The sequence below is a fragment of the Ascidia mentula genome, chromosome 7 (genome assembly GCF_947561715.1).
Source record: "Ascidia mentula chromosome 7, kaAscMent1.1, whole genome shotgun sequence".
In the NCBI taxonomy this organism is placed as follows: Eukaryota; Metazoa; Chordata; class Ascidiacea; order Phlebobranchia; family Ascidiidae; genus Ascidia; species Ascidia mentula.
The window spans coordinates 14,913,342-15,201,699 of record NC_138572.1 but is presented as its reverse complement, the minus strand read 5'-3'; the positions used below and the strand labels follow the sequence as shown (position 1 = coordinate 15,201,699).

Here is a 288,358-nt window from a genome sequence, read left to right as displayed (position 1 = left end):
GTGATTGGTTAAAACTGAGCGAAGAGTTGTTTGTTTTCACCAATCACAGCCCTGTGCTGTATTGACGCGTTGTACGTAAAAGTTTTTTCGGTCAAGTTCATTTTTTACTGTATATGATGACGACACAACCACGGGAATCCAAGCAGAAATTGATACGAGAGTATAATCCCGTGTAAGTAAAAAGTGTTGAAAAATCGAGATAGTTGAGACATGTTTAGGCTTTCTGCGCATAGACTTAACAATACAACTGCCCCGGTTTAATTCAGGCAGCCGACAAAATTATTTTTTTGATAAAAGGTAATAGTGTTAATGGAAATAAAACGGAAAAAAAATCTTCTCCAAACCAAGACACTATGTTGAATTATGAATTAAAATTTCAGCTGATTTACTTTTTGCTATTTTCACAGACGACCACACCAGAGTGATTCTAAACAACGAGGATGCAGGTGGAAACCATTAAATTAACGTTTCCTTTACGAACGTACGTAAAACAAATAACAAAAAACTTTAGTAGCCTTCCAGGACCCACACCAAGATTTTCAGCAGCTTATATATTTCTGGATTTCAGGGTTTCCATACAAGTGAATGGCAACCCAAGGAGCGCTCCATAAAACTGTGGATGATTTCTGGACGATGACTTGGGAACAGAATGTCCAAGTAATTGTAATGCTAGCCAATCATCAAGAAAAGGGGAAGGTTCGGTTAAAAATCTGTTTAATTTTGCCGCACAAAAAGAACAACAATATTATTTGTTTTTAGTCCAAGTGCGCCCTCTACTGGTCCGAAAATGGTAATCGGTGTTGAAACTTAACACGAGTGAAAGTCACAGGAAGTGAATATATCTGAAAGTAGTTCGTATATCTGTAAGTAGTTCGTGTAACTTGAAGTTTTGATACACGTTCTGAGTTCAATTTACAGGAACAACGCACATAATCATTTCACTGCTTGGCCAGACCACAAAGTTCCACAAACCACCACCGGTTTGCTGAAATTTTATAAAGAAGTTAAAACGCACTTGGCTGAGGTACAACAATCCCTAAATGTTGAAGTTCCTACAATTTTTCATTGAAGGTATAGAAAATCCCCTAAATAATGCATATTTCATTTAACGTCCCAGTTGAACTTTTTTAGTTTTGGTGCCGGAGCCGGAAGAACAGGAACGTTTATTGGCTTGTGAAAATTGGCAAGTGAAACTGGTTTGGTTGATGTTTCAAAGGCAGTTTGTAACATGAAGCAGCAAAGAAGGGAAATGGTGCAAACCCCCGTAAGTATTATACAGCATTAAAAAGTATAATACAAGAGGCTGTGAAGGATTTACTCTAGAAAATGGCATTAGGAACAATACATCGTACTTGACAAACTTCTTGCTAAAACTGTGGCTTTTAATAAAACTGATTCAGATTTCTTTTAACTCAAGCAAAAAATTTCTGAACAAACGTACATAAATATTCACACTCTTCTTCACATTTCCTCATGCAAACGATATCAGCAAAGAATTTAGTGACCCGATAAAATTTTTAGATGATGGAAAATCTTCCCCAATAATTATTGACCGTCTTAGATCCGTCTCCTGTAAGTATAAAGTTTGAGGTAGATTTGTTCAGTTTATTGAGCCCAATGCAGGAAAAAAAACTAAAAAACGTATTTTTTTGAATTGAAGTTTGTATTGTTGATAAAAGCCGGAAAAAATCCAGGCATTTACAAGCAAAATGTTGTATTGTTTAGTCTTGCGATCTAGGAAACAATTTTCAGCTTGGTGGTAAACCAAATTTAAAGGAAGTGGAAGATTTCTTAAGCGTTTTCACATTGCTCGACTATAGGAAACCAAAGTAATGGTAACCTAATCAGCACTTGTCCTAATCTGTAACAAAACTTGGAAGAAGGATTTTCCCAGAATCCAATCAATATTTGTGTTAGAAAAACTCAATTTGGCCAAATCAAGTGAACAGAAAAAACTCCACGGATTATTTTCATTAAAACTCAAGGAAGAAACAAACCACGGGACGGTAATTGAGACAAAAATAACAGGTTTTGAAGGTTTTCAACGCAATAAATAACAGATATTTATTGCCACGTTTATTAAAGAATGATATGGTCCTGGTTGAAAATGCCACCGGTGATTGGGTTAAACGCTTCGTTTCTATCCGACAGATGGGTTAATCTCTAAAATATGTGCAAATCGGCCCTGTGGATTTAATTTCACATCGACGCTTTATAACAATCTGTTCATATTGGCATTTTTTCTCATTTCGATGATATTATAAATACGAAATATAGAGAACTTACTGAACGCATACTAAAAAACATCGTTGGGAGAAGGTGTTTTGATTAAAAGGTCGCAAAGATAGTTTTTTTGGCAAATATTTTTAGTAGTCAGATACACGGCGTGTTTTTTCTTTGCAAACTTGGGCCCTGCAGAAGTTGGTGACTTGTCCTCCGTGATATTTGAAACGCAAAATTAAACCTTCTAAAATAATAACTGCGCAATTGAAACAGCTGAACTGTAGTCATTTCCTGAAGTTAAGTAACTTGTGAAACAAGAAATAACCATGTCATGCAAGTTTTTCAGGTTTGTTCCGCGTAAGATATTTTGGCAGACAGGTACAAGGACAGAAACAAGCAATTGGGTATTTCGAAAAGGTTTGGTGCATTTTTTATTGTGCTAAAACGTTGTATAAATAAGCTCAATGTCAAACTGCTTTAAAGGCATGTTTTGTAAAATGTAAGTAAATGTTAATTATTGTCACGTAATACCTAACCAGCATTTTAATGGTTACGTCATGTTATGTCAGCCTTATATAATGTTGTGCGGATATTATTGAATACATTTTTAAATTTCATCAAATAATACATGTCTCCGAATCGTCAATTAATTATTTTTGGTTGCGGGACTAATGGCTTCTTAATACCCGAAATCGAATTAACATCGGACGTGGATAACTCTATTTGTTGTCTCTGATTTAGGATACGGTATAAAAAATTTTTTCACGATTTTAGATTTGTGGTCATGTTTAATTCCAAAACGTAAACTTTTCTATTAATATTAAATACTCACGCGTCCACTCTACAAATCTGTGTCAGTAATGCTGGCGGCAAACGACGACATTTAGCCGCTTGTATGTAATCGTTTATCACATGGGATACATGCGTTGTTTGCTCCTCTTCGTGGTTTGCTCCTCTTCGTGGTTGCTGCGTTTTTTTGCCTGGGGATAGTCGTTCGCAAACTGTTTTGACCGCAGAATTTTGATACGCGTTTTTGTCGCCAATCTTCCTCATTTGAAAATAAAACTTTTGTTTAATTTTTGAAATTCGTCGTTGTTGCAATATCGGTATCCATTCTGCAGAATTGTGAAGTTTTCTTTAATCCCAAAAGTTGAGTAGAAACGTCCCACGCGTCAATATTTCTTAATCAAAAGAGCAACAGTGCTACGGATAAAACGGTTTATGGTACAACGCATTACCCTCGGGCTTGTGACCAGATTACGTGAACCACGCAAGAAAACAATTACAGACAGTTGCGGAAGAATAAGTAGTGAAGTTTCGAAATGGATTTGTTCGGATTCAAAGTCAGAAATATAGCAATAAATGTCATATTTGTTGATTTTTGTTTAGGAAAGCATGGTAAAAATTTGTTTTTGCCAGTTCGTTTTTATTCCATGAAAAGGATTGGCCAGACCCATGCCAACTTCAAATATTTCTTCAGTGAGAGAAAAGGTTTTGCAGGTCTTTAAACTTTTAATAAAATATTTCGTTTGAAACTCTAGTAGTTCCTCCGCCCATAGTCATGTTGCAATCCCCTTTTTGTTTCGTCAGTGAAAATGCCATCTCGGTTTGTCTTTTTGATACATTTTCTGAGCAGGTGTAGGTTACACATAAGTGTGAAGGGGTGAAACAGTCTGTATCCTCATCATCAGCAAATCATCCACCGAAATGTCCTGTTCTTGAGGATTTTGAGATTTGGCATAACCTGACAATGAACTCTCTTAGGGGCACAAAGTTCCTGTTCCATGTTGTTGAAACAAAGTATACCATGTATTTGGAACCTCCAAACGTTTTCCAAAATACCACTTTCTGACATGTTTACGCAATTAAAAATTGCTGTTCAACTTTGCGAAACAATTATCAATATTGCAAACTAGTCTGAACCTTATATCGTCGGTATGGCTTGCATACACGTGTCGTTTAAGGACTGGCTAGCTTATGCAGAAAGCATGACAAAAATTGTATTCATACGGCATGACTACAAATCGCTCACGCCGTTGGTACTTTTTGTTTACACGTTTACCCGGTAATCAACCACCCGCTGCTGCGAAATGTTTTGTCACCGGTTGATGATGATTCAATGCGTGGGTAATGCTACGATAGAATTAAAAATAGTTTATTACCCTAATTGTTATGAGCTCAAAATAAATCTCAATCTTGTGAAAATAAACGACTGTATTTATCTGAATTTTATTGAAATCTGCTCGATGTAACAGATTTATCATTAAAACTGTAGTTTTAACATTAAAAAAAATCAAATATACAATCCTACAACCGTGTTAAGTAGAAAACTTTTTTCAAACATTTCTTTGCTTTCAAAATTATTTGTTTTTAGTTAAAAAAAAAATTGTGCGCCTGAAAACTCATTAAAATGGGCGCCGAACCAACTTGCCTCACCTGTCTCAGTTCCTTAAACTTCTATGCCTAACGTACACTCGGATTTTTCAGGTAACTATTACTCCTTAGTTTCCCCGTATGAATTGTATTGGTTTGGTTGCGGACTGGGGAATCTGAGGAAAAATAGCGGGAGACAACTTCGTACGTATATTGTGAAACTTGGGGTACGTCAATTTAAGAAATTTATTGTATTCAACGTACACTCTGGTTTCCGTGTACAGTTGCAAGGGCTTTAAGTTAGGAAATTCCTTGCGTTTAACGTACACTCTGGTTTTTGACCATATAAAAACGTTCATAAAAAAGCGTAGATCTCACACTGACGACTTGGATTGGTTTTGGGATTAAAGCGTTAAAATTCTTTCAAAAATCACCCTATATCAGTCTTTCAGGCAATCGCGAAGGTGAAGCAGTTAGACTACGAAGACTGAATGAAAGGAATAAAGACTACCTATCCACTCTTAATAACCTCCGCAAAAAGTGTGTATCATCAGGTTTTCCTGCAAAAGCCTACAAAAACATACTTCGAGGGGCGCAAGAATGACAAAGGGATTTCATCTGAAACAGCCAAAAAAACAGCGCGAAAACCGCTTTGATTTGGGCAACATCTTTCCCAAAACTTGTACGCCTTACACAAAAAGAAAAAAAACTTAAACCAAGGGCGATGATTACATACAAAAGACCAGCAACGTTGGAAAGCACACTCCACAAGTACCGGGAGATTGCTCACGACAGTGGCAATACACCCATTGCTGGACGATTACAACCGTGCGGGCGCTGCCGCCTGTAAGGAAACCACCAACTGCCACAAGTGCTAAACTGCCGAAACTATGGCATATGTGTTGCCACAGCTACGTCGGCCAAACAAAAAATTCATTTTCCACGAGGTGGCGTGGCCATAGACCGTTGTGGGGTAAAGCCCACACATAGATATGCAAAAGCAAAGATGATAAAGCTGCTCTTTTGGGGCATTACGTCAGCAAGCGCAACACGGTGCTAAGCACAAAGCCTAGCCTGGATAAATGCTACTACGTAACGTTTGCCGAACAACCTTGCTGCAGAACACTTGACATATGCGAGGCGAAATGACAAGCCATAACCAATGCAACAATTAACATTCAACGCATGGTGTTGCCCAGGATACGATAAACACAACGTTTTCTTGTTGTTTTATTTTTATTTACATTTGAATCTTTTAAACCGTTCTAATTCATCTGGTGTGGTGCCTGTAAATATTATCTTTACACCCGCGAGCAAACCGCTGGCGCAACAACGTTTTTCGTTGCTACCGTTCAACTGCTGCTGTGCTTGTGTGTTTTTTATTTGGTTTGGTACAGGATGGCGGTCTGGAGGTTAAGTGTGTAAATGTTAGTCTTGATGTGTGCTACTGATGCTAATCACTACGATTACTCTTGTTGTTTTTAGAATACCGAGGGTGCCGCATGGGAGAAATATATTTCTTAAAAAAAAAACATCTTGGTTGGATGATTAAGTAGAAATCTAGGCCAGTCCTAGTTATCACTCTGGTTTTTGTATACAGTTGCAAGAGCTTTAAGCTAGAAAATCATTGCGTTCAACGTACACTCTGGTTTTCTTGTGCAGTTGCAAGAGCTTTAAGAAATCCATTGCGTTTGACGACAATTGCATTATTCGTGAACAATGCTGTGTGCTTTTAGCCAAGAAACGCATTGGGATTAACTTCTGCTGTAATATATCTGTACAGTCGCAAGTAAAAAATCATTGCGTTCAACATACACTCTGGTTTTTGTGTACAGTTGCGTGATGTTTGTGAGTTCCTGTTGTCGGTGATACTGGAAGTGACTCGAAAGAAAGAATTGCCAAATTTGTTTGTTGCCTCGCGGGTAATCAGGTAGAAAACTCCTTGTATTTGCAGTTGGTTAAAGATGTTTGTGCGCACATTCGTTGGACGTTGAGTTTTTAATGCTTTTTGACTTTACATCAATTTTAAATTCGTTTAATTACAAAACATTCGCCATTTGCATTTCTTAAATCAACAACCTGTATTGAGTTTGTCTCTGTTTGATGATTTCCCCGACAAAAGCAATCTCAGTGCTTATTGCGATGCTCAATTTCGCAGCGTTAGACCGTTGTAGAAAAAGCTGTATTAACTGAGCTTACTGAAACGGCGGTCATACTTTGCATTGGATTTTATAGAAATTTAGACGTGAGTAAAAAACACAAAACGAGTTGTTCCTGATCAAACGTTGTCTGTTTCGCAAAGAGTTTCATTTAGGCTCGTGTCTGTTGTTGTACACGTTGGAACTGGGGTTAAATTACCGCCTTGCGCTTGCTTTCTTGTATCGAATTGTGTTTGCATTTGACCCCCTGGTTAGCCAATATTTTGACAAAAAAAGTAACAAAAATTTGAACTGGATGTTGCAGAAAAATGAATTGTCAAAAACTTTTTGTAAGTGCCAACTCTTCTCTATGCAATGGCATCAAATTTAGTTGCTGAAAAAGTGTCAAAACCCTCCCCTCAGGGCTGTTTATACCCCCCTGTTGGTCATCAGATCTTCCAGGAGGCTCAACAAGTCCTTCCTCTGTACAGTGTCATCCAGGAGCAAAATTTTTTGTTGTAACTTAGAATCCCTATGTAAGTCACAAGACCCATCAACGGTCATTGGGAAACGAGCGGAACAGTCACTAGATGCATTACAGCAGCCGTTCGTTGTAATGTTGTTTTTCCGGCAGCTGTTCTCTGAATAAATGTAGGGAGTTTTTGTTAAAACCGACGCGCGTAATGTTGTCAGGATACACTGGTGAGCTAGCGCACAACTTGCCAGGCGACCTTCACATATACATAGGGGATCTCTATAACCGTAATCAGACAACGCTTTATGCTCTTGCATGACAAGGCGTGATCGTCCCATTCCGAAGTGCAGTTTGCGATATGATCTTGCCGCTTAACTTACCAGGAAATTTTCTACTTTGTGGTTCTTTGCATTTGATGTCGATTCGTTAGGGACCAAACTAGGTAGGAACTAATGGTGACGAACCACAGTAGAGTAAACATTATGGCCAAGCAAAGCAACTGGGAACCAATAGTGACGTGATGTTAGTTCACCACAAATTTGTTGATTAAAGAGTTCTGTTTTTGTTGCTATAAGCAGGTTTAGTCATTCATACCTTCAACACCCACTGGTAGGCTGATTTCCGCAGCATGGCGTCTAAGTTAGAATCGCCCACTATGTTCATCAGCTACATGTGCTAATGAATATATTGTAACGTTTATGCCTTGACGTAATGTTCATTTGGGTAACTTTCCATGAGGTAAGGCAGAGTGACTTGTCATTTTGTACCGCCCAGATAAATACCACAGTCCTCGGAACTGCCCAGGAAAATTGGTTGTAACACGTAATTAAGTATCGTGGTTCTCACGGAAGCCACATGACCGATTGCCTATATAATTTGTGGCTTTTACGGTTGATTCATTCTACATTGTTGGTACGCCTTGGCGTAGAATCACGTTTGTTTATACTACTCTGGGGTTGCCCAGTGTAGTGCAGTTCAACCATTCAACATTCTTGGATCGCCTTTTGCGTTTCGACATTGGTGAAGAAAATTCTTCCCAGATGAACGTCTGCATACTCTGGGGCTCTGCAACATTCGAAGAACGAAGATTGAAACTATTTCTACCAAGACGAACGACCAATCTTGACCGTGAGTACCACACCAGTTGTACTTTTGGTCGTAATTCTTCCATCATCTAATTGCCACGAGGATTCTTTTATAATCTTTCAACAAAATTGCCTTCTGATTGAATATTAATCAAGCAATATTCAAGTCAAAATCCCAGCGTTCGTTTCGCTGTCTTGGGATTGTGCACAGTTGCAAATAAACGTGCAAAATTCTTTCAACACTTGCTGAGATTTTCAAGGTTCCTCGTTTTCCATTGCTGGACGTTGCTGCTACCATTTTCCTTGGATTCATCGTCGGTTCTTTCCATTTTCCATTCACTAGTGCTTTCCTGAGGATTCGTCAACTCCAGCCCTGCGCTTTAATCGAGCTTAGAGGAGATTCAATTCGCGTACGCACGGATTTCATAGTTCCCCAAATACAACGTTGGATATTATCCGTGATTGTTCGTTTCCCCCTGCCCAATTTCCGTCTCGTTATTTTGGCCCGGGCTGCCGGCAGGTGTTGGCGTGTCGCTGCGGGAAATCGCACCGTCAATTCCGGTGGACCATCACGCTGTGTTGGAACCGATGCCAACAGGCAAGAATGACACACGACAAAGTCTGTTGTGCGAGGGAAGGTGGATTTCATTTCAAGACCTTTACAGTCTAAACTATGGAATGCTGTTGGACTATACAATTTCGCTATTCAACGGTCATGGATTATTATACGCAATGAACTGAATTTTTACCTGCCATGGTAAGCATCAAGGATATTTCAAGAAATCTTGGCTACAAACGTCGGAACGTTATCGAAAATTACCCGGTAATGTGCCTACTACTTTTGTTTCTACTCTTTTAAGCCATGCCTAGCCCTTAGTGGTTACGTAATACTAATTCCCTTATGTTCACTTTCTGTAAAAGGGTTTTTAAACTTTGTTAAGTCTCCTTGTCACCGAAACGTTAGTTGATATATTTTCCTTGCGTAATTGACGTCTGTTAAATGTGAAATGTGGATTCAACCCTTAACGAGTCTGCATGACAAGTCACTCTGCCTTACCTCATGGAAAGTTACCCAAATGAACATTACGTCAAGGCATAAACGTTACAATATCTTCTAACTGTTGGACTGTAGATGTTCCGCAATGACGCAATATAAGTAAACTGCCTTACACATAAAAAACAAACGTAATTTCCGTGTTTTGCACGGGCGCACACAGGTTGACGGATATTTACCACCACAGGCAATTGGAAATACCGCACAGGTTAACGGAGCCGTACGCGTTGATGGAGTTAAATAGCAAAAAGTAAATGCATCTCTTCTAATATCAACATTATTCTATTCAGACGGTAAAGTATATTTCGCGGGTTTTGTATTTATCTGAATTATCACCGTTGATTACTACTTCAGTAAAGTCATGTGAAATCCGTTACTATCAAGTCTGTTACGGTGTATTTGCTGTTATAGGTCGACAAAATAAGCAACGTTAAATTTGTTTCTAAATAAGGCATGTAACTTGAGACTGTTGATCACACAGATTTTACATGTATTATTTCTATACTGTACTTTACATTAGTTTACTTTTTTGTTCATGAGTATGTGTGTTTTTAAATTGCATAATATACAAATCTTTACACACCGTAGGCTATATATGTGTAGTATATTTCTACACTGTACTTGCAATACAAAGCTACACCTGCTAATCCAAGAATGGCCGAACAACAAACAGAAGGAGAAAACTCACAAAACATTGTTGCCGAGGTAAGCTTGAATGTAAAGACTTTATTCGTGACTGTAAAGGTTTTTGTTGATTAGTCACTTTATAGTGATCTGCTATATTACATCAAACATATCACACTTTGATATTATTATTAATATGCATAGTGGTCTCTTTGAGACGTTGACAAATGCTCTCAGTAATTTATTACTTTACTTTCAACAACCAAAAACCGGCGATGCTTAGTTTAGTGAAGCTACTCCAAAAAAGAAAACCACCTTGTTGTTGTGTAAATATTCTGGTTTTATTCCAGAACCTACACCTACATACTGGTGACGTACATCACCATGAACATCTGCAACAGACTGTAGAACATCATCACCATCATGCCCATTATCATGAATCAACCAATACAGAATCAGAAGATAAACGAGGTAGGGGAGTTTTACTAGGGAAGGTTGGAATACAAATACTTGTATTCAAATCGAACCACGACTGATTTCGCCTTTATTTACGACCATTTGAAGATGACCAAATTATTAGCTTAAATGCGACTAATTTACAAATATCTGTGTCTTGTCCCAGCGACAACATAGAATCCAATTAAACATATTATGTGACTTAGACCGTTGGACTCTGATTAAATGACGTGGACATCATCACATTAAATTGTCACTGCAGATAATGTTTCACTGAAATCTACATTTTTGTTTATGGTTGTCAGCAATTTTGCTACCAATGATCCGTTAGGTTGCCATGCATGATGCATTGCTATGGAAATCTGGTGCAATCTCATGGAACGCCAGTTCTTGTAAATGTACATCGTTGGCTTTTATGTAATGAGTTTATGTAATTTCCGAAATTATCAAGCACCTAAAACTCAATTACGGAGTATGGGTCAGACCCAGCGGTGTGAACTTGGCTGTTTTAGCTAAGTTCTGGTTTTCTGGGGCGTGTTCTGAACTATAACTAATTTGACTCCGTGAACAGAATGCGTTTACAAATAATAGTATACGCGTCACATCAATGGAATTTAAAACTGGGTAACCGAGTCCTTAAGAGAGAGCGACTGAGGAAGGGCAATTAACATATATACCACTCAGATAGTGAATGTCTAAGTTCCAGTTACGATAGTTGTTGGGGGCTGTCGTGCCTGACTTCAGCATTTAAAACGAAAGCATGCCGTCCGTGACCTTTTTGCGTAAAAGGTGTTAAGTTTTCAGACACTTTTATGTGTTTGTATCCAGATGCTCGAAAGCTCTCACTTCCCTTGTAGAATCATGATGAGCATGCGATCATTTTTGTCTACTTGAACGAATAGTGCACTTTACAGCTTGTCAGAATAATGCGTTTAACCGGTTTCGCAAACTGTGTGTGCCGCGAAAAATTGATGAAAGAGTTTCGACGGAAATATGAAACCATTCTACACATGCGCTTATATGTTGTCATTGCAAACATTTTGGTAATGTGGCATCAAGCCATTGTTTCAATAGTTTGCTCACAACTCATAACCTCGTGACATCACAAATAACCTACGTAACCATTTTACAAACCATTAGGTAGCTGTGACAAGCGAAGCTGAGCAAACATACGTGAAGTAAAAGTGTTTGTGAAAACGTTTAAATCAGTTGGTAGATACGACAGTACAGGGACAGCTATTTTCAATACGGATTACGGTGGACAGAAGATTCCAGTTTACCGTATCTTGCGTTGAGCCAAATTGTCAAATGAAGCTACGGAGCCAGTAAGTTACCAAGGCATCTTCACGTAAATCACATGGGCTTAGAAAGTACGGAATTTTCTTTACGCTTGTTTGGCCAACATGTAAAACAAACACTGTAGCTGAAACACCGTACGTCTATCTACGATGAAGCATTTTTGCTGACTGTGGAACGGAAACACTCTCATACAATCGCTAAAAGTTCTTTCTCTGCAAAACAGAAAATATACAACTTTGTAATAAAACCTGCCTTGTTTTCCATGTTTTGCTGAGTGATTATGATTTCGATTGATTTACTTCCCGCTCATATGTTCGCGTCCACTTTTTCTTCACACTACTAGGTTTCGCCAGGCTGGTTAGTTTAGAACTGGCAACATAACTAGTAGAAAACCAGAATATTTTTGCCGTTCAACGCAGACATAAGTCTGTAATTATTCTGCAGATATAACCTCAAACTTAAACCGTCTTTTTAGCACAATTTTATACAGCACACGTTACCACGTAGCTACCTGATTAAAACGCCCAAAACTCTACTTAAAACTGCCCAAAACTGGCTCAAATTCACCCAAGCAACATCACTTGCATATGAGCTCACTTAACCGTAAAATTGACCCCATTGCTTCACTGATTGCTTTATGACTTCCTCCTTCTGAGGTAACAGAGGATTAAATACAAGGTATAAATTTTCCGCCGCCAAGCTTATTGTAATAGAAATACCAACATGCGTCCTTCAGCAGATTTTGTTTTATCCTCCATAAAGTGTACTGCATTGTGGGTAAAAATACAACCAATGAGAGAGTTACAACTCGAAATTTGCCGATTACAACCTTATTCGATGTCATCTGAAATTATGTTTGTTCTTACTCATACGAATCAAAGTAGTTCCATAAATTCACGTAAAATAAGATTTAGATCAACTAAAACTTTGGAAACAAGCATTTGAAATGAAAATATAATGATACATACAGCAGACAAATTTTTTCCCGCTTTTGTACTTGGGATTTTATCATTTTTCTGTGGCATTAGACGTTACCATCACAATATAGTTTTACTGATAAATGCTAATCCTCAATTTGCGTTGTGGTTATGCAGCATGCTGCACTAAAAATAAACCAGCCAAACATAGATGCTAGAGCTCACTGTTTCTCACAGCAAAATAGATTTATTATCTGAAAAACCTGTTTAAAATTTGCAGAAGAAAAGTTGCAACAGGCAGTTGATGAAATCAAAACATATCAGCTTGAAAATCTTGATCCAGATGTTGTCCCTTACAGTGAAGTGTTGCAAAAGGTTGAAATACCAGAGGTTCAACCAACACTGATAGATACTGATATTTACAAAGGAATTGATCCTCAAAAGGAAAATGAGTTTCAGCCATCAACAAGCAAGAGGGACAATGATCGATTTGTTGGTGAACACATCCAATTTGAGAAACTAGTTTCAAGCTTCAAAGAAGACAACCAGCAAGGTATATTTCTAGCTTTTCTTGGACCGCCTGGATGTGGCAAATCTACTCTTTCAAAGAGATTGTGCAGGCAACTAGCAACAGAAGATCATTTAGTGCTTCATCTTCGGTTCATGTATCTAAACTATGGCGATAAAAAGCTTACTTTGCAGGAGCTTCTGCTGGATAACCAGTTCAACCATGCTTCACAGGAAACTCTTAGTTTTGTTTTCCAGTGGATGATAAACAACCCAGAAAAGTGTGCTTTTATTTTTGATGGATTAGATCAGGCAACCTGGACACTAGAAAACATGGCACCTGTAAATGTGAAGTATGGCACCCCCTTGCCAGTACAACAGCTTGTTGCTAACCTTTGCAGCAGGCAATTTTTTCCAAAATCTATATTAATTTTTACTTCCCGACCCCACTCATTGCTATCAATACCATTAGGACTCCGACCTAAGCCAACAATTTATGTCAGTGATCTTTCTCCTGAGGATGCAAAGACACTGTTTGATAGTTACTCGGGTGATAAAGCAAATGAACTGTGGAACAAACTTAAAAGTAAATCTCCACAATTGCTTGATTTATGCAGCAATCCAATGCTTTTACAATTTATTGTCTATGCTGGGTTATTTGGTGAGGTACGCAGTATTTCCACCATAACTCATGTATTTGATACCGTTTTGCAACAACTTGGTCTCTCTGAGCATGCAAAAGGAGAGAAATTAAATAACCTCAATTTGCCACTTAGCCAAATGGCATATGAAGGCATGGTTCGTAAAACCGTTGTGTTCACACATGACGACCTTCAAAAAGTAGGTTTAGAGGATGTAAAAGTACAGGATGTAGTGTTCAAAATGGCAAAGTTCTCCTGGCTTCCCAGACGTAGAGTCTTTGATGGGAGAGATGTTCTCTTCTACTATCTTCATCAAGTTCTGCAGGAAATGTTTGGTGCACACTACATTTCTATGTTCATGGCAGATGAAGAATTTGATCAAATCGTGGACGATTTAATCAATGAACCCCATTGGGCAATGGTTCGTCGTTTTGTGTGTGGCCTTTTGCTCGGATACAAACCAGGTATGTGCAGCGCATTGGAAAGTTTGTGCTTTATTGACCATTATTTTTATTTTATAATTTTTAATTAAAGCCTCTGGAAGTGGATGTAGTGAAATCAGTTCGGAATCGGATTCTGTCAATAGTGCTGTCAGCGGTATGACAATTTTCAACATGCATAAAATCCGTCAGTACTATATTTATTTGATATTTGTGTATTAAAAATGTGTTTCTGTCATCTTTTTTGCTGACAAAACTTTGCTGAATTGAAGCTTGTAAAGGAGATTTTGCTTCAACTAATGTAAAATCTACTATATTCAAAACATTAGATGGCGCAACAAATTCCAATGCCCAAGATTCAAAACAGTCGCCAGAAAATGATGGTAAATGTTTTCGAAGCAGAAAACTGTTTGAGTGAAACATAACACAACAACAATGCTTCTTTAAACTGCGCTGCACAAGATTTGAGAGTGTATTATGTGTTAAAGCATGGTTGTGTTGTACTTTGAACTAAATATCAAAATGCCAAATAACAATCAGAAACAGGATTTAATGCCCATTTAAAGTTCATGACACATATCGCAGCATGCAGTTTTACAACGATTGGCATTTTTGGTTGGAATTTGTCTATGTTGTAATTTCTTATGCACACTGTAGCGAACACTTCAAACGCAACAACACCACTTAAAAAGCCCTTACAGGTTGAGAACCACTGGAACAATTATTTAAAGTTTTACTAGAATTTCAGCAAATGTTTGTACTCTGTTTCATTAAGGCACTTGTAAACAGATAGTAGCCCAGTATATTTTGATTCTGATTTGTAATACATATGTTTCTACAGCTGGTGAAACCACCACTGCTGCAGCTGAACTTCAGGCAACCAGAATACCTCAAATTGATGGTGATGAGCTAGGACATGTAAAAAGTAAGTTCTGCCCTACATACACACGTTGCTTAATTGATTTTTAGTGCAAGTAATGAAGTATCACATTTTTACAACACAAACTGGAGTGTAATGTTGCCACCATGTTGCATTCATATATATTTGTTGATATTTATTATAATCGTTGTTTTAAATAAACCTGTGGTAAAGGCACATAAATTAATTGTTAAATGGTATGTATGTTGCAACACTTCACTAAAGTCTACAAAAATGGAAAAAAAATGATATATATATGCTATACTATATATTTCAACACATTGTTTTAAAGCTTGCAGGGGTGGTTTGCCTTCAACAAGTATCGAATCGTCTCCATCCAAAACATCAGGTGGCACAACAACTTCCAAGGCCCAACATTCAAAACTGTCGCCGGGAAATGGTGATAAATATTTACAAAGCAGAAAACATAACATAACAACAATCCTTTGTTTTCATACTGCGCTGCATAAGATTTGACAGTGTATTATGTGTTACAGCATGGGTATGCTTGAGTTGATCAACTCAGTATTTTTGCTTTTCTTTAGTTTATTCCAATTCTGCCACACAAAAACGTACAGGTTTTGCAAGACTTTTTTCAAGACGTTCAAAGAAATATCCAAAACATGCAGAAAAAGGTTAAATTTTTAAATTATTGAGTTTTATTGGCAGTGACATCGCAGCCAAACTGGGTGTTTCCATTTTTTCTTAGTTGGTAGAACTATGGTTCCTAATGACAAGGGTTATGAGTTCAAACTGCAGTGCTTTTTTTATATCTTGAGCTTTCAGGAAAGGAAGCTTACCCGGCTTGGCTGTGATGCCGCTGTTACTTGGTGTGCAACGTTTTAGTGCTGTAAGCATGCCACAGTAGATCAATCCATTTGGTGTGTTAATCTAAACAATCATGTATTGTTAATGAAAAAAATTGTATGTTAATTTATATTCATACTACAATACACATTTCATACTTTTTTTTGACAGAAATGTCTTACCAAATTTTCAAAACCTTACATTTTATTTGTTTGCTGTATTTTTTTGTTAATTTAGCTTTTGGTAACATTTGTAAGATGTAACAGTAGCCCAGTACATATTGCTTCTGCTTTTTAACACATGTTTCTACAGCTGGTGAAACCTCCACTGCTGCAGCAGAACTTCAGGCAGCCAGAATACCTCAAATTGATGATGGTGAGCTAGGACATGTAAAAAGTAAGTTCTGTCCTGTAGTGCAAGTACTGAAGTATACCATTTCTGTAACATATATATTGGTATTTATCATATCCATTGTTTTGCATAAACCTGTGGTTTTGGACACTTAAAGTGCATATGACACGTAAAAATAAAACATGTTAATAATCAAACTAAGAGATGTTCATAACTTTTTTAGCGAAAAAAGTAGTTTGATACGACGACTGGTTTCTGAGATACAGCTGATCAAAGTCGCACTTTTGTCGCGTCGTGCGAAAGCGAGATATTGTTGCGTGACGTCGTAGAAGGCGCTTCGGTCGTGCGCGAGTGCTGGCAGCAATCCTTATGCGCAGGAATAGAAAACATTGTAAAACTGGTTTAATCATAATATTGCATTAAACAGGGGACAAAAAGTGAACAAGTGCAATAAACGGATTTTGATGTTAATTTAAGCTGAAGACAGATGGCCGCAGTTCAAACTATTATGTCTTGTTTAGTTGTGTAATAATAAAACAGTTACCGTATTTACTCGATTGTAAGCCGCACAAACGGTAGGTTAAAAAACTTTATAAGCCGCGGCTTACAATCGAGTAAATACGGTACTGGGACAGGATGTTCTTGTTGTTACAGCATTTATGATCGCTAACGTGATACATGAACTTTTGAAAACACGACAGAGACAAACCGTTAGTTTAGCATTGTCGTTTTGCCCACTCACAGTTATGTCGTTTCTGCTATACCCCATGGTCTTCCGCTGATAAGGGCCTTTGATTCGTGACGTCACAATGACAATTTTTTTGTCATGCAAAACCCTGTTCTGACCTTTAAGGTAGCGTAATCTGTACATTCTCCTATGTTTGAAACTATTCGATATCTGCAAAAAAAGGTGCCTTCTCCTATCTAAACAATGCATTTTTTCGACGCAAGCGCCTTATGTGATGTCCTTTTCTCCTCAGGGCAAAAGATTTACGATTTTTGGTCGCCGTTACTTTTCGTGCAGTTTTCTACATTTTTTAGTTGACGTAGAACCGTAAAACTTTGGATATATGTTTGTTGTAGATGTACCTTTAGTTTTACGCAAAGTTGTCATGGCCGTGTCATATGCACTTTAAATAAAAAAGGTTGGCAGAATTGAACTTTTACGTGTGAAAAAATCATGCTGCTACCTCGTAAGTGGCCAAGTAACTCGCGTTCAAAATTTTGTTAACTGGCGATTTTTTTTTGTCAACTAATATCCCTCTGGTCTTTCCCAGTAAAGCGTGCAAAAAAGTTGTTGAAGAAACTTTCGAAATACCTGCGAGAAAAAAGGTCTGATGGATACGAGTTACGAGGTTAGTATTTATTTCCAGTCGGTGTGATGCGTGTTTGTAAACTTCACTGTGACGTCACAGTAAGTATTGTGACGTCACAATTCCATTGTTCTCATAGAAGAGAATGGAATAAAAATGTTTAGTTCAAAATCCGATTAAAGGTGAAGAAATCTTGTTTGAAGTTTGCAATAAAATGTTTTAGTGATTTAATAAATCTTAAAAACCGCCATGTTTGTTTTTGATAAACTTGTGCCTGTTTCAGATTTCCTCGTAGATTTACAGGAAGTTGACGAAATATCCAGGGATGAAATTGCCCTCTCTTGTCCTCAGGAGTTGAATTTAATCAGAATCCCACTAAAGATTTCGGATGTTTTTGCTCTCGCGGATTTCCTTCCACGGATTCGAGAACCCGTTTTGATTCTGGGTTTGGGGAAATGCGAACTTAATTCCGAAACTTTAAACATGATCTGTGAAGCGATTATGAAGATGGGACACAACGTTGGTTTTCATTATTTTGAGAATAAATATTTGTTCAAATCCATAATAGTTTTATAAAACTTACTTTTTCTAATTGAAAGTAAAAACATGGAGTTGATTTTAATCTGTTTTTAAGAAAATTTGAAAGAAAGACTCCCGATCAATCTTTATATTTTAAATAGTTGGGAAATCTCGATCTGAGGGGCAACAAGTTTGAACGAAAAGATGTTGAAAATATTTGTCGTATTCTCCCTAAAGTGAATGAGGGGTTGGCGCTGCGTGGATGCGGATTCGATTCCGAATCTATTCGAGTCTTGACAAAAGAGATTGAAAAACTGAAAAACCCGGTGAGAATTTTGTTAAATTTTACATAAAAACATGGTTTCGTTAACGTAGATAATTTTTTCGAAGATGATAGATAATGATTTTTTTTCAGCCCAGAATTTATTTTTGAATGATCAGCCCTTCCTCTGATCCGATGGAGACTCCAGTGGTCCGGATTGAAACAAAACACGAGACTTTCAGAATTATTTGTGTTTTTTGTGATTTGTTCAAAATAAATGTTTTTTGCTGTAAATAAAATTGCTGCCAAATGTAAAAAGTGAAATGTCTGAGACGAAAGTTATCCGACATTTTTATTCTAGTTTTCAGAAGAAAGAATACCAGGTACCAGGGGTTGTTTGTAGAATAGAATGTTGTCATATGTCATGTAGGAACTTGACAGACGGATCTCTACTTGGTCTTGGAATTAAATTGAAACTTCAACTGTCCCAAAATATCTTGTTTTTAAATGTATTGGTTTTAAATGTGAGAAATCTCATTGCAAATGAAGAGTGAAACTCCCACAAACTGACAACGTCCATGAATCAAGTTACAAGAGAATATGTTGGTTAATGAAGTAAGTGTATGTCTCGTATTGGTCTGTTGTGCACAAATACTTACTTGCAGTTTAGTTGTGCGCTGTGGAAAAGTTAGTTGCTGGGTTTATTTTAAAATGAATCCTCGAGTCAATCCAGAAAAGAAACAAATCCTATGAATTTTATTCAACATCTCAATAAAAAATGAATGAGAACAAACTTATCGGCTCTGAAAAACATCACTAATCCACACAATGAATAACCCCAAACTAAATTAATTTGTAATTTTTATCAACAGAAATCATATTAAGTAAGTTGCAGACTGGACTGGACGACTGGGACAATGTTTTGATCTGTTAGGTCTCATTAGTGCAGCTTGATGTTGACTCCTAACAATCTTGCTCGCCAAACAACCAGGCGAAGATTTCCAAAAAAAACTGGGTTCAAACCTCTGAAGACAATCAAGGTGAAAACCCCATGTCCATGTAAAAGCTAAAACCAGTGCTGCCGTCAGGCTCCATGTCACAGTAAATTAAATATATATATGCAAGGCTTCTGAATTTTTCTGCAAAAGATAGCTACATTTTTGGGGGAATTTTAAACTTAGACCAGTGGTTCTTAACCAGTGTCAGTGCAGCAGGGGTCAGCAACGTTTTAAACATTAAATGTGTGTTTTTAAATTATGTACGTGCAAACCAGAGTATGTTGCCCTTATCTTGTTACCACTCTGTTGCCACCACCTCATTACTTATATGATTATATAAATTTTATTGTGTAAATTTGTGAAATTCTACGATATTTATCTTTTTGACCTATCTTTGCGACGCAAGCCAATCTCGAACCGAATGCACGGAAAAGTACTGAAGTATGAACTGATAAATCACTTGGCATGCCATGAATATTAACCTCACTGGCCCATCCATGGAGCGTTGTCAGGGAGTCCGCCTCAACCTAAAAATGCTCACTTTAAGTGATTTAAAAACCCCTATTTTCCAAAAAATGTTTATGCAGTTTACAATATGAGCATGGATATATGCAAAACAGTAGAAGCAAGTAACAACCCGGTTATATGGAAAACACATTGTGACTTTCACCCCATACTTTAATCTTGAGAGGAACAGATTTATCAAAACATCAAAGAGGTCAATGACTTTTCTGACTGCTTTGTATGCCAGGACAAAGAGGTCTAGAGTCACTGAATCAGATGATTGACCAACACAACGAATCCCAGGAAATTTTGATCTGAAAAAGAGGTCGCAAGCAAAAAAGTTGGGTTCCCACAATCTGTATTTAACTTTGTTGTATACAAATTTCAATGAACAATATACAGAAAACTTATGTGATGTTTTTACCTAGATGTGTTGATATTGCTATATATTAGTGAGTGTGTAACTATGCCTAGATGCCATTATTTTGCTGCATAAACTTTTCTTGTATTAACACAAGTATTAGCCTAATTTCTCGTAAAATTATGAAGAAAATAATTTTTTTTCTTTCGATCCTTTTGGCTGTCATAATAAATTATCGTTTGTTTGAGATTTGCTGAGTTTCGGCAATTGTCTTTTTTGACCCAAACCTTCATCAATAAGTCAGAATTTTCAATTATCCACCAGGTTGCATTGAAGGGTAAAACATCACCAAGACAACATCAAGAATATGTGGAATTGAATAAAATTATGTGCTGGGTGGCTGTTATAGCAGACTAGAACATATTTGATGAAACCAAGTAATTCAAATGAAAAAGGTGTGACTGTAGTAGAATTTAATGAGCTATACAGAAAAGAATGTAATGTTTATAAGTGTTCAAAAGCTAAAAGTCTAAAACTAAACAAACATGGACACTCTTAATTGCAAAGTCATTAAATACCTGCTGTGATATTTTTGTCATAGCGATGCCAACCTGAGGATTGGAAAATAACGACTGGAAATACTCTGCAAGGACATCCTTGGTAAAAAACACCCAAATTGTAATATTAGAAGTTAAACACACTCCGATAGAATGCAATCTTACTCATAACAGAAAATGATAATGAAAGATGACAAACATGCGGTAAGCAGTATTGCTTTTAATCAACACAAAAAGTTTTGCATAAATGATGTTTTATGAATTGTGTAAGAATCAAAATCAAATCATGTTTATTTTTGCGAGAAAAGCAACTACGCGACGAACAAAAAACAAGGAAATGAAATGGCATGGGCACCGATAAAACCATAAAGGTTATCGAGTCAGGCGCCCATGTGAAGGTGATTTCCTCACGGAGAATCACCGTCTGCCGTAGGATCGCAGCCAGTCGCACTTGAAGGTGATGGGTTGCGACAAGCTACATGTGACGAAAGGTGGCCACCCGGCCGTGCTGGCCAAAGCAAAACCCATCGAAACGCAAACGCCAACTCGGTTCTCAGAACGTTTCCTTTGATCCACATCGACAGACCTTAACGTCCCGAGGACAGTCCAAACGTGGTGGTTTTGGTTGGAGATGGTCGGGATCGTATGGAGGTTGCGCTTGTTGAATCATCGTAGGTCTTGCTGATGATCAATCGCACGTTGCGATGTTGGTGTGCAGCGCTCCTAGGTCTGAAACAACAACGGATCCTACGGCAGTAAATTGTTCATTTAGGCGTAGAGTATGGAATATAGATAAAAAGTTTTATTAAAAACACCATAAAAAAAAAGACAGATGAAACGCAATAAACGACAGGAGGGCTACAAGAAAAAGGGAAAAAAGGACTGCTAACAGGGTGGTTGAAAACGGAAGTTAATACTGAGATTTGAAACATTGGCGGATTTTTTTTTAAATGATGGACGGAAGAGCGATCTAATGGAAGGGTTTATTTCCTCCCATATCTGTGGACCCCTAAATTTTAGCATGCGTAAGCCGAAGGTGGTGTTAACTCTTGGGTGAAATAAGTTCTTTTTCGATGCATTTCTTGTGAAATGATCGTGCACTGTGCCTACTAACGAAAATAAGGAGTTGTAGGAGGCCGGTAGATTGCCGGTATGGAAATCGTGCATTGCTTTGGCCAGTTCGAGTTGGTAAATGTCTCTAATTTTTATGAGATCTAATTTCCTGTATAATGGCGTGACGTGGCTTTGAAAGGAACTAAAGGTTATGGAGCGGAGTATGTTATTATGAATAGTGTTGAGTTTTTTCAATGGGAGTGCCGATCCTCCACCCCAAGCACCAATAGCGTACTGAATATGGGAATATACAAATGAATAGTAAACATTTCTCAACGTTTTAACGTCAAGATAATTTCGCAACTGAAAAAAAGTGCCGCATGCTTGTGACAATTTCTTTTCCAAATAATGAATGTGAGTTGTCCAGGTTAGTTTGTCATCAATGTATACACCGAGGTACTTAATATTATCTGATCGCAAAAGTTTTTCATGACCGATGGTGACGGTGAAATTGCCAGTGCTTGAGGTGGAAGGGAAAAACAATACGAACTTTGTTTTCCGAATGTTGAGAGAAAGTCGATTGTGCCTTAACCAGTTGTCAACATTTGTGAGTTGTTCGTTAACACGGGATTGTAAGTCAATAAGTGAAGGGGAGGTCATTGAAAGAACCGTGTCGTCAGCAAACAATTTGGTTGTAAAAGAGGATACTTGCGGAAGGTCATTGATGTAGAATAAAAAAAGTAAAGGAGCTAATGGCGAACCCTGTGGGCAACCGCATGTTATGGGTTTAATATCCGACACAGAATTTCCTATTCTAGAGCATTGACTTCTACCTACAAGGTAACTGCGGATTAAGTGTAGGGTATTTCCCCTAATTCCATACCGGCGCTCTAACTTTTCCAACAACTTCTCGTGATTTACGGTGTCGAATGCCTTAGACAGGTCTAGAAAAATGGCGCATGTGAACTGTTTATTATCAAAAGATTCTAACAGCTTCTCGTAAATGGCGAGTGACGTGGAATGTTTACTTCTAAATCCGTATTGATGCTGTGAAATTAACTTACTTTTTTCAAGGTAGTTATATAGGCGGCTGTGAATAATTTTTGCAAAAGGCGACAATAATGATATTGGCCTGTAATTAGTGCACTCACTCACAGAACCATTTTTGTGTATGGGAATTACTTCTGCCGACTTAAGAACTACGGGATATTGTCCATTACGAATACACCAGTTATACACCTCCGACAGGAAGGGTGCAATTATGTATTTAACTAGCTTAATGAACTTAATGGGGATGTCATGAGATGGTACCGATTTTGTTGCATCTAAAAGGGATATATACATTTCTATCTCATCTGGTGTTGTTTCATAGAAGAAGAAGAATGAAGACACATTGCCACTTAAAGTAAGACAAGGTTATGTTTTTATTGTTGACCTTCCCCACCATTATTATTTAATTGTTACAAAATAATGAAGTTTTGATGAATAATATGATTGATTATATTTCAACCCAGTTTAAAAACCAACAAAAAGTTGTTAAAATCTGCAACTTGTTTGTCAAAAATGACAACGGGTGAAAATGATTTAAGTGTTACAACGTCAAACCGAAGAAACACTTTAAAGTTAGTTAATGGTGACATTCTGTGCAAGTGTGCTATATATGTGATATTCACATAACATCAAGAAAACTAATTTACTTTTATGATTTCAACAGGTTTCCATACATTGGAGACATCCACTAACATGCTGTAAACCCCAGACATTACCTTCTTACAACTGAACATTGTGTTAAATTCAGCTCAAATGTAAGAGTTTCTTGTGTGCAATCTGTTTCATAAAGAGCATTGATTTGCTGATATTTTTTTGATTATCCTTTGAAACAACAAATAGCATTATTGAGCTTTTCCATGTTTCCATGGTGACAGGTTAACCAATGAGACCAGCGATCAGGGCCTGGGGTGGTCGGTTATAGGTTACTACAAATCAAAGGATTCACATGACCTAATTATTGAAGAGGAAAACCTCACTATGTGATCATTCCCAACTATACTGTTGCAAATCATTTAAGTGGAAAGTCTACGGGGACAATGTCGTTCTACACAAGATCTCACTTTTTCCGAATTCGAATATTCTCCCATATAAGCAGTATGTCAGCTTGGATTTTAGTCAACAATCACAATTTTGTGTAAGCTGCAGACAGATGGCCACTGTTTCGACCTAAAAGGTCTCAGTGCAGCTGGAATCACAATTTCATTCAAAAGTAATCCATGTACTTTTCTGTCCCATTACTAACCTATTTCTATGTTTGCAGTCGATTTGTGCAGTCAACGTGTTTGCCTGTTGGACAAAACCAGTTTTCGCATATTCGTCAATGAGAATTGCAGTCGCCTACTTGGCTGTTTAGGCCTGACAATGTGCACTGTTTACTACTGTATGGTTAAATCGAGTCCACAAACAATTTCCAATCTTGTTTTTTTGAGAACGACGGCACTTACACACGTGGTGGTGACAGTGTGGTTCTTGTCATGCGTTGACACCAACATAAACCGTCACACTATCTGGGGTCACAAGTTGAGGCATCGGTTGTGGAAACGTAAACTTTCAACTTGCGCTACTTTTTCCAAGTTTCCTTTGTCGCGTAATCGCAGCAATTATCTCTTTGTTTCTGCCTCGTCTTTGATATCGCCCGATATATTTGCGACTATTTCCACAAATAAGCAATTCATCACTTTTGGTCTCAGAGATCCTAACGTTCGGTCTAACTCAGAGCGCAATGTGGTTTCAGTGGTTACAACATTTGTCTCCTAGATCCCAACATGTGGTTTCGGTTTTCTGTTCCAGATCTTGGTTTTGGTCACAGACCGAACTTAGTCCAAGAACCGAGAACCTCGGTGACGGGAACTGCAGCCAGCATGGTGTCAGACCGAAACTTTCTTGATAGACTTGATGTTGGGTTCGCGGATATGCAACTTCACCAAACCATCTCAACCCATCAATATCTTTAGGTGTTGACCAGTGTTGCGGTGCCCTTGGTAGTTCGGCGGCGTGACCCTTTGGTCCCGGACAGAGCACCAGGCGGGAATTTCTACAATAGTCCGTAACTCACAAAGCGCTCCGGTCAACAGAAACCGATAAACTTTATTCCGAAGGCGCTGCGGTTTCTTCACATGCGTATAAATAGCCACCAAAAACACAAAGAAATGAAATACACAATGGTCTTTGCTACTGTGTGATCAGAGTCACAGATATGTGGAAGTAATCGTTTTTTTATCACCGTAAACAAGGTTAACGTGATTTACCAAGAAGTTATACAGCGCAATAAATATTGCCCGCATACCGTGAAATCGTGGGCAGCAAAATACAAGTGGCCATTAAATTTGCCTAAAATTTTCCATATTTATATAGAAAATCCGGTTAGGCTACCTACAGCAATGTATGACAACTAACTAAGACCAACACAGCACTGGAAGGTATCAGGCTTCTACAGAGACAACGGCTTGTATGACGTAACAACGCTACAATGTGTTGACGAAAAAAACTATCAAATTAATCACGCGACATACATATTTACAGAGCATAGAAAAGCTGCGATGTAACGATCATTAATAGCTTGATAAGCAAACCATCACCCAAACATATCTTTTAGTGGAAAGAAAATCAAACCACCTCTGTAACGGTACAATCCGTCGGGGTTACCCCAGGTCACTTTGTGTCATAACACAAGGCATGCAAGATTAAGACAGATAACTAACAATGTACTTCTCTAAATCAATATTTTTGACATAAACATAAAGTTCATTTAGTGCTATCGGGTAATTCATCCGCTAGACGGCGCTGCCAAGCAATTTTAAATTAAATTTGCCATTGGTCGGTGGAAAAGTTTCTACTGAACCTTGGGTTATAAACTTCCGCTACCTGCCTCGTTCTGTGTCTGGACAGTTTTAGGTGTCGGTGAGTGTAGTTTGTGCGTTAACCGGTGTGATATGGGGTTGGTGAGATGATTTGGTGAAACTAATCACCTTACTGACGATTTTAATACACCAGAGCAATGACTCGGTTAAAAAGTGTGCAATACGAAAACACATTTTGTCATACGCCCGATTTGTGGATGCGTATTGCGGCTAGCGCTACAAAATTAAATTTATTGAAAATTATTTCAAACGCACTCCGCTGTCGCCAACACACGAAATTACCGAGTCCATGGGCGTTGGTAAAGTTTGCGGTCGTCAGCTTCCTATGAGCTTCAGTTTAGGTTAGTTTACGATTCGTTAGACAGTAAATTCAACTTACCGACTGACGTAAAACTGGCTGTGATCGTAAAACAGAGTGAAAGCGAGATCGTGCTTTGTTGAATTTCTTTGTACACTGGATGACGCGACCCTCGTCGCGCTCCTGTTGATTAAAATCGCAAATGCAAATTGTAGCCTTTAAACAAAGTCATTTAGCGATCTGGTAGGCTAATGTAACAATTTTTAATTTTGTTTACTATACATACGCCGATATTGAAACACGTGTTATGCAGGTTAAGGATCCAAACAAACTTAAACAGGAGAAGATTGGGAAACGCTAATTTAGGCGATCTTAACATTTTTTATTCTTCCCATTATCAAAAAATCCATATTCATATCAAATCAAATGTATATGGGGCGAAAAACAATCACGCAGAAGAACATGTGCGAAAGAAATAAAATGGCATGGGCACCGATAAAACTAGAAGGTTATCGAGTCGGACACCCATGTTCAAGGTGATCACCTCACGGAATATCGCCGTCTGTCGTAGGATCGCAGTCAGTATTGGGAGGCGCAAACGCCAACTCGGTTCTCACAACGATATTACAAAGAAAACCATTTTTGGGGTCAGACAAAAATGAAGTTAGTGTAATTCTTACGAAGTCCATGTTACCGTGGGTGCAGATGATAGAAAACATGTAAGTAACTTTTCTGTTACAGCTTTACGATATAGTTCAAACCATCTCGAAGTTTAAGAGATTTGTGAACGAGGTTTGAACAGGGAACGGTGTTTGGTAACCTCGTAAATCCCGTACGTTTGAAAACATGGTGGTTTAACCCTATGAGCTTCAGGTTAGGTTGGTTTACGATTCGTTAGGCAGTAAATTCAACTTACCGACTGACATAAAACTCGCTGTGATCGTAAAACAGAGTGAGAGCGAGATCGCGCTTTGTTGAATTTCTTTGTATACTGGTTGAAGCGACCCTCGTCGCGCTCCTGTTGAGTAAGATCGCCTAAATTAGTGGTTCCCAACCTTCTCTTGTTTTGCCTTGTTTAGATTCCTAACCTGCATGAAACGTGTTTACACCTCGGCTTATACATAGTTAATAAACAATCAAAATTGCTACATTAGCCTACAAGGTCGCTAAATGACTTTGTTTTAAACGCTACAGTTTGCATTTACGGGTTAACATTTTTTAATTCTTACCGTTTTTCTTTTTCGTTTTTCAAAAAAGATCTTGCAATTTTAATTCCAGGCTGTTATATTATTCATTTTTGCGTTCTTTGCCTTCCACGCTGAGAAGGCGGAAAAATTCATGGAACAGAAAATTGCGATCCGAGAAAAACAATTTCAAAATAAATGGTCTGCTGTTCAAAAATTTTACGAAATTCTGACTTAGTCGAATTAAGCAGCTAAAATTCGTTTTTAGTTTACGGTGAAAAGTTTGTACTGGGATGTCAAATGAACCCACGCCGATTCCAAAATGAAAACCGTGGATTGGAAATAATTCACACCCTTGTTTCATCTTCATACAAAATTTTCACACAAATTGTAGGCTATATATGTGTGATATATTTCTATACTGTACTTGCAATGCAAAGCTACACCTGCTAATCCAAGAATGTCCGAACAACAAACAGAAGAAGAAAACCCACAAAACATTGTTGCCGAGGTAAGCTTGTTGTTCTTGAATATTAAGATTTGCTGTACTGGTGGTAGGGGTTGGAGAAAATCATTTGTGAGTGACAGTTTTATTTGCACGTAACAAAACGCATGTTGGCAGTTTAAAAAAACAGGTTTTTGGTTTCAGAATATTTCAACGACCATGCTGTCTTTTTCCACGATTAATATTTGTGTGTTTGGTAACTTTTGCTGTTTCCATTCCAGAACCTACACCTACATACTGGTGACGTACATCACCATGAACATCTGCATCAGACTGTAGAAGAACATCTGCATCAGACTGTAGAACAACATCTGTATCAGACTGTGGAAGAACATCACCATCACGCCCATTATCACGAATCAACCATTGCAGAAGCAGAAGATAAACGAGGTATGGGAGTTTTACTAGGGAAGTTTGGAATACAAATGCTTTTGTTCAAGTCGAACCCCAACTGATTTAGCATTTATATTCGACCATTTGGAGATGACAAAATTATTAGCTTAAATGCGACTCATTTACTAATATCTGTGTCTTACCCCAGCGACAACATAGAATCGGATTGATCATATTATGTGACTTAGACCGTTAGACTCTAATTAAATGACGTGCACATCATCACATTAAAATTGTCACTACAGTTTTACTGAATTCTACATTTTTGTTTATGGTTGTCAGCAATTTTGCTACCAATGAACAGTTAGGTTGCCGTGCATGATGCATTGCTATGGAAATCTGGTTCTATGTCACGAAACGCAAGTTCATGTAAATGTAAATTGTTGGCTTTTATGTATTAAGTTACTGAGCAGGAGCAATTAACATATACCACGGAGATAGTGACTGTGTAAAGCAGTGGTTCCCAAAGTGGGCGCCAGCGCCCCCCTGGGGGCGTTTGCAATCTTGTGGGGGGCGCTGAAGACCAAATGGGCGATTGGGGGAGCTAGGAAATAAATGACCGATTGGTGGGCGCTTGATGACAGGGCAAATTTTCTCTTATAGCGTAGGTCAGTGTTTCCCAACCGGTGGTACGTTTTACCACTAGTTGTACGCGACCGCATTTCAGGAGCACCTCTCCGTAGTTTGCGGGTATAGTTCGAATTTTAAAAATCGTAACTAATTTCCAAATTTTCGATAATACAGGCTCAATGCTACTTTGCAACACTTAGCTAGGTGGTACACGACGAAATTGTTGTACCTCCAAGTGGTACGCAACCACAAAAAGGTTGGGAATCACTGGGCCAAATGATTTAGTCCAATCTTTGTATAAGTTACTGCAAAAAAGCCTTTAATGCTACTGCAAATAAGCCTTTTCTCGCATGCTGAACTAAAAGATATTGATTCTGACGTCACAACGAATTTTTTGTATGTCACAATGTGTCACCAATCAACGCTAAATAACCGCTATTCGAAAATGAGGATTTTTGGTGTTATGGTTTACTTGTTTTTAACTACAGTTTGGTATTGAAATATTAGAAATTAAACGAAATTGGTGTCATTGCACCAACCCCACCCAACGCATTAATTGACAAGTAACAAATAAATTCGTTGTATTTTTTGTCTGTTTTGTTGGGCGTTGTTAAATGACTAAGCTGTTTGGGGGGCGGTACAGAAAAAAAGTTTGGGAAGCACTGGTCTAAAGCATGATTCACACCAAACACGGCCATGGCCGTGACGGCGTGATTTTCTCGCTCGAAGCCTCTGACGGCGGAGTTAAATCTGATTTAACTCTTTTTCGTTCGGTATTTGGCTAGTTATGATTTATTTTAGGTGGTTTTAAACAATTCCATTTGTACCTATATTGAGTGTTTGGTGATAAGATTTATTGTTGAAAATGGCGCAAATTATTTTGCGGTATTTAATTTTTGGACATTGGATAACGTTTTTTTTTTATTGTAGATCACGAAATATTGTAGATCAGTGCCACTAACATAGTCATTTGCTCTTCCACCAGTAAAAGCGAACCAAATAATACATATTTCGTAAGGAAACGCTCCGTACATGAATATAAAATAGGCTGTGGGCGTGCATGTCATGGTTGTCACAACACCGACCTCTGCTTTCAAGGAAAGTCATATTCCTATTGAAATGAGAATGTGCCTGACTTCAGCATTTAAGACGAAAGCATGCTGTCCGTGATCTTTTTGCGTAAAAGATGTAAAAAAGTTTTCAGACACTTTTATGTGTTTAGTAATTTGTGTTTGGATCCAGATGCTCGGGAGCTCTCACTTCCCTTGTAGAATCATGATGAGCATCCGATCATATTTGTCTACTTGAACGAACAGTGCACTTTACAGCTTGTCAGAATAATGCATTTAACAGGTTTCGCAAACTGAGTATGCCGCGAAAAATTGATGAAAGAGTTTCGACGGAGATATGAAACCATTCTACACATGCGCTTATATGTTGCCACTGCAAACATTTTGATAATGTGGCATCAAGCCATGAATTGTTTCAATAGTTTGCTATCAACTCGTAACCTCGTGACATCACAAATAACCTACGTAACCATTTTACAAACCACTTGAGGACAAGTGTGGAACATTTTTTTGTAGCTGTGACAAGCGAAACTGAGCAAACATACGGGAAGTAAAAGTGTTTGTGAAAACGTTTAAATCAGTTGGTAGATACGACAGTACAGGGACAGCTATTTCCAATATGGATTACGGTGGACAGAAGATTCCAGTTTACCGTATTTTGTATTGAGCCAAACTGTCAAATGAATCTACGGTGCCAGTAAGTTACCAAGGCATCTTCACGCCGATCACATGGGCTTAGAAAGTGAGGAATTTTCTTCACGATTGTTTGGCCAACATGCAAAACAAACACTGTAGCTGAAACACCTACGTCTGTCTACGATGGAGCTTTTTTTGCTGACTGTGAAACGGAAACACTCTCATACAATCGCTAAAAATTCTTTTTCTGAAAAAACAGAAAATATACAACTTTGTTAAAAAACCTGACTTGTTTTCCATGTTTTGCTGAGTGATTATGATTTCGATTGATTTACTTTCCGCTGATATGTTCGCGTCCACTTTTTCTGCACACTTTCTTCACACTAGGTTTCGCCAGGCCGGATAGTTTAGAACTGGGAACATAACTAGTAGAAAACCAGAATTTTGTTGCCGTTCGACGCAGACATAAGTCTTCAATTATTCTGCAAATATAGCCTGAAGTTTTACCCGCCTTTTTGGCTCAATTTTTTTCAGCACACGTTACCACGTAGCTACCTGACTTAACACGCCCAAAACTCCACTGCCCAAAACAGACTCAAATTCCCCTAAGCAACAACACATTCGTGCATTCGTGCTCACTCAACCGTAAAATTGACCCCAATGCTTCACTGATTGCTTTGTGACGTCCTCCTTCTATGGTAACAGGGGATCAAATACAAGGTGGAAATTTTCCGCCGCCAAATTTATTTTAATAGAAATTCCAATATGCGTCCTTTTTGTTTTTTCCTCCATAAAGTGTACTGCATTGTGGGTAAAAATACAACCAATAAGAGAGTTACAACTCGAAATTTGCCTGTTACAACTAAATATACTCTGTGATGTTTATTGATGTCATCTGAAATTATGTTTGTTCCTACTCCGAAGCAAAGTAGTTCCATAAATTGACGAAAAATAAGAGTTAGATCAACTAAAACTTTGTAAACAAGCATTTGAAATGAAAATATAATGATACATTAGACGGTTGGCTAAAAAACTAAACAGCAGACAATTTTTTTCCCGTTTTTGTGCTTGGGGATTTTATTATTTTTCTGTGGCATTAGACGTTACCATTACAATATAATTTAACAGATAAACACTAATCCTCAATTTGCGTTGTGGTTATGCAGCATGCTGCACTAAAATTAAACCAGCCAAACATAGATGCTAGAGCTCATTGTTTTGTCTAAAAACCACAGTAACATGGATTTATTATCTGAAAAACCTGTTTAAAATTTGCAGAAGAAAAGTTGCAACAGGCAGTTGATGAAATCAAAAAGTATCAGCTTGAAAATCTTGATCCCGATGTTGTCCCTTACAGTGAAGAGTTGCAAAAGGTTAAAATACCAGAGGTTCAACCAACACTGATAGATACTGATGTTTACAAAGGAATTGATCCTCAAAAGGAAAATGAGTTTCAGCCATCAACAAGCAACGGGGACAGTGATCGATTTGTTGGTGAACACATCAAATTTCCCCAACTAGTTTCAAGCTTTAAAGAACACAAAAAGCAAGGCATATTTCTAGCTTTTCTTGGACCGGCTGGATGTGGCAAAACTACTCTTTCAAAGAGATTATGTAGGCAACTAGAAACAGAAGATCACTTAGTGCTTCATCTTCGGTTCATGTATTTAAACTACGGCGATAGAAAGCTTACTTTGCAGGAGCTTCTGCTGGATAACCAGTTCAACCATGCTTCAAAGGAAACACTCAGTTTGGTTTTCCAGTGGATGATAAAGAACCCAGAAAAGTGTGCTTTTATTTTTGATGGATTAGATCAAGCAACCTGGACACTAGAAAACATGGCACCTGTAAATGAGAAGTATCACACTCCCTTGCCAGTACAACAACTTGTTGCTAACCTTTGCAGCAGGCAATTTTTTCCAAAATCTAAATTGATTTTTACTTCTCGGCCCCACTCATTGCTATCAATACCATTAGGACTCCGACCTAAACCAACAATTTATGTCAGTGATCTTTCTCCTGAGGATGCAAAGACACTGTTTGATAGTTACTCAGGTGATAAAGCAAATGAACTGTGGAACAAACTTGCAACTAAATCTCCACAATTGCTTGATTTATGCCGCAATCCAATGCTTTTACAATTTATTGTTTATGCTGGGTTATTTGGTGAGGTGCACAGTATTTCCACCATAACTAATGTATTTGATGAAGTTTTGCAACAACTTGGCCACTCTGAGCATGCAAAAGGAGAGAAATTAGAAAACCTCAAGTTGCCACTTAGCCAAATGGCATATGAAGGAATGGTTCGTAAAACCGTTGTGTTCACACATGATGACCTTCAAAAAGTAGGTTTAGAAGATGTAAAAGTACAGGATGTAGTGTTCAAAATGGCAAAGTTCTCCCGGTTTCCCAGTCGTAGAGTCTTTGATGGGAGAGATGTTCTCTTCTACTACCTTCATCAAGTTCTGCAGGAAATGTTTGGTGCATACTACATTTCTATGTTTATGTCAGATGAAGAATTTGATCAAATCGTAGACGATTTGATTTACAAACCCCATTGGGCAATGGTTCGTCGTTTTGTGTGTGGCCTTTTGCTCGGACACAAACCAGGTATGTGCAGCGCATTGGAAAGTTTGTGCTTTAATGACCATTTTTTTTATTTTATAATTTTCAATCTAAGCCTCTGGAAGTGGACGTAGTGAAACCAGTTCAGAATCTGATCCTGTCAATAGTGCTGTCAGCGGTACGACAATTTCCAAGATGCATAAAATCCGTCAGTACTATATTTATTTGGTATTTGTGTATTAAAAATGTGTTTCTGTTATCTTTTTTGCTGACAAAAATTTGCCGATTACATAGCATTGAACTTAAATATAACTGATAGAAAAAGAAAGATATATTATATGCTATACTATATATTGTGACTGATTGTTTTACAGCTTGCAGAGGAGGTTTGGCTTCAACAAATGTAAAATCTACTTCATCCAAAACATTGGATGGCGCAACAAATTCCAAGGCCCAACTGTCAAAACAGTCGCCGGAAAATGGTGGTAAATGTTTTCGAAGCAGAAAACTGTTTGAGTGAAACATAACCAACAACAATGCTTTCATTTTAACTGTGCTGCACAAGATTTGACAGTGCATTATGTGTTAAATTATGGTTGGGTTGTACTTTGAACTGAATATCAAAATGCCAATTAACAACCAGAAACAGGATTTAATGCCCATTGAAAGTTCATGACACTTGTCGCAGCATGCAATTTCACAACGATTCGCATTTTTGGATGGAATTTGTCTATGTTGCAATTTTTTATGCACACCACTTAAAAAACCACTTAAACTTAAAAACCACTGGAACAATTATTTAAAATTTTACTAGAATTTCAACAAATGTTTGTACGCTGTTTCATCAAGGCACTTGTAAACAGATGGTATCCCAGTATATCTTGTTTATGATTTGTAATACATATGTTTCTACAGCTGGTGAAACCTCCACTGCTGCAGCTGAACTTGAGGCAACCAGAATACCTCAAATAGATGGTGGTGAACTAGGACATGTAAAAAGTAAGTTCTGCCCTATATACACACGCTGCTTAAATGATTTTTAGTGCAAGTAACGCACTATAACATTTTTGCAACACAAACTGGAGTGTAATGTTGCCACCATGTTTTGCATTCATATATTTTTTTGGTATTTTTTATAATCATTGTTTTACATAAACCTGTGGTTACATTAATAATTTTAAATTAACATAAATTAATTGTTAAATGGTATGAATATTACAACACTTCACTAAAGTCTACAAAAAAATAGAAAAAGAATGATATATATATATATGCTATACTATATATTTCAACACATTGTTTTGAAGCTTTCAGGGATGGTTTGGCTTCAACAAATATCGAATCGTCTTCATCCAAAACATTAGATGGCGCAACAACTTCCAAGGCCCAACATTCAAAACAGTCGCTGGATAATGGTGATAAATATATACAAAGCAGATAACATAACATAACAACAATCCTTTCTTTTTTAAATTGTGCTGCACAAGATTTGACAGTGTATTATGTGTTATATCATGGTTATGCTTGACTTGATAAACTCAGTATTTTTCTATAGTTTATTCCAATTCTGCCACAAAGAAACATACAGGTTTTTTTGCGAGACTTTTTTCAAGACGTTCAAAGAAACATCCAAAACATGCAGGAAAAGGTTAAATTTTGAAAATATTGAGTTTTATTTCCCTGCTTCTTGGCAGTGACATCACAGCCAAACTGGGTGTTTCCATTTTTTATTACTTTCATAGCTTAATTGGTAGAACTATGGTTCCTAATGACCAGGGTTATGAGTTTAAACTCCAGTGCTTTTTTATATCTTGAGCTGTCAGGAAAAGAAGCTTTACCAGGCTTGGCTATGATGCCGCTGTTACTTGGTGTGCAACGTTTTAGTGCTGTAAGCATGCCCCAGTAGCTCAATCCATTTGTTGTGTTAATCTAAACAATCATGTATTGTTAATGTAAATTTAACACATGTTTCTACAGCTGGTGAAACCTCAACTGCTGCAGCTGAGCTTGAGGCAACCAGAATACCTCAAATAGATGGTGGTGAACTAGGACATGTAAAAAGTAAGTTCTGGCCTATATACACACGCTGCTTAATTGATTTTTAGTGCAAGTACTGAAGTATACCATTTTTGTAACACAAAAATTCTTTGGTATTTATTATATCCATTGTTTTGCATAAACCTGTGGTTTTGGGAAATTAAATTAATTGTCAAATGGTATGAATATTACAACATTTCACACATTTTGAGAGCTGCAGACAGGGTGTACATGCACTGTTTCGACCTATGATGTCTGTCTTATCAGTGCAGCTGTTGACTGTGGCACTGTGCAGGCTTTTACACTAGCGGGCACACTGATTTCCACTTTGTGGTACCTTTCGGTCAATGTCGATCCATTGGGTACCCTATACTGGGTACCAAACAACAGAGACAAACCACCGGTGGTTTGGAAAATCAATGTGCCTGCTGAGAGACCTCATAGGCCAAAACAGTGCGTGTACACCCTGTCTGCAGCTCTCAATTATTATGGCTTTTTTTAAACATTTTGCTGTTGCTGTTCTTAAAACAGTCAGTAAGAATATTCATAGATCTCAATGGCTCCAAAATTGCCTCTTTTTTGATTTGCTTTTGAAATGGACTCCCGGTGTGGTTTAAAGCAGTGGTTAGCCTATGAATTAGTGATGTTCCCAGTTCCAAATTATCCGGCCCGGCCGGATCCGGATAGTTATCAATCAAATCCGGCCGGATAATTTGGATCCGGCAGTTTGTTAACACCGATTAGTGTATTTTATCGGTATGGCAAAAATGTTTGATTGCCAAACAGAATGCTATGTTAAGGTTAGCCTATCATGAGTGAAACAAATAAACATGGGCATTTATTAATATGGTACAACACGTCACGAAATACCTTAATAACAAATAACAGAAAAATCTTACGTCGGCGAGTATAACAGACTGGGTCCCAAAAACGAGTAATTTGTGAAATGTTTGCGCTTTTAGGACAAAAATGCTTCCCCAACTATCCGGTAAAATTAAGTCTATTATCCGGCCGGGTCCGGGTATTGAAAATTGGTCAATATCCGGCCGGGTCCGGGTACACGGATCCGGCGCAACACATCACTACTATGAATACAGCATAGCTGAATTAAATCCCCTTTTCCCAGTTAAGCAGGTTGCACAACTCAAAGAGTAGTTTTGTAAAGTTAAAACCTGTTTGCAAAGCCAATTCAAAAACCACTGGCAAACCAAATATGACATTCGTGTAGTGAATCCCTGCTGTAAAGTCCAACTGGCGAACTCCCACAGACAGAGCAGTGGCCTGGAATGCCCTGGTCCACCTTGATTGTTTTTTACAGGTGATGGAAGTGGTTCCAGTCCAAAAACCTTGCCATCAACCTCAGTCAAGACTGCTTCCAGTGATCCAGCATCCTCCACACTTAACAATGAGGAACAAATGCATGGTAGTCAGTTACATTAAAAACAATCTTTTCTTTTTTCTCATCTAAACATAGAAAAATCATTCTGCTGTAATAATTGTAACCAGCAAAGTAATACAAGGCATTTAGGTGTAAAAAGCTGGGACAAAGAAACTATTGCCAAAGTTAAGATGCTGCTTATGTAACATATTTGTTTTGTTGCACTTGTCTGCATTGACAGGCCCTGAACGATTTGCAAAACCATGTTTACAATTTGTTACACAACGTTGCTTTACGCGAAAAGCTTGCTGTTAAACTTTCACATACTTTCCACTTCAAGCTACCATTATATTGTGTAAACGGGCATCGTGGTTTAGAAAGTCTCACATATCATTACGCATCTAATATACGCAGGTTATATTTGTGGAAAACGCACATTGGAAGTGTAAATAATTCTCCCATCCAAATACATGGCTTCTATTTTTGCCGTAAATGTTGATCTTGTTATTTTCAGACAAACGCGCGAAGTTGTTGAAAAAACTTTCGAAATACTTGGGAGAAGAAAGGCCTGATGGATCGTATTTAAATAGATACGAGTTACGAGGTTAGTATTTATTTCCAGTCTGTGTGATGCGTGTTTGTAAACGTAACTGTTACGTCACAGTAAGTATTGTGACGTCGCAATTCCATTGTTCTTATGGAAGAGAATGGAATAAAAATGTTCAGGTTGAAAGTTTTAAAGGAAGGTCGCATATTTTTTGTCGGATAAAGTTTGTATTTTCCTTCCAGTAAGTTAATGTTTTTGTATTTGATTAATTTGTTGGATCTTGTCTTGTTTAAATCCGATTAAAAGTGAAGAAATCTTGTTTGAAGTTTGCATGAAAAAGTTTTAGTGATTTAATAAAACTTCCGCCATGTTTGTTTTAATAAACTTGTCCCTGTTTCAGATTTCCTCGTAGATTTGCAGGAAGTTGACCGAATATTTAGAGATGAAATCGCCCTCTCTTGTCCTCCGTGGTTGGATTTAACCGGAATCCCACTGAAGATTTCGGATGTTTTCGCTCTCTCGGATTTCCTCCCACGGATTCGAGAACCCAGTTTGGAGCTGGGGTTGGTAAATGCGGACTTAATTCCGAAACTTTAAACATGATCTGTGAAGCGATTATGAAGATGGGACCCAAGGTTGGTTTTCATTAGTTTGAGAATAAATATTTGTTTAAATCCATGATATTTTTATAAAACTTACTTTTTTTAATCAAAAGTGAAAACATGGAGTTAATTTTAATCCGGTTTTAAAAAAAAAAAATCTGTTTCAAAAAAAGTTTAAAACAAAGATTTCCAACCAATCTTTATATTTTAAATAGTTGAGATTTCTCAACCTGAGTGACAACAAGTTTGAACAAAAAGATGTTGAAAATATTTGTCGGATTCTCCCTAAAGTGGATGAGGAGTTGTGGCTGTATGAATGCGGATTCGATTCCGAATCTATTCGAGTCTTGAGAGAAGAGATTAAAAAACTGGAAAACCCGGTAAGAATTTGTTTAATTTATATTTGCATTAAAACATGGTTTTGTTAATTTTGATGAAATTAAAAGTTTTGTGATTTTTCAGCCGGGAGTTTCGGGTTTGAATGATCAGTAAATATTCCTTCCTCTCATCCGATGCAGATTCCAGTGGTCCGGATTGAAATAAAACACGCGACTTCCAGAATTATTTGTGTTTTTTTGTGATTTGTTCAAAATAAATGTTTTTTGCTGTAAATAAAATTGCTGCGAATTATATAAAGTGAAATATGTCTGAAGGCCGCATATCAGTATTAAATCCCAAAAATCTAGTTTTGAAGGCTATCACCATTAATACCCATACTGAGTGATTTGCTTTTTTGCCAACAACAATTCCTGTGGTCAGTGACCCATGAAGATCTACTGGTACTATTCATAGAGAAAAAAAATTGATTGCAGCTGCATCCGCCAAAACACAGCAAGGATCTGAGGAGCCTCCAGGAGGATCTTTTGTCCTATAGGATAGCAAAAACAGTCCCAGGGGGCAACCAAAGCAACTTTCCTGTGACAATTTTTTTTGCCATTGCGTAGAAAAGGGTTAGGGCCAACATTAAATTGCAAATTGGATGAGGTTTTTGTGATTCATTTTTTCGCAAAACCATCTTACATTTTTTTGCAGCCAATTTAGCTAAAATAATGACTAATCGGGGGCCTAAAAGACCCCTAGGTGGTGCTTTAAGCAACTATCTTGCAACTAATTTTCACCTTACTGCGTAGCCAAGAGGCGGGCCTAACATAAAATCACAAATTAAGGTATACTTCTGTGATTCAATTTTGAGCTACATCCCCTTGAACATTTTGGTGGTTTTTCAATTAAACTTTTCACAGCACCCTGCACCAAACGTCTGACTGACTGAGAAGAGCAAAAAATGCACTAAAACTGCACTAAACACGCTGAAAATCGCCCTGGCTACACCACGTGACTTCTTGCTCATTCAACCAGAAAATTGACCCCAACGCATCACCGGTTGCCTTGTGACGGAACTGAGACTATCTATGACGCAGGAGTACAAGACGGGCATTCCCCGCGGGCAAAACTATTTTAATATAATTACTGATATGCGGTCTGAAGCAGAAAGTGAGACGAAAGTTTTCCGACATTTTTATTCCAGTTTTCAGAAGAAAGAATACCAGGGGTTGTTTGTGGAATAGAATGTTGTCATGTAGGAACGTAACAGACGGATCTACTTGGTCTTGGAATGAAATTAAAACTTCAACTGTCCCAAAATATCTTATTTTCCAATGTATTGGTTTTAAATGGAAGAAATCTCATTGCAAATGAAGAGTGAAACTCCCACAAACTGACAACGCCCATGAATCAAGTTCAAGAGAATATGTTGGTTAATGAAGTAAGTGTATGTCTTGTATTGGTCTGTTGTACACAAACACTTACTTGCAGTTAAGTTGTGCTCTGTTTAATAGTTAGTTGCTGTGTTTATTTTTAAATGAATCCTCGAGTCAATCCAAATAAAAAAAATCCTAGAATAAATTTTATCCAAAACCTGAATAAAACACACTTAATGAGAACAATCTTATTGGATCCAAAAAACATCACTAATCCACACAATGAATTCTTTCTGGAAGAAGTTCTGGTCTTCATGCTGACCTCAAACTAATTAATTCGTGACTTCCATCAACAGAAATCATATTAAGTGAGTTGCAGACTGGAGGACTGGGCCAATGTTTTGATCTGTTAGGTCTTATCGGTGCAGCTTGATGTTGGCTCTTGACAATTTTTCTCGCCAAACAACCAGTCGAAGAATTCAACAAACACTGGATGCAAACTTCTGAAGACAATCAAGGTGAAAACCCCATGTCCATGTAAAAGCTAAAACCAGTGGTGCTGTCGGGCTCCATCTCACAGTAAATTATATATATATGCAAAGCTTGTGAATTTTTCTGCAAAAGATAGCTAAATTTTTTTGCAAATTTCGAACTTATACCAGTGGTTCTTAACCAGTGTCAGTGCAGCAGGAGTCAGCAACGTTTAAACATTACATGTTTGTTTTTCAATTATGTATGTGCAAACCAGAGTATATTGTCCTTATCTTGTTACCACTGTGTTGCCACCACCTCATTACCTATATCATTATATAAATTTTATTGTGTAAATTTGTGTAATTCTTCGACATTTATCTTTTTGACGTATCTTTGCAACCCAAGCCAATCCCGAACGCATGTAAAAGTACTGAAGTATGAACTTCTAAATCACTTGGCATGCCATGAATATTAAATTAATGTGCCAGGGGTTGCCGACCCCTTCATAGAGCGTTGCCAGGGAGTCTTCCACAACCTCTAAATACTCACTTTAAGTGATTTATAAACCCCTATTTTCCCAAAAAAATTTTTGTGTAGTTTACAATATGAGCATGGATATATGCAAAACAGTAGAAGCAAGTAACAACCTGGTTATATGGAAAACACATTGTGACTTTCACCCCGTACTTTAATCTTGGCAGGAACAGATTTACCAAAACATCAAAGAGGTCAATGACTTTTCTGACTGCTTTATTTTCCAGGACAAAGAGGACAAGAGTCACTGAATTAGATGATTGACCAACACAACGAATCCCAGGAAATTTTGATCTGAAAAAGAGGTCGCAAGCAAAAAAGTTGGGTTGCCCCACAAGCGGTATTTAACTTTGTTGTATGTAAATTTCAATGAAAGAAATACTGAAAACTTATGTGATACTTTTTCCTTGGTATTGATATTGCTATATTATCACAAGTGTGTGTAACTATGCCTATATAACATTATTTTGCTGCATAAACTTTACAATAGTAATTTCTTGTAGCATTATTAGACACTATTTTTTTTGTTTCATTACATTAAAACCATGTTATGTTTGGCTGTCATAATTATGCATTTGTTTGAGATTTGCCAAGTTTCAGTGGTACTCTAGTTGCGGGTCGACAGTGGTCCCAAAACCTTTCATTTTACATTTATCCACCAGGTTGCACTGAAGAATAAAACATCACCAAGGCAACATCAAGAATATTCAAATCCCTGTGTGGTCAAAACAAACACACAAAAAAAGAATGTCATGACCTCTAATTTTCACAAGGTCATCAACAACATGTCTGCCCTACATTGAATCCTTGTAGTTGGTGCAAAAAAGGTTAGATTGACTTTGCTAATAAAGAAAGAGCAAACACATTTTTGATTTTATGTTGACCCCTACATATGTTAAGTGGAATTTAATAAAAGTATGTGCTGGATGGCTCTTTATGCAGACTAAAACATATTAGATATAACGAAGCAGTTTAGATTAAAAAGGTCTGACTGTAGTTGTTGTTTGTCGAAGTTATTGACAAAAGCAAAAGAACCATAAAGAAAAACGTCTTTAATTTAATCTAAAACTCATTTACAAACATTGGTGCTTTTAATTGCAAAGTCATTAAATACCAGTGTTGTTTTTGCAGAGTCATAGCGATGCCAACCTGAGGATTGGAAAATAACGACTGGAAATAATTGAGTTGTTGTAAACACCAATACTTCTCTGCAATCCTGGGTAAAAAACACCCAAATTGTAGCATAAGAAGTTAAACACACTCCGATAGAATGCAATCTTACTCATAACAGAAAGTGACAAACATACGGTAAGCAGTATTGCTTTTAATTAACACAAAAAGTTTTGCATAAATGATATTTTATAAATTGTCTGAGACAAGGTTATGTTTTTATTGTTGACCTTCCCCACCATTGATATAAGTCATTATTATTTAATTGTTACAAAATAATGAAGTATTGATCAATAATATGATTGATTATATTTTAACCCAATTTAAAAACCAACAAAAAGTTGTTAAAATCTGCAACTTGTTTGTCAAAAATGACAACAGGTTAAAATGATTTAAGTTTTACAACGTCAAACCGAAGAAACACTTTTAAGTTAGTTAATGGTGACATTCTGTGCAAGTGTGCAAGATATGTGATATTCACATAACATCAAGAAAACTAATTTACTTTTATGATTTCAACAGGTTTCCACACATTGGAGACATCCACTAACATGCTGTAAACCCCACACTTGACATTACCTTCTTACAGCTTCACATGGTGTTAAATTCTGCTCAAATGTGAGTGTTTCTTGTCTGCAATCTGTTTTATAAAGAGCATTGATTGGCTGATATTTTCTTGATTATCTTTTGAAACAACAAATAGTATTATTGAACTGTTTCCATGGTGACAGGTTAACCAATGAGACCAGCGATCGGGGTCCAGGGTGGGTGGTTACAGGTTACTACAAATCAAAGGATTCACATGACCTAATTATTGAAGAGGAAAACCTCATTATGTGATCATTCCCAACTATATACTGTTGCAAATCATTCAAGTGAAAAGTCTACGGGGACAATGTCGTTCTACACAAGATCTCACTTTTTCTAAATTTGAATATTCTCCCATATAATCAGTATGTCAGCTTGGATTTTAGTACAGAATCACAATTTTATTCAAATGGAATCCATGCACTTTTCTGTCCCATTACTAACCTATTTCTATGTTTGCAGTTGATTTGTGCAGTCAGCATGTTTCCTCTTGGACAAAACCAGTTTTCGTCACAATATGAGTATGGAATATCTGGTTGGCGCATGCGGGATGCAGGAAGTTTTCTATGTTTCTGGATATAATGGTTCATTGGGGTAATGCTAAAGGTGAAATAATACAAAGCACATGTTACTTGAAAACTTTTCAGTGTGGTACAAACTTACCCTATTTCTTTTATCTTTATGTATTAACACTGCACAAGATACAAGTGACATCCATGACAACAGTAATGAAAGTGAAAATCGTATTTAATTTTTACAAAAATAAACTAATCACTATTTTCCAATAAATGGCCACCAGTGGCGCCAGTGAGCATATTCGTCCATGAGAATTGCAGTCGCCTACTTGGCTGTTTCAGCCTGACAATGTTTACTGCAGTAAGAGTGGAAATTTATTTTTCCACTGTTAGCTACTGTATGGTTAAATCGAGTCATTCTTGTTCATCTAAACATATTACCACTAACAATTTCCAATCTTGTTTTTCAGAACGACGGCACTAACAGTTGGAGTTCTTGTCATGCGTTGACCTTAACATAAACCATCACACAATCTGGGATATCACAAGTTGGGGCATCGGTTGTGGAAACGTAAACAAACCTGGGATTTACACGAGGGTGTCAAGCTCTGTTCGATCTTATCGGATTCTTGGTAAATATTACCAACATTATTGATTGAGACTGCGCCGGTTTGTGTGTTTTTTTTTGAATTTTTTGTTGTGATTTTGACAGTTTTATAGTTTCAAAAACCAACAAGGCATTTAATTAACCAGGATGAAATAATTTTAAACAAATCATCGTTTAACAAAGCTTGTAATTGCGCCTGAAAACTACTTAAACATTACTAAATAATATAACAAATTACAGTGCATAGACAGGATTGTCTAAAGTACTGCAACCTGAACGCAGCACGTTTGTTATGTACTGTACTTTTTTAAGATGGGCAAAGTTTACCAAATCAGTACAAAAAATTTGTTTACGCCTGTAACAATTGCTAACCTTGAATGGAAAAGCTTTCATGCTTTCCATTTACTAAAGATAGTGAAGCCATTTGTAATACTCAGGAAGAAAGATATCCTGTAATACCAGTTAGTTTAATGCATTCTTTTTCAAAACTACTTTTACCTAAAATGCTGTGTACTTCAGATGTATTTGTGATAAACTCTACCGCCGCACCAACTGAACTATCGAAGGATGTGGGAAACCATCTAACAAGTTTATGTAAGTGCAATTTATCGTATCTGACAATATTAAACCAAACTAAAGTAGTTTTTACAAGACCATTTTTTTTTTAAACGAATCTCACATAAATATTTCATTTAACAACAGGTTTTGGACGACGAGGTGGCCGAGTGGTTGAGGCGATGGATCGCTAATCCATTATGCTCTGCACGCATTTCCGAAAGTTTTCTTTGCTTGCACGAGTCCGGAGGGGTTTATACATTTTCCTTGCCTCAACCCTAGCTGTGAGTTGCAGTTCAATGGCGATATACCCTATTGTTCATAAAATAACACGACATAGAAAACATATTTACACGGCATAGAAAAGCAGCGATGTAACGACCGTTAAAAGCTTGATAAGCAAACTATCACCCAAACATATCTCTTGAGTTGGGAGAATCTCAAACCACCTCTGTAACGGTACAGTCCGCTGGGGTTACTCCAGGTCACTTGTGTCACAACACGAGGCATGCAAGATTAAGTCAGATAACTAACAATGTACTTCACAAAAACATTATTTTGGCATGAATAAACCATTTTCAAAAAGAATCAGCAAGAATTAAAAGTTCGAATGTTTTAGTGCCTTCTTTTGGTTCATCAGCTAGACGGCGCTGTCAAGCCATTCTAATTTAAATATGCCATTGGTCGGTGGGAAAGGTTACAATAAATTGAACAAACTTTCAACTTACTGTAGCAAGTTCTGTAATAAGTCCGGCGTCGGTATTTCACAAGCTTTTTAATTGATATATTTCATGTATATTTGTATCGCCTATGCTTCAGTATAGTTTATTCTAACAGAATGTGTTTCTGTTGGGTATATTGCTATCAGGAGATTATGATAATACAAACTATCTTACTGTAAAACATTGAATTGAATAAACTTGCTGTTTGTAATGGTTTCGCTTTGTATGTAACACACAGCTAATCATCAAGAACGGACCAACTGGAAACGAATGGAGTGCAAGGCCCTTTTGTCGTCTGGGCAGGGCAAGATTAAGCAGAGGGACTAAGTTTCAAATCATTATTCATATTCACACCATATCCATCATGATATATTACAGCGGAGCTCTTACCTACGTCTTACCGTAAGCTTACGTTAGTTTGTTATTGTATACAATATAGTGCAAAATACATATGTATTGCCTATGCTTAAATGTTGGGTCGAAAAGGTAATGCATTTGTAACTAGAAAAGAATGGATAATGCTTCACCAAAAGATAACTGGCTTTGTGATGTGTAAAGACAATTTATATTCAATACTTCTAATACTAATCGATGAATATTCAACAATGTTAACTCTTTTCGGAAAAAGTTTGAGATTTTGAAAGATTTTCATGTAGTTGCTCTCTTGCGTTTAGCATTACGAGAAGATTGCCTTCCATTGGAGAAACCAACCACATTGCTGTTTACAACTCGCAAAGGACGGAACATTTTCGGCTTTTAACTGACCAAGATTTAGGTTAGCTGTACGAAGTTTTCCACAATTTATTACGGGGATGCACAACTCGGTCAAACGTGTCATTTGTGTTGTAAACTTTATCCAACATCTTATCAACAGCCAGTATATTTTGTTCGTATATTCCCAGGTAGCAAACTGCAAGAAGAATCTTGCGATGAAGCCACCACCGATATTCCTGTTCCGGCTTTCTGTCCTGAGGTCAAAGACGGATTGAGAATAGTGGAAGGGGTCAACGCTAACCCCGGGAGTCAGCCGTTGCAGGTGAATGATTTTATGGGAGATTTGCAAAGTTATGTTGAAACGTACAATTATAGGAGAGCTCATTTCAAAACCCATGCCTCATATTCGCTGTCAGTCAGATGCCGGCTTTCATAAAAGCTTGCTTCCATGTGCACGTGTGTCTGTAACAGTGCTGGTTCTTAACCATTTTTCATCTCATTTCCCAGCTTAAATTTAATCGGGGTCCCTATTTCCCACCAGTATTCAAATTTTTAAATGTAGAATTTAAAGATTGCTTTTTCGCTATATCTGTTATCCTTTTTTCACTGTTTCGGCCACATGGCATGACCAATTGTCAATAACTACACGACACACAGTGAATACAGATGATAATATTTCTCTTGTAACTACTTTTGTATATTTCGGTACCGACTAATCACCCACAAACCCATAATTTCCCCCTACTAGTAAATTTTTCACCGGTGAAGAACCACTATAAGCTTAATATCTTCATGTTTACATCAAGCGTACGTGGTATTTTTGTCATTCTTACAGGTTTCCATACGTAAGAAGTATCCATTAAGAGGCCGCACCCCTCACTCTTGCAGAGGAACTCTCATCAACAGATGTTACGTCCTCACAGCCGCACATTGTGTCGAATCCAGTTCGAAATCGTGAGTAATTTCCGAAGTTCTTTCATGCTGGAATAAATTAGCACAAAGTTCCAGACAGATTCAGGCTCGTAAAAAGTTTGCATTTCGGTGCACGTTGTGAGAATTTGGTGTCGATTTTAAGTTTGATTTCCGACAACATAGTTTTCCATTTGGGGTCCACAGACCTCCTATAAACAATAATGCTTTCAGCTGTAAAGTTCATTTTGTACATAAGGATATCATGAAATAAGGTCTTAAAAAATTTCATTGTTGGTATGGAGTGCCATAGAGTTAAAACAAATTACCATGGGAACCTTTTCCATGGTTACAGGTTCACCAATGAGACGATCGTTCGGGTGGGCGATTACTACAACCGTGACGGACTCCAATTCAGCCAATCAGAGGGCGTAGAGGATTCACGTGACCTAGATATTGAAGAGGTTTACAGACATCCTTACTCGTATCATTCGAGTCCAACCAACGACTTGGCGTTGATTAAATTGAGACAATGCGTTTCATCCAAGTAAGATAAATTCGCAAGGGACCTGCTACATTCCAAATTAGAATGCATTGCCTTGGTTTTCACACAACGTAAACGTAATACGCCCGAAGCTAGGAGTTATTAAATATCATGTGGAGATATCAGTGTTTAATTTTAAACTTATTTCTATGGTTGCAGTCGATTTGTGCGACCAGCATGTTTGCCTTTCGGGCAAAACCAGTTTTCGTCACAATCTCGATGTGGAATATCTGGGTGGGGGGCGCATGGTCCCAGACACTGTAAGTTTTTTTATGTTTTTCTGTGCATGAGTCGCTTTATCAGATGTTTATCGACAGTTACGTCATTAGATAAGGGTTTTTGAATAAAACGGTAAAAACTGGAATGCTGTACTTTTTTTCAAACACGTTTCAAAATTGGCTTTCCATCCGCCTGCCTGTGAATGTAGGCGATGCATTCGATGCATTATCATGTAATACAGTACTGATGATAAACACATGTCGTGTCTGTTTAACAATTTAGGTTTTGGCCTCTAATTCAAGGTCATTCACTTCAGTATTTTGCACCTAGACAAGGGTTTTTGAAAAACTCCAAGTTCCTGTTCCCAAATCCTTTCACAAACCGATATGGAAGCATCTCTAACACCTGCGCGTTATGAATTAACCTCTGTATTCTGTGGGTACAATTTCATAGTACAGCGCATTCAATCTACGGTCGGCATATATAACATTTCTAAGTTACAACAACGAACACTGTGATGCGGTGTTGACGAAACTTACAAAAGTCTTGCCAACCACAACCTTTAAGAATCACATCACAACATGCTTGTTGTTCGGCAGTTAACCCCATGGATTATCCACCCTGCCTCCAGCAGGCGCCAGTGAGCATATTTCCAAATGAGAATTGCAGCCGACTGCTCGGTGTTGACTACCTTAAGCACTCCATGATGTGCGCTGCGGCGAGAACAACAATTTTCAATACCCATGCTGCCTTTTAAAGTTAATTTATCAAACACCGCTTGCTTTTCTGTTTACTTTAGAATGCAACGTTTTGTAATTTGTTTGTTGTTGCGATTGTTCGATGTCTGTTTTAACTGTTGCATTTGCAGGTAGTTTTTTTGCCTGAAGCACTTGTGTATTTTTCGTGTTGTTTGTTCAGCAATTGAACCAAATCTACAATTTCGGGTATCATGGCTTGCACGTGTAATATAAACACTTTGGGCAACTGTACAGAAAAAAATTTTTAACTTAGAAATCGCATTTTTTTTAACTGTTGCCACTTTTGTATTCCAGAAAGATGGTACTGACACGTGTCGGGGTGACAGTGAGGGTCCTTTGGCATGTTTAGACCCCAACACGACACGTCACACTATCTGGGGTATCACAAGTTGGGGAATCGGTTGTGGAAACGTAAACAAACCTGGGATTTACACGAGGGTGTCAACCTATGTTCGTTGGCTTTACCTCAAAATGAGACCAACTGATAAACAGTTTATGAGCGACGTTCGATCTTTCCGAATGCTTGACAAATATTGCCAACATTACTGATTGTGTCTGTGTGCGTTTGTACTCGTGTATTTGATTAAAGTTCAGAACTTATGAACAAAATGGTTCAGCTTTGTGGTTGAAGATTGGATCAACAGGATCTTCTTGTCTGCATTGACACAACTAAACCGGTGTGCTCTAACTAACGCCGTTTCGTTGTAATGTTCCTTTTCCGGCAACTGTTCTCTGAATATATGTGGAGAGTTTTTGTTAAAACCGACGCGCATAATGTTGTCAAACTGGTGAGCTAGCGCACGACTTGCAAGACGACCTTCACATATACGTAGGGGATCTATATAACCGTAATCAGACAACGCTTTATGCTCTTGTATGACAAGGCGTGATCGTCCCATTCCGAAGTGCAGCTTGCGATATGGTCTTGTCGGTTAACTAACCAGGAAATCTTCTACTTTGTGGTTCTTTGCATTTGACGTCGATTCGTTAGGGACCAAAATAGGAAGGAGCTAATGGTGACGAACCACAGTAGAGTAAACATATGGCCAAGCAAATAAACTCTACCGCCGCACCAACTGAACTATCGAAGGATGTGGGAAACCATCTAACAAGTTTATGTAAGTGCAATTTATCGTATCCGACAATATTAAACCACACTAAAGTAATTTTCACAAGACAATATTTTTTCCAAACAAATCTCACATAAATATTTTATTTAACAACAGGTTTTGGACGACAAGGTGGCCGAGTGGTTAAGACGATGGATCGCTAATCCATTATGCTCTGCACGCATTTCCTGTGCCGAAAGTTCACAAGCATTGATATCACCAGGAAATTTTTGAAACAATGCGACGTATGAATGGATTCGAAAATGACGCACTTCAAAACGTTTATTGTTGTTATTTTGCTTGCACGAGTCCGGAGGGGTTTAAACATTTCCCTTGCCTCAAACCTAGCTGTGAGTTGCGGTTCAGTGACGGTATATGCTATTGTTCAATAGTTGTTATATCTATGGGATAAATCAAAGCGAAGCAAAAATACAGTCCTTCGAATAAGTGATTATTAATTTCTGACCAAGTTCAGTCGCCACACTCCAGTATATCGGGTTAACGTATATTTTTAAATACCAGGCTGCTGTGCAATTGTATTTGAATTAAACGTCAGTGCTAAAGGTATTATTTATCCTCAAAACAAAATTGTAGTCTATTGTCAAACGCTAATTCCAGCCACTGTATCAACCAGGAAATTCGTAAGGGACGTTTTGTCCCACAATTAAAACAGGTTGCTATTTATGGCGGAAGCTATACAGCAGCTAGATGCGGCCGGGGCCGATTCGTTTCCCTGATAAGTAACAGGGTGCATAGGCAACACCGACCAGTTATATTCTGGGTTACAAATAATAAAATCACAGGCGCTTGGCAGTTCGATGTGTTGGCGATGAAACAGTTTCTTGCGCTGTAATCTCGCAACTACAGAAGCCCTTTTTTATAAGAAACTTGTTTTGGAAGTAGTAGATTTGCTGCTCGTGGTGGTTTTACTGATTCGTTAATAACTAGCAGATTTGCAGTTGGAATTGCGACATAATTGTGTTACCTGGACCAAAGATATCTCGGACAATATGTGTTTGTTTACTTTAACAACGCTGTTTCAGGATATTTTCGAAGTATTCAATGGTTCCGACTTCGCGTCACAATGGGTCTGACGTCACAATGCTACATGTAAAGATTAGCTGAAAATGCATTGGTTTAGATAGGAGCTATTTACTTAAACGCGTGTAGCGCTGCCCTAAATCCTTTTGTGGGAAAACTGTTACGTTTAGGCATAGCAGAAATTGTCGAAGAATATAAGTACCAAGCACCAAAAGCAAAAATTTTCGTTTAGTCGAAGAAAAAATTGCGCATCTAGCAGCTGCATTGCATTGATGTGCGCGTTTGGTGTCTCGTTAGTTGGCAAAATCGCAGAATAAGAAACAAAAGACCTCAAATAAAATGATCAACGTGTTCTCCTAATTCTCGGGATTCCCAAACTTTTTTTGGCCGCGGCCCTCATTTTGTGAACCTGTTTTTCTCGGACCCCCTGTCTTACGTCATATCATTTTGTAACGTAATCAGCGTTGAGAATTCCACAAACAATATCAACAATGGCAATTAGGGTGAATTCTTACGTCATAGACGCGTAGTAAAGAAAAAGAAAAAATGCAAACAAGTTTGAAATTGTAAGATACAAGGATAGTGTAAGAACCATTCAAAAGTAGAGTAAATGTAAATGTACGTATTGTAATGCTTACGAAACCACTCCAGTTATGATTACTGCAGTGATTACTGCTTTCACACTGTATAAAATTGTTTTTTCGGGGGGTTATCATTACGGACCCCGCAGTGCAATCTTTGGGAATCCCTGCCCAGGTTTTGCAAAAGATTATAAAATTTACGAAATTTTCCTAACTTTGTTGTACGCACCAACAAAAAAACATAACAGATAAGCTTTAGTGTCAGTCTACTTTCAGTTTCAATACGATCAAGATTGATTCACCGCAGCAAAAACGCACACAACAGCGAAAGTTGGTGCCACGCGCGCTGGTTGCCGTGAATTGAAGATGTTTTCTTCGCCTATACGAAAATTTTTGTTTTTGTTGCCTGGTACTTACATTCTTCGACAAATTCTGCTTTACCTAAACGTAACAGTTTTCCTACAAAAGGATCTATGCCTGCGCTGCACACGTTTTAGTAAATAGCTCTTATCTAAACCAATGCATTTTCAGCCAATCTTTACCTGCAGCATTGTGATGTTTGAACCATTGATGACGCATAATCGAAACTATGAATAGGAATTGCGTAGCCTGTATGTTTAGAGTTCCCAGTAGTCCGGACATTTACGAAAATTGGCGGTTTAATTCCTGTGTCAGTGGAAATGACCGGAATTTTGAAGATGGTACCTCTCAACCTCTTATAATAACATCTGAACTAAGTATCATTCTTTAGTTGCGAAGGTCAAGTGTCTGAAAGGTCTTAAATGGTTTTTGAAGCCAAAATTTGTTAACGTAACTGAAATTACTGTGTCCGAAATTGCGCTTATGCAAATATGATTACCTTATGCTAACAGTCGTTTTTGATATTCTTGTGCTGACAAGTAAGTTTGTTATTTATGTTGTTTGTGAATTATGGGCGGCCAGAAGGGTCATATTTCGTCTAAATCAACACGTTGCTTATTTAACCAACGTGTTGCTTGTTAAGCAACGTGTTACTTGGCGCCGGAAGAGTCCAAATTCACACGTTGCTTATTTAAGCAACATGTTCGTTAAATAAGCAACATGTTGGTTAAATAAGATGTTGGTCAAATAAGCAACATTTTGGTTAAATAAGCAACGTGTGAATTTTGACCCTTCTGGCGTCAACCAACACGTGGCTTAATAAGCAACATGTTGGTTAAATAAGTAACGTGTGAATTTTGACCCTTCTGGCGTCAACCAAAACGTGGCTTAATAAGCAACATGTTGGTTAAATAAGTAACATGTTGGTTAAATAAGCAACGTGTTGATTCAGACGAATTGTGACCCTTCTGGCCGCCCATAGTGAATTGCACTGTTAAGAACTTCACACTGTCCGTGCAGATGGTATAAAATTCAGTATTCAGCTATAATATGCAAGCTCAACAACATCCTGACAGATTGGTGCACAAACATTTCTAATGCTAAACTACTGTAACATACGTCACAGAAACCAGTGCTTGAATTGCGTAATGTTTTGCGCACAGCTTTGCATATGTAGACCTACTGCATAATCCCATAATGTGACCCAAATGATTTAGCCATCGAATATTCTCGAGTAAAGTGATTCATTCAACATCCTGTTTACCACATAAAATGTTCTCCTATGCTTATGTCACATCACACCTATGTTCTTGTGTTATATTACTTCAAGCGCCTCATGATATCACGTGACGTTATTGACCAATCAGCTCTCAGTATGGAGAGCTTTAAAAAGCCCAGTTTAGACCGGTAAATTCATTCTATTTGATTCCATTCGATTCTACTTGTTCTATCGTATTAATGTTACACTGCTATTATTGCTGAGACTCTACAAGCTATTCGCCGGCTTGGGATTTATCCCCACAGCCTGATAATAAACTGTTTGTTTGGGAAACAACGGTTTGCTGGTGAGGTTCAAACCTTACACTACCATCAGTATTTGGTATAAATTATACTTAAGTCCATGCATAAAAATGTCAAATTTATTCGTTCCTTTACGTCGTCAGATTCAGTTTCGTAATGGAATTCGAATCACGACAAACTGAAAGCGAAACGTAGCGCTTTGTGACGTCACCACTGCTATGTTTTCGTATGGCGTGCTGTAGTTTTTTGTTTGTTGCGTCATTAGGGAATGGGGCGAATTTGTGATATTAACGCATGGTGTCTTAGGGTCGGTAAGCATGTGTTGTGCCGTAGACAGAAGTTTGTTAAAGTTTTAATACATAGAGTTGTCGCCTTGATGATTAGATTCTGTGATAAATATTCAGGTTGCGAATATTCATTCGACATTGTATACGTGGGTCGAGCGGGGGATTACCCAACCAACACAGCTGATAACTCCACATGTATTTACTTGTGGTTTGTGACCAGTGGTGGGATTCAGCCGGTTCGCACCGGTTCATAGAACTGTCTCACGAAATTTTATGAGATCAGCGAACCGGTTAGCATTACTGGTTGCTGTCAATATGACTTTTTGTAACAGAACCCGCTGAAAAATATAACTTTTGTGATAAAACCGGCTGAAAAAATTGAATTCCACCACTGCTTTTGACTGAATGCTGCCAATCGCATGACTCATTTCCCGTCTCAATTACCTGAAAGGACGAGGACCATTCTTAAAGTAGCCACGCATGAAATAGGAAAATCCCTATCGCCCGTCTGTATGGTGGTTATAGAGCATCTACCATTCTTACATGCGGTGCCTACTTTGAGAACTGACACAAGTTGAATTCCCATAGTTACAACTACTCACATTAAATCCTGTTGTTGCTTGTAGAATAATTTGTAAAACTATAGCAAGTTACAAGCAGTCAGTTCCGCTATTTCAACGCAAGATGCCAAACGGCGGAAACAAACGTTTTTTCTTGCCTGCAATCTTCAATACTGGCTTGAATAAATCAAACATATTGTTGCTTACTTTGCCTGGCACTGCTTACTGTAGTGACCAAATATGTGTACTTTAGTTTTTTTTCTGTTATCTGCAATACATTAGTTTACTTTTATGTTCATGACATGAGTATGTGTGTTTTAAATACATGCATAAGTATATGTGTGTTTATTTACCAAAGTGTATGAATATTTCCAACTGTGTGACAAAAACTGGAGCAGAAACAATTTACATCCTTGTTGCATCTTAACTGCATACACATTTTCACATAGCTTGTATATATGTGTAATATATATCTATACTGTACTTGCGATACGAAGCTAACTGCTAATCCAAGAATGGCCGAACAATTTTTGCTTTCTTTTGCCTTCCACCCTGAGAAAGCGGAAAAATTCATGAAACATATGATTGCGGGCCGAGAAAAACAATATGAATACAAAAGGCCTGCAGCCCAAAAATTTTACGAAATTCTGACTTAGGCGAATTTCGTGATTAGTTTGAGATAAAATATTTGTATTTCAGAATGAAAACATTGGATGAGAAACAATTTACATCATTGTTGCATCATAACTGCATACAAAATTTTTACACAGCTTGTATATATGTGTAATATATTTCTATACTGTACTTGCAATACAAACCTACACCTGCTAATCCAAGAATGGCCGAACGACAAACAGAAGGAGGAAACCCACAAAACATTGTTGCCGAGGTAAGCTTGTTGTTCTTGAATATTAAGATTTGCTGTACTGGTGGTCGGGGTTGGAGAAAATCAAGCACGCATGTGGGCAGATTAGAAACAGTAATGGATTTTGAAAGATTTCAATGGCCATGCTGTCTTTTTGGACGATTAATATTTGTGTGTTTGGTAACTTTTTGCTGGTTCCATTCCAGAACCTACACCTACATACTGGTGACGTACATCACCATCAGACTGTGGAAGAACATCTGCATCAGACTGTAGAAGAACATCATCTACATCAGACTGTAGAAGAACATCTGCATCAGACTGTTGAAGAACATCATTACCATTATCAGAAAACAACCATTGCAGAATCAGAAGTTAAACGAGGTAGGGAGTTTTACTAGGGAAGTTTGGAATACAAATGCTTGTATTCAAGTCGAACCCCAACTGATTTTGCATCTATTTACGACCATTTGGAGAAGACAAAAATATTAGCTTAAATGCGACTCATTTACTAATATCTGTGTCTTGCCTCAGCAACAACATAGAATCGAATTGACCATATTATGTGACTAAGACCGTTAGACTCTGATAAAATGACGTGGAAATCATCACATTAAAATTGTCACTGCAGATAATGTTTCACTGAATTCTACAAATTTTGTTTATGGTTGTCAGCAATTTTGCTACCAATGATCAGTTAGGTTGCCATGCATGATGCATTGCTATGGAAATCTGGTTCTATGTCACGAAACGCAAGTTCATGTAAATGTACATCGTTGGCTTTTATGTATTAAGTTACTGAGCAGGAGCAATTAACATATACCACGGAGATAGTGACTGCCTGTAGCATGATTCACACCAAACGTGGCCATGGCCTTGACGGCGTGATTTTCTCGCTCGAAGCCTCTGACGGCGGAGTTAAAACTGATTTAACTTCAGCCGCAATGACCCGAAGCTCTTTTTCGTTCGGTATTTGGCTAGTTATGATTTATTTTAGGTGGTTTTAAACAATTCTATTTGTACCTATATTGAGTGTTTGGTGATAAAATTTATTGTTGAAAATGGCGCAAATTGTTTTGCGGTATTTAATTTTTGGACATTGGAAAACGTTTTTTTTTTATTGTACATCACAAAATATTGTAAATCAGTGACACTAACATAGTCATTTGCTCTTCCACAAGTAAAAGCGAAGCAAATAATACATATTTCGTAAGGAAACTCTCCGTACATGAATATAAAATAGATCAATAAGTCAATTGTCGTAAAAAATAAAATTAACAGAAGTTTCCCATTGACGTTTTTACGACACAAAGACGCTGTAGATATTGAAATGATTTGCCGCGGTGGCGACAATCGCACTGCTAGTGTAAAGCCTCTTGGCGCTTCCAAAAGCGCGGAAAAATCGGCGACCGCTACGCATCGTCAGCCGCAACCATCAAACGCCTCTGGTGTACAGAGCACTTAAGTTCCAGTTACGGTTGTTGTTGGGGCGAAATGCAAGTGCGAGCAAAAAGTTCTGTCGTTCAGCATGATACTAGAAGGCTGTGGGCGTGCATGTCTTGGTTGTCACAACACCGACCTCTGCTTTTAAGGAAAGCAATATTCCGATTAAAATAAGAATGTGTCTGACTTCAGCATTGAAGACGAAAGCATGCTGTCCGTGACCTTTTTGCGTGAAAGGTGTAAAAACGTTTTCAGATACTTTTATGTGTTTAGTAATTTGTGTTTGGATCCAGATGCTCGGGAGCTCTCACTTCCCTTGTAGAATCATGATGAGAATGCGATCATTTTTGTCTACTTGAACGAATAGTGCACTTTACAGCTAGTCAGAATAATGCGTTTAACAGGTTTCGCAAACTGTGTGTGCCGCGAAAAATTGATAAAATAGTTTCGACGGAGATATGAAACCATTCTACACATGCGCTTATATGTTGCCACTGCAAACATTTTGGTTATGTGGCATCAAGCCATTAAATGTTTTGATAGTTAACTCTCAACTCATAACCTCGTGACATCACAAACAACCTACGTAACCATTTTACAAACCACTTGAGGACAAGTGTGGAACATATTTTTGTAGCTGTGACAAGCGAAACTGAGCAAACATACGGGAAGTAAAGTGTTTGTGAAAACGTTTAAATCAGTTGGTAGATACGACAGTACAGGGACAGCTATTTCCAATATGGATTACGGTGGACAGAAGATTCCAGTTTACTGTATCTAGTGTTAAGCCAAACTGTCAAATGAAGCTACGGTGCCTGTAAGTCCAAGGCATTTTCACGCCGATGACATGGGCTTAGAAAGTGAGGAATTTTCTTCACGCTTGTTTGGCCAACATGTAAAACAAACACTTTAGCTAAAACACCTACGTTTGTCTACGATTAAGCTTTTTTTGCTGACTGTGGAACGGAAACACTCTCATACAATCGCTGAAAGTTCTTCCTCTGAAAAAGCACAAAATACACAACTTTGTAAAAAAACCTGACTTGTTTCACCAAGTTTTGCTGAGTGATTATGATTTCGATTGAGGAACATAACTAATAGAAAGTTTCAACAATAATGAAAAATATCACTCACATTATTTAACTTGGCTATAAAGCGGGTTAGAACTGTGGCATTAACAGTAGGCTGCTACACAACATGACTGATTGCTCATGCTTTTAGGATGCGATTTGTCAGTTATAGCAGGATTGAAACATCACTTTCGTTATGAACATTGACTTCCGTCAGACATCATGTTGGCTGCAGGTCCCGTCACCGATGGTGTTCTTGGACCAGAATTTTTTTGTAATTCATAAGTCTTTGATTATTCTGCAGATATAGCCTCAAGATTGAACCGCCTTATCAGCTCAATTTTATACAGCAACCGTTACCACGTAACAACCTGACTTAAAACACCCAAAACTCTACTTAAAACTGCCTAAAACTGGCTCAAATTCGTCCAAGCAGAGACTACTAACTTAGTCCAAGCTACGGCACATGTGCTCAAACGTAAAATTGAACCCCATGCATCACTGATTGCTTTGTGACGTCCTTCTTTTGTGACAGAGGATTAAATACAAGGTGCAAATTTTCCGCTGTCAAACATATTTTCATAGAAAAACCAATATGCGTCCTTCAGCAGTTTTTTTAAGCTCCATTAGGTATACTGCATTGTGGGTAAAAATCCAACCAATCAGGGAGTCACAACTCGAAATTTGCCTGTCACAACTAAAAACACTCTGTGATGTTTGTCGATGTCATCTGAAATTATGTTTGTTCCTACTCCTACGAAGCAAAGTAGTTACATAAATTGACGAAAAATAAGAGTTAGAACAACTAAAACTTCGTAAACAAGCATGTGAAATGAAAATATGATGATACATTATACGGTTTGCTAAAAACTAACAGCAGACAATTTTTTCCCGTTTTTGTACTTGGGGATTTTATCAATTTTCTGTGGCATTAAACGTTACCATTACAATATAATTTGACAGATAAACACTAATCCTCAATTTGCGTTGTGGTTATGCAGCATGCTGCAATAAAATTATACCAGCCAAACATAGATGCTAGAGCCCACTGTTTTGTCTAAAAACCACTGTAACATGCATTTATTATCTGAAAAACCTGTTTAAAATTTGCAGAAGAAAAGTTGCAACAGGCAGTTGATGAAATCAAAAGGTATCAGCTTGAAAATCTTGATCCCGATGTTGTCCCTTACAGTGAAGAGTTGCAAAAGGTTGAAATACCAGAGGTTCAACCAACACTGATAGATACTGATATTTACAAAGGAATTGATCCTCAAAAGGAAAATAAGTTTCAGCCATCTACAAGGAAGGGGGGCAAAGCTCGATTTGTTGGTGAACACATCAAATTTTCCCAACTAGTTTCAAGGTTCAAAGAACACAACCAGCAAGGCATATTTCTAGCTTTCCTTGGACTGGCTGGATGCGGCAAAACCACTCTTTCAAAGAGATTATGCAGGCAACTAGAAACAGAAGATCACTTAGTGCTTCATCTTCGGTTCATGCATTTAAACTACGGCGATAGAAAGCTTACTTTGCAGGAGCTTCTGCTGGATAACCAGTTCAACCGTGCTTCACAGGAAACACTCAGTTTGGTTTTCCAGTGGATGATAAACAACCCAGAAAAGTGTGCTTTTATTTTTGATGGATTAGATCAGGCAACCTGGACACTAGAAAACATGGCACCTGTAAATGAGAAGTATCACACTCCCTTGCCAGTACAACAGCTTGTTGCTAACCTTTGCAGCAGGCAATTTTTTCCAAAATCTAAATTGATTTTTACTTCTCGGCCCCACTCATTGCTATCAATACCATTAGGACTCCGACCTAAGCCAACAATTTATGTCAGTGATCTTTCTCCTGAGGATGCAAAGACACTGTTTGATAGTTACTCAGGTGATAAAGCAAATAAACTGTGGAACAAACTTGCAACTAAATCTCCACAATTGCTTGATTTATGCCGCAATCCAATGCTTTTACAATTTATTGTTTATGCTGGGTTATTTGGTGAGGTGCACAGTGTTTCCACTATAACTAATGTATTTGATGTCGTTTTGCAACAACTTGGTCACTCTGAGCATGCAAAAGGAGAGAAATTAGAAAACCTCAAGTTGCCACTTAGCCAAATGGCATATGAAGGCATGGTTCGCAAAACCGTTGTGTTCACACATGATGACCTTCAAAAAGTAGGTTTAGAAGATGTAAAAGTACAGGATGTAGTGTTCAAAATGGCAAAGTTCTCATGGTTTCCCAGTCGTAGAGTCTTTGATGGGAGAGATGTTCTCTTCTACTACCTTCATCAAGTTCTGCAGGAAATGTTTGGTGCATACTACATTTCTATGTTCATGTCAGATGAAGAATTTGATCAAATCGTTGACGATTTGATTAACAAACCCCATTGGGCAATGGTTCGTCGTTTTGTGTGTGGCCTTTTACTCGGACACAAACCAGGTATGTGCAGCACATTGGAAAGTTTGTGCTTTAATGACCATTATTTTTATTTTATAATTTTCAATCAAAGCATCTGGAAGTGGACATAGTGAAACCAGCTCAGAATCTGATCCTGTCAATAGTGCTGTTAGCGGTACGACAATTTCCAAGATGCATAAAATCCGTCAGTACTATGTATATTTGGTATTTGTGTATTAAAAATGTGTTTCTGTTATCTTTTTTGCTGACAAAACTTTGCTGAGTACTAAGCAATGAACTTGTAATTGATAGAAAAAGAAAGATATATTATATGCTATACTATATATTGTGACTCATTGTTTTACAGCTTGCAGAGAAGGTTTGGCTTCAACAAATGTAAAATCTACTTCATCCAAAACATTAGATGGCGCAACAAATTCCAAGGCCCAACTTTCAAAACAGTCGCCGGAAAATGGTGGTAAATGTTTTTGAAGCAGAAAACTATTTGAGTGAAACATAACCAACAACAATGCCTACATTTTTAAACTGTGCTGCACAAGATTTGACAGTGTATTGTGTGTTAAAGCATGGTTGTGTTGTACTTTGAACTGAATATCAAAATGCCAAATAAAAACCAGAAACAGGATTTAATGCCCATTGAAAGTTCATGACACATGCCACAGCATGCAATTTCACACGATTGGCATTTTTGGATGGAATTTGTCTATGTTGCAATTTTTTATGCACACCACTTAAAAGCCCTTACAGGTTGAGAACCACTGGAACAATTATTTAAAATTTTACTAGAATTTTAGCAAATGTTTGTACTCTGTTTTATCAAGGCACTGGCAAACAGATGGTATCCCAGTATATCTTGTTTATGATTTGTAATACATATGTTTCTACAGCTGGTGAAACTTCCACTGCTGCAGCTGAGCTTGGGGCAACCAGAATATCTCAAATTAATGGTGGTGAGCTGGGACATGTAAAAAGTAAGTTCTGCCCTATATACGCACGTTGCTTAACTGATTTTTAGTGCAAGAAACGAAGTATAACATTTTTACAACACAAACTGGAGTGTAATGTTGCCACCATGTTTTGCATTCATATATTCGTTGGTATTTATTATAATCATTGTTTTACATAAACCTGTGGTTTAAGGCACATAAATTAATTGTTAAATGGTATGAATATTACAACACTTCACTAAAGTCTACAAAAAATGAAAATAAATGATATATATATATGCTATGCTATATATTTCAACACATTGTTTTAAAGCTTTCAGGGATGGTTTGGCTTCAAGAAATATCGAATCGTCTTCATCCAAAACATTAGGTGGCGCAACAACTTCCAAGGCCCAACATTCAAAACAGTCGCTGGATAATGGTGATAAATATTTACAAAGCAGAAAACATAACATAACAACAATCCTTTCATTTTTAAACTGGGCTGCACAAGATTTAACAGTGTATTATGTGTTATAGTATGGTTATGCTTGACTTGATAAACTCAGTATTTTTGTTTAGTTTCTTCCAATTCTGCCACAAAGAAACAAACAGGTTTTTTTGCGGGACTTTTTTCAAGACGTTCAAAGAAACATCGAAAACATGCAGGAAAAGGTTAAATTTTCAAATTATTGAGTTTTATTTCCCTGCTTCTTGGCAGTGACATCACAGCCAAAGTGGGTGTTTCCATTTTTTGGAACTTTCATAGCTTAGTTGGTAGAACTATGGTTCCTAATGACCAGAGTTACGAGTTCAAACTCCAGTGCTTTTTTATATCTTGAGCTATCAGGAAAAGAAGCTTTACCAGTCTTGGCTGTGATGCCGCTGTTACTTGGTGTGTAACGTTTTAGTGCTGTAAGCATGCCACAGTAGCTCAATCCATTTGTTGTGTTAATCTAAACAATCATGTATTGTAAATGTAAATTTAACACATGTTTCTACAGCTGGTGAAACCTCCACTGCTGCAGCTGAGCTTAAGGCAACCACAATATCTCAAATAGATGGTGGTGAGCTAGAACATGTAAAAAGTAAGTTCTGCCCTATATACACACGTTGCTCAACTGATTTTTAGTGCAAGTACTGAAGTATACCATTTTTGTAACACAAAAATTCTTTGGTATTTATTATATCCATTGTTTTGCATAAACCTGTGGTTTTGGGCACTTAAATTAATTGTCAAATGGTATGAATATTACAACATTTCACATATGTAAACATTTTGAGAGCTGCAGACAGGGTGTACATGCACTGTTTCGACCTATGATGTCTCATCATTGCAGCTGTTGTCTGTGGCACTGTGCTAGCTTTTACACTACCGGGCCACTGATTTCCACTTTGTGGAACCTTTCGGTCAACGTCAATCCATTGGGTACCTTATACTGGGTACCAAACAAGAAAAACCACCGGTGGTTTGGAAAATCAGTGTGACTGCTTTTGTAAAAGCTAGCACAGTGCCACAGTCAACAGCTTCACTGATGAGACCTCATAGGCCGAAACAGTGCGTGTACACCCTGTCTGCAGCTCTCAATTATTATGGCTTTTTTTAAACATTTTGCTGTTGCTGTACCTGAAGCAGTCAGTAAGAATATTTATAGATCTCAATGGCTCCAAAAATGCATCTTTTTTTATTTGCTTTTGAAATGGACTCCCGGTGTGGTTTAAAGCAGTAATTAGCCTATGAATACAGCATAGCTGAATTAAATCCCTTTTCCCAGTAAAGCAGGATGCACAACTCAAAGAGTAGTTTCATAAAGTTAAAACCTGTTTGTGAAGTCACTTCAAAATCCACTGGAGAACCAAATATGACATTCGTGTTATGTATCCCTGCTGTAAAGTCTAACTGGCGAACTCCCACAGACAGAGCAGTGGCCTGGAATGCCCAGGTCCAGCTTGGTTGTTAAGCCACTGTAACCTAATTTATTTATTGTCAAAATTATTAAGTAAGGCCTTCGCATTGGGTTAACCCTTACAGTGTACATAAGTGCCATTAAATTGCAGTTATCACCTTGATTGTTTTTTGCAGGTGATGGAAGTGGTTCCAGTCCAGAAACCTTGCCATCAACCTCAGTCAAGACTGCTTCCAGTGATCCAGCATCCTCCACACTTAACAATGAGGAACAAATGCATGGTAGTCAGTTACATTAAAAACAATCTTTTCTTTTTTCTCATCTAAACATAAGAAAATCATTCTGCTGTAATAATTGTAACCAGCAAAGTAATACAAGGCATTTAGGTGTAAAAAGCTTGGACAAAGAAACTATTGCCAAAGTTAAGATGCTGCTGTAATGTAACATATTTGTTTTGTTGCACTTGTCTGCATTGACAGGCCCTGAACGATTTGCAAAACCATGTTTACAATTTGTTACACAACGTTGCTTTACGCGAAAAGCTTGCTGTTAAACTTTCACACAGTTTCCACTACAAGTTACCATTATATTGGGTAAACGGGCATCGTGGTTTCGAAAGTCTCACATCTCATTACGCATCTAATATACGCAGGTTATATTTGTGGAAAACGCACATTGGGAGTTTAAATAATTCTCCCATCCAAATGCGCTTCTATTTTTGCCGTAAATGTTGATCTTGTTATTTTCAGACAAACGTGCGAAAAAGTTGTTGAAGAAACTTTCGAAATACCTGCGAGAAAAAAGGCCCCATGGATCGTATTTACGTAGATACGAGTTACGAGGTTAGTATTTATTTCCAGTCTGTGTGATGCGTGTTTGTAAACGTAACTGTGACGTCACAGTAAGTATTGTGACGTCGCAATTCCATTGTTCTTATAGAAGAGAATGGAATAAAAATGTTTAATTCAGGTTGAAAGTTTTAAAGGAAGGTCGCATATTTTTTGTCGGATAAAGTTTATGTTTTCCTTCCAGTAAGTTAATGTTTTTGTATTTGATTAATTTGTTGGATCTTGTCTTGTTTAAATCCGATTAAAAGTGATGAAATCTTGTTTGAAGTTTGCAATAAAAAGTTTTAATGATTTAATGAAACTTCCGCCATGTTTGTTTTAATAAACTTGTCCCTGTTTCAGATTTCCTCGTAGATTTACAGGAAGTTGACGAAATATTTAGAGATAAAATCGCCCTCTCTTGTCCTGGGAAGTTGAGTTTAACCGGAATCCCACTGAAGATTTCGGATGTTTTCGCTCTCGCGGATTTCCTCCCACAGATTCAAGAACCCGGTTTGTGGCTGTTGTTGAGGGAATGCGGACTTAATTCCGAAACTTTAAACATGATCTGTGAAGCGATTATGAAGATGGGACCCAAGGTTGGTTTTCATTACTTTGAGAATAAATATTTGTTCAAATCCATGATATTTTTATGAAACTTACTTTTTTTAATCAAAAGTGTAAACATGGAGTTAATTTTAATCCGGTTTTAAGAAAAAAATCTGTTTCAAAAAAAGTTTGAAACAAAGATTTCCGACCAATCTTTATATTTTAAATAGTTGAGATTTCTCTACCTGGGTCGCAACAAGTTTGAACAAAAAGATGTTGGAAATATTTGTCGGATTCTCCCTAAAGTGGATGGGTGGTTGTCGTTGCGTGGATGCGGATTCGATTCCGAATCTATTCGAGTCTTGAGAAAAGAGATTAAAAAACTGGAAAATCCGGTAAGAATTTGTTTAATTTATATTTGCATTAAAACATGGTTTCGTTAATTTTGATGAAATTAAAAGTTTTGTGATTTTTTTTCAGCCGAAAGTTTGGGGTTTGGATCGTCAGTAAATATTCCTTCCTCTCATCCGATGAAGACTCCAGTGGTCCGGATTGAAACAAAACACGCGACTTCCAGAATTATTTGTGTTTTTTTTGTGATTTGTTCAAAATAAATGTTTTTTATTCTAAATAAAATTGCTGCGAAATATATAAAGTGAAATATGTCTGGAGCAGAAAGTGAGACGAAAGTTTTCCGACATTTTTATTCCAGTTTTCAGAAGAAAGAATACCAGGGGTTGTTTGTAGAATAGAATGTTGTCATGTAGGAACGTAACAGACGGATCTACTTGGTCTTGGAAGAAAATTAAAACTTCAACTGTCTCAAAATATCTGATTTTCCAATGAATTGGTTTTAAATGCAAGAAATATCATTGCAAATGAAGAGTGAAACTCCCACAAACTGACATCGCCCATGAATCAAGTTACAAGAGAATATGTTGGTTAATGAAGTAAGTGCTGTCTCCCATTGGTCTGTTGTACACAAATACTTACTTGCAGTTTAGTTGTGCGCTGTTTAAAAGTTGGTTGCTGTGTTTATTTTTAAATAATTCCTTGAGTCAATCCTAATTAGAAAAAAATCCTTGAATAAATTTTACCCCGAATCCGAACAAAAAAAAATAATGAGAACAAACTTATCGGCTCCAAAAACTATCACTAATCCACACAATGAATTGTTGCTGGAAGAAGTCCTGGTCATCATGCTGACCCCAAACTAAATTGATACGTAAATTTTGTCAACAGAAATCATATTAAGTGAGTTGCAGACTGGACGACTGGGCCAATGTTTTGATCTGTTAGGTCTCATCAGTGCAGCTTGATGTTGGCTCTTGACAATCTTGCTCGCCAAACAACCAGTGAAAGATTTTTACAAACACTGGATGCTAACCTCCGAAGGTGAAACCCCATGTCCTTGTAAAAGTGGTGCCGTCGGGCTCCATGTCACAGTAAATTATATTTATATGCAAAGCTTGTGAATTTTTCTGCAAAACATAGCTAAATTTTTTAGGGAATTTAAACTTAGACCAGTGGTTCTTAACCAGTATCAGTGCAGCAGGGGTCAGCAACGTTTTAAACATTACATGTGTGTTTTTAAATTATATACGTGCAAACCAAAGTTTGTTGCCCTTACCTTGTTACAACTGTGTGTGCTGCCACCACACATTACCTATATCATTATATAAATTTTGTTGTGTAAATTTGTGCAATTCTTTGACATTTATCTTTTTGACGTATATTTGCGACGCAAGCCAATCCCGAATGCATGTAAAAGTACTGAAGTATGAACTTCTAAATTACTTGGCATGCCATGAATATTAACCTCATGTGCCAGGGGTTCTTGTCCCCTCCATTAAGCATTATTAGGGAGTCTTCCACAACCTCCAAATACTCACTCTAAGTGATTTATAAACCCCTATTTTTCAAAAAAATGTTTGTGTAGTTTACAATATGAGCATGGATATATGCAAAACAGTAGAAGCAAGTAACAACCTGGTTATATGGAAAACACATTGTGACTTTCACCCCGTACTTTAATCTTGGCAGGATCAGATTTACCAACATCAAAGATGTCAATGACGTTTCTGACTGCTTTATATTCCCGGACAAAGAGGTCTAGAGTCACTGAATTTAGATGATTGACCAACACAACGAATCCCAGGAAATTTTGATCTGAAAAAGAGGTCACAAGCAAAAAAGTTGGGTTGCCCCACAAGCGGTATTTAACTTTGTTGTATGTAAATTTCAATGAAAGAAATACTGAAAACTTATGTGATACTTTTTCCTTGGTATTGATATTGCTATATTATCACAAGTGTGTGTAACTATGCCTATATAACATTATTTTGCTGCATAAACTTTACAACAGTAATTTCTTGTAGCATTATTAGACAACTATTTTTTTAGTTTTATTACATTAAAACCATGTTATGTTTGGCTGTCATAATTATGCATTTGTTTGAGATTTGCCGAGTTTTGGTGGTACTCCAGTTGCGGGTCGCCAGTGGTCCCAAAACCTTTCATTTTACATTTATCCACCAGGTTGCACTGAAGAATAAAACATCACCAAGGCAACATCAAGAATATTCAAATCCCTGTGTGGTCAAAACAAACACACAAAAAAAGAATATTATGACCTCTAATTTTCACAAGGTCATCAACAACATGCCTGCCCTACATTGAATCCTTGTAGTTGGTGCAAAAAAGGTTAGATTGACTTTGTTAATAAAGAAAGAGCAAACACATTTTTGATTTTATGTTGACCCCTACATTTGTTAAGTGGAATTTAATAAAAGTATGTGCTGGATGGCTCTTTATGCAGACTAAAACATATTTGATGAAACAAAGCAGTTTAGATTAAAAAGGCCTGACTGTAGTTAATGTTTCTCGAATTTATTGACAAAAGCAAAAGAACCATAAAGAAAACGATCTTTATCTAAAACTCGTTTACAAACATTGATGCTTTTAATTGCAAAGTCATTAAATACCAGTGTTGTTTTTGCAGAGTCATAGCGATGCCAACCTGAGGATTGGAAAATAACGACTGGAAATAATTTAGTTGTTGTTAACACCAATACTTCTCTGCAATCCTGTCAACACACTCCGATAGAATGCAATCTTACTCATAACAGAAAATGACAATGAAAGATGACAAACATACGGTAAGCAGTATTGCTTTTAATCAACACAAAAAGTTTTGCATAAATGATATTTTGTGAATTGTCTGAGACAAGGTTATGTTCTTATAGTTGACCTTCCCCACCATTGATATAAGTCATTGTTATTAAATTGTTACAAAATAATGAAGTATTGATGAATAATATGATTGATTATATTTTGACATTCTGTACAAGTGTGCAAGATATGTGATATTCACATAACATCAAGAAAACTAATTTACTTTTATGATTTCAACAGGTTCCCATACATTGGAGACATCCACTAACATGCTGTAAACCCCACACTTGACATTACCTTCTTACAGCTGCACATTGTGTTAAATTTAGCTCAAATGTAAGTGTTTCTTGTGTGCAATCTGTTTCATAAAGAGCATTGATTTGCTGATGTTTTTTTGATTATCTTTTGAAACAACAAATAGTATTATTCAGCTGTTTCCATGGTGACAGGTTAACCAATGGGACCAGCGATCGGGGCCTGGGGTGGGTGGTTACAGGTTACTACAAATCAAAGGATTCACATGACCTAATTATTGAAGAGGAAAACCTCACTATGTGATCATTCCCAACTATAGTGTTGCAAATCATAAGTGGAAAGTCTACGGGGACAATGTCGTTCTACACAAGATCTCACTTTTCCGAATTCGAATATTCTCCCACATAAGCAGTATGTCAGCTATGATTTTAGTAAACAATCACAATTTTGTGTAAGCTGCAGACAGATGGCCAATGTTTCGACCTAAAAGGTCTCAGTGCAGCTGGAGTCACAATTTTATTCAAATGTAATTCATGCACTTTTCTGTCCCATTACTAACCTATTTCTATGTTTGCAGTCGATTTATGCAGTCAGCATGTTTGCCTCTTGGACAAAACCAGTTTTCGTCACAATATGAGTATGGAATATCTGGTTGGGGAATGGGGGGTGCAGGAAGTTTTCTATGTTTCTGGATATAATGGTTTATTGGGGTAATGTGTGGTACTAACTTACCCTATTTCTTTTATCTTTATGTATTAACACTGCACAAGATACAAGTGACATCCATGACAACAGTAATGAAAGGGAAAATCGTATTTAATTTTTATAAGAATGAACAAATCACTGTTTTCCAATAAAGCGCAGCACGTCCATCAAAAAAAAAAATAGCCACCAGTGGCGCCAATGAGCATATTCGTCGATGAGAATTGCAGTCGCCTACTTGGCTGTTTGAACCTGACAATGTTTACTGCAGTAAGAGTGGAAATTTTCTTTTTCCATTGTTAGCTATGGTTAAATCGAGTCATTCTTGTTCATCTAAAAATATTTCCACAAATAATTTCCAATCTTGTTTTCAGAACGACGACAATTTTATAGTTTAGAAAACCAACAAGGCATTTAATTGAACGGGATAAAATCATTTCAAACAAAACATCGTTTTCAAGATTTCTGATTGCGCCTTAAAAGCGCATTTTTAAATATCAGGCTGCTGCTCGAATGTATTTTAACTAAACAGCAGTGCTAAAGGTATGAATAACAAAATTGTAGTTTTAAACCCACTTATTTCATTGCAGAATGCTCATTCCAGCCCCTGTATCAACCAGGAAATTCGTACGTGACGTTTTGTCCCACAATTAAAACAGTTTGCTAATTATGCCGAAAGCTACAGCTGCAAGATGCGGTCGGGGCCGATTCGTTTCCCTGATAAGTAACAGGGTGCATAGGTAACACCGACCAGCTATATTCTGGGTTACAAATAATGAAAACACATGCGCTTAGCAGTTTTACGTGTTGACGATGAAACATTTTCTTTCGCTGTGCTCGCGCAACTACAAAATCCCCTTATTTACAAAAAAAGCTTGTGGGTTTTCTGCTTCACAGCAGCTGATAACTCCACATGTACTTGTGAGTGGATGTTGGCAATCGAACGACTCGTTCCTCTCTCGTTTAACTGAAAGGATAAGGAAGATTTCTTTCTTATATATTGTTAAACATTGAACATAAACTTACATTACGATGGCAATTTTTGTGACCAAATACATATAGTAGGGATTTTTTATTGTCATATTTTTAACTTGGTCCTTCGAAACAGCTTTTGCATTTACACCCCGTCTTTCAACTTGCGCTACTTCTTCTAAGTCTACTTTGTCGCGTAATCGCAGCAATTATCTCTTTGTTCATGCCTCGACTTTGATATCGCCCGATGTATTTGCGACTTTTCCTGCAAACAAAGAGATTTGGTCTCAGAGATCCTAATGTTCGGTCCAACTTATAGCAATGTGACCTCATTGGTTACAACATTTTGTCTCCTAGATCCCAACATGTGGTTTCCTACATCACTACCATCGGTGACGGGAACTGCAGCCAACATGGTGTCACACCGAGACTTTCTTGACAGACTTGATGTTGGGTTCGCGGAGATGCAATTCCGTCAAACCATCTCAACCCATCAATACATTTAGGTGTTAGCCAGTGTTGCGGTGCCCTTGGCAGTTCGGCAGGCGTGGCCCTTTGGTCCCGGACAGAGCACCAGGCGGGAATTTCTACAATAGTCTGTAACTCACAAAGCAATCCGGTCAACAGAACCGATAAACTTTATTCCGAAGGCGGTTTCTTCACATGCGTAGGAACAGCGACCAAAAATACAAAGAAATGAAATACACAATGGTCTTTAATGAACTACTATGAGATCAGAGTCACAAATATCGGGGATTTCCAACAAATCATCTTTTTTTATCACCGTAAACAAGGTTAACGTTATTTACCAAGAAGTAATACAGCACAATAAATAATGCCAGCTTACCGTATAATCGTAGGCAGCAAAAAACAAATGGCCATTAAAATTGTCCATGTTCATATAGAAAAAAATAAGGTTTAGCAACCTACAGCAATGCATGACAACTAACTAAGACGAAAACAGGGACAAAGGCTTGTTTGACGTAACAACGATACATTGTGTTGACGTCAAAACTAGTGAATACCCAGGCGAAATAGATGTTTTAGTGTTATTTCTAGGTTCATCCGCTAGAGGGCGCTGCCAAACCATTTTAAATTTGCCATTGGTCGGTGGGAAAGGTTCTAATGAACCGTGGGGTTTTAAACTTCCGCTACCTGGCTCGTTTTGTGTCTGGACAGTTTTAGGTGTCGGTGAGTGTAGTTTGTGCGTGAACCGGTGTGTTAATGGAGGTGGTGGGGTGATTTGGTGATGTTGGGCTATTCTCACATGCGGTGCCTGTTTTGAGAACTGATACAAATTTGCAAAACCATAGCAATTAAGTAACAAGCAGTCAATTCCAAATGTACTGATCTTCTTTATGCCAGAAGATCATCACATTTTAAATTGCAATATGCCTGGCAGCAACAGGAATTTCATACAAGACGTCAGTTCCATCATTCCAACGCAAGATGCCAAACGGCGGAAACAAAAGTTTTTTCATGCCTGCAATCTTCAATACTGGCTTGATTAAATTAACCATAGTGTTGCTTACTTTGCCTGGCAGTGCTTACTGTAGTGACCACATATGTGTACTTCAGTATTTTTTTCTGTCATCTACAATACTTTAGTTCACTTTTATGATTTTAAATACATGCATAAGTATATGTGTGTTTCTATACCAAAAGTGTATGAGTATTTCCTACTAGGTGACAGAAAAAACATACCATCATGCTGACTGAGATGTCAAATGAACCCATGCCAATTCCAGAATGTAAACAATGAACTGGAGCAGAAACAATTTACACCCTCATTGCATCTTAAGGCCGCATATCACAATTAAATCCTAAAAATTGAGTTTTAGAGGTCATTTGCCTTCGTGCACCTGGTTACAGAAAAAAAAAACAGCCCTGGGGGGGCCACCAAAACAGTTACAAGACATCTAATTCTTAATGAATCGTGTAGAGGAGGGTTGGAGGCTTCACTTAATGGCAAATGGAGGGTACTTTCTGTGATTCATTTTTTCACAAAACAAACCTACACTTTTTTTTGCTTTTTTGGCCAAAATAGCGGTTAAAGTAGTTATCTCGAATATAATTTTGACCAGAATTCCTAGTCAAGGGTCGCCACTAACAGAAAATCACAAATTGACCATACTTTCTGTGATTATTTTTTCCACAAAATCTACCTTAATATTTGGGTAGTTTTTCAGCTACATGTTCAACAGCATCCTGTGTCAATTTACTGCCTGACTAATAACCCTGAAAACCATAGTAAAACTGCCCCAAATCTCGCTGAAAATCGCCCTGGCAACAGCCTGTTCATCTGAGCTCATTCAACCAAAACACCGGCGCCCATGCATGACCCATTGCATTGTTACACATAATTTTACTCTGTTATGTCGGAGTTCGAGAAGGGCATTTCCCAACCAAGAAAGTCTTTTCCATAGAAATACAGAGATGCGGCCTTCACTGCATACAAATCGTTGCGGTAGCAGCGCAACACAACCGGAAGGCCGACTGCCACAGGAGATAAATAAACAATTACTGATTTTTATCAACGGCAGTCTGCTTAAAACGCACAAATCTCTTCACCAAATTGCTTGTAATATTCGTGAGAAATGTGGTAACTGAAAAATAAAAATAAAACACTGTTACGAAATTATTAGAAAATAAACACTCTGTATTCCCACGGTTACTATGGCATGTCGCTAGTGAGAGGACCGGTTGCTAAAATACTTGAATCCCACCACTGCATACAGCGATAGAGTAGCAGTATCCTTCAAACTTTTACGAAATGAAATGAAAAAAAGAGGAAAAGTTCGCGTTTATATACACAGACGTTACCCTCGAAAATGAAAAACTATAGAAATTATAACAGAAAAGCAATAAAGCGGAACAAATGACAAGTAATGCGCGAAACAGAAAAGGGCCAGAAAAGAAAGTCGCACGGCAGCAACAAGGATCCGCTTCAGTTGTTGGGCGCTTTTTACGCCCAATTGAGCCTGTTGTGTTGGGCGTATGCGCTATTTTGTTGCACCTTGCGCTTTGGGCGTGTTTTGGAAATTTAAAAATTCGATTGTTAGTTCATTAATTATGTAAGAAAACGCTGTCTCAGTCTTATTTCTATTGAATACTACAATCTGACCACGCAACGAAATATGACGTCATAATCATATTGTATTGACGACTGTGGTGAAAATAATGCAGTTTTACAGGTCTGGTGTCCTGTTCACGGACTTAGTTTTCCGTTAAAGTGTTTCTTGGTAGATGAGTGCAGTCAACCATGGGTATGAAATGACGATTGGTGTACGTAACTGAAGTGTAAACTTCATTAACATTGGGCGCATTTGGGCGTTTTGTTTTTGCAGAAATTGGCGCTTTTGGGGCGTGTTGAAACAAAAAATTGGGGCCTTTGGTAAAAAAATCTGGCAACACTGATCGGGTTTCACGCAGTTTGTAGGCTATATATGTGTGATATATTTCTATACTGTACTTGCAATACAAAGCTACACCTGCTAATCCAAGAATGGCCGAACGACAAACAGAAGGAGAAAACTCACAATACATTGTTGCCGAGGTAAGCTTGTTGTTCTTGAGATTTGCTGTACTGGTGGTAGAGGTTGGGGAAATTCAATCGCGCATGTGGGAAGTTTAGAAACAGTTTTTGATTTCAGAACATTTCAACGACCATGCTGTCTTTTTGTACGATTAATATTAGTGTGTTTGGTTACTTTTGCTGGTTCCATTCCAGAACCTACACCTACATACTGGTGACGTACATCATCATGAACATCTGCATCAGACTGTGGAAGAACATCTGCATCAGACTGTAGAAGAACATCTGCATCAGACTGTGGAAGAACATCTGCATCAGACTGTGGAAGAACATCTGCATCAGACTGTGGAAGAACATCTGCATCAGACTGTGGAAGAACATCTGCATCAGACTGTAGAAGAACATCTGCATCAGACTGTGGAAGAACATCTGCATCAGACTGTGGAAGAACATCATCACCATCACGCCCATTATCATGAATCAACCATTACAGAATCAGAAGATAAACGAGGTAGGGAAGTTTGGAATACAAATGCTTGTATTCAAGTCGAAACCCCAACTGATTAAGCATTTATATTCGACCATTTGGAGATGACAAAATGTTAGCTTAATGCGGCGCATTTATTAATATCTGTGTCTTGCCCTAGCAACATAGAATCGAATTGACCATATTATGTGACTAAGACCGTCACATTAAAATTGTCACTGCAGATAATGTTTTACTGATTTCTACATTTTTGTTTATGGTTGTCAGCAATCTCGCTACCAATGATCAGTTAGGTTGCCATGCATGATGCATTGCTATGGAAATCTGGTTCTATGTCACGAAACGCAAGTTCATGTAAATGTACATCGTTGGCTTTTATGTATTAAGTTACTGAGCAGGAGCAATTAACATATACCACGGAGATAGTGACTGCCTGTAGCATGATTCACACCAAACGCGGCTGGCAGTGACGGCATGATTTTCTCGCTCGAAGCGTCTGACGGCGGAGTTAAATCTGATTTAACTTTTCCGTCAGCCGCAATGACCCGAAGCTTGTTTTCGTTCGGTATTTGGCTAGTTATGATTTATTTTAGGTGGTTTTAAACAATTCTATTTGTACCTATATTGAATGTTTGGTGATAAGATTTATTGTTGAAAATGGCGCAAATTATTTTGCGGTATTTAATTTTTGGACATGGGAAAACGTTTTTTTTTTTTAGATCACTTTTTGTAGATCACATTTGCTCTTCCACCAGTAAAAGCAAACCAAATAATACATATAAGTTTCCTATTGACGTTTTTACGACACAAAGACGCTGTAGATATTGAAATGATTTGCCGCGGTGGCGACAACCGCACTGCTAGTGAAAACCCTCTTGCCGCTTCCAAAAGCGCGGAAAAATCGGCGACCGCTGCGCATCGTCAGCCGCAACCATCAAACATCAAACGATAAATATTCACGCGCGCATAAAGCAAAAAAAAGGCGAAAGAAACAACACAAGCTAAGAAGCGGGGAGGGGGGGAACACCATTAATAGAAAATGCGCGCCAACAGGACGATACCGAGGTCTAAAGCATAGCGCCTCGAGGTGCGCAAGACCATCACGTTCCATCAGGGGGCATGTCGTGCAGACCGTTTATCAAATTGCGATAAACGGGTGGAAAGAAGGTTTCCCTCTTATCATTAAGTGAAAACCCATGTGCGTTTATATGAACAGACTCGATGAACATCCTCTTGTACCTGTCCTTTTCCCGGTCCAGAATTACTGTGTTCTCAAAATTAACCGTGTGTCCTGTTGCTGCAACATGTTGCGACAATGCCGTCCCTGCCACCTTATTGGGTTTGCCAACATCCCGTTGATGTTCCTTTAGACGTGTTCGTAGGGCGCGACCCGTCTTACCAATGTACACCTTCTCACACCCTCCACATGGAATGCGGTATATTACCCCTCTAGCATCTAGCGTACCACCAGCGCGATCTTTAGGATGCGATACCAAGGAGCGTAGTGTAACCGCTCAGCTTCCTCTTTAAGGTCTCTGAAAGTCCTGGAAAATATGGGAGAACAACCACACCCGTGGTGGGACTTTTGTTGCACTTAGGCAGGGATGCAGGATTTTGGCGCAGAAAGGAGCTTGGGTAACCATTTCTTAAAAGAGCATCCCGCACACTACCCACCTCTTGTTCTCGGGCCTTTTCCTCTGTAACCCGCTCTAGTGTATAGTGCACGCACTACAGCCCGCTTGTGGGATATAGGGTGCGCTGACCGGAAGGATAGATACCTGTCAGAATGCGTCGGTTTTCGGTAAACACTCGTGCGGAGCGACCCACGGTTTTCCCTTTGAACAGCAACATCTAAAAACGATAAAATCCCACCATGCTCAACGTCCATGGTGAACTTAATGCTCGCTTCGATCGAGTTGAAGTGCTCAAGCAGCGATTCCACGTAGTCGCGATGCACAACCACAAACGTATCGTCCACGTAACGTCGCCACAAGCGTGGGGGACTCAAAAACGTTGACAACGCTCTTTGCTCCACGGATTCCATGACTATGTTGGCGACCACAACTGAAAGCGGAGACCCCATGGCTGTACCAAATATTTGCTTATAAAATTCACCTTTGAACGACAAATAGGTGGCGTCCAGACAAAGTTGAATGCATTCCACGATCTCCGGTAGTGGCCACGAACAACGTGCCTCCAATGTTTCATCTCTCTGCAGTCTTTCTGCCGCCACTTCCACCGCCAACTTCACCGGTACTTTTGTGAAGAGAGAGACGACATCAAATGATACCATTACCTCCTCGTGGTCCACGCGCAATTCTTTCATCTGTGCTGCATAATCAATAGAATTTCGGACGGTCTCATCCGTTGAACCCACAGTGGGGCCAAAATACGGGCCACATGTTTAGCAAGATTATACGTTGGAGATCCTACGAACGACACAATAGGCCTAAGTGGAATCCAGGTTTATGAATCTTTGGAAGACCACAAAGACACGGCGTCCGCCCATCCGTGCTATGCAACTCGAAAAAATCCCTTATTGATAACACTTGCTTGTCCCTGTGTAAGCGACCAACCATTGCATTAACCTTTCGTTCGACAACGTGACAGGGATCCCTCTTCACCTTGCGGTAGGTCTTTTCGTCAGCCAACATTAACTTACGCTTGTTCTCGTAATCCGATCTATTCATAACCACCGTCACATTTACTTTGTCCGCAGGGAGTATTACAATGTCATTATTATGGCGTAGCTGCTTGATAGCTGCGAATTCTTCCCTTGACAAATTAGGCTGCCCCCGTTGATGGCTCTTGATGCAATTAACCACTTTGCTCTGCAACATAGATTTTATGTGGGCCGGCTGGTGCGCAATTCCCTTCTCTACAGACGCTACGATTTGCCTCCAGGGTACACTTGACTGCGCGACGGCGAAGTTCAACCCCAAGGAAAGGACTTCCGATTGTTGGGGCGAAAGCGGGCTACTGGAAAGATTCATTACCCACTTTTTGCTCATGGTTGTGACACCCTGTCGATTCGATCCGTTTTTACATAACTTCGACAAGCGTAGTGCACCCTCTTGCTTGACGCTCTCGTATACATTGCCGCTACCAGCCTCGACGTAGTGTGCCACTCTTTCCCACAATTCGCTTCGTACGGCTTCTCGCAGATTAGTGCGTAACAGTGCCATGTCCACTGCGTTCTTATTAACCACACAAGTCTGTTCATATAAACGCACATCGGTTTCCACTTAATGATAAGAGGGAAACCTTCTTTCCACCCGTTTATCGCAATTTGATAAACGGTCTGCACGACATGCCCCCTGGTTGAACGTGATGGTCTTCCGCACCTCGAGGCGCTATGCTGTAGACCTCGGTATCGTCCTGTTGGCGCGCATTTTCTATTAATGGTGTTCCCCCTCCCCGCTTCTTAGCTTGTGTTGTTTCTTTCGCCTTTTTTTTGCTTTATGCGCGCGTGAATATTTATCGCCGTGTGGGCGTTTTTTTTTTAAATTTCCTGATGAAGGTTTGTTGTAGAACAACCGAAACGTCGAACAAACATGTTTTTCTTTTGCCAGAAGTGCTTTTAATTACTAAAGATTTCCTACGTTCTGTGTTGTTAATTGCTGTTGGTTTATCTTTTTGCATTCTGTGCAACAGCTTGAATCTTTGGAATTGCAATCTAAACAAAAGCATAATAATTTAGAATTACTTGTTAAAAAATATTAGCAGTAGATAAAAATGACTTACAAACAGTACAACAAGCGTGGCATGTAATGTTAGTGGTAACATTTCTGTTTTTGGTGTCCCAGTATAAAGATGGATGTAGGATAGTTTCACTTATGTCTGTACCAGTTGTTCCTTGACAAAGTCTTATCTTTTCAACTAAACCTATAATTTTAACATCACTTAAGTTACACAAATTGAAATCAGTTTAAGTCAAGGTTTATCTCTGTGATAGTCCTCCCAACCACATAGTTGGAGCCTTTATATACAAAATATCTTACTTAACACAGAAAAGAGTGTTTCATTCTTTCGATTACCCAGGTTTAGATCCAAAAACTTGACAGGCCATCCATAAATTAAAACAGATTCAATTTCCAATGTGGCATTTATAGTAATTCTGCAAGAGTAAAACCAAGTTAACTAACATATAGTTCTTACTGCACAGCAATAAAGTTTGCATTACCTTCCAGAATACACATGTTTAAACAACATACTTCAACTTTGACAAAAGCACATTACCTTCATGAAAATCCAATTGATAACAGTTTTGTCTGAAGTAGCAATTCCATTTACCTGCAAGAGGTTAAAACTCCAAAAATTATTTATTTTGCACCTTGTTTTAATTTTGTGCACTTTCCACTTTTGTCCAAGTCTGTGTCACCAATGAGATTTTCACAAATAGCTGCCCTGATAGGGATGCAACAGGTTAGATGAACATAAACGTGCAGTAATTGCGACACATGATAACAAGAAGTTTATCGTTCACAGATCCCAAAGCTGCAGATGCCACATATCTTTAACTACTTACATTTCTCTGTGCAACATGTCATGTATATTATCCTCTTCACAAGCATCCCTCATTGAAAGAATAAAGTTGGTCAAAACCTCCCTGTGTTTTCTTTCCTCACGATTTTTTGCTAAAGCTGGTTTATATATCGTAAGCAAACTTCTTTTTACTCCCTATTTTGCCTTTCTTTTCGACCAGTTACAGTTAGGAACAGAACAGTGGGTGGCAGGCATGTTTATTTTAATAATATTTATTTTATAAATAATAGTAAACGCTACAACAAAAAACTATCACGTGAGGAAACTGCGCAGTACGCATATTCAAAGAAACCAACTAAATTTAAAATCGCATCATAGTCAAAACATATCATCATACACCACTGCACAGAAGTGTACACAAATCGGTAACCCATCGCAACTTCAAGGACATGACCTTTATATATCGATCGGAAATGTCACTCGGTATGGTAGTTTCAAAATTAATGAAACTCGCTGCACTATTTCAAAACAACCAAAAAAGACACAAATTTAAGTCCTATTTTCTAGGCAGACAACAAACCAGCGTACCGAAGTGCTCAAGCGTAACGAACCCAAAACGTCACAATGAAACAATGGGAGTTGGACTACCATAAGAGTATACTATCTCACAGGGTACATTCGTGGGGATTCCCAAACTATATTTTTAGGTAATGGATACCCAATCCAACTTGGGTAACGGTATTGCATAACCTATTTCCATTTTTGGGTATCATGGTTTTTCGCCCACATGTTATTTTGGGTAATTCTAATTTGTACCTCATTTAAAATCTTGGGTACGTTCGTGGGGATCCCCAACATTGTTGGGTAGAAACATACTTTACCCAAATAAAATAGGGTTCTGCAGCGTACCAATAGGATTCCCTATGTCATTGCTTTGCTGAAGCTAAAGTCTGTTTTCGTGTTCTTGCTGATATAGACTACTGAATTAAAAGCTCCGTGAACAGACTTCTTTATCAATGGAAACACACGATTGCAATTACCAGGTGGCTTAAGTTTAATTTGTTTCAAGCGCGTTTAACACGTGACTGAATTCCACTGGTTTTGAACCACACAATAAATACACACAAAAGTCAAAAGAAAGAAATTACAAATCATGTCTTAAAATTGAATGCAACTTTTTTATTGTCACAGCCAATTTGCTGCCAACTTACCGGACATAGATCAAGCAGGTAGCGCTCAGTACAGTGCTGCTTTTTAGTGTTCGATCTAAGAATATTACACAAAACCCATGTACCAAAAATAATCTGTTGATCTGAAAAGAAATTTTCAGATTAATGCCTGTGTTGGTACTATGACGTCAAATATAATAATAACAGTATTTTTACATTTCCTCACCAAATGGCATTTGTTCTTCATTGTTTAATGGCAGTTTCTGTAATATCCGCTTCACCTGCATAGATTTGGTCCGTTGTTTGGCGTAATTAATAATGTTCATAAAGATCCTTGACTGCAAATAATTCTCCTTTTCAAAGAGCTGTACCCTTTTAAATTCTTTAACTAACTGGAAACGAAAAAACGAAAGCAATATAGTGCTGTAGTCCATACGAAAATAATGTATGTACTTTTACGTAATATATATACTTTTACGTACTGAAGTAGAATCACATATGTATATATATAATTTTATATAAAAAGTACACAATACTGATAACTGTCACAAAAATTTAAATGAACAAAAATATGTATTAGGGAGAGATAATTACATCAGTATATATAGACAAAGCCGGCCATTCTTGAAACACTTTTTGGGGTTGGATTGGAATAGAAAAAGTTTCTTCTCTGAAAATATCTGATCCATCATATCCGAAATTTTGCGTTGATTCCTTATATCACATTGTGTAGTAATACAAAACCTTAGAAGCAGCCATTCTTTAACTGGGACGTGCTCCCTGCTGTAAAGAGTGATCTATATGAAGCTGTCACACAATAACTCAAAAGTTCAGTGTTGTAACTTGTAACATCAAAACACAGCAAACTTGTTTTTTTGATTCATCAGATCCACATGCATAATTTTTCGACGTTTTATAATAGATGTTGAAGCTGTCCCGGTTGTGTTGTTTTTAGTTCGTATAGAAGGGGTAGTGTAATGCTGCAGACGCCTTTGTTGTTTAAGTTGTGTGTTTATCTTTTGGGTTACTTTTCGCAACCAAAATTTCCGAAGCAAAAAAAGTTTATATATTTATGTATAAATATATTAAATAGTATATATAAAGTCAAGTGTTACCTTGGCATCTTCTTCGCTAAGTCCAAGGGTTGCCTTTCCAAGTTGCAAAAAGGAAGTTATTGCTGATCTCTTTGTTGGTCTGGTAGGATACCTGAAAACAAGGCACACAATAATTACAACAGGACTTGTTACGACGCACACTCGGGCAGCGCTTGCTAAACTGCCAGTGCCACGTACAGTTTTTTTCAGAGTCGAAATACGCGCATTACGAAAAATAACGCGGTTTTCTGTAACACAAATCCAACATGACTTACTAACAAAACAGCGCCACACAGCTAAACAACAAAACTCACCGAACTGTGGCGTAAAGCAAGCCTTATTAACTTCTTCTTACAAATTCAATCAACATTAACTATGTTTAACCGCCTTAATCAAAAAGAATCTACAAAAGCAGCAGATTAACACAAATGCAGCACAGCCAAACGACAACCAACACAACGAACAAAAAAAAAATCCCGCCATCTGACCAAGACAATGGCATTCATTATTACGTAACTAAGCTCACAGCACCGGTAAACAAATTAATGGCGGCGAGAATCTACAGGACTACAAATGTATTGTAAATCAAATATTTTCTAGTTTGCCATAATGGTTGCCCACAAACTTAGGAAGACAAATCACGGATTTACTCATAATTCTGAGAATAAGATGACTGGCATATACTGTTATTAACATTGTCATGTTTGAAAAATATCTTCTACCTTTCATACTTTTTCATAACTCGTATTAATTCTGATGTGACCTCTCGCTTTCCATTTTCAGTCAGTATGCTAGTTCGGATAAGTTCTTTGGCATGAAAACTAAAATCACAAAGTTCAATGGGAAATACTTTTGGAACAGTCTTGGTTAGATTTGGAAGAACTTCCAAATCATGGTTTGTGTTTGAACTCTCTGCACTGGTGACTGTTTCACATATTGAACTGTCAAAATTGCTGCTTGAATTGGACATGTGGTCCATGTCAGAACTATTAGACCTTGTTACGTTTGATGCGTGTTCTTCTAATGACTCCTTATATCGAACACCAATCAGGTAAACAATATTTTATTGAGATGGCTGAAACGTACGGCAGCAGTCCAAATGAAACCATAAGTAGAATGGAATAATCATGCAAGCCAATGTGGCCCATATAAAGCATGAACACAAGTCACCGGTGCCCGCTAGGCATGACAGGGCGGACCAACAGGTTACGGCACTTTATAGTCCTTTATTGTTTTAGAGCCAGGGCGGTCGTGGTCTGTAATTATTATTGTACCACGTTTGTTTTGACCTTTTTACGTGGGAACCCGGTCACGAATATAAACAGTACAATATTACAAATTTCATATTAATGTACACTATGTTCGCTACAACGCGCACTATTTCCTTCGCAAACAAACAATCTATTTGAGGCATACAATTTATCTGTAATCGTCCCTACCAGGTTTTATATCATCCCACACTTCTTCACACTAACACGCTAAACATTCTTTACTCAATCTGAAATGGGTCAACCACTGGGAATCATTAAAACCGGGAACTATAACATTCCACCATTGCCCTGACCTAAAAAAATGGAAACTAAATTTAACTTAACCAAGATTCTAAACTATGAATTAAAAACAAAGCACAGTATTACAGTAAGCTTAAACCCTGGCCTCTGAACAGAACCAATACCTCACCTCTTTAGTCGCCACGGCCGTCCAAGTCTTCGATTGTGAGAAACAGCAAAGCCTTTCTTCGAAGTAAAAGTAGAGCCCTAACTTCCAATAAACTATCTGTTGCCGCCATATTCATTTTGCGAGCTTATGTAAATTGAGCCCCGAAGCTCGCTCGTTATGGTCTGTTAGTTCTTCACGGCTCGATGCCGCGAGCTCGTTCGCAAACCATTTCATGTAAACAGGGCTAATGTAGTTTGGTATGCAACGTTTTGTAATTTGTTTGTTGTTGAGTTAGATGTCTGTTTTAACTTTTGCATTTGCAGGTAATTATTTTGCCAGAAGCACTTGTGTATTTTTCGTTTTGTTTGTTCAGCAATTGAACCAAACGTACATTTTCGGTTTTTTATGGCTCGCACGTGTAATATAAACACTTCAGGCAACCGTATAGAAAAATTTTTTAACAAAGAAATCTCATTTTTTAAAAACTATTGCCACTTTTCGATTCCAGAAATATGGCACTGACATGTGTCGGGGTGACAGTGGGGGTTCTTGTCATGGGTTGACCCCAAGATAAACCGTCACACTATCTGGGGTATCACAAGTTGAGGCATCGGTTGTGGAAACGTAAACAAACCTGGGATTTACACGAGGGTGTCAAGCTATGTTCGTTGGCTTTACCTCAAAATGAGACCAACGGATGAACAGTTTATTGTGTCTGTGTGCGTTGTTATTCTTGTAGTTGAATTTTTCCCACAGATTATTAAGATTTTTGTTTGTGCTTGAAAAACTAAAGCATGCATTTTACGTGTGATATTTTTATTAAAAACCTGGCATTAAGATGAAAACTTTAATAATGCTAGGTTTGTAATTATTGTTCAAAAGGTGTTTTTTTACTCCACCAAATCAAAGAAAAATGTAAATTACAATTGATCGACAAGTATTGTATGCGAATAAACGTTGACCAAAATCTCCATTGAATCAAAAAACAAGAGCATAAATCAGTCGTGCTGACAAAATAGTTTGGACACGAGTATGACGAAACAAAACCTGATTAAAATGTGAAGTGATTATAATGAAATGTTTACCCAATGGCTAAAAACAAGCTTCTTTCAGCATTTCTTTTACCGCGAATTAGTGCTAAATTCCCTAAGATCCTTGTTCCGTAAATTACTGTTGCCTAGCAACGGGTCAATGGCTTGGAATACGTCTCCATCTGTTCTTTTGTGACGACAAATCTGTAGTTGGAAATGTTTACTTTTTTAACAAGCATATAGTAGTGACCGATTTCTACATATAGTTTGTATTACTTTTAATCTTGTATGTCTGTAATATTTTTTTTACTTGCATTGTAAAGCAAGAATGGCCGAAGATGCAAAAAATATTGGTGCGAAGGTAAGCTTTTTGCACTATAACTTCATGCGAATACGATTGCTTATGCTTAGCTGCCAATGTAAATAGGTTTAATAAGCATAGATGTACGATCTGTTGCTAAGGCGATTTTGAGCAACCTTCGAGCAGTTTTAGTATGTTCCAGGGTTTTTAGTCTGTAAGTTAGATGGTTTTAAGTGTTGTTCCAAATTTGCTTAAAAAGTAACAAAATATTGAGGGAAATTTTGTGAAAAAAATAAACAACAGGACATTTCCTGATTTAAGTTCTTTTTGTTATTCTCGCGGTTCATCTACACCAGTGGTCCGCGAACCACAATACTACACGAAAGGCATCCATGCGCTACGCGAGAACATTTGACAGGAATGTTTTATACTGGAAAATAAACGCAAGCATCTATAAACATCCAGAAAATGATTTTACCGAGAATTAGATAATTTTTATTGCATTTCGATTTTACCTTTTACTAATTATATCCCATTTTCAGTCGCATTCATTGCTTCTGGCACACTCGTTTGTGTTTCAGGTTTTTACGATCACGTGTGAGCGTGTTATTTCCTTATCTCCGCTATCACCTACTGTAGGTTCGTTACTACACTGTAGTTCACAGTGTGAGCTTGAGGTGATAGCGTAAAGAAAAGACTCTCAGTTGCAAGGGTGATTTTTGTGTGCATTTTATTGCTTTTATTATTACTACTACGTAATTTCTGCAGAAACTGACGATGCTTACATAAGCGAAATCGATTTTTTACAAATAAATCTGCTGACTTCAATCTGAGCCTTGTTGCTTCATGATATATGCGAACCAAAGTAATTTGCTGTCGCAGATAATAAAACAATGCCTAACCGAGGGCTAGATTCCTCTACAGCTACTAAGCAAGTTAACAATAGTTTTTGAAAAAAAAAATATTTAATTTCGTTTTGCCCAAAAAGAACTCAAACAATAAACCAAAATAGAATGGCACGGACATCGATAAACCAGAAGGGTTATCGAGCCAGGCGCCCATAAGAAGGAGCTACACATGCGCTTATATGTGTCCACTGCAAACATTTTAGTAATGTGGCATTAAGCCATGAAATGTTTCAATAGTTTGCTCAAAACTCATAACCTCGTGACATCACAAATAACCTACGTAACCATTTTTACAAGCAGTTTGTGGACATGTGTTGGAATATTTTGGTAGCTGTGACAAACGAAACTGAGCAAACATACGGGAAGTAAAAGTGTTTGTGAAAACGTTTAAATCAGTTGGTAGATACGACAGTACAGGGACAGCTATTTCTAATATGCATTACAGTGGACAGGAGATTCCAGTTTACCGTATCTTGTGTTGCGCCAAACTGTCAAATGAAGCTACGGTGCCAGTAAGTTTACCAGGGCATCTTCACGCCGATCACATGGGCTTAGAAAGTATGGAATTTTCTTCACGCTTGTTTGGTCAACATGTAAAACAAACACTGTAGCTGAAACACCATACGTCTATCTACGATGAAGCATTTTTCGCTGACTGTGGAACGGAAACACTCTCGTACAATCCCTGAAAGTTCTTTCTCTGAAAAAACACAAAATACGCAACTTCGTTAAAAAACCTGGCTTGTTTCCCATGTTTTTGCTGAGTGATTATGATTTCGATTGATTCACTTCCCGCTGATATGTTCGTGTCCACTTTTTCTGCACACTTTCTTCACACTAGGTTTCGCAAGGCCGGATAGTTTAGAACTGGGAACATAACTAGTAGAAAGTTCAACAATAACGAAACAAAATATTACTCACATTATTTAACTTGGCTATAAATCGGGTTAGAACTATGGCATCAACAGTAGGCTGCAACACAACATGACTGATTGCTCATGCTTTTGGTTGTAGTTGTTTCAGTTATAGCAGGATTGAAAGCATCATTGTCGTAATGAACATTTACTTCCTCCAGACACCATGTTGGCTGCAGGTCCCGTCACCGATGGTCTGTTCTTCGACCAGAATTTTGTAATTCAACGCAGACACAAGTCTTTAATTAAGTTTGAACCGCCTTTTTAGCTCAATTTTAGACAGCACCCGTTACCACGTAACTACCTGACTTATGACGACCAAAACTCTACTTGAAACTGCCCGAAACTGGCTCAAATTCGTCCTAGCAACGGCACATGCATATGAGCTCACTCAACCGCAAAATTGACCCCCATGCATCACTGATTGCTTTGTAACGTCATCCTATTGTGCGAAGGATTAAATACAAGGTGGACATTTTCCGCCGCCAAACTTATTTTCATAAAAGTTCCAATATGCGTCCCAACCCATCAGAGAGTCACAACTTGATCAAAATATACCGGTTACAACTAAATATTCTCTGAGATGTTTATCGATTTCATCTAAAATTCTGCTTGTTCCTACTCCTGCAAAGCAAAGTAGTTACATAAATTGACGTAAAATAAAATTTAGATCGACTAAAACTTTGTAAACAAGTATTTGAAATTACAATACGGTTATACATAACACGGATGGCTAAACAACTAAACAGAAGACAAAATATAATTTTACTGATAAACGCTATCCTCCATTTGCGTTGTGGTTATGCAGCATGCTGCACTAAAAATAAACCAGCCAAACAGAGATGCTAAAGCTCACTGTTTCTCAAGAAACCATCGTAACATTGATTTATTATCTAAAAAAACTCTTTAAAACTACGGCGATAGAAAGCTTATTTTGCAGGAGCTTCTGCTGGATAACCAGTTCAACCATGCTTCACAGGAAACACTCAGTTTGGTTTTCCAGTGGATGATAAAGAACCCTGAAAAGTGTGCTTTTATTTTTGATGGATTAGATCAGGCAACCTGGACACTAGAAAACATGGCACCTGTAAATGTGAAGTATGACACTCCCTTGCCAGTACAGCAACTTGTTGCTAACCTTTGCAGCAGGCAATTTTTTCCAAAATCTACATTGATTTTTACTTCTCGACCCCACTCATTACTATCAATACCATTAGGACTCCGACCTAAGGCAACAATTTATGTCAGTGATTTTTCTCCTGAGGATGCAAAGACACTGTTTGATAGTTACTCTGGTGATAAAGCAAATGAACTGTGGAACAAACTTGAAAGTAAATCTCCACAACTGCTTGATTTATGCCGCAATCCAATGCTTTTACAATTTATTGTTTATGCTGGGTTATTTGGTGAGGTACACAGTATTTCCACCATTACTGATGTATTTGATGCCGTTTTGCAACAACTTGGTCACTCTGAGCATGCAAAAGGAGAGAAATTAGATCACCTCAAATTGCCACTTAGCCAAATGGCATATGAAGGCACGGTTCAGAAAACCGTTGTGTTCACACATGACGACCTTCAAAAAGCAGGTTTAGAAGATGTAAAAGTACAAGATGTAGTGTTCAAATTGGCAAAGTTCTCCTGGTTTCCCAGTCGTAGAGTCTTCGATGGGGGGGATGTTCTCTTCTACTACCTTCATCAAGTTCTGCAGGAAATGTTTGGTGCATACTACATTTCTATGTTCATGTCAGAAGAAGAATTTGATCTAATCGTGGACGATTTGATTAATGAACCCCATTGGGCAATGGTTCGTCGTTTTGTGTGTGGCCTTTTGCTCGGACACAAACCAGGTATGTGCAGCGCATTGGAAAGTTTGCGCTGTAATGACCATTATTTTGATTTTATAATTTTCAATCAAAGCCTCTGGAAGTGGACGTAGTGAAACCAGTTCAGAATCTGATCCTGTCAATAGTGCTGCCAGCGGTATGACAATTCACAAGATGTATAAAATTCGTCAGTACTATATTTATTTGGTATTTGTGTATTAAAAATGTGTTTCTGTTATGTTTTTCGCTGGCAAAACTTTGCCAATTACTTAGCATTCAACTGAAATATAATTGACAGATAAAGAAAGACATATGCTATACTATACATTGTGACTTATTGTTTTTCAGCTTGCAGAGAAGGTTTGACTTCAACAATTGTAAAATCTACTTCATCCAAAACATTAGATTGCGCAACAAATTTTAAGGTCCAACATTCAAAACAGTCGCCGGAAAATGGTGGTAAAATGGTGTTTTCGAAGCAAAAAACTCTTTGAATGAAACATAACATATCAATAATTCTTCCTTTTTGAAACTGTTTATGGCGCATGCTGTAGCATGCAATTTCACAACGATGCTAACAAACCACAGTCGTAATTGCCATTTTTTTGTGGAATTTGTCTGTGTTGCAATTTTTTTGTGTACATCACTTAAAAAGCCCTTACATGTTGAGAACTACTGCAACAATTATTTATAATTTTGCTAGAATTTCAGCAAATGTTTGTACCCTGTTTCATCAAGGCGTAAACAGATGGTAGCCCAGTATGTTTTGTTTCCGCTTTTTGACACGTGTTTCTACAGATGGTGAAACCTCCACTGCTGCAGCTGAAATTGAGGCAACCAGAATACCTCAAATAGGTGGTGAGCTACGACATGTAAAAAGTAAGTTCTGCCCTATATACGCATGTTGCTTAATTGATTTTTTTTGACTTGTTTTGAGACGTTCAAAGAAACATTGAAAACATGCAGGAAATATTCAAATTATGGCATGGTTATTCTGACTTGATAAACTCAGTATTTTCGTTTACGTACAGGTTTTTCTGCGAGACGTTTTTCAAGGAGTTCAAAGAAACATCCAAAACATGCAGGAAAAGGTGAAATTTTTCGAATTATTGAGTTTTATTTCATTGCTTCTCGGCAGTGACATCGCGGCCAAACTGGGTGTTTCAATTTTTTGGAACTCTTATACCTTAGTTGGTAGAACAATGGTTCCTAATGACTTGGGTTATGAGTTCAAACTCCAGTGATTTTTTATATCTTGAGCTGTCAGGAAAAGAAGTTTTACCAGGCTTGGCTGTGATGCCGCTGTTACTTGGTGTGCAACGTTTTAGTGCTGTAAGCATGCCACAGTAGCTCAATCCATTTAGTGTGTTAATCATGTATTGTCAATGTAAAAATATGTATGTTATTTTATATTCATACACATTTCATACTTTTTTTAACAAAAATGTCTTACCAAGTTTTGAAAGCTTTACATTTTGTTTGTTTGCTGTATTTTTTTTTAACAATATAGCTTTTGGTTAATTTGGTAAGATGTAGCAGTAACCCAGTCAATATTTCTTCTGCTTTTTTACACATGTTTCTACAGATGGTGACACCTCCACTGCTGCAGCTGAACTTAAAGCAACCAGAATACCTCAAATTAATAGTGGTGAGCTAGGACATGTAAAAAGTAGGTTCTGCCATATATACACACATTGCTTAATTGATATTTAGTGCAAGTACTGAAGTATACCATTTTTTGTAACACATCGTTGGTATATATTATATCCATTGTTTTGCGTAAACCCGTGGTTTTGGCACTTAAATTAATTGTCCAATTGTATGAATATTACAACATTTCACATATGTAAACAATTTGACAGCTGCAGACAGGGTGTACATGCACTGTTTCGACCTAAGATGTCTCATGAGTGCAGCTGTTAACTGTGGCACTATGCTAGCTTTTACACTAGCGTGCACACTGATTTCCACTTCGAGGTACCTTCCGGTTAACGTCGATCCGTTGGGTACCTTATACTGGGTACCAAACAACAGAGACAAAGCACCGGTGATTTGGAAAATCAGTGTGGCCGCTAGTGTAAAACCTAGCACAGTACCACATTCAACACGCTGATGAGACTTCATAGATCTAAATGCGCTGATGAGACTTCATAGGTCTAAATGCGCTGATGGGACTTCATAGGTCTAAACACCATCTGTAGAAACATGTGTAAAAAAGCAGAAGCAATATTGACTGGGTCACTGAAACCCGGCGTGAATGCCACTTTAAAACCACTGGCACACCAAACATTCGTGTTGTGCATCCCTGCTTTAAAGTCTAACTGGCGAACTCCCACAGACAAAGCAGTGGCCTGAAATGCCCAGGTCCAGCTTGGTTGTTAAGCCACTGTGACCTTATTTATTTATTGTCAAAATGATCAAGCAAGGCCTTTGCATTGGGTTAACCATTATGGTGTACATGAGTGCCATTAAACTGCAGTTATTACCTTGATTGTTTTTTACAGGTGATGGAAGTGATTCCAGTCCAAAAACCATGTCATCAACCTCAGTCAAGACTACTTCAAGTGATCCAGCATCCTCCACACTTAACAATGAGGAAAAAAAGCATTGTAGTTAGTTACTTCAAAAACAAGGTAATTAGTCAGTCTTGCACTGATGACGAACACAAACATTTTAAACAACATATATTTACTTCTTTTCAGTTGCTTCCAATTCCATCACAGAAACACCCAGAGGATTTATGAAGCTGTTTTTAAATATTTTTCACAAACAACCAAAACATGCAGGACAAGGTTTGCTACTATCCAGAATTTATTATGATGCATTAATGGCGATTCCATGCGCTGATGCCTCTTTTTTTTTAATTTGCTTTTAAAATGGATTTCCGGTGTGGTTTAAAGCAGTGGTTAGCCCAAGAATATAGCATATCTCAATTAAATCCCCTTTTCCCAGAAAAGCTGGATGTACAACTCAAAGACAAATGTATTTTTATAAAGTTCATGTCTTAAATCCTGTTTGCAAAAGAGCTTGCCAAAAAGCCTAATATGTCATTCGTGTTGTGCATCCCTGCTGTAAAGTCTAACTGACAAACTCCCGCAGACAGTTCAATGGACTGGAATGCCCAGGTCCAGCTTGGTTGTTAAGCCACTGTAACCTAATTTATTTATTGTCAAAATTATCAAGTGAGGCCTTCACATTGGGTTAACCCTTATGGTGTACATCAGTGCCATTAAATTGCAGTTATTACCTTGATGGTTTTTTACAGGTGATGGAAGTGGTTCCAGTCCAAAAACCTTGCCATTAACCTCAGTCAAGACTGCTTCCAGTGATCCAGCATCTTCCACACTTAACAATGAGGAACAAAAGCATGGTAGTCAGTTACATTAAAAACAATCTTTTCTTTTTTTCTGATCTAAACATAAGAAAATCATTCTGCTGTAATAATTGTAACCAGCAAAGTAATACAAGGCATTTAGGTGTAAAAAGCTGGGACAAAAAAATTAATGCCAAAGTTAAGATGCAGCTATTTGTTAACATATCATTGTATGGAACGGTCGCCTAATTTGCCCCTGCCTGAAAATGATGCAAAATTTCAACTGCAAGTGTAATAACTGTGACTCTTAAATTTTCCAAGTGCCTTACCATTCTTACGTGGTTTTTAGCTAAATGCTAAACGATTTGCGAAACCATTTTTGCAATTTTTTGAACAGCGATACAAGTTACCATTATATTGGGTAAACAGGCATCGTGGTTTAGAAAGTCTCACATATCATTACGCATCTAATATACGCAGGTTATATTTGTGGAAAAACGCACATTGGGAGTTTAAAAAATTCTCCCATCCAAATACATGGCTTCTATTTTTGCCGTAAATGTTGATTTTGTTACTTTCAGACAAACGTGCGAAGTTGTTGAAAAAACTTTCGAAACACTTGCACGAAAAAAGGCCCAGTGGATTGTATTTAAATGGATACGAGTTACGAAGTTAGTATTCATTTCCAGTCTGTGTGATGCGTGTTTGTAAACGGAACTGTTACGTCACTGTAAGTAGTGTGACGTCGCAATTCCATTGTTGTTCTTATAGAAGAGAATGGAATAAAAATGTTTAGTTCAGGTTAAAAGTGAAGAAATCTTGTTTGAAGTTTGCAACAAAAAGTTTTAGTGATTTAATAAAACTTCCGCCATGTTTGTTTTAATAAACTTGTCCCTGTTTTAGATTTCCTCGTAGATTTACAGGAAGTTGACGGAATATCCAGGGATGAAATCGCCCTCTCTTGTCCTCAGGTGTTGGATTTAAGCTTCATCCCACTGAAGATTTCGGATGTTTTCGCTCTCGCGGATTTCCTCCCACGGATTCGAGAACCCGGTGTGTGGCTGAGGTTGCAGGGATGCGGACTTAATTCCGAAACTTTAAACATGATCTGTGAAGCGATTATGAAGATGGGACCCAAGGTGGGTTTTCTTTATTTTGAGGTTAAATAATTGTTTAAATCCATAATAATTTTATAAAAACAATTTTTTTGGGTAAAAGTGAAAACATGGATTTAATTTTAATCCGGTTTCAAAAAATAGTTAGCAACAAACATTTCCGACCAATCTTTATATTTTAAATAGTTGGTAAGTCTCAACCTGAATGGAAACAATTTTGAACAAAAAGATGTTGGAAATATTTGTCGGATTCTCCCTAAATTGGATGAGTTGGGGCTGATTGGATGCGGATTCGATTCCGAATCTAATCGAGTCTTGAGAAAAGAGATTGAAAAACTGGAAAACCCGGTAAGAATTTAGTTTAATTAATATTTGCATAAGAACATGGTTTTGTTAATTTTGATGAAATTAAAACTTTGTGATTTTTCAGCTGAAAGTTTGGGGTTTGGGTTCATCCGATTAGGACTCCAGTGGTCCGGATTGAACAAAACACGCGACGTCCAGAACTATTTGTGTTTTTTTGTAATTTATTCAAAATAAATGTTTCTTACTGTGAATAAAATTGCTGCGAAATATATAAAGTGAATTATGTCTGGAGCAGAAAGTGAGACGAAAGTTTACCGACATTCTTATTCCAGTTTTCTGATGAAAAAATACCAGGGGTTGCTACCTCGTGAGGTGGCCGAGTAACGCGCGTTCAAACTTTGGCCACCTTCTAATACTACAGGTGCGCTTGGTTCGCTAGGTGCCTTCTAATACTATACGTCCGCTAGGTACCTTCAATTACTACATTTTCGCTAAATTCAACCTAATACTACAGGTCCGGTAGGTGCGCTAGGTTCCTTCTAATACTATAGGTCCAATAGATGCCTTCTAATACTAAAGGTCCGCTATATTGTACCTTCTAATACTAAAGGTCCGCTGTATTCAACCTTCTAATACTACAGGTCCGCTGTATTAAACCTTCTCATACAGGAGTGTCCAAAAATCTGGCCCGCGGGACAAATGTGACCCAGCCCCAGAATTTTATTACAATCGTCGCAAATATTCTCTGTGCTTACATAAAGATGACGTTAGTAGCTCATTCCGCCTTTTTCAGGAAAAGTAGTCCCAGCTATAATACTTTTTTACTGAAAGACGAAACAATTTAATGCGCCTAACTTGTCACCGATGGTACACCTGTCATGACTGGCATACGAAGTGGATCTTTAGCAAAGTCAGTAATAAGGGGGCAGCTGTATTAAATTGTACTGCATTATCCACCAACAGGCTCTTTTTTTAAGTTTTTAAATATGATGACATCATAAAACCAGTGATAAAAGCAATCAATGTCATTCGTTAAGGGCTATGCGACACAGTTGTTGCTTGGCAGATATCATTTATCACAGAGATGTGAAGTGGGTTAGTCGAGGCTCAGCACTTTACTCTCTTAGAAAGGAGGGTGCACATTTGTTTTGTGAAAAAGAGGAACCAATGAAAGAACTATCAGAACCTGCTTGTCTCACCGATTTAGCGTTTTAGTGGAAACTGAAAGTCAAACTTCAAGAACAAGATGAAGCTGTGAGTCACCTTTGTACTCACCTCAATACTTCGAACTAAGCTGCTGATTTTTGAAAGGCGTTTTTTACAACTGGACACTTACACCGCACACCAGCTTTAAAATAAATTTTGGATTCTTTCCCGCACAACAACTTGAAAAAAATTTCGAGAGAATTTTCCAATCGGTTTCCAGATTTTGTAGCACTGAAAAAGGAATTGTTGCCCTTCGGCTTGTCCTAATTCGAAACATTTTCATATTTTGTTTAAACTTGATCTTTTGAAACTCCTTTCTTCTCTTTTACAGTTACTCCCTATCTTCTTGACGCTTTCGCTAGCTAGTGACTAGCATCAACAGCACACATCAAGACTAACATGTACACACTTAACATCCGGACCGCCACTACGTTTACTCTTATTGTTTTTAGAATACTGAGGATGCCGCATAGGCGAAATATATATATATTTAAAAAAAACATCTTGGTTGGATGATTAAGTAGAAATCTAGGCCAGTCCTAGTCATCACTTAATTACTAGTGATGTTCCCAGTTCCAAATTATCCGGCCGAATCCGGATAGTCATTAATCAAATCCGGCCGGATAATTTGGATCCGGCAGTTTGTTAACACCGATTGCATTGTATGGGGGAATTATATGCGGATATTTTTTTGCAGATTCCAAAGTCAACTGTTTCTTGCTTGAATTGAATTTCTCTACCGTGATCATTACATGTATCTTTTTCATCACGTGTATACGCCATTATTAAATGAGTAAATTAGACATTGGTTACTTATTATTCTCTATTGTTGTCACAAATGTTTCGAGACTATTGCTCTTAATAGCGTTTCATCGTGGTTCTCAAAATATCCTTGAAGGAAATCCCACGACTTCATTTGGCTTTCGTCACACCACACCTATTTCTTAGAATCACAAACTATCATTATGATGTTGGATGTTATTTGTTGATCCATATTCGTGACCTACAACAGACGAATCCGGTGAACCGCATATCCAAATTGCCAAGATTAACCGAAATATGCGATAATACGGAAGTATAAATAGTACACGTAGTTAACGCATTTCTGGCTAAAATAACGCCCAAGTACGGTAACGTAAATAGATTTTCTCTCTTTACCGCTTGTCTCTGAGCATACTCTTACGTGTTGTGGCGCGGTATCAACAACGCACACAACAAAAGGAATCTGTAAAATTTCGTTTTCTTGTTGCCAACTTTATTCGCAATGTAATGTTGGCAAACGATTTAAAGACGAATTCTCGGTTATGACGTCACATAAAATCGATCGCCAAACGAGAGCAGTGGTCAAAGTAAGAAGTAATTGTAGTTTTTACTTCTTACTTTGACCACCTATTTTTGGTGTTGTACGTAGCTAACATATACATCATAACAACGTGAACTAATGAACCGTTTATTTTCGCTATAGCCCACACACAAATATGGTATACTGTTACGTATAGAAAACATTGATACAACACTTCGAAATCCAATCCAATTTTTCAGTTGCTTGGTTAGAGTTATAAGATAAAACCAATATCGTCTTTATTTGTTCATTTACAAATAAATTGAACTGTGAAGAGCAATTCATTATAACTTAAGTGTTTGTTGAACGAAGCCACAGAGTTTGTATGTGATGTAGGACTGTAGATAGTCGGCATGCCACACATCTATACCACGCGATAATATTCTTAGATTCAAACCAACACAGCTATCAAATGGTCTGACTACACCTATCAACAAATGCAATTCCCTACAATGGAAGTTTCTGGTAGGAGTTTGTGTTTGATAGTTTGGTTGTGTGTATGCGGAAATGGATACGTAATAGGTAAGAAGTGTTGGTAGTTGAGGTGTCGTCAAAATGTAGCAACATTCTCCTAAATTTCATCCGTAAACATGTTGCTGTTAACACTTTATCTGAAATCTGAAGTTACGATACAGCCCGGTTTACCAACTTACAGTCTGTTTGAATTAGGAACAATTGCAACCAGTTGTGTTGGTCGCTTTTACGTTTTATCGGAATACGATTCATCGGGTCCAACATGGTATAACGCCAATATAAAATGTGGTGAAAATGGTGGAACACTGGCAAGTGTCCCGGATACAGCAACACAAAACTATCTTGTTACCACAGCACAAGAAAAGTGGGGATACGGTGATGGAAATATTTGTACGAGAATTGATGAAACATCCATGAATTTAGTATTAATATCCTTTTACTTAACAGACGCCTATTTGGGAAGTAAAAGGGAAACGAATGCATTAACTTTTCAGTGGCTTGATGGGAAAATTTTTGCTCAAAGATCATCAACATCGCCATCAGGTGAAGTAACATACGTGCTCATGTTCTTAAATATTCATGATTATTATTCACAGCCCAATGGACAAATATCGGATACACCTCATGGTTGAATGGTGTTGGAAGAGGTTTGTGTGTTGGGCTTCAGAGGGAAGGAGGAAATTGGGGATGGAATACTGGAAGTTGCGACCGCGCAAACTATTACATATGTGAAAACAAGGGTGCTTTTCTGAGTTTCCTTCACAAACAGATGTATTTAGCACACAATGACGAACCTTATTACGATAAATACTACATTTAAATATAGCCTATTCAGTTTGTATTAACGTAACATTAAGTTAAACTATCGTACTTGGCAGGGGCAAGACAAATCTCATTTGATCAATCAAGTTATTTATCAAACATTGGTGACTCAGTCACTATAAGTGGAAAAATGTTAGGATTGCACATAGAAGCAATCATAGTTACAGCAATTCACAACAACAACCAACGAGTAACGCTCGAAAGTAGTTACACTGGAACCAGTTTTAGTTACATAATAAACAGTGTAACTTTATCACTTGTTGGAAACATACAGATTGAACTTTTTGGAACTAGCACCAGTTGTAAAACTGTTGGATCCGTGTCTCTGCAGTTGCCAGGTTTGATCAGTACTGCAATCACGCAAATACCATTGTAACATAATAGTATGAAATAGAGTCTTTTTACATTTCACTGGACAAAAGTGAAGTTGTGGCAAACTACGGAACACAACAAACAGTTGTATGTGGAGCAAATGGTTATCTTAACCCATCTGTCCAGTGGGTCAGGTGAGTGAAGATGCGAATACTTCCGCAGCAATAGAATGTTCGTGGAATATAGTATGACATGTGTTTCTGTGGTTTAACACGAGGTGCAATGTGTGATAATGTATTTATAATTGTAAACGATATTTTATCAGTTACTTAACATTCACGCAATAAAAATTCAAAAAGAATAAGTTTACCCAATAAAATTGGTTGTTATAGAAACGGTGTTTCAGTATCAACATCGTTTTCTCGCAATATTTACCAAAACACAACTCAACCAAACTCCTACAATGGACGATCAACGCTCTACGTAACAGTTCATGACGTTGCTGAATCAGGAAGTTACGTTTGTGAAGCTACAAACTGGAATGGAGCTGGAGGAAAGACGCAAATATTACAAATTAAAGGTTTGCGATTCATCATACTTATTTTAATTTGCTTGATTTGCTCTGCGACTTTGTATGAGAGCAAAGTGGATGCCAAGGAAAATTATTCCGCATTTTTGACTTTTTATGGAGTTGTTGCATGTTTGGATTTCCTAACAAATGAAGTTAGTCACATTATTATTTTATTATACAAAAACACACGCTGTACTTGTGGCATTTTAAAGTATCATATTTGTTTTTTTCAAGTATCAGAACACACTTGGTTTAGTTCTTACTACAATAGCATATTTCAGTGCCAGAAAATATAGATGTAACAGAAAACTTGGTCAATTTGGAACACGGACGCAAGGATGTAATTGATTGTACTTCGCATGGATACCCAAGACCTATTGTTAGTTGGTACAGGTGAGATAAATTTTGGAAATACATTTTGTAACATATGCGCAGGCCTGCACTATGCAAATATGAAGCGCACTTCGCTTAATGTTCTAGTTTTTTAAATGTTTCTGTTTGTTTGCAGAACTTACATTTACTACGTCATATGGATCAAAATATAGTCACAAACTTTAATACATCGTGCAGAACCTTTAGGTTACAATCATCCAAATGTTCGAAAACTATTAGTAAACATTTTCAAGAAATTAAAGGTTTGTAAATATTATACTTTGTTGTCGTAGGTCTTTTTCCTTAGTTACGTACGCACCAAGTTCTTTAATATTCCAACAAGTTTGGCAACAAGGAACTAACCATCAAACAAACAGACTTCACATCACAGTAACTGATGTAATGCAAAGTGGAATTTACGAATGTCGTGTGGAAAATAACGTGGCTGGTGGCAGAAAAATCAATGAAATAACCTTAAACGGTAAGATATGTGTCTGTTAGCATCTTTGAAATTAGGCTGTTGACACAATTTTAAACGCAGTTAAACCAAATATTTCCCTCACGACGTCATCCATGGTTGTCGAAAGTTCGAAGCAATATCAAGTTGATTGTGTTTCATACGGATTTCCCAAACCAACGGTTGCATGGAAAAGGTGCTGTGTATTAAGGATGTCATGTATCCTATATTTGTGCTAAAAGTGGTCCTAACGTTTGTTTAGCAATATACTGTGTTCTTTGTCTAATAGCCAGAATTTTAATGAATAAAGTATATTGTTTATGTATAAACAATAGTTTAATTATCACACAATGTTAATGCAGAAATGGGAACCGAATTGGTGTTTTATCGAGCGAACCTATTTACACGAGTTTAAGTGAGGGTCAATTTTCCCAACGAGCTCGACTTCATCTAACAGTTGATGACGTCATACAATTTGGTTCTTATGTTTGTCATACGAGTAACAGCAACGGTGATAAAAACGACATTACACTTCAAGTAAAAGGTACATCATATAGGCATGCATTGTATACGCCAGAATGGTGTTAGGTGCAGTGCGTTTAAAATAACATGGTTGGACGACTTTATAATGGTTATTTCACGTGTTTAGTTGCAGCAAATATCTCCCTTACACAGACGAACAAAGTTGTAAAGATTTCTGATTCCATTACTGTCACCTGTGTTTCTTATGGTTACCCTTTGCCAACGACTAGCTGGATGAGGTAAACGGTTGTATTTTGTGAGGTTCTGACATACCATAAAACACATTTTTTCTACTTCCTTGTAAATCCGTTTTTTTATTGTCAATATTTGAAACTTTAGAAATTTAATTTGTGTTGTGAAAATCCAGATTCGACTCTTCAATCAGTTTCTCGCCCTCGAACTCGATTTACCAAATAACAACAACCAGTGGTAAATTTAAATCAACGTCACAGTTGTATTTCACCTTAAAATCAATCGAGGATGCTGGTGAATACAAGTGTGTGGCTTCAAACATCAAAACGAAAACAGCTCAATTCCAAGTATTGGGTTAGAAATTGACCAAAAAATGGTAAAATTTTATTTTAACTGCTGGTGTTTGTGCGTTTTAGTGAAAGCTAACATTTCTTTGTCAACAAAGAAAGTCATCATAAGTGAAGGTGAAACTTCCAACATTATATGTACTTCATTTGGATATTTCAGCACTGATGTTTACTGGACAAAGTATAATACTTTTCAACAAGAATCTTGTTGAAGCGGCAAACTATTTAACCGACCACCTTTGCAGAAATTCGAAATTAGTTCCATTTAATTTGTCGACTGGATTCTATCAACGAAAAACCCAATCAAATAATTTTCAAACTACAAGTGAACTGTATTTGCATCATTCAAGCATTATTGCTGATAGCGGTGAATACGTTTGTCACGCAAACAATTCTGTAGGAAGCACAATTGCTGTTGCAACAGTTGGAGGTATTCTTCTACTTTTAAATTGTTTTCTATATTATCCTTGCATTGCATGCAGTTGGGCCACATTTTCTTTCTTTAACATCGCCAACAAGTTTCAGCCAATCACAAACTTACACGTGTACATTTGCTGGAATTCCACCACCTACTGTTTATTGGAAGATCAACGACCAAATTATTGACCATCAAACAAAAACACCAACAAAAATAACTAAATTCCAACAAAATAATGCAACAATGTCTAAACTGGTTATTTCGAGTTCTGTTATATTTGGGAAAAGTTCTGTGATAAAATGCTGGTCAAATAATTCTGTTTCACTGCAAAGGAAAGAACGATGACACTTAATTCAGGTAGAGGAGTAATATGTTTTTGTTTTTTATTACTTTTTTTTGTTATTTTTGTGTTACAGCCCTAAGAATGTACATGGGAACGTATTATATCAGTTCAAATTTGAACCGTAGTTATAGCTCTGCTTCTAGTTACTGTTTTACTACTGGAGGATTTTTGCCATCCTTGTTTTTTTTGAACCACTTTAAACTTCCATCCACATCAGAAACGTGGATTCAAGGTTTGTGTTGATAGGAATAAACTTTCCTCGCGTAAAGCACTACGTCCAAAAATACATTTGACAGACCTCAATATCATGACAGCAAATCTCACAAACTGTAGTTTTTACAACGCATCTTCCAAGTCCGTCAAAAATACTTCTTGCTCAGAAGAAAGTCAATACGTTTGCGTTTACTCAGGTGAATGTCGCGTTTTAAATAAAAGCGGTAATGACAACCTTAATAATTCATGAACAAAATCTGTGCACAGCCTTTAAAATCTCATATACGAGCAAATGTTACAACGACCGGGTCACAGTTCAATGGGAAGATCTGACCAAATACAATGGATCGATGACTTACCTTGTAAGAGCAATGAACGAAAGTCATTCAATCAATGTCAGCAAACTTTTCACCCAACCTTCAACAAGCAACCACATCTACACAAGCAAAATCGATCATCTGAAGCCGGATATCTCATATACCATATCGGTAAATATATTTAATTTTGTGGTTGAAATTAACAAACGTAATTCAACGATTTAGATTCAATTGTTTCCGAGCGTTTGGAACATAAGAGAACCTACTACTCTTGCAATGACGTCAGGCTTGTTTCGTGATGTGATAGGTCAAATGTCAATGGCTTCCGGTGTTTGCGACATCAAATCCAAACATTTTCTTTTAGCACAATTTTTATGTTCGTAAATAGTTAATACACATATTTAAGCGTGACTGGTAAATATGTCATTTCTTGGGTCAACAAAATGTTATTTCAGTGATTCCGTCAAAATCAGCGCCTGCATTTGAAATAGTTGGCACAACAATATCTTCACTTTTGCTCATCAGTCTAACTGTGACAGCTGTGGTTTTCAGGTAAGCAACTTTTGTTCCAGCTGTGTGGTTAACCAATATTTTTTCTGTTGCAGAGATCGAATACGTAGAAAATTGTCCTCCAAAAGTTTATCTGGCATAAAACAAACCTGCCCTGTAAAGAAAGGTAAATCGATTCGTAAATTGTCTTCCTTTGTCCTGTGGATAAACGTTTTATCATTTTGTATTGTATTGCTTGAAAAGCGTTATAAAAGCACTAATACATTCTACTAGATGGCGATAGTGAACAAAGAGAAACCTTAAGGATCCAGAAATATGATCTTGGAAAATTTTACTCTGATTGCACGAAAAAGGAGCACCAAGGTTTGAAGTGTCAATTTGAGGTAAAGGTATTTGAGGTCAAATCAAATGTATGAACAAAATTTTTGATCATCAAAATTAAAGCAAAAGGCTGTTTCGAATGTCACCATAAGGAAAACAAGTGGGACAGAAACCGTTACAAGAATATTATCCCATGTAAGTTATTAAATTTCCCGATTTTAAACAAAAACTGTGAGAAACATCTGTGCACTAATAAACATACTATCTTTAGATCAACACAACCGGGTGATCATTGGTGGTGGCGATGGAAAGGAAAACCAATATATCAATGAATCCCACATAAAGGTACTTGATATAAATATATGGCAAATCTAAAGTTACGAAACAACACGAACGTTCTCTGCACTTTTAGGGTTTCAAGAAACCGAACAAGTGGATTGCTACGCAAGGACCGATCCCAAAAACCGTAGATGATTTTTGGACGATGGTTTGGGAACAGAATGTCCGAGTTATCGTAATGCTCACTAATCTTTACGAAATGGGAAAGGTTTTGTTTGCTATAACATTTGCAAATTCAAATAAAGCAATATTACAAATTTAATTATTAGTCTAAGTGTGCGCTGTATTGGCCGGAAAATTTTGAACAATGCACAAACCAAACACAGAAAAAAGTAAAGCTTATTGATGTTATCAATCGAGGCAGCTTTATCATCAGGAAAATGATTATTGAAGAGCTAAACAACGCATATTTAATGGTAAGTGTTGCAACAATTTTCCTTTTAGAAAATATGAATTTTACTATTTATCAGGAGTTACGACACGTAACGCAATATCACTTCACTGCTTGGCCCGACCACAAAGTTCCACAAACTACCGCCGGTTTGCTAAGATTTTATAAAGACGTTGAAATACACTTAGACGAGGTGCAAAGAACCTTAAATGTTCAAGTGCCTACTGTTGTACATTGCAGGTAACATAATGCTAGTTTTGAAACCAATTAAACAAAAAATTCACTTTCTTTGTTCGAAGTGATGGTGCTGGAAGAACAGGGACGTTTATTGCTTTTGACTATTTAATTAAGGAAGTAAGTGAAACTGGTTCGGTTGATGTTTCCAAGGCAGTTTGTAACATGAGGCAGCAAAGAATGGAACTGGTACAAACTCCAGTAAGTAAATGTTGTTCAAATGCACAATCGTTGTCCCATGTAAAGGGTTTATTGTAATTCAGGAGGAATATATCTTTCTACACAAACTTCTTGCTGATTTTGTGGCTCTAAATGAGACTGATCCAGACCACGAATGTCTGCGGAACCAAAAGTTGTTTAATGCATATTTATGTACTTAGGTTGTATTACTTGTTATATTTGTAGATTTAATGTGGACGACAGTAATGACGTAAATCCAGTTTACAATTATGAGGAAATTACATCGATAAAGATCAAAAGTCCACCATCTGTTTCATGTGAATATACATTATTTTACATTTTGATTGGTTTTATTACTTTGTTCTGTTTCAGATGTCAATATACAATAACTAGTGAGAAAAGAAAAATTTATTGACGATGAAAATGTAGCGAACTTATTTTCTAGTTACATTATCCCAATCAATTGTGTGGTTCTTCTTCCAAATGTTTTACTGTTAATTATAGCTTTGAACGAAATGATTACGCACCAAGCAAGAACTCTATGTTGTAAGTTTCGCCGTTGTTTGTAAATGTCCTACTTACTGTCCTTTTGCTTGATTTCTGTAAATGTGTGATACTGTAACAAATTATTAACGAACGGTGTTTTTGCAGTAATTTGTCGATACAAAGTACCTAAAGGTGATAAGACGCACTTGCTCTATTTCTGATTATACTAGACAGCAACGTTTATTTTACCTGCTACATAATATGTGGGCCTACATATTCTCGCCTCCTATTCATGAAGTTTTGGTTCTTTTGCTCAGTGTTAACATTTTTGGGTCGATACAAACAGGAAACCCCCTTATTTATTTTCTTCTTTGACAACGTATATATAGTTTGTTTGTTATTTTGCGACTTTAATTTTCGGTAGTTGCTACATAACCCTGAAGAAATCTCTCCGGATGGTAGACGAAACGTCGATTTTAATAAAAATCTCGTAATATCTGGATAATTTCTACCTTTTAAAAAAAAAAAAGTTTGTCAGCTGCATGAATTTAACTAAGGCAGTTATATTGTTAAGTTTGATGTTCTGAAGGAAATGGTGCAAGAAACAATGAAAATACTAGAGTTGTTTCAAATCCAAGCAATGTTATCTGTCAATCAGACTTCTCAAACTTGGGATCACACTCAAAACCTGATGGTCTGCAAAGAGTCACCGTGACACAAACAACATTTAATTGTACTCTGTCACAAAGTAGGCCTTCATGAGTTTTTCATTTGCTTCATTACGATTAACTGTTGCAACAAACTATCAAAACGTTACTGTGGAACATGAGGGGTCGCGAGAATGGTTATGAAAGGCCTGGCTTAGATCACTTTCTCACAGTGTTATCTACCTTAAATTGTTCTTTTAAACCTTCGTGGTCCCTGCCCATACTGTCAGTGAAGAATTCCTCAAGAACAACTCTTAAAATCGTCGTAGTTTCTTCTTGCACGTGATCTTCATGTAGTGGAGTGTAAATATGGCGTAGGTGTTAAAATCATGCAGGGTTTTACTGAACTTTAGTTGTTAGGAAAGGTTGCTTGCTATTTCGCAACAACTTATGGGTAACTGGCCTTTACGAGAACGTTTTTTTTTTTCGGGACCGCTGGCGTTTTTAATCCATCTCTGTGTGGTTAGTTGAGTTTTGTAATATGTGTGTTGCAAAAGCATGGACATAGCTCATTAGTTAACACTTCCGCCACAATCAAAACAACCAGCAGAAGTAAAGATACTGTTGTGCCAGCAATTGCGGAAGCGGGAGGGGGCGGCGTCACTGAAACAATAACATGAATACAACACAAGACGAATTCGACCAACTATATCCAACCACAATCAAAACATGTCAATGCTTTTATGCCTAATGCAAAGCAACTTCCTGAAGCAAATGCAGGAAGATGTAAAATTTGGATGTGGCAGTGAGAAGGTTTTCGTTCGACATATTACGACGAAGGGCAATAAACATGATATTGAAAGAACACTCATTGTTTATAAAATCAACTTTTAGACTCGCCGCTGTACAATGCAACCTTCTCGGTGCATGACAACGTAAGCAGGTGTTCATGGCAATAAAGTTTGCAGAATCGTGCCATGTACGGCTGGACAACACACAGTCGATTTTTACTTGTGACGACTCAAGACCCCCACTTCCTGCGCTTTGCTTATTACGTAAGCGTTAACACCACACATGGTAGAAACAGTCAGCAGTCTGTGTTACCTCATGAGATGCAGGAGAGAAGCCTACAGGCAACCAACGTGAGATTTCCTGTAGTATATTTGGATCGACCCGTCCTACGGTTTTGATCCAGAACACGGAAGTACGTATGTTGCTATGTTAGTTTGCGCGTAACAACAAAAGACTGCTATATTGTAACTGTTTGTACAAGTTTTATTGTGGTTGCGTTCACCGAGTTATGCAAACATGGTTCAAGAAACGATTTGTCTATAATGATTTAACTCCCACAAGACTCACAGATACATTATCAACATTGCGCCGATAAGAATAACACGCATTCTCTTTCCACCTAATCTAGTGATCTCGGCAGGGAACGCTAAAATGTTGTCATCGCAATCTGCCATCCCAAACTTTGACTCTACGGCAATCATGTGACTCTAATCAAATCATGTGACCACAGGACAGTGGTCTGGTTTCAAACGTATGTACAAGCCATTGAGCGTCTTTATATCACATACTTCGTATAACCTCGATCTTACATTCCCCAAAAGCGTCAAAAAATATATTAAAGCAGTACTCTGTGATTGGTTAAAACTGAGCGAAGAGTTGTTTGTTTTCACCAATCACAGCCCTGTGCTGTATTGATGCGTTGTACGTAAAAGTTTTTTCGGTCAAGTTCATTTTTTACTGTATATGATGACGACACAACCAAGGGAAATCAGAAATTGATACGAGAGTATAATCTCGTGTAAGTAAAAAGTGTTTAAAAATCGAAATAGTTGAGACATGTTTAGGCTTTCTGCGCATAGACTTAACAATACAACTGCCCCGGTTTAAGTCAGGCAGCCGACAAAATTATTTTTTTGATAAAAGGTAATAGTGTTAATGGAAATAAAACGGCAAAAAAATCTTCTCCAAACCAAGACACTATGTTGAATTATGAATTAAAATTTCAGCTGATTTACTTTTTGCTATTTCCATAGACGACCACACCAGAGTGATTCTAAACAACGAGGATGCAGGTGGAAACCATTAAATTAACGTTTCCTTTACGAACGTACGTAAAACAAATAACAAAAAACTTTAGTAGCCTTCCAGGACCCACACCAAGATTTTCAGCAGCTTATATATTTCTGGATTTCAGGGTTTCCATACAAGTGAATGGCAACCCAAGGAGCGCTCCATAAAACTGTGGATGATTTCTGGACGATGACTTGGGAACAGAATGTCCAAGTAATTGTAATGCTAGCCAATCATCAAGAAAAGGGGAAGGTTCGGTTAAAAAACTGTTTAATTTTGCCGCACAAAAAGGAACAACAATATTATTTGTTTTTAGTCCAAGTGCGCCCTCTACTGGTCCGAAAATGGTAATCGGTGTTGAAACTTAACACGAGTGAAAGTCACAGAAAGTGAATATATCTGAAAGTAGTTCGTTTATCTGTAAGTAGTTCGTGTAACTTGAAGTTTTGATACACGTTCTGAGTTCAATTTACAGGAACAACGCACATAATCATTTCACTGCTTGGCCAGACCACAAAGTTCCACAAACCACCACCGGTTTGCTGAAATTTTATAAAGAAGTTAAAACGCACTTGGCTGAGGTACAACAATCCCTAAATGTTGAAGTTCCTACAATTTTTCATTAAAGGTATAGAAAATCCCCTAAATAATGCATATTTCATTTAACGTCCCAGTTGAACTTTTTTACTTTTGGTGCCGGAGCCGGAAGAACAGGAACGTTTATTGGCTTGTGAAAATTGGCAAGTGAAACTGGTTTGGTTGATGTTTCAAAGGCAGTTTGTAACATGAAGCAGCAAAGAAGGGAAATGGTGCAAACCCCCGTAAGTATTATACAGCATTAAAAAATATAATACAAGAGGCTGTGAAGGATTTACTGTAGAAAATGGCATTAGGAACAATACATCGTACTTGACAAACTTCTTGCTAAAACTGTGGCTTTTAATAAAACTGATTCAGATTTCTTTAAAATCAAGCAAAAAATTTCTTGGCATCAAATTTAGTTGCTGAAAAAGTGTCAAAACCCTCCCCTCAGGGCTGTTTATACCCCCCTGTTGGTCATCAGATCTTCCAGGAGGCTCAACAAGTCCTTCCTCTGTACAGTGTCATCCAGGAGCAAAATTTTTTGTTGTAACTTAGAATCCCTATGTAAGTCACAAGACCCATCAACGGTCATTGGGAAACGAGCGGAACAGTCACTAGATGCATTACAGCAGCCGTTCGTTGTAATGTTGTTTTTCCGGCAGCTGTTCTCTGAATAAATGTAGGGAGTTTTTGTTAAAACCGACGCGCGTAATGTTGTCAGGATACACTGGTGAGCTAGCGCACAACTTGCCAGGCGACCTTCACATATACGTAGGGGATCTCTATAACCGTAATCAGACAACGCTTTATGCTCTTGCATGACAAGGCGTGATCGTCCCATTCCGAAGTGCAGTTTGCGATATGATCTTGCCGCTTAACTTACCAGGAAATTTTCTACTTTGTGGTTCTTTGCATTTGATGTCGATTCGTTAGGGACCAAACTAGGTAGGAACTAATGGTGACGAACCACAGTAGAGTAAACATTATGGCCAAGCAAAGCAACTGGGAACCAATAGTGACGTGATGTTAGTTCACCACAAATTTGTTGATTAAAGAGTTCTGTTTTTGTTGCTATAAGCAGGTTTAGTCATTCATACCTTCAACACCCACTGGTAGGCTGATTTCCGCAGCATGGCGTCTAAGTTAGAATCGCCCACTATGTTCATCAGCTACATGTGCTAATGAATATATCTTCTAACTGTTGGACTGTAGATGTTCCGCAATGACGCAATATAAGTAAACTGCCTTACACATAAAAAAACAAACGTAATTTCCGTGTTTTGCACGGGCGCACACAGGTTGACGGATATTTACCACCACAGGCAATTGGAAATACCGCACAGGTTAACGGAGCCGTACGCGTTGATGGAGTTAAATAGCAAAAAGTAAATGCATCTCTTCTAATATCAACATTATTCTATTCAGACGGTAAAGTATATTTCGCGGGTTTTGTATTTATCTGAATTATCACCGTTGATTACTACTTCAGTAAAGTCATGTGAAATCCGTTACTATCAAGTCTGTTACGGTGTATTTGCTGTTATAGGTCGACAAAATAAGCAACGTTAAATTTGTTTCTAAATAAGGCATGTAACTTGAGACTGTTGATCACACAGATTTTACATGTATTATTTCTATACTGTACTTTACATTAGTTTACTTTTTTGTTCATGAGTATGTGTGTTTTTAAATTGCATAATATACAAATCTTTACACACCGTAGGCTATATATGTGTAGTATATTTCTACACTGTACTTGCAATACAAAGCTACACCTGCTAATCCAAGAATGGCCGAACAACAAACAGAAGGAGAAAACTCACAAAACATTGTTGCCGAGGTAAGCTTGAATGTAAAGACTTTATTCGTGACTGTAAAGGTTTTTGTTGATTAGTCACTTTATAGTGATCTGCTATATTACATCAAACATATCACACTTTGATATTATTATTAATATGCATAGTGGTCTCTTTGAGACGTTGACAAATGCTCTCAGTAATTTATTACTTTACTTTCAACAACCAAAAACCGGCGATGCTTAGTTTAGTGAAGCTACTCCAAAAAAGAAAACCACCTTGTTGTTGTGTAAATATTCTGGTTTTATTCCAGAACCTACACCTATATACTGGTGACGTACATCACCATGAACATCTGCAACAGACTGTAGAACATCATCACCATCATGCCCATTATCATGAATCAACCAATACAGAATCAGAAGATAAACGAGGTAGGGGAGTTTTACTAGGGAAGGTTGGAATACAAATACTTGTATTCAAATCGAACCACGACTGATTTCGCCTTTATTTACGACCATTTGAAGATGACCAAATTATTAGCTTAAATGCGACTAATTTACAAATATCTGTGTCTTGTCCCAGCGACAACATAGAATCCAATTAAACATATTATGTGACTTAGACCGTTGGACTCTGATTAAATGACGTGGACATCATCACATTAAATTGTCACTGCAGATAATGTTTCACTGAAATCTACATTTTTGTTTATGGTTGTCAGCAATTTTGCTACCAATGATCCGTTAGGTTGCCATGCATGATGCATTGCTATGGAAATCTGGTGCAATCTCATGGAACGCCAGTTCTTGTAAATGTACATCGTTGGCTTTTATGTAATGAGTTTATGTAATTTCCGAAATTATCAAGCACCTAAAACTCAATTACGGAGTATGGGTCAGACCCAGCGGTGTGAACTTGGCTGTTTTAGCTAAGTTCTGGTTTTCTGGGGCGTGTTCTGAACTATAACTAATTTGACTCCGTGAACAGAATGCGTTTACAAATAATAGTATACGCGTCACATCAATGGAATTTAAAACTGGGTAACCGAGTCCTTAAGAGAGAGCGACTGAGGAAGGGCAATTAACATATATACCACTCAGATAGTGAATGTCTAAGTTCCAGTTACGATAGTTGTTGGGGGCTGTCGTGCCTGACTTCAGCATTTAAAACGAAAGCATGCCGTCCGTGACCTTTTTGCGTAAAAGGTGTTAAGTTTTCAGACACTTTTATGTGTTTGTATCCAGATGCTCGAAAGCTTTCACTTCCCTTGTAGAATCATGACGAGCATGCGATCATTTTTGTCTACTTGAACGAATAGTGCACTTTACAGCTTGTCAGAATAATGCTTTTAACCGGTTTCGCAAACTGTGTGTGCCGCGAAAAATTGATGAAAGAGTTTCGACGGAAATATGAAACCATTCTACACATGCGCTTATATGTTGTCATTGCAAACATTTTGGTAATGTGGCATCAAGCCATTGTTTCAATAGTTTGCTCACAACTCATAACCTCGTGACATCACAAATAACCTACGTAACCATTTTACAAACCATTTGGTAGCTGTGACAAGCGAAGCTGAGCAAACATACGTGAAGTAAAAGTGTTTGTGAAAACGTTTAAATCAGTTGGTAGATACGACAGTACAGGGACAGCTATTTTCAATACGGATTACGGTGGACAGAAGATTCCAGTTTACCGTATCTTGCGTTGAGCCAAATTGTCAAATGAAGCTACGGAGCCAGTAAGTTACCAAGGCATCTTCACGTAAATCACATGGGCTTAGAAAGTACGGAATTTTCTTTACGCTTGTTTGGCCAACATGTAAAACAAACACTGTAGCTGAAACACCGTACGTCTATCTACGATGAAGCATTTTTGCTGACTGTGGAACGGAAACACTCTCATACAATCGCTAAAAGTTCTTTCTCTGAAAAACAGAAAATATACAACTTTGTAATAAAACCTGCCTTGTTTTCCATGTTTTGCTGAGTGATTATGATTTCGATTGATTTACTTCGCGCTCATATGTTCGCGTCCACTTTTTCTTCACACTACTAGGTTTCGCCAGGCTGGTTAGTTTAGAACTGGCAACATAACTAGTAGAAAACCAGAATATTTTTGCCGTTCAACGCAGACATAACTCTGTAATTATTCTGCAGATATAACCTCAAACTTAAACCGTCTTTTTAGCACAATTTTATACAGCACACGTTACCACGTAGCTACCTGATTAAAACGCACAAAACTCTACTTAAAACTGCCCAAAACTGGCTCAAATTCACCCAAGCAACATCACTTGCATATGAGCTCACTTAACCGCAAAATTGACCCCATTGCTTCACTGATTGCTTTATGACTTCCTCCTTTTGAGGTAACAGAGGATTAAATACAAGGTATAAATTTTCCGCCGCCAAGCTTATTGTAATAGAAATACCAACATGCGTCCTTCAGCAGATTTTGTTTTATCCTCCATAAAGTGTACTGCATTGTGGGTAAAAATACAACCAATGAGAGAGTTACAACTCGAAATTTGCCGATTACAACCTTATTCGATGTCATCTGAAATTATGTTTGTTCTTACTCATACGAATCAAAGTAGTTCCATAAATTCACGTAAAATAAGATTTAGATCAACTAAAACTTTGGAAACAAGCATTTGAAATGAAAATATAATGATACATACAGCAGACAAATTTTTTCCCGCTTTTGTACTTGGGATTTTATCATTTTTCTGTGGCATTAGACGTTACCATCACAATATAGTTTTACTGATAAATGCTAATCCTCAATTTGCGTTGTGGTTATGCAGCATGCTGCACTAAAAATAAACCAGCCAAACATAGATGCTAGAGCTCACTGTTTCTCACAGCAAAATAGATTTATTATCTGAAAAACCTGTTTAAAATTTGCAGAAGAAAAGTTGCAACAGGCAGTTGATGAAATCAAAACATATCAGCTTGAAAATCTTGATCCAGATGTTGTCCCTTACAGTGAAGTGTTGCAAAAGGTTGAAATACCAGAGGTTCAACCAACACTGATAGATACTGATATTTACAAAGGAATTGATCCTCAAAAGGAAAATGAGTTTCAGCCATCAACAAGCAAGAGGGACAATGATCGATTTGTTGGTGAACACATCCAATTAGAGAAACTAGTTTCAAGCTTCAAAGAAGACAACCAGCAAGGTATATTTCTAGCTTTTCTTGGACCGCCTGGATGTGGCAAATCTACTCTTTCAAAGAGATTGTGCAGGCAACTAGCAACAGAAGATCATTTAGTGCTTCATCTTCGGTTCATGTATCTAAACTATGGCGATAAAAAGCTTACTTTGCAGGAGCTTCTGCTGGATAACCAGTTCAACCATGCTTCACAGGAAACTCTTAGTTTTGTTTTCCAGTGGATGATAAACAACCCAGAAAAGTGTGCTTTTATTTTTGATGGATTAGATCAGGCAACCTGGACACTAGAAAACATGGCACCTGTAAATGTGAAGTATGGCACCCCCTTGCCAGTACAACAGCTTGTTGCTAACCTTTGCAGCAGGCAATTTTTTCCAAAATCTATATTAATTTTTACTTCCCGACCCCACTCATTGCTATCAATACCATTAGGACTCCGACCTAAGCCAACAATTTATGTCAGTGATCTTTCTCCTGAGGATGCAAAGACACTGTTTGATAGTTACTCGGGTGATAAAGCAAATGAACTGTGGAACAAACTTAAAAGTAAATCTCCACAATTGCTTGATTTATGCAGCAATCCAATGCTTTTACAATTTATTGTCTATGCTGGGTTATTTGGTGAGGTACGCAGTATTTCCACCATAACTCATGTATTTGATACCGTTTTGCAACAACTTGGTCACTCTGAGCATGCAAAAGGAGAGAAATTAAATAACCTCAATTTGCCACTTAGCCAAATGGCATATGAAGGCATGGTTCGTAAAACCGTTGTGTTCACACATGACGACCTTCAAAAAGTAGGTTTAGAGGATGTAAAAGTACAGGATGTAGTGTTCAAAATGGCAAAGTTCTCCTGGCTTCCCAGACGTAGAGTCTTTGATGGGAGAGATGTTCTCTTCTACTATCTTCATCAAGTTCTGCAGGAAATGTTTGGTGCACACTACATTTCTATGTTCATGGCAGATGAAGAATTTGATCAAATCGTGGACGATTTAATCAATGAACCCCATTGGGCAATGGTTCGTCGTTTTGTGTGTGGCCTTTTGCTCGGATACAAACCAGGTATGTGCAGCGCATTGGAAAGTTTGTGCTTTATTGACCATTATTTTTATTTTATAATTTTTAATTAAAGCCTCTGGAAGTGGATGTAGTGAAATCAGTTCGGAATCGGATTCTGTCAATAGTGCTGTCAGCGGTATGACAATTTTCAACATGCATAAAATCCGTCAGTACTATATTTATTTGATATTTGTGTATTAAAAATGTGTTTCTGTCATCTTTTTTGCTGACAAAACTTTGCTGAATTGAAGCTTGTAAAGGAGATTTTGCTTCAACTAATGTAAAATCTACTATATTCAAAACATTAGATGGCGCAACAAATTCCAATGCCCAAGATTCAAAACAGTCGCCAGAAAATGATGGTAAATGTTTTCGAAGCAGAAAACTGTTTGAGTGAAACATAACACAACAACAATGCTTCTTTAAACTGCGCTGCACAAGATTTGAGAGTGTATTATGTGTTAAAGCATGGTTGTGTTGTACTTTGAACTAAATATCAAAATGCCAAATAACAATCAGAAACAGGATTTAATGCCCATTTAAAGTTCATGACACATATCGCAGCATGCAGTTTTACAACGATTGGCATTTTTGGTTGGAATTTGTCTATGTTGTAATTTCTTATGCACACTGTAGCGAACACTTCAAACGCAACAACACCACTTAAAAAGCCCTTACAGGTTGAGAACCACTGGAACAATTATTTAAAGTTTTACTAGAATTTCAGCAAATGTTTGTACTCTGTTTCATTAAGGCACTTGTAAACAGATAGTAGCCCAGTATATTTTGATTCTGATTTGTAATACATATGTTTCTACAGCTGGTGAAACCACCACTGCTGCAGCTGAACTTCAGGCAACCAGAATACCTCAAATTGATGGTGATGAGCTAGGACATGTAAAAAGTAAGTTCTGCCCTACATACACACTTTGCTTAATTGATTTTTAGTGCAAGTAATGAAGTATCACATTTTTACAACACAAACTGGAGTGTAATGTTGCCACCATGTTGCATTCATATATATTTGTTGATATTTATTATAATCGTTGTTTTAAATAAACCTGTGGTAAAGGCACATAAATTAATTGTTAAATGGTATGTATGTTGCAACACTTCACTAAAGTCTACAAAAATGGAAAAAAAAATGATATGCTATACTATATATTTCAACACATTGTTTTAAAGCTTGCAGGGGTGGTTTGCCTTCAACAAGTATCGAATCGTCTCCATCCAAAACATCAGGTGGCACAACAACTTCCAAGGCCCAACATTCAAAACTGTCGCCGGGAAATGGTGATAAATATTTACAAAGCAGAAAACATAACATAACAACAATCCTTTGTTTTCATACTGCGCTGCATAAGATTTGACAGTGTATTATGTGTTACAGCATGGGTATGCTTGAGTTGATCAACTCAGTATTTTTGCTTTTCTTTAGTTTATTCCAATTCTGCCACACAAAAACGTACAGGTTTTGCAAGACTTTTTTCAAGACGTTCAAAGAAATATCCAAAACATGCAGAAAAAGGTTAAATTTTTAAATTATTGAGTTTTATTGGCAGTGACATCGCAGCCAAACTGGGTGTTTCCATTTTTTCTTAGTTGGTAGAACTATGGTTCCTAATGACAAGGGTTATGAGTTCAAACTGCAGTGCTTTTTTTATATCTTGAGCTTTCAGGAAAGGAAGCTTACCCGGCTTGGCTGTGATGCCGCTGTTACTTGGTGTGCAACGTTTTAGTGCTGTAAGCATGCCACAGTAGATCAATCCATTTGGTGTGTTAATCTAAACAATCATGTATTGTTAATGAAAAAAATTGTATGTTAATTTATATTCATACTACAATACACATTTCATACTTTTTTTTGACAGAAATGTCTTACCAAATTTTCAAAACCTTACATTTTATTTGTTTGCTGTATTTTTTTGTTAATTTAGCTTTTGGTAACATTTGTAAGATGTAACAGTAGCCCAGTACATATTGCTTCTGCTTTTTAACACATGTTTCTACAGCTGGTGAAACCTCCACTGCTGCAGCAGAACTTCAGGCAGCCAGAATACCTCAAATTGATGATGGTGAGCTAGGACATGTAAATAGTAAGTTCTGTCCTGTAGTGCAAGTACTGAAGTATACCATTTCTGTAACATATATATTGGTATTTATCATATCCATTGTTTTGCATAAACCTGTGGTTTTGGACACTTAAAGTGCATATGACACGTAAAAATAAAACATGTTAATAATCAAACTAAGAGATGTTCATAACTTTTTTAGCGAAAAAAGTAGCTTGATACGACGACTGGTTTCTGAGATACAGCTGATCAAAGTCGCACTTTTGTCGCGTCGTGCGAAAGCGAGATATTGTTGCGTGACGTCGTAGAAGGCGCTTCGGTCGTGCGCGAGTGCTGGCAGCAAGCCTTATGCGCAGGAATAGAAAACATTGTAAAACTGGTTTAATCATAATATTGCATTAAACAGGGGACAAAAAGTGAACAAGTGCAATAAACGGATTTTGATGTTAATTTAAGCTGAAGACAGATGGCCGCAGTTCAAACTATTATGTCTTGTTTAGTTGTGTAATAATAAAACAGTTACCGTATTTACTCGATTGTAAGCCGCACAAACGGTAGGTTAAAAAACTTTATAAGCCGCGGCTTACAATCGAGTAAATACGGTACTGGGACAGGATGTTCTTGTTGTTACAGCATTTATGATCGCTAACGTGATACATGAACTTTTGAAAACACGACAGAGACAAACCGTTAGTTTAGCATTGTCGTTTTGCCCACTCACAGTTATGTCGTTTTTGCTATACCCCATGGTCTTCCGCTGATAAGGGCCTTTGATTCGTGACGTCACAATGACAATTTTTTTGTCATGCAAAACCCTGTTCTGACCTTTAAGGTAGCGTAATCTGTACATTCTCCTATGTTTGAAACTATTCGATATCTGCAAAAAAAGGTGCCTTCTCCTATCTAAACAATGCATTTTTTCGACGCAAGCGCCTTATGTGATGTCCTTTTCTCCTCAGGGCAAAAGATTTACGATTTTTGGTCGCCGTTACTTTTCGTGCAGTTTTCTACATTTTTTAGTTGACGTAGAACCGTAAAACTTTGGATATATGTTTGTTGTAGATGTACCTTTAGTTTTACGCAAAGTTGTCATGGCCGTGTCATATGCACTTTAAATAAAAAAGGTTGGCAGAATTGAACTTTTACGTGTGAAAAAATCATGCTGCTACCTCGTAAGTGGCCAAGTAACTCGCGTTCAAAATTTTGTTAACTGGCGATTTTTTTTGTCAACTAACATCCCTCTGGTCTTTCCCAGTAAAGCGTGCAAAAAAGTTGTTGAAGAAACTTTCGAAATACCTGCGAGAAAAAAGGTCTGATGGATACGAGTTACGAGGTTAGTATTTATTTCCAGTCGGTGTGATGCGTGTTTGTAAACTTCACTGTGACGTCACAGTAAGTATTGTGACGTCACAATTCCATTGTTCTCATAGAAGAGAATGGAATAAAAATGTTTAGTTCAAAATCCGATTAAAGGTGAAGAAATCTTGTTTGAAGTTTGCAATAAAATGTTTTAGTGATTTAATAAATCTTAAAAACCGCCATGTTTGTTTTTGATAAACTTGTGCCTGTTTCAGATTTCCTCGTAGATTTACAGGAAGTTGACGAAATATCCAGGGATGAAATCGCCCTCTCTTGTCCTCAGGAGTTGAATTTAATCAGAATCCCACTAAAGATTTCGGATGTTTTTGCTCTCGCGGATTTCCTTCCACGGATTCGAGAACCCGTTTTGATTCTGGGTTTGGGGAAATGCGAACTTAATTCCGAAACTTTAAACATGATCTGTGAAGCGATTATGAAGATGGGACACAACGTTGGTTTTCATTATTTTGAGAATAAATATTTGTTCAAATCCATAATAGTTTTATAAAACTTACTTTTTCTAATTGAAAGTAAAAACATGGAGTTGATTTTAATCTGTTTTTAAGAAAATTTGAAAGAAAGATTCCCGATCAATCTTTATATTTTAAATAGTTGGGAAATCTCGATCTGAGGGGCAACAAGTTTGAACGAAAAGATGTTGAAAATATTTGTCGTATTGTCCCTAAAGTGAATGAGGGGTTGGCGCTGCGTGGATGCGGATTCGATTCCGAATCTATTCGAGTCTTGACAAAAGAGATTGAAAAACTGAAAAACCCGGTGAGAATTTTGTTAAATTTTACATAAAAACATGGTTTCGTTAACGTAGATAATTTTTTCGAAGATGATAGATAATGATTTTTTTCAGCCCAGAATTTATTTTTGAATGATCAGCCCTTCCTCTGATCCGATGGAGACTCCAGTGGTCCGGATTGAAACAAAACACGAGACTTTCAGAATTATTTGTGTTTTTTGTGATTTGTTCAAAATAAATGTTTTTTGCTGTAAATAAAATTGCTGCCAAATGTAAAAAGTGAAATGTCTGAGACGAAAGTTATCCGACATTTTTATTCTAGTTTTCAGAAGAAAGAATACCAGGTACCAGGGGTTGTTTGTAGAATAGAATGTTGTCATATGTCATGTAGGAACTTGACAGACGGATCTCTACTTGGTCTTGGAATTAAATTGAAACTTCAACTGTCCCAAAATATCTTGTTTTTAAATGTATTGGTTTTAAATGTGAGAAATCTCATTGCAAATGAAGAGTGAAACTCCCACAAACTGACAACGTCCATGAATCAAGTTACAAGAGAATATGTTGGTTAATGAAGTAAGTGTATGTCTCGTATTGGTCTGTTGTGCACAAATACTTACTTGCAGTTTAGTTGTGCGCTGTGGAAAAGTTAGTTGCTGGGTTTATTTTAAAATGAATCCTCGAGTCAATCCAGAAAAGAAACAAATCCTATGAATTTTATTCAACATCTCAATAAAAAATGAATGAGAACAAACTTATCGGCTCTGAAAAACATCACTAATCCACACAATGAATAACCCCAAACTAAATTAATTTGTAATTTTTATCAACAGAAATCATATTAAGTAAGTTGCAGACTGGACTGGACGACTGGGACAATGTTTTGATCTGTTAGGTCTCATTAGTGCAGCTTGATGTTGGCTCCTAACAATCTTGCTCGCCAAACAACCAGGCGAAGATTTCCAAAAAAAACTGGGTTCAAACCTCTGAAGACAATCAAGGTGAAAACCCCATGTCCATGTAAAAGCTAAAACCAGTGCTGCCGTCAGGCTCCATGTCACAGTAAATTAAATATATATATGCAAGGCTTCTGAATTTTTCTGCAAAAGATAGCTACATTTTTGGGGGAATTTTAAACTTAGACCAGTGGTTCTTAACCAGTGTCAGTGCAGCAGGGGTCAGCAACGTTTTAAACATTAAATGTGTGTTTTTAAATTATGTACGTGCAAACCAGAGTATGTTGCCCTTATCTTGTTACCACTCTGTTGCCACCACCTCATTACTTATATGATTATATAAATTTTATTGTGTAAATTTGTGAAATTCTTCGATATTTATCTTTTTGACCTATCTTTGCGACGCAAGCCAATCTCGAACCGAATGCACGGAAAAGTACTGAAGTATGAACTGATAAATCACTTGGCATGCCATGAATATTAACCTCACTGGCCCATCCATGGAGCGTTGTCAGGGAGTCCGCCTCAACCTAAAAATGCTCACTTTAAGTGATTTAAAAACCCCTATTTTCCAAAAAATGTTTATGCAGTTTACAATATGAGCATGGATATATGCAAAACAGTAGAAGCAAGTAACAACCCGGTTATATGGAAAACACATTGTGACTTTCACCCCATGCTTTAATCTTGACAGGAACAGATTTATCAAAACATCAAAGAGGTCAATGACTTTTCTGACTGCTTTGTATGCCAGGACAAAGAGGTCTAGAGTCACTGAATCAGATGATTGACCAACACAACGAATCCCAGGAAATTTTGATCTGAAAAAGAGGTCGCAAGCAAAAAAGTTGGGTTCCCACAATCTGTATTTAACTTTGTTGTATACAAATTTCAATGAACAATATACAGAAAACTTATGTGATGTTTTTACCTAGATGTGTTGATATTGCTATATATTAGTGAGTGTGTAACTATGCCTAGATGCCATTATTTTGATGCATAAACTTTTCTTGTATTAACACAAGTATTAGCCTAATTTCTCGTAAAATTATGAAGAAAATAATTTTTTTTCTTTCGATCCTTTTGGCTGTCATAATAAATTATCGTTTGTTTGAGATTTGCTGAGTTTCGGCAATTGTCTTTTTTGACCCAAACCTTCATCAAAAAGTCAGAATTTTCAATTATCCACCAGGTTGCATTGAAGGGTAAAACATCACCAAGACAACATCAAGAATATGTGGAATTGAATAAAATTATGTGCTGGGTGGCTGTTATAGCAGACTAGAACATATTTGATGAAACCAAGTAATTCAAATGAAAAAGGTGTGACTGTAGTAGAATTTAATGAGATATACAGAAAAGAATGTAATGTTTATAAGTGTTCAAAAGCTAAAAGTCTAAAACTAAACAAACATGGACACTCTTAATTGCAAAGTCATTAAATACCTGCTGTGATATTTTTGTCATAGCGATGCCAACCTGAGGATTGGAAAATAACGACTGGAAATACTCTGCAAGGACATCCTTGGTAAAAAACACCCAAATTGTAATATTAGAAGTTAAACACACTCCGATAGAATGCAATCTTACTCATAACAGAAAATGATAATGAAAGATGACAAACATGCGGTAAGCAGTATTGCTTTTAATCAACACAAAAAGTTTTGCATAAATGATATTTTATGAATTGTGTAAGAATCAAAATCAAATCATGTTTATTTTTGCGAGAAAAGCAACTACGCGACGAACAAAAAACAAGGAAATGAAATGGCATGGGCACCGATAAAACCATAAAGGTTATCGAGTCAGGCGCCCATGTGAAGGTGATTTCCTCACGGAGAATCACCGTCTGCCGTAGGATCGCAGCCAGTCGCACTTGAAGGTGATGGGTTGCGACAAGCTACATGTGACGAAAGGTGGCCACCCGGCCGTGCTGGCCAAAGCAAAACCCATCGAAACGCAAACGCCAACTCGGTTCTCAGAACGTTTCCTTTGATCCACATCGACAGACCTTAACGTCCCGAGGACAGTCCAAACGTGGTGGTTTTGGTTGGAGATGGTCGGGATCGTATGGAGGTTGCGCTTGTTGAATCATCGTAGGTCTTGCTGATGATCAATCGCACGTTGCGATGTTGGTGTGCAGCGCTCCTAGGTCTGAAACAACAACGGATCCTACGGCAGTAAATTGTTCATTTAGGCGTAGAGTATGGAATATAGATAAAAAGTTTTATTAAAAACACCATAAAAAAAAAGACAGATGAAACGCAATAAACGACAGGAGGGCTACAAGAAAAAGGGAAAAAAGGACTGCTAACAGGGTGGTTGAAAAAGGAAGTTAATACTGAGATTTGAAACATTGGCGGATTTTTTTTTAAATGATGGACGGGAGAGCGATCTAATGGAAGGGTTTATTTCCTCCCATATCTGTGGACCCCTAAATTTTAGCATGCGTAAGCCGAAGGTGGTGTTATTTCTTGGGTGAAATAAGTTCTTTTTCGATGCATTTCTTGTGAAATGATCGTGCACTGTGTCTACTAACGAAAATAAGGAGTTGTAGGAGGCCGGTAGATTGCCGGTATGGAAATCGTGCATTGCTTTGGCCAGTTCGAGTTGGTAAATGTCTCTAATTTTTATGAGATCTAATTTCCTGTATAATGGCGTGACGTGGCTTTGAAAGGAACTAAAGGTTATGGAGCGGAGTATGTTATTATGAATAGTGTTGAGTTTTTTCAATGAGAGTGCCGATCCTCCACCCCAAGCACCAATAGCGTACTGAATATGGGAATATACAAATGAATGGTAAACATTTCTCAACGTTTTAACGTCAAGATAATTTCGCAACTGAAAAAAAGTGCCGCATGCTTGTGACAATTTCTTTTCCAAATAATGAATGTGAGTTGTCCAGGTTAGTTTGTCATCAATGTATACACCGAGGTACTTAATATTATCTGATCGCAAAAGTTTTTCATGACCGATGGTGACGGTGAAATTGCCAGTGCTTGAGGTGGAAGGGAAAAACAATACGAACTTTGTTTTCCGAATGTTGAGAGAAAGTCGATTGTGCCTTAACCAGTTGTCAACATTTGTGAGTTGTTCGTTAACACGGGATTGTAAGTCAATAAGTGAAGGGGAGGTCATTGAAAGAACCGTGTCGTCAGCAAACAATTTGGTTGTAAAAGAGGATACTTGCGGAAGGTCATTGATGTACAATAAAAAAAGTAAAGGAGCTAATGGCGAACCCTGTGGGCAACCGCATGTTATGGGTTTAATATCCGACACAGAATTTCCTATTCTAGAGCATTGACTTCTACCTACAAGGTAACTGCGGATTAAGTGTAGGGTATTTCCCCTAATTCCATACCGGCGCTCTAACTTTTCCAACAACTTCTCGTGATTTTCGGTGTCGAATGCCTTAGACAGGTCTAGAAAAATGGCGCATGTGAACTGTTTATTATCAAAAGATTCTAACAGCTTCTCGTAAATGGCGAGTGATGTGGAATGTTTACTTCTAAATCCGTATTGATGCTGTGAAATTAACTTACTTTTTTCAAGGTAGTTATATAGGCGGCTGTGAATAATTTTTGCAAAAGGCGACAATAATGATATTGGCCTGTAATTAGTGCACTCACTCACAGGACCATTTTTGTGTATGGGAATTACTTCTGCCGACTTAAGAACTACGGGATATTGTCCATTACGAATACACCAGTTATACACCTCCGACAGGAAGGGTGCAATTATGTATTTAACTAGCTTAATGAACTTAATGGGGATGTCATGAGATGGTACCGATTTTGTTGCATCTAAAAGGGATATATACATTTCTATCTCATCTGGTGTTGTTTCATAGAAGAAGAAGAATGAAGACACATTGCCACTTAAAGTAAGACAAGGTTATGTTTTTATTGTTGACCTTCCCCACCATTATTATTTAATTGTTACAAAATAATGAAGTTTTGATGAATAATATGATTGATTTCAACCCAGTTTAAAAACCAACAAAAAGTTGTTAAAATCTGCAACTTGTTTGTCAAAAATGACAACGGGTGAAAATGATTTAAGTGTTACAACGTCAAACCGAAGAAACACTTTAAAGTTAGTTAATGGTGACATTCTGTGCAAGTGTGCTATATATGTGATATTCACATAACATCAAGAAAACTAATTTACTTTTATGATTTCAACAGGTTTCCATACATTGGAGACATCCACTAACATGCTGTAAACCCCAGACATTACCTTCTTACAACTGAACATTGTGTTAAATTCAGCTCAAATGTAAGAGTTTCTTGTGTGCAATCTGTTTCATAAAGAGCATTGATTTGCTGATATTTTTTTGATTATCTTTTGAAACAACAAATAGCATTATTGAGCTTTTCCATGTTTCCATGGTGACAGGTTAACCAATGAGACCAGCGATCAGGGCCTGGGGTGGTCGGTTATAGGTTACTACAAATCAAAGGATTCACATGACCTAATTATTGAAGAGGAAAACCTCACTATGTGATCATTCCCAACTATACTGTTGCAAATCATTTAAGTGGAAAGTCTACGGGGACAATGTCGTTCTACACAAGATCTCACTTTTTCCGAATTCGAATATTCTCCCATATAAGCAGTATGTCAGCTTGGATTTTAGTCAACAATCACAATTTTGTGTAAGCTGCAGACAGATGGCCACTGTTTCGACCTAAAAGGTCTCAGTGCAGCTGGAATCACAATTTCATTCAAAAGTAATCCATGTACTTTTCTGTCCCATTACTAACCTATTTCTATGTTTGCAGTCGATTTGTGCAGTCAACGTGTTTGCCTATTGGACAAAACCAGTTTTCGCATATTCGTCAATGAGAATTGCAGTCGCCTACTTGGCTGTTTAGGCCTGACAATGTGCACTGTTTACTACTGTATGGTTAAATCGAGTCCACAAACAATTTCCAATCTTGTTTTTTTGAGAACGACGGCACTTACACACGTGGTGGTGACAGTGTGGTTCTTGTCATGCGTTGACACCAACATAAACCGTCACACTATCTGGGGTCACAAGTTGAGGCATCGGTTGTGGAAACGTAAACTTTCAACTTGCGCTACTTTTTCCAAGATTCCTTTGTCGCGTAATCGCAGCAATTATCTCTTTGTTTCTGCTTTGATATCGCCCGATATATTTGCGACTATTTCCACAAATAAGCAATTCATCACTTTTGGTCTCAGAGATCCTAACGTTCGGTCTAACTCAGAGCGCAATGTGGTTTCAGTGGTTACAACATTTGTCTCCTAGATCCCAACATGTGGTTTCGGTTTTCTGTTCCAGATCTTGGTTTTGGTCACAGACCGAACTTAGTCCAAGAACCGAGAACCTCGGTGACGGGAACTGCAGCCAGCATGGTGTCAGACCAAGACTTTCTTGACAGACTTGATGTTGGATTCGCGGAGATGCAACTTCACCAAACCATCTCAACCCATCAATACATTTAGGTGTTAACCAGTGTTGCGGTGCCCTTGGCAGTTCGGCGGGCGTGACCCTTTGGTCCCGGACAGAGCACCAGGCGGGAATTTCTACAATAGTCTGTAACTCACAAAGCAATCCGGTCAACAGAAACCGATAAACTTTTTTCCGAAGGCGCTGCGGTTTCTACACATGCGTATAAATAGCCACCAAAAACACAAAGAAATGAAATACACAATGGTCTTTACTACTGTGTGATCAGAGTCACAGATATGTGGAAGTAATCGTTTTTTTATCACCGTAAACAAGGTTAACGTGATTTACCAAGAAGTAATACAGCGCAATAAATATTGCCCGCATACCGTGAAATCGTGGGCAGCAAAATACAACTGGCCATTAAATTTGCCTAAAATTTTCCATATTTATATAGAAAATCCGGTTTAGCTACCTACAGCAATGTATGACAACTAACTAAGACCAACACAGCACTGGAAGGTATCAGGCTTCTACAGAGACAACGGCTTGTATGACGTAACAACGCTACAATGTGTTGACGAAAAAAACTATCAAATTAATCACGCGACATACATATTTACAGAGCATAGAAAAGCTGCGATGTAACGATCATTAATAGCTTGATAAGCAAACCATCACCCAAATATATCTTTTAGTGGAAAGAAAATCAAACCACCTCTGTAACGGTACAATCCGTCGGGGTTACCCCAGGTCACTTTGTGTCATAACACAAGGCATGCAAGATTAAGACAGATAACTAACAATGTACTTCTCTAAATCAATATTTTTGACATAAACATAAAGTTCATTTAGTGCTATCGGGTAATTCATCCGCTAGACGGCGCTGCCAAGCAATTTTAAATTAAATTTGCCATTGGTCGGTGGAAAAGTTTCTACTGAACCTTGGGTTATAAACTTCCGCTACCTGCCTCGTTCTGTGTCTGGACAGTTTTAGGTGTCGGTGAGTGTAGTTTGTGCGTTAACCGGTGTGATATGGGGTTGGTGAGATGATTTGGTGAAACTAATCACCTTACTGACGATTTTAATACACCAGAGCAATGACTCGGTTAAAAAGTGTGCAATACGAAAACACATTTTGTCATACGCCCGATTTGTGGATGCGTATTGCGGCTAGCGCTACAAAATTAAATTTATTGAAAATTATTTCAAACGCACTCCGCTGTCGCCAACACACGAAATTACCGAGTCCATGGGCGTTGGTAAAGTTTGCGGTCGTCAGCTTCCTATGAGCTTCAGGTTAGGTTAGTTTACGATTCGTTAGGCAGTAAATTCAACTTACCGACTGACGTAAAACTGGCTGTGATCGTTAAACAGAGTGAGAGCGAGATCGTGCTTTGTTGAATTTCTTTGTACACTGGTTGAAGCGACCCTCGTCGCGCTCCTGTTGATTAAGATCGCCTAAGTAAGTGGTTCCCAACCTTCTCTTGTTTTACCTTGTTTAGATTCCTAACCTGCATGAAACGTGTTTACACCTCGGCTTATACATAGTTAATAAACAATCAAAATTGCTACATTAGCCTACAAGGTCGCTAAATGACTTTGTTTTAAACGCTACAGTTTGCATTTACGGGTTAACATTTTTTAATTCTTACCGTTTTTCTTTTTCGTTTTTCAAAAAAGATCTTGCAATTTTAATTCCAGACTGTTATATTATTCATTTTTGCGTTCTTTGCCTTCCACGCTGAGAAGGCGGAAAAATTCATGGAACAGAAAATTGCGGTCCGAGAAAAACAATTTCAAAATAAATGGTCTGCTGTTCAAAAATTTTACGAAATTCTGACTTAGTCGAATTAAGCAGCTAAAATTCGTTTTTAGTTTACGGTGAAAAGTTTGTACTGGGATGTCAAATGAACCCACGCCGATTCCAGAATGAAAACCGTGGATTGGAAATAATTCACACCCTTGTTTCATCTTCATACAAAATTTTCACACAAATTGTAGGCTATATATGTGTGTGATATATTTCTATACTGTACTTGCAATGCAAAGCTACACCTGCTAATCCAGGAATGGCCGAACAACAAACAGAAGGAGGAAACCCACAAAACATTGTTGCCGAGGTAAGCTTGTTGTTCTTGAATATTAAGATTTGCTGTACTGGTGGTAGGGGTTGGAGAAAATCATTTGTGAGTGACAGTTTTTATTTGCACGTAACGAAACGCATGTTGGCAGTTTAAAAAAACAGGTTTTTGGTTTCAGAATATTTCAACGACCATGCTGTCTTTTTCCACGATTAATATTTGTGTGTTTGGTAACTTTTGCTGTTTCCATTCCAGAACCTACACCTACATACTGGTGACGTACATCACCATGAACATCTGCATCAGACTGTAGAAGAACATCTGTATCAGACTGTGGAAGAACATCACCATCACGCCCATTATCACGAATCAACCATTGCAGAAGCAGAAGATAAACGAGGTATGGGAGTTTTACTAGGGAAGTTTGGAATACAAATGCTTGTATTCAAGTCGAACCCCAACTGATTTAGCATTTATATTCGACCATTTGGAGATGACAAAATTATTAGCTTAAATGCGACTCATTTACTAATATCTGTGTCTTACCCCAGCGACAACATAGAATCGGATTGATCATATTATGTGACTTAGACCGTTAGACTCTGATTAAATGACGTGCACATCATCACATTAAAATTGTCACTACAGTTTTACTGAATTCTACATTTTTGTTTATGGTTGTCAGCAATTTTGCTACCAATGAACAGTTAGGTTGCCGTGCATGATGCATTGCTATGGAAATCTGGTGCTATCTCATGAAACGCAAGTTCATGTAAATGTAAATTGTTGGCTTTTATGTATTAAGTTACTGAGCAGGAGCAATTAACATATACCACGGAGATAGTGACTGTGTAAAGCAGTGGTTCCCAAAGTGGGCGCCAGCGCCCCCCTGGGGGCGTTTGCAATCTTGTGGGGGGCGCTGAAGACCAAATGGGCGATTGGGGGGCGCTAGGAAATAAATGACCGATTGGTGGGTGCTTGATAACAGGGTTTTCTCTTATAGCGTAGGTCAGTGTTTCCCAACCGGTGGTACGTTTTACCACTAGTTGTACGCGACCGCATTTCAGGAGCACCTCTCCGTAGTTTGCGGGTATAGTTCGAATTTAAAAAATCGTAACTAATTTCCAAATTTTCGATAATACAGGCTCAATGCTACTTTGCAACACTTAGCTAGGTGGTACACGACGAAATTGTTGTACCTCCAAGTGGTACGCAACCACAAAAAGGTTGGGAATCACTGGGCCAAATGATTTAGTCCAATCTTTGTATAAGTTATGCTACTGCAAAAAAGCCTTTTCTCGCATGCTGAACTAAAAGATATTGATTCTGACGTCACAACGAATTTTTGTATGTCACAATGTGTCACCAATCAACGCTAAATAACCGCTATTCGAAAATGAGGATTTTTGGTGGTATGGTTTACTTGTTTTTAACTACAGTTTGGTATTGAAATATTAGAAATTAGACGAAATTGGTGTCATTGCACCAACCCCACCCAACGCATTAATTGACAAGTAACAAATAAATTCGTTGTATTTTTTGTCTGTTTTGTTGGGCGTTGTTAAATGACTAAGCTGTTTGGGGGGCGGTACAGAAAAAAAGTTTGGGAAGCACTGCTGGTCTAAAGCATGATTCACACCAAACGCGGCCATGGCCGTGACGGCGTGATTTTCTCGCTCGAAGCCTCTGACGGCGGAGTTAAATCTGATTTAACTTTTCCGTCAGCCGCAATGACCCGAAGCTCTTTTTCGTTCGGTATTTGGCTAGTTATGATTTATTTTAGGTGGTTTTAAACAATTCCATTTGTACCTATATTGAGTGTTTGGTGATAAGATTTATTGTTGAAAATGGCGCAAATTATTTTGCGGTATTTAATTTTTGGACATTGGATAACGTTTTTTTTTTATTGTAGATCACGAAATATTGTAGATCAGTGCCACTAACATAGTCATTTGCTCTTCCACCAGTAAAAGCGAACCAAATAATACATATTTCGTAAGGAAACGCTCCGTACATGAATATAAAATAGGCTGTGGGCGTGCATGTCATGGTTGTCACAACACCGACCTCTGCTTTCAAGGAAAGTCATATTCCGATTGAAATGAGAATGTGCCTGACTTCAGCATTTAAGACGAAAGCATGCTGTCCGTGATCTTTTTGCGTAAAAGATGTAAAAAAGTTTTCAGACACTTTTATGTGTTTAGTAATTTGTGTTTGGATCCAGATGCTCGGGAGCTCTCACTTCCCTTGTAGAATCATGATGAGCATCCGATCATATTTGTCTACTTGAACGAATAGTGCACTTTACAGCTTGTCAGAATAATGCATTTAACAGGTTTCGCAAACTGTGTGTGCCGCGAAAAATTTATGAAAGAGTTTCGACGGAGATATGAAACCATTCTACACATGCGCTTATATGTTGCCACTGCAAACATTTTGATAATGTGGCATCAAGCCATGAATTGTTTCAATAGTTTGCTATCAACTCGTAACCTTGTGACATCACAAATAACCTACGTAACCATTTTACAAACCACTTGAGGACAAGTGTGGAACATTTTTTTGTAGCTGTGACAAGCGAAACTGAGCAAACATACGGGAAGTAAAAGTGTTTGTGAAAACGTTTAAATCAGTTGGTAGATACGACAGTACAGGGACAGCTATTTCCAATATGGATTACGGTGGACAGAAGATTCCAGTTTACCGTATTTTGTGTTGAGCCAAACTGTCAAATGAATCTACGGTGCCAGTAAGTTACCAAGGCATCTTCACGCCGATCACATGGGCTTAGAAAGTGAGGAATTTTCTTCACGCTTGTTTGGCCAACATGCAAAACAAACACTGTAGCTGAAACACCTACGTCTGTCTACGATGGAGCTTTTTTTGCTGACTGTGAAACGGAAACACTCTCATACAATCGCTAAAAATTCTTTTTCTGAAAAAACAGAAAATATACAACTTTGTTAAAAAACCTGACTTGTTTTCCATGTTTTGCTGAGTGATTATGATTTCGATTGATTTACTTTCCGCTGATATGTTCGCGTCCACTTTTTCTGCACACTTTCTTCACACTAGGTTTCGCCAGGCCGGATAGTTTAGAACTGGGAACATAACTAGTAGAAAACCAGAATTTTGTTGCCGTTCGACGCAGACATAAGTCTTCAATTATTCTGCAAATATAGCCTGAAGTTTTACCCGCCTTTTTGGCTCAATTTTTTTCAGCACACGTTACCACGTAGCTACCTGACTTAACACGCCCAAAACTCCACTGCCCAAAACAGACTCAAATTCCCCTAAGCAACAACACATTCGTGCATTCGTGCTCACTCAACCGTAAATTTGACCCCAATGCTTCACTGATTGCTTTGTGACGTCCTCCTTCTATGGTAACAGGGGATCAAATACAAGGTGGAAATTTTCCGCCGCCAAATTTATTTTAATAGAAATTCCAATATGCGTCCTTTTTGTTTTTTCCTCCATAAAGTGTACTGCATTGTGGGTAAAAATACAACCAATAAGAGAGTTACAACTCGAAATTTGCCTGTTACAACTAAATATACTCTGTGATGTTTATTGATGTCATCTGAAATTATGTTTGTTCCTACTCCGAAGCAAAGTAGTTCCATAAATTGACGAAAAATAAGAGTTAGATCAACTAAAACTTTGTAAACAAGCATTTGAAATGAAAATATAATGATACATTAGACGGTTGGCTAAAAAACTAAACAGCAGACAATTTTTTTCCCGTTTTTGTGCTTGGGGATTTTATTATTTTTCTGTGGCATTAGACGTTACCATTACAATATAATTTAACAGATAAACACTAATCCTCAATTTGCGTTGTGGTTATGCAGCATGCTGCACTAAAATTAAACCAGCCAAACATAGATGCTAGAGCTCATTGTTTTGTCTAAAAACCACAGTAACATGGATTTATTATCTGAAAAACCTGTTTAAAATTTGCAGAAGAAAAGTTGCAACAGGCAGTTGATGAAATCAAAAAGTATCAGCTTGAAAATCTTGATCCCGATGTTGTCCCTTACAGTGAAGAGTTGCAAAAGGTTAAAATACCAGAGGTTCAACCAACACTGATAGATACTGATGTTTACAAAGGAATTGATCCTCAAAAGGAAAATGAGTTTCAGCCATCAACAAGCAAGGGGGACAGTGATCGATTTGTTGGTGAACACATCAAATTTCCCCAACTAGTTTCAAGCTTTACAGAACACAAAAAGCAAGGCATATTTCTAGCTTTTCTTGGACCGGCTGGATGTGGCAAAACTACTCTTTCAAAGAGATTATGTAGGCAACTAGAAACAGAAGATCACTTAGTGCTTCATCTTCGGTTCATGTATTTAAACTACGGCGATAGAAAGCTTACTTTGCAGGAGCTTCTGCTGGATAACCAGTTCAACCATGCTTCAAAGGAAACACTCAGTTTGGTTTTCCAGTGGATGATAAAGAACCCAGAAAAGTGTGCTTTTATTTTTGATGGATTAGATCAAGCAACCTGGACACTAGAAAACATGGCACCTGTAAATGAGAAGTATCACACTCCCTTGCCAGTACAACAGCTTGTTGCTAACCTTTGCAGCAGGCAATTTTTTCCAAAATCTAAATTGATTTTTACTTCTCGGCCCCACTCATTGCTATCAATACCATTAGGACTCCGACCTAAACCAACAATTTATGTCAGTGATCTTTCTCCTGAGGATGCAAAGACACTGTTTGATAGTTACTCAGGTGATAAAGCAAATGAACTGTGGAACAAACTTGCAACTAAATCTCCACAATTGCTTGATTTATGCCGCAATCCAATGCTTTTACAATTTATTGTTTATGCTGGGTTATTTGGTGAGGTGCACAGTATTTCCACCATAACTAATGTATTTGATGAAGTTTTGCAACAACTTGGCCACTCTGAGCATGCAAAAGGAGAGAAATTAGAAAACCTCAAGTTGCCACTTAGCCAAATGGCATATGAAGGCATGGTTCGTAAAACCGTTGTGTTCACACATGATGACCTTCAAAAAGTAGGTTTAGAAGATGTAAAAGTACAGGATGTAGTGTTCAAAATGGCAAAGTTCTCCCGGTTTCCCAGTCGTAGAGTCTTTGATGGGAGAGATGTTCTCTTCTACTACCTTCATCAAGTTCTGCAGGAAATGTTTGGTGCATACTACATTTCTATGTTTATGTCAGATGAAGAATTTGATCAAATCGTAGACGATTTGATTTACAAACCCCATTGGGCAATGGTTCGTCGTTTTGTGTGTGGCCTTTTGCTCGGACACAAACCAGGTATGTGCAGCGCATTGGAAAGTTTGTGCTTTAATGACCATTTTTTTTATTTTATAATTTTCAATCTAAGCCTCTGGAAGTGGACGTAGTGAAACCAGTTCAGAATCTGATCCTGTCAATAGTGCTGTCAGCGGTACGACAATTTCCAAGATGCATAAAATCCGTCAGTACTATATTTATTTGGTATTTGTGTATTAAAAATGTGTTTCTGTTATCTTTTTTGCTGACAAAAATTTGCCGATTACATAGCATTGAACTTAAATATAACTGATAGAAAAAGAAAGATATATGCTATACTATATATTGTGACTGATTGTTTTACAGCTTGCAGAGGAGGTTTGGCTTCAACAAATGTAAAATCTACTTCATCCAAAACATTGGATGGCGCAACAAATTCCAAGGCCCAACTGTCAAAACAGTCGCCGGAAAATGGTGGTAAATGTTTTCGAAGCAGAAAACTGTTTGAGTGAAACATAACCAACAACAATGCTTTCATTTTAACTGTGCTGCACAAGATTTGACAGTGCATTATGTGTTAAATTATGGTTGGGTTGTACTTTGAACTGAATATCAAAATGCCAATTAACAACCAGAAACAGGATTTAATGCCCATTGAAAGTTCATGACACTTGTCGCAGCATGCAATTTCACAACGATTGGCATTTTTGGATGGAATTTGTCTATGTTGCAATTTTTTATGCACACCACTTAAAAAACCACTTAAACTTAAAAACCACTGGAACAATTATTTGAAATTTTACTAGAATTTCAACAAATGTTTGTACGCTGTTTCATCAAGGCACTTGTAAACAGATGGTATCCCAGTATATCTTGTTTATGATTTGTAATACATATGTTTCTACAGCTGGTGAAACCTCCACTGCTGCAGCTGAACTTGAGGCAACCAGAATACCTCAAATAGATGGTGGTGAACTAGGACATGTAAAAAGTAAGTTCTGCCCTATATACACACGCTGCTTAAATGATTTTTAGTGCAAGTAACGCACTATAACATTTTTGCAACACAAACTGGAGTGTAATGTTGCCACCATGTTTTGCATTCATATATTCTTTTGGTATTTTTTATAATCATTGTTTTACATAAACCTGTGGTTACATTAATAATTTTAAATTAACATAAATTAATTGTTAAATGGTATGAATATTACAACACTTCACTAAAGTCTACAAAAAAATAGAAAAAGAATGATATATATATATATGCTATACTATATATTTCAACACATTGTTTTGAAGCTTTCAGGGATGGTTTGGCTTCAACAAATATCGAATCGTCTTCATCCAAAACATTAGATGGCGCAACAACTTCCAAGGCCCAACATTCAAAACAGTCGCTGGATAATGGTGATAAATATATACAAAGCAGATAACATAACATAACAACAATCCTTTCTTTTTTAAATTGTGCTGCACAAGATTTGACAGTGTATTATGTGTTATATCATGGTTATGCTTGACTTGATAAACTCAGTATTTTTCTGTAGTTTATTCCAATTCTGCCACAAAGAAACGTACAGGTTTTTTTGCGAGACTTTTTTCAAGACGTTCAAAGAAACATCCAAAACATGCAGGAAAAGGTTAAATTTTGAAAATATTGAGTTTTATTTCCCTGCTTCTTGGCAGTGACATCACAGCCAAACTGGGTGTTTCCATTTTTTATTACTTTCATAGCTTAATTGTTAGAACTATGGTTCCTAATGACCAGGGTTATGAGTTTAAACTCCAGTGCTTTTTTATATCTTGAGCTGTCAGGAAAAGAAGCTTTACCAGGCTTGGCTGTGATGCCGCTGTTACTTGGTGTGCAACGTTTTAGTGCTGTAAGCATGCCCCAGTAGCTCAATCCATTTGTTGTGTTAATCTAAACAATCATGTATTGTTAATGTAAATTTAACACATGTTTCTACAGCTGGTGAAACCTCAACTGCTGCAGCTGAGCTTGAGGCAACCAGAATACCTCAAATAGATGGTGGTGAACTAGGACATGTAAAAAGTAAGTTCTGGCCTATATACACACGCTGCTTAATTGATTTTTAGTGCAAGTACTGAAGTATACCATTTTTGTAACACAAAAATTCTTTGGTATTTATTATATCCATTGTTTTGCATAAACCTGTGGTTTTGGGAAATTAAATTAATTGTCAAATGGTATGAATATAACAACATTTCACACATTTTGAGAGCTGCAGACAGGGTGTACATGCACTGTTTCGACCTATGATGTCTGTCTCATCAGTGCAGCTGTTGACTGTGGCACTGTGCAAGCTTTTACACTAGCGGGCACACTGATTTCCACTTTGTGGTACCTTTCGGTCAATGTCGATCCATTGGGTACCCTATACTGGGTACCAAACAACAGAGACAAACCACCGGTGGTTTGGAAAATCAATGTGCCTGCTGAGAGACCTCATAGGCCAAAACAGTGCGTGTACACCCTGTCTGCAGCTCTCAATTATTATGGCTTTTTTTAAACATTTTGCTGTTGCTGTTCTTAAAACAGTCAGTAAGAATATTCATAGATCTCAATGGCTCCAAAAATGCCTCTTTTTTGATTTGCTTTTGAAATGGACTCCCGGTGTGGTTTAAAGCAGTGGTTAGCCTATGAATTAGTGATGTTCCCAGTTCCAAATTATCCGGCCCGGCCGGATCCGGATAGTTATCAATCAAATCCGGCCGGATAATTTGGATCCGGCAGTTTGTTAACACCGATTAGTGTATTTTATCGGTATGGCAAAAATGTTTGATTGCCAAACAGAATGCTATGTTAAGGTTAGCCTGTCATGAGTGAAACAAATAAACATGGGCATTTATTAATATGGTACAACACGTCACGAAATACCTTAATAACAAATAACAGAAAAATCTTACGTCGGCGAGTATAACAGACTGGGTCCCAAAAACGAGTAATTTGTGAAATGTTTGCGCTTTTAGGACAAAAATGCTTTCCCAACTATCCGGTAAAACTAAGTCTATTATCCGGCCGGGTCCGGGTATTGAAAATTGGTCAATATCCGGCCGGGTCCGGGTACACGGATCCGGCGCAACACATCACTACTATGAATACAGCATAGCTGAATTAAATCCCCTTTTCCCAGTTAAGCAGGTTGCACAACTCAAAGAGTAGTTTTGTAAAGTTAAAACCTGTTTGCAAAGCCAATTCAAAAACCACTGGCAAACCAAATATGACATTCGTGTAGTGAATCCCTGCTGTAAAGTCCAACTGGCGAACTCCCACAGACAGAGCAGTGGCCTGGAATGCCCAGGTCCACCTTGATTGTTTTTTACAGGTGATGGAAGTGGTTCCAGTCCAAAAACCTTGCCATCAACCTCAGTCAAGACTGCTTCCAGTGATCCAGCATCCTCCACACTTAACAATGAGGAACAAATGCATGGTAGTCAGTTACATTAAAAACAATCTTTTCTTTTTTCTCATCTAAACATAGAAAAATCATTCTGCTGTAATAATTGTAACCAGCAAAGTAATACAAGGCATTTAGGTGTAAAAAGCTGGGACAAAGAAACTATTGCCAAAGTTAAGATGCTGCTTATGTAACATATTTGTTTTGTTGCACTTGTCTGCATTGACAGGCCCTGAACGATTTGCAAAACCATGTTTACAATTTGTTACACAACGTTGCTTTACGCGAAAAGCTTGCTGTTAAACTTTCACATACTTTCCACTTCAAGCTACCATTATATTGTGTAAACGGGCATCGTGGTTTAGAAAGTCTCACATATCATTACGCATCTAATATACGCAGGTTATATTTGTGGAAAACGCACATTGGGAGTTTAAATAATTCTCCCATCCAAATACATGGCTTCTATTTTTGCCGTAAATGTTGATCTTGTTATTTTCAGACAAACGCGCGAAGTTGTTGAAAAAACTTTCGAAATGCCTGCGAGAAAAAAGGCTTGATCAATACGAGTTACGAGGTTAGTATTTATTTCCAGTCTGTGTGATGCGTGTTTGTAAACGTAACTGTTACGTCACAGTAAGTATTGTGACGTCGCAATTCCATTGTTCTTATGGAAGAGAATGGAATAAAAATGTTCAGGTTGAAAGTTTTAAAGGAAGGTCGCATATTTTTTGTCGGATAAAGTTTATATTTTCCTTCCAGTAAGTTAATGTTTTTGTATTTGATTAATTTGTTGGATCTTGTCTTGTTTAAATCCGATTAAAAGTGAAGAAATCTTGTTTGAAGTTTGCATGAAAAAGTTTTAGTGATTTAATAAAACTTCCGCCATGTTTGTTTTAATAAACTTGTCCCTGTTTCAGATTTCCTCGTAGATTTGCAGGAAGTTGACCGAATATTTAGAGATGAAATCGCCCGCTCTTATCCTGGGGTGTTGTATTTAACCGGAATCCCACTGAAGATTTCGGATGTTTTCGCTCTCTCGGATTTCCTCCCACGGATTCGAGAACCCAGTTTGGAGCTGGGGTTGGTGAAATGCGGACTTAATTCCGAAACTTTAAACATGATCTGTGAAGCGATTATGAAGATGGAACCCAAGGTTGGTTTTCATTATTTTGAGAATAAATATTTGTTTAAATCCATGATTTTTTTTATAAAACTTACTTTTTTTAATCAAAAGTGAAAACATGGAGTTAATTTTAATCCGGTTTTAAAAAAAAAAAATCTGTTTCAAAAAAAGTTTAAAACAAAGATTTCCAACCAATCTTTATATTTTAAATAGTTGAGATTTCTCAACCTGAGTGACAACAAGTTTGAACAAAAAGATGTTGAAAATATTTGTCGGATTCTCCCTAAAGTGGATGAGGAGTTGTGGCTGTATGAATGCGGATTCGATTCCGAATCTATTCGAGTCTTGAGAGAAGAGATTAAAAAACTGGAAAACCCGGTAAGAATTTGTTTAATTTATATTTGCATTAAAACATGGTTTTGTTAATTTTGATGAAATTAAAAGTTTTGTGATTTTTCAGCCGGGAGTTTCGGGTTTGAATGATCAGTAAATATTCCTTCCTCTCATCCGATGCAGATTCCAGTGGTCCGGATTGAAATAAAACACGCGACTTCCAGAATTATTTGTGTTTTTTTGTGATTTGTTCAAAATAAATGTTTTTTGCTGTAAATAAAATTGCTGCGAATTATATAAAGTGAAATATGTCTGAAGCAGAAAGTAAGACGAAAGTTTTCCGACATTTTTATTCCAGTTTTCAGAAGAAAGAATACCAGGGGTTGTTTGTGGAATAGAATGTTGTCATGTAGGAACGTAACAGACGGATCTACTTGGTCTTGGAATAAAATTAAAACTTCAACTATCCCAAAATATCTGATTTTTTAATGTATTAGTTTTAAATGCAAGAAATCTCATTGCAAATGAAGAGTGAAATTCCCACAAACTGACAACGTCCATGAATCAAGTTACGAGAGAATATGTTGGTTAATGAACATGAAGTAAGTGTATGTCTTGTATTGTTCTGTTGTACACAAATACTTACTTAAAGTTGAATTGCGCTCTGTTTAAAAGTTAGTTGCTGGGTTTATTTTTAAATGAATCCTCGAGTCAATCCAAATAAAAAATATAATCCCAGAATAAATTTTGTTGTAAATTTGAATACAAAACATTAGTAAGACCAATCTTGTCAGCTCCAAAAACATCACTAATCCACACAACTGAAAGAAGTCCTAGTCATCATGCTGACCCCAAACTAAATTAATTCATAACTTTTGTCAACAGAAATCATATTAAGTGAGTTGCAGACTGGACGACTGGGCGAATGTTTTGATCTGTTAGATCACATCAGTGCAGCTTGATGTTGGCTCTTGACAATCTTTCTCGCCAAACAACCAGTCGAAGATTTCCACAAAAACTGGGTGCAAACCTCCGAAGCCAATCAAGGTGAAACCCCATGTCCATGTAAAAGCTAAAACCAGTGGTGCCGTCGGACTCCATGTCACAGTGAATTATATTTATATGCAAAGCTTGTGAATTTTTTTGCAAAGGATAGCTGATTTTTTGGGAGAATTTTCAAATTTAGACGAGTGGTTCGTAACCAGTGTCAGTGCAGCAGGGGTCAGCAACATGTGTTTTTAAATTATGTACTTGTAAACCAGAGTATGTTGCCCTTATCTTGGACCACTGGGTTGCCACCGCCACATTACTTATATCATTACATAAATTTTATTGTGTAAATTTGTACAAATCCTTAACCTTTGTCTTTTTTACATATCTTTGCAACGCAAGCCAATCCCGAACGCATGGATAAGTACTGAAGTATGAACTTCTAATTCACTTGGCATGCCATGAATATTAACCTCATTGGCCCATCCATGGTGCGTTGTCAGGGAGTCTGCCACAAACTCCAAATACTCACTCTAAGTGATTTATAAACCCTTATTTTTAATCAAATGTTTGTTCTGTTTACAACATGATCATGCATATATGCAAAACAGTAGAAGCAAGTAACAACCTGGTTATATGGAAAACACATTGTGACTTTCACTTCCTACTTTAATCTTGGCAGGACCAGATTTATCAAAACATCAAAGAGGTCAATGACTTTTCTGACTGCTTTATATTCCAGGACACAGAGGTCCAGAGTCACTGAATTAGATGATTGACCAAGACAACGAATCCCAGGAAATTTTGATCTGAAAAAGAGGTCGCAAGCAAAAAAGTTGGGTTGCCCCACAAGCAGTATTTAACTTTGTTGCATGTAATTTTCGATGAAAGAAATACTGAAAACTTATGTGATACCTTTTCCTTGGTATTGATATTGCTATATTATCACAAGTGTGTGTAACTATGCCTATATAACATTATTTTGCTGCATAAACTTTACAACAGTAATTTCTTGTAGCATTATTAGACAACTATTTTTTTTGTTTTATTACATGTTATGTTTGGCAGTCATAATTATGCATTTGTTTGAGATTTGCCAAGTTTCAGTGGTACTCTAGTTGCGGGTCGACAGTGGTCCCAAAACCTTTCATTTTTCATTTATCCACCAGGTTGCACTGAAGAATAAAACATCACCAAGGCAACATCAAGAATATTCAAATCCCTGTGTGGTCAAAACAAACACACAAAAAAAGAATGTCATGACCTCTAATTTTCACAAGGTCACCAACAACATGTCTGCCCTACATTGAATCCTTGTAGTTGGTGCAAAAAAGGTTAGATTGACTTTGTTAATAAAGAAAGGGCAAACTCATTTTGATTTTATGTTGACCCCTACATTTGTTAAGTGGAATTTAATAAAAGTATGATCTTTATCTAAAACTCGTTTACAAGCATTGATGCTTTTAATTGCAAAGTCATTGAATACCAGTGTTGTTTTTGCAGAGTGATAGCGATGCCAACCTGAGGATTGGAAAATAACGACTGGAAATAATTTAGTTGTTGTTAGCACCAATACTTCTCTGCAAGGACATCCTGGATAAAAAACACCCAAATTGTAATATTATAAGTTAAACACACTCCGATAGAATGCAATCTTACTCATAACAGAAAATAACAATGAAAGATAATAAACATATGGTAAGCAGTATTGCTTTTAATTAACTCAATATGTTTTGCATAAATGATATTGTATAAATTGTCTGAGACAAGGTTATGTTTTTATAGTTGACCTTCCCCACCATTTATAAGTCATTATTATTTAATTGTTACAAAATAATGAAGAATTGATGAATAATATGATTGATTATATTTTAACCCAGTTTAAAAACTAACAAAAAGTTGTTAAAATCTGCAACTTGTTTGTCAAAAATGACAACAGGTTAAAATGATTTAAGTGTTACAACGTCAAACCGAAGAAACACTTTTAAGTTAGTTAATGGTGACATTCTGTGCAAGTGTGCAAGATATGTGATATTCACATAACATCAAGAAAACTAATTTACTTTTTTGATTTCAACAGGTTTCCATGCATTGGAGACATCCACTAACATGCTGTAAACCCCACACTTGACATTACCTTCTTACAGCTTCACATTGTGTTAAATTCAGCTCAAATGTAAGTGTTTCTTGTGTGCAATCTGTTTCATAAAGAGCATTGATTTGCAAATAGTATTATTGAGCTGTTTCCATGGTGACAGGTTAACCAATGAGACCAGCGATCGGGGCCTGGGGTGGGTGGTTACACGTTACTACAAATCAGGGGATTGACACGACCTAATTATTGAAGAGAAAACCTCACTATGTGATCATTCCCAACTATAGTGTTGCAAATCATTCAAGTGGAAAGTCTACGGGGACAATGTCGTTCTACACAGGATCTCACTTTTCTAAATTTGAATATTCTCCCAAATAATCAGTATGTCAGCTTGGATTTTAGTACACAATCACAATTTTATTCAAATGTAATCCATGTACTTTCCTGTTCCATTACTAACCTATTTCTATGTTTGCAGTCAATTTATGCAGTCAACGTGTTTGCCTCTTGGACAAAACCAGTTTTTATCACAATATGAGTATGGAATATCTGGTTGGCGCATGCGGGATGCAGGAAGTTTTCTATGTTTCTGGATATAATTGTTTATTGGGGTAATGCTAAAAGGTGAAATTATACAAAGCACATGTTACTTGAAAACTTTTCGGTGTGGTACAAACTTACCCTATTTCTTTTATCTTTATGTATTAACACTGAACAAGCTACAAGTGACATCCATGACAACAGTAATGAAAGTGAAAATCGTATTTCATTTTTACAAAAAAAAAACTAATCACTATTTTCCAAAAAATGGCCACCAGTGGCGCCAGTGAGCATATTCGTCCATGAGAATTGCAGTCGCCTACTTGGCTGTTTGAGCCTGACAATGTTTACTGCAGTAAGAGTGGAAATTTTCTTTTTCCACTTTAGCTACTGTATGGTTAAATCGAGTCATTCTTGTTCATCTAAAAATATTTCCACAAATAATTTCCAATCTTGTTTTTCAGAACGACGGCACTTAACATGAACCATCACACAATCTGGGATATCACAAGTTGGGGCATCGGTTGTGGAAACGTAAACAAACCTGGGATTTACACGAGGGTGTCAAGCTTTGTTCGATCTTATCGGATTCTTGGTAAATATTACCAACATTATTGATTGAGACTGCGCCGGTTTGTGTGTGTTTTTTGAATTTTTTGTTGTGATTTTGACAGTTTTATAGTTTCAAAAACCAACAAGGCATTTAATTAACCAGGATGAAATAATTTTTAACAAATCATCGTTTACAAGGTTTGTAATTGCACCCTAAAAACTACTTCTTACCATTACTAAATAATATAACAAAGTACAGTGCATAGACAGGATGGCCAAGTTGTCTAAAGTACTGCGACCTGAACGCAGCGCGTTTATTATGTACTGTACTTTTTTTGAGATGGGCAAAGTTTACCAAAACAGCACAATAAATTTGTTTACGCCTGTAACAATTGCTAACCTTGAATGGAAAAGCTTTCATGCTTTCCATTTACTAAAGATAGTGAAGGCATTTGTGATACTCAGGAAGAAAAAAATCCTGTAAAACCAGTTAGTTTAATGCATTCTTTTTCAAAGTGCTTTTACCTAAAATGCTTTGTGCTTCAGATGTATTTGTGATAAACTCTACCGCCGCACCAACTGAACTATCGAAGGATGTGGCAAACCATCTATCAAGTTTATGTAAGTGCAATTTATCGTATCCGACAATATTAAACCAAAAGTAGTTTTTACAAGACAATATTTTTTTCAAAAAAATCTCACATAAATATTTCGTTTAACAACAGGTTTTGGACGACGAGGTGGCCGAGTGGTTAAGACGATGGATCGCTAATCCATTATGCTCTGCACGCATTTCCGAAAGTTTTCTTTGATTGCACGAGTCCGGAGGGATTTGAACATTTTCCTTGCCTCCACTCTAGCTGTGAGTTGCAATTCAGTGGCGATATTCACTATTGTTCATAAAATAACACGACATAAAAAACATATTTACACGGCATAGAAAAGCAGCGATGTAACGACCGTTCATAGCTTGATAAGCAAACTATCACCCAAACAGATCTTTTGGTGAGAAGAAACTCAAACCACCTCCATAATAGTACTGTCCATCTGGGTTACTACAGGTCACTAGTGTCACAACACGAGGCATGCAAGATTAAGTCAGATAACTAACAATGTACTTCACAAAAACATTATTTTGGCATGAACAAACCATTTTCAAAAAGAATCAGCAAGAATTAAAAGTTCATATGTTTTTGTGCCTTCTTTTGGTTCATCCGCTAGATGGCGCTGTCAAGCCATTCTAATTCAAATATGCCATTGGTCGGTGGAAAAGGTTACAATAAATTGAACAAACTTTCAACTTCCTGTAGCAAGTTCTGTAATAAATCCGGAGTCGTTATTTCACAAGCTTTTCAATTGATATATTCATATGTATATGTATCGCCTATGCTTCTAAACATCATCAGTATAGCTTATTCAAGTAGAATGTGTTTCTGTTGGGTATATTGCTATCAGGAGATTATGATAATACAAATTATCATACTGTAAAACATTGAATTGAATAAACTTGCTGGTTGTGATGGTTTCGCTTTGTATGTAACACACAGCTAATCATCAAGAACGGACCAACTGGAAATGAATGGAGTGCAAGGCCCTTATGCGGTCTGGGTAGGGCAAGATTAAGCAGAGGGACTAAGTTTCAAATCATTATTCGTATTCACACCATATCGATCATGATATATTATAACGGAGCTCTTACCTACGTCTTACCGTAAGCTAACATTAGTTTGTTATTGTATACAATATAGTGCAAAATATATATGTATTGCCTATGCTTAAATGTTGGGTCGAAAAAGTAATGCATTTGTAACTAGAAAAGAATGGATAATGCTTTCTACCAAAAGATATCTGGCTTTGTGATGCGTAAAGACAATTTATATTCAATACTTCTAATACTAATTGCTGAATATTCAACAATGTTAACTCTATTCGGAAAAAGTTTGAGATTTTAAAAGATTTTCATGCAATTGTGTAGTTGCTCTCTGCTGTTTAGAATTACGAGAAGATTGCCTTCCATTGGAGAAACCAACCACATTGCTTTTACCCGCAAAGGACGGAACATTTTCGGATTTTAACTGACCAAGATTTAGGTTAGTTGTACAAAGTTTTTCACAATTTATTACGGGAATGCACAACTCGGTCAAGCGTGTCATTTGTGTTGTAAACTTTTTAATTAAAACTCATAAAAAGTATTTTTTGGACAATATTACAACCTAAAAACTACGAGAGGGATTTGAACGCTTGTATCACTATGCCATGAAACATTTTTATTCATGTAGAGTGTACGTCGTATATCCCCATATGACTTCAAATACTAAAAAACCGTAAGGCAATATGCGCACAATACACAGTTGTTAGGAATATATGTTTCGCCCTGTTGGCATCATCAGTTCCCTGAAAGTAAACACAGCAATATTATGATGTAAAAAACGTCTCATCAACATCCAGGCTGATCGTGTTGTTTAAAGCCAGTGCTTTGTGTTCGTATATTCCCAGGTAGCAAACTGCAAGAAGAATCTTGCAGCGAAGTCACCACCGATATTCCTGTTCCGGCTTTCTGTCCTGAGGTCAAAGACGGATTGAGAATAGTGGAAGGGGTCAACGCTAACCCCGGGAGTCAGCCGTGGCAGGTAAATGATTTTTTGGGAGATTTGCAAAGTTATGTTGAAACGTACAATTATAGGAGAGCTCAATTTAAACCCATGTCTTATATTCGTTGTCAGTCAGATCCCGGCTTTCATAAACGCTTACTTCCATGTGCACGTGTGTCTGTAACAGTGCTGGTTCTTAACCATTTTTCATCTCATTTCCTATCTTAAATTTAATCGGGATCCCTATTTCCCACCAGTATTCAAATTTTTAAATGTAGAATTTAGTGATTGCTTTTTTGCTATATCTGTTATCCTTTTTTCACTGTTTCGGCCACATGGCATGACCAATTGCCAAAAACCTACGACACACAGTGAATACAGATCATAATATTTCTCTTGTAACTACTTTTGTATAATTCGGTGCCGACTAATCACCCAAAAACCCAAAATTTCCCCCTACTGGTAAATTTTTCACCGGTTAAAAACCAATATAAGCTTAATATCTATATGTTTACATCAAGTGTGCGAGGTATTTTTGTCATTCTTACAGGTTTCCATACGTAAGAAGTATCCATTAAGAGGCCGCACCCCTCACTCTTGCGGAGGAACTCTCATCAACAGATGTTATGTCCTCACAGCCGCACATTGTGTCGAATCCAGTTCGAAATCGTGAGTAATTTCCAAAGTTCTTTTAAATTACCATGGAAACCATTTCCATGGTTACAGGTTCACCAATGAGACGATCGTTCGGGTGGGCGATTACTACAACCGTGACGGACTCCAATTCAGCCAATCAGAGGGCGTAGAGGATTCACGTGACCTAGATATTGAAGAGGTTTACATACATCCTTACTACTCGTATCATTCGAGTCCAACCAACGACTTGGCGTTGATTAAATTGAGACAATGCGTTTCATTCAAGTAAGATAAATTCACAAGAGTCCTGGTCCAAATGAGAACGCATTGCCTTGGTTTTTACACAACGTAAACGTAATACGCCCGAAGCAAGGAGTTATTAAATATCACGTGGAGATATCAGTGTTTCATTTTAAACTTATTTCTATGGTTGCAGTCGATTTGTACGACCAGCATGTTTTCCTCTCGGGCAAAACCAGTTTTCGCCACAATCTCGATGTGGAATATCTGGTTGGGGGGCGCATGGTCCCAGACACTGTAAGTTTTTTGTGTTTTTCTGTGCATGAGTCGCTTTAACAGTTGTTTATCGACAGTTACGTCATTAGATAAGGGTTTTTGAATAAAACGGTAAAAACTGGAATGCTGGACTATTTTCAAACACGTTTCGAAATTGGCTTTCCATCCGCCTGCCAGCCTGTGAATGTAGGCGATGCATTCGATGCAGCTTATAATCATGTAATACAGCACTGATGATAAACACATGTTTTGTTTGAAATGTCTGTTTAACAATTTAGGTTTTGGCTTCTAATTCAAGGTTATTCATTTCAGTATTTTGCACATAGACAAAGGTTTTTGAAAACTTCAAGTTTCTTTCTTTTCCCAAATCTTTCCACAAACCGATATGAAAGTATTTCTAACACCTGCGCGTTATGAATTAACCTCTGTATTCTGTCGGTACAATTTCATAGTATAGCGCATTCAATCTACGGTCGGCATATATAACATTTGTCAGTTACAACAACGAACACTGTGATGCGGTGTTGACGAAACTTGCAAAAGTCTTGCCAACCACAACCTTTAAGAATCACAACACAACATGCTTGTTGTTCGGCAGTTAACCCCACGGATTATCCACCCTGCCTCCAGCAGGCGCCAGTGAGCGTATTTCCCAACGAGAATTGCAGCCGACCTCTCGGTGTTGACTACCTTAAGCACTCCATGATGTGCGCTGCGGTGAGAACAACAATTTTCTGTACCAATGCAGCCTTTTAAAGTTAATCTATCAAACACCTCTTGCTTTCCTGTTTAGTTTAGAATGCAACGTTTTGTAATTTGTTTGTTGTTGCGATTGTTCGATGTCTGTTTTAACTTTTGCATTTGCAGGTAGTTTTTTTGCCTGAAGCACTTGTGTATTTTTCGTTTTGTTTGTTCAGCAATTGAACCAAACGTACAATTTCGGTTATTATGACTCGCACGTTTAATATAAACATTTTAGGCAACTGTAAAAACTTTTCTAACATAGAAATCCCATTTTTTGTAAACTATTGGCATTTTTGTTTTCCAGAAAGATGGCCCTTGACACGTGTCGGGGTGACAGTGGGGGTCCTTTGGCATGTTTAGACCCCAACACGGCACGTCACATTATCTGGGGTATCACAAGTTGGGGCATCGGTTGTGGAAACGTAAACAAACCTGGGATTTACACGAGGGTGTCAAGCTATGTTCGTTGGCTTTACCTCAAAATGCGACTGAGACCAACTGATGAACAGTTTATGAGCGACGTTCGATCTTTCCGAGTGCTTGACAAATATTGCCAACGTTACTGATTGTGTCTGCTGTGTGCGTTTGTACTCGTGTATTTGATTAAAGTTCAGAACTTATTAACAAAATGGTTAAGCTTTGTGGTTGAAGATTGGATCAACAGGATCTTCTTGTCTGCATTGACACAACTAAACCGGTATGCTCTATCTAACGCCGTTTCGTTGTAATGTTCCTTTTTCGACAACTGTTCTCTGAATATATGTGGGGAATTTTTGTTGAAACCGACGCGCGTAATGTTGACAGGATACACTGGTGAGCTAGCGCACGACTTTCCAGACCTTCCACATACGTATAGGGCAGTGTTTTCCAACCGGTGGTACGCGACGGCATTCCAGGTGGTACGCGAGCACCTTTCCGTAATTAGCGGATATTGTTCGAATTGAAAAAGCCGTAAATGATCCCAAAATGTTTAAATGTTTGTTACTTCATCCTCTAGGTTACTTTGTCACACTTAACTAGGTGGTACGCGATGAAATTGTTTTACCTCCAAGTCGTACGCAACCACAAAAAGGTTGGGAATCACTGACGTAGGGGATCTCTACAACCGTAATCAGACAACACTTTATGCTCTTGCATGACAAGGCGTGATCGTCCCATTCCGAAGTGCAGCTTGCGATGTGGTCTTGCCGGTTAACTAACCAGGAAATCTTCCACTTTGTGGTTCTTTGCATTTGATGTCGATTCGTTAGGAACCAAACTAGGTAGGAACTAATGGAGACGAACCACAGTAGAGTAAACATTATGGCCAAGCAAATAAACTCTACCGCCGCACCAACTGAACTATCGAAAGATGTGGCAAACCAGTTAAATATCAAGTTTATGTAAGTGCAATTGACAATATTAAACCGAACTAAAGTAGTTTTTACAAGACAATATTTTTTCCAAACAATTCTCACATAAATATTTCATTGAACAACAGGTTTTGGACGACGAGGTGGCCGAGTGGTTAAGGCGATGGATCGCTAATCCATTATGCTCTGCACGCATTTCCTGTGCCGAAAGTTCACTAGCATTGATATCACCAGGAAATTTTTGAAACAATGCGACGTATGAATGGATTCGAAAATGACGCACTTCAAAACGTTTATTGTTGTTATTTTGCTTGCACTAGTCCGGAGGGGTTTAAACATTTTCCTTGCCTCAAACCTAGCTGTGAGTTGCGGTTCAGTGACGGTATACGTTATATTGTTCAATAGTTATGATATCTATGGGATAAATCAAAGCGAAGCAAAAAAACAGTCCTTCGAACAAGTGATTATTAATTTCAGAACAAGTTCAGTCGCCACACTACAGTATATCGGGTCAACGTATATTTTTAAATACCAGGCTGCTGTGCAATTGTATTTGAATCAAACGCCAGTGCTAAAGGTATTATATATCGTCAAAACAAAATTATAGTCTATTGTCAAACGCTAATTCCAGCCACTGTATCAACCACAATTAAAACAGGTTGTTATGGCGGAAGCTACAGCAGCTAAATGCGGTCGGGCCGATTCGTTTCCCTGATAAGTGACAGGGTGCATAGGCAACACCGACCAGCTATATTCTGGGTTACAAATAATAAAATCACAGGCGCTTGGCAGTTCTAGGTGTTGGCGATGAAACAGTTTTCTTCGCTGTAATCTCGCAACTACAGAAGCCCTTTTTTATACGAAACTTGTTTTGGAAGTAGTAGATTTGCTGCTCGTGGTGGTTTTACTAATTCATTGATAACTAGCAGTTTTGCAGTTGGAATTGCGACATAATTGTGTTACTTGGACCAAAGATATCTCGGACAATATGTGTTTGTTTACTTTTAACAATGCTGGTTTCAGATATTTTCGAAGTATTCATGGTTCCGACTCCGCGTCACAATGGGTCTGACGTCACAATGTTATATGTAAAGATTAGCTGAAAATGCATGGTTTAGATAGGAGTTATTTACTAAAACGCGTGTAGCGCAGCCCTAAATCCTTTGTCGAAGAATATAAGTACCAATAAACAAAAATTTCCGTTTAGTCGAAGAAAAGCTTGCGCATCTAGTAGCTGCATTGCATTGATGTGCGCGTTTAGTGCCTCGTTAGATGGCAAAATCGCAGCATAAGAAACAAAAAACTCAAAAAAAAATTATAAACGTGTTCTCCTAATTCTCTAGGTCAGGGATTCCCAAACTTTTTTGGCCGTGGACCTCATTTGGTGAACCTGTTTTTCTCGGACCCCCTGTCTTACGTCATATCATTTTGCAACGTAATCAGCGTTGGGAATTCCACAAACAATATCAACAATAGCAATTAGGGTGAATTCTTACGTCATAGACGCGTAGTAAAAGAAACGAAAGAAAAACTTGTAAAAAGTTTGAAATCGTAAGATACAAGGATAGTGTAAGAACCATTCAAAAGTAGAGTAAATATATATTGTTCGTATTGTAAAGCTTGCGAAACCAATCCAGTTATGATCACTGCTTACGCACTGTATAAAATGTAGCAATTGTTTTCATTACGGACCCCAGTGCAGTCGTTGCGGTCCCCGGTTTGGGAATCCCTACACTAGGTCACTTAAGAACGTTTTGCAAACCATTATAAAATTTACGAAATTTTCTCAACTTAGTTGTACGCACCAACAAAAAAACATAACAGATAAGCTTTAGTGTCAGTCTACTTTCAGTTTCAATATGATCAAGATTTATTCACCGCAGTAAAAACGCACACAACAGCGAAAGTTGGTGCCACGCATGCTGGTTGCCGTGAATTGAAGATGTTTTCTTCGCCTATACGAAAAAGTTTTTGTTTTTGATATCTGGTACTTACATTTTTCGACAAATTCTGCTTTGGCTAAAGTTTTTCCACAAAAGGATTAAGGGCTGCGCTACACACGTTTTAGTAAATAGCTCTTATCTAAACCAATGCATTTCAGCCAATCTTTACCTGCAGCATTGTGATGTTTGAACCATTGATGACGCGTAATCGAAACCATGCATAGCAATTGTGTAGAGTTCCCAGTCGTCCAAACATTTACGAAAATTGGCGGTTTAATTCCAGTGTACGTGAAAATGACCGGAATTTTGAAGACGGTACCTCTCAACCTCTTATAATAACATCTGAACTAAGTATCATTCTTTAGTTGCGACGCTCAAGAGTCTGAAAGGACATCAATGCTTTTTTGTAGCCAAAATTTGTCAACGTAACTGAAATAACTGTGTCCGAAATTGCGCTTATTCAAATATGATTACCTCATGCTAACAGTCCTTTTCGATATTCTTGTGCCGAAAAGTAAGTTTGTTATTTATGTTGTTTGTGAATTGCACTGTTAAGAACTTCACACTGTCCGTGCAGATGGTAAACCAGTATAAAATTCAGTATTCAGCTATAATATGCAAACTCAACAACATCCTGACAGATTGGTGCACAAACATTTCTAATGCTAAACTACCATCAGTATTTGGTATAAATTATAGTTTAGTCCATGCATAAAGATATCAATTTTATTCGTTCCTTTTCGTCGTCAGATTCAGTTTCATAATGGAATTCGAATCACGACAAACTGAAAGCGAAACGTAGCGCTTTGTGACGTCACCACTGTTGTGTTTTCGTATGGCGTGCTGTACTTTGTTGCGTCATTAGGGAATGGGGCGAATTTGTGATGTTAACGAATGTTGTCTTAGGGTCGGTAAGCATGTGTTGTGCCGTAGACAGAAGTTTGTTAATGTTTTAATACATAGAGTTGTCGCCTTGGTGAATAGATTTTGATAACTCCACATGTATTTACTTGTGGTTTGTGACCAGTGGTGGGATTCAGCCGGTTCGCACCGGTTCATAGAACCGTCTCACGAAATTTTATGAGATCAGCGAACCGGTTAGCATTACTGGTTGCTATCAATATGACTTTTTGTAACATAACCCGCTGAAAAATATAACTTTTGTGATAGAACCGGCTGACAAAAAAATTTAAACCACCACTGCTTTTAACTGAATGTTGCCAATCGCATGACTCGTTTCCCGTCTTGTTTACTTGAAAGGACGAGGATCATTCTTAAAGTAACCACGCTTGAAACGGGAAAATCCCTATCGCCCGTCTGTGTGGTGGTTATTGAGCATCTACCATTCTTACATGCGGTGCCTGCTTTGACAACTGACACAAGTTGAATTCCCATAGTTACAACTGAGTTATATTAAATCCTTGTGTTTCTGTAGAATAATTTGTAAAATTCTAGCAAGTTACAAGCAGTCAGTTCCACCATTTCAATGCAAGATGCCAAACGGCGGAAACAAAAGTTTTTCCTTGCCTGCAATCTTCAATACTGGCTTGAACAAATTAACCATAGTTTTGCTTACTTTGCCTGTCACTGCTTACTGTAGTGACCACATATGTGTACTTTAGTTTTTTTTTCTGTCATCTGCAATGCTTTAGTTTACTTTTATGTTCATGAGTATGTGTGTTTTTGAATTGCATAATATACAAATCTTTACACACCGTAGGCTATATATGTGTAATATATTTCTATACTGTACTTGCAATACAAAGCTACACCTGCCAATCCAAGAATGTCCGAACAACAAACAGAAGGAGAAGATCCACAAAACATTGTTACCGAGGTAAGCTTGTTGTTTTTGATGATTAAGATTTGCTGTACTGGTGGTAGAGGTTGAAGAAATTCAATCGCGCATGTGGGCAGTTTAGAAACAGTTTTTGATTTCAGAATATTTCAATGACCATGCTGTCTTTTATTTGTATGTTTGGTTACTTTTGCTGGTTCCATTGCAGAACCTACACCTACATACTGGTGACGTACATCACCATCAGACTGTGGAAGAACATCTGCATCAGACTGTGGAAGAACATCTGCATCAGACTGTAGAAGAACATCACCATCAGACTGTAGAAGAACATCTGCATCAAACTATGGAAGAACATCATCACCATCAAACTGTGGATGAACATCTGCATCAGACTGTGGAAGATCACCATCACCATCACTCCCATTATCATGAACCAACCATTACAGAATCAGAAGATAAACGAGGTAGGGAAGTTTTACTAGGGAAGTTTGGAATACAAATACTTGTATTCAAGTCGAAACCCAACTGATTTAGCATTTATATTCGACCATTTGGAGATGAAAAAATGTGAGTTTAATGCGACGCATTTATTAATATCTGTGTCTTGCCCTAGCAACAACATAGAATCGAATTGACCATATTATGTGACTAAGACCGTCACATTAAAATTGTCACTGCAGATAATGTTTTACTGATTTCTTCATTTTTGTTTATGGTTGTCAGCAATCTCGCTACCAATGACTGCTAGTGTAAAGCCTCTTGGCGCTTCCAAAAGCGCGGAAAAATCGGCGACCGCTACGCATCGTCAGCCGCAACCATCAAATCCAGTTACGGTAGTTGTTGGGGCGGAGTGCAAGTGCGAGCAAAAAGTTCTGTCGTTCAGCATGATACTAGAAGGTGTGGACGTGCATGTCTTGGTTGTCACAACACCGACCTCTGTTTTTGAGGAAAGCAATATTCCGATTAAAATAAGAATGTGTCTGACTTCAGCATTTAAGCTAAAAGCATTCTGTCCGTGTAGAATCATGATAAACATGCGATCATTTTAGTCTACTAGAACGAAACGAATAGAGCACTTTACAGCTTGTCAGAATAATGCATTAAACAGGTTTCGAAAACTGTTTGTGCCGCGAAAAATTGATGAAAGAGTTTCGACGGAGATATGAAACCATTCTACACATGCGCTTTTATGTTGCCACTGCAAACATTCTGGTTATGTGGCATTAGGCCAAGCCATTAAATGTTTTGATAGTTAACTCACAACTCATAACCTCGTGACATCACAAATAACCTACGTAACCATTTTACAAACCATTTGAGGACAAGTGTTTGAATATTTTTTTGTAGCTGTGGCAAGCGAAACTGAGCAAACATACGGGAAGTAAAAGTGTTTGTGAAAACGTTTAAATCAGTTGGTAGATACGACAGTACAGGGACAGCTATTTCCAATATGGATTACGGTGGACAGAAGATTCCAGTTTACCGTATCTAGTGTTAAGCCAAACTGTCAAATGAAGCTACGGTGCCAGTAAGTAACCAAGGCATCGCCGATCACATGGGCTTAGAAAGTATGGAATTTTCTTCACGCTTGTTTGGCCAACATGTAAAACAAACACTGTAGCTAAAACACCTACGTTTGTCTACGATGAAGCTTTTTTTGCTGTGGAACGGAAACACTCTCATACAATCGCTGAAAGTTCTTCCTCTGAAAAAACAGAAAATACACAACTTTGTAAAAAAACCTGGCTTGTGTCCCATGTTTTGCGGAGTGATTATGATTTCGATTGAGAAACAGAACTAGTAGAAAGTTTCAACAATAATAAAAAATATCACTCACATTATTTAACTTGGCTATAAAGCGGGTTAGAACTGTGGCATTAACAGTAGGCTGCTACACAACATGACTGATTGCTCATGCTTTTAGGATGCGATTTGTCAGTTATAGCAGGATTGAAACATCACTGTCGTTATGAACATTGACTTCCGTCAGACACCATGTTGGCTGCAGGTCCCGTCACCGATGGTGTTCTTGGACCAGACATTTTTTGTAATTCAAGTCTTTGATTATTCTGCAGATATAGCCTCAAGATTGAACCGCCTTTTCAGCTCAATTATATACAGCACCCGTTACCGCGTAACTACCTGACTTTAAACGCCCAAAACTCTACTTAAAACTGCCTAAATCTGGCACATGTGCTCAAACGTAAAATTGAACCCCATGCATCACTGATTGCTTTGTGGCGTCCTTCTTTTGTGACAGAGGATTAAATGCAAGGTGCAAATTGTCCGCCGCCAAACTTATTTTCATAGAAATACTAATATGCGTTCTTCAGCAGTTTTTTTAAAGCTCCATTAAGTATACTGAATTGTGGGTAAAAATCCAACCAATCCGAGAGTTACAACTCGAAATTTGCCTGCTACAACTAAACATACTCTGTGATGTTTGTCGATGTCATCTGAAATTATGTATGTTTCTACCCCTACGAAGCAAAGAAGTTCCATAAATTGACCTAAAATAAGAGTTAGATCAACTAAAACTTTGTAAAGAAGCATTTGAAATGAAAATATGATGATACATTATACGGTTGGCTAACAAACTAAACAGCAGACAATTTTTTCCCGTTTTTGTACTTGGATTTTATCATTTTTCTGTGGCATTAGACGTTACCATTACAATATAATTTGACAGATAAACACTAATCCTCAATTTGCGTTGTGGTTATGCAGCATGCTGCACTAAAATCAAACCAGCCAAACATAGATGCTAGAGCCCACTGTTTTGTCTAAAAAACACAGTAACATGGATTTATCATCTGAAAAACCTGTTTAAAATTTGCAGAAGAAAAGTTGCAACAGGCAGTTGATGATGGGCATGACTAAAATCCTGACTGCCTGACTCGCCTGACTTCAGCACCAGTGTTTCCAAAAAAAAATTCAGGGAAAATAGCCATGTAATCATCGTACGTTGGAATTGCCTGACTTCCCTGAATATGTATTGAACTTGCCTGACTTTCGTGATTATGCGTTGCAATTACCTGACTTTTGTGAATATGTATTGGAATTGCCTGACTTTCGTGATTGTGCGCTGTCATTGCCTGACTTTCGTGATTGTGCGTTGCAATTGCCTGACTTTCGTGATTGTCCATTGGAATTGCCTGACTTTCGTGATTGTGTGTTGGAATTGCCTGACTTTTGTGTTTTGGAATTGCCTGACTTTCGTGATTGTGCGCTGTCATTGCCTGACTTTCGTGATTGTGCGTTGCAATTGCCTGACTTTCGTGATAGTGTGTTGGAATTGCCTGACTTTTGTGTTTTGGAATTGCCTGACTTTCGTGATTGTGCGCTATCATTGCCTGACTTTCGTGATTGTGCGTTGCAATTGCCTGACTTTCGTGATAGTGTGTTGGAATTGCCTGACTTTCGTGATTGTGCGCTGTCATTGCCTGACTTTCGTGATTGTGCGTTGCAATTGCCTGACTTTCGTGATAGTGTGTTGGAATTGCCTGACTTTCGTGATAGTGTGTTGGAATTGCCTAACTTTTGTGTTTTGGAATTGCCTGACTTTCGTGATTGTGCGCTGTCATTGCCTGACTTTCGTGATTGTGCGTTGCAATTGCCTGACTTTCGTGATTGTGTGTTGGAATTGCCGGACTTTCGTGATTGTGTGTTGGAATTGCCTGCCTTTCGTGATTGTGCGCTGTCATTGCCTGACTTTCGTGGTTGTGCGTTGCAATTGCCTGACTTTCGTGATAGTGTGTTGGAATTGCCTGACTTTCGTGATTGTGTGTTGGAATTGCCTGCCTTTCGTGATTGTCAAAAAACCTTGGCCACCTGACTGCTGTGCGTTGTACTGTTTGTACTAACTATAGCACTAAGTTGTTTTGTGGGTTCTAACAAGGGATAAATACTATCCGGTGGAATTAACTCCCAAGGCGAACAGATTGGAATTTGTTTCGTCGGTGTGTAAGTTTTTTTGTCATTACAAACTTCTATTACGACTAGTGATGGGTTGCGCCGGATCCGGGTACCCGGACCCGGCCGGATATTGACCAATTTTCAGTACCCGGACCCGGCCGGATAATACACTTAATTTTACCGGATAGTTGGGAAAGCATTTCTGTCCTAAAAGCGTACAAACAATTCGCAAATTACTCGTTTTTGGGACCCAGTCTGTTATACTCGCCGACGTAAGATTTTTTTGTTATTTGTTATTAAGGTTTTTCGTGACGTGTTATACCATATTAATAAATGCCCAAGTTGATTTGTTCCACTTATGACAGGCTAACCTTAACATAGCATTTTTGCTATAATATACGAATCAGTGTTAACAAACTGCCGGATCCAAATTATCCGGCCGGATTTGATTAATAACTATCCGGATCCGGCCGGGCCGGATAATTTGGAACTGGGAACATCACTAATTACGACCTTTTGGGTTCAATCGAATAGCAATTGTCCATCGATTCTTTCGTCACAATCACGTGTTGTACGTTAAATAGCAACAAGACGGCGTGGATTTGAGCATTGCTGCTGAAAGTGTATTTGGGAAAGTAGCGAGTTTTTATCAGCGTTCTCTCTGAAAAATCATGGGTGCAAATCCAATTCAAAAAGGTGTGACTGAGTGTCTTACACATCAAGAAATATTACTTTTACTAAAGCACGAGACAGTTGTAAACGAACCACCAATAAAACCGAAAGGAGGAGATGTATATTTGTACAAAGGAAAAACAAAAAAGTTAGGAAAAGATTTTCACTATGACCAATATATATGGGTTAATCGGGGAAATAAAAGGTTTGGAAAGTCACTAAGAAAGTGGTATTTCCATATCCAGCATCCAAAACTTGGCGGAAAAAATTCAAGCGACCGTTTTATAAAACACGTCGTGTGCTCAATTGACGACATGGAAAGTGATGCTCCACCAACGTATGTTGTTCATTATATGGGTGACCACACCGTTTATGAGTCACAACCTCATGGAAACAGCAAATCCAGGAATAGACTGTTTGTTCCTGTCAAGAAAGAGGTGCTGCAGGATATAAAATCTCTAGGCAACCTACACAAGCCAAAAATAAATTATGCCCTGCTACAAGATCAGGCAGAGGTTGAGTCAATGCTAGTGAATAGGCCACGTAACACGAAACAGTGCGATAATATTGCATATGAGCAACGCAAGGAGCAACGTCTAACTCACGACGAAATTTTTAGCCTTTGCGAACTCCAAGGTCAGCTGGGTGGATTCATTTGCGAAATTTCGTTCACACCAGATTTAACAATAATCCTTTTTTTGCCAGAGATGATAACTTACGTTAAAAAACTGTTCCTTTTGGGTCCTCAGTACAAATATCTAATTTCATACGACACCACATTCTCTTTGGGCGACTTCTATATTTCACCTCTTGTTGGACGAAATGTTCGCATTAGAAAGGATCCTATTTTTCCAATTGGATTTCTTTTGCATGAAAGAAAATTTCAAACTTTTCATAACGAGTTTTTAAAAGGAATTTTCGGAGCAATCGGTTTCGACAGGGTGTTGCACATACCTGTGGTTGTTGATAGGGAAGCGGGCATTGTTAATGCATTCCGACAAGTTTCTCCCAAAATTTCGCTTGTGTTTTGCACAAACCACATACTGCACGACGTCGAAAACTGGGTGAAAAAAAATGGAGGCAAGATGGATGACATCAAAGTATACAAAGACGACGTCGAACAAATAATAAATTCCAAATCCCAAGAAGAATTTCATGAAATTTTGACCGAGCGTGGGGTCAACTGGTCAGGTCCATTTTGCAAATACTTCGAAAAACACCTTAAGAATGACCTTTTTTCACACTCATGTCGGTTCGTCACACAGAAGTACGCCGCATTTGAGGGCCAAATCGCGTGCACTAACAATATTTCCGAGTCCTTTAACGAAGTTTTAAAAGAATGGAATGAATGGAAAGAAATGCGAGTAGATTGCATGGTCCTGGCATTACATCGTTACCAAGTTTATACTTTGTACGAGTTTGAAAGGAGCAACTGCGGACTTGGGAACTATACACTTAAAGATGAATTTACCCTCAGGGGAGTATCCGACTGCCAGTGGTTGAACCAAAAAGTAGCTTCACCGAAGTCAATTGTGGCAGAAATAAAAAAAACCTTCAAACCTGTCTCACACTCCACAGAAAAACGTCCAACACATCGGGCTTCTCAAAAAGCTATGGCAGTTGACTGCGTTGAACACAATATGGTGGCACTTAGCTCTTCCATACAGACGTTTACCGTATACAACAGATTTGCAAACTCGTCACACGCGGTTCAACTATTCCCAAAACCAAAATGCTCTTGTAGTAGCACAGGAAAATGTTTTCACATTTTTGCTGCTGAAATGTCAATTGGAATACGGACAAGAGACAACAAAACTTATTCTCTGTCCCTTTTGCGGAAAAGGGCTCTGAGAGGCGAGGGAAAGTCTGGTCGAAAAAAGCCAAGAACCAAGGACTATGATTATAGTACAATCCCTGCACCAGATTCCACCTTTGTTACCATGGCTAGGCACTCAACGCCGACAAAGGATGATATGCCAATGCACGTGTCGCCTGAACCTCCTTTATCTCCGATTTTGAAGAGGTACAAAAGCGAAACAAACAGTGCCAGGGAAATCATTCCACACGACACTGATAAGGCATCGTTTCCATGGGAAACAGAACTAGGCTCAATTCCAAAAAAAAGTATTGAAAACCGCCAATTGCTAAGCAGCATTAACCTTGTCGACAATGCCCAGTGGCTTGATGACTATGCGCTGGACATGTGCATTGCGCATCTTATAAATAGTTCGCCAATCAATGCTGTAGTTGTTCCTTCAAACATGTACTGCACATTACAGCATCACCGTTTGGAGTGCCTGGTTGGGTTCATTGAGCGAAACTTGGTTCTCAACAAGGATGTTGTGCTTTTTCCAATTTGCCACAACAACTGTCATTGGATTTTAGCTGTGGCTGTTTTTCAAACCCAATCTGTGCACTTGTTTGACTCAATGTCAAGGTCGATTTGTTCGCGATTGGTTGGTATTGGCCAAACCGTATTGAAGGCAATTTCAACATTTTACATCGCAGCTGGCCACCTTGGGGATGTGAATTCCTGGAAAGTATACCGATTCGACTAGACCCCACAGCAGCAAAATAACATTGATTGCGGAATACACGTAATCGTAAACGTGTACTGCGTTTTGAACAGAATTCCTTTGACTTCTTTTAACTCCAAACAAGCAAGAAATTGGGTTTCGTTTACTTTGAAAAGCTCAGAAACAATCAGTAATTGCACACCCACAGTCCGCTTCACTTCACTAGAAAGAAAACGTGTTCTAGCAGCTTTGAAAAAAGATATGTTCCAGCCCAAGGTTAGTACACAGATTTTGAAATGTAGTCGTCAACATTTGATTGTTGTTGGCAGCAAATGATTTCCTTTTTTTCATGTTTAGGTTCTGTCCAAAATTGGACATGATTTTGTTCCCGAAAGCCTCCATCAGTCTATATGCGGTTGGTCTCGGTGTGCCGCTCAAAGTTGCAAAGGGGATTTCACGGAAGCTGAACTTCAGTTGATGTGCTGCATCTGTCGCAAATGGATACATCGCTCTTGTGGAGAATGCAGCAAACTCACACCATATTATGTTTGTCCTTCATGTCGGTAGAATTGCTGCAATGGAGACGCCGTTAATTTATTTGTTCTTATTCAATTCAATTCTTAGCATCATTGTTGTGCCTTTTTCCTATGTTAGGAAACCCAAACTTTACGTGTAGGCCTTTTTGTGTTACATAATGTACATTTTATCTCTTATGTGCTCAAAAAAAGGACTTGAAACATTTACGCAAACGACATTATTGTCGAATCAGTGAATTAGAAAAGCGATTTCTGTCAAACACGGCCATACAATTCCAAAACAATATTACTTACTGGAATATTTCCCTCCTCGAGCACCAGAACAGATTCTGTTAGGTAGTCGGTATTAAATATATCCGATTCAAATAGCTTTGTAACAAAACAACAAAAGGTAAATAATATTAAAACCTCTGCTGCTGCAAGGAATAAAACGACCCTAAAATGTCCAAGGAAGGTTAGCTAGTGTTCTAAAAAAACACAAACATTGTGTCGTTACAAAGCCCATTGTGGTGAAAATTGAACATCGACAATGGCAAATTGTGCAGAATCCAGAAACAAAACACTTAATGCACCACGAATAACTTTTTATTGGATCGTTTTCGGCAAACACATCCAAGTTAACCGAATATTTAGGTTTCCAAGAACACAACCTGTTGTAGCAGATTTTAATGTAATCGAACGTACCACAGTAACAAACTTAGGCACACCAAAAAAAAACTTCAAAAACAGTGCTACATGATAACGTCAAAGAAGAAAAAAATCACGCTGTACCAAACGCCGTTTACGAGCACGTAAATACAACGTTTCTCTGGAAAGTTGAATTGCAGACCAATTTCACCTTCAGACGTTCTATTTCTTTCATAATAATGAGTATACAGATTACTTTCGCAGGGTTTAAGTAACAGCACAAATATTCCCAATCAAAAAAGCCACGCAATTCCCGTACCTATACTAAAACGAAAGTCAGGCATTTCTAATACCAACATACGCAAGTCAGGCAATTGCAACGCACAATCACGAAAGTCAGGCGATTTCAACACACAATCACGAAAGTCAGGCAATGACAGCGCACAATCACGAAAGTCAGGCAATTCCAACACACAATCACGAAAGTCAGGCAATGACAGCGCACAATCACGAAAGTCAGGCAATTCCAACACACAATCACGAAAGTCAGGCAATTCCAACACACCGTCACCAAAGTCAGGCAATTGAAACACACAAAAGTCAGTCAGGCTACTTTTCCTGAAAATATTTTTGGAAACACTGCTGTTGAAGTCAGGCGAGTCAGGCAGTCAGGATTTTAGTCAAACCGGGACAATGATCGATTTGTTGGTGAACACATCCGATTTGAGAAACTAGTTTCAAGCTTCAAAGAAGACAACCAGCAAGGTATATTTCTAGCTTTTCTTGGACCGCCTGGATGTGGCAAATCTACTCCTTCAAAGAGATTGTGCAGGCAACTAGCAACAGAAGATCATTTAGTGCTTCATCTTCGGTTCATGTATCTAAACTATGGCGATAAAAAGCTGACTTTGCAGGAGCTTCTGCTGGATAACCAGTTCAACCATGCTTCACAGGAAACACTTAGTTTGGTTTTCCAGTGGATGATAAAGAACCCAGAAAAGTGTGCTTTTATTTTTGATGGATTAGATCAGGCAACCTGGACACTAGAAAACATGGCACCTGTAAATGAGAAGTATCACACTCCCTTGCCAGTACAACAGCTTTTTGCCAACCTTTGCAGCAGGCAACTTTTTCCAAAATCTAAATTGATTTTTACTTCTCGACCCCACTCATTACTATTAATACCATTAGGACTCCGACCTAAGCCAACAATTTATGTCAGTGATCTTTCTCCTGAGGATGCAAAGGCATTGTGTATTGGTTACGCATGTAATAAAGCAAATGAACTGTGGAACAAACATGCAACTAAATCTCCACAATTGCTTGATTTATACCGCAATCCAATGCTTTTACAATTTATTGTTTATGCTGGGTTATTTGGTGAGGTGCACAGTATTTCCACCATAACTAATGTATTTGATGAAGTTTTGCAACAACTTGGTCACTCTGAGCATGCAAAAGGAGAGAAATTAGAAAACCTCAAGTTGCCACTTAGCCAAATTGCATATGAAGGCATGGTTCGTAAAACCGTTGTGTTCACACATGATGACCTTCAAAAAGTAGGTTTAGAAGATGTAAAAGTACAGGATGTAGTGTTCAAAATGGCAAAGTTCTCCCGGTTTCCCAGTCGTAGAGTCTTTGATGGGAGAGATGTTCTCTTCTACTACCTTCATCAAGTTCTGCAAGAAATGTTTGGTGCATACTACATTTCTATGTTCATGTCAGATGAAGAATTTGATCAAATCGTAGACGATTTGATTTACAAACCCCATTGGGCAATGGTTCGTCGTTTTGTGTGTGGCCTTTTGCTCGGACACAAACCAGGTATGTGCAGCGCATTGGAAAGTTTGTGCTTTAATGACCATTATTGTTATTTTATAATTTTCAATCTAAGCCTCTGGAAGTGGACGTAGTGAAACCAGTTCAGAATCTGATCCTGTCAATAGTGCTGTCAGCGGTACGACAATTTCCAAGATGCATAAAATCCGTCAGTACTATATTTATTTGGTATTTGTGTATTAAAAATGTGTTTCTGTTATCTTTTTTGCTGACAAAACTTTGCCGATTACATGGCATTGAACTTAAATATAACTGATAGAAAAAGAAAGATATATGCTATACTATATATTGTGACTCATTGTTTTACAGCTTGCAGAGAAGGTTTGGCTTCAACAAATGTAAAATCTACTTCATCAAAAACATTAGATGGCGCAACAAGTTCCAAGGCCCAACTGTCAAAACAGTCGCCGGAAAATGATGGTAACTGTTTTCGAAGCAGAAAACTGTTTGAGTGAAACATAACCAACAACAATGCTTTCATTTTTAAACTGTGATGCACAAGATTTGTCAGTGTATTATGTGTTAAAGCATGGTTGTGTTGTACTTTAAACTGAATATCAAAATGCCAATTAACAACCAGAAACAGGATTTAATGCCCATTGAAAGTTCATAACACATGTCGCAGCATGCAATTTCACAACGATTGGCATTTTTGGATGGAATTTGTCTATGTTGCAATTTTTATGCACACCACTTAAAAAGCCCTTACAGGTTGAGAACCACTGGAATAATTATTTAAAATTTTACTAGAATTTCAACAATGTTTGTACTCTGTTTCATCAAGGCACTTGTAAACAGATGGTATCCCAGTATATCTTGTTTATGATTTGTAATACATATGTTTCTACAGCTGGTGAAACTTCCACTGCTGCAGCTGAACTTGAGGCAACCAGAATACATCAAATAGATGGTGGTGAGCTAGGACATGTAAAAAGTAAGTTCTGCCCTATATACGCACATTGCTTAACTGATTTTTATCGCAAGTACCGAAGTATAACATTTTTGTAACACATATATCCATTGGTATATATTATATCCATTGTTTTGCATAAACCTGTGGTTTTGGGCACTTAAATTAATTGTCCAATGGTATGAATATTGCATTATTTCACATATGCAAACATTTCGACATGAGGTCTCATCAGTGCAGTTGTTGACTGTGGCACTGTGCTAGCTTTTACGCTAGCGGTCACACTGATTTCCAAATAGGATCTTTGTGTAGTGAATCCCTGCTGTAAAGTCTAACTGGCAAACTCCCACAGACAGAGCAGTGGCAACTCACAATTAAATCCTAAAAATTGAGTTTTATAGGTCATTTGCCTTCGTGCACCTGGTGACAGTTTCTCTTGTTTGTCAAAAACAATTGCCGGGTCTGATGACTTATGAAGGGAGACTACAATTGCTAAACAGAAAAAAAAATTGATTGCAGCTGCATTAAGACAGCACATGGGTCGTTTTGCAAAGACTAACTGCTAAACTGCCAGTCCTAGGGGGTGTACAAACAGCCCTGGGGGCCCCCAAAACAGTTACAATACATCTAATTCTTAATGATTTGTGTAGAGGAGGGTTGGAGGCACTGGAGTAGAGTACGGGGGTGCAGGGGTGCCGCGCACCCCCGACCTTTTCTAAATTTACAACGCAATCGCATCGTGTCCTTTCGGTTCCGCAGCAAAAATAAAGGCGCATTTCCTTCTGATAGCACTCAAAGTGCGTAACACGCTGTTTCGTTTGTCTCGTATTCGCGAACAACACTTACGCAACAAACGAAATTACGTTGGTGATGAACGTGCTTACATAGACGACGCTTTAACTTGTATATGGCGTGCAAAACGTCCTTCTGACGTTAGTATTTTTTTTCGCCGCACCCCCGTTGATGTGCAAAACTCTACGCCTATGGTTGGAGGCTTTACTTAATCGCAAATGGAGGTTACTTTCTGTGATTCATTTTTTCACAAAACAAACCTACACTTTTTTTCTGCTGTTTTAGCCAAAAAAATTGCCAACAGGGGGACAAAATGCCCCTGGGGGAGTGGTTAAAGTAGTTATCTTGAATATAATTTTGACCAGAATTCCTAGACAAGGGTCGGGACTAACAGAAAATCACAAACTGAGCATACTTTCTGTGATTTATTTTTCCACGAAATCGACCTCAATATTTTTCAGCTACATGTTCAACAGCACCCTCTACCAATTTACTGCCTGACTAATAACCCTGAAAACCATAGTAAAACTGCCCCAAACATGCTGAAAATCGCCCTGACAACAGCCTGATCATTTGCGCTCATTCATCCAAAACACTGGCACCCATGCATGACCCATTGCATTTCCCAACCAAAAACTCTTTTCCACAGAAATACAGAGTTGCGGCCTGTAACCTAATTTATTTATTGTCAAAATTATCAAATGAGGCCTTCGTATTGGGTTAACCCTTATTGGTGTACATCAGTGCCATTAATTTGCAGTTATCAACTTGATTGTTTTTTACAGGTGATGGAAGTGGTTCCAGTCTAAAAACCTTGCCATCAACCTCAGTCAAGACTGCTTCCAGTGACATAGCATTCTCCACACTTAACAACGAGGAACAAATGCATGGTGGTCAGTTACATTAAAAACAATCTTTTTTCTTGTCTAAAAAGACAAAAAAAACTTTGCTGTAACATCTGTAACCTGTAAAGTAATACAAGGCATTGAGGTGTAAAAATCTGGGACCATCTAATTGATGCCAAAGTTAAGATGCTGCTGTTATTTAACATATTTGTTTTGTTGCACTTGTCTCCATTGACTGACCCTGCCTGCCTTTCTTACAATTAGTCAGTCTTGCACTGGTGACGAACACAAACATTTGAAACAACATATTTTTATTTTTCAGTTGCTTCTAATTCCACCACAGAAAAACCCAGAGGATTAATGAAGCTGTTTTTAGATCTTTTTCACAAACAACCAAAACATGCAGGACAAGGTTTGGTACTATCCAAAATTCATTATAATGCATTAATGGCAATTCCATGCGCTGGACGAGAAGATAAACTTGCTCCAGACAAAAGAACGCTAGTGCGATAGGAAAACATTCTGCCACTGCATCGTTTTATCATTGTTATGAAATGTCCATAGCCAGGGGTCGCCTAAATTTTTCTGAAAAAAATGATGCAAATTTAGGATCAACTGCAAGTGTAATAACTGTGACCCCTTTTTTTCTCGTCTAAACATAAGAAAGTCATTCTGCTGTAATAATTGTAACCAGCAAAGTAATACAAGGCATTGTCTGCATTGGCCAGCCCTGAACGATTTGCAAAACCATGTTTACAATTTGTTACACAACGTTGCTTTACGCGAAAAGCTAGCTGTTAAACTTTTACATACTTTCCATTACAAGTTACCATTATATTGGGTAAACTGGCATCGTGGTTTCGAAAGTCTCGCATCTCATTACGCATCTAATATACGCAGGTTATATTTATGGAAAACGCACATTGGGAGTTTAAATAATTCTCCCATCCAAATACATGGCTTCTATTTTTGCCGTAAATGTTGATCTTGTTATTTTCAGACAAACGTGCGAAAAAGTTGTTGAAGGAACTTTCGAAATACCTGCGAGAAGAAGAGCCCAATGGATACGAGTTACGAGGTTAGTATTTATTTCCAGTCTGTGTGATGCGTGTTTGTGAACGTAACTGTTACGTCACAGTAAGTATTGTGACGTCGCAATTCCATTGTTCTTATAGAAGAGAATGGAATAAAAATGTTCAGGTTGAAAGTTTTAAAGGAAGGTCGCATATTTTTTGTCGGATAAAGTTTATATTTTCCTTCCAGTAAGTTAATGTTTTTGTATTTGATTAATTTGTTGGATCTTGTCTTGTTTAAATCCGATTAAAAGTGAAGAAATCTTGTTTGAAGTTTGCAATAAAAAGTTTTACTGATTTAATAAAACTTCCGCCATGTTTGTTTTAATAAACTTGTCCCTGTTTCAGATTTCCTCGTGGATTTACAGGAAGTTGACGAAATATTTAGAGATGAAATCGCACTCTCTTGTCCTCGGTGGTTGAATTTAAACAAAATCCCACTGAAGATTTCGGATGTTTTCGCTCTCGCGGATTTCCTCCCACGGATTCGAGAACCCAATTTGTGGCTGGGGTTGCAGGAATGCGAACTTAATTCCGAAACTTTAAACATGATCTGTGAAGCGATTATGAAGATGGGACCCAAGGTTGGTTTTCATTATTTTGAGAATAAATATTTGTTTAAATCCATGATATTTTTATAAAACTTACTTTTTTTAATCAAAAGTGAAAACATGGAGTTAATTTTAATCCGGTTTTAAGAAAAAAATATGTTTTAAAAAAGTTTGAAACAAAGATTTCCGACCAATTTTTATATTTTAAATAGTTGGAAGTTCTCGCCCTGAGTTCCAACAAGTTTGAACAAAAAGATGTTGGAAATATTTGTCGGATTCTCCCTAAAGTGGATGAGGTGTGGCTGAATGGATGCGGATTCGATTCCGAATCTATTCCAGTCTTGAGAGAAGAGATTAAAAAAATGGAAAACCCGGTAAGAATTTGTTTAATTTATATTTGCATTAAAACATGGTTTTGTTAATTTTGATGAAATTAAAAGTTTTGTGATATTTTTTCAGTCGAGAGTTTACGATGTGGATCTTCATTAAATATTCCTTCCTCTCATCCGATGAAGACTCCAGTGGTCCGGATTGAAACAAAATAGCGACTTTCAGAATTATTTGTGATTTCTTCAAAATAAATGTTTTTTGCTGCAAATAAAATTGCTGCGAAATATAAAGTGAAATATGTCTGAGCAGAAAGTGAGACGAAAGTTTTCCGACATTTTTATTCCAGTTTTCCGAAGAAAGAATACCAGGGGTTGTTTGTAGAATAGAATGTTGTCATGTAGGAACGTAACAGACGGATCTACTTAGTCCTGGAATAAAATCAAAACTTCAACTGTCTCAAAATGTCTTATTTTAAAATGTATTGGTTTTAATTGGAAGAAATCTCATTGCAAATGAAGAGTGAAACTCCCACAAACTAACAACGCCCAGTGATCAAGTTACAAGAGAATATGTTGGTTAATGAAGTAAGTGTATGTCTTGTATTGGTCTGTTGTACACAAATACTTACTTGCAGTTTAGTTGTGCTCTGTTTGAAAGTTACTTGCTGGGTTTATTTTAAAATGAATCCTCGAGTCAATCCAGATAAAAAAAATCCTAGAATAAATTTTATCCAAAATCTGAATAAAACACACTTAATGAGAACAATCTTATCAGCTCCGAAAACCACCACTAATCCACGCAATGAATTGTTGCTGGAAGAAGTCCTGGTCATCATGCTGACCCCAAACTAAATTAAATTATAACTTTTATCAACAGAAATCATATTAAGTGAGTTGCAGACTGGGCGACTGGGCCATCGTTTTGATCTGTTAGGTCTTGTGGTGATCGAACGCAACACTTACACGGGCGCGTGTAGTTAATTATGCCTCAGGAATTACACGCCTTATATGTCTGCCAGCGCCCTGTGTTTCTTTAGTTGTTCTTGGTGTTCTCTGTGTGCGGTCTTACTTTTGTATTTCTTTTACAGGTGTTATTGTTTGTTACTCGAAGTTTAACTTTATTAAAACCTGGATTCCGTTTACCAATAAAATCCCTCTAAAGGTTTTGACAATTTAATAAAGTTAATTAAAGTAGCGTTCGAACAAAAAAAACAAAAATGGAACAGCACATACCCCGACCGAAGGATTTAACTGCTGATCCGAATGCACCCGATGCAGCCATACAGGAAAGTTTTGAAGCAGATGAACCTACAAGTCCGCAACAGAGATCGAATGATGGCGATGAAGTAGATAGTGGCGAACATTACATACAAGAACTAAACGAGGAACCTTCCCATCACGAAGAGACTGCGTCAACGCCGCCTGGTCCCAGGCGTTCTACCCGTGAACGCAAACCTCCACAGAGGTTCGGAGAGTGGACCACATGAAATTGAACTTATTATTTCCCTTGTGTCTTTTGTGTGCTATAGCCTAGTTGTAAACAAAAATTGGCGGGGGTGATTGTGGTGATCGAACGCAACACTTACACGGGCGCGTGTAGTTAATTATGCCTCAGGAATTACACGCCTTATATGTCTGCCAGCGCCCTGTGTTTCTTTAGTTGTTCTTGGTGTTCTCTGTGTGCGGTCTTACTTTTGTATTTCTTTTACAGGTGTTATTGTTTGTTACTCGAAGTTTAACTTTATTAAAACCTGGATTCCGTTTACTAATAAAATCCCTCTAAAGGTTTTGACAGGTCTCATCAGTGCAACTTGATGTTGGCACTTGACAATCTTTCTCGCCAAAGAACCTGGCAAAGATTTCCAAAAAAGGGTGCAAACCTTTGAAGACAATCCAGGTGAAACACTATGTCCATGTAAAAGCTAAAAACTGTGGTGCCGTCGGGCTCCATGTCACAGTAAATTATATTCATATGCAAGGCTTGTGAAATTTTCTGCAAAATATAGCTAAATTTTTTGGGGAATTTTCAACTAATACCAGTGGTTCGTAACCAGTGTCAGTGCAGCAGGGGTCAGCAACGTTTTAAACATTACATGTGTGTTTTTAACTTGTGTACATGCAAACCAGAGTATGTTGCCCTTATCTTGTTACCACTGTGTTGCCACCGCCTCAATACTTATATCATTATATAAATTTTATGGTGTAACTTTGTGCAATTCTTCGACATTTATCTTTGTGACGCAAGCCAATCACGATAGCATGGAAAAGTACTAAAGTATGAACTTATGATCAGTTGGCATGTCATGAATATTAACCTCAGGTGCCAGTGGTTGCTGACCCCTTCATAGAGCGTTGCCAGGGAGTCTTCCACAACCTCTAAATACTCACTCTAAGTGATTTATAAACCCCTATTTTTCAAAAAAATGTTTGTGCAGTTTACAATATGAGCATGGATATATGCAAAACAGTAGAAGGAAGTAACAAACTGGTTATATGGAAAACACATTGTGACACTCACCCCGTACCTTAATCTTGACAGGAACAGATTTATCAGAACATCAAAGAGGTCAATGACTTTTCTGACTGCTTTATATTCCAGGACAAAGAGGTCTAGAGTCACTGAATTAGATGATTGACCAACACAATGAATTCCAGGAAATTTTCATCTGAAAAAGAGGTCGCAAAGAAAAAAGGTGGGTTCCCACAATCTGTATTTAACTTTGTTGTATACAAATTTCAATGAACAATACACAGAAAACTTATGTGATGTTTTTACCTAGATGTGTTGATATTGCTATATTATCACAAATGTGTGTGTAACTATGCGTAGATGCCATTATTTTGCTGCATAAACTTTTCTTGTATTAACACAAGTACTAGCCTAATTTCTTGTAGCATTGTAAACGCAACAAATTTTTTTTGTTCTTTTTTTGTGTCATTACATTAAAACCATGTTATGTTTGGCTGTCATAATTATGCATTTGTTTGAGATTTGCCGAGTTTCAGTGGTACTCTATTTGCGGGTCGTCAGTGGTCACAAACCTTTGTCAAAATATCATTGTTTTTATTTGTCCACCAGGATGCACTGAAGAGTAAAACATTACCAAGGCAACATCAAGAATACCAATACTTCTCTGCAAGGACATCCTGGGTAAAAACACCTAAAATGTAATATTAGAAGTTAAACACACTCCGATAGAATGCAATCTTACTCATAACAGAAAATGACAATGAAAGATGACAAACATACGGTAAGCAGTATTGCTTTTAATCAACCCAAAACGTTTTGCCTAAATGCTGTTTTATAAATTGTGTGAGACGGGTTATGTTGTTTTTGTAGTTGACCTTCCCCACCATTTATAAGTCATTATTATTTAATTGTTACAAAATAATGAAGTATTGATGAATAATATGATTGATTATATTTTTTCACCCAGTTTAAAAACTAACAAAAAGTTGTTAAAATCTGCAACTTGTTTGTCAAAAATGACAACAGGTTAAAATAATTTAAGTGTTACAACGTCAAACCGAAGAAACACTTTTTAAGTTAGTTAATGGTGACATTCTGTGCAAGATATGTGATATTCACATAACATCAAGAAAAATAATTTACTTTTATGATTTCAACAGGTTTCCATACATTGGAGACACCCACTAAGATGCTGTAAACCCCACACTTGACATTACCTTCTTACAGCTTCACATTGTGTTAAATTCAGCTCAAATGTAAGTGTTTCTTGTGTGCAATCTGTTTCATAAAGAGCATTGATTTGCAAATAGTATTATTGAGCTGTTTCCATGGTGCCAGGTTAACCAATGAGACCAGCGATCGGGGCCTGGGGTGGGTGGTTACAGGTTACTACAAATCAGAGGATTCACATGACCTAATTATTGAAGAGGAAAACCTCTCTATGTGATCATTCCCAACCATAGGCGCCTAGTTTTCATTTTCCCAGGGGGGCGGCTATATTATGACGTCATAATTTGTTACTATGACGTCATCAAGTATCGAAAAACTGTGTTTGAATTTCAATACAAGAGGCGTATTAGCCAAAAGGGCGGCGTTAACGGTGAACGCACGAGGTCGGTCTACGGCACAACCAATACGTACCTGTTGGCATGTCATACTGCGAGGCTGACGTTGCAACAACCGATGTTAGTTACGTAAGAGAAACTAGGTCAACATATTTTGTGTGCGTCATGTAAGAAACACATTGTTTTTAGGTCTTTTTTGCTTTAAACGTTACGAATGTAACGAGTTACATGGTGCGTACAGACGCGCGTAATAGCCACTCGTTTTTTTTTGAAAAACCTGGGGGGGCGCCGCCCCCCCTGCCCCCCCCCGGACTAGGCGCCTATGTTCCCAACTATACTGTTGCAAATCATTTAAGTGGAAAGTCTACGGGGACAATGTCGTTCTACACAAGATCTCAATTTTCTGTATTCGAATATTCTCCCATGTAAGCAGTATGTCAGCTTGGATTTTAGTGCAGAATCACAATTTTATTCAAATGTAATCCATGTACTTTCCTGTTCCATTACTAACCTACACCTACTTCTATGTTTGCAGTGGATTTATGCAGTCAACATGTTTGCCTCTTGGACAAAACCAGTTTTCGTCACAATGTGAGTATGGAATATCTGGTTGGCGCATGCGGGATGCAGGAAGTTTTTTTTGTTTCTGGATATAATTGTATATTGGGGTAATGCTAAAAGGTGAAATAATACAAATCACTATTTTCCAATAAAGAGCAGAATGTCCAGCAAAAAAAAATTGCCACCAGTTGGTGCCAGTGAGCATATTCATCCATGAGAATTGCAGTCGCCTACTTGGCTGTTTGAGCCTGACAATGTTTACTGCAGTAAGAGCACAAATTATCTTTTTCCACTGTTAGCTACTGTATGGTTAAACTATAAAATTGTCGTCGTTCTGAAAAACAAGATTGGAAATTATTTGTGGAAATATTTTTAGATAAACAAGAATGACTCGATTTAACCATACAGTAGCTAACAGCGGAAAAAGAAAATTATGATATAATTTTATACCAACAAGGCATTTAATTGAACGGGATAAAATCATTTCAAACAAAACGTCGTTTTCAAGATTTCTGATTGCGCCTTAAAAGCGCATTTTTAAATATCAGGCTGCTGCTCGAATGTATTTTAACTAAACGGCAGTGCTAAAGGTATGAATAACAAAATTGTAGTTTAAAACCCACTTATTTCATTGCAGAATGCTCATTCCAGCCCCTGTATCAACAAGGAAATTCGTACGTGACGTTTTGTCCCACAAGTAAAACAGTTTGCTACTTATGGCGGAAACTACAGCAGCTAGATGCGGTCGATTCGTTTCCCTGATAAGTCACAGGGTGCATGGGCAACACCGACCAGCTATATTCTGGGTTACAAATAATAAAATCACAGGCGCTTGGCAGTTCCAAGTGTAGACGATGAAACAGTTTCTTTCGCTGTAATCTCGCAACTGCAGAAGCCCCTTATTTATGAAAAAAGCTTATGGGTTTTCTGCTTTGCAGCAGCTGATAACTCCACATGTACTTGTGAGTGGATGTTGGCAATCGAACGACTCGTTCCTCTCTCGTTTAACTGAAAGGATAAGGAAGATTTCTTTCTTATATATTGTTAAACATTGAACATCAACTTACATTACGATGGCAATTTTTGTGACCAAATACATATAGTAGGGATTTTTTATTGTCATATTTTTAACTTGGTCCTTCGAAACAGCTTTTGCATTTACACCCCGTCTTTCAACTTGCGCTACTTCTTCTAAGTCTACTTTGTCGCGTAATCGCAGCAATTATCTCTTTGTTTCTGCCTCGACTTTGATATCGCCCGATGTATTTGCGACTTTTCCTGCAAACAAAGAGATTTGGTCTCAGAGATCCTAATGTTCGGTCTAACTCAGATCGCAATGTGGTCTCATTGGTTACAACATTTTGTCTCCTAGATCCCAACATGTGGTTTCCTACATCACTACCATCGTTGACGGGAACTGCAGCCAGCATGGTGTCACACCGAGACTTTTTTGACAGACTTGATGTTGGGTTCGCGGAGATCAAATTCCACCAAACCATCTCAACCCATCAATACATTTAGGTGTTAAGCAGTGTTGCGGTGCCCTTGGCAGTTCGGCGGGCGTGACCCTTTGGTCCCGGACAGAGCACCAGGCGGGAATTTCTACAATAGTCCGTAACTCACAAAGCGCTCCGGTCAACAGAAACCGATAAACTTTATTCCGAAGGCGCTGCGGTTTCTTCACATGCGTAGGAACAGCGACCAAAAATACAAAGAAATTAAATACACAATGATCTTTTTTTAATCTCCGTAAACAAGGTTAACGTTATTTACCAAGAAGTAATACAGCACAATAAATAATGCCAGCTTACCGTATAATCGTAGGCAGCAAAAAACAACTGGCCATTAAATTTGCCTAAAATTGTCCATATTCATATCGAAAAAAATAAGGTTTAGCAACCGACAGCAGTGCATGACAACTAACTAAGACGAAAACAGGGACAAAGTCTTGTGTGACGTAACAACGATACATTGTGTTGACGTCAAAATTAGTGAATACCAAGGCGAAATAGATGTTTTAGTGTTATTTGTTGGTTCATCCGCTAGACGGCGCAGCCAAGCCATTTTAAATTAAACTTGCCATTGGTCGCTGGGAAAGGTTCTAATGAACCTTGGGGTTTTAAACTTCCGCTACCTGGCTCGTTTCGTGTCTGGACAGTTTTAGGTGTTAGTGAGTGTAGGTTGTGCGTGAACCAGTGTGATATGGGGGTGGTGGGGTGATTTGGTGATGTTGGGCTATTCTCACATGCGGTGCCTGTTTTGAGAACTGATACAAATTTGTAAAACTATAGCAATTAAGTTACAAGCAGTCAATTCAAAATGTACTGATCTTCTTTATGCCAGAAGATCAGTACATATTAAATTGCAATATGCCTGGCAGCAACAGGAATTTCATACAAGCCGTCAGTTCCACCATTCCAACGCAAGATGCCAAGCGGCGGAAACAAAAGTTTTTTCTTGCCTGCAATCTTTAATACTGGCTTGAATAAATTAACCATAGTGTTGCTTACTTTGCCTGGCAGTGCTTACTGTAGTGACCACATATGTGTACTTCAGTATTTTTTTCTGTCATCTACAATACTTTAGTTCACTTTTATGTTTTTAAATACATGCATAAGTATATGTGTGTATATATACCAAAGTGTATGAGTATTTCCAACTAGGTGACAGAAAAAAAATACCATCCTGCTGACTGAGATGTCAAATGAACCCATGCCAATTCCAGAATGTAAACAATGAACTGGAGCAGAAACAATTTACACCCTCATTGCATCTTAAGTCAATTTACTGCCTGACTAATAACCCTGAAAACCATAGTAAAACTGCCCCCAAACACGCTGAAAATCGCCCTGGCAACAGCCTGTTCATTTGAACCCATTCAACCAAAACACCGGCGCCCATGCATGACCCATTGCATTGTTACACATAATTTTACTCTGTTACGTCGGAGTTCGAGAAGGGCATTTCCCAACCAAGAAAGTCTTTTCCATAGAAATACAGGGATGCGGCCTTCACTGCATACAAATTGTTGCGGCAGCAGCGCAACACAACCGGAAGGCCGCCTGCCACAGGAGATAAATAAACAATTACTGATTTTTATCAACGGCAGTCTGCTTTAAACGCACAAATCTCTTCACCAAATTGTTAGTAATATTCGTGAGAAATGTGGTAACTGAAAAACTAAAAATAAAACATCGTTGCGAAATTAATAGAAAATAAACACTCTGTATTCCCACGGTTACTATGGCATGTCGCTAATGAGAGGACCGGTTGCTATAATACTTGAATCCCACCACTGCATACAGCGATACAGTAGCAATATCCTTCAAACTTTTACGAAATGAGAAAAAGAGGAAAAGTTCGCGTTTATATACACAGACGTTGCCCTCGAAAATGAAAAACTATAGAAATTATAACAGAAATGTAATAAAGCGGAACAAATGACAAGTGACGCGTGAAACAGAAAAAGGGCCAGAAAAGAAAGTCGCACGGCAGCAACAAGGATCCGCTTCAGTTGTTGGGCGCTTTTTACGCCCAATTGAGCGTGTTGTGTTGGGCGTATGAGCTATTTTGTTGCACCTTGCGCTTTGGGCGTGTTTTGGAAATTCAAAAGTTTGATTGTTAGTTCATTAATTATGTGACAAAACGCTGTCTCAGCCTTATTGCAAATACTACAACCTCCCTACGCAAAGAAATATGACGTCATAATCTTATTGCAATGACGACTGTGATGAAACTAATGAAATTTACCGGTCTTGTGTCCTGCTCACGGACTTAGTTTTCAGTTGAAGTGTTTCTTGTTAGATGAGTGCAGCCAACAATAGGTATGAAATGACGATTGGAGTACGTAATTGATAAGTGTAAACTTCATTAACATTGGGCGCATTTGGGCGTTTTGTTTTTGCAGAAATTGGCGCTTTTGGGGCGTGTTGAAACAAAAAATTGGAGCTTTTGGTAAAAAAAATCTGGCAACAGTGATCCGGTTTCACGCAGTTTGTAGGCTATATATGTGTGATATATTTCTACACTGTACTTGCAATACAAAGCTACACCTGCTAATCCAAGAATGGCCGAACAACAAACAGGAGGAGAAAACTCACAAAACATTGTTGCCGAGGTAAGCTTGTTGTTCTTGAATATTGAGATTTGCTGCACTGGTGGTAGGGGTTGGAGAAAATCATTTGTGAGTGACAGTTTTTGTTTACACGCAACAAAACGCATGTTGGCACTATTTTATTCGGGGCACATCAAATCCCCACGAATATCACACCACGTGAACGAATAACGCCACGCATAAAATTGAACAAAGTAAGAAGAGAACGCAACGAATAAGGGAAAGGGCTTGACGATACACAGCGACTCCTGGCGGCAGCCAGTCCCTCGCGGGTATCGCACTAGTTGGCGCAAATACCTAGTAGGCACACGAGAAAAACACAAGAAGAAAAACGCAAAACACATAAAAATAATCGCATGGGGAGCTATCGACCCCTAGTGGTTGATTTAACATGGTGTAACTGACCACGTGTTGGCGCAGCTAAATGGCGGGCGAAGACAGTAGACACGAATGACAACAGAAAGGAAAAAGGGGCGTATCGGACTCTGCACCGACCCCTAGTGGTTAGCCTGGCGTGGTGTTACTGACCACGTGTATGCGCAATTTAATGACGAGCGAAAAAAGGTGAACGCAGATAATAACACAAAAAAGAAAAAAAAAGGACTTACGGGAATCCGTATCGACCCCTAGTGTTTAGTTTGTGATGGGGTTTATGACCACTCGCGGCGTAATTAACTGACGAGCGTGGAATAACGAGTGCGAGTACAAAAATATAGGCACAATGGCGCGCGCTTACCAAAGTAGGTAGCGTCATCTAGTGGTAAATTTTTGGATATTTTCTAGTCCACGAGTGGGCGGTAGTGTACGGAGGAAAAAAAGCTAAATCGCGTGGCCAAGTTTAAGAATTTATGTTCCGCGACTGGGCGCTTTTATGGGGTGTCGGTATGCGTGATGTTAAGCGTGTTTACGACATCGGCCAGGATTTCCTCGAGAAAGGGGTTGTCCCTATTTCGCTGGATAGATAGTTTTAAGCGTAAAGAGGATTTGCAGGATGTTACTAAGTGGCGGGGTATGTCGTTGATGGGGCGTGTGTCATGTTTAATTCTGTTGCGTGTTTTCCAGATAGTGTGTGTTAGTGCGGTGTTTAACAGTGCTCCTAATGTTTTCGTGTAAGGTGTTGTGTTGTGAAGTTGTGGAAATGTGATGTGTAAAGGGGTGTCGAAAGGACAGGTGTTTAGGTCAGATAAAGTTCGAAAGACGTCGCGAATTAAGGTGAGCAGAGGTTAAATGGAAGGACAGTTGTGGAATAGGTGAGTAAAAGTTTCAAAGGAGAATTTGCACAGGTAGCAGTGGGGTTGTTGATCCAAAGGGAGGTATGATTTTTGACAATTTAACGGAAGAATTTTATGTGTTAGCCGAAAATTAAAGGTTTTGAGATAATTGGAAAGATGGGATGGTGAATTTGGGGCCAGTCGTTGAAGGGATGTGGTGTGTTGGTTTCATCGATGATCCGGAGATAGAGGGGTTTGAGTTTTTTGGTCATGAGCTCAGTTTCGGTGAGTTTGAAAGATTTGAGAAGATTAAGAATATGAAGATAGTGCGGAGAAGGTGTTGAAGCGTGTGGAAGAAAGTTTCTAGAACGAAGGTTTAAAAGTTTGCTAAGGGGAAGTCCAATGTTGTATTCTATAAAGGAAAGTTGTGGAGAAGTTGGGGATTCCAAAAGGCGGTGATTGTAATATTGTTTTATAGGAGAGAGAAGTGATAGGTCAGCGTAGAGGGGAATGTTTGCCGCGCCGTAACCGCCATGGTCACGACGGGCTGCCAGGATGTTAATTGGCAAGGTGGGCCGACGACGAACTTTACCACTATGCCGTCGATCCGTTCTCGTTGCTGGGGAGATAAAGGGTAAGTTTTACCAAGGTATGAAATTTGGGGCAAAATTAAAGTTTTTGAGAGGATGCATTCAGAATCAAAGGTAAGAAACGGGTTGCTGATAGATTTGGCGCGGGATTGCAAAGAGGTAATTGTTTTGAAAAAATTTACTAAATAAAATTTTAATAATCAATGAGGCCGAGGGCTTTGGTGAGGGAGTGCCGATGCGCCACCACTAGGGTGATGTCATCGGCGTAAGGGATTGCCTTGGGTGTGTTGCGGCATGGCACTAGGGTTGAGTCGATAGAAGAGTGATTTTGAAGGGCAACGAGGAGCGGATCTAGGGCAATCAGGAAGAGGTTCAGACTAAGGGGGTCAAGTGGGAAAGCGTTTAAGAGTTAACTGAAGGAGTAGCCAAGAAAATGAAACAGAATCGAAGACTTTTTGAAAATCGAGGGAAATGAAGTCAGTGTCCCAATTGAATGAGGAAGCGTGATGGTGGAGATCGCCTAGGGGAGAAGTTGCGTCAGTGGTGGAAGAGCCGGGGGTAGCGAATTGATTTGAAGAGAGAATTTCGGGAATGAAGGGTTTGAGTCTGAGATTTAGAAGCTTGTGAAGAATTTTAAGGTCCGTATTTAGAAGAGAGATTGGCCGGTAATTATTTAGAAGAGTGGGGTCATTTTTTTTGAAGATAAGAGTAAGATGTCCAAGGTTGTATTCTGAAGGGGTGTAGGAATTAAAATATGAGAAGTTAAGAGCTTGGGTGAGGTCGGTCCCGATGAGGTCCCGGTACAGCGAGTAAAACTCGCTGCTGTGACCGTCGGGGCCGGGGGGTTTGCCGAAGGGAAAGAGGGAAAGAGTTTTTCTAATTTCATGTTGCGTGATGGGATTTGATAAGGTTTCAGTGTGTTGGCCCGGAATTAATTTAAGGGGAATTTTAGCGAATAAATTAGAGGGGTCGGGTATTGGAAGGTTTTGATTAGAATATAAAGTTTCGAAGAATTGCCGAGTGTGAGAAAGAAGTTCCTTGGGGGTAGAGAGAGGGAGGCCGTGGTCGTCTTGTAGTTCGAAGATGGGATTGTGAATGCGTGAGGGTAGTAATTCGGAGTAGAGTAATTTATCGGTAATGTTTTTAAAATGGGAGTCGGAGGAAAGAGATTTTAGAATAGAGTCACGGGATTTAGAAAGGTAGAGAGAATTTAGGGATTTTTTAATAAATTGAAAGGAGCGAAAGTTTTCAGAAGAGGGATTGTCGTTGAGAGTTTGGCGGGCGGTGTCGAGTTGTTGATGTAGGGTGTAGGTTTCTTCTCGGGATTGTTTAGCCAAACGTTTCGAATGTGTTTTTATCAGGGATTGAAATTTAAATTTAAGTGTCAGCCAGAAATCCATGGGGTTAGAGTGTAAAGGAGCGAGAGTTTGCCAAAAAGGGTAGAAGCGATGAAAGTCGAGACGGAAAAGAGGGTCGTTGAGAGTTTTAGTATTATTTTTCCATGTGCCACGGCCTCTGGGTGGAGAAGAGATAAGGTTAAGAGAGACCGAAACTGAGTCATGGTCCGAATAGGGACAAGGAGTAAAAAGATGATTATTGAGAGTTAATGAAAGGGAGAGGTAAATTCGATCTATTCTAGACTGAGAGTTTGGGGCGCGGCGGGAAAATTGACGGAGATTTGGATGTAGAAGCCGAAAAGAATCCTGTAAATTAAAAGTAGTAATTTTATAAGGTTATAGCTGGGTTGTCGATTGGGTAGTGATGGTTATCTGTCTAAGGTAGGGTCGGTTACACAATTAAAATCTCCAGTAAAAACAATTGGGTGGGTAGAAGAGATGTAGGGGTAGAGAGAGTCGAAGAATTTGTTATTGAATATGTAATTTTTTGTGCCGGAGGGTGCGTATATATTAACTAAGTGAAAGGTGTGGATCAGGGTTGATATATCGGCCGCAATAATGCGACCGTCAGAGTCAGAAGTTGAATTAAGAATTCGGAGGCTGGAGGAGTTTAGAAGAACTGCGACACCCCCGTAGGCAGAGCCTTTTAGAGGTGCCGAGTTTAAGAGGATGGGGCCGTGGGTCCATTCGGACTTCCACGCTCTTATCAGTGGCGCCAGGTGTAACATCTGGTACATGCAGGTGCACAGATGGTGTGACCTCAGCGGTCGCTTGCATATTTTGGTCCGGCGCAATATCAGCTGTCGGACCTGTTGTAGCGTTAGCCTCTGATGTCTTCTTATCTTTGGCTGGCACATTCGGCTCCTTATCGCCGGCACTATTCTTTTCGGCTGCCTGCTTGCGCTCCACCGCTTGCCTCGCAAAGCTTGGGAAGTCGCTTTTCTGGTGGCCCATTTCCAAACAAAATTCGCATTTTTTTGGCTGGCCGTTGTATTTTATCTCGACCACGTTCTTGCCAAGTCGAACCCGCTTTGGGATCGGGTTCTCTTTCAGCACAGACCCTTTCATTATAATAATTCGCTTGCCTCCGTAGAGGCCGCAATCGTCATTGGTTTTCCACCCTCTTAGTGTTGGGGCGTACTTGGCAAAATATGCGAGGAGCGCTTGCATTGGTATACGCGGGGGGACCTTGGTAAGTGTTACACATTCTTCATCTTCACATCTCGCGGTTGCGTAAACCGGCTTTCCGGTCGCGCGAAGTGCCATGGAGAATTCACGCGCCTTATCCTTGGTGGGGCAGTAAAACTTTATTCTGCCGTTAGAGAACTGCAACAGACCTTCTAGGAAGGTGCGCCAACGAATGTTATGTTGCCGCAGCAACGTTAAGATTTCGGGACGCTTCATCCCGGGATTGAAACGGGCGTCCACTTCCAAATTCTCGTCCGTAAGTGACAAAAGACATACCCTGGCCGCTTGCCGCCTAACCTCTACTATACAAAACGCTATAGTGGCCATAAAAAGGGCCGGGCTGGCTAAACAAGCGACCTCAAGAATCTCCTCCAAACACATTCACAGCTGACAATTACGTTTCAAAAGAAGTTCCAAAAATAAACTGGTAAATCCTTCCGATAACTGCTTTGAACACTTGCAAATGATTAAATAGAGAAAATAGCTCGTCGAAACAGTAGGTAACTCACGTATGATGCTTGCCTTAGTCAAATAGAATACGTAACAAAACGCATGTTGGCAGCTTAGAGCCGTATTGGATTTCAGAAAATTTCAACGACCATGCTGTCTTTTTGGACAATTAATATTTGTGTGTTTGGTAATTTTTGCTGGTTTCATTCCAGAATCTGCACCAACATATTGGTGACGTACATCACCATGAACACCTTCATCAGACTGTGGAACAACATCTGCATCAGACTGTGGAGCAACATCACTATCAGACTGTGGAGCAACATCACCATCAGACTGTGGAACAACATCACCATCAGACTGTGGAGCAACATCACCATCAGACTGTGGAGCAACATCACCATCAGACAGTGGAAGAACATCTGCATCAAACTGTGGAAGAACATCATCATCACGCACATTATCATGAATCAACCATCACAGAATCAGAAGATATACGAGGTATGGGAGATTTACTAGGGAAGTTTGGAATACAAATACTTGTATTCAAGTCGAAACCCAACCGATTTATCATTTGTATTCGACCATTTGGAGATGACAAAATTATTAGCTTAATGCGACTCATGTAACAATATCTGTGTCTTGCCCCAACGACAATATAGAATCTAATTGAACACATTATGTGACTAACACAATTAGACTCTGATAAAATGACGTGGAAATCATTACATTAAAATTGTCACTGCAGATGGTGTTTCACTGAATTCTACATTTTTTAAGGTTGTCAGCAATCTCGCTACCAATGATCAGTTAGGTTGCCATGCATGATGCATTGCTATAGAAATCTGGTGCTATGTCTGGAAATGCAAGTTCATGTAAATGTACATCTTTGGCTTTTATGTAATTTCCGAAATGATCAAACACCCAAAACTCCTTAGCGGAGCATGGCCTGACGCAGTGGTGTGAACTTGGCTGTTTTAACTAAGTTCTGATCCTCTGGGGGTGTTTTGAACGATAACTAATTTGACTCCGTGAACAGAATTCGTTTACGATTTATAATACACGCGTCATATCAATGGGATTAAAAACTTGGTAACCGAGTACTTTAGACAGAGCGACAGAGCAAGAGCAATTAACATATATACCACTGAGATAGAGACTGTGTAAGTTCCTGTTACGGCATGTTTTTGTTTTCACAGCACCGACCTTTGGTTTTAAGGAAAGTCATATTCCGATTGAAATAAGAATGTGTCTGACTTCAGCATTTAAGACGAAACCATGCTGTCCGTGACCCTTTCGCCTGAAAACGTTTTCAGACGCTTTTATGTGTTGTTTTTATGTGGTAATTTGTGTTTGGAGGGAGCTTCACTTCCCTTGTAGAATCATGATGAGAATGCCATCATTTTTGTCTACTTGAACGAATAGTGCACTTCACAGCTTGTCAGAATAATGCATTTAACAGGTTTCGAAAACTGTGCATGCCGAGAAAAATTGATGAAAGAGTTTCGACAGAGATATGAAACCATTCTACACAAGCGCTTATATGTTGCCACTGCAAACATATTGATAATGTGGCATCAAGCCATGAGTTGTTTCAACAATTTGCTCACATATTATAACCTCGTGACATAAAAAATAACCTACGTAACCATTTTACAAACCATTTGAGGACAAGTGTTGAAATACTTTTGTAGCTGTGACAAGCGAATCTGAGCAAAAATACGGGAAGTACAAGTGTTTTGTAAAAACGTTTAAATCAGTTGGTAGGTACGACAGTACAGGGACAGTTATTTCCAATATGGATTACGGTGGATCTAGTGCTGAGTCAAACTGTCAAATGAAGCTACGTTGCCAGTAAGTTACCAAGGCATCTTCACGCCGATCACATGGGCTTAGAAAGTAAGGAATTTTCTTCACGCTTGGTTGGCCAACATGTAAAACAAACACTGTAGCTGTAACGCCAAACGTCTATCTACGATGAAGCTTTATTTGCTGACTGTGGAACGGAAACACTCTCATGTTTCCCATGTTTGCTGAGTGATTATGATTTCGATTGATTTACTTCCCGCTCATATGTTCGCGTCCACTTTTTCTGCCCACTTTCTTCACACTAGGTTTCTCCAGGTCGGATAGTTTAGAACTGGGAACATAACTAATAGAAAACCAAAAGTTTTTGCCGTTCAACGCTGACATAAGTCTTTAATTATTCTGCAGATATTACCATAAAATTAAACCGCCTTTTCAGCACAATTTTATACAACACACGTTACCACGTAGCAACCAGACTTAAAACGCCCAAAACTCTACTTAAAACTGTCCAAAACTGGCTCAAATTCGCCAAAGCAACAGCACATACATACGTTCATTCAACCGCGAAATTGACCCCCATGCATCACTGATTGCTTTGTCAATGACAAGTGGACGTTTTCCGCCGCTAAACTTATTTTGATAGAAATACCAATATGCTTCCTTTAACAAATTTTGTTTTATGTTCCATTAAGTACACTGCAATGTGGGTAAAAATCCAACCAATAAGAGAGTTACAACTCGAAATTTGCCGTTAGCAACTAAATATACTCTGTGATGTTTATCGATGTCATCTGAAATTATGTTTGTACCTACTCCTACGAAGCAAAGTAGTTCCATAAATTGACATAAAATAAGGACTTTCTAAATAAGCATTTGAAATGAAAAAATGATGAAATATAATACGGATGGCTAAAAAACTAAACAGCAGACGAAACTTTTCCTGTTTTTGCCATTGGGATTTTATTATTTTTCTGTGGCATTAGACGTTATCATCATAATATAATTTGACAGATAAACGCTAATCCTCAATTTGCGTTATGGTTATGCAGCATATTGCACTAAAAATAAACCAGCCAAACATAGATACTAGAGCTCACTGTTTCTCAAGAAACCACTGTAACATAGATTTATTATCTGAAAAACCTGTTTAAAATTTGCAGAAGAAAAGTTACAACAGGCAGTTGATGAAATCAAAAAATGTCAGCTTGAAAATCTTGATCCAGATGTTGTCCCTTACAGTGAAGAGTTGCAAAAGGTTGAAATACCAGAGGTTCAACCAACACTGATAGATACTGATATTTACAAAGGAATTCATCCTCAAAATGAGTTTGAGCCATCAACAAGCAAGGGGGACAATGATCGATTTGTTGGTGAACACATCAAATTTCAGCAACTAGTTTCAAGTTTCAAAGAACGCAATCAGCATGGCATATTTCTAGCTTTTCTTGGACCGGCTGGATGCGGCAAAACCACTCTTTCAAAGAGATTATGCAGGCAACTAGAAACAGAAGATCACTTAGTGCTTCATCTTCGGTTCATGTATTTAAACTACGGCGATAGAAAGCTTACTTTGCAGGAGCTTCTGCTGGATAACCAGTTCAACCATGCTTCACAGGAAACACTCAGTTTGGTTTTCCAGTGGATGATAAAGAACCCAGAAAAGTGTGCTTTTATTTTTGATGGATTAGATCAGGCAACCTGGACACTAGAAAACATGGCACCTGCAAAAGAGAATTATGGCACTCCCTTGCCAGTACAACAGCTTGTTGCTAACCTTTGCAACAGGCATTTTTTTCCAAAATCTATGTTGATTTTTACTTCTCGACCCCACTCATTACTATCTATACCATTGGGACTCCGACCTAAGCCAACAATTTATGTCAGTGATCTTTCTCCTGAGGATGCAAAGACACTGTTTGATAGTTACTCAGGTGATAAAGCAAATGAACTGTGGAACAAACTTGAAACTAAATCTCCACAATTGCTTGATTTATGCCGCAATCCAATGCTTTTACAATTTATTGTTTATGCTGGGTTATTCGGTGAGGTACACAGTATTTCCACCATAACTAATGTATTTGATGAAGTTTTGCAACATCTCGATCACTCTGAGCATGCAAAAGGAGAGAAATTAGAAAACCTCAAATTGCCACTTGGCCGAATGGCATATGAAGGCATGGTTCGTAAAACCGTTGTGTTCACACATGATGACCTTCAAAAAGTAGGTTTAGAAGATGTAAAAGTACAGGATGTAGTGTTCAAAATGGCAAAGTTCTCCTGGTTTCCCAGTCGTAGAGTATTTGATGGGAGAGATGTTCTCTTCTACTACCTTCATCAAGTTCTGCAGGAAATGTTTGGTGCATACTACATTTCTATGTTCATGTCAGATGAAGAATTTGATCAAATCGTGGACGATTTGATTAATGAACCCCATTGGGCAATGGTTCGTCGTTTTGTGTGTGGCCTTTTGCTCGGACACAAACCAGGTATGTGCAGCGCATTTGAAAGTTTGCACTTTAATGGCCATAATTTTTATTTTATAATTTTCATTCCAAGCCTCTGGAAGTGGGCATAGTGAAACCAGTTCAGAATCTGATCCTGTCAATAGTGCTGTCAGCGGTATGACAATTTCCAAGATGCATAAAATTCGTCAGTACTATATTCATTTGGTATTTTTGTATTAAAAATGTGTTTCTGTTATCTTTTTTGCTGACAAAACTTTGCCAATTACTTAGCATTGAACTTAAATATAATTGAAAGAAAAAGAAAGATATATGCTATACTATATATTGTGACTCATTGCTTTACAGCTTGCAGAGGAGGTTTGGCTCCAACAAATGTAAAATCTACTTCATCCAAAAAATTAGATGGCGCAACAAATTCCAAGGCCCAACTTTCAAAACAATTGCCGGAAAATGGTGATACATGTTTACAAAGCAGAAACCATGACATAACAACAATTCTTTTATTTTTAAACTGCGCTGTATAACATTTGACAGTGTATTATGTGTTACAGCATGGTTATGCTTGACTTAATAAACTCAGTATTTTTGTTTAGTTTCTTCCAATTCTGCCACAAAAAAACAAACTGTTTTTTTTGCAAGATTTTTTTCAAGACGTTCAAAGAAACATCCAAAACATGCAGGAAAAGGTAAATTTTCAAATTGTTGAGTTTTATTTCCCTGCTTCTTGGTAGTGACTTCACAGCCAAAGTGGGTGTTTCTATTTTGTTGAACTCTCATACCTTAGCTGGAAGAACTATGGTTCCTTATGACCAGGGTTATGAATTCAAACTCCAGTGCTTTTTTATATATTGAGCTGTCAGGAAAAGAAGCTTTACCAGTCTTGGCTGTGATGCGCTGTTACTTGGTGTGCAACATTTTAGTGCTGTAAGCATGCCACAGTAGCTCAATCCATTTGTTGTGTTAATCTAAACAATCATATATTGTTAATAAAAAAAACATGTATGTTAATTCATATTCACACACATTTCATACTCTTTATTGACTGAAATGTCTTGCCAAATTTTGAAAACCTTACATTTTGTTTTGTTTTTGTAACACATACATTTGATGGTATTTATTATATCCTTTGCTTTGCATAAACTTGTGGTTTTGGGCACTTAAATTAATTGTCAAATTGTATGAATATTACAACATTTCACATATGTAAACATTTTAAGAGCCGCAGACAGGGTGTGCATGCACTGTTTCGACCTATGATGTCTCATCAGTGCAGCTGTTGACTGTGGCACTGTGCTAGCTTTTACACTAGCGGGCACACTGATTTCCACTTTGTGGTACCTTTCGATCAACGTTGATTCGTTGTTATCCTATACTGAGTACCAAACAACAGAGACAAAACACCGGTGATTTGGAAAATCAGTGTGCCCGCTAGTGTAAAAGCTAGCACAGTACCACAATCAACAGCTGCACTGATGAGACCTCATAGGCCGAAACAGTGCGTGTACACCCTGTCTTCAGCTTTTGATTATTATGTTTTGAACATTTTGCTGTTGCTGTACTTGAAGCAGTTAGTAAGAATATCTATAGATCTCAATGGATCTAAAATTGCCCTCTTTTTTTAATTTGCTTTGAAATGGACTCCCGGTGTGGCTTAAAGCAGTGGTTAGCCTATAAATACAGCATAGCTGAATTAAATCTCCTTTCCCCAGTAAAGCAGGAGGCACAACTCAAAGAGACATGTATTTTCATAAAGTTAAAACCTGTTAGTAAAGAGCTTAGCTAAACATTGATGTATCCAAAACAGCATACATATTCCCACATTCTATGAATGAAAACCGGTGTGAATGCCACTTTAAAACCACAGGCAGACCAAATATGACATTCGTGTTGTGCATCCCTGCTGTAAAATCTAACTGGCAAACTCCCACAGACAGAGCAGTGGCCTGGAATGCCAAGGTCCAGCTTGGTTGTTGAGCCACTGTAACCTAATTTATTTATTCTCAAAATTATCAAGTAAGGCCTTCGCTTTACGTTAACCCTTATGGTGTACATAAGTGCCAATAATTTGCAGTTATTACCTTGATTGTTTTTTACAGGTGATGGAAGTGATTCCAGTCCAAAAACCTTGCCATCAACCTCTGCCAAGAGTGCTTCCAGTGATCCAGCATCCTCCACACTTAACAATGGAGAACAAAAGCATCATAGTCAGTTACAATAAGAACAATCTTTTCTTATCTTAAAACACAAAAAAAAACTTTGCTGTAACATTTGTAACCAGTAAAGTAATGCAAGGCATTTAGGTGCATAAATCTGGGACCATCTAATTGATGCCAAAGTTAAGATAATGCTATTATTTAACATACTTGTTTTGTTGCACTTGTCTCCATTGAATGGCCCTGCCTGCCTTTCTGACAATTAGTCAGTCTTGCACGGGCTTCTCTAAAACACGCAATCTACGCAATCTACGCAATCTACGCAATCTGCGCAATCTAAACACAGTCTGACTTTTTACCTGCAAACGTGAAGATTGCATAGATTGCGTAGTTTGTGCAGTTGCGTAGATTGCGTGTTTTAGAGAAGCCCGTCATGCACTGATGACGAACACAAATATTTTTACTTCTTTTCAGTTGCTCCCAATCCCACCACAGAAAAACCCAGAGGATTTCTAAAGCTGTTTTTAGATATTTTTCATAAACAACCAAAACATGCAGGACAAGGTTTGCTACTATCCAAAATTTATTATGATGCAATAATGTAGATCCCATGCGCTGGACGAGATGATAAACTTGCGCCAGACAAAAGCACGCTTGCACTTTGAACGATATTTTTCTGCCACTGCATCGTTTTATCATTGTTATGATCTGTCCTAGGAAGGGATCGCCTAAATTGCCTCTGCCTGAAAATGATGCAAATTGATATCAACTGCAAGTGTAATAACTGTGACTGCTTCTTTATTCTCATCTAAACATACGAAATTCATTCTGCTGTAATAATTATAACCAGGAAAGCAATACAAGGCATTTAGGTGTTAAAAGAGATCCTGGTGTTATTTAACATATTTGTTTTGTTGCACTTGTCTCCATTATCAGGCTCTGAACGATTTGCAAAACCATGTTTACAATTTGTTACACAAAGTTGCTTTACGCGAAAAGCTTGCTGTCAAACATTCACATACTTTCCACTGCAAGTTACCATTATATTGGGTAAACGGGCATCGTGGTTTAGAAAGTCTCACATCTCATTACGCATCTAATATACGCAGGTTATATTTGTGGAAAACACACATTGGGAGTTTAAATAATTCTCCCATCCAAATACATGGCTTCTATTTTTGCCGTAAATGTTGATCTTGTTATTTTCAGACAAACGTGCGGAAAAGTTGTTGAAGAAACTTTCGAAATACCTGCGAGAAAAAAGGCCTGATGGATTATATTTAAGTAGATACGAGTTACGAGGTTGGTATTTATTTCCAGTCTGTGTGATGCGTGTTTGTAAACGTAACTGTTGCGTCACAGTAAGTATTGTGACGTCGCAATTCCATTGTTCTTATAGAAGAGAATGGAATAAAAATGTTCAGGTTGAAAGTTTTAAAGGAAGGTCGCATATTTTTTGTCGGATATAAAGTTTATGTTTTCCTTCCAGTAGGTTAATGTTTTTGTATTTGATTAATTTGTTGGATCTTGTCTTGTTTAAATCCGATTAAAATGATTTAATAAAACTTCCGCCATGTTTGTTTCAATAAACTTGTCCCTGTTTCAGATTTCCTCGTAGATTTACAGGAAGTTGTCGGAATGTTTAGAGATGACATCGCCCTCTCTTGTCCTCGGATGTTGATTTTAAGCTTCATCCCACTGAAGATTTCGGATGTTTTCGCTCTCGCGGATTTCCTCCCACGGATTCGAGAACCCGGTTTGAGGCTGGGATTGCAGGAATGCGAACTTAATTCCGAAACTTTAAACATGATCTGTGAAGCGATTATGAAGATGGGACCCAAGGTTGGTTTTCATTATTTTGAGAATAAATATTTGTTTAAATCCATGATATTTTTATAAAACTTACTTTTTTTAATCAAAAGTGAAAACATGGAGTTAATTTTAATCCGGTTTTAAGAAAAAAAATCTGTTTTAAAAAAAGTTTGAAACAATGATTTCCGACCAATTTTTATGTTTTAAATAGTTGGGAAATCTCAACCTGAGTTACAACAAGTTTGAACGAAAAGATGTTGGAAATATTTGTCGGATTCTCCCTAAAGTGGATGCGGGGTTGGAGCTGACTGGATGCGGATTCGATTCCGAATCTATTCGAGTCTTGAGAGAAGAGATTGAAAAACTGGAAATCCCGGTAAGAATTTAGTTTAATTTATATTTGCAATAAAAACATGGTTTCGTTAATTTTGATGAAATTTTTTTGATTTTTTTCAGCCGAGAGTTTCGGGTTTGGATTATCAGTAAATATTCCTTCCTCTCATCCGATGCAGACTCCAGTGGTCCGGATTGAAACAAAACACGCGACTTCCAGAATTATTTGTGTTTTCTTTTGTGGTTTGTTCAAAATAAATGTTTTTTGCTGTAAATAAAATTGCTGCGAAATATATAAAGTGAAATATGTTTGGAGCAGAAAGTGAGACGAAAGCTTTCCGACATTTGGGTCTAGTGTACTATTGTACGTACCTATCTTCTAAAAATCGGGGAACCCCCAAATTACGTCACAATGAAGGTGGGGTTAAGTTATGACGTCACACCAAAAATTACGTCATTGTGACGTCACTAACCGAAGATATGCAACGACGAAGTTTCTCGCCCACACACACATACGCGGTTCTCCTGCAGGCACATGAAGGTCGGCAAAAGGCACAACAGCAACGAAGAAATACATTTTTACGCTTCATTGATTACATAATGAAACAAACCTGTGAGAAACTTGAAATTGGGTACGATCAACCACAAGGGTGCGTAAACCAACATATGAAAAAATGAAAGTCGTGGTTAAGGCGCTTTAGCGCCGTTGGCGGTAAACAAGTCCCAAAGTATACATCCATACGTACCAATAAAGGAGACGTCACACAAACTTTAAATTTGGTACAGACAACCACAAGGGTGACTACACCAACATACTAAAAAGTTAACTCGATACCACTTAATTGACCCTTTGTTTATTGACGACAAATATTTGTTTGTGACGTAACAATTACATTTAAAGTCGATTTTAATCCGTTCTCGAATATTATAAACAAGAGTCCCTCCTTGACAATCGAGCCCATTTTCAACGAAATCCAACCAGTATTTCCTTCAGAAATCGTCAAAACGTCAACCAAAGTCGACGCGCTTTGGCGCCGTTGGCGGTAATAAGGTTCCATAGTGTACAATTGTAGGGGGGGTTGCCGACCCCCTCCATAGAGCGTTGTCAGGGAGTCTGCCTCAACCTCAAAATGCTCACTTTGAGTGATTTATAAACCCCTATTTTTCAAAAAATGTTTGTGCAGTTTACAATATGAGCATGGATATATGCAAAACAGTAGAAGCAAGTAACAACCTGGTTATATGGAAAACACATTGTGACTTTCACCCCATGCTTTAATCTTGGCAGGAACAGATTTATCAAAACATCAAAAATGTCGGTGATTTTTCTGACAACTTTGTATGCCAGGACAAAGAGGTCTAGAGTCACTGAATTAGATGATTGACCAACACAACGAATCCCAGGAAATTTTGTTCTGAAAAAGACGTCGCAAGTAAACAAGTTGGGTCCCACAAGCGGTATTTAACTTTGTTGCATGTAAATTTCAACAAACGATATACATTCTGCTTTTGTTTGAGATTTGCCGAGTTTTGGTGGTACTTTAGTTGCTGGTTGCCAGTGCTCCCAAACCTTTGTCAAAATATCATTGTTTTCATTTTTTTTTTGGAAAAATCCTTTTTCATTTATCCACCAGGTTGCACTGAAGAGTAAAACATCACCAAGGCAACATCAAAAATATCATGACCTCTAATTTTCACAAGGTCACCAACAACATGCTTGCCCTCCATTGAATCCTTGTAGTTGGTGCAAAAAAAGGTTAGATAGACTTTGATAATAAAGAAAGGGCAAACCCATTTTTGATTTTATGTTGACCCCTACATTTGTTAAGTGGAATTTAATAAAAGTATGTGCTGGATAGCTCTTTATGCAGACTAAAACATATTAGATGAAACGAAGCAGTTTAGATTAAAAAGGTCTGACTGTAGTTGTTGTTTCTCGAATTTATTGACAAAACCAAAAGAACCATCAAGAAAAACGTCTTTATCTAAAACTCTTTTACAAACATAAACGTTTTTGATTGCAAACCTATAAATACCTGTGATGTTTTCGCAGAGTCATTAAATACCTGTGATGTTTTTGCAGAGTCATTAAATACCTGTGATGTTTTTGCAGAGTCACTAAATACCTGTGATGTTTTTGCAGAGTCACTAAATACCTGTGATGTTTTTGCAGAGTCATTAAATACCTGTGATGTTTTTGCAGAGTCATTAAATACCTGTAATGTTTTTGCAGAGTCATTATATACCTGTGATGTTTTTGCAGAGTCATTAAATACCTGTGATGTTTTTGCAGAGTCATTAAATACCTGTGATGTTTTTGCAGAGTCATTAAATACCTGTGATGTTTTTGCAGAGTCATTAAATACCTGTGATGTTTTTGCAGAGTCATTAAATACCTGTGATGTTTTTGCAGAGTCATTATATACCTGTGATGTTTTTGCAGAGTCATTAAATACCTGTGATGTTTTTGCAGAGTCATTAAATACCTGTGATGTTTTTGCAGAGTCATTAAATATCTGTGATGTTTTTGCGATGCCAACCTGAGAATTGGAAAATAATGACTGGAAATAATTGAGTTGCTGTAAAACCCACACTTGACAACACCTTCTTACAGCTGCACATTGTGTTAAATTCAGCTCAAATGTAAGTGTTTCTTGTGTGCGATCTGTTTCATAAAGAGCATTGATTCGCTGATGTTTTTTTGATAAACTTCAAAAACAACAAATAGTATTATTGAGCTGTTTCCATGGTGACAGGTTAACCAATGAGACCAGCGATTGGGGCCTGGGGTGGGTGGTTACAGGTTACTACAAATCAAAGGATTCACATGACCTAATTATTGAAGAGGAAAACCTCATTATGTGATCATTCCCAACTATATACTATTGCAAATCATTCAAGTGGAAAGTCCACGGGAACAATGTCGTTCTACACAAGATCTCACTTTTTCTAAATTCGAATATTCTCCCATGTAAGCAGTATGTCAGCTTGGATTTTAGTACAGAATCACAATTTTATTCAAATGAAATCCATGCACTTTTCTGTCCCATTACTAACCTGTTTCTATGTTTGCAGTCGATTTATGCAGTCAACATGTTTGCCTCTTGGACAAAACCAGTTTTCGTCACAATGTGAGTATGGAATATCTGGTTGGGGAATGCGGGGTGCAGGAAGTTTTCTATGTTTCTGGATATAGTTGTTTATTGGGGTAATGTGTGGCACAAACTTACCCTATTTCTTTTATCTTTATGTATTAACACTGAACAAGATACAAGTGACATCCATGACAACAGTAATGAAAGTGAAAATCGTATTTCATTTTTATAAGAATGAAGAAATCTCTATTTTACAAAAAAATAGCCACCAGTGGCGCCAGTGAGCATATTCGTCCATGAGAATTGCAGTCGCCTACTTGGCTGTTTGAGCCTGACAATGTTTACTGCAGTAAGAGTGGAAATTTTCTTTTTCCACTTTAGTTACTGTATGGTTAAATCGAGTCATTCTTGCTTATCTACACATATTACCACAAACAATTTCCAATCTTGTTTTTCAGAACGACGACACTAACAGTGGGGGTTCTTGTCATGCGTTGACCTTAACATAAACCATCACACAATCTGGGGTATCACAAGTTGGGGCATCGGTTGTGGAAACGTAAACAAACCTGGGATTTACACGCCGGTTTGTGTGTTTTTTTTTATATTTTTCATGTGATTTTGACAGTTTTATAGTTTCAAAAACCAGCAAGGCATTTAATTGACCAGGATGAAATAATTTTAAACAAATCATCGTTAAACAAATCGTTTACAAGGTTTGTAATTGCGCCTTAAAAACTACTTCTGAGCATTTCTAAATAATATAACAAAGTACAGTGCATAGACAGGATGGCCGAGTTGTACTGTACTTCTTTTAAGATGGGCAAAGTTTACCAAAACAGCACAAAAAATTTGTTTACGCCTGTAACAATTGCTAACCTTAAATGGAAAAACTTTCATGCTTTCCATTTACTAAAGATAGTGAAGGCATTTGTAATACTCAGGAAGAAAGAAATCCTGTAAAACCAGTTAGTTTAATGCATTCTTTATCAAAAGTACTTTTACCTAAAATGCTGTGTACTTCAGATGTATTTGTGATAAACTCTACCACCGCACTAACTGAACTATTGAAGGATGTGACAAACCATCTAACAAGTTCATGTAAGTGCAATTTATCGTATCTGACAATTTTAAACCAAACTAAAGTAGTTTTTGCAAGACAATATTTTTTCCAAACAAATCTCACATAAATGTTTCATTTAACTACAGGTTTTGGACGACAAGGTGGCCGAGTGGTTAAGGCGATGGATCGCTAATCCATTATGCTCTGCACGCATTTCCGAAAGTTTTCTTTGCTTGCACGAGTCCGGAGGGGTTTAAACATTTTCCTTGCCTCAAACCTGGATGTGAGTTGCGGTTCAGTGGCGATATACGCTATTGTTTAATAGTTTTGTAAATTAATCGCGTTAGTTATCTGACTATACAACAAACCATTTTCAAAAAGAAACAGCAAGAATTAAGAGTTCGTATGTTTTAGTGCCTTCTTTTGGTTCATCCGCTAGACAGCGCTGCCAAGCCATTCTAATTTAAATATGCCATTGGTCGAATGATCATGATATATTACAACGGAGGTCTTACCTTCGTCTTACCGTAAGCTAACATTAGTTTGTTATTGTATACAATATAGTGCAAAATATATATGTGTTGCCTATGCTTAAATGTTGGGTCGAAAAAGTAATGCATTTGTAACTAGAAAAGAATGGATAATGCTTTCTACCAAAAGATAACTGGCTTTGTGATGTGTAAAGACAATTTATATTCAATACTTCTAATACTAATTGCTGAATATTCAACAATGTTAACTCTTAGGTCGAAACAGTGGCCATCTGTCTGCAGCTTATACACAAATTCATATTATTGGCTCCACATTGCTTATCAAATGTTAACTCTTTTCAGAAAAAGTTTGAGATTTTAAAAGATTTTCATGTAGTTGCTCTCTTGCATTTAGAATTACGAGAAGATTGCCTTCCATTGGAGAAACCAACCACATTGCTGTTTACAACTTGCAAAGGACGGAGCATTTTCGGCTTTTAACAGACCAAGATTTAGGTTAGTTGTGCGAAGTTTTCCACAATTTATTACGGGGATGCACAACTTGGTAGTATATTCCCAGGTCGCAAACTGCAAGAAGAATCTTGCGGTGAAGCCACCACCGACATTCCTGTTCCGGCTTTCTGTCCTGAGGTCAAAGACGGATTGAGAATAGTGGAAGGGGTCAACGCCAACCCCGGGAGTCAGCCGTGGCAGGTAAATGATTTTATGGGAGATTTGCAAAGTTATGTTAAAACGTACAATTATAGGAGAGCTCAATTTAAACCCATGTCTTATATTCGCTGTCAGTCAGATGCCGGCTTTCATAAAAGCTTAATTCCATGTGCACGTGTGTCTGTAACAGTGCTGGTTCTTAACCATTTTTCATCTTATTTCCCAGCTTAAATTTAATCGGGGTCCCTATTTCCCACCAGTGTTCAAATTTTTAAGTGTAGAATTTAATGATTAATTTTTCGCTATATCTGTTATCCCTTTTTTAACTTTTCGGCCGCATGGCATGACCAATTGTCAAAAACCACACGACACACATTGAATACAGATGATAATATTTCTCTTGTTACTACTTTTGTATATTTCGGTGCCCCCTAATACTATAATTTCCCCCTAATAGTATATTTGTCACCGGTTAAGAACCAATATAAGCTTAATGTCTTCGTGTTTACATCAAGCGTACGAGATATTTTTGTCATTCTAACAGGTTTCCATACGTAAGAAGTATCCATTAAGAGGCCGCACCCCTCACTCTTAAGGAGGAACTCTCATCAACAGATGTTACGTCCTCACAGCCGCACATTGTGTCGAATCCAGTTCGAAATCGTGAGTAATTTCCGAAGTTCTTTCATGCTGGAATGAATTAGCACAAAGTTCCAGACAGATTCAGGCTCGTAAAAAGTTTGCATTTCGGTGCGCGTTGTGAGAATTTGGTGTCGATTTTAAGTTTGACTTCCTACGACAAGGTTTTCCACTTCCTGTGGACCCCTATGAACGATAATGCTTTCAGCTATCAAGTTCATTTTGTACATAAGGATATCACGAAATAAGGTCTTAAAAAATTTCATTGTTGGTATGGAGTGCCATAGAGTTAAAACAATTTACCATGGGAACCATTTCCATGGTTACAGGTTCACCAATGAGACGATCGTTCGGGTGGGCGATTACTACAACCGTGACGGACTCCAATTCAGCCAATCAGAGGGCGTAGAGGATTCACGTGACCTAGATATTGAAGAGGTTTACAGACATCCTTACTACTCGTATCATTCGAGTCCAACCAACGACTTGGCGTTGATTAAATTGAGACAATGCGTTTCATTCAAGTAAGATAAATTCGCAAGAGTCCTGGTCCAAATTAGAATGCATTGCCTTGGTTTTTACACAACGTAAACGTAATACGCCCGAAGCAAGGAGTTATTAAATATCATGTGGAGATATCAGTGTTTCATTTTAAACTTATTTCTATGGCTGCAGTCGATTTGTGCGACCAGCATGTCTGCCTCTCGGGCAAAACCAGTTTTCGTCACAATCTAGATGTGGAATATCTGGGTTGGGGGCGCATGGTCCCAGACACTGTAAGTTTTTTATGTTTTTCTGTGCATGAGTCGCTTTAACAGATGCTTGTCGACAGTTACGTCATTAGATAAACTGGAATGCCGGACTATTTTCAAACACGTTTCAAAATTGCCTTTCCATCCGCCTGCCAGCCTGTGAATGTATAGGCGATGCATTCGATGCAGCTTATAATCATGTAATGCAGCACTGATGAAAAAAACATGTTGTGTTTGAAATGTCTGTTTAACAATTTAGGTTTTGGCTTCTAATTCAAGGATATTCATTTCAGTATTTTGCACATAGACAAAGGTTTGTGAAATCTTTAATTTCCTTTTCCCAAATTTTCCACAAACCGATATGGAAGCATCTCTATCACCTGCGAGTTATGAATTAACCTGTGTATTCTGTCGGTACAATTTCATAGTACAGCGCATTCAATCTACGGTCGGCATATATAACATTTGTAAGTTACAACAACGAACACTGTGATGCGGTGTTGACGAAACTTGCAAAACTTGCAACCACAACCTTTGAGAATCACATCACAACATGCTTGTTTTTCGGCAGTTAACCCCATGGATTATCCACCCTGCCTTCAGCAGGCGCCAGTGAGCATGTTTCCCAATGAGAATTGCAGCCGACTGCTCGGTGTTGACTACCTTAAGCACTCCATGATGTGCGCTGCGGTGAGAACAACAATTTTTAATACCCATGCTGCCTTTTAAAGTTAATTTACCAAACACCTCTTGCTTTCCTGTTTAGTTTAGAATGCAACGTTTTGTAATTTTTGTTGTTGTTGCGATTGTTCGATGTCTGTTTTAACTGTTGCATTTGCAGGTAATTTTTTTGCCTGAAGCACTTCTGTATTTTTCTTTTTGTTTGCTCAGCAATTGAACCATACGTACATTTTCGGTTATTGTGGCTCGCACGTGTAATATAAACACTTTGGGCAACTGTACAGAAAAAAATTTTTAACTTAGAAATCGCATTTTTTTTAACTGTTGCCACTTTTGTATTCCAGAAAGATGGTACTGACACGTGTCGGGGTGACAGTGGGGGTCCTTTGGCATGTTTAGACCCCAACACGACACGTCACACTATCTGGGGTATCACAAGTTGGGGCATCGGTTGTGGAAACGTAAACATGGGATTTACTCGAGGGTGTCAAGCTTTGTTCGTTAGCTTTACCTCAAATTGCGACTGAGACCAACTGATGAACAGTTTTTGAGCGACGTTCGATCTTTCCGAGTGCTTGACAAATATTGCCAACATCACTGACTGTGTCTGTGTGCGTTGCTATTCTTGTATTAAGATTTTTATTTGTGCTTCAAAAACTACTAAAGCATGTACTTCACGTGTGATATTTTATTAAAAACCTGGCATTAAGATGAAAACGTCAATATCTAATGTTCGAAAGTTGTTTTTATACTCGACCAAATCCAAGAAAATATGTAAATTACAATTGATCATACGTGAATAAATCTTGACCAAAATCTCCATCTAAGAACAGGAGCATAAATCAGTAGTGCTGACAAATTAGTTTGGACACGAGCATGACTACACAAAACCTGATTAAAATGTGAAGTGATTATATAATGAAATGTTTACAGGCTATCTAAACAACACAAAAAGGTTCCCAATAGCTAAAAACAAGCGACAAAGCTTCCAGCATTTCCTTTGCCGCAAATCAGTGTCAAATTCCCTAAGGTCCTTGTTCCGTAAATTACTGTTGCCTAGCAATGGTTCACTGGCGTGGAATACCTCTCCATCAGATCTTTTGTGACGACAGATCTGTTGTTGGAAATGCTTACTTTTTTAACAAACATATAACAGTGACCGATTTCTGCATACAGTTTGTATTACTTTAACTCTTGTATGTCTGTAATATATTTTTACTTTGAACTTGGAATGTAAAGCAAGAATGGCTGAAGATTCAAACAATATTAGTGCGGAGGTGAGCAGTTTGCACAATAACCTCATGCGAATGCAATTACTTATGCATGGGTGGCAATGTTAAGGTTGAATAAGCATAGATGTACGATCTGTTGCTAAGGCGAGTTTGAGAGACCGCAGTTTTAGTATGTTTCAGGGTTTTTAGTCTGCAAGTCAGTTGGTGTTGAGTGTTGTTGGAAATTCGCTCAAAAAGAAACAAAATATTGAGAGAAATTTTGTGGAAAAAATGAACAACAGGACATTTTAACATTTAAGGTTTTTTTTGTTATTCTGGCGGTTCATCTACGCCAGTGGTTCCCAACCAGTGGTACGCGAACCACAATAGTACACGAAAGGCATCCAGGCGCAAGCGAGAACATTTGACAGGAGTGTTTTCTACTGGAAAATAAACCTACACATATGTTACGCAGCTACGTGACATGGCACATTTGGAACAGAAACAGTCAGATCACGTGATTGACGTTCGGATCCCCGTTTCCCATTTTGTTTAGGGCGATGTATCTCATTTCAAAGTACACAGATGCTGCCAATTGTTTTCTCACGCGATTCGATTTCGTTTCCAATGTGATATTAATTTCCAAGCACATTGGTCGCCTTGCATGGGTATTTGCTAGACAACTACCTAGCTCCCCTAGGACATAACTACTTTTTCGGAAAACTTTTGCAAATGTCTTGTCTACTTTTGGTAATATTGTTTACTGGCACGTGTATGTAGCGATGTTTGTTGCCTATTGCGGAATAATATTGACAGAAACTTAACCGTTCGCATGAGTAAACAAGGTTTGCTCAAAGCACACATGCATGGAACATTTTGCATAGGAGTGTAGACTCTGAACTCCTGGCCTGCGAGCATAGGCGTCGATTTTTTTAACGTTTTGTAAAATATTAAGGGTGACTTTTCCAGGTTTTAGAAACACGCAAAAAACATTTCGTCAGTCGTATCGCCTTAAACATAGGCAAACGACGCAAATTCCGTTTCGTGTCACTTTATTTTTACACCGAATCATGTCGTTGTAGCAAGTTTTAAACACTAATTACGGACCCCTTACTGAAAGCGGCACATTTTGTTTCACTCGGTCTAATGCAGATGTAGTAATTATAAAATGACTTATAAACCTATGTGCAAAAGAAGCAAAAAATAGTGTGTGCGTGTACACACCCTGTCTGTAGCTTGCAAACTTATAAACCTATTACGTAACAATGCCGATTCTTACCATTATGCTACAACAATTGCCGCGCTATGCAACAATCCACGAGGCACTTGTGTTTGTCATGATTGTGACGGTGATCATACAGGTCGTTTGAAACTAGCTTAACACATAGTATAATGTATGTGGTTTTTCTTAGTGATGCACCGAAACAGCTATTTTTATATTCGGCCGAAACCGAATATTCGGCAAAAGTTGCCGAATTAATTCGGCCGAATAAACCGAAACTAATTTTGGTATCCATCTCTTTCAACGCAATAAATTTAAACAAAACATGATGTACTGGATTGGATCTAATCCTATCATACAGCCTTTTTGGCGCTTAAAGAATAACCTCGACTTGTTCCAACTGCTATAACTTGATTTTTATCATTTCTGGGAAAGTAAACAAATGAAACGAACACAATCCTACAGTTTAAACAAGGATTCTAACCTTTTCTAAACTTTGCGTATCAGCGTTTTATGCAGTAAAAAAGTTTCGGTTTCGGCCGAATTTTGCAGAAATATTCGGCCGAAACCGAATAATTGCGAAAACCTTAGTTTCGGCCGAATAAATTCGGCAAACCGAACTTTCGGTGCATCCCTAGTTTTTCTGACAATCATTTTTAATTTAAACGAAATCCAGGGGTGACAATGCATATGTTGTCACCCCTGTTTGTTGGTGAGGGGTGGCATGTCATCCCAGTCACCCCTAAATCGATGCCTATGCCTGCGAGGGCTAAGTAAAAGGTAGAGCTACTTTTGTAGAAACACTCCTTTTCCCTTTGACGTCACAGATAGTAACGACAGTTTTCTATAAAAATTCTACGATCAACAACACAGCCAACAATGAAGGCTAGCAACCACTTACCAACTGTTTTTTTAGCTGGTCACGTTTCCTTATGACAGCTTAATTTGTAGCCAACGAAAGAACATAAACATTTAAGCTAAAATTATCTCTGAAACTGGTAAATAAACAATATAACTGACGCAAACTAGTATTTTACCCTACCAGCACGCTTCAAATAACAGAACTGATCAGTAACAAGCAACAATGGCATTCGAAAAGAAGTGTAACGCATATAGATCATTGTTACGCCACTATCAAAAATGAACGTGGTGATGTAACACAGAGTGTTGCATTTCTATGATCCTCCTTTGCATACAAAATTTTCTCGCAGTTTGTAGGCTATGTATGTGTGATATATTTCTATACTGTACTTGCAATACAAAGCTACACCTGCTAATCCAAGAATGGCCGAACACCAAACAGAAGGAGAAAACCCACAAAGCATTGTTGCCGAGGTAAGTTTGTTGTTCTTGAATATTAAGATTTGCTGTACTGGTGGTAGGGGTTTGAGAAAGTCATTTGTGAGTGACAGAATTTTTTTGGTCGATTAATATTAGTGTGTTTGGTAACTTTTGCTTATTCCATTCCAGAACCTGCACCAACATATTGGTGACGTACATCATCATGAACATCTGCATCAGACTGTGGAAGATCATCATCATCATCACGCCCATTACCATGAATCAACCAATACAGAATCAGAAGATAAACGAGGTATGGGAGTTAGGGAAGTTTGGAATATGATGCATTCCTATGGAAATCTGGTGCTATGTCACGAAACGCAAGTTCATGTAAATCGTTGTCTTTTATGTATTAAGTATTACAACATATATACCACTGAGATAGAGGCTGTCTAAGTTCCAGTTACGGTAGTTGTTGGGGGCTGTGGGTGTGCATGTCTTGGTTGTCTCAACACCGACCTCTGCTTTTAAGGAAAGCAATATTCCGATTGAAATAAGAATGTGTCTGACTTCAGCATTTAAGACGAAAGCATGCTGTCCGTGACCTTTTCGCGCGAAAGGTGTTAAGTTTTCAGATACTTTTATGTGTTTAGTAATTTGTGTTTGGATCCAGATGCTCGGGAGCTCTCACTTCCCTTGTAGAATCATGATGAGAAAGCAATCATTTTTGTCTACTTGAACGAATAGAGCACTTTACAGCTTGACAGAATAATGCATCTAACATGTTTCGAAAACTGTGTGTGCCGCGAAAAATTGATGAAAGAGTTTCCACGGAGATACTAAACCATTCTACAAATGTGGTTATATGTTGCCACTGCAAACATTTTGGATATGTGGCATCAAGACATGAATTGTTTCAATAGTTTGCTCACAACTTATAACCTTAATTGTGACATCGCAAATAACCTATGTAAACAATTTACAAACCATTTGACTACAAGTATTGAAATACTTTGGTAGCTGTGACAAGCGAAACTGAGCAAACATACGGGAAGTAAAAGTGTTTGTGAAAACGTTTAAATCAGTTGGTAGATACGACAGTACAGGGACAGTTATGTCCAATATGGATTACGGTGGACAGAAGATTCCAGTTTACCGTATTTTGTGTTGAGCCAAACTGTCAAGTGAAGCTACGGCGCCAGTAAGTTACCAAGGCATCTTCACGCCGATCACATGGGCTAAGAAAGTAAGGAATTTTCTTCACGCTTGTTTGGCCAACATGTAAAACAAACACTGTAGCTGAAACACCACACAAAACTTTTTGCCGTTCAACACAGACAAGTCTTTCATTATTCTGCAGATATTACCACAAAATTAAACCGTTTGACAATTTTATACAACACACGTTACCACGGAGCAACCTGACTTAAAACGCCCAAAACTCTACTTAAAACTGTCCAAAACTGGATCGAATTCGCCAAAGCAACAGCACATGCATACGCTCATTCAACTGCGAAATTGACCCCCATGCATCACTGATTGCTTTGTCATCCACTTGTGACAAGTGGACATTTTCCGCCGCTAAACTTATTTTGATAGAAATACCAATATGCATCCTTTAACAAATTTTGTTTTATGTTCCATTAAGCATACTGCATTGTGGGTAAAAATACAACCAATCAGAAACTTACAACTCGAAATTTGCCGGTTACAACAAAATATACTCTGTGATGTTTCCTGATGTCATCTGAAATTATGTTTGTTCCTACTACTACGAAGCAAAGTAGTTCCATGAATTGACGTAAAATAAGATTTAGATCAACTAAAACTTTGGAAACAAGCATTTGAAATGAAAATATGATGAAATATAATACGGATGGCTAAAAAACTAAACAGCAGACAATTTTTTTCCCGTTTTTGTACTTGAGATTTTATAATTTTTCTGTGGCATTAGACGTGACCATCATAATCTAATTTTACTGATAAACGCTAATCTTCAATTTGCGTTATGGTTATGCAGCGTGTTGCACTAAAAGTAAAACCCAGCCAAACATAGATGCTAGAGCTCGCTGTTTCTCAAGAAACCACTGTAACATAGATTTATTATCTGAAAAACCTGTTTAAAATTTGCAGAAGAAAAGTTGCAACAGGCAGTTGATGAAATCCAAAAGTATCAGCTTGAAAATCTTGATTTCGATGTTGTCCCTTACAGTGAAGAGTTGCAAAAGGTTGAAATACCAGAGGTTCAACCAACACTGATAGATACTGATATTTACAAAGGAATTGATCCTCAAAAGGAAAATGAGTTTCAGCCATCAACAAGCAAGGGGGACAATGATCGATTTGTTGGTGAACACATCAAATTTCCCCAACTAGTTTCAAGCTTTAAAGAACACAACCAGCAAGGCATATTTCTAGCTTTCCTTGGACCGGCTGGATGCGGCAAAACCACTCTTTCAAAGAGATTATGCAGGCAACTAGAAACAGAAGATCACTTAGTGCTTCATCTTCGGTTCATGTATTTAAACTACGGCGATAGAAAGCTTACTTTGCAGGAGCTTCTGCTGGATAACCAGTTCAACCATGCTTCACAGGAAACACTCAGTTTGGTTTTCCAGTGGATGATAAAGAACCCAGAAAAGTGTGCTTTTATTTTTGATGGATTAGATCAGGCAACCTGGACACTAGAAAACATGGCACCTGTAAGTGAGAAGTATCACACTCCCTTGCCAGTACAACAGCTTGTTGCTAACCTTTGCAGCAGGCAATTTTTTCCAAAATCTACATTGATTTTTACTTCTCGGCCCCACTCATTACTATTAATACCATTAGGACTCCGACCTAAGCCAACAATTTATGTCAGTGATCTTTCTCCTGAGGATGCAAAGACACTGTTTGATAGCTACTCGGGTGATAAAGCAAATGAACTGTGGAACAAACTTGCAACTAAATCTCCACAATTGCTTGATTTATGCCGCAATCCAATGCTTTTACAATTTATTGTTTATGCTGGGTTATTTGGTGAGGAACATAGTATTTCCACCATAACTAATGTATTTGATGAAGTTTTGCAACATCTTGGTCACTCTGAGCATGCAAAAGGAGAGAAATTAGAAAACCTCAAATTGCCACTTGGCCAAATCGCATATGAAGGGATGGTTCGTAAAACCGTTGTGTTCACACATGAAGACCTTCAAAAAGTAGGTTTAGAAGATGTAAAAGTACAGGATGTAGTGTTCAAAATGGCAAAGTTCTCCCGGTTTCCCAGTCGTAGAGTCTTTGATGGGAGAGCTTTCTCTTCTACTACCTTCATCAAGTTCTGCAGGAAATGTTTGGTGCATACTACATTTCTATGTTCATGTCAGATGAAGAATTTGATCAAATATTGACGATTTGATTAACAAACCCCATTGGGCAATGGTTCGTCGTTTTGTGTGTGGCCTTTTGCTCGGACACAAACCAGGTATGTGCAGCGCATTGGAAAGTTTGTGCTGTAATGACCATTATTTTTATTTTATAATTTTCAATCTAAGCCTCTGGAAGTGGACGTAGTGAAACCAGTTCAGAATCTGATCCTGTCAATAGTGCTGTCAGCGGTACGACAATTTCCAAGATGCATAAAATCCGTCAGTACTATATTTTTTTGGTATTTGTGTATTAAAAATGTGTTTCTGTTATCTTTTTTGCTGACAAAACTTTGCTGATTACTTAGCAATGAAATTAAATGTAATTGAAAGAAAAAGAAAGATATATACTATACTATATATTGTGACTCATTGTTTTACAACGTTAGGCTTCAACAGATGTAAAATCTACTTCATCCAAAACATTAGATGGCGCAACAACTTCCAAGGCCCAACATTCAAAACAGTCGCTGGATAATGGTGATAAATATATACAAAGCAGAAAACATAACATAACAACAATCCTTTCATTTTTAAACTGGGCTGCATAAGATTTGACAGTGTATTATGTGTTATAGCATGATTATGCTTGACTTGATAAACTCAGTATTTTTGTTTAGTTTCTTCCAATTCTGCCACAAAGAAACGTACAGGTTTTTTTGCGAGTTTTTTTTCAAAGAAACATCCAAAACGTGCAGGAAAAGGTAAAATTTTCAAATTATTGAATTTTAATTCCCTGCTTCTTGGCAGTGACATCGCAGCCAGACAGGGTGTTTCCATTTTTTGGAACTTTCATAGCTTACTTGGTAGAACTATGGTTCCTAATGACCAGGGTTATGAGTTCAAACTCCAGTGCTTTTTTATATCTTTTGAGCTGTCAGGAAAAGAAGCTTTACCAGGCTTGGCTGTGATGCCGCTGTTACTTGGTGTGCAACCTTACATTTTATTTGTTTGCTGTATTTTTTTTATCAATTTAGCTTTTTGGTTAATTTGCTGAGATGTAACAGTAACCCAGTCCACAATTGCTTCTGCTTTTTAACATATGTTTCTACAGCTGGTGAAACGTCCACTGCTGCAGTTGAACTTGAGGCAACCAGAATACATCAAATAGATGGTGGTGAACTAGGACATGTAAAAAGTAAGTTCTCCCCTATATACGCACGCTGCTTAATTGATTTTTAGTGCAAGTACTGAAGTATACCATTTTTGTAACACAAAAATTCTTTGGTATTTATTATATCCATTGTTTTGCATACACCTGTGGTTTTGGGCACTTAAATTAATTGACAAATGGTGTGAATATTACAACATTTCACATGTGTATACATTTCAGAGCTGCAGACGGGTGTACATGCACTGTTTCGACCTATGATGTCTCATCAGTGTAGCTGTTGACTGTGGAACAGGTGCACTGATGAGACCTCATAGGCCAAAACAGTGCATGCACACCCTGTCTGCAGCTCTCAATTATTATGTCTTTTTTAAAACATTTTGCTGTTGCTGTACTTGAAACAGTTAGTAAGAATATTTATAGATCTCGATGGCTCCAAAAATGCCTCATTTTTGATTTGCTTTTGAAATGGACTCCCATTGTGGTTTTAAGCAGTGATTAGCCTATGAATACAGCATAGCTGAATTAAATCCCCTATTCCCAGTAAAGCAGGCAAAAACCACTGGCAAGCCAAATATGACATTTGAGTTGTGCATCCCTGCTGTAAAGTCCAACTGGCGAATTCCCACAGACAGAGCATTGGCCTAGAATGCCCAGGTCCAGCTTGGTTGTTAAGCCACTGTAAACTAATTTATTTATTGTTAAAATTATAAAGTAAGGCCTTCGCATTGGGTTAACCCTGATGGTGTACATAAATGCCATTAAATTGCAGTTATTATGTTGATTGTTTTTTACAGGTGATGGAAGTGGTTCCAGTCTAAAAACCTTGCCATCAACCTCAGTCAAGACTGCTTCCAGTGATCCAGAATCCTCCACACTTAACAATGAGGAACAAAACCATGGTAGTCAGTTACATTAAAAACAATCTTTCCTTTTTTCTCATCTAAACATAAGAAAATCATTCTGCTGTAATAATTGTAACCAGCAAGGTTATACAAGGCATTTAGGTGTAAAAAGCTGGGACAAAGAAACTATTGCCAAAGTTAAGATGCTGCTGTTATGTAACATATTTGTTTTGTTGCACTTGTCTCCAAATACATGGCTTCTATTTTTGCTGTAAATGTTGATCTTGTTATTTTCAGACAAACGTGCGAAAAAGTTGTTGAAGAAACTTTCGAAATACCTGCGAGAAAAAAGGCCTGGTGGATACGAGTTACGGGGTTAGTATTTATTTCCAGTCTGTGTGATGCCGGTTTGTAAATGTATCTGTTACGTCACAGTAAGTATTGTGACGTCGCAATTTCATTGTTCTCATAGAAGAGAATGGAATAAAAATGTTCAGGTTGAAAGTTTTAAAGAAAGGTCGCATATTTTTTGTCGGATAAAGTTTATATTTTCCTTCCAGTAAGTTAAGGTTTTTGTATTTGATTAATTTGTTGGATCTTGTTTTGTTTAAATCCGATTAAAAGTGAAGAAATCTTGTTTGAAGTTTGCAATAAAAAGTTTTCGTGATTTAATAAAACTTCCGCCATGTTTGTTTTAATAAACTTGTCCCTGTTTCAGATTTCCTCGTAGATTTACAGGAAGTTGACGAAATATTTAGAGATGAAATCGCCCTCTCTTGTCCTCGGGGGTTGGATTTAAATCATATCCCACTGAAGATTTCGGATGTTTTCGCTCTCGCGGATTTCCTCCCACGGATTCGAAAACCCGGTTTGAGGCTGGTGTTGAGGAAATGCGGACTTAATTCCGAAACTTTAAACATGATCTGTGAAGCGATTATGAAGATGGGACCCAAGGTTGGTTTTCATTATTTTGAGAATAAATATTTGTTTAAATCCATGATATTTTTATAAAACTTACTTTTTTAATCAAAAGTGAAAACATGGAGTTAATTTTAATCCGGTTTTAAGAAAAAAAATTGTTTTAAAAAAAGTTTGAAACAAAGATTTCCGACCAATTTTTGTATTTTTAATAGTTGGGATTTCTCAACCTGAGATTCAACAAGTTTGAACGAAAAGATGTTGGAAATATTTGTCGGATTCTCCCTAAAGTGGATGAGTTGTGGCTGGATAGATGCGGATTCGATTCCGAATCTATTCGAGTCTTGAGAGAAGTGATTAAAAAACTGAAAAACCCGGTAAGAATTTGTTTAATTTATATTTACATTAAAACATGGTTTCGTTAATTTTGATGAAATTAAAAGTTTTGTGATTTTTTTTCAGCCGAGAGTTCATGGTTTGAGTTATCAGTAAATATTCCTTCTTCTCATCCGATGCAGACTCCAGTGGTCCGGATTGAAACAAAACACGAGACTTTCAGAATTATTTGTGTTTTTTTTGTGATTTGTTCAAAATAAATGTTTTTTATTGTCAATAAAATTGCTGCGAAATTTATAAAGTGAAATATGTCTGGAGCAGAAAGTGAGACGAAAATTTTCCGACATTTTTATTCCAGTTTTCAGAAGAAAGAATACCAGGGGTTGTTTGTGGAATAGAATGTTGTCATGTAGGAACGTAACAGACGGATCTACTTGGTCTTGGAATAAAATTAAAACTTCAACTGTCCCAAAATATCTTATTTTCCAATGTATTGGTTTTAAATGCACGAAATCTCATTGCAAATGAAGAGTGAAACTCCCACAAACTGACAACGTCCATGAATCAAGTTACAAGAGAATATGTTGGTTAATGAAGTAAGTGTATGTCTTGTATTGTTCTGTTGTACATAAACACTTATTTTCGGTTTAGTTGCGCTGTGGAAAAGTTAGTTGCTGTGTTTATTTTTAAATAATTCCTTGAGTCAATCCTAATTAGAAAAAAATCCTTGAATAAATTTTACCCAAAATCCGAACAAAAAAAATAATGAGAACAATCTTATCGGCTCCAAAACCTATCACTAATCCACGCAATGAATTGTTGCTGGAAGAATTCCTAGTCATCATGCTGACCCCAAACTAAATTAATTCGTAACTTTTGTCAACAGAAATCATATTAAGTGAGTTGCAGACTGGACGACTGGGCCAATGTGATGATCTGTTAGGTCTCATCAGTGCAGCCTGGTGTTGGCTCCTGACAATTTTTCTCGCCAAACAACCAGTCAAAGATTTCCACAAACACTGGATGCAAACCTCTGAAGCCAATCGAGGTGAAAACCCTATGTCCATGAAAATGCTAAAGCCAGTGCTGCCGTCGGGCTCCATCTCACAGTAAATTATATATATATGCAGGGCTTGTGAAATTTTCTGAAGAAGACAATTTTTTGGGGAATTTAAGCTTATACCAGTGGTTCTTAACCAGTGTCAGTGCAGCAGGGGTCAGCAACGTGTGTTTATAAATTATGTACGTGCAAACCAGAGTATGTTGCCCTTATCTTGTTACCACTGTGTTGCCACCGCCATATGGGCTTCTCTAAAACACGCAATCTACGCAATCTACGCAATCTACGCAATCTACGCAATCTACGCAATCTACGCAATCTACGCAATCTACGCAATCTACGCAATCTACGCAATCTACGCAATCTACGCAATCTACGCAATCTATACCCAGGCTGACTTTTTACCTGAACTATATCTTTTCATAGGCCCATAGGAAATAAACTAAATATCTATAAACCATGGATCTAGCGCCATCTTTCGGCCAACACACGCAATGTACATTGCTCAGAACCAACGCAATCTGTTCGAAAATGGCGGGGGCATTAATTCAATTCAAATGAGCTGTGGCATCGTATGAAACTTTTATTTTGTGTTCAGTCTTTATGACCACTTGGCACATTGCTTGTCAGAGTTTGAATATATAGACGTACCCTTCTGTGCCTAAAATCAATTTTCAAACGTTTATAAGATGATAGTTTGTTTAAGGCACTTCCACATAATAGCACAATTTATCAATAAAACAATTGAAGAGCTTGGCGTGGCCGTGTATCAGTTTAATCTTCACTATCCTCTTAATACGATGCCACAGCTCAATTGAATTGAATTAATGCCCCCCCCCCCCCCCCCCCCCCCATTTTCAAACAGATTGCGTTGGTTCTGAGTAACATAGATTGCGTGTGTTGGCCGAAAGATGGCGCTAGACGTTAATTCTATGATTTATAGATATTTAGTTTACTTCCAATGGGTCTATGAAAAGATATAATTGTTTTTGCAGAGTCATAGCGATGCCAACCTGAGGATTGGAAAATAACGACTGGAAATAATTTAGTTGTTGTAAACACCAATACTTCTCTGCAATCCTGGGTAAAAAACACCCATATTGTAGTATTAGAAGTTAAACACACTCCGTTAGAATGCAATCTTACTCATAACAGAAAATGGCAATGAAAGATGACAAACATACGGTAAGCAGTATTGCTTTTAATTAACACAAAAAGTTTTGCATAAATGATATTTTATGAATTTTCTAAGACAAGGTTATGTTTTTAGACCTTCCCCACCATTGATATAAGTCATTGTTATTTAATTGTTACAAAATAATGAAGTATTGATGAATAATCTGATTGATTATATTTTAACCCAGTTTAAAAGCTAACAAAAAGTTGTTAAAATCTGCAACTTGTTTGTCAAAAATGACAACAGGTAAAAATGATTTAAGTGTTACAACGTCAAACCGAAGAAACACTTTTAAGTTAGTTAATGGTGACATTCTATGCAAGTGTGCAAGATATGTGATATTCACATAACATCAAGAAAACTAATTTACTTTTTCAATTTCAACAGGTTTCCATACATTGGAGACATCCACTAACATGCTGTAAACCCCAAACTTGACATTACCTTCTTACAGCTTCACATTGTGTTAAATTCACCTCAAATGTGAGTGTTTCTTGTGTGCAATCTGTTTCATAAAAAAACATTTCGTACATAAGCCAGTCTCAAGGATTGATTTGCTGATGTTTTTTGATTAACTTCTAAAACAACAAATAGTATTATTGAGCTGTTTCCATGGTGTTCTGTTATCCAATGAAACCAGCGATCGGGGCCCAGGGTGGGTGGTTACAGGTTACTACAAATCAGAGGATTGACACGACCTAATTATTGAAGAGGAAAACCTCACTATGTGATCATTTCCAACTATACTGTTGCAAATCATTCAAGTGAAAAGTCTACGGGGACAATGTCGTTCTACACATGATCTCACTTTTTCTAAATTTGAATATTCTCTCTATATAATCAGTATGTCAGCTTGGATTTTAGTACAGAATCACAATTTTATTCAAATGTAATCCATGGACTTTTCTGTCCCATTACCAACCTATTTCTATGTTTGCAGTGGATTTATGCAGTCAGCATGTTTGCCTCTTGGACAAAACCAGTTTTCGTCACAATATGAGTATGGAATATCTGGTTGGGGAATGCGGGGTGCAGGAAGTTTTCTATGTTTCTGGATATAATTGTTCATTGGGGTAATGTTAAAAGATGAAATTATACAAAGCACATGTTACTTGAAAACTTTTCGGCGCTGTACAAACTTACCCTATTTCTTTTATATTTATGTATTAACATTGAACAAGATACAAGTGACATCTATGACAACAGTAATAAAAACAAAAATCTCATTTCATTTTTAGAAGAATGAACAAATCACCATTTTCCAATTAATCGCAGCACGTCCAGCAAAAAAATGGCCACCAGTGGCGCCAGTGAGTATATTCGTCCATGAGAATTGCAGTCGCCTACTTGGCTGTTTGAGCCTGACAATGTTTACTGCAGTAAGAGTGGAAATTTTCTTTTTCCACTGTTAGCTACTGTATGGTAAAATCGAGTCATTCTTGTTTATCTGAAAATATTTCCACAAACAATTTCCAATCTTGTTTTTCAGAACGACGGCACTGACACACGTGTAGGGGTGACAGTGGGGGTCCTTTGGCATATTTAGACCCCAACACGACATGTCACACTATCTGGGGTATCACAAGTTGGGGCATCGGTTGTGGAAACGTAAACAAACCTGGGATTTACACGAGGGTATCAAGCTTTGTTCGATCTTATCAGATTCCTGACAAATATTCCCAACATTATTGATTGAGACTGCGCCGGTTTGTGTGTTTTTTTTTGATGTGATTTTGACAGTTTTATAGTTTCAAAACCAACAAGGCATTTAATTGTCCAGGATGAAATAATTTTAAACAAATCATTATTTGCAAAGTTTGTAATTGCGCCTTAAAAACTACTTCTAACCATTAAATAATATAAAAGTGCAGTGTATAGACAGGATGGCCAAGTTGCCTAAGGTAATGCGATCTGAACACAGCACGTTTATTATGTACTGTACTTTTTTAAGATAGGCAAAGTTGACCAAAACAGTGCAAAAAGATTGTTCACGCCTGCAACAATTGCTAACCTTGAATGGAAAAGCTTTCGTGCTTTCCATTTACTAAATATAGTGAAGGCATTTGTAATACTTAGGAAGAAACATATCTTGTGAAACTAGTTATTCCAAAGCATTCTTTTTCAAAAGTACTTTTACCTAAAATGCTGTGTACTTCAGATGTATTTGTGATAAACTCTACCGCCGCACCAACTGAACTATCGAAGGATGTGGGAAACCATCTATCAAGTTTATGTAAGTGCAATTTATCGTATACGACAATATTAAACCAAACTAAAGTAGTTTTTACAAGACAAGAAATATTTCATTTAACTACAGGTTTCGGACGACGAGGTGGCCGAGTGGTTAAGACGATGGATCGCTAATCCATTATGCTCTGCACGAATTTCCTGTGCCGAAAGTTTCCTTTGCTTGCACGAGTCCAGAGGGGTTTAAACATTTTCCTTGCTTCAAACCTAGCTGTGAGTTGCAAGATTAAATCAGATAACTAACAATGTACTTCACAAAAAGTTATTTTGGCATGAACAAACCATTTAAAACCAAAGAATTAACAAGAACAATAAGTTCGTATGTTTTAGTGTCATCTGTTGGTTTATCCGCTAGATGGCGCTGTCAAGCCATTCTAATTTGAATATGCCATTGGTAGCTGGAAAAGGTTACAATAAATTGAACGAACTTTCAACTTACTGTAGCAAGTTCTGTAATAAATCCGGAGTAGGTATTTCACAAGCTTTTCAATTGATATATTTCAAAAATATATATACCGCCTATGCTTTAAACATCATAAGTATATCTTATTCAAGTAGAATGTGTTTCTGTTGGGTATATTGCTATCGGGAGATTATCATAATACAAACTATCATACTGTAAAACATTGAATTGAATAAACTTGCTGGTTGTAATGGTTTCGCTTTGTATGTAACACACAGCTAATCATCAAGAACGGACCAACTGGAAATGAATGGAGTGCAAGGCCTTTTTGTCGTCTGGGCAGGGCAAGATTAAGCAGAGGGACTAAGTTTCAAATCATTATTCGTATTCACACCATATCGATCATGATATATTATAACGGAGCTCTTACCTACGTCTTACCGTAAGCTTACGTTAGTTTGTTATTGTATACAATATAGTGCAAAATATATATGTATTGACTATGCTTAAATGTTGGGTCGAAAAAGTAATGCATTTGTAACTGGAAAAGAATGGATAATGCTTTCTACCAAAAGATAACTGGCTTTGTGATATGTAAAGACAATTTATATTCAATACTTATAATACTATAATTGCTGAATATTCAACAATGTTAACTCTTTTCGGAAAAAGTTTGAGATTTTAAAAGATTTTCATGTAGTTGCTCTCTGCTGTTTAGAATTACGTGAAGATTGCTTTCCATTAGAGAAACCAACCACATTGCTGTTTACAACTCGCAAAGGACGGAACATTTTCGGCTTTTAACTGACCAAGATTGAGGTTAGCTGTACGAAGTTTTCCACAATTTATTACGGGGATGCACAACTCGGTCAAACGTGTCATTTGTGTTGTCAACTTTATTCAACGTCTTATCAACAGCCAGTATATTTTGTTCGTATATTCCCAGGTAGCAAACTGCAAGGAGCCACCACCGATATTCCTGTTCCGGCTTTCTGTCCTGAGGTCAAAGACGGATTGAGAATATTGGAAGGGGTCAACGCCAACCCCGGGAGTCAGCCGTGGCAGGTAAATGATTTTATGGGAGATTTGCAAAGTTATGTAGAAACGTACAATTATAGGAGAGCTCATTTCAAAAGCCATGCCTTATATTCGCTGTCAGTCAGATGCCGGCTTTCATAAAAGCTTACTTCCATGTGCACGTGTGTCTGTAACAGTGCTGGTTCTTAACCATTTTTCATCTTATTTCCCACCTTAAATTTAATCGGAATCCCTTTTTCCCACCAGTATTCAAATTTTTAAATGTAGAATTTAAAGATTGCTTTTTTGCTATATCTGTTATCCTTTTTTTACTTTTTCGGCCGCATGGCATGACCAATTGCCAAAAACCACACGACACACAGTAAATACAGATCATAATATTTCTCTTGTAACTACTTTTGTATATTTCGGTGCCGACTAATAACCCACAAACCCATAATTTCCCCCTACTAGTAAATTTTTCACCGGTTAAGAGCCACTATAAGCTTAATATCTTCGTGTTTACATCAAGTGTTCGAGGTATTTTTATCATTCTTACAGGTTTCCATACGTAAGAAGTATCCATTAAGAGGCCGCACCCCTCACTCTTGCGGAGGAACTCTCATCAACAGATATTACGTCCCCACAGCCGCACATTGTGTGGAATCCAGTTCGAAATCGTGAGTAATTTCCGAAGTTCTTTCGTGATGGAATAAATTAGGACAAAGTTCCAGACGGATCCAGGCTCGTAAAAAGTTTGCATTTCGGTGCACGTTGTGAGAATTTGGTGTCGATTTTAAGTTTGATTTCCGACAACAAGGTTTTCCATTTGGGGTCCACAGACCTCCTATGAACAATAATGCTTCCAGCTATCAAGTTCATTTTGTACATAAGGATATCACGAAATAAGGTCTTAAACAATTTCATTGTTGGTGTGGAGTGCCATAGAGTTAAAACAAATTACCATGGGAACCATTTCCATGGTTACAGGTTCACCAATGAGACGATCGTTCGGGTGGGCGATTACTACAACCGTGACGGACTCCAATTCAGCCAATCAGAGGGCGTAGAGGATTCACGTGACCTAGATATTGAAGAGGTTTGCAGACATCCTTACTACTCGTATCATTCGAATCCAACCAACGACTTGGCGTTGATTAAATTGAGACAATGCGTTTCATTCAAGTAAGATAAATTCACAAGGGACCTGGTACATTCCAAATTAGAATGCATTGCCTTGGTTTTTACACAACGTAAACGTAATACGCCCGAAGCTAGGAGTTATTAAATATCATGTGGAGATATCATTGTTTCATTTTAAACTTATTTCTATGGTTGCAGTCGATTTGTGCGTCCAGCATGTTTGCCTCTCGGACAAAACCAGTTTTCGTCACAATCTCGATGTGGAATATCTGGGTGGGGGGCGCATGGTCCCAGACACTGTAAGTTTTTTATGTTTTTCTGTGCATGAGTCGCTTTAACAGATGCTTGTCGACAGTTACGTTATTAGATAAGGGTTTTTGAATAAAACTGGAATGCCGGACTATTTTCAAACACGTTTCAAAATTGCCTTTCCATCCGCCTGCCAGCCTGTGAATGTATAGGCGATGCATTCGATGCAGCTTATAATTATGTAATACAGCACTGATGATAAAAACATGTCGTGTTTCAAATGTCTGTTTAACAATTTAGGTTTTGGCCTCTAATTCAAGGTTATTCACTTCAGTATTTTGCACATGGACAAGGGTTTTTGAAAACTTCAAGTTTCTTTTCCCAAATCTTTCCACAAACACCTGCGCGTTATGAATTAACCTCTGTATTCTGTCGGTACAATTTCATAGTACAGCGCATTCAATCTACGGTCGGCATATATAACATTTGTCAGTTACAACAACGAACACTGTGATGCAGTGTTGACGAAACTTGCTAAAGTCTTGCCAACCACATCCTTTAAGAATCACATCACAACATGCTTGTTGTTCGGCAGTTAACCCCATGGATTATCCACCCTGCCTCCAGCAGGCGCCAGTGAGCATATTTCCCAACGAGAATTGCAGCCGACTGCTCGGTGTTGACTACCTTAAGCACTCCATGATGTGCGCTGCGGTGAGAACAAAAAATTTCAATACCCATGCTGCCTTTTAAAGTTAATCTATCAAACACCTCTAGCTTTCCTGTTTAGTTTAGAATGCAACGTTTTGTAATTTTTGTTGTTGTTGCGATTGTTCGATGTCTGTTTTAACTTTTGCATTTGCAGGTAGTTTTTTTGCCTGAAGCACTTGTGTATTTTTCGTGTTGTTTGCTCAGCAATTGAACCAAACGTACATTTTCGGTTATTGTGGCTCGCACGTGTAATATAGACACTTTGGGCAACTGTACAAAAAAAATTTTTAACTTAGTAATCGCATTTTTTTATAAACTGTTGGCACTTTTGTTTTCCAGAAAGATGGCACTGACACGTGTCGGGGTGACAGTGGGGGTCCTTTGGCATGTTTAGACCCGAACACGACACGTCACACTATCTGGGGTATCACAAGTTGGGGCATCGGTTGTGGAAACGTAAATAAACCTGGGATTTACACGAGGGTGTCAAGCTATGTTCGTTGGCTTTACTTCAAAATGCGACTGAGACCAACTGATGAACAGTTTATGAGCGACGTTCGATTTTTCCGAGTGCTTGACAAATATTGCCAACATTACTGATTGTGTCTGCTGTGTGCGATTGTACTTGTGTATTTGATTAAAGTTCAGAACTTATTAACAAAATGGTTAAGCTTTGCGGTTGAAGATTGGATCAACATGATCTTCTTGTCTGCATTGACACAACTAAACTGGTGTGCACTAACTAGCGTCGTTACGTTGTAATGTTCCTTTTCCGACAACTGTTCTCTGAATATATGTGGGGAATTTTTGTTGAAACCGACGCGCGTAATGTTGACAGGATACACTGGTGAGCTAGCGCACGACTTTCCAGATCTTCCACATACGTATAGGGCAGTGTTTTCCAACCGGTGGTACGCGACGGCATTCCAGGTGGTACGCGAGCACCTTTCCGTAATTAGCGGATATTGTTCGAATTGGAAAAGCCGTAAATGATCCCAAAATGTTTAAATGTTTGTTACTTCATCCTCTAGGTTACTTTGTCACACTTAACTAGGTGGAACGCGATGAAATTGTTTTACCTCCAAGTCGTACGCGAACACAAGAAGGTTGGGAATCACTGATGTGGGGGATCTCTACAACCGTAATCAGACAACGCTTTATGCTCTTGCATGACACGGCGTGATCGTCCCATTCCGAAGTGCAGCTTGCGATATGGTCTTGTCGGTTAACTAACCAGGAAATCTTCTACTTTGTGGTTCTTTGCATTTGACGTCGATTCGTTAGGGACCAAAATAGGTAGGAACGAATGGTGACGAACCACAGTAGAGGTGACATTATGGCCAAGCAAAGTAACTGGGAACCAATAGTGTTGGGTCGGGACGTGATGTTATTTCACCACAAATTGGTTGTTAAAAGAGTTCTGTTTTTGTTGCTATGCCTCCAGCAGGTTTAGTCATTCATAGCTTCAACGCCCACTGGTAAGTTGATTTCCGCAGCCTGGCGCCTACGTTAGAAATCGCCCAATAATCAGCTACATGTGCTATTGCATATGTTTTCTAACTCTTCCACTGTAGATGTTCTGCAATGACGCATCACAACTAAACTGCCTTACACTTAAAAGGAAACGTAATTTCCGTGTTTTGCACGGGCGCACACAGGTTGACGGATATTTCCCACCACAGGTAATTGGAAATACCACACAGATTAACGGAGCAGTACGCGTTGATGGAGTTAAATAGGTATCTCTTCTAATATCAACTTTAAACAAACCATCGTTGAAAAGGTTTGTGATTGCGTCTAAAAAACTAGGCTACTTCAAAACATTATTAAATAATATAACAAAGTACAGTGTAATATGTGTTTGTTCACTTAACAATGCTGGTTTTCAGATATTTTCGAAGTATTTATGGTTCCGACTTCGCGTCACAATGGGTCTGACGTTACAATGCTTCAGGTATATATTGACTAAAAATGCATAGGATTAGATAGGAGTATTTTACTAAAACGTGTGTAGCGCAGCCCTAAATCCTTTTGTGGGAAAACTATTACGTTTAGGCAAAGCAGAAATTGTCGAAAATTGTAAGTACCAAGCAACAAAAACAAAAATTTTTATTTATTCGAAGAAAAATATCTGGAATTAACCGCAACTTGCGCGTCTTGTAGCTGCATTGCATTGATGTGCGCGTTTAGTGTATCGTTACATGGCAAAATTGCAGCATATGAAACAAAAGGCTCCAAATCAAATGATCAACGTGTTCTCCTAATTCTCTAGGTCATGGATTCCCAAACTTTTTCGGCCGTGGACCTCATTTTGTGAACCTGTTTTTCTCGGACCCCCTGTCTTACGTCATATCATTTTGCAACGTAATCAGCGTTGGGAATTCCACAAACAATATCAACAATGGCGATTAGGGTGAATTCTTACGTCATAGACGCATAGTAAAAGAAAAAAAATTGTAAACAAGTTTGAAATCGTAAGATACAAGGATAGTGTAAGAACCATTCAAAAGTAGAGTAAATGTAAAATGTACGTATTGTAAAGCTTACGAAACCACTCCAGTTATGATTACTACTTACGCACTGTATAAAACGTAGCAATTGTTTTTTGCGGGGTTGTCGTTACGGACCCCAGTGCAGTCGTTGCGGACCCCGGTTTGAGAATCCCTGCCCTAGGTCACTTGAGAACGTTTTGCAAAAGATTATAAAATTTACGAAATTTTCCTAACTTAGTTGTACGCACCAACAAAAAAACATAACAGATAAGCTTTAGTATCAGTCTACTTTCAGTTTCAATATGATCAAGATTTATTCACCGCAGTAAAAACGCCCACAACAGCGAAAGTTGGGGCCACACGCGCTGGTAGCCGTTAATTAAAGATGTTTTCTTCGCCTATACGAAAAAGTTTTTGTTTTTGATGTCTGGTACTTACATTCTTCGACAAATTCTGCTTTACCTAAACGTAACAGTTTTCCCACAAAAGGATCTATGCCTGCGCTACACACGTTTTAGTAAATAGCTCTTATCTAAACCAATGCATTTTCAGCCAATCTTTACCTGCAGCATTGTGATGTTTGAACCATTGATGACGCGTAATCGAAACTATGAATAACAATTGTGTAGCCTGTATGTTTAGAGTTTCCAGTCGTCCGGACATTTACGAAAATTGGCAGTTTAATTCCTGTGTCAGTGGAAATGACCGGAATTTTGAAGATGGTACCTCTCAACCTCTTATAATAACATCTGAACTAAGTATCATTCTTTAGTTGCGAAGGTCAAGTGTCTGAAAGGTCTCAAATGGTTTTTAAAGCCAAAATTTGTTAACGTAACTGAAATTACTGTGTCCGAAATTGCGCTTATGCAAATATGATTACCTTATGCTAACAGTCGTTTTTGATATTCTTGTGCTGACAAGTAAGTTTGTTATTTATGTTGTTTGTGAATTATGGGCGGCCAGAAGGGTCATATTTCGTCTAAATCAACACGTTGCTTATTTAACCAACGTGTTGCTTGTTAAGCAACGTGTTACTTGGCGCCGGAAGAGTCCAAATTCACACGTTGCTTATTTAAGCAACATGTTCGTTAAATAAGCAACATGTTGGTTAAATAAGCAACATTTTGGTTAAATAAGCAACGTGTGAATTTTGACCCTTCTGGCGTCAACCAACACGTGGCTTAATAAGCAACATGTTGGTTAAATAAGTAACGTGTGAATTTTGACCCTTCTGGCGTCAACCAAAACGTGGCTTAATAAGCAACATGTTAGTTAAATAAGTAACATGTTGGTTAAATAAGCAACGTGTTGATTCAGACGAATTGTGACCCTTCTGGCCGCCCATAGTGAATTGCACTGTTAAGAACTTCACACTGTCCGTGCAGATGGTATAAAATTCAATATTCAGCTATAATATGCAAGCTCAACAACATCCTGACAGATTGGTGCACAAACATTTCTAATGCTAAACTACTGTAACATACGTCACAGAAACCAGTGCTTGAATTGCGTAATGTTTTGCGCACAGCTTTGCATATGTAGGCCTACTGCATAATCCCATAATGTGACCCAAATGATTTAGCCATCGAATATTCTCGAGTAAAGTGATTCATTCAACATCCTGTTTACCACATAAAATGTTCTCCTATGCTTATGTCACATCACACCTATGTTCTTGTATTATATTACTTCAAGCGCCTCATGATATCACGTGACATTATTGACCAATCAGTTCTCAGTATGGAGAGCTTTAAAAAGCCCAGTTTAGACCGGTAAATGCATTCTATTTGATTCCATTCGATTCTACTTGTTCTATCGTATTACTGTTACACTGCTATTGAGACTCTACAAGCTATTCGCCGGCTTGGTATTTATTCCCACAGCCTGATAATAAACTGTTTATTTGGGAAACAACGGTTTGCTGGTGAGGTTCAAACCTTACACTACCATCAGTACTTGGTATAAATTATACTGAAGTCCATGCATAAAGATATCAAATTTATTCCTTCCTTTTCGTCGTCAGATTCAGTTTCATAATGGAATTCGAATCATGACAAACTGAAAGCGAAACGTAGCGCTTTGTGACGTCACCACTGCTGTGTTTTCGTATGGCGTGCAGTAGTTTTTTGTTTGTTGCGTCATTAGGGAATGGGGCGAATTTGTGATATTAACGCATGGTGTCTTAGGGTCGGTAAGCATGTGTTGTGCCGTAGACAGAAGTTTGTTAATGTTTTTATACATAGAGTTGTCGCCTTGGTGAATAGATTTTGTGATAAATATTCAGGTTGCGAATATTTATTCGACATTGTATACGTGGGTCGAGCGGGGGATTACCCAGCCGACACAGCTGATAACTCCACATGTATTTACTTGTGGTTTGTGACCAGTGTTGGGATTCAGCCGGTTCGCACCGGTTCATAGAACTGTCTCACGAAATTTTATGAGATCAGCGAACCGGTTAGCATTACTGGTTGCTGTCAATATGACTTTTTGTAACAGAACCCGCTGAAAAATATAACTTTTGTGATAGAACCGGCCGAAAAAATTGAATTCCACCACTGCTTTTGACTGAATGCTGCCAATCGCATGACTCATTTCCCGTCTCAATTACCTGAAAGGGCGAGGACCATTCTTAAAGTAGCCACGCATGAAACGGGAAAATCTCTATCGCCCGTCTGTGTGGTGGTTATAGAGCATCTACCATTCTTACATGCGGTGCCTGCTTTGAGAACTGACACAAGTTGAATTCCCATAGTTACAACTACTTACATTAAATCCTGGTGTTGCTTGTAGAATAATTTGTAAAACTATAGCAAGTTACAAGCAGTCAGTTCCATCATTTCAACGCAAGATGCCGAACGGCGGAAACAAACGTTTTCCTTGCCTGCAATCTTCAATACTGGCTTGAATAAATTAACCATAGTTTTGCTTACTTTGCCTGGCAGTGCTTACTGTAGTGACCAAATATGTGTACTTCAGTTTTTTTCTGGCATCTACAATACATTAGTTTACTTTTATGTTCATGAGTATGTGTGTTTTTGAATTGCATAATATACAAATCTTTACACACCGTAGGCTACATATGTGTAATATATTGCTATACTGTACTTGCGATACAAAGCTACACCTGCTAATCCAAGAATGGCCGAACAACAAACAGAAGAAGAAAATTCACAAAACATTGTTGCCGAGGTAAGCTTGTTGTTCTTGAATATTGAGATTTGCTGTACTGGTGGTAGGCGTTGGAGAAAATCATTTGTGAGTGACAGATTTTATTTTTTGCACGTAACAAAACGCATGTGGGTAGCTTAGAGCAGTATTGGATTTCAGAATATTTCAACGACCATGCTGTCTTTTTGGACGATTAATATTAGTGTGTTTGGTTACTTTTGTTAGTTCCATTGCAGAACCTACACCTACATGCTGGTGACGTACATCACCATCAGACTGTGGATGAACATCTGCATCAAAACATTGTTGCCGAGGTAAGCTTGTTGCCGTTTCTATTTATGCCCTGCAGAAGAGACTAATAGTCATGGAGAATTTGACTTAACTCTAAAAGGTTGCGCTCCATAGGTGTTTGCCACGTTCGTCTCTAATGAACGCGCCGAGTGTAGTGCGCAGAAACTGAAAGATAATGTACTTCGTAAATAGAGAACTTTCGGGTTTTGCTCAGGTTTGGAAAAATGTTTGCAAATGTTGAATTGTAAGTTATATCAAGTCAAATCTATTTGCGGCTGCACAAATTGAGAAGTCCTCTGTCCCAAAACTAGCAAACAACTTGTTATTTGCCGCTAGCTCCATGGCAAAGGTGCACCATTTCATTCCAGAACCTTCAAATTGGTGATGTATATGTGCACCAGCCAATTGTACATTAGAATACTGTGATACAGCAACAACAGCCGCCAACAGCATCACCAGCTAACACAGATGCTGCCATAAAACCCCAAGGGGGGCAACAAGGTACAAAACAATCAAGTGATAAACGTTTCACTTCAGCATTTCCCGCTCAATACTCGCTAAGCCTGTTTACATAAACGCTTCGCTCAATAGGTTGGGATACAAATGCTTGTATTCAAGTGGAAACCAAACTGATTTAGCATTTATATTCGACCATTTGGAGATGACAAAATTGTTAGCATAATTGCGACTCATTTAACAATATCTGTGTCTAGCCCCAACGACAACATAGAATCTAATTCAACATATTATGTGACTTAGACCGTTAGACTCTGATTAAATGACGTGGACATTATCACCTTAAAATTGTCACTACAGATAATATTTCACTGAATCCATTCTACATTTTTGTTTATGGTTGTCAGCAATCTAGCTACCAATGATCAGTTAGGTTGCTATACATGATGCATTGCTATGGAAATCTGGTGCTATGTCTGGGAATGCAAGTTCTTGTACATGTTTGGCTTTTATGTAATGAGTTTATGTAATTTCAGAAATTATCAAGCACCTAAAACTCCATTGCGGAGCATGGGTTAGACGCAGCGCTGTGAACTTGGCTGTTGTGACTAAGTTCTCATCTTCTGGGGCGTGTTCTGCACTATAACTAATTTGACTCCGTGAACAGAATGCGTTTACGAATTATAGCACAAGAGTCATATCAATGGAATTTAAAACTGGGTAACCGAGTGCTTAAGAGAGAGCGACTGAGCAAGAGCAATTAACATATATACCACTTAGATAGAGGCTGTCTAAGTTCCAGTTACAGTAGTTGTTGGGGGCTGTGGGCGTGCGTGTCTTGGATGTCACAACACCGACCTCTGCCTTTTAGGAAAGTCATATTCCGATTGAAATAAGAATGTGTCTGACTTCAGCATTAAAGACGAAAGCATTCTGTCCGTGACATTTTTGCGTGAAAGGTGTAAAAAAGTTTTCAGATACTTTTATGTGTTTAGTAATTTGTGTTTGGATCCAGATGCTCGGGAGCTCTCACTTCCCTTGCAGAATCATGATGAGAATGCGATCATTTTTGTCTACTTGAACGAATAGTGCACTTTACAGCTTGTCAGAATAATGCATTCAACAGGTTTCGCAAACTATGTGTGCCGCGAAAAATTGATGAAAGAGTTTCGACGGAGATATGAAACCATTCTACACATGCGCTTATATGTTGCCACTGCAAACATTCTGGTTATGTGGCATCAAACCATGAATTGTTTCAATACTTTGCTCACAACTCATAACCTCGTGACATCACAAATAACCTACGTAACCATTTTACAAACCATTTGAGGACAAGTGTTGGAATATTTCGGTAGCAGTGACAAGCGAAACTGTGCAAACATACGGGAAGTAAAAGTGTTTGTGAAAACGTTTAAATCAGTTGGTAGATACGACAGTACAGGGACAGCTATTTCCAATATGGATTACGGTGGACATCAGAAGATTCCAGTTTACCGTATCTGGTGTTAAGCCAAACTGTCAAATGAAGCTACGGTGCCAGTAAGTTACCAAGGCATCTTCACGCCAATCACCTGGGCTTAGAAAGTGAGGAATTTTCTTCACGCTTGTTTGGCCAACATGTAAAACAAACACTGTAGCTAAAACACCATACGTCTATCTTTGATGAAGCTTTTTTGCTGACTGTGGAACGGAAACACTCTCATACAATCGATAAAAGTTCTTCCTCTGAAAAACAGAAAATATACAACCTTGTTAAAAAACCTGGCTTGTTTCCCATGTTTTGCTGAGTGATTATGATTTCGATTGATTTACTTCCCGCTCATATGTTCGCGTCCACTTTTTCTGCACACTTTCTTCACACTATAGGTTTCGCCAGGCCGGATAATTTAGAACTGGGAACATAACTAGTAGAAAACCAGAATTTTTTTTGCCGTTCAACGCAAACATAAGTCTTTAATTATTCTGCAGATATAACCTGAAGTTTGAAACGCCTTTTGGCTCAATTTTATACAGCACACGTTACCACGTAGCTACCTGAATTAACACGCCCAAAACTCTACTCAAAACTGCACGAAACTGGCTCAAATTCGCCCAAGCAACAGCACATGCATACGTGCTAACTCAACCCTAAAATTGACCCCATTGCTTCACTGATTGCTTTGTGACGTCCTCCTTCTATTGTAACAGAGGATCAAATACAAGGTGGAAATGTTCCGCCGCCAAACTTATTTTAATAGAAGATTCCAATATGCGTCCTTTAGCAGATTTTGTTTTATCCTCCATAAAGTGTACTGCATTGTGGGTAAAAATACAACCAATCAGAGAGTTACAACTCGAAATTTGCCTGTTACAACTAAATATACTCTGTGATGTTTATTGATGTCATCTGAAATTACGTTTGTTCCTACTCCGAAGCAAAGAAGTTCCATTAACTAAAACTTTGTAAACAAGCATTTGAAAAGAAAATATGATGATACTGTCGCCACACAACACATGTATATACTATAAAAGGCCCAAAGCGTATAACTATGTTATGACCGAGAGTTAAAACCAAAGTCACTGTAATCACGCGTTCAACGCATGTCCAAGTTGTGATGTCCAATAAAACGACATGGGAAAAAAGAAGAACTCATTTCCGGTTTAGGTCAATTCCTGACCGGACAATTTAATAGGAAAAACCTGCCGAGCTGGTGGCAGGTGAAAAAATTGTAGCCGGTAGAAGCAGCCACATTATAGATGTGTTATAAACGATGTAATTTGGGCAATAAAGTCATATAGGTAACTTAGGCAACCAAACTAACTATGTAAATCAAGTTAAAATAATTACAGACATTTCTTTGGCAAATAATAAATAAAGGTTGATTTAAACACAAGTACTTCTTTCGCAAATGATAAATAAAGCTAAAATAAACATAACTACTTTTAGTTATTCTGAAAACAAAGTCTACCTATACATAAATAACCTATTAGGGCACTTAGTTAATTAAGCTATATAAATAACTGACGTAATCGACCAAATCGGTCAACTTCAAGTTGCATTCAAGTTGCGCAACAACCGCAGACTATATAAGCAGAGCGACTAGCGCCTTCAAAATCAGTGTGTTTTAACTGTTGCTGTGTAAGGGTCTAGGCTGTTGGTTCTGCTTTAGTACACTGTATAGGAGCCCCAATTGTACTGTACTGTACTTGGATTTATTCGTTGGATTATATCAATAAATGGATTTATGAACAACTTTGGACTGGCTTGAAGCTTGGTGGATGTATGTGTTTAGTCGGGAGTTAGACTATTTAGAAGACGCACAGACTTGTGTAAAGGAGTTCTTTAACTCCAACAGTAAACCTTGAGATAGAGAAGGCAAGTTGCCTACGAGGCCGAGTTGCCAACGAGGCTCAGTCGGATCCGTAAGGTGCGAGGCCGATACGCAGTCGTACCCCACGGTCACCCAGCGGGGACATACCCCGACAACGGGTAAACCGACAACTGGTGCCCAGAAGTTTGGCGAGTTCACTGCACAAGTCAGTGTCATCAAAACTTGTCCGGATATTATTCCGACCATTCTCGGATTTAGCAGCCAAATTTCCCGCCGAACGGGTTAATTCACACCCGTTCCAGTTCCAGCAGCCTACCCAGCACAGCAACAGCAAGCAGTCAACTGCACCAGTCATTAACAAACAAGAAGACAACTTCCGGCAACTGTTCGGATTATACGAATTATACGGATTTATACGGATTTATACGGATTTATACGGATTAACGGATTTATACGGATTAACGGATTTATACGGATTAACGGATTTATACGGATAACGGATTATACCCGCAACTGGTCTGCCCTCATCCTTTTCAAAGAAAAGAATACACTGATTAGGCCGGACAAGCGCCAAACGGATTAACCTTACTATTGGATTTACTACAGCTTGTATCTAATTACATCCCATACGGAGAAAGAACACTGGAACTACAGGAAAGTGCCATCAGGGAGAACAGCTTATTCAACAAACATTTATTGCATCAAAACGCTAATATACAATCATCACGTTGCCGCACGTGGTAAAGTCCGCAACTTTGGCTGAGAAAGGCAATAAAAAACGTAAAACTGTACCACCTGGTAACTCAATTGCATCTAGAACTAGATATCAAACTCAAATAAGAGCAAGTATGGAAGCCCCAGTCGACACCTTGTGGGCTGAAAATCAAGGAAACACACTGCCACCTGATAATCCCACAGTTTCAGGTCGCACTTCCCCCAGACCAAACACAAATGATGTAGAAAGTTTGGGCAGAAACCCATTTAGCATACCCCCCTCCCAAGATAAGCATGCTGACATAAGGCCATCCAACACCGACCAACATGTTTTTACAAACGCACCTTTTCCACGTCAAACGTTTAACTTCACAGCTGGAATTAAAATTCCAAAACTATGGTCGCAACACAACTACCGCTCTTATTTTCTGTACCTCGACCGATACTTTCAAACGTATAATATAATGGACGACAGAGACAAATTTGCTCAACTTTTGTCAGGATTTTCACAAGAACAATGTGCCAGATATGAGCACGTTATTGCACAGGCAGCTATTTCACTTACCCCTTATACAACTCTGAAAAATTCTTTAATTCGCTTGTCCACTGGAACAAGCAGCACAGCTTGGCTCTCAAAGCTGAAATCTTTGAGGTTAGACTCAGGTGAACTTCCTTCAACTTTCATGGGACGATTATGCGCAGTGTGCGCAAAAGACCCAATCTATGACGAGACAACACGCCAAATTGTGGTGGACAATTTTCTTGATAAAATGCCAAGGGACGTCAGCAATGTACTTCGCGCCCAACACCCAGACATATCTCTAGAAGAGCTGGGGTTGCTGGCTGACAGAATCATTACGCCAACTGATTATAGTGTACCGGAAGATCAGACACAAAATAATGAAATGCAGAGAATTACCGGTCAGATACAAGAACTGTTTACTGAGTTAAAGTCTGATATAAGCAATCAAAGACAACAAAGTCGCAGAAATTTTGTTGAACAAAACAAAAGTAACAATATGACCAACCGACGAAAGTTTTCATACCGCCCGACAAGACAAGAATATGCACAACAGTGTAGAAATCAAAACGGTTATTACGAGCCACAACAAGGAAATCACAGACAGCCCTTCCGACAATACCAAAGGCAAGGGCAAATAAATACTCAGTCTACCCAGCACCAACACCAGTCAACAGATGGCTTGTGTTTTTATCATGCACGCTTTGGTGACAAGGCGTTAAAATGCAACAAACCTTGCAGTTACAATCAAGTCAATAATATCAACATCTGTAAGCCTATGAACCGACCGAATCAGATTCCAAAAGCACCAAATCGACGGCAATATTCCGAGTCGGCCTCAAACTCTTTGCCGCATGTCTACGACAAAAATAATAAAATGTCATTTCTGTTGGACACTGGATCATCCAAAAATTTCCTCCCAGTTACACAGCACCACACCCAAGAAGTTGAATCAGATTTTATTGGACCAGGCGGAGAGCCCATACCCTACTTTGGACAAACTGTACTTAACATTGACATTGGCTTCGGCAACATGCCTGTAACTTTCTCTGTTTGCAAAGTTAAAAGACCTGTTCTCGGATACTACTTCCTTCAAAAGCATGACTTGTTTATCAGACCTGATAAAAATCTGTTGCAGTCATCACAAAACAGGAAATCAGTTCAATTTAACATGAAAGAAAGCTCAAAGCAAATAAATACAGTGCTTGTAAAAGTTCCGCATCGAGACAGTCATGCAAATAACACTCTTATCAAAACAACTACAAAGGACAAGCCTAGCATTGTTGTGGCAAACACACTTAGCTCAACAGACGTGCCCCAACATCAACAAAAAACTAAACTTCATTCTTTTTCAACCGCAAATAAGCTGTCTCTGCACGAAACTAAAAAAGCCAGATACTCAAAGGCCAGAAAACGCCAAATTAGCAATGTAACAATTACAGGAGGAAACAATCCTCGCTTACCAAAGCAGTCTGTTCAACTGCAACAAAAACCATATGCCAACTCTTCTTTTTCTGGTGATGGAAGTAGAAAATCTTTTTCCAAATTCAACTGCGAACAGTTCCGTATGAATCAGTCAGAAGCGACCATCATGCGAAATGACCGCCATGAAATTTCAAGGTATGACTACTCCGGTCTTGGTGAAGTCATCCATAAAGTCACAAGACTATTACAATTTACAAATATAGTGAGCCGTCTGTGTTTACTGAAGGCCGCATAAAATTTCCAACACCCGGCATCTGCAAGAATTTTGATAAATCAACGACGCACAATTTTTACATAGATTCGTTACATTTTTTATGTTTGACCCACCAAAACGTTATATGTGTTTATATATGTATAAGAACCGAATCAATGCTTAACACAATTTCACTCCGCCAATGTAATCTCATGCAACGTGCATCGCCTTTCCTTCTGCATCTCTCAAATCAGGATATAAATTCCTGAGGCAGCTATCTTATGCGACGCGCATCCTTCAACACGTAAACATCAGCAGTGATCAACCCCACAAAACCTTATAATAACTGAATGGGGTCACTCGATCAGTGACTGCGGCAGCCGACATATTAATGCAATTGTGCTGTTCAAATAAATATAAGTCATGAGATCCCTACGTTTGGAATCTATTCGCGACAAGACTCCGTTCCACTGAACCTGATTTGGGCCCAGTCGGGTGACGTGGAATGGGTCTTCTTGCAATAAATAACGTAGATCTTCACTTTAGTTCGCGATTTGTATTTACCTCGAGGAATGCGAATCGCGTTTTTATCTTCAACACACAAGGCATTTTACAGCCATTTACAGCCTTGTTCATGAGGACACTTCTGTCCAATATCTCACTTTTACCGATATTTAATGGCACCAAGCGCATAAACGTGGAAGTAGTTGGTATCCTATGTAATCACTCTTCCACAGTTCAAAATTTTGAAGCAATTTTTCAAGCCATTTCACGATACAAACAACGAATGCGCGTGCACCTACTTACACCTTGCTTGCAATTTCAATGGTGTAAAGCCTAATAACGCTATAAACAGTTTCGCAAAGCGACAAAGCGAAATAATAAAAGAGATATATAGTCCACATAGTGGCAACTATTAATAATCATACGCTTACTTAACATCAATTATACGCTTGTTACTGTGTTAATAACAACAGCTATCGCCTATGTATCAATGTAAAATTTGTGTATATGTATTCTCGTTGCTCTCCATAATGTACTAAAATAATCTATAGATCTACAATTATATCTTTGTAAATGTCTCCAAGTCTAAACAATTGTGTCCCGTGATTGCTTTGTTATATGTATATATGTTACAATCGAACAACGGAAATTTGTGTAAATATATATATATATGTTTTGGTGTACTATAAAATATATTTGTGAGTGTACTTTGTACGTCGCTCTCTTCAACAGAACCAACAACTTGCGTTCATATATGGACCGCAAGTACCAGACAAGCGGGGGGGTATTATGTCGCCACACAACACATGTATATACTATAAAAGGCCCAAAGCGTATAACTATGTTATGACCGAGAGTTAAAACCAAAGTCACTGTAATCACGCGTTCAACGCATGTCCAAGTTGTGATGTCCAATAAAACGACATGGGAAAAAAGAAGAACTCATTTCCGGTTTAGGTCAATTCCTGACCGGACAATTTAATAGGAAAAACCTGCCGAGCTGGTGGCAGGTGAAAAAATTGTAGCCGGTAGAAGCAGCCACATTATAGATGTGTTATAAACGATGTAATTTGGGCAATAAAGTCATATAGGTAACTTAGGCAACCAAACTAACTATGTAAATCAAGTTAAAATAATTACAGACATTTCTTTGGCAAATAATAAATAAAGGTTGATTTAAACACAAGTACTTCTTTCGCAAATGATAAATAAAGCTAAAATAAACATAACTACTTTTAGTTATTCTGAAAACAAAGTCTACCTATACATAAATAACCTATTAGGGCACTTAGTTAATTAAGCTATATAAATAACTGACGTAATCGACCAAATCGGTCAACTTCAAGTTGCATTCAAGTTGCGCAACAACCGCAGACTATATAAGCAGAGCGACTAGCGCCTTCAAAATCAGTGTGTTTTAACTGTTGCTGTGTAAGGGTCTAGGCTGTTGGTTCTGCTTTAGTACACTGTATAGGAGCCCCAATTGTACTGTACTGTACTTGGATTTATTCGTTGGATTATATCAATAAATGGATTTATGAACAACTTTGGACTGGCTTGAAGCTTGGTGGATGTATGTGTTTAGTCGGGAGTTAGACTATTTAGAAGACGCACAGACTTGTGTAAAGGAGTTCTTTAACTCCAACAGTAAACCTTGAGATAGAGAAGGCAAGTTGCCTACGAGGCCGAGTTGCCAACGAGGCTCAGTCGGATCCGTAAGGTGCGAGGCCGATACGCAGTCGTACCCCACGGTCACCCAGCGGGGACATACCCCGACAACGGGTAAACCGACAACTGGTGCCCAGAAGTTTGGCGAGTTCACTGCACAAGTCAGTGTCATCAAAACTTGTCCGGATATTATTCCGACCATTCTCGGATTTAGCAGCCAAATTTCCCGCCGAACGGGTTAATTCACACCCGTTCCAGTTCCAGCAGCCTACCCAGCACAGCAACAGCAAGCAGTCAACTGCACCAGTCATTAACAAACAAGAAGACAACTTCCGGCAACTGTTCGGATTATACGAATTATACGGATTTATACGGATTTATACGGATTTATACGGATTAACGGATTTATACGGATTAACGGATTTATACGGATTAACGGATTTATACGGATAACGGATTATACCCGCAACTGGTCTGCCCTCATCCTTTTCAAAGAAAAGAATACACTGATTAGGCCGGACAAGCGCCAAACGGATTAACCTTACTATTGGATTTACTACAGCTTGTATCTAATTACATCCCATACGGAGAAAGAACACTGGAACTACAGGAAAGTGCCATCAGGGAGAACAGCTTATTCAACAAACATTTATTGCATCAAAACGCTAATATACAATCATCACGTTGCCGCACGTGGTAAAGTCCGCAACTTTGGCTGAGAAAGGCAATAAAAAACGTAAAACTGTACCACCTGGTAACTCAATTGCATCTAGAACTAGATATCAAACTCAAATAAGAGCAAGTATGGAAGCCCCAGTCGACACCTTGTGGGCTGAAAATCAAGGAAACACACTGCCACCTGATAATCCCACAGTTTCAGGTCGCACTTCCCCCAGACCAAACACAAATGATGTAGAAAGTTTGGGCAGAAACCCATTTAGCATACCCCCCTCCCAAGATAAGCATGCTGACATAAGGCCATCCAACACCGACCAACATGTTTTTACAAACGCACCTTTTCCACGTCAAACGTTTAACTTCACAGCTGGAATTAAAATTCCAAAACTATGGTCGCAACACAACTACCGCTCTTATTTTCTGTACCTCGACCGATACTTTCAAACGTATAATATAATGGACGACAGAGACAAATTTGCTCAACTTTTGTCAGGATTTTCACAAGAACAATGTGCCAGATATGAGCACGTTATTGCACAGGCAGCTATTTCACTTACCCCTTATACAACTCTGAAAAATTCTTTAATTCGCTTGTCCACTGGAACAAGCAGCACAGCTTGGCTCTCAAAGCTGAAATCTTTGAGGTTAGACTCAGGTGAACTTCCTTCAACTTTCATGGGACGATTATGCGCAGTGTGCGCAAAAGACCCAATCTATGACGAGACAACACGCCAAATTGTGGTGGACAATTTTCTTGATAAAATGCCAAGGGACGTCAGCAATGTACTTCGCGCCCAACACCCAGACATATCTCTAGAAGAGCTGGGGTTGCTGGCTGACAGAATCATTACGCCAACTGATTATAGTGTACCGGAAGATCAGACACAAAATAATGAAATGCAGAGAATTACCGGTCAGATACAAGAACTGTTTACTGAGTTAAAGTCTGATATAAGCAATCAAAGACAACAAAGTCGCAGAAATTTTGTTGAACAAAACAAAAGTAACAATATGACCAACCGACGAAAGTTTTCATACCGCCCGACAAGACAAGAATATGCACAACAGTGTAGAAATCAAAACGGTTATTACGAGCCACAACAAGGAAATCACAGACAGCCCTTCCGACAATACCAAAGGCAAGGGCAAATAAATACTCAGTCTACCCAGCACCAACACCAGTCAACAGATGGCTTGTGTTTTTATCATGCACGCTTTGGTGACAAGGCGTTAAAATGCAACAAACCTTGCAGTTACAATCAAGTCAATAATATCAACATCTGTAAGCCTATGAACCGACCGAATCAGATTCCAAAAGCACCAAATCGACGGCAATATTCCGAGTCGGCCTCAAACTCTTTGCCGCATGTCTACGACAAAAATAATAAAATGTCATTTCTGTTGGACACTGGATCATCCAAAAATTTCCTCCCAGTTACACAGCACCACACCCAAGAAGTTGAATCAGATTTTATTGGACCAGGCGGAGAGCCCATACCCTACTTTGGACAAACTGTACTTAACATTGACATTGGCTTCGGCAACATGCCTGTAACTTTCTCTGTTTGCAAAGTTAAAAGACCTGTTCTCGGATACTACTTCCTTCAAAAGCATGACTTGTTTATCAGACCTGATAAAAATCTGTTGCAGTCATCACAAAACAGGAAATCAGTTCAATTTAACATGAAAGAAAGCTCAAAGCAAATAAATACAGTGCTTGTAAAAGTTCCGCATCGAGACAGTCATGCAAATAACACTCTTATCAAAACAACTACAAAGGACAAGCCTAGCATTGTTGTGGCAAACACACTTAGCTCAACAGACGTGCCCCAACATCAACAAAAAACTAAACTTCATTCTTTTTCAACCGCAAATAAGCTGTCTCTGCACGAAACTAAAAAAGCCAGATACTCAAAGGCCAGAAAACGCCAAATTAGCAATGTAACAATTACAGGAGGAAACAATCCTCGCTTACCAAAGCAGTCTGTTCAACTGCAACAAAAACCATATGCCAACTCTTCTTTTTCTGGTGATGGAAGTAGAAAATCTTTTTCCAAATTCAACTGCGAACAGTTCCGTATGAATCAGTCAGAAGCGACCATCATGCGAAATGACCGCCATGAAATTTCAAGGTATGACTACTCCGGTCTTGGTGAAGTCATCCATAAAGTCACAAGACTATTACAATTTACAAATATAGTGAGCCGTCTGTGTTTACTGAAGGCCGCATAAAATTTCCAACACCCGGCATCTGCAAGAATTTTGATAAATCAACGACGCACAATTTTTACATAGATTCGTTACATTTTTTATGTTTGACCCACCAAAACGTTATATGTGTTTATATATGTATAAGAACCGAATCAATGCTTAACACAATTTCACTCCGCCAATGTAATCTCATGCAACGTGCATCGCCTTTCCTTCTGCATCTCTCAAATCAGGATATAAATTCCTGAGGCAGCTATCTTATGCGACGCGCATCCTTCAACACGTAAACATCAGCAGTGATCAACCCCACAAAACCTTATAATAACTGAATGGGGTCACTCGATCAGTGACTGCGGCAGCCGACATATTAATGCAATTGTGCTGTTCAAATAAATATAAGTCATGAGATCCCTACGTTTGGAATCTATTCGCGACAAGACTCCGTTCCACTGAACCTGATTTGGGCCCAGTCGGGTGACGTGGAATGGGTCTTCTTGCAATAAATAACGTAGATCTTCACTTTAGTTCGCGATTTGTATTTACCTCGAGGAATGCGAATCGCGTTTTTATCTTCAACACACAAGGCATTTTACAGCCATTTACAGCCTTGTTCATGAGGACACTTCTGTCCAATATCTCACTTTTACCGATATTTAATGGCACCAAGCGCATAAACGTGGAAGTAGTTGGTATCCTATGTAATCACTCTTCCACAGTTCAAAATTTTGAAGCAATTTTTCAAGCCATTTCACGATACAAACAACGAATGCGCGTGCACCTACTTACACCTTGCTTGCAATTTCAATGGTGTAAAGCCTAATAACGCTATAAACAGTTTCGCAAAGCGACAAAGCGAAATAATAAAAGAGATATATAGTCCACATAGTGGCAACTATTAATAATCATACGCTTACTTAACATCAATTATACGCTTGTTACTGTGTTAATAACAACAGCTATCGCCTATGTATCAATGTAAAATTTGTGTATATGTATTCTCGTTGCTCTCCATAATGTACTAAAATAATCTATAGATCTACAATTATATCTTTGTAAATGTCTCCAAGTCTAAACAATTGTGTCCCGTGATTGCTTTGTTATATGTATATATGTTACAATCGAACAACGGAAATTTGTGTAAATATATATATATATGTTTTGGTGTACTATAAAATATATTTGTGAGTGTACTTTGTACGTCGCTCTCTTCAACAGAACCAACAACTTGCGTTCATATATGGACCGCAAGTACCAGACAAGCGGGGGGGTATTATGTCGCCACACAACACATGTATATACTATAAAAGGCCCAAAGCGTATAACTATGTTATGACCGAGAGTTAAAACCAAAGTCACTGTAATCACGCGTTCAACGCATGTCCAAGTTGTGATGTCCAATAAAACGACATGGGAAAAAAGAAGAACTCATTTCCGGTTTAGGTCAATTCCTGACCGGACAATTTAATAGGAAAAACCTGCCGAGCTGGTGGCAGGTGAAAAAATTGTAGCCGGTAGAAGCAGCCACATTATAGATGTGTTATAAACGATGTAATTTGGGCAATAAAGTCATATAGGTAACTTAGGCAACCAAACTAACTATGTAAATCAAGTTAAAATAATTACAGACATTTCTTTGGCAAATAATAAATAAAGGTTGATTTAAACACAAGTACTTCTTTCGCAAATGATAAATAAAGCTAAAATAAACATAACTACTTTTAGTTATTCTGAAAACAAAGTCTACCTATACATAAATAACCTATTAGGGCACTTAGTTAATTAAGCTATATAAATAACTGACGTAATCGACCAAATCGGTCAACTTCAAGTTGCATTCAAGTTGCGCAACAACCGCAGACTATATAAGCAGAGCGACTAGCGCCTTCAAAATCAGTGTGTTTTAACTGTTGCTGTGTAAGGGTCTAGGCTGTTGGTTCTGCTTTAGTACACTGTATAGGAGCCCCAATTGTACTGTACTGTACTTGGATTTATTCGTTGGATTATATCAATAAATGGATTTATGAACAACTTTGGACTGGCTTGAAGCTTGGTGGATGTATGTGTTTAGTCGGGAGTTAGACTATTTAGAAGACGCACAGACTTGTGTAAAGGAGTTCTTTAACTCCAACAGTAAACCTTGAGATAGAGAAGGCAAGTTGCCTACGAGGCCGAGTTGCCAACGAGGCTCAGTCGGATCCGTAAGGTGCGAGGCCGATACGCAGTCGTACCCCACGGTCACCCAGCGGGGACATACCCCGACAACGGGTAAACCGACAATACATAATACGGATGGCTAAAAAACTAAACAGCAGACAAAATTTTTCCCGTTTTTGTACTTGGGATTTTATCATTTTTCTGTGGCATTAGACGTTACCATCACAATAGAATTTTACTGATAAATGCTTATCCTCAATTTACGTTGTGGTTATGCAGCATGCTGCACTAAAAATAAACCAGCCAAACATAGATGCTAGAGCTCACTGTTTCTCAAGAAACCACAGTAACATAGATTTATTATTTGAAAAACCTGTTTAAAATTTGCAGAAGAAAATTTGCAACAGGCAGTTGATGAAATCAAAACGTATCAGCGAATCTATTCCATTCTTGAGAGAAGAGAATAAAAAACTGGAAAACCCGGTAAGAATTTAGTTTAATTTATATTTGCATTAAAACATGGTTTTGTTAATTTTGATGAAATTAAAAGTTTTGTGATTTTTTTTCAGTCGGAAGTTGAGGGTTTGGATGATCAGTAAATATTCCTTCCTCTCATCCGATGTAGACTCCAGTGGTCCGGATTGAAACAAAACGCGAGACTTTCAGAATTATTTGTGTTTTTTTTGTGATTTGTTCAAAATAAATGTTTTTTACTGTGAATAAAATTGCTACGAAATACATAAAGTGAAATATGTCTGGAGCAGAAAGTGAGACGAAAGTTTTCCGACATTTTTATTCCAGTTTTCAGAAGAGAATACCAGGTGTTGTTTGTGGAATAGAATGTTGTCATGTAGGAACGTAACAGACGGATCTACTTGGTCCTGGAATAAAACTAAAACCTCAACTGTCCCCAAAATATCTGATTTTTGAATGAATTGGTTTTAAATGTACGAAATCTCATTGCCAATGAAGAGTGAAACTCCCACAAACTGACAACGCCCATGAATCAAGTTACAAGAGAATATGTTGGTTAATGAAGTAAGTGTATGTCTTGTATTGGTCTGTTGTACACAAATACTTACTTGCAATTTAGTTGTGCGCTGTGTTAATGTTGGTTGCTGGGTTTATTTTAAAATGAATCCTCGAGTCAATCCAGATAAAAAAATCCTAGAGTAAATTTTGTTCAAAATCCGAATAAAAAAATAATGAGAACAATCTTAATGGCTCCGAAAAACATCACTAATCCATGCAATGAATTGTCACTAAAAGAAGTCCTAGTCATCATGCTGACCCCAAACTAAATTATTGTATAAATTTTTTCAACAGAAATCATATTAAGTGAGTTGCAGACTGGACGACGGGGCCAATGTTATGATCTGTTAGGTCTCATCAGTGCAGCTTGATGTTGGCTCGTGACAATTTTTCCCGCCAAACAACCAGTAGAAGATTTTCACAAACACTGGATGCAAACCTCTGAAGACAATCAAGGTGAAACACTATGTCCATGTAAAAGTTAAAACCAGTGCTGCCGTCGGGCTTCATGTCACAGTAAATTATATATATATATGCAGGGCTTGTGAAATTTTCTGGAAAAGATAGTTAATTTTTTGGGGGGAATTTTAAACTTATACCAGTGGTTCTTTACCAGTGTCAGGGCAGCAGGGGTCAGCAACGTTTTAAACATTACATGTGTGTTTATAAATTATGTATGTGCAAACCAGAGAATGTACCTTGTTACCACTGTGTTGCCACCGCCTCATTACTTATATCATTATATAAATTTTATTGTGTAAATTTGTGCAATTCTTCGACATTTATCTTTTTTTATGTATCTTTGCAACGCAAGCCAATCCCGAACGCATGTAAAAGTACTGAAGTATGAACTTCTAAATCACTTGGCATGCCATGAATATTAACTTAATGTGCCAGGGGTTGCCGACCCCCTCCATAGAGCGTTGTCAGGGAGTCTGCCACAACCTCTAAATACTCACTCTAAGTGATTTATAAACCCCTATTTTTCAAAAAATGTATGTGCAGTTTACAATATGAGCATGGATATATGAAAAACAGTAGAAGCAAGTAACAACCTGGTTATATGGAAAACACATTGTGACTTTTACCCCATACTTTAATCTTGGCAGGAACAGATTTATCAAAACATCAAAGGGGTCAATGGCTTTTCTGACTACTTTGTATGCCAGGACAAAGAGGTCTAGAGTCACTGAATTAGATAATTGACCAACACAACGAATCCCAGGAAATTTTGATCTGAACAAGAGGTCGCATTCAAAAAAGTTGGGTTGCCCCACAAGCGGTATTTAACTTTGTTGTACGTAAATTTCAATGAAAGAAATACAGAAAACTTATGTGATACTTTTTCCTTGGTATTGATATTGCTATATTATCACAAGTGTGTGTAACTATGCCTATATAACATTATTTTGTTGCATAAACTTTACAACAGTAATTTCTTGTAGCATTATTAGACAACTATTTTTTTAGTTTTATTACATTAAAACCATGTTATGTTTGGCTATCATAATTATGCATTTGTTTGAGATTTGCCAAGTTTCAGTGGTACTCTAGTTGCGGGTCGACAGTGGTCCCAAAACCTTTCATTTTACATTTATCCACCAGGTTGCACTGAAGAATAAAACATCACCAAGGCAACATCAAGAATATTCAAATCCCTGTGTGGTCAAAACAAACACACAAAAAAAGAATGTCATGACCTCTAATTTTCACAAGGTCACCAACAACTTGCCTGCCCTACATTAAATCCTTGTAGTTGGTGCAAAAAAGGTTAGAACGACTTTGTTAATAAAGAAAGAGCAAACACATTTTTGATTTTATGTTGACCTCTACATATGTTAAGTGGAATTTAATAAAAGTATGTGCTGGATGGCTCTTTATGCAGACTAAAACATATTAGATGAAACGAAGCAGTTTAGATTAAAAAGGTCTGACTGTAGTTGTTGTTTGTCGAATTTATTGACAAAAGCAAAAGAACCATAAAGAAAAACGTCTTTATCTAAAACTCATTTACAAACATTGGTGCTTTTAATTGCAAAGTCATTAAATACCAGTGTTGTTTTTGCAGAGTCATAGCGATGCCAACCTGAGGATTGGAAAATAACGACTGGAAATAATTTAGTTGTTGTAAACACCAATACTTCTCTGCAATCCTGGGTAAAAAACACCCAAATTGTAGTATTAGAAGTTAAACACACTCCGATAGAATGCAATCTTACTCTTAACAGAAAATGACAATGAAAGATGACAAACATACGGTAAGCAGTATTGCTTTTAATCAACACAAAAACTTTTGCATAAATGCTATTTCATAAATTGTGTGAGACGGGTTATGTTGTTTTTATAGTTGACCTTCCCCACCATTGATATAAGTCATTGTTATTTAATTGTTACAAAATAATGAAGTATTGATGAATAATATGATTGATTATATTTTAACCCAGTTTAAAAACTAACAAAAAGTTGTTAAAATCTGCAACTTGTTTGTCAAAAATGACAACAGGTTAAAATGATTTAAGTGTTACAACGTCAAACCGAAGAAACACAAGTTATGGTTAAATCGAGTCATTCTTGTTCATCTAAACATATTACCACAAACAATTTCCAATTTTGTTTTTCAGAACGACAGCGCATGACATAAACCATCACACAATCTGGGATATCACAAGTTGGGGCATCGGTTGTGGAAATGTAAACAAACCTGGGATTTACACGAGGGTGTCAAGCTTTGTTCGATCTTATCGGATTCTTGGTAAATATTACCAACATTATTGATTGAGACTGCGCCGGTTTGTGTGTTTTTTTTAAATTTTTTGTTGTGATTTTGACAGTTTTATAGTTTCAAAAACCAACAAGGCATTTAATTGACCAGGATGAAATAATTTTAAACAAATCATCGTTTACAAGGTTTGTAATTGCGCCCTAAAAACTACTTCTGAACATTTGTAAATAATATAACAAAGTACAGTGCACAGACAGGATGGCCAAGTTGTCTAAAGTACTGCGACCTGAACGCAGCGCATTTGTTATGTACTGTACTTTTTTGAAGATGGGCAAAGTTTACCAAAACAGCACAAAAAATTTGTTTACACCTGTAACAATTGCTAACCTTGAATGGAAAAGTTTTCATGCTTTCCATTTACTAAAGATAGTGAAGGCATTTGTAATACTCAGGAAGAAAGAAATCTTGCAAAACCAGTTAGTTTAATGCATTCTTTTTCAAACGTACTTTTACCTAAAATGCCATGTACTTCAGATGTATTTGTGATAAACTCTACCGCCGCACCAACTGAACTATCAAAGGATGTGGCAAACCATCTATCAAGTTTATGTAAGTGCAATTTATCGTATACGACAATATCAAACCAAACTAAAGTAGTTTTTACAAGACAATATTTTTTCCAAACAAATCTCACATAAATATTTCATTTAACAACAGGTTTTGGACGACGAGGTGGCCTAGTGGTTAAGACGATGGATCGCTAATCCATTATGCTCTGCACGCATTTCCTGTGCCGAAAGTTTCCTTTGCTTGCACGAGTCCGGAGGGGTTTAAACATTTTCCTTGCCTCAAACCTAGATGTGAGTTGCGGTTCAGTGGCGGTATACGCTATTGTTCAATAGTTTTGTAAATTAATCACGTTAGTTATCTGACTTAATCTTGCATGCCTCGTGTTATTACACTAGTAAATTAATCACGCGACATAGAAAAGCAGCAATATAACGACCGTTAATAGCTTGATAAGCAAACTATCACCCCAGCATATCTTTTAGTGAGAAGAAACTGAAACCACCTCTGTAACGGTACAGTCCGTCGGGGTTACTGCAGGTCACTTGTGTCACAACACGAGGCATGCAAGATTAAGTCAGATAACTAACAATGTACTTCACAAAATCAATATTTTTGACATAAAGAAACCATTTTGAAAAGAATTTACAAGAACATAAAGTTCATTTAGTGCTATCGGGCAATTCATCCGCTAGACGGCGCTGCCAAGCAATTTTAAATTAAATATACCGTTGGTCGCTGGAAAAGTTTCTAATGAACCTTGGGAATTTAAATTTCCGCTAGATAACTAACAATGTACTTCTCAAAAACATTATTTTGGTATGAACAAACCATTTTCAAAAAGAATCAGCAAGAATTAAAAGTTCGTATGTTTTAGTGCCTTCTTTTGGTTCATCCGCTAGACGGCGCTGTCAAGCCATTCTAAATTTATTATGCCATTGGTCGGTGGAATAGGTTACAATAAATTGAACGAACTTTCAACTTACTGTAGCAAGTTCTGTAATAAATCCGGAGTTGGTATTTCACAAGCTTTTCAATTGATATATTCATATGTATATGTATCGCCTATGCTTCTAAACATGATCAGTATAGCTTATTCAAGTAGAATGTGTTTCTGTTGGGTATATTGCTATCAGGAGATTTTGATAATACAAACTATCATACTGTAAAACATTGAATGGAATAAACTTGCTGGTTGTAATGGTTTCGCTTTGTATGTACCACACAGCTAATCATCAAGAACGGACCAACTGGAAATGAATGGAGTGCAAGGCCCTTTTGTCGTCTGGGCAGGGCAAGATTAAGCAGAGGGACTAAGTTTTAAATCATTATTCGTATTCACACCATATCCATCATGGAGCTCTTACCTACGTCTTACCGTAAGCTAACATTAGTTTGTTATTGTATACAATATAGTGAAAAATATATATATGTATTGCCTATGCTTAAATGTTGGGTCGAAAAAGTAATGCATTTGTAACTAGAAAAGAATGGATAATGCTTTCTACCAAAAGATAACTGGCTTTGTGATGTGTAAAGACAATTTATATTCAATACTTCTAATACTATAATTGCTGAATATTCAACAATGTTAACTCTTTTCGGAAAAAGTTTGAGATTTTAAATGATTTTCATGTAGTTGCTCTCTGCTGTTTAGAATTACGAAAAGATTGCCTTCCATTAGCGAAACCAACCACATTGCTGTTTACAACTCGCAAAGGACGGAACATTTTCGGCTTTTAACTGACCAAGATTTAGGTTAGCTGTACGAAGTTTTCCACAATTTATTACTGGGATGCACAACTCGGTCAAACGTGTCATTTGTGTTGTCAACTTTATTCAACGTCTTATCAACAGCCAGTATATTTTGTTCGTATATTCCCAGGTAGCAAACTGCAAGGAGCCACCACCGACATTCCTGTTCCGGCTTTCTGTCCTGAGGTCAAAGACGGATTGAGAATAGTGGAAGGGGTCAACGCCAACCCCGGGAGTCAGCCGTTGCAGGTAAATGATTTTATGGGAGATTTGCAAAGTTATGTAGAAACGTACAATTATAGGAGAGCTCATTTTAAAACCCATGCCTTATATTCGCTGTCAGTCAGATGCCAGCTTTCATAAAAGCTTACTTCCATGTACACGTGTGTCTGTAACAGTGCTGGTTCTTAACCATTTTTCATCTCATTTCCCAGCTTAAATTTAATCGGGATCCCTTTTTCCCACCAGTATCCAAATTTTTAAATGTAGAATTTAATGATTGTTTTTTTGCTATATCTGTTATCCTTTTTTTACTTTTTCGGCCGCATGGCATGACCAATTGCCAAAAACCACACGACACACAGTAAATACAGATCATAATATTTCTCTTGTAACTACTTTTGTATATTTCGGTGCCGACTAATAACCCACAAACCCATAATTTCCCCCTACTAGTGAATTTTTCACCGGTTAAGAACCACTATAAGCTTAATCTTCATTTTTACATCAAGTGTACGAGGTATTTTTGTCATTCTAACAGGTTTCCATACGTAAGAAGTATCCATTAAGAGGCCGCACCCCTCACTCTTGCGGAGGAACTCTCATCAACAGATGTTACGTCCTCACAGCCGCATTGTGTCGAATCCCGTTCGAAATCGTGAGTAATTTCCGAAGTTCTTTCATGATGGAATAAATTAGCACAAAGTTCCAGACAGATTCAGGCTCGCAAAAAGTTTGCATTTCGGTGCGCGTTGTGAGAATTTGGTGTCGATTTTAAGTTTGATTTCCTACGACAAGGTTTTCCACTTGGGGTCCACAGGACTCCTACGAACGATAATGCTTTCAGCTATCAAGTTCATTTTGTACATAAGGATATCACGAAATAAGGTCTTAAAAAATTTCATTGTTGATATGGAGTGCCATAGAGTTAAAACAATTTACCATGGGAACCATTTCCATGGTTACAGGTTCACCAATGAGACGATCGTTCGGGTGGGCGATTACTACAACCGTGACGGACTCCAATTCAGCCAATCAGAGGGCGTAGAGGATTCACATGACCTAGATATTGAAGAGGTTTACAGACATCCTTACTACTCGTATCATTCGAGTCCAACCAACGACTTGGCGTTGATTAAATTGAGACAATGCGTTTCATTCAAGTAAGATAAATTCACAAGGGTCCTGGTACATTCTAAATTAGAATGCATTGCCTTGGTTTTTACACAACGTAAACGTAATACGCCCGAAGCTAGGAGTTATTAAATATTACGTGGAGATATCAGTGTTTCATTTTAAACTTATTTCTATGGCTGCAGTCGATTTGTGCGACCAGCATGTTTGCCTCTCGGACAAAACCAAGTTTTCGTCACAATCTCGATGTGGAATATCTGGGTGGGGGGCGCATGGTCCCAGACACTGTAAGTTTTTTATGTTTTTCTGAGCATGAGTCGCTTTATCAGATGTTTATCGACAGTTACGTCATTAGATAAGGTTTTTGAATAAAACGGTAAAAACTGGAATGCTGGACTTTTTTTAAAACACGTTTCAAAATTGACTTTCCATCCGCCTGCCAGCCAATGTAGGTGATGCATTCGATACAGCTTATAATCGTGTAGTACAGCACTGATGATAAAAAAACATGTTGTGTTTGAAATGTATGTTTAACAATCTAGGTTTTGGCTTCTAATTCAAGGTTATTCACTTCAGTATTTTGCACCTAGACAAGGGTTTTTGAAAAACTCCAAGTTCCTTTTCCCAAATCTTTCCACAAACCGATATGGAAGCATCTCTAACACCTACGCGCTATGAATTAACCTCTGTATTCTGTGGGTACAATTTCATAGTACAGCGCATTCAATCTACGGTCAGCATATATAACATTTGTCAGTTACAACAACGAACACTGTGATGCGGTGTTGACGAAACTTGCAGAAGTATTGCCAACCACAACCTTTAAGAATCACATCACAACATGCTTGTTGTTCGGCAGTTAACCCCATGGATTATCCACCCTGCCTCCAGCAGGCGCCAGTGAGCATATTTCCAAATGAGAATTGCAGCCGACTGCTCGGTGTTGACTACCTTAAGCACTCCATGATGTGCGCTGCGGTGAGAACAACAATTTTCAATACCCATGCTGCCTTTTAAAGTTAATCTATCAAACACCTCTTGCTTTCCTGTTTAGTTTGGAATGCAACATTTTGTAATTTTTGTTGTTGTTGCGATTGTTCGATGTCTGTTTTAACCTTTGCATTTGCAGGTAGTTTTTTTTGCCAGAAGCACTTGTGTATTTTTCGTGTTGTTTGTTCAGCAATTGAACCAAACGTACATTTTCGGTTATCATGGCTTGCACGTGTAATATAAACACTTAGGGCAACTGTAAAAAAAATTGTAACTTGGAAATCGCATTTTTTTTAACTGTTGGCACTTTTGTATTCCAGAAAGATGGCACTGACACGTGTCGGGGTGACAGTGGCGGTCCTTTGGCATGTTTAGACCCCAACACGGCACGTCACACTATCTGGGGTATCACAAGTTGGGGCATCGGTTGTGGAAACGTAAACAAACCTGGGATTTACACGAGGGTGTCAAGCTATGTTCGTTGGCTTTACCTCAAAATGCGACTGAGACCAACTGATGAACAGTTTATGAGCGACGTTCGATCTTTCCGAGTGCTTGACAAATATTGCCAACATTACTGATTGTGTCTGTGTGCGTTTGTACTCGTGTATTTGACTTTCATCCAAAGATTTTTAATTGTGTTTTAAAAACTACTTTTTTAGTAATCTGTTCTTCTTGGCACAATAAAACATAACTTTTATTGACCCTGAGGAAACCTTGCTGGATAGCAGATGAAACGTCAGTGAATAAAAGTGTACGTTTACTTGTGCCAGAAGAACAGATTAATTAAAACATGTTATTCTTGACAGCTACAACGACATAATATTTACCGAATAAAACCGAACTCTTAAGTCCTGTTTTCTTTGCATTTCGTGTTATGCACGTTTAAGCCACAACCGTGATGAAATGAGATCAGAATTTTTTTATATTTCTGTGAAAAAGACATCAACATCAAAGTTATTTGCAAAGGATCCACTTTCTATTCACGTGTGTTCAAAATTTATTGACAAAAGCTTTGTGGTTAAAGATTGGATCAACAGGATCTTCTTGTCTGCATTGACACAACTAAACCGGTGTGCACTAACTAACGCCGTTTCGTTGTAATGTTCCTTTTCCGGCAACTGTTCTCTGAATATATGTGGGGAGTTTTTGTTGAAACCGACACGCGTGATGTTGTCAGGATGCACTGACGCGCTAGAGCGCAACTGCCAGACGACCTTCACATATACGTAGGGCAGTGTTTCCCAACCGGTGATACGAGTACCACTAGTGGTACGAGACGACATTCTAGGTGGTACGCGAGCACCTTTTCGCAATTTACGGATATTGTTCAAATTGAAAAAACCGTAAATGATCCCAAAATGTTCGTTACTTCATCCCCAAAGTGGTACGCAACCACAAAAAGGTTGGTAATCACTGACGTAGGGGATCTCTACAACCGTAATCAGACAACACTTTATGCTCTTGCATAACAAGGCGTGATCGTCCCATTCCGAAGTGCAGCTTGCGATGTGATCTTGCCGGTTAACTAACCAGGAAATAATTTCTGAGCAAGTCACAACACTACACAGTATATTGGGTCAAAGTATATTCAAATACCAGGCTGCTGACCAATTGTATTTTAACTAAACGGCAGTACTAATGTTATGTTTCGTCATCCAAAACAAAATTGTAGTTTTAAACCCACTTATTTCGTTGTAGAACGGACATTCAAGCCCCTGTAAAAACCAGGAAATTCGTACGTGACGTTTTGTCCCACAAGTAAAATAGGTTGTTACTTATGCCGGAAGCTACAGCAGCTAGATGCGGTCGGGGCCGATTCATTTCCCTGATAAGTGACAGGCTGCATGGGCAACACCGACCAGCTATATTCTTGATTAGAAATAATAAAATCACATGCGCTTGGCAGTTCCAGGTGTCGAACGAGAAAGTCACGGCATGACGCCGACTGGTGTGAATGCCGCTTAAAGGTAGCCACGCATGAAACAGGAAAATCCCTATCTCCCGTCCGTGAGGTGGTTATAGAGCATCTACCATTCTTAAATGCTGTGTCTGCTTTGAGAACTGACACAAGTTGAATTCCGGTTTCACGCAGTTTGTAGGCTATATATGTGTAGTATATATTTCTATACTGTACTTGCAATACAAAGCTACACCTGCTAATCCAAGAATGGCCGAACAACAAACAGAAGGAGAAAACCCACAAAACATTGTTGCCGAGGTAAGCTTGTTGTTCTTGAATATTAGGATATGCTGCACTGGTGGTAGGGGTTGGAGAAAATCATTTGGGAGTGACAGATTTTATTTTTTGCACGTAACGAAACGCATGTGGGCAGTTTAGAGCAGTTTTGATTTCAGAATATTTCAACGACCATGCTGTCTTTTTGGACGATTAATATTAGTGTGTTTGGTTACTTTTGCTGGTTCCATTCCAGAACCTACACCTACATACTGGTGACGTACATCATCATGAACATCAGACTGTTGAAGAACATCTGCATCAGACTGTGGAAGAACATCACCATCACGCCCATTATCATGAATCAACCATTGTAGAATCAGAAGATAAACGAGGTAGGGAGTTTTACTAGGGAAGTTTGGAATACAAATGCTTGTATTCAAGTCGAACCCCAACTGATTTAGCATTTATATTCGACCATTTGGAGATGACAAAATTATTAGCTTAAATGCGACTCATTTACTAATATCTGTGTCTTACCCCAGCAACAACATAGAATCGGATTGACCATATTATGTGACTAAGACAGTTAGACTCTGATTAAATGACGTGGAAATCATTACATTAAATTTTCACTACACAAGTTCATGTAAATCGTTGGCTTTTATGTAATGAGTTTATGTAATTTCCGAAATTATCAAGACGCAGCGCTGTGAACTTTGCTGTCTTATTTAAGTCCTGATCTTCTGGGGCGTGTTTTGCACTATAACTAATTTGACTCCGTGAGCAGAATGCGTTTACGAATTATAGCACAAGAGTCATATCAATGGAATTTAAAACTGGGTAACCGAGTGCTTAAGAGAGAGCGACTGAGCAAGAGCAATTAACATATATACCAATTAGATAGAGACTGTCTAAGTTCCAGTTACAGTAGTTGTTGGGGGCTGTGGGCGTGCGTGTCTTGGATGTCACAACACCGACCTCTGCCTTTTAAGGAAAGTCATATTCCGATTGAAATAAGAATGTGCCTGGCTTCAGCATTTAAGACGAAAGCATGCTGTCCATGACCTTTTTGCGTGAAAGATTTTAAGTTTTCAGATACTTTTATGTGTTTGGGAATTTGTGTTTGGATCCAGATGCTCGGGAGCTCTCACTTCCCTCATAGAATCACGATGAGCAATGAGCATGCGTTCATTTTTGTCTACTTAAACGAATAGAGCACTTTACAGCTTGTCAGAATAATGCATTTAACAGGTTTCGCAAACTGTGTGTGCCGCGAAAAATTGATGAAAGAGTTTCGACGGAGATATGAAACCATTCTACACATGTGCTTTTATGTTGCCACTGCAAACATTTTGGTTATGTAGCCTCAAACCATGAATTGTTTCAATAGTTTGCTCACAACTCGTAACCTCGTGACATCACAAATAACCTACGTAATCATTTTACAAACCATTTGAGGACAAGTGTTGTAGCTGTGACAAGCGAAACTGAGCAAACATACGGGAAGTAAAAGTGTTTGTGAAAACGTTTAAATCAGTTGGTAGATACGACAGTACAGGAACAGCTATTTCCAATATGGATTACGGTGGACAGAAGATTCCAGTTTACCGCATTTTGTGTTGAGCCAAACTGTCAAATAAAGCTACGGTGCCAGTAAGTAACCAAGGCATCTTCACGCCGATCACATGGGCTTAGAAAGTAAGGATTATTTTTAACGCTTTTTTGGCCAACATGTAAAACAAACACTGTAGCTAAAACACCTACGTTTGTCTACGATAAAGCTTTTTTTGCTGACTGTGGAACGGAAACTTCATGAAATGAAAATATGATGATACATTATACGGTTGGCCAACAAACTAAACAGCAGACAATTTTTTCCCCGTTTTTGTACTTGGGGATTTTATCATTTTTCTGTGGCATTAGACGTTACCATTACAATATAATTTGACAGATAAACACTAATCCTCAATTTGCGTTGTGGTTATGCAGCATGCTGCACTAAAATTAACCAGCCAAACATAGATGCTAGAGCTCACTGTTTCTTAGGAAACCACAGTAACATAGATTTATTATCTGAAAAACCTGTTTAAATTTGCAGAAGAAAAGTTGCAACAGGCAATTGATGAAATCAAAAAATATCAGCTTGAAAATCTTGATCCAGATGTTGTCCCTTACAGTGAAGAGTTGCAAAAGGTTGAAATACCAGAGGTTCAACCAACACTGATAGATACTGATATTTACAAAGGAATTGATCCTCAAAAGGAAAATAAGTTTCAGCCATCAACAAGCAAGGGATACAAAGCTCGATTTGTTGGTGAACACATCAAATTTCAGCAACTAGTTTCAAGCTTTAAAGAACACAAAAAGCAAGGCATATTTCTAGCTTTTCTTGGACCGGCTGGGTGCGGCAAAACCACTCTTTCAAAGAGATTATGCAGGCAACTAGAAACAGAAGATCACTTAGTGCTTCATCTTCGGTTCATGTATTTAAACTACGGCGATAGAAAGCTTACTTTGCAGGAGCTTCTGCTGGATAACCAGTTCAACCATGCTTCACAGGAAACACTCAGTTTGGTTTTCCAGTGGATGATAAAGAACCCAGAAAAGTGTGCTTTTATTTTTGATGGATTAGATCAGGCAACCTGGACACTAGAAAACATGGCACCTGTAAATGAGAAGTATCACACTCCCTTGCCAGTACAACAGCTTGTTGCTAACCTTTGCAGCAGGCAATTTTTTCCAAAATCTAAATTGATTTTTACTTCTCGGCCCCACTCATTGCTATCAATACCATTAGGACTCCGACCTAAGCCAACAATTTATGTCAGTGATCTTTCTCCTGAGGATGCAAAGACACTGTTTGATAGTTACTCAGGTGATAAAGCAAATGAACTGTGGAACAAACTTGCAACGAAATCTCCACAATTGCTTGATTTATGCCGCAATCCAATGCTTTTACAATTTATTGTTTATGCTGGGTTATTTGATGACGTACACAGTATTTCCACCATAACTAATGTATTTGATGAAGTTTTGCAACAACTTGGTCACTCTGAGCATGCAAAAGGAGAGAACTTAGAAAACCTCAAGTTGCCACTTAGCCAAATGGCATATGAAGGCATGGTTCGTAAAACCGTTGTGTTCACACATGATGACCTTCAAAACGTAGGTTTAGAAGATGTGAAAGTACAAGATGTAGTGTTCAAAATGGCAAAGTTCTCCCGGTTTCCCAGTCGTAGAGTCTTTGATGGGAGAGATGTTCTCTTCTACTACCTTCATTAAGTTCTGCAGGAAATGTTTGGTGCATACTACATTTCTATGTTCATGTCAGATAAAGAATTTGATCAAATCGTAGACGATTTGATTAATGAACCCCATTGGGCAATGGTTCGTCGTTTTGTGTGTGGCCTTTTGCTCGGACACAAACCAGGTATGTGCAGCGCATTGGAAAGTTTGTGCTTTAATGACCATTATTTTTATTTTATAATTTTCAATCAAAGCATCTGGAAGTGGATGTAGTGAAACCAGTTCAGAATCTGATCCTGTCAATAGTGCTGTCAGCGGTATGACAATTTCCAAGATGCATAAAATCCGTCAGTACTATATTTATTTGGTATTTGTGTATTAAAAATGTGTTTCCGTCATCTTTTTTGCTGACAAAACTTCGCTGATTACTTAGCAATGAACTTAAATGTAATTGAAAGAAGAAAGATATATTATATGCTATACTATATATTGTGACTCATTGTTTTACAGCTCGCAGGGGAGGTTTGGCTTCAACAGATGTAAAATCTACTTCATCCAAAACATTAGATGGCGCAACAAATTCCAAGACCCAACATTCAAAACAGTCGCCGGAAAATGGTGGGAAATGTTTTCGAAGCAGATAACTGTTGGAGTGAAACATAACCAACAACAATGCTTCCGTTTTTAAACTGGGCTCCATAAGATTTGACAGTGTATTATGTGTTACAGCATTATTATGCTTGACTTGATAAACTCTGTATTTTTGTTTAGTTTCTTCCAATTCTGCCACAAAAAAACAAACAGGTTTTTTTGTGAGAGTTTTTTCAAGACGTTCAAAGAAACATCCAAAACATGCAGGAAAAGGTTAAATTTTTGAATTTTAATTCCCTGCTTCTGCAGTGAAATCGCAGTCAATCTAAGTGTTTCTATTTTGTTGAACTCTCATACCTTAGCTGGAAGAACTATGGTTCCTAATGACCAGGGTTATGAGTTCAAACTCCAGTGCTTTTTTATATCTTGAGCTGTTAGGAAAAGAAGCTTTACCAGGCTTGGCTGTGATGCCGCTGTTACTTGGTGTGCAACGTTTTAGTGCTGTAAGCATGCCACAGTAGCTCAATCCATTTAGTGTGTTAATCTAAACAATTATGTATTGTTCATGTAAATTAAACACCTGTTTCTACAGCTGGTGAAACCTCCACTGCTGCAGCTGAACTTGAGGCAACCAGAATACCTCAAATTGATGGTGGTGAACTAGGACATGTAAAAAGTAAGTTCTGCCCTATACACACACGCTGCTAAAGTGCTTTTTATCGCAAGTACCGAAGTATACCATTTTTGTAAACAGATATCCAATGGTATATATTATATCCATTGTTTTGCATAAACCTGTGGTTTTGGGCACTTAAATTAATTGTCCAATGGTATGAATATTGCATTATTTCACATATGCAAACATTTCGACCTATGCGGTCTCATCAGTGAAGTTGTTGACTGTGGCACTGTGCTAGCTTTTACACTAGCGGTCACACTGATTTCCAAATATGACATTCGTGCAGTGAATCCCTGCTGTAAAGTCCAACTGGCAAACTCCCACAGACAGAGCAGTGGCCTGGAATGCCCAGGTCCAGCTTGGTTGTTAAGCCACTGTAGGCCGTAACTCACAATTAAATCCTAAAAATTGAGTTTTAGAGGTCATTTGCCTTCGTGCACCTGGTGACAGTTTCTCTTGTTTGTCAAAAACAATTGCCGGGTCTGATGACTCATGAAGGGAGACTACAATTGCTAAACAGAAAAAAAAATGATTGCAGCTGCATTAAGACAGCACATGGGTGGTTTTGCAAAGGCTAACTGCTAAACTGCCAGTCCTACGGGGTGTACAAACAGCCCTGGGGGCCCCAAAAACAGTTACAATACATCTAATTCTTAATGAATTGTGGGTTGGAGACTTCACTTAGTCGCAAATGCAGGGTACTTTCTGTGATTCATTTTTTCACAAAACAAAACCTACACTTTTTTCTGCTTTTTTTGCCAAAATAATGGCCAACATGGGGACAAAATTCCCCTGGGGTAGTGGTTAAAGTAGATATCTCGAATATAATTTTGACCAGATCACAAACTGAGCATACTTTCTGTGATTCATTTTTCCACAAAATCCACCTCAATATTTGGGTAGTTTTTCAGCAACATGTTCAACAGCACCCTCTACCAATTTACTGCCTGACTAATAACCCTGAAAACCATAGTAAAACTGCCCCAAACACGCTGAAAATCGCCCTGGCAACAGCCTGTCATTTACGCTCATTCATCCAAAACACTGGCACCCATGCATGACCCATTGCATTTCCCAACCAAGAAACTCTTTTCCACAGAAATACAGAGTTGCGGCCTGTAACCTAATTTATTTATTGTCAAAATTATCAAGTAAGGCCTTCGTATTGGGTTAACCCTTATTGTGTACATAAGTGCCATTAAATTGCAGTTATTGCCTTGATTGTTTTTTACAGGTTATGGAAGTGATACCAGTCCAGAAACCTTGCCATCAACCTCAGTCAAGACTGACTCAAGTGATCCAGCATCCTCCACACTTAACAATGAGGAACAAATGCATGGTAGTCAGTTACATTAAAAACAATCTTTTTTCTTATCCAAAAAGACAAAAAAACTTTGCTGTAACATTTGTAACCTGTGAAGTAATACTGTTTTTAGATATTTTTCACAAACAACCAAAACATGCAGGACAAGGTTTGCTACTATCCAAAATTCATTATGATGCATAAATGGCAATTCCATGCGCTGGACGAGAAGATAAACTTGTTCCAGACAAAAGCACGCTAGTGCGATGGAAAATATTCTGCCACTGCATCGTTTTATCATTGTTATGAAATGTCCTAGGGAGGGGTCGCCTAAATTGCTCTGAAAAAATGATGCAAATTTAGGATCAACTGCAAGTGTAATAACTGTGACCCCTTTTTTTTTCTCATCTTATCATAAGAAAATCATTCTGCTGTAATAATATTTACCAGCAAAGTAATACAAGGCATTATCTGCATTGACCGGCACTGAACGATTTGCAAAACCATTTTTATAATTTGTTACACAACGTTGCTTTACGCGAAAAGCTTGCTGTAAAACTTTTACATACTTTCCACTACAAGTTACCATTATATTGGGTAAACTGGCATCGTGGTTTAGAAAGTCTCACATCTCATTACGCATCAAAAATACGCAGGTTATATTTGTGGAAAACGCACATTGGGAGTTTAAATAATTCTCCCATCCAAATACATGGCTTCTATTTTTGCCGTAAATGTTGATCTTGTCATTTTCAGACAAACGTACGAAAAAGTTTTTGAAGAAACTTTCGAAATACCTGAGAGAAGAAAGGCCCGATGGATCGTATTTAAGTGAATACGAATTGCGAGGTTAGTATTTATTTCCAGTCTGTGTGATGCGTGTTTGTGAACGTTACTGTTGCGTCATAGTAAGTATTGTGACGTCGCAATTCCATTGTTCTTATGGAAGAGAATGGAATAAAAATGTTCAGGTTGAAAGTTTTAAAGAAAGGTCGCATATTTTTTGTCGGATAAAGTTTATGTTTTCCTTCCAGTAAGTTAATGTTTTTGTATTTGATTAATTTGTTGGATCTTGTCTTGTTTAAATCCGATTAAAAGTGAAGAAATCTTGTTTGAAGTTTGCAATAAAAAGTTTTAGTGATTTAATAAAACTTTCGCCATGTTTGTTTTAATAAACTTGCCCCTGTTTCAGATTTCCTCGTAGATTTACAGGAAGTTGACGGAATATTTAGAGATGAAATCGCCCTCTCTTGTCCTGGGGAGTTGAATTTAACCTTCATCCCACTGAAGATTTCGGATGTTTTCGCTCTCGCGGATTTCCTCCCACGGATTCGAGAACCCGGTTTGTGGCTGTGGTTGCAGAAATGCGAACTTAATTCCGAAACTTTAAACATGATCTGTGAAGCGATTATGAAGATGGGACCCAAGGTTGGTTTTCATTATTTTGAGAATAAATATTTGTTCAAATCCATGATATTTTTATAAAACTTATTTTTTTTGAATTAAGAGTGAAAACATGGAGTTAATTTTTATCCGGTTTTAATAAAAAAAATCTGTTTCAAAAAAAGTTTGTAACAATTAAAGATTTCCGACCAATTTTTACATTTTAAATAGTTGAGATTTCTCGACCTGAGTAACAACAAGTTTGAACGAAAAGATGTTGGAAATATTTGTCGGATTCTCCCTAAAGTGGATCGGGGGTTGGGGCTGATTGGATGCGGATTCGATTCCGAATCTATTCGAGTCTTGAGAGAAGTGATTAAAAAACTGGAAAACCCGGTAAGAATTTTGTTTAATTGATATTTGCAAAAAACATGGTTTTGTTAATTTTGATGAAATTAAAAGTTTTGTGATTTTTTTTCAGCTGGAAGTAGAGGGTTTGGATCTTCAGTAAATATTCCTTCCTCTCATGCGATGCAGACTCCAGTGGTCCGGATTGAAACAAAACACCAGACTTTCAGAAATTTTTATTTTTTTGGGGGATTTGTTCGAAATAAATGTTTTTTACTGTAAATAAAATTGCTGCGAAATATATAAAGTGAAATATGTCTGGAGCAGAGAGTGAGACGAAAGTTTTCCGACATTTTTATTCCAGTTTTCAGAAGAAAGAATACAAGGGGTTGTTTGTAGAATAGAATGTTGTCATGTAGGAACGTAACAGACGGATCTACTTGGTCTTGGAATAAAATTAAAACTTCAACTGTCTCAAAATCTTATTTTCAAATGAATTGGTTTTAAATGCAAGAAATCTCATTGCAAATGAAGAGTGAAATTCCCACAAACTGACAACGTCCATGAATCAAGAGAATATGTTGGTTAATGAAGTAAGTGTATGTCTCGTATTGGTCTGTTTTACTCAAATACTTATTTTCGGTTTAGTTGTTTGCTGTTTAAAAGTTAGTTGCTGGGTTTATTTTGAATGAATCCTGGAGTCAATCCAAATAAAAAAAATCCTAGAATAAATTTTATCCAAAATCCGAATAAAACACACTTAATGAGAACAAATTGTCGGCTCCAAAAAACATCACTAATCCACGCAATGAATTGTTGCTGGAAGAAGTCCTGGTCTTCATGCTGACCTCAAACTAATTAATTCGTAACTTTCATCAACAGAAATCATATTAAGTGAGTTGCAGACTGGAGGACTGGGCCAATGTTTTGATCTGTTAGGTCTCATCAGTGCAGCTTGATGTTGGCACTTGACAATCTTTCTCGCCAAACAACCAGTGGAAGATTTGCACAAAATCTGGTTGCAAACCTCCGAAGACAATCGAGGTGAAAACCCCATATCCACGTAAAAGCTAAAACCAGTGGTGCTGTCGGGCTCCATGTCACAGTAAATTATATTTATATTCAAATCTTGTGAATTTTTCTTCGATGTAAGCCAATCCGAGCGCATGGAAAAGTACTGAAGTATGAACTTATGATCACTTGGCATGCCATGAATATTAACCTCATGTGCCAGGGGTTGCCGACCCCTTCATCGAGCATTGCCAGAGAGTCTGCCACAAGATCTATACACTCACTCTAAGTGATTTATAAACCCCTATATGCAAAACAGTAGAAGCAAGTAACAACCTGGTTATATGGAAAACACATTGTGACTTTCACTTCTTACTTTAATCTAGGCAGGACCAGATTTATCAAACCATCAAAGATGTCAATGACTTTTATGACTGCTTTATATGCCAGGACAAAGAGGTCTAGAGTCACTGAATTAGATGATTGACCAACACAACGAATTCCAGGAAATTTTCATCTGAAAAAGAGGTCGCAAGCAAAAAAGTTGGGTCCCACAAGCGGTATTTAACTTTGTTGTATGCAAATTTCAATAAATAAAATACAGAAAACTTATGTGATGTTTTTACCTAGATGTGTTGATATTGCTATATTATCACAAATGTGTGTGTAAATATGTCTAGATACCATTATTTTGCTGCATAAACGTTTCTTGTATTAACACAAATATTAGCCTAATTTCTTGTAGCATTATAAAGACAATAACTTTTTTGTTTCTAGGCCTCTTTCATTGCATTAAAACCATGTTATGGTTGGCTGTCATAATTATGCATTTGTTTGAGATTTGCCGAGTTTCGGTGGTACTCTAGTTGCGGGTCGCCAGTGCTCCCAAACCTTTGTCAAAAAGTCATTGTTTTCATTTCTTTTTGGAAAAAAATCTTTCTTTTATCCACCAGGTTGCAGTGAAGAGTAAAACATCACCAAGGCAACATCAAGAATATCATGACCTCTAATTTTCACAAGGTCACCAACAACATGCCTGCCCTACATTGAATCCTTGGTAGCAATAACTTGGTACAAAGAACCCCCTACATTGGTCAAGTGGAATTCAAATAAAGTATGTGCATATTTGATAAAACTAAGTAGTTTAGATTAAAAACGTCAGACTGTAGTTGTTGTTCCTGCAAAAAATAGACGAATGAACTAATGTTTACCATTGTTCAAAAGCAAAAGAACCATAAAGAAAAGGGTCTTTATCTAAAACTATTTTACAAGCTTGGGCGCTTTTTGATGCAAAGTCATTAAATACCTGTGCTGTTTTTGCAGAGTCATAGCGATGCCAACCGAAGGATTGGAAAATAAAGCCTGGAAATAATGGAGTTGTTGTAAACACCAATACTTCTCTGCAAGGACATCCTGGATAAAAAACACCCAAATTGTAGAACTCAAATGTAAGTGTTTCTTGTGTGCAATCTGTTTCAAAAAGAGCATTGATTTGCAAATAGTATTATTGAGCTGTTTCCATGGTGACAGGTTAACCAATGAGACCAGCGATTGGGGCCCGGGGTGGGTGGTTACAGGTTACTACAAATCAAAGGATTCACATGACCTAATTATTGAAGAGGAAAACCTCACTATGTGATCATTCCCAACTATACTGTTGCAAATCATTCAAGTGAAAAGTCTACGGGAACAATGTCATTCTTCACAAGATCTCACTTTTTCCGAATTCGAATATTCTCCCATATAAGCAGTATGTCAGCTTGGATTTTAGTACACAATCACAATTTTATTCAAATGTAAATCATGTACTTTTCTGTTCCATTACTAACCTATTTCTATGTTTGCAGTCGATTTGTGCAGTCAGCCTGTTTGCCTCTTGGACAAACCAGTTTTCATCACAATATGAGTATGGAATATCTGGTTGGGGAATGCGGGGTGCAGGAAGTTTTCTATGTTTCTGGATATATTGATTTATTGGGGTAATGCTAAAAGATGAAATTATACAAAGCACATGTTACTTGAAAACTTTTCAGCGCTGTACAAACTTACCCTATTTCTTTTATCTTTATGTATTAACACTGAACAACCTACAAGTAATAAAAACAAAAATCGCATTTCATTTTTAGAAGAATGAACAAATCACTATTTTCCAATTAATCGCAGCACGTCCAGCAACAAATGGCCACCAGTTGGGGCCAAAGAGCATATTCGTCCATGAGAATTGCAGTCGCCTACTTGGCTGTTTGAACCTGACAATGTTTACTGCAGTAAGAGTGGAAATTTTCTTTTTCCACTGTTAGTTACTGTATGGTAAAATCAAGTCATTCTTGCTTATCTAAACATATTTCCACTAACAATTTCCAATCTTGTTTTTCAGAACGACAGCACTAACAGTGGGGGTTCTTGTCATGCGTTGACCTTAACATAAACCATCACACAATCTGGGATATCACAAGTTGGGGCATCGGTTGTGGAAACGTAAACAAACCTGGGATTTACACGAGGGTGTCAAGCTTTGTTCGATCTTATCGGATTCTTGGTAAATATTACCAACATTATTGATTGAGACTGCGCCGGTTTGTGTGCTTTTTTGAATTTTTTGTTGTGATTTTGACAGTTTTATAGTTTCAAAAACCAACAAGGCATTTAATTGACCAGGATGAAATAATTTTAAACAAATCATCGTTTAACAAAGCTTGTAATTGCGCCTTAAAACTACTTAAACATTACTAAATAATATAACAAATTACAGTGCATAGACAGGATGTCTAAAGTACTGCAACCTGAACACAGCACGTTTATTATGTACTGTACTTTTTTTAAGATGGGCAAAGTTTACCAAAACAGCACAAAAGATTTGTTCACGCCTGTAACAATTCCTAACCTTGAATGGAAAAGCTTTCATGCTTTCCATTTACTAAAGATAGTGAAGGCATTTGTAATACTCAGGAAGAAAGATATCCTGTACAACCAGTTAGTTTAATGCATTCTTTTTCAAAGTGCTTTTACCTAAAATGCTGTGTACTTCAGATGTATTTGTGATAAACTCTACCGCCGCACTAACTGAACTATCGAAGGATGTGGCAAACCATCTATCAAGTTTATGTAAGTGCAATTTATCGTATCTGACAATATTAAACCAAACTAAAGTAGTTTTTACAAGACAATATTTTTTTCAAACAAATCTCACAGAAATATTTCATTTAACAACAGGTTTTGGACGACGAGGTGGCCGAATGGTTAAGACGATGGATCGCTAATCCATTGTGCTCTGCACGCATTTCCGAAAGTTTTCTTTGCTTGCACGAGTCCGGAGGGATTTAAACATTTTCCTTGCCTCAAACCTAGCTGTGAGTGGCGGTATACGCTATTGTTCAATAGTTTTGTAAATTAATCACGTTAGTTATCTGACTATACGACAAACCATTTTCAAAAAGAAACAGCAAGAATTAAAAGTTCGTATGTTTTAGTGCCTTCTTTTGGTTCATCCGCTAGACGGCGCCGCCAAGCCATTCTAATTTAAATATGCCATGGGTCGACTGATCATGATATATTACAACGGAGCTCTTACCGTAAGCTAACATTAGTTTGTTATTGTATACAATATAGTGCAAAATATACATGTATTGCCTATGCTTAAATGTTGGGTCGAAAAAGTAATGCATTTGTAACTGGAAAAGAATGCATAATGCTTTCTACCAAAAGATAACTGGCTTTGTGATGTGTAAAGACAATTTATATTCAATACTTCTAATACTAATTGATGAATATTCAACAATGTTAACTCTTTTCGGAAAAAGTTGGAGATTTTGAAAGATTTTCATGTAGTTGCTCTCTGCTGTTTAGAATTACGAGAAGATTGCCTTCCATTGGAGAAACCAACCACATTGCTGTTTACAACTCGCAAAGGACGGAACATTTTCGGCTTTTAACTGACCAAGATTTAGGTTAGTTGTACGAAGTTTTTCACAATTTATTACGGGGATGCACAACTCGGTAGTATATTCCCAGGTAGCAAACTGCAAGAAGAATCTTGCGGTGAAGCCACCACCGATATTCCTGTTCCGGCTTTCTGTCCTGAGGTCAAAGACGGGTTGAGGATAGTGGAAGGGGTCAACGCTAACCCCGGGAGTCAGCCGTGGCAGGTAAATGATTTTATGGGAGATTTGCAAAGTTATGTTGAAACGTACAATTATAGGAGAGCTCAATTCAAACCCATGTCTTATATTCGCTGTCAGTCAGATGCCGGCTTTCATGTCCTCGGGTGTTGAATTTAAACGGAATCCCACTGAAGATTTCGGATGTTTTCGCTCTCGCGGATTTCCTCCCAAGGATTCGAAAACCCGGTTTGGGGTTGGGGGGATGCGGACTTAATTCCGAAACTTTAAACATGATCTGTGAAGCGATTATAAAGATGGAACTCAAGGTTGGTTTTCATTATTTTGAGAATGAATATTTCTTTAAATCCATGATATTTTTAGAAAAACTTACTTTTTTTAATCAAAAGGGAAAACATGGAGTTAATTTTAATCCGGTTTTAAGAAAAAAAATTCTGTTTCAAAAAAAGTTTGAAACAAATATTTCCGACCAATCTTTATATTTTGAATAGTTGAGAATTCTCTACCTGAGTAACAACAAGTTTGAACGAAAAGATGTTGAAAATATTTGTCGGATTCTCCCTGAAGTGGATCGGGGGTTGGAGCTGAGTGGATGCGGATTCGATTCCGAATCTATTGGAGTCTTGGAAGAAGAGATTGAAAAACTGGAAAACCCAGTAAGAATTTGTTTAATTCATATTTGTGTTAAAACATGGTTTCGTTAATTTTGATGAAATTAAAAGTTTTGTGATTTTTTTTCAGCCGAGAGCTTGGGGTTTGTATGTTCAATAAATATTCCTTCCTCTCATCCGATGAAGACTCCAGTGGTCCGGATTGAAACAAAACACGCGAGTTCCAGAATTATTTGTTTTTTTGTGATTTGTTCAAAATAAATGTTTTTTGCTGTAAATAAAATTGCTGCGAAATATATAAAGTGAAATATGTCTGAAGCAGAAAGTGAAACGAAAGTTTTCCGACATTTTTATTCCAGTTTTCAGAAGAAAGAATACCAGGGGTTGTTTGCAGAATAGAATGTTGTCATGTAGGAACGTAACATACGGATCTACTTTGTCTTGGAATAAAATTAAAACTTCAACTGTCTCAAAATATCTTATTTTCAAATGAATTGGTTTTAAATGCAAGAAATCTCATTGCAAATGAAGAATGAAACTCCCACAAACTGACAACGTCCATGAATCAAGTTACAAGAGAATATGTTGGTTAATGAAGTAAGTGTATGTCTTGTATTGGTCTGTTGTACACAAATACTTACTTGCAGTTTAGTTGTGCGCTGTTTGAAATGAATCCAGATAAGAAAAAAATCCCAGAATAAATTTTGCCCCAAATCTGAATAAATCACACTAATAAGAACAATCTTATCAGCTCCAAAATAACATCACTAATCCACGCAATTAATTGTTGTTGAAAGAAGTCCCAGTCATCATGCTGACCCCAAACTAAATTAATTCGTAACTTTTGTCAACAGAAATCATATTTAGTGAGTTGCAGACTTGGCGAATGTTATGATCTGTTAGATCTCATCAGTGCAGCTTGATGTTGGCTCTTGACAATCTTGCTCGCCAAATAACCAGTTGAAGATTTCCACAAACACTGGATGCAAACCTCCGAAGCCAATCAAGGTGAAACCCCATGTCCATGTAAAAGCTAAAACCAGTGGTGCCGTCGGGCTCCATGTCACAGTAAATTATATATATATATATATATATATATGCAGGGCTTGTGAAATTTTCTGCAAAAGATAGCTAAATTTTTTGGGGAATTTTAAACTTAGACCAGTGGTTCTTAACCAGTGTCAGTGCAGCAGGGGTCAGCAACGTTTTAAACATTACATGTGTGTTTATAAATTATGTACGTGCAGACCAGAGTATGTTGCCCTTATCTTGTTACCACTGGGTTGCCACCGCCTCAATACTTATATCATTATATAAATGTTTATTTGTGCAATTCTTCGACATTTATCTTTTTGACGTATCTTTGCGACGCAAGCCAATCACAAACGCATGGAAAAGTACTGAAGTATGAACTTCTAAATCGCTTGGCATGCCATGAATATTAACCTCATGTGCCAGGGCAGTGGCAGTTGTAAGAGGGGTGTTTTGGTGTCAGAACACCCCATCAGCATTTTGGCATATTGTTTTGAGGGGTGTGAAAGTGCGATTGAGAACCAACCCTACGTTCAAGGGATCGTCTCTGCAGTTGCTTTGTTTATCGGTCGCTCTCGCTGCATTTATGCTGCAATGACCACTTATAAAACAACGGTTTGTCATGCTATCAGTCAATAACCTGTTAACAATACCGTTTTTGAAAACACAACCTTATAAGTTATTCATTTCTGCTACAATTTCTTTACAGAAGTTGCACGCTATAAGAGTTATAATTGTTTGACAAGATTCCACCTGATTTTGATATATTTTGCAACTATTTATCTCCTACCGCTGAAACATCAATGTATATTTAGTGGTGCAAGACCACGTCCTGGACCATTGCAGTTGCAGATTTGTTTTTAATAGTTCAAAGTTTAAAAGCAATTTCTCCACAATACTTTAGTTGAGGATACAGATACAATGGCATTGTTTCATAATATAGGGTTTGTTTTTGAATTTTTTTGTTAAACTTGTAACCGCATTTTTTCGGACATTTGCCATGCAAATTCAGCTTTACAGTAGTTATGTGCGCCTGTCCAGTTTAACGAAAAACGCAAAACAAACCGTATGTTATGAAACAATGAGATTGTATCTGTCTGTATCATCGACGACTATTAAGTATTGCGGTGGGATGGTTTTTAAACTGTGCCTATTAAAAACAAATTTTTAATGGTCTAGGACATGGTCTTGCACCACTAAATATACATCGATATTTCAGCGGTAGGAGATAAATATTTGTGAAATACATTAAAACAGACAGAATACAAAATATTCGTTAGCTACATATATTTTGATGCAATCTTGTCAAACAATTATAACTCTTACAGCTTTATGGAAATTGTAGCAGAAATGAATAAACTCAGGTCACGCTCATGACCTCTAATTTTCACAAGATCACCAACAACATGTCTGCCCTACATTGAGTCCTTGTAGCAATAACTTGGTACAAAGAACCCCCTACATTTGTTAAGTGGAATTCAGTTTAGTTGTGCTCTGTTTAAAAGTTAGTTGCTGGGTTTATTTTGAAATGAATCCAGATAAGAAAAAAATCCCACAATAAATTTTGCCCCAAATCCGAATAAATCAGTCCTAGTCATCATGCTAACCCCAAACTAAATTAATTCGTAACTTTTGTCAACAGAAATCATATTAAGTGAGTTGCAGACTGGACGACTGGGTCTATGTTTTGATCTGTTAGGTCTCATCAGTGCAGCTTGATGTTGGCTCGTGACAATCTTTCTCGCCAAACAACCAGTTGAAGATTTCCACAAACACTAGATGCAAACCTCCGAAGCCAATCAAGGTGAAACCCCATGTCCATGTAAAAGCTAAAACCAGTGGTGCCGTCGGGCTCCATGTCACAGTAAATTATATATATATATGCAGGGCTTGTGAAATTTTCTGCAAAAGATAGCTAAATTTTTTTTTTCAATAAAGTATGTGCTGTTTTAGCAAACTAGAACATATTTGATGAAACCAAGTAGTTTAGATTAAAAAGGTCAGACTGTAGTTGTTGTTCCTGCAAAAAATAGACGAATGAACTAATGTTTACAAGTGTTCAAAAGCAAAAGAACCATAAAGAAAAGGGTTTTTTTATCTAAAACTCGTTTACAAACGTTGATGCTTTTAATTGCAAAGTCATTAAATACCTGTGTTGTTTTTGCAGAGTCATAGCGATGCCAACCTGAGGATTGGAAAATAACGACGGGAAATAATGGAGTTGTTGTAAACACCAATACTTCTTTGCAAAGACATCCTGGGTAAAAAACAACCAAATTGTAATATTAGAAGTTAAACACACCGATAGAATGCAATCTTACTCATAACAGAAAATGACAATAAAAGATGACAAACATGTGGTAAGCAGTATTGCTTTTAATTAACACAAAATGTTTTGCATAAATGATATTTTATGAATTGTGTAAGACAAGGTTATGTTTTAATATTTGACCTTCCCCCACCATTGATATAAGTCATTATTATTTAATTGTTACAAAATAATGAAGTATTGATGAATAATATGATTGATTATATTTTAACCCAGTTTAAAAACTAAAAAAAAAGTTGTTAAAATCTGCAACTTGTTTGTCAAAAATGACAACAGGTTAAAATGATTTAAGTGTTACAACGTCAAACCGAAGAAACACTTTTAAGTTAAGTAATGGTGACATTCTGTGCAAGTGTGCAAGATATGTGATATTCACATAACATCAAGAAAACTAATTTACTTTTATGATTTCAACAGGTTTCCATACATTGGAGACATCCACTAACATGCTGTAAACCCCACACTTGACATTACCTTCTTACAGCTGCACATTGTGTTAAATTCAGCTCAAATGTAAGAGTTTCTTGTGTGCAATCTGTTTCATAAAAGAGTATTGATTTGCAGATAGTATTATTGAGCTGTTTCCATGGTGACAGGTTAACCAATGAAACCAGCGATTGGGGCCTGGGGTAGGTGGTTACAGGTTACCACAAATCAAAGGATTCACACGACCTAATTATTGAAGAGGAAAACCTCACTATGTGATCATTCCCAACTATTTTCTGTTGCAAATCATTCAAGTTAAAAGTCTACGGGGTCGGGGACAATGTCGTTCTTTACAGGATCTCACTTTTTCTGAACTCGAATATTCTCCCATATAAGCAGTATGTCAGCTTGGATTTTAGTACAGAATCACAATTTTCTTCAAATGTAATCCATGTACTTTTCTGTTCCATTACTAACCTATTTCTATGTTTGCAGTGGATTTATGCAGTCAACATGTTTGCCTCTTGGACAAAACCAGTTTTCATCACAATATGAGTATGGAATATCTGGTTGGGGAATGTGGGATGCAGGAAGTTTTCTATGTTTCTGGATATAATGGTTTATTGGGGTAATGCTAAAGGAGAAATTATACAAAGCACATGTTACTTGAAAACTTTTCGATGTGGTACAAACTTACCCTATTTCTTTTATATTTATGTATTAACACTGCACAAGATACAAGTGACATCCATGACAACAGTAATGAAAACAAAAATCGCATTTCATTTTTAGAAGAATGAACAAATCACCATATTCCAATTAATCGCAGCACGTCCAGCAAAAAATGGCCACCAGTGGTGCCAGTGAGCATATTCGTCCATGAGAATTGCAGTCGCCTACTTGGCTGTTTGAGTCTGACAATGTTTACTGCAGTAAGAGTGGAAATTTTCTTTTTCCACTTTAGTTACTGTATGGTTAAATCGAGTCATTCTTGTTTATCTAAAAATATTACCACTAACAATTTCCAATCTTGTTTTTCAGAACGACGGCACTAACAGTTGGAGTTCTTGTCATGCGTTGACCTTAACATAAACCATCACACAATCTGGGATATCACAAGTTGGGGCATCGGTTGTGGAAACGTAAACAAACCTGGGATTTACACGAGGGTGTCAAGCTTTGTTCGATCTTATCGGATTCTTGGTAAATATTACCAACATTATTGATTGAGACTGCCGGTTTGTGTGTTTTTTTTTGAATTTTTTGTTGTGATTTTGACAGTTTTGTAGTTTCAAAAACCAACAACGCATTTAATTGACCAGGATGAAATAATTTTAAACAAATCATCGTTTACAAGGTTTGTAATTGCGCCCTAAAAACTACTTCTGAACATTTCTAAATATAACAAAGTACAGTGCATAGACAGGGTGGCCAAGTTGTCTAAAGTACTGCGACCTGAACGCAGCATGTTTATTATGTACTGTACTTTTTTTAAGATGGGCAAAGTTTACCAAAACAGCACAATAAATTTGTTTACGCCTGTAACAATTGCTAACCTTGAATGGAAAAGCTTTCATGCTTTCCATTTACTAAAGATAGTGAAGGCATTTGCAATACTCAGGAAGAAAGAAATCATGTAAAACCAGTTAGTTTAATGCATTCCTTTTCAAAGTGCTTTCACCTAAAATGCTGTGTACTTCAGATGTATTTGTGATAAACTCTACCGCCGCACCAACTGAACTATCGAAGGATGTGGCAAACCATCTATCAAGTTTATGTAAGTGCAATTTATCGTATCCGACAATATTAAACCAAACTAAAGTAGTTTTTCCAAGACAATATTTTTTCCAAACAAATCTCACATAAATATTTCGTATAACAACAGGTTTTGGATGACAAGGTGGCCGAGTGGTTAAGGCGATGGATCGCTAATCCAATATGCTCTGCACGCATTTCCGAAAGTTTTCTTTGCTTGCACGAGTCTGGAGGGGTTTAAACATTTTCCTTGCCTCAACCCTAGCTGTGAGTTGCAGTTCAACGGCGATATACGCTGTTCGCAAAATAACGTGACATAGAAAACATATTTACACGGCATAGAAAAGCAGCGATGTAACGACCGTTAATAGCTTGATAAGCAAACTATCACCCAAACATATCTTTTAGTGGGAAGAAACTCAAACCACTTCCCTAACAGTACAGTCCGTCTGGGTTACTACAGGTCACTAGTGTAATAACACGAGGCATGCAAGATTAAGTCAGATAACTAACAATGTACTTCTCAAAAACATTATTTTGGTATGAACAAACCATTTTCAAAAAGAATCAGCAAGAATTAAAAGTTCGTATGTTTTAGTGCCTTCTTTTGGTTCATCCGCTAGACGGCGCTGTCAAGCCATTCTAATTTAAATATGCCATTGGTCGCTGGGAAAGGTTACAGTAAATTGAACGAACTTTCAACTTACTGTAGCAAGTTCTGTAATAAATCCTGAATCGTTATTTCACAAGCTTTTCAATTGATATATTTCATATATGTATATGTATCGCCTATGCTTCTAAACATCATCAGTATAGCTTATTAAAGTAGAATGTGTTTCTGTTGGGCATATTGCTATCAGGAGATTATGATAATACAAACTATCATACTGTAAAACATTGAATTGGATAAACTTGCTGGTTGTAATGGTTTCGCTTTGTATGTAACACACAGCTAATCATCAAGAATGGACCAACTGGAAATGAATGGAGTGCAAGGCCCTTTTGTCGTCTGGGCAGGGCAAGATTAAGCAGAGGGACTAAGTTTCAAATCTCTATTCGTATTCACACCATATCCATCATGATATATTACAATGGAGCTCTTACCTACATCTTACCGTAAGCTTACGTTAGTTTGTTATTGTATACAATATAGTGCAAAATATATATGTATTGACTATGCTTAAATGTTGGGTCGAAAAAGTAATGCATTTGTAACTAGAAAAGAATGGATAATGCTTTCTACCAAAAGATAACTGGCTTTGTGATATGTTAAGACAATTTATATTCAATACTTCTAATACTATAATTGCTGAATATTCAACAATGTTAACTCTTTTCGGAAAAAGTTTGGGATTTTAAAAGATTTTCATGTAGTTGCTCTCTGCTGTTTAGAATTACGAGAAGATTGCCTTCCATTAGAGAAACCAACCACATTGCTGTTTACAACTCGCAAAGGACGGAACATTTTCGGCTTTTAACTGACCAAGATTTAGGTTAGCTGTACGATGTTTTCCACAATTTATTACGGGGATGCACAACTCGGTCAAGCGTGTCATTTGTGTTGTCAACTTTATTCAACGTCTTATCAACAGCCAGTATATTTTGTTCGTATATTCCCAGGTAGCAAACTGCAAGGAGCCACCACCGACATTCCTGTTCCGGCTTTCTGTCCTGAGGTCAAAGACGGATTGAGAATAGTGGAAGGGGTCAACGCCAACCCCGGGAGTCAGCCGTTGCAGGTAAATGATTTTATGGGAGATTTGCAAAGTTATGTAGAAACGTACAATTATAGGAGAGCTCATTTTAAAACCCATGCCTTATATTCGCTGTCAGTCAGATGCCGGCTTTCATAAAAGCTTAATTCCATGTGCACGTGTGTCTGTAACAGTGCTGTTTCTTAACCATTTTTCATCTTATTTCCCAGCTTAAATTTAATCGGGGTCCCTATTTCCCACCAGTGTTCAAATTTTTAAATGTAGAATTTTATGATTGCTTTTTCGCTATATCTGTTATCCTTTTTTCACTGTTTCGGCCACATGGCATGACCAATTGTCAATAACTACACTATAACTACACGACACACAGTGAATACAGATGATAATATTTCTCTTGTAACTACTTTTGTATATTTCGGTGCCGACTAATCACCCACAAACCCATAATTTCCCCCTACTGGTAATTTTTTCATGGGTTAAGAACCACTATAAGCTTAATATCTTCATGTTTACATCAAGTGTTCGAGGTATTTTTATCATTCTTACAGGTTTCCATACGTAAGAAGTATCCATTAAGAGGCCGCACCCCTCACTCTTGCGAAGGAACTCTCATCAACAGATGTTACGTCCTCACAGCCGCACATTGTGTCGAATCCAGTTCGAAATCGTGAGTAATTTCCGAAGTTCTTTGGTGATGGAATAAATTAGCACAAAGTTCCAGACAGATTCAGGCTCGTAAAAAGTTTGCATTTCGGTGCACGTTGTGAGAATTTGGTGTCGATTTTAAGTTTGATTTCCTACGACAAGGTTTTCCACTTGGGGTCCACAGACCTCCTATGAACAATAATGCTTTCAGCTATCAAGTTCATTAAAAATTTCATTGTTGGTATGGAGTGCCATAGAGTTAAAACAAATTACGATGGGAACCATTTCCATGGTTACAGGTTCACCAATGAGACGATCGTTCGGGTGGGCGATTACTACAACCGTGACGGACTCCAATTCAGCCAATCAGAGGGCGTAGAGGATTCACCTGACCTAGATATTGAAGAGGTTTACAGACATCCTTACTACTCGTATCATTCGAGTCCAACCAACGACTTGGCGTTGATTAAATTGAGACAATGCGTTTCATTCAAGTAAGATAAATTCACAAGGGACCTGGTACATTCCAGATTAGAATGCATTGCCTTGGTTTTTACACAACGTAAACGTAATACGCCCGAAGCAAGGAGTTATTAAATATCATGTGGAGATATCAGTGTTTCATTTTAAACTTATTTCTATGGTTGCAGTCGATTTGTGCGACCAGCATGTTTGCCTCTCGGGCAAAACCAGTTTTCGCTACAATCTCGATGTGGAATATCTGGGTGGAGGGCGCATGGTCCCAGACACTGTAAGTTTTTTATGTTTTTCTGTGCATGAGTCGCTTTATCAGATGTTTATCGACAGTTACGTCATTAGATAAGGGTTTTTGAATAAAACAGTAAAAACTGGAATGCTGGACTATTTTTCAAACACGTTTCAAAATTGACTTTCCATCCGCCTGCCTGCCTGCCAATGTAGGCGATGCATTCGATACAGTTTATGATCATGTAGTACAGCACTGATGAAAAAAACATGTCGTGTTTGAAATGTCTGTTTAACAATTTAGGTTTTGGCTTCTAATTCAAGGTTATTCATTTCAGTATTTTGCTCATAGACAAACGTTTGTGAAATCTTCAAGTTCCTGTTCCCAAATTTTCCACAAACCGATACGGAAGCATTTCTAACACCTGCGCGTTATGAATTAACCTCTGTATTCTGTCGGTACAATTTCATAGTACAGCGCATTCAATGTACGGTCGGCATATATAACATTTGTCAGTTACAACAACGAACACTGTGATGCGGTGTTGACGAAACTTGCAAAACTTGCAACCACAACCTTTAAGAATCACATCACAACATGCTTGTTTTTCGGCAGTTAACCCCATGGATTATCCACCCTGCCTCCAGCAGGCGCCAGTGAGCATATTTCCCAACGAGAATTGCAGCCGACTGCTCGGTGTTGACTACCTTAAGCACTCCATGATGTGCACTGCGGTGAGAACAACAATTTTCAATACCCATGCTGCCTTTTAAAGTTAATTTACCAAACACCTCTTGCGTTATTGTTTAGTTTAGAATGCAACGTTTTGTAATTTGTTTGTTGTTGCGATTATTCGATGTCTGTTTTAACTTTTGCATTTGCAGGTAATTATTTGGCCAGAAGCACTTGTGTATTTTTCGTTTTGTTTGTTCAGCAATTGAACCAAACGTACATTTTCGGTTATCATTGCTTGCACGTGTATTATAAACACTTAAGGCAACTGTAAACAAATTTCTAACTTAGAAATCGCATTTAACTGTTGGCACTTTTGTATTCCAGAAAGATGGCACTGACACGTGTCGGGGTGACAGTGGGGGTCCTTTGGCATCTTTAGACCCCAACACGACACGTCACACTATCTGGGGTATCACAAAGTGGGGAATCGGTTGTGGAAACGTAAACAAACCTGGGATTTACACGAGGGTATCAAGCTATGTTCGTTGGCTTTACCTCAAAATGCGACTGAGACCAACTGATGAACAGTTTACGAGCGACGTTCGATCTTTCCGAGTGCTTGACAAATATTGCCAACATTACTGATTGTGTCTGTGTGCGTTTGTGCTCGTGTATTTGACTTTCATCCAAAGATTTTTAATTGTGCTTTACAAACTACTTTTTTAGTAATCTGTTCTTCGTGGCGCAATAAAACGTAACTTTTATTGACCCTGAGGAAGCCTTTCTGGATAGCAGGCGAAACGTCGGTGAATAAAAGTGTACGTTTAATTGTGCCAGAAGAACAGATTAATTAAAACATATTATGCTTGGCAGCTACAACGACATCATATTTACCGAATAAAACCGAACTCTAAAGCCTGTTGTTTTCTTTGCATTTCGTGTTATACACGTTTAAGCCACAACCGTGATGAAATGAGATCAGAATTTTTTATATTTCTGTGAAAAAAACATCAACATCAAAGTTATTTGCAAAGGATCCACTTTCTACTCACGTGTGTTCAAAATTTATTGACAAAAGCTTTGTGGTTGAAGATTGGATCAACAGGATCTTCTTGTCTGCATTGACACAACTCAACCGGTGTGCACTAACTAACGTCGTTTCGTTGTAATGTTCCTTTTCCGGCAACTGTTCTCTGAATATATGTGGGAAGTTTTTGTTGAAACCGACGCGCGTGATGTTGTCAGGATGCACTGACGCGCTAGAGCGCAACTGCCAGACCACCTTCACATATACGTAGGGCAGTGTTTCCCAACCGGTGGTACGAGTACCACTAGTGGTACGAGACGGCATTCTAGGTGGTACGCGAGCACCTTTTCGCAATTCACGGATATTGTTCGAATTGAAAAAAACCGTAATTGAACCCAAAATGTTCGTTACTTCATCCCCAAAGTGGTACGCAACCACAAAAAGTTTGGTAATCACTGACGTAGGGGATCTCTACAACCGTAATCAGACAACGCTTTATGCGTGATCGTCCCATTCCGAAGTGCAGCTTGCGATGTGATCTTGCCGGTTAACTAACCAGGAAATTTTCCACTTTGTGGTTCTTTGCATTTGACGTCGATTCGTTGGAGACCAAAATAGGTAGGATATAATGGTGACGAACCACAGTAGAGACGACATTATGGCCAAGCAAAGTAACTGGGAACCAATAGTGTTGGGTCGGGACGTGATGCTATTTCACCACAAATTGGTTGTTAAAAGAGTTCTGTTTTTGTTGCTATGCCTCCAGCAGGTTTAGTCATTCATAGCTGTAACACCCACTGGTATAGGTTGATTTCCACATCCTGGCGCCTACGTTAGAAATCGCCCACTATGTTCATCAGCTACATGTGCTATTGCATATGTTTTCTAACTCTTCCACTGTAGATGTTCTGCAATGACGCATCACAAGTAAACTGCCTTGCACTCAAAAGTAAACGTAATTTCCGTGTTTTGCACGGGCGCATACAAGTTGATTTACCACCACAGGTAATGGGAATTACCACAGGTTAACGGAGCCGTACGTGTTGATGGAGTTAAATAGCAAAACCCGTAAATCCTCCCTACTAGTAAATTTTTCCCCGGTTAAGAACCACTATAAGCTTAATATCTCCATGTTTACATCAAGCGTACGAGGTATTTTTATCTTTCTAACAGGTTTCCATACGTAAGAAGTATCCATTAAGAGGCCGCACCCCTCACTGTTGCGGAGGAACTCTCATCAACAGATGTTACGTCCTCACAGCCGCACATTGTGTCGAATCCAGTTCGAAATCGTGAGTAATTTCCGAAGTTCTTTCATGATGGAATAAATTAGCACAAAGTTCCAGACAGATTCAGGCTCGTAAAAAGTTTGCATTTCGGTGCGCGTTGTGAGAATTTGGTGTCGGTTTTAAGTTTGATTTCCTACGACAAGGTTTTCCACCTGGGGTCCACAGACCTCCTATGAACAATAATGCTTCCAGCTATGAAGTTCATTTTGTACATAAGGATATCACGAAATAAGGTCTCAAAAAATTTCGTTGTTGGTATGGAGTGCCATAGAGTTAAAACAAATTACCATGGAAACCATTTCCATAGTTACAGGTTCACCAATGAGACGATCGTTCGGGTGGGCGATTACTACAACCGTGACGGACTCCAATTCAGCCAATCAGAGGGCGTAGAGGATTCACGTGACCTAGATATTGAAGAGGTTTACAGACATCCTTACTACTCGTATCATTCGAGTCCAACCAACGACTTGGCGTTGATTAAATTGAGACAATGCGTTTCATTCAAGTAAGATAAATTCACAAGGGACCTGGTACATTCCAAATTAGAATGCATTGCCTTGGTTTTTACACAACGTAAACGTAATACGCCCGAAGCTAGGAGTTATTAAATATCATGTGGAGATATCATTGTTTCATTTTAAACTTATTTCTGTGGTTGCAGTCGATTTGTGCGACCAGCATGTGTGCCTCTCGGACAAAACCAGTTTTCGTCACAATCTCGATGTGGAATATCTGGGTGGGGGGCGCATGGTCCCAGACACTGTAAGTTTTTTATGCTTTTCTGTGCATGAGTCGCTTTAACAGATGCTTGTCGACAGTTACGTTATTAGATAAGGGTTTTTGAATAAAACTGGAATGCCGGACTATTTTCAAACACGTTTCAAAATTGCCTTTCCATCCGCCTGCCAGAATGTGAATGTATAGGCGATGCATTCGATGCAGCTTATAATCATGTAATACAGCACTGATGATAAACACATGTCGTTTGAAATGTCTGTTTAACAATTTGGGTTTTGGCTTCTAATTCAAGGTTATTCACTTCAGTATTTTGCACACAGACAAGGGTTTTTGAAAACTTCAAGTTTCTTTTCCCAAATCTTTCCACAAACCGATATGGAATCATCTCTAACACCTGCGCGTTATGAATTAACCTCTGTATTCTGTCGGTACAATTTCATAGTACAGCTCATTCAATCTACGGTCGGCATATGTAACATTTGTCAGTTACAACAACGAACACTGTGATGCAGTGTTGACGAAACTTGCAAAAGTCTTGCCAACCACAACCTTTAAGAATCACATCACAACATGCTTGTTGTTCGGCAGTTAACCCCATGGATTATCCACCCTGCCTCCAGCAGGCGCCAGTGAGCATATTTCCCAAGGAGAATTGCAGCCGACTGCTCGGTGTTGACTACCTTAAGCACTCCATGATGTGCGCTGCGGTGAGAACAACAATTTTTAATACCCATGCTGCCTTTTAAAGTTAATCTATCAAATATCTCTTACTTTCCTGTTTAGTTTAGAATGCAACGTTTTGTAATTTTTGTTGTTGTTGCGATTGTTCGATGTCTGTTTTGACTTTTTCATTTACAGGTAGTTTTTTTGCCTGAAGCACTTGTGTATTTTTCGTGTTGTTTGTTCAGCAATTGAACCAAACGTACATTTTCGGTTGTCATGGCTCGCACGTGTAATATAAACACTTTAGGCAACTGCAAAAAAAATTTCTATCTTAGAAATCGCATTTTTTTAACTGTTGGCACTTTTATATTCCAGAAAGATGGCACTGACACGTGTCGGGGTGACAGTGGGGGTCCTTTGGCATGTTTAGACCCCAACACGACACGTCACACTATCTGGGGTATCACAAGTTGGGGAATCGGTTGTGGAAACGTAAACAAACCTGGGATTTACACGAGGGTGTCAAGCTATGTTCGTTGGCTTTACCTCAAAATGCGACTGAGACCAACTGATGAACAGTTTATGAGCGACGTTCGATCTTTCCGAGTGCTTGACAAATATTGCCAACATTACTGATTGTGTCTGCTGTGTGCGTTTGTACTCGTGTATTTGACTTTCATCCAAAGATTTTTAATTGTGCTTTACAAACTACTTTTTTAGTAATCTGTTCTTCGTGGCACAATAAAACGTGACTTTTATTGACCCTGAGGAAACCTTGCTGGATAGCAGATAAAACATCGGTAAATAAAAGTGTACGTTTAATTGTGCCAGAAGAACAGATTAATTAAAACATATTATTCTTGACAGCTAGAACGACCTGATATTTACCGAATAAAACCGAACTCTAAAGCCTGTTTTCTTTGCATTTCGTGTTATACACGTTTAAGCCATAACCGTGATGAAATGAGATCAAAATTTTTTTATATTTTTGTGAAAAAAACATCAACATCAAAGTTATTTGCAAAGGATCCACTTTCTATTCACGTGTGTTCAAAATTTATTGACAAAAGCTTTGTGGTTGAAGATTGGATCAACAGGATCTTCTTGTCTGCATTGACACAACTAAACCGGTGTGCACTAACTAACGCCGTTCCGTTGTAATGTTCCTTTTCCGGCAACTGTTCTCTGAATATATGTGGGGAGTTTTTGTTGAAACCGACGCGCGTGATGTTGTCAGGATGCACTGACGCGCTAGAGCGCAACTGCCAGACCACCTTCACATATACGTAGGGCAGTGTTTCCCAACCGGTGGTACGAGTACCACTAGTGGTACGAGACGGCATTGTAGGTGGTACGCGAGCACCTTTTCGCAATTCACGGATATTGTTCGAATTGAAAAAAACCGTAAATGAACCCAAAATGTTCGTTACTTCATCCCCAAAGTGGTACGCAACCACAAAAAGGTTGGTAATCACTGACGTAGGGGATCTCTACAACCGTAATCAGACAACGCTTTATGCGTGATCGTCCCATTCCGAAGTGCAGCTTGCGATGTGATCTTGCCGGTTAACTAACCAGGAAATTTTCCACTTTGTGGTTCTTTGCATTTGACGTCGATTCGTTGGAGACCAAAATAGGTAGGAACTAATGGTGACGAACCACAGTAGAGATTACATTATGGCCAAGCAAAGCAACTGGGAACCAATAGTGTTGGGTCGGGACGTGATGTTATTTCACCACAAATTGGTTGTTAAAAGAGTTTTGTTTTTGTTGCTATGCCTCCAGCAGGTTTAGTCATTCATAGCTTTAACACCCACTGTTATAGGTTGATTTCCACATCCTGGCGCCTACGTTAGAAATCGCCCACTATGTTCATCAGCTACATGTGCTATTGCATATGTTTTCTAACTCTTCCACTGTAGATGTTCTGCAATAACGCATCACAAGTAAACTGCCTTACACTCAAAAGTAAACGTAATTTCCGTGTTTTGCACGGGCGCATACAGGTTGATATACCACCACAGGTAATGGGAATTACCACAGGTTAACGGAGCCGTACGTGTTGATGGAGTTAAATAGCAAAACCCGTAAATCCTCCCTACTAGTAAATTTTTCACCGGTTAAGAACCACTATAAGCTTAATATCTCCATGTTTACATCAAGCGTACGAGGTATTTTTATCTTTCTAACAGGTTTCCATACGTAAGAAGTATCCATTAAGAGGCCGCACTCCTCACTCTTGCGGAGGAACTCTCATCAACAGATGTTACATCCTCACAGCCGCACATTGTGTCGAATCCAGTTCGAAACCGTGAGTAATTTCCGAAGTTCTTTCATGATGGAATAAATTAGCACAAAGTTCCAGACAGATTCAGGCTCGTAAAAAGTTTGCATTTCGGTGCGCGTTGTGAGAATTTGGTGTCGATTTTAAGTTTGATTTCCTACGACAAGGTTTTCCACCTGGGGTCCACAGACCTCCTATGAACAATAATGCTTCCAGCTATCAAGTTCATTTTGTACATAAGGATATCACGAAATAAGGTCTCAAAAAATTTCGTTGTTGGTATGGAGTGCCATAGAGTTAAAACAAATTACCATGGAAACCATTTCCATGGTTACAGGTTCACCAATGAGACGATCGTTCGGGTGGGCGATTACTACAACCATGACGGACTCCAATTCAGCCAATCAGAGGGCGTAGAGGATTCACGTGACCTAGATATTGAAGAGGTTTACAGACATCCTTACTACTCGTATCATTCGAGTCCAACCAACGACTTGGCGTTGATTAAATTGAGACAATGCGTTTCATTCAAGTAAGATAAATTCACAAGGGACCTGGTACATTCCAAATTAGAATGCATTGCCTTGGTTTTTACACAACGTAAACGTAATACGCCCGAAGCTAGGAGTTATTAAATATCATTTGGAGATATTATTGTTTCATTTTAAACTTATTTCTGTGGTTGCAGTCGATTTGTGCGACCAGCATGTGTGCCTCTCGGACAAAACCAGTTTTCGTCACAATCTCGATGTGGAATATCTGGGTGGGGGGCGCATGGTCCCAGACACTGTAAGTTTTTTATGCTTTTCTGTGCATGAGTCGCTTTAACAGATGCTTGTCGACAGTTACGTTATTAGATAAGGGTTTTTGAATAAAACTGGAAGGCCGGACTATTTTAAACACGTTTCAAAATTGCCTTTCCATCCGCCTGCCAGAATGTGAATGTATAGGCGATGCATTCGATGCAGCTTATAATCATGTAATATAGCACTGATGATAAACACATGTCGTTTGAAATGTCTGTTTAACAACTTGGGTTTTGGCTTCTAATTCAAGGTTATTCACTTCAGTATTTTGCACATAGACAAGGGTTTTTGAAAACTTCAAGTTTCTTTTCCCAAATCTTTCCACAAACACCTGCGCGTTGTGAATTAACCTCTGTATTCTGTCGGTACAATTTCATAGTACAGCTCATTCAATCTACGGTCGGCATATATAACATTTGTCAGTTACAACAACGAACACTGTGATGCAGTGTTGACGAAACTTGCAAAAGCTCTTACCAACCACAACCTTTAAGAATCACATCACAACATGCTTGTTGTTCGGCAGTTAACCCCATGGATTATCCACCCTGCCTCCAGCAGGCGCCAGTGAGCATATTTCCCAATGAGAATTGCAGCCGACTGCTCGGTGTTGACTACCTTAAGCACTCCATGATGTGCGCTGCGGTGAGAACAACAATTTTCAATACCCATGCTGCCTTTTACAGTTAATCTATCAAATATCTCTTACTTTCCTGTTTAGTTTAGAATGCAACGTTTTGTAATTTTTGTTGTTGTTGCGATTGTTCGATGTCTGTTTTAACTTTTTCATTTACAGGTAGTTTTTTTGCCTGAAGCACTTGTGTATTTTTCGTGTTGTTTGCTCAGAAATTGAACCAAACGTACTTTTATATTCCAGAAAAGATGGTACTGACACGTGTCGGGGTGACAGTGGGGGTCCTTTGGCACGTTTAGACCCCAACACGACACGTCACACTATCTGGGGTATCACAAGTTGGGGAATCGGTTGTTGAAACGTAAACAAACCTGGGATTTACACGAGGGTGTCAAGCTATGTTCGTTGGCTTTACCTCAAAATGCGACTGAGACCAACTGATGAACAGTTTATGAGCGACGTTCGATCTTTCCGAGTGCTTGACAAATATTGCCAACATTACTGATTGTGTCTGCTGTGTGCGTTTGTACTCGTGTATTTGACTTTGATCCAAAGATTTTTAATTGTGCTTTACAAACTACTTTTTTAGTAATCTGTTCTTCTTGGCACAATTAAACTTACTTTTATTGACCCTGAGGAAGCCTTGCTGGATAGCAGGCGAAACGACGGTGAATAAAAGTGTACGTTTAATTGTGCCAGAAGAACAAATTAATTAAAACATGTTATACTTGGCAGCTACAACGACATAATATTTACCGAATAAAACCTAACTCTTAAGTCCTGTTTTCTTTGCATTTCGTGTTATACACGTTTAGCCATAACCGTGATTAAGTGAGATCAGAATTTTTATATTTCTGTGAAAAAGACATCAACATCAAAGTTATTTGCAAAGGATCCACTGTTTATTCATAAGTTCAGAACTTTTTAGTGCTAGAGCGCAACTGCCAGACGACCTTCACATATACGTCGGGCAGTATTTCCCAACCGGTGGTACGAGTACCACTAGTGGTACGAGACGACATTGTAGGTGGTACGCGAGCACCTTTTCGCAATTTACGGATATTGTTCGAATTGAAAAAACCGTAAATGATCCCAAAATGTTCGTTTCATCCCCAAAGTGGTACAAAACCACAAAAAGGTTGGTAATCAGCACTGACGTAGGGGATCTCTACAACCGTAATCAGACAACGCTTTATGCGTGATCGTCCCATTTCGAAGTGCAGCTTGCGATGTGATCTTGCCGGTTAACTAACCAGGAAATCTTCCACTTTGTGGTTCTTTGCATTTGACGTCAATTCGTTAGGGACCAAAATAGGTAGAAACGAATGGTGACGAACCACAGTAGAGATGACATTATGGCCAAGCAAAGCAACTGGGAACCAATAGTGTTGGGTCGGGACGTGATGCTATTTCATCACAAATTGGTTGTTAAAAGAGTTCTGTTTTTGTTGCTATGCCTCCAGCAGGTTTAGTCATTCATAGCTTTAACACCCACTGGTATAGGTTGATTTCCACATCCTGGCGCCTACGTTAGAAATCGCCCACTATGTTCATCAGCTACATGTGCTATTGCATATGTTTTCTAACTCTTCCACTGTAGATGTTCTGCAATGACGCATCACAAGTAAACTGCCTTACACTTAAAAGTAAACGTAATTTCCGTGTTTTGCACGGGCGCACACAAGTTGATTTACCACCACAGTTAATGGGAATTACCACAGGTTAACGGAGCTTCTAATATCAACTTTATTCTACTCAGACGGTAAAGTATTTTTCGTGGGTTTTGTATTTGTCTGAATCAACACTGTTGATTACCAGTTCAATAAAGTCATATAATATGAAATCCGTATCTATCTAGTCGGTTGCGGTTTATTCGCTGTCATATAGGTCGACAAAATAAGCCATGTTTAATTTGTTTCTAAATAAGGCTGGTAACTTGAGACTGTTCATCACACAGATTATTATAGCCTATGTATGTATTATTTCTATACTGTACTTGCAATACAAAGCTACACCTGCTAATCCAAGAATGGCCGAACAACAAACAGAAGGAGAAAACTCACAAAACATTGTTGCCGAGGTAAGCTTGTTGTTCTTGAATATTAAGATTTGCTGTACTGGTGGTAGAGGTTGGAGAAAATCAATCACGCATGTGGGCAGTTTAGAAACAGTAATGGATTTTTAAATACTCCAACGACCTTGCTGTCTTTTTGGACGATTAATATTTGTGTGTTTGGTAATTTTTGCTGGTTCCATTCCAGAACGTACATATTGTTGACGAACACCATGAACATCGGCATCAACACCATCATTATCAGAAAACAACCATTGCAGAATCAGAAGATGAACGAGGTAGGGAGTTTTACTGGGGAAGTTTGGAATACAAATGCTTGTATTCAAGTCGAACCCCAACTGATTTAGCATTTATATTCGACCATTTGGAGATGACAAAATTATTAGTTTAAATGCGACTCATTTACTAATCTGTGTGTCTTGCCCCAGCGACAACATAGAATCCAATTCAACATATTATGTGACTTAGACCGTTAGACTCTGATTAAATGACGTGGACATCATCACATTAAATTGTCACTGCAGATAATGTTTCACTGAATTCTACATTTTTGTTTATGGTTGCCAGCAATTTACATGGAACGCAAGTTCATGTGAATGTACATCGTTTGCTTTCATGTAATGGGTTTATGTAATTTCCGAAATCATCAAGCAACTAAAACTCCATTGCGGAGCATGGGTCAGATGCAGCGGTGTGAATTTGGCTGTTTTAACTAAGTCCTGATCTTCTGGGGCGTGTTCTTAACGATAACTAATTTTACTCCGTGAACAGAATGCGTTTACGAATTATAGCACACGCGTCATATCAATGGAATTTAAAACTGGGTAAACGAGTCCTTAAGATAGAGCGACTGAGCAAGAGCAAAACACTGAGATAGAGGCTGTCTGAGTTCCACTAACGGTAGTTGTTGGGGGCTGTGGGCGTGCATGTCTTGGTCGTCACAACACCGACCTCTGCCTTTTAGGAAAGTAATATTCCGATTGAAATACGAATGTGTCCGACTTCAGCATTTAAGACGAAAGCATGCTGTCCGTGACCTTTTTGCGTGAAAGGTGTAAAAAAGTTTTCAGACACATTTATGCGTTTAGAAATTTGTGTTTGGATCCAGATACTCGGGAGCTCTCACTTCCCTTGTAGAATCATGATGAGAATGTGATCATTTTTGTCTACTTGAACGAATAGTCCACTTTACAGCTTGTCAGAATAATGCATTTTACAGGTTTCGCAAACTGTGTGTGCCGCGAAAAATTGATGAAAGAGTTTCGACGGAGATATGAAACCATTCTACACATGCGCCTATATGTTACTACTGCAAACATTTTGGTTATGTGGCATCAAGCCATGAATTGTTTCAATAGTTTGCTCACAATTCATAACCTCGTGACATAACAAATAACCTACGTAACCATTTTACAAACCACTTGAGGACAAGTGTTGAAATATTTTGGTAGCTGTGACAAGCGAAACTGAGCAAACATACGGGAAGTAAAAGTGTTTGTGAAAACGTTTAAATCAGTTGGTAGATACGACAGTACAGGGACAGCTATTTCCAATATGGATTACGGTGGACAGAAGATTCCAGTTTACCGTATCTAGTGCTGAGCCAAACTGTCAAATGAAGCTACGGTGCCAGTAAGTTACTAGGGCATCTTCACGCCAATCACATGGGCTTAGAAAGTAAGGAATTTTCTCCACGCTTGTTTGGACAACATGCAAAACAAACACTGTAGCTGAAACACCTACGTCTATCTACGATGAAGCTTTTTTTGTTGACTGTGGAACGGAAACACTCTCGTACAATCGCTAAAAGTTCTTTCTCTGAAAAAACAGAAAATATACAACTTTGTTAAAAAACCTGACTTGTTTCCCATGTTTAGTTGAGTGATTATGATTTCGATTGATTTACTTCCCGCTCATATGTTCGCGTCCACTTTTTCTGCACACTTTCTTCACACTAGGTTTCGCCAGGCCGGATAATTTAGAACTGGGAACATAACTAGTAGAAAACCAGAATTTTTTTGCCGTTCAACGCAGACATAAGTCTTTAATTATTCTGCAGATATAGCCTGAAGTTTAAACCGCCTTTTTAGCTCAATTTTATACAGCACACGTTACCACGCAGCTACCTGACTTAACACGCCCAAAACTCTACTTAAAACTGCCCGAAACTGGCTCCAATTCGCCCAAGCAACAGCACATGCATACGTGCTCACTCAACCGTAAAATTGACCCCATTGCTTCACTGATTGCTTTATGACGTCCTCCTTCTATTGTAACAGATGATTAAATACAAGGTGGAAATTTTCTGCCGCCAAACTTATTTTAATAGAAATTCCAATCTTCGTTCTTGAGCAGATTTTGTTTTTTTTCTCCATAAAGTATACTGCATTGTGGGTAAAAAATATAACCAATCAGAAAGTTACAATTCGAAATTTGCCGGTTGCAACTAAATACACTCTGTGATGTTTGTCGATGTCATCTGAAATTATGTTTGTTCCTACTACTACGAAGCAAAGTAGTTCCAAAAATTGACGTAAAATAAGATTTAGATCAACTAAAACTTTGTAAACAAGCATTTGAAATGAAAATATGATGATATATAATACGGATGGCTAAAAAAAAGTGAATCATTTTTCTGTGGCATTAGACGTTACCCAGATTGGAAAGTTTGTTTTTTGGGCGGAGGATTTCGTTTCAGCGATCGTTAATTGCGCGGACGATCGCAACCTTTTTTCGTATATTAATGCATTAGCTAATTACTATTGCGCGGATTATCGGCGAATTTTCGCAAAACATTTTTTTCCAGTCTGGGACGTTACCATCACAAAATAAATTTACTGATCAACGCTAAACCTCAATTTGCATTGTGGTTATGCAGCATGCTGCACTAAAATTAAACCAGCCAAACATAGATGTTCACTGTTTCTCAAGAAACCACTGTAACATAGATTTATTATCTGAAAAACCTGTTAAAAATTTGCAGAAGAAAAGATGCAACAGGCAGTTGATGAAATCAAAAAATATCAGCTTAAAAATCTTGGTCCAGATGTTGTCCCTTGCAATGAAGAGTTGCAAAATGTTAAAATACCAGAGGTTCATCCATCACTGATAAAAACTGATATTTACAAAGGAATTTGTCCTCAAAAGGAAAATAAGTTTCAGCCATCGACAAGCAAGGGGGACAATGATCGATTTGTTGGTGAACACATCAAATTTCAGCAACTAGTTTCAAGCTTCAAAGAACACAACCAGCAAGGCTTGTTTCTAGCTTTTCTTGGACCGGCTGGATGTGGCAAATCTACTCTTTCAAAGAGATTGTGCAGGCAAATAGGAACAGAAGATCACTTAGTGCTTCATCTTCGGTTCATGTATCTAAACTATGGTGATAGAAAGCTTACTTTGCAGGAGCTTCTGCTGGATAACCATTTCAACCATGTTTCAAAGGAAACACTCAATTTGGTTTTCAAGTGGATGAAAAAGAACCCAAAAAAGTGTGCTTTTATTTTTGATGGATTAGATCAGGCAACCTGGACCCCAGAAAACATGGCACCTTTAAGTGAAAATGATCTCTCTCCCTTGCCAGTACAACAGCTTGTTGCTAACCTTTGCAGCAGGCTTTCTTTTCCAGAATCTACATTGATTTTTACTTCTCGACCCCACTCATTGCTATCAATACCATTAGGACTCCGACCTAAGCCAACAATTTATGTCAGTGATCTTTCTCCTGAGGATGCAAAGACAGTGTTTGATAGTTACTCTGGTGATAAAGCAAATGAACTGTGGAACAAACTTGAAAGTAAATCTCCACAATTGCTTGATTTATGTCGCAATCCAATGCTTTTACAATTTATTGTTTATGCTGGGTTATTTGGTGAGGTGCACAGTATTTCCACCATAACTAATGTATTTGATGCCGTTTTGCAACAACTTGGCCACTCTCAGCATGCAAAAGGAGAGAAATTAGAAAACCTCAAATTGCCACTTGGCCGAATGGCATATGAAGGCATGGTTCGTAAAACCGTTGTGTTCACACATGACGACCTTCAAAAAGTAGGTTTAGAAGATTTAAAAGTACAGGATGTGGTTTTCAAAATGCCAAAGTACTTCTGGCTTCCCGGACGTGTTTTTGATGGGGGGAATGTTCTCTTCTACTACCTTCATCAAGTTCTGCAGGAAATGTTTGGTGCATACTACATTTCTATGTTCATGTCAGATGAAGAATTTGATCAAATCGTGGACGATTTGATTAATGAACCCCATTGGGCAATGGTTCGTCGTTTTGTGTGTGGCCTTTTGCTCGGACACAAACCAGGTATGTGCAGTGCATTGGAAAGTTTATGCATTAAAGACCATTATTTTTATTTTATAATTTTCAATCAAAGCCTCTGGAAGTGGACGTAGTGAAACCAGTTCAGAATCTGATCTTGTCAATAGTGCTGTCAGCGGTATGACAATTTCCAAGATGCATAAAATCCGTCAGTACTATATTTATTTGGTATTTGTGTGTTAAAAATGTGTTATATTTTTTGCGGACAAAACTTTGCTGATTACTTAGGATTGAACTTAAATATAATTGAAAGAAAAGTAAAGATATGTGCTATACTATATATTGTGACTTGTTGTTTTACAGCTTGCAGAGAAGGTTTGGCTTCAACAAATGCAAAATCTACTTCATCCGAAACATTAGATCGGACAACAAATTCCAAGGCCCAACATTCAAAACAGTTGCCGGAAAATGGTGGTAAATGTTTTCGAAGCAGAAAACTGTTTGAGTGAAACATAACCTAACAACAATGCTTCCTTTTTGAAACTGCGCTGCACAGGATTTGACAGTGTATTATGTGTTAAAGTATGGTTGTGTTGTACTTTGAACTGAATATCAAAATGACAAATAACAACCAGAAACAGGATTTAATGCCCATTGAAAGTTCATGACGCATGTCGCAGCATGCAATTTCACAACGATGCTAACAAACCACAGGTTTAATTGGCATTTTTGTATGGAATTTGTCTATGTTGCAATTTTTTATGTACTCCACTTAAAAAGCCCTCACGGGTTAAGAACCACTGGAACAATTATTCAAAATTTTTGCTAGAATTTCAACAAATGTTTATACGCTGTTTCATCAAAGCACTTGTAAACAGTGGGTAGCCCAGTATATCTTGTTTATGATTTGTAATACATATGTTTCTACAGCTGGTGAAACCTCCACTGCTACAGCTGAACTTGAGGCAACCAGAATACCTCAAATAGATGGTGGTGAACTGGGACATGTAAAAAGTAAGTTCTGCCCTATATACACACGCTGCTTAATTAATTTTTAGTGCAAGTACTGAAGTATACCATTTTTGTAACACATATATTCGTATTTATTATATCCATTGTTTTGCATAAACCTGTGGGTTTGGGCACTTAAATTAATTGTCAAATGGTATGAATATTACAACATTTCACATTTGTAAACATTTTGAGATCTGCAGACAGGGTGTACATGCACTGTTTCGACCTAGCTTTTAAACTAGCAGGCATACAGATTTCCACTTTGTGGTACCTTTCGGTCAATAGATCTCAATGGCTCCAAAAATACCTCTTTTTTGATTTGCTTTTGAAATGGACTCCCGGTGTGGTTTAAAGCAGTGGTTAGCCTATGAATACAGCATAGCTGAATTAAATTCCCTTTTCCAAGTAAAGCAGGATGCACAACTCAAAGAGAAATGTATTTTTTTAATGTTAAAACCTGTTTTCAAAGAGTTTAAACCTGTTTGCAAAGCCACTTTAAAAACCACCAAAAGCAAGCCAAATATGACATTCGTGTTGTGTATCCCTGCTGTAAGGTCCAACTGGCGAACTCCCACAGACAGAGCTGTGGCCTGGAATGCCCAGGTCCTGCTTGGTTGTTAAGCCACTGCAACCTAATTTATTTATTGTCAAAATTATCAAGTAAGGCCTTCGTATTGGGTTAACCCTTATGGTGTACATAAATGCCATTAAATTGCAGTTATCACCTTGATTGTTTTTTACAGGTGATGGAAGTGGTTCCAGTCCAAAAATCTTGCCATCAACCTCAGTCAAGACTGCTTCCAGTGATCCAGCATCCTCCACACTTGACAATGAGGAACAAATGCATGGTAGTTAGCTACATTAAAAACAATCTTTTCTTTTTCTCATCTAAACATAAGAAAATCATTCTGCTGTAATAATTGTAACCAGCAAAGTAATACAAGGCATTTAGGTGTAAAAAGCTGTGACAAAGAAACTATTGGCAAAGTTAAGATGCTGCTGTTATGTAACATATTTGTTTTGTTGCACTTGTCTGCATTGACAGGCCCTAAACGATTTGCAAAACCATGTTCACAATTTGTTACACAACGTTGCTTTACGCGAAAAGCTTGGTGTTAAACTTTCACATACTTTCCACTACAAGTTACCATTATATTGGGTAAACGGGCATCGTGGTTTCGAAAGTCTCACATCTCATTACGCATCTAATATACACAGGTTATATTTGTGGAAAACGCACATTGGGAGTTTAAATAATTCTCCCATCCAAATACATGGCTTCTATTTTTGTCGTAAATGTTGATCTTGTTATTTTCAGACAAACGTGCGAAAAAGTTGTTGAAGAAACTTTCGAAATACCTGCGGGAAGAAAGGACTGATGGAACATATTTGCAGGGATACGAGTTACGAGGTTAATATTTATTTCCAGTCTGTCTGATGCGTGTTTGTGAACGTAACTGTTACATCACAGTAAGTATTGTGACGTCGCAATTCCATTGTTCTTATAGAAGAGAATGGAATAAAAATGTTCAGGTTGAAAGTTTTAAAGGAAGGTCGCATATTTTTTGTCGGATAAAGTTTATGTTTTCCTTCCAGTAAGTTAATGTTTTTGTATTTGATTAATTTGTTGGATCTTGTCTTGTTTAAATCCGATTAAAAGTGAAGAAATCTTATTTGAAGTTTGCAATAAAAAGTTTTAGTGATTTAATAAAACTTCCGCCATGTTTGTTTTAATAAACTTGTCCCTGTTTCAGATTTCCTCGTAGATTTACAGGAAGTTGACGAAATATTTAGAGATGAAATCGCCCTCTCTTGTCCTCGGGTGTTGAATTTAGACTTCACCCCACTGAAGATTTCGGATGTTTTCGCTCTCGCGGATTTCCTCCCGCGGATTCGAGAACCCGGTTTGGGGCTGGGGTTGAGGAAATGCGAACTTAATTCCGAAACTTTCAACATGATCTGTGAAGCGATTATGAAGATGGGACCCAAGGTTGGTTTTCATTATTTTGAGAATAAATATTTGTTTAAATCCATGATATTTTTATAAAACTTACTTTTTTTAATTAAAAGTGAAAACATGGAGTTAATTTTAATCCGGTTTTAAGAAAAAAAATCTGTTTCAAAAAAAGTTTGAAACAAAGATTTCCGACCAATCTTTATATTTTAAATAGTTGGGAAATCTCTACCTGACTGGAAACAAGTTTGAACGAAAAGATGTTAGAAATATTTGTCGGATTCTCCCTAAAGTGGATGAGAAGTTGTGGCTGTATAGATGCGGATTCGATTCCGAATCTATTCGAGTCTTGAGAAAAGAGATTGAAAAACTGGAAAACCCGGTAAGAATTTGTTTAATTTATATTTGCATTTAAACATGGTTTTGTTAATTTTGATGAAATTAAAAGTTTTGTGATTTTTTTTCAGTCGGAAGTTGAGGGATTGGATGATCAGTAAATATTCCTTCCTCTCATCCGATGCAGACTCCAGTGGTCCGGATTGAAACAAAACACGAGACTTCCAGAATTATTTGTGTTTATTTTGTGATTTGTTCAAAATAAATGTTTTTTACTGTAAATAAAATTGCTGCGAAATATATAAAGTGAAATATGTCTGGAGCAGAAAGTAAGAGGAAAGTTTTCCGACATTTTTATTCCAGTTTTCAGAAGAAAGAATACCAGGGGTTGTTTGTAGAATAGAATGTTGGCATGTAGGAACGTAACAGACGGATCTACTTGGTCTTGGAATAAAATTAAAACTTCAACTGTCCCAAAATATCTTATTTTCAAATGTATTGGTTTTAAATGCAAGAAATCTCATTGCAAATGAAGAATGAAACTCCCACAAACTGACAACGTCCATGAATCAAGTTACAAGAGAATATGTTGGTTAATGAAGTAAGTGTATGTCTTGTATTGGTCTGTTGTACACAAATACTTACTTGCAGTTTATTTGTGTGCTGTGGAAAAGTTATTTGCTGTGTTTATTTTAAATGAATCTTCGAGTCAATCCTTTTTAGAAAAATCCCAGAATAAATTTGATCCAAAATCTGAATAAATAAATAATGGGAACAATCTTGGATCCGAAAACATCACTAATCCATGCATTGAATTGTTGCTGAAAGAAGTCCTAACCATCATGCTGACCCAAAACTAAATTAATTCATAATTTTTTTAACAAAAATCATATTAAGTAAGTTGCAGACTAGACGACTGGGCCAATGTTTTGATCTGTTAGGTCTCATCAGTGCAGCTTGATGTTGGCTCTTGACAATTTTTTTCGCCAAACAACCAGGTGAAGATTTCCAAAAAACTGGGTGCAAACCTCCATCAAGGTGAAAACCCCATGTCCATGAAAAAGCTTAAACCAGTGGTGCCGTCGGGCTCCATGTCACAATAAATTATATTTATATGCAAGGCTTGTGAATTTTTTTGCAAAAGATAGATACATTTTTTGGGGGAATTGCCATGAATATTAACCTCATTTGCCAGTTGTTGCGAACCCCTTCATAGAGCATTGTCAGGAAGTCTGCCACAACCTCTAAATACTCATTTTAAGTGATTTATGAACTCCTATTTTTCAAAAAATGTTTGTGCAGTTTACAATATGATCATGGATATATGTAAAACAGTAAAAGCAAGTAACAACCTGGTTATATGGAAAACACATTGTGACTTTCACTTCATACTTTAATCTTGACAGGAACAGATTTATCAAAACATCAAAGAGGTCAATGACTTTTCTGACTGCTTTGTATGCCAGGACAAAGAGGTCTAGAGTCACTGAATTAGATAATTGACCAACACAACGAATCCCAGGAAATTTTGATCTGAAAAAGAGGTCGCAAGTAAACAAGTTGGGTCCCACAAGCAGTATTTAACTTTGTTGTATACAAATTTCAATGAACAATATACAGAAAACTTATGTGATGTTTTTACCTAGATGTGTTGATATTGCTATATTATCACAAATGTGTGTGTAAATATGTCTAGATACCATTATTTTGCTGCATAAACTTTTCTTGTATTAACACAAGTATTAGCCTAATTTCTTGTAGCATTATAAAGACAATAACTTTTTTGTTTCTAGCCTCTTTCATTACATTAATAACCATGTTATGGTTGGCTGTCATAATTATGTATTTGTTTGAGATTTGCCGAGTTTTGGTGGTACTCTAGTTGCAGGTCGCCAGTGCTCCCAAACCTTTGTCATTGTTTTCATTTCTTTTTGGAAAAAAATCTTTCTTTTATCCACCAGGTTGCAGTGAAGAGCAAAACATCACCAAGGCAACATCAAGAATATCATGACCTCTAATTTTCACAAGGTCACCAACAACATGCCTGCCCTACATTGAATCCTTGGTAGCAATAACTTGGTACAAAGAACCCCCTACATTGGTCAAGTGGAATTCAAATAAAGTATGTGCTGTTTTAGCAAACTAGAACATATTTGATGAAACCAAGTAGTTTAGATTAAAAAGGTCAGACTGTAGTTGTTGTTCCTGCAAAAAATAGACGAATGAACTAATGTTTACAAGTGTTCAAAAGCAAAAGAACCATAAAGAAAAGGGTCTTTATCTAAAACTATTTTACAAGCTTGGACGCTTTTTAATGCAAAGTCATTAAATACCTGTGCTGTTTTTGCAGAGTCATAGCGATGCCAACTGGAGGATTGGAAAATAACGCCTGGAAATAATGGAGTTGTTGTAAACACCAATACTTCTCTGCAAGGACATCCTGGATAAAAAACACCCAAATTGTAGAACTCAAATGTAAGTGTTTCTTGTGTGCAATCTGTTTCAAAAAGAGCATTGATTTGCAAATAGTATTATTGAGCTGTTTCCATGGTGACAGGTTAACCAATGAGACCAGCGATCGGGGCCCAGGGTGGGTGGTTACAGGTTACTACAAATCAAAGGATTCACATGACCTAATTATTGAAGAGGAAAGCCTCACTATGTGATCATTCCCAACTATACTGTTGCAAATCATTCAAGTGGAAAGTCTACGGGGACAATGTCGTTCTACACAAGATCTCACTTTTTCCGAATTCTCCCATGTAAGCAGTATGTCAGCTTGGATTTTTGTAAACAATCACAATTTTATTCAAATGTTATCCATGTACTTTTCTGTCCCATTACTAACCTATTTCTATGTTTGCAGTCGATTTGTGCAGTCAGCATGTTTGCCTCTTGGACAAAACCAGTTTTCATCACAATGTGAGTATGGAATATCTGGTTTGGGAATGCGGGGTGCAGGAAGTTTTCCATGTTTCTGGATATAATTGTTTATTGGGGTAATGCTAAAAGGTGAAATTATAGAAAGCACATGTTACTTGAAAACTTTTCGGTGTGGTACAAACTTATCCTATTTCTTTTATCTTTATGTATTAACACTGCACAAGATACAAGTGACATCCATGACAACAGTAATGAAAGTGAAAATCGTATTTCATTTTTATAAGAATGAACAAATCTCTATTTTACAAAAAAATAGCCACCAGTGGTGCCATTGAGCACATTCGTCAATGAGAATTGCAGTCGCCTACTTGGCTGTTTGAACCTGACAATGTTTACTGCAGTAAGAGTGGAAATTTTCTTTTTCCACTGTTAGTTACTGTATGGTTAAATCGAGTCATTCTTGTTTATCTAAACATATTTCCACAAACAATTTCCAATCTTGTTTTTCAGAACGACAGCACTAATAGCGGGGATTCTTGCCATGCATTGACCTTAACATAAACCATCACACACAGGGGCGTATCCAGGAATTTTTAAAGGGGGGGGTCCAAATTTATTAGGGAATTCCCCGATTTTCAGGTATAAACTAAGGTTAATTGTGGACAAGAATCGCAAAATACGAACGCCGGTGTTCGCGCCAATCGTCACATAAACGGTGGCTTTCTGGCTTGCGCAATTGTGTAACGCTATGGCAAGTTTGACTTTCACGCAAGTAAACCGCTTGTCATTACAACGTGGCTACTGAAAAACGACGTCCGTAAACTGACGAAAAATGACATTTGTTTTGTAACAATGCACCATGTTTGGTAACAATGCCAAGTATTCGGTAACGATGCTCCCTGTTTGGAAACAATGGCGAATGCAAGCACGACGCGGTTTTTAGGTCAACGTCAAAGAAAATTTCTGGTTTTCACGCGGATTTTGATAAAAAAATACAAAAAGACCAAAATATTTCACAAAAGGGGGGGGGTCCGGACCCCTCGGACCCCCCCCCTGGATACGCCCATGATCACACAATCTGGGATATCACAAGTTGGGGCATCGGTTGTGGAAACGTAAACAAACCTGGGATTTACACGAGGGTGTCAAGCTATGTTCGATCTTATCTGATTCTTGGTAAATATTACCAACATTATTGATTGAGACTGCGCCGGTTTGTGTGTTTTTTTTTAAATTTTTCATGTGATTTTGACAGTTTAATAGTTTCAAAAACCAACATGGCATTTAATTGACCAGGATGAAATAATTTTAAACAAATCATCGTTTACAAGGTTTGTAATTGTGCCCTAAAAACTACTTCTGAACATTTCTAAATAATATAACAAAGTACAGTGCATAGACAGGATGGCCGAGTTGTCTAAAGTACTGCGACCTGAACACAGCGTGTTTATTATGTACTGTACTTTTTTAAGATAGGCAAAGTTGACCAAAACAGAACAAAAAATTTGTTCACGCCTGTAACAATTGCTAACCTAGAATGGAAAAGCTTTCATGCTTTCCATTTACTAAATATAGTGAAGGCATTTGTAATACTCTGGAGGAAAGAAATCCTGTAAAACCAGTTAGTTTAATGCATTCTTTTTCAAAAGTACTTTTACCTAAAATGCTGCGTACTTCAGATGTATTTGTGATAAACTCTACCACCGCACCAACTGAACTATCGAAGGATGTGGCAAACCATCTAACAAGTTTATGTAAGTGCAATTTATCATATCCGACAATATTAAACCAAACTAAAGTAGTTTTTACAAGACAATATTTTTTTCAAAAAAATCTTACATAAATATTTCATTTAACTACAGGTTTTCGACGACGAGGTGGCCGAGTGGTTGAGGCGATGGATCGCTAATCCATTATGCTCTGCACGCATTTCCGAAAGTTTTCTTTGCTTGCACGAGTCCGGAGGGGTTTAAACATTTTCCTTGCCTCAACCCTAGCTGTGAGTTGCATTTCAATGGCGGTATACGCTATTGTTCACAAAATAACGTGACATAGAAAACATATTTACACGGCATAGAAAAGCAGCGATGTAACGACCGTTAATAGCTTGATAAGCAAACTATCACCCCAACATATCTTTTAGTGGGAAGAAACTCAAACCACCTCCATAACAGTATGTACTGTACAGTCCGTCTGGGTTACTACAGGTCACTAGTGTCACAACACGAGGCATGCAAGATTAAGTCAGATAACTAACAATGTACTTCACAAAAACATTATTTTGGCATGAACAAACCATTTTCAAAAAGAATTAGCAAGAATTAAAAGTTCGTATGTTTTAGTGCCTTCTTTTGGTTCATCCGCTAGACGGCGCTGTCAAGCCATTCTAATTTAAATATGCCATTGGTCGATGGGAAAGGTTACAATAAATTGAACGAACTTTCAACTCACTGTAGCAAGTTCTGTAATAAATCCGGAGTAGGTATTTCACAAGCTTTTCAATTGATATATTTCAAAAATATATGTATCGCCTATGCTTCTAAACATCATCAGTATAGCTTATTCAAGTAGAATATGTTTCTGTTGGGTATATTGCTATCAGGAGATTATGATAATATTAACTATCATACTGTAAAACATTGAATGGAATAAACTTGCTGGTTGTAATGGTTTCGCTTTGTATGTAACACACAGCTAATCATCAAGAACGGACCAACTGGAAATGAATGGAGTGCAAGGCCCTTTTGTCGTCTGGGCAGGGCAAGATTAAGCAGAGGGACTAAGTTTCAAATCATTATTCGTATTCACACCATATCCATCATGATATATTACAACGGAGCTCTTACCTGCGTCTTACCGTAAGCTAACATTAGTTTGTTATTGTATACAATATAGTGCAAAATATATATGTATTGCCTATGCTTAAATGTTGGGTCGAAAAGGTAATGCATTTGTAACTAGAAAAGAATGGATAATGCTTCCTACCAAAAGATAACTGGCTTTGTGATATGTTAAGACAATTTATATTCAATACTTCTAATACTATAATTGCTGAATATTCAACAATGTTAACTCTTTTCGGAAAAAGTTTGAGATTTTAAAAGATTTTCATGTAATTGTGTAGTTGCTCTCTGCTGTTTAGAATTACGAGAAGATTGCCTTCCATTGGAGAAACCAACCACATTGCTTTTACCTGCAAAGGACGGAACATTTTCGGATTTTAACTGACCAAGATTTAGGTTAGTTGTACGAAGTTTTTCACAATTTATTACGGGGATGCACAACTCGGTCAAGCGTGTCATTTGTGTTGTAAACTTTTTAATTAAAACTCGTAAAAAGTATTTTTCGGACAATATTACAACCTAAAAATTACGAGAGGGATTTGCGCTTGTATCACTATGCCATGAAACATTTTTATTTATGTAGAGTGTACGTCGTATATCCCCATATGACTTCAAATACTAAAAAACCGTAAGGCAATATGCACACAATACACAGTTGTTAGGAATATATGTTTCGCCCTGTGGGCATCATCAGTTCCCTGAAAGTAAACACAGCAATAACATGATGTAAAAAACGTCTCACCAACATCCAGGCTGATCGTGTTGTTTAAAGCCAGTGCTTTGTGTTCGTATATTCCCAGGTAGCAAACTGCAAGAAGAATCTTGCGGTGAAGCCACCACCGACATTCCTGTTCCGGCTTTCTGTCCTAAGGTCAAAGACGGATTGAGAATAGTGGAAGGGGTCAACGCTAACCCCGGGAGTCAGCCGTGGCAGGTAAATGATTTTTTGGGAGATTTGCAAAGTTATGTTGAAACGTACAATTATAGGAGAGCTCAATTTAAACCCATGTCTTATATTCGTTGTCAGTCAGATGCCGGCTTTCATAAAAGCTTACTTCCATGTGCACGTGTGTCTGTAACAGTGCTGGTATTTAATGATTGCTTTTTCTCTATATCTGTTACCCTTTTTTAACTTTTTCGGCCGCATGGCATGACCAATTGCCAAAAACCACACGACACACAGTGAATACAGATGATAATATTTCTCTTGTAACTACTTTTGTATATTTCGGTGCCGACTAATCACCTACAAACCCATAATTTCCCCCTACTAGTAAATTTTTCACCGGTTAAGAACCACTAAGCTTAATATCTATATGTTTACATCAAGCGTACGAGGTATTTTTGTCATTCTTACAGGTTTCCATACGTAAGAAGTATCCATGACCTAGATATTGAAGAGGTTTACGGACATCCTTACTACTCGTATCATTCGAGTCCAACCAACGACTTGGCGTTGATTAAATTGAGACAATGCGTTTCATTCAAGTAAGATAAATTCGCATGAGTCCTGGTCCAAATTAGAATGCATTGCCTTGGTTTTACACAAAGTAAACGTAATACGCCCGAAGCTAGGAGTTATTGAATATCATGTGGAGATATCATTGTTTCATTTTAAACTTATTTCTATGGTTGCAGTCGATTTGTGCGGCCAGCATGTGTGCCTCTCGGGCAAAACCAGTTTTCGTCACAATCTCGATGTGGAATATCTGGGTGGGGGGCGCATGGTCCCAGACACTGTAAGTTTTTTTATGTTGAGTCGCTTTATCAGATGTTTATCGACAGTTACGTCATTAGATAAGGGTTTTTGAATAAAACAGTAAAAACTGGAATGCTGGACTTTTTTCAAACACGTTTCAAAATTGCCTTTCCATCCGCCTGCCAGCCTGTGAATGTAGGCGATGCATTCGATGCAGCTTATAATCATGTAATACAGCACTGATGATAAACACATGTTGTGTTTGAAATGTCTGTTTAACAATTTAGGTTTTGGCTTCTAATTCAAGGTTATTCACTTCAGTATTTTGCACCTAGACAAGGGTTTTTGAAAACTTTAAGTTTCTTTTCCCAAATCCTTCCACAAACCGATATGGAAGCATCTCTAACACCTGCGCGTTATGAATTAACCTCTGTATTCTGTCGGTACAATTTCATAGTACAGCGCATTCAATGTACGGTCGGCATATATAACATTTGTCAGTTACAACCGCGAACACTGTGATGCGGTGTTGACGAAACTTGCAAAAGTCTTGCCAACCACAACCTTTAAGAATCACATCACAACATGCTTGTTGTTCGGCAGTTAACCCCATGGATTATCCACCCTGCCTCCAGCAGGCGCCAGTGAGCATATTTCCCAATGAGAATTGCAGCCGACTGCTCGGTGTTGACTACCTTAAGCACTCCATGATGTGCGCTGCGGTGAGAACAACAATTTTCAATACCCATGCAGCCTTTTAAAGTTAATCTATCAAACACCTCTTGCTTTCCTGTTTAGTTTAGAATGCAACGTTTTGTAATTTGTTTGTTGTTGCGATTGTTCGATGTCTGTTTTAACTTTTTCATTTACAGGTAGTTTTTTTGCCAGAAACACTTGTGTATTTTTCGTTTTGTTTGTTCAGCAATTGAACCAAACATACATTTTCGGTTATTCTGGCTTGCACGTGTAATCTAAACACTTTAGACAACTGTAAAAAAATTTCTAACTTAGAAATCGCATTTTTTTATAAACTATTGGCACTTTTGTATTCCAGAAAGATGGCACTGACACGTGTCGGGGTGACAGTGGGAGTCCTTTGGCATGTTTAGACCCCAACACGACACGTCACACTATCTGGGGTATCACAAGTTGGGGAATCGGTTGTGGAAACGTAAACAAACCTGGGATTTACACGAGGGTATCGAGCTATGTTCGTTGGCTTTACCTCAAAATGCGACTGAGACCAACTGATGAACAGTTTATGAGCGACGTTCGATCTTTCCGAGTGCTTGACAAATATTGCCAACATTACTGATTGTGTCTGTGTGCGTTTGTACTCGTGTATTTGACTTTCATCCAAAGATTTTTAATTGTGTTTTAAAAACTACTTTTTTAGTAATCTGTTCTTCGTGGCACAATAAAACGTAACTTTTATTGACCTTGAGGAAACCTTGCTGGAAAGCAGATGAAACATCGGTAAATAAAAGTGTACGTTTAATTGTGCCAGAAGAACAGATTAATTACAACATATTATTCTTGAAAGCTACAACGACATCATATTTACCGAATAAAACCGAACTCTTAAGTCCTGTTTTCTTTGCATTTCGTGTTATACACGTTTAAGCCACAACCGTGATGAAATGAGATCAGAATTTTTTATATTTCTGTGAAAAAGACATCAACATCAAAGTTATTTGCAAAGGATCCACTGTTTATTCATAAGTTCAGAACTTTTTAACAAAATGGTCAAGCTTTGTGGTTGAAGATTGGATCAACAGGATCTACATTGACACAACTAAACCGGTGTGCTCTATCTATCGCCGTTTCGTTGTAATGTTCCTTT

At 38.0% G+C, this 288,358-nt stretch overlaps 8 protein-coding genes, 5 long non-coding RNA genes and 3 pseudogenes across 24 annotated transcripts; all 16 read left to right on the top strand.

Moving 5' to 3' along the window:
* The first annotated feature begins 23,935 nt into the window (after positions 1 to 23,935).
* LOC145908052 (uncharacterized) lies at positions 23,936 to 68,827 on the top strand. 4 transcript variants are annotated; one of them, XR_014402923.1, is made up of 4 exons: positions 23,936 to 24,021; positions 67,055 to 67,187; positions 67,770 to 67,903; positions 68,509 to 68,827. It is a non-coding gene; the product is annotated as an uncharacterized LOC145908052 (long non-coding RNA). The 4 variants fall into 4 exon arrangements; XR_014402921.1 differs by having other exon boundaries at positions 67,770 to 67,919; XR_014402922.1 differs by lacking the exon at positions 68,509 to 68,827 and having other exon boundaries at positions 67,770 to 68,225.
* On the top strand, positions 53,808 to 54,494 carry LOC145909182 (uncharacterized). Its single transcript, XR_014403115.1, has 2 exons — positions 53,808 to 53,926; positions 54,109 to 54,494. It is a non-coding gene; the product is annotated as an uncharacterized LOC145909182 (long non-coding RNA).
* Positions 68,828 to 133,149: 64,322 nt separating the features above from the next.
* LOC145909661 (uncharacterized) lies at positions 133,150 to 137,628 on the top strand. The gene is made up of 11 exons (XM_082997017.1): positions 133,150 to 133,388; positions 133,672 to 133,833; positions 134,179 to 134,267; positions 134,519 to 134,611; positions 134,946 to 135,110; positions 135,280 to 135,474; positions 135,857 to 135,952; positions 136,035 to 136,252; positions 136,350 to 136,482; positions 136,876 to 137,006; positions 137,510 to 137,628. The coding sequence occupies exons 9-11, from the start codon at positions 136,406 to 136,408 to the stop codon at positions 137,626 to 137,628; spliced, it is 327 nt and encodes a 108-aa protein (XP_082853143.1). The 5' UTR covers positions 133,150 to 133,388; positions 133,672 to 133,833; positions 134,179 to 134,267; positions 134,519 to 134,611; positions 134,946 to 135,110; positions 135,280 to 135,474; positions 135,857 to 135,952; positions 136,035 to 136,252; positions 136,350 to 136,405.
* Positions 137,629 to 139,219: 1,591 nt separating this feature from the next.
* On the top strand, positions 139,220 to 142,016 carry LOC145909660 (chymotrypsinogen A-like). The gene is made up of 7 exons (XM_082997016.1): positions 139,220 to 139,238; positions 139,460 to 139,593; positions 140,105 to 140,223; positions 140,281 to 140,475; positions 140,627 to 140,727; positions 141,305 to 141,423; positions 141,759 to 142,016. Exons 1-7 carry the CDS (start codon positions 139,220 to 139,222, stop codon positions 142,014 to 142,016), a joined length of 945 nt encoding a protein of 314 aa, XP_082853142.1.
* A 27,523-nt stretch (positions 142,017 to 169,539) lies between these two features.
* On the top strand, positions 169,540 to 179,349 carry LOC145909659 (NACHT, LRR and PYD domains-containing protein 1a allele 5-like). The gene is made up of 6 exons (XM_082997015.1): positions 169,540 to 169,571; positions 169,655 to 169,864; positions 174,910 to 175,198; positions 177,667 to 178,992; positions 179,063 to 179,175; positions 179,317 to 179,349. Exons 2-6 carry the CDS (start codon positions 169,814 to 169,816, stop codon positions 179,347 to 179,349), a joined length of 1,812 nt encoding a protein of 603 aa, XP_082853141.1. The 5' UTR covers positions 169,540 to 169,571; positions 169,655 to 169,813.
* LOC145909166 (uncharacterized) lies at positions 179,290 to 182,416 on the top strand. The gene is made up of 5 exons (XR_014403113.1): positions 179,290 to 179,424; positions 179,565 to 179,657; positions 181,068 to 181,175; positions 181,599 to 181,688; positions 182,334 to 182,416. It is a non-coding gene; the product is annotated as an uncharacterized LOC145909166 (long non-coding RNA).
* A 5,500-nt stretch (positions 182,417 to 187,916) lies between these two features.
* Positions 187,917 to 191,400, top strand: LOC145909658 (chymotrypsinogen A-like; annotated as a pseudogene).
* A 12,615-nt stretch (positions 191,401 to 204,015) lies between these two features.
* On the top strand, positions 204,016 to 251,047 carry LOC145908056 (uncharacterized). Its single transcript, XR_014402927.1, has 5 exons — positions 204,016 to 204,049; positions 204,147 to 204,279; positions 250,367 to 250,528; positions 250,814 to 250,962; positions 251,020 to 251,047. It is a non-coding gene; the product is annotated as an uncharacterized LOC145908056 (long non-coding RNA).
* On the top strand, positions 206,386 to 209,576 carry LOC145908785 (chymotrypsinogen A-like; annotated as a pseudogene).
* Positions 235,251 to 238,398, top strand: LOC145908784 (chymotrypsinogen A-like; annotated as a pseudogene).
* LOC145909657 (chymotrypsinogen A-like) lies at positions 247,350 to 263,138 on the top strand. The gene is made up of 17 exons (XM_082997014.1): positions 247,350 to 247,571; positions 247,918 to 248,022; positions 248,376 to 248,549; positions 248,943 to 249,103; positions 249,313 to 249,437; positions 249,520 to 249,739; positions 257,001 to 257,708; positions 258,208 to 258,282; positions 258,391 to 258,527; positions 259,213 to 259,376; positions 259,653 to 259,753; positions 259,881 to 259,999; positions 260,524 to 260,642; positions 260,920 to 261,114; positions 261,271 to 261,371; positions 261,942 to 262,060; positions 262,386 to 263,138. The coding sequence occupies exons 9-17, from the start codon at positions 258,444 to 258,446 to the stop codon at positions 262,644 to 262,646; spliced, it is 1,263 nt and encodes a 420-aa protein (XP_082853140.1). The 5' UTR covers positions 247,350 to 247,571; positions 247,918 to 248,022; positions 248,376 to 248,549; positions 248,943 to 249,103; positions 249,313 to 249,437; positions 249,520 to 249,739; positions 257,001 to 257,708; positions 258,208 to 258,282; positions 258,391 to 258,443; the 3' UTR covers positions 262,647 to 263,138.
* A 518-nt stretch (positions 263,139 to 263,656) lies between these two features.
* Positions 263,657 to 269,501, top strand: LOC145909656 (transmembrane protease serine 9-like). Its single transcript, XM_082997012.1, has 11 exons — positions 263,657 to 263,731; positions 263,932 to 264,033; positions 264,202 to 264,320; positions 264,625 to 264,825; positions 264,982 to 265,082; positions 265,647 to 265,765; positions 266,097 to 266,213; positions 267,914 to 268,032; positions 268,343 to 268,537; positions 268,694 to 268,794; positions 269,338 to 269,501. Exons 1-11 carry the CDS (start codon positions 263,657 to 263,659, stop codon positions 269,499 to 269,501), a joined length of 1,413 nt encoding a protein of 470 aa, XP_082853138.1.
* Positions 269,502 to 271,406: 1,905 nt separating this feature from the next.
* Positions 271,407 to 276,581, top strand: LOC145908049 (NACHT, LRR and PYD domains-containing protein 1a allele 5-like). Of its 3 annotated transcripts, none has more exons than XM_082995221.1 (5): positions 271,407 to 271,525; positions 271,707 to 271,797; positions 274,503 to 275,831; positions 275,902 to 275,964; positions 276,150 to 276,581. In XM_082995221.1, the coding sequence occupies exons 1-5, from the start codon at positions 271,475 to 271,477 to the stop codon at positions 276,293 to 276,295; spliced, it is 1,680 nt and encodes a 559-aa protein (XP_082851347.1). In that variant the 5' UTR covers positions 271,407 to 271,474; the 3' UTR covers positions 276,296 to 276,581. The 3 variants fall into 3 exon arrangements, with proteins under 3 accessions (XP_082851347.1, XP_082851346.1, XP_082851348.1); XM_082995220.1 differs by having other exon boundaries at positions 275,902 to 275,994; XM_082995222.1 differs by lacking the exons at positions 271,407 to 271,525; positions 271,707 to 271,797 and having other exon boundaries at positions 273,522 to 275,831; positions 275,902 to 275,994.
* Positions 276,404 to 279,378, top strand: LOC145909655 (uncharacterized). The gene is made up of 7 exons (XM_082997011.1): positions 276,404 to 276,446; positions 276,717 to 276,800; positions 277,544 to 277,648; positions 278,119 to 278,211; positions 278,555 to 278,790; positions 278,972 to 279,136; positions 279,222 to 279,378. The coding sequence occupies exons 1-7, from the start codon at positions 276,404 to 276,406 to the stop codon at positions 279,249 to 279,251; spliced, it is 756 nt and encodes a 251-aa protein (XP_082853137.1). The 3' UTR covers positions 279,252 to 279,378.
* An 82-nt stretch (positions 279,379 to 279,460) lies between these two features.
* On the top strand, positions 279,461 to 284,628 carry LOC145908057 (uncharacterized). 7 transcript variants are annotated; one of them, XR_014402933.1, is made up of 8 exons: positions 279,461 to 279,691; positions 280,032 to 280,128; positions 280,497 to 281,212; positions 281,441 to 281,565; positions 281,648 to 281,852; positions 281,957 to 282,012; positions 282,484 to 283,727; positions 283,836 to 284,628. It is a non-coding gene; the product is annotated as an uncharacterized LOC145908057 (long non-coding RNA). The 7 variants fall into 7 exon arrangements; XR_014402934.1 differs by lacking the exon at positions 279,461 to 279,691 and having other exon boundaries at positions 279,699 to 280,128; positions 280,497 to 280,634; positions 281,052 to 281,212; XR_014402932.1 differs by lacking the exon at positions 279,461 to 279,691 and having other exon boundaries at positions 279,699 to 280,128; positions 280,497 to 280,649; positions 281,052 to 281,212.
* Positions 284,629 to 284,899: 271 nt separating this feature from the next.
* On the top strand, positions 284,900 to 287,830 carry LOC145909654 (chymotrypsinogen A-like). Its single transcript, XM_082997010.1, has 6 exons — positions 284,900 to 284,915; positions 285,617 to 285,791; positions 286,176 to 286,304; positions 286,455 to 286,555; positions 287,119 to 287,237; positions 287,570 to 287,830. The coding sequence occupies exons 1-6, from the start codon at positions 284,900 to 284,902 to the stop codon at positions 287,828 to 287,830; spliced, it is 801 nt and encodes a 266-aa protein (XP_082853136.1).
* The last annotated feature ends 528 nt before the right edge of the window (positions 287,831 to 288,358 follow it).

Coding starts and splice junctions, on each gene's coding strand:
- LOC145909661 (XM_082997017.1), top strand. CDS start 136,406: ATGAGTATGGAATATCTGGTTGGCGCATGCGGGATGCAGGAAGTTTTC. Junction 136,483..136,875: donor GGATATAATTGTTTATTGGG/GTAATGCTAAAA, acceptor CTTGTTTTTCAG/AACGACGGCACTTAACATGA. Junction 137,007..137,509: donor TCGATCTTATCGGATTCTTG/GTAAATATTACC, acceptor TTTGTGCTTCAG/ATGTATTTGTGATAAACTCT.
- LOC145909660 (XM_082997016.1), top strand. Junction 140,476..140,626: donor AGACAATGCGTTTCATTCAA/GTAAGATAAATT, acceptor CTATGGTTGCAG/TCGATTTGTACGACCAGCAT. Junction 141,424..141,758: donor ACTCCATGATGTGCGCTGCG/GTGAGAACAACA, acceptor TTTTCCAGAAAG/ATGGCCCTTGACACGTGTCG.
- LOC145909659 (XM_082997015.1), top strand. CDS start 169,814: ATGGCCGAACAACAAACAGGAGGAGAAAACTCACAAAACATTGTTGCC. Junction 169,865..174,909: donor CACAAAACATTGTTGCCGAG/GTAAGCTTGTTG, acceptor GTTTCATTCCAG/AATCTGCACCAACATATTGG. Junction 179,176..179,316: donor GTCAGTACTATATTCATTTG/GTATTTTTGTAT, acceptor ATTGCTTTACAG/CTTGCAGAGGAGGTTTGGCT.
- LOC145909657 (XM_082997014.1), top strand. CDS start 258,444: ATGCTCTGCACGCATTTCCGAAAGTTTTCTTTGCTTGCACGAGTCTGG. Junction 258,528..259,212: donor TCCTTGCCTCAACCCTAGCT/GTGAGTTGCAGT, acceptor TGTAACACACAG/CTAATCATCAAGAATGGACC. Junction 261,115..261,270: donor AGACAATGCGTTTCATTCAA/GTAAGATAAATT, acceptor CTATGGTTGCAG/TCGATTTGTGCGACCAGCAT.
- LOC145909656 (XM_082997012.1), top strand. CDS start 263,657: ATGGTGACGAACCACAGTAGAGACGACATTATGGCCAAGCAAAGTAAC. Junction 263,732..263,931: donor CAATAGTGTTGGGTCGGGAC/GTGATGCTATTT, acceptor CTTCCACTGTAG/ATGTTCTGCAATGACGCATC. Junction 268,033..268,342: donor GTCGAATCCAGTTCGAAACC/GTGAGTAATTTC, acceptor CCATGGTTACAG/GTTCACCAATGAGACGATCG.
- LOC145908049 (XM_082995220.1), top strand. CDS start 271,475: ATGGCCGAACAACAAACAGAAGGAGAAAACTCACAAAACATTGTTGCC. Junction 271,526..271,706: donor CACAAAACATTGTTGCCGAG/GTAAGCTTGTTG, acceptor GTTCCATTCCAG/AACGTACATATTGTTGACGA. Junction 271,798..274,502: donor AGAATCAGAAGATGAACGAG/GTAGGGAGTTTT, acceptor AAAAATTTGCAG/AAGAAAAGATGCAACAGGCA.
- LOC145909655 (XM_082997011.1), top strand. CDS start 276,404: ATGACAAATAACAACCAGAAACAGGATTTAATGCCCATTGAAA. Junction 276,447..276,716: donor GGATTTAATGCCCATTGAAA/GTTCATGACGCA, acceptor ATGTTTCTACAG/CTGGTGAAACCTCCACTGCT. Junction 278,212..278,554: donor GCAGGGATACGAGTTACGAG/GTTAATATTTAT, acceptor TCCCTGTTTCAG/ATTTCCTCGTAGATTTACAG.
- LOC145909654 (XM_082997010.1), top strand. Junction 286,305..286,454: donor AGACAATGCGTTTCATTCAA/GTAAGATAAATT, acceptor CTATGGTTGCAG/TCGATTTGTGCGGCCAGCAT. Junction 286,556..287,118: donor GGCGCATGGTCCCAGACACT/GTAAGTTTTTTT, acceptor GTTGTTCGGCAG/TTAACCCCATGGATTATCCA.